General features: G+C 40.2%; 3 protein-coding genes across 13 annotated transcripts in view; 2 read left to right on the top strand and 1 right to left on the bottom strand.

Annotated features, from left to right (window-relative positions):
* The window catches only part of LOC130023559 (histone PARylation factor 1), an 18,127-nt gene extending 10,927 nt beyond the window's left edge, over window positions 1-7,200 (top strand). Inside the window, exons 5-8 of the mRNA XM_056114112.1 lie at window positions 247-397; window positions 2,568-2,655; window positions 5,043-5,215; window positions 6,791-7,200. Of these exons, the coding sequence (XP_055970087.1) occupies window positions 247-397; window positions 2,568-2,655; window positions 5,043-5,215; window positions 6,791-6,922 (544 nt within the window). The 3' untranslated portion in view covers window positions 6,923-7,200. The remainder of the gene's footprint in view (window positions 1-246; window positions 398-2,567; window positions 2,656-5,042; window positions 5,216-6,790) is intronic.
* Window positions 7,201-11,957: 4,757 nt separating this feature from the next.
* CLCN3 (chloride voltage-gated channel 3) lies at window positions 11,958-97,809 on the bottom strand. 5 transcript variants are annotated; one of them, XM_056113794.1, is made up of 14 exons: window positions 97,668-97,809; window positions 90,520-90,695; window positions 54,855-55,015; window positions 47,947-48,046; window positions 44,976-45,163; window positions 41,563-41,685; window positions 38,821-39,027; window positions 35,701-35,781; window positions 33,540-34,085; window positions 29,953-30,139; window positions 25,209-25,607; window positions 22,727-22,943; window positions 16,726-16,801; window positions 11,958-14,873 (listed from the first exon to the last, which is right to left on the bottom strand). In XM_056113794.1, exons 2-14 carry the CDS (start codon window positions 90,677-90,679, stop codon window positions 14,715-14,717), a joined length of 2,604 nt encoding a protein of 867 aa, XP_055969769.1. In that variant the 5' UTR covers window positions 90,680-90,695; window positions 97,668-97,809; the 3' UTR covers window positions 11,958-14,714. The 5 variants fall into 5 exon arrangements, with proteins under 5 accessions (XP_055969769.1, XP_055969771.1, XP_055969772.1 ...); XM_056113796.1 differs by lacking the exon at window positions 16,726-16,801; XM_056113797.1 differs by lacking the exon at window positions 90,520-90,695 and having other exon boundaries at window positions 97,668-97,808.
* Window positions 97,810-115,025: 17,216 nt separating this feature from the next.
* On the top strand, window positions 115,026-269,764 carry NEK1 (NIMA related kinase 1). 7 transcript variants are annotated; one of them, XM_056113828.1, is made up of 34 exons: window positions 115,026-115,594; window positions 134,800-134,947; window positions 135,936-136,032; window positions 138,754-138,851; window positions 140,394-140,477; window positions 143,902-143,969; window positions 144,501-144,587; window positions 147,134-147,188; window positions 150,512-150,712; window positions 153,856-153,910; window positions 158,557-158,708; window positions 165,796-165,855; window positions 166,135-166,194; window positions 166,726-166,773; window positions 166,917-166,991; window positions 171,623-171,777; window positions 171,858-171,989; window positions 175,334-175,436; window positions 187,529-187,612; window positions 188,038-188,121; window positions 188,536-188,613; window positions 189,774-189,869; window positions 210,451-210,582; window positions 214,421-214,486; window positions 215,166-215,391; window positions 217,345-217,497; window positions 224,741-224,858; window positions 235,731-235,819; window positions 236,776-237,023; window positions 244,484-244,635; window positions 252,345-252,553; window positions 260,544-260,674; window positions 260,854-260,986; window positions 268,699-269,764. In XM_056113828.1, exons 2-34 carry the CDS (start codon window positions 134,831-134,833, stop codon window positions 268,710-268,712), a joined length of 3,660 nt encoding a protein of 1,219 aa, XP_055969803.1. In that variant the 5' UTR covers window positions 115,026-115,594; window positions 134,800-134,830; the 3' UTR covers window positions 268,713-269,764. The 7 variants fall into 7 exon arrangements, 6 of the variants coding, with proteins under 6 accessions (XP_055969803.1, XP_055969804.1, XP_055969806.1 ...); XM_056113829.1 differs by lacking the exon at window positions 166,917-166,991; XM_056113831.1 differs by lacking the exon at window positions 171,858-171,989.
* Window positions 269,765-288,358: the final 18,594 nt, after the last annotated feature.

The following is a 288,358-nucleotide window of genomic DNA, read 5'->3' as shown; positions in this document are numbered from 1 at the left end:
AGAGTGTTAACTAGAATTCATCTGCCCCACAGGCATTGGGGGGTGGGGTGGGGGGTGGGGGTTTATTGGGGTTCTTCGTGGTGAAAAAATTGGTAAAGGGAAATGTGATTGATATTTGCATGACTGAGACCTAAACCTGAAAGCTTTGTAACTTTTCCCACAGTGACTCAATAAATAAATAAATAAATAAAACCAAAATAAATAAATAAATAAAGTGGCCTGTAATACAAGGACTTTTGTTTTCAGATTACTTCTGATGAAGAAACTTAAAGAAGTGACAGATAAAAAGAAAATTAGTCTCTTGAAAAACATAGATGAAAAACTTACCAAAGCAGCCAGAGAACTGGGATACTCGCTGGAACAAAGAACAATAAAGATGAAACAGAGAGATAAGAAGGTACTACTGGGGCCAGAGCAATAGTACAGCGGGTAGGGTGTTTGCCTTGCACACAGCCGACCTGGGTTGAAGCCCCAGCATCCATCTGGTCCCCCGAGCAACACCAGGAGTAATTCCTGAGTGCAGAGCCAGGAGTAATCCCTGAGCATCCCCAAAAGCCAAAAGGCAAAAATAAATAAAATAAAATAAAATAAAATAGGCACAACTCTGTTTGTCCCTTGTTGCTATTTCCCTGGATTCTATTCTCTGTTGGTTTCGTCCTACCTGCCCCTTATTCTTCTCTGCGAAGCTGTGCTACAGAGACCTCAAGGCACCAGTATCTGTCTGTTGCCAGGATGGCACTAAACTAAAGCAGTCTGGGTTCCTGGGGCCTTATGCAAGCCAGGGGCAAAATGCTGATGCTTCATCTGCATCATTCTTGCCAGTATTTCCCATCCTTTACTTTGTTGTACCAGTTACTCTTTTCATAGAATTGGGTTAAAGCAACTTTGTATTTAATGTCTGCTTGTTTTTCTTTAACTTTTTCCTGGGGGCCAGTTCAGGGTCACACACATGTAGAGCAAGTAGTCTACCTTGTCAGTACTGGATATTGTTTATCTTCTAGTCTTTTCCTTTCTCATAAGTATAAAATGATACAGCACTTCTCTGATTATTAAGGATATTATTTTTTAAAAATTTATCTGGTATTGATTTGTATTTTTTTTCTTTGTGAACTGCCTTAATTTTGCCCCTTTTGCTGTCTGGATTAGGGTTTATCTTTCCTTGTGCTTTAATTTGAATGTTGATCATGTATTTGTAAAACTTCTTTAAAGACATTAATCTTAAAATTTTTTAACATATTGCAGATGATTTTTGTCGATTTTTTACTAAACAAATTTATTTTTTGTGTCAGATGTCTTTTCCTTCTCAAATCCAAAATTATTTAATTGAAGTTCTGTTGTTTTATGGCTTTCCTTTTATACTTAGTTTTGAATTCCAACTGCAAGTTATTTTGTCATCAAGAGCAAGCGTGAGATCCGGGGCTGGGGCTCAGAGCTGACTTAAAAGGGCTAGAGCCCAGGCTTGACATGTGGGAGAAGTTATAATGGTCTCAGAAGTTTGCTGTAGAATAGCCTGTTCCTTCTGGTAGCTTGATGAAAGATAAGACAGTGGGAATAAAATAGTGAAATAAGTTTTAAGGTATGTAGGTGATTAACTTTAAAATTTGAGTCTATTTTGTGGATAGTGTCTTTGGAAATTTTGTGGTGCACAAAAAGTGAACCATTTAAAACAGTTATTAAGGAAAAACCTCAGAGCACTATCACTGGTGTGAGTTTTTAAGAGCATGTTGACTGGCAGGTTATGATGGTAGCTGTGGTTGGACCTATCTTTGAAAAGTGGCTTTGCCTTTACCACTTAAAGGCTCACTGCTTTTTGGGGACCAGAGCAGGAGTACGACCTGGTTGCGAGAGTGAAACTACTACGAATAAGGCACTTGTTTGCTTGCTGGCCTTGCATGCTGCCGACCTGGGTTTGATCCTCAGCACCCTGTATGGTCCCCCTGAGCACCTCCAAGAATAATTCCTGCATGCAAAACCAAGAGTAAACCCCTGAGCATAGCTGCGTGTGGCCCAAAAACTCAAAAAACAAAACAAATAAAGGCTCTCTACTTTTGATGCTCGTTTCCCAAAAGAGCATCACTAGAGTAGAAGTTGCCTGACTTTGGAAAAAATCGTACACTCAAGCCTACACTTTCCAAGAATGTGGGTTCTGAATTTGGCACAGTGAAGGGAGAGGATTTGTCTATCCACGTCTTCTGCTGAGAGCTAGTGCCTTTCCCTGTTGGTCTCGTTTCTTCTACCTTGGAGATGCTTGGACTTTAGAGGAAACACTTTTTGGTTATCTCCTATAATATATGTAATAGCACATTTTCTTCCCTATCTCGTCAAATCAGGGTGCAGGCTTCAAAATGGCACCTCACTTACATAAATCAACTGCATCACTGTTAAGTACCTCAAGTACTTGACTCAGAGCTAATTTCAAAGAAAATTTGCCTTGGAGTCCAAATTTACCAAAATGAAGGATCACTTGTATTTTCACAGAAATGTTAAGAATTTGAGTGTGGACTTGATTGTTCGTTGGGATTTTTGATTCTGTTTACCATGATTAAATTTTGTTTTTCTTTATTCAGGTTGTGACAAAGACCTTCCATGGTGCCGGCTTGGTGGTTCCAGTAGATAAAAATGATGTTGGGTACAGAGAGCTTCCTGAAACAGACGGTAATCTTATGTGTCTTATGAAAACACATGCATATGTGAATATGGGCATTAATACTTGGGAACAAAGGTGTCCCTTAAGTGGAATAGTAGGAAAATACCTGAGCCTTTTCGTTTTTGTTTTGGGGCTATACATGGCTGTGCTTGGAGCTCACTCCTGGCTCTGCACTCTGGGATAACTCCTGGCATGCTTGGAGGACCATATGGGGTGCCAGGGATTGAACCCACGTCAGTGGCATCCAAGGCAGGTAAGGCAAGTGCCCTGCCTTCTGTACTATCTCTGGTCCCATACATGAGCCTTTTATGACAGTAATTAAACATAGTAATAAAAATGTCAGGGCCACTTAAAAAAATAAGAAACCATTTATTTTCCACTTTTTTCTGAGAGACAGGAGGGTCCTGGCAGAGTGATGGGATTAACCATGCAATGCCAGGAATTGGATTTGAGTTTCTGCTTATAAACCATGCGTTCTATCCCTTTGGGATATCCTCCACTTCCATTTTCTATCCTTAAAGATCTTAAAGGAAGCCTAATGTTTTCTTGAAATGAGCAGCAGTTATGTTCCCCTCCCCCTTCCCCACCTCCTGAAGGAAAAGGAAGGTTTGATGGCTGGAGTGATAGTACAGTGGGTAAGGTACTTGCCTTGCACACAGCCAACCCAGGTTCATTCCCGGGCATCTCATATGGTCCCCTGAGCACTATCAGGAGTCATCCCTGAGTGCGAAGCCAGGGGTAAGCTCTGAAGCTCTGAGCATCGCTGGGTGTCACTCCCCTACCCCCACTCCATCCCCCCCCCCCCATACACACACATACACTCATTCATACACAAAAAGGTTAGGGGTTGGAATGAAGTACAGCTGATACAGCATTTGCCTTGCACATAGTGTGGGTTCAATCCCTAGCATCGCATCCCATATGGTCCCCTGAGCTCACCAGGAATAAGCCGTAGTCAGATGTGGCAAAAACAAAAACAAGAACAAAAATACCTCCCCCCCCCAAAAAAAAAGTTATGTAAATTCAATTAAATTTTAAAAGATTTCAGTCTGATACACATACTTGCTACTTAGAATCAGAATATAAGAAATGAAACATTAACATGATCTAATGTGGTAGACATCTCCTTAAAGGTGGAAAAGGGAGAAAAGAGTGGCATCATGTGGTCTTTGGGACTTAATCAAACTGTTTGAAAAAAAAAAAAAAAGGTAAAATTCCAGTTTCTGGTTACTGTTTTTACTAACCTTACATTTTACATCTGTGTTAGTGTCAGCAGAATATTGAGTCATACAATTTAAAATCATATATTTTGGGATTCAATTATTAATGCTCTGACCAATTCTCCCTACCCTAGTATAGTAATCACCTTGCTTAGGAGTGTTTATTGGTTTTGAGTAATATTATTTATTATCTTTAAGGAAATGGTTTGTCAAAAGGGAGAACAGTCTGTTAAAAAGGAAGTTTAGGGGCCAAAGTGATAGTACAACGGGTAGGGCATTTGCCTTACATGCAGCCTACCTGGGTTTGATACCCAGCATCTCATATGGTCCCTGAGTACCGCCAGGAGTAACTCCTGAGTGCAGAGCCAGGAGTAACCCCTGTGCATCATTGGATATGACCCGAAAAAGCCAAAAAAAAAAAAGTTGAATTAAATGTTTTTCAGTATCTTTATTCTTAGCATTCTGAAATCTTATGTATGTTGGGATTCAGACATTACTGAGGACAGTGTTGAAATATATTATTTGGTTTTATATTTCATTGTTAGGAACTTTCTGTATGTTCTTACCTCAAGTAATATTTCTGCCATGGCTGTACTTTCTCCCACTTCGGTAAGGCTTTGGTAAAGGCTGAATTCTGCCATGATTTCTTGTCTGCCATAGTTGTATTTACGACAATAGACCAAAATTGGTAAACTTTGTCTCCTTGGAATTTTTTTTTTTCAGTTCTGCTAATAGAGTATATGGGCCAGCCCGGGGGTGTGCATCATGTTTGTTCCTATCTTCTTCTTCTGTTTCCGTAACCATGATACAGTGAAAAAAGTGTGAGCTTGCAGGCAGTTGAAAATGGGCTTGGCCAGTGTGTGTTACTGTTTGCTGATCTCAAGACGAGTTGACTGAAAGTAGCTGAACAGTTAGGTAAAACCTGACAGCAGCTAGATCCATTCGCCATGTGGAAGATCACATTTTGCTAATACCAGAAATATTTTGAGTGAGCCATTTCTCTGCTTGAATCTGAAATAGGAAAGACTCTCAAGTTACCAAATCCTAAATGACTAAATTCTAAAGAGAATGCCACTGGGATGTGGTCAGTTCCATGAGTACAAAAAGCCGTCTGTGGAGTCTTTGTACCTTTGAGGATGGTTTGTTATTATATTCATTATTTTTGTCTCTTTCAGCGGACCTCAAGAGAATTTGCAAAACAATTGTTGAGGCAGCAAGCGATGAGGACAGACTGAAAGCGTTTGCTCCCATTCAGGAGATGATGACTTTTGTGCAGTTTGCGAATGATGAATGTGACTATGGCATGGGGCTCGAGCTGGGCATGGACCTCTTTTGTTATGGTTCCCACGTGAGTAAAAATCTCCAACCTCCAAACCTCCCTCCACTTCTCTAGCTCTCCCCCAAAGTTTTGTCCCCAAATTCTAGCATAGGTAAGATCTGGCATCAGCTCAGTTGGTTTTTTTTTTTGGGGGGGTGGCGGTTGGAGGTGGAGATTTTAAGGCATCAAATCTAGGGTCTCACACACGGCAAGGTTTAAGTGCTCTACCACAGAGCCACATGCCTGACCCTTAACTTGATTTCAAAATGGGCTTTTGGAAGTGGTATTTTTGTTGTTGTTGTTTTGGGGTCACACCTGGCGATTCTCAGGGGTTACTCTTGGCTCTGCACTCAGGAATCACTCCTGATGGTGCTTGGGGAACCATATAGGATGCTGGGAATCAAACCTGGGTCGGCCGCATTGCAAGGCATACGCCCTACCCATTGTGCTATCGTTCCAGCCCCCAGAAGTGGCATGTTTAAATAGATGTTCTAAACATAAAAATGTTGGTGGTTTGCTATTATTATTTATTTATTGGGGGGGTTGGGTCACTCCTGGCTGTGCTCAGGTCTTACTCCTGGCTCTGCACTAGGGATCACTCCTGGCAGGGCTCAGGGGACCATATGGAATGCTGAGGATTGAACCCATGTCTGCAGAATGAAAGGCAGTAGCCCTACTCCAGCCCTAAATGGTTAAATTCTTAGCTGGTAAGGGATACACTGCTGAGAAGGAAAATTTTGGAGTGTATAGTTTTTTTTTTTTTTTTTTGCTTTTTTGGGGGTCACACCTGGTGATGCTCAGGGGTTACTCCTGGCTCATGTACTCAGGAATTACTCCTGGCGGTGCTCGGGGGACCATATGGGATGCTGGGAATCGAACCCGGGTCGGCCATGTTGGCTGCATGTAAGGGAAATGCCCTACCCACTGTGCTATCAATCCAGCCCCTGGAGTGTATAGTTTGGAGCAAGAAAAAAAAAGTGGGGTGATAAACCTTATTAAGATTTGGGGGGGGCAGGGCACACTGCATGGTTTATTCCTGCCATTGCATTCAGGAATTACTCCTGATGGGGCTCAGGACCACATGGGATGCTAGGGATCAAACCTGGGTTGGCAGTGTACAAGGCAAGTGCCTTACCCAATGTATCATTGCTTTGGCCCAGAAGCTTTTGATTTTAACTGGATTTTCTTCCCAAGTTAAGTCCTTAAAGATTGCTAGACAAAATGCTTGATGCCTGTATCAAAATTAACTATAGCACAGCGGGTAGGCCGTTTGCCTTGCACGCAGCCAACCAGGCCGATCCGACTTCGATTCCTCCACCCCTCTCGGAGAGCCCAGCAAGCTACCAAGAGTATCTCTCCCGCCCAGCAAAGCCTGGCAAGCTACCCATGACATATTTGATATGCCAAACACAGTAACAACAAGTCTCACAATGTTACTGGGCCCGCTTAAGCAAATCGATGAACAATGGGAGGACAGTGACAGTGACAGTGACATTAATTAACTATTGCTAAGGGGATGCGTTTCATTCAGTGCTTTTTCAGTATACTCTCTGCCACTTGCTAATATGTCTATTATAAGTCTGATTAATGTTTTTTTTTTCCTAGTATTTTCATAAAGTTGCTGGCCAGCTTTTACCACTTGCATATAATCTGTTGAAGAGGAATCTCTTTGCTGAAATTATTGAAGATCATCTGGCAAACAGAAGTAAAGAGAACATCGACCAACTTGCAGCATGAGTGAGAACTGGTTTATGTACAATATTTTAAAGTATTTCGTATTAAACATGTGTTTTGTTTTTAAGTAAATAAAAAAAAATAAATCAGAAACATTTACTAAAAACTCCTACAAAGCTCCTTTGGCCCAGTTTTCTTTCATGTCCAGGTAAATGTCAGCTCAGCCCTCTCAGTGGTGATGCAGAAGTCACATTTTGGAAGGCCGCCAAAAGTCATCCTCTGACATGACATGTCACAGGAAGTCACTGTCTCAGGCCAGGAAGTTCTGTTTCAGTATTTCACACATGGCAATGAGGAATTCACTTCTTCTGATGCTTGAGTTATTGTAGCCAGAAGGATTGGTTCTCCCGGAAGCCAGCCTCCTGGCTCATAGAGCCCAGGCCGCCTGAGCATGAATTTTAAGTGCCATCTCCTAGTATTTATGTTTCCCTCCAGTTATCCCAGGAGGTCTAGATTTACAAACAATCGTGCTTTGACTTACCTGTATCCAATAAATACAAGAAAGGATTTGAAGTAGTATAAGAAATCAGTCTGCCATTCATTTGTATTTAAAAGCAATCATTGCAAATTAGCTTACCAGATTTTCTACTAGACTGTGGATAGCTGTTCTACCAGATTCAGTTTCTCCTTAAAACTGCTGGCCAAAAGTCCTTCATAAAATGTTTGTTGATTAGGCAAAATGGCTCCCCGTGATGTATTCGATATGCCAAACACAGTAACAACAAAGTCTCCAATGGAGACGTTACTGGGCCTGCTCGAGCAAATCGATGATCAACGGGAGGGCCTTTACCTTTACCTTTTGTGAAGATCAAGATAGAAGAACCTTATATTAAAACAGATCATCTGGTTTAATAATTGTTAGATTGTCTCTTTTTGTAAATTAGCCCTTCCTATGAAGATGAAGGTAGAAAAAGTCTTACATTAAACAGGATCATCTTTAATATATTTTGTTAGATTGTCTTTTAATGTCCCCCCCCAAAAAAAAGTTTACGTTTCCAAAGTTAGCAGTCTGACTAAACAGATTTGAGATACTTTTTGTGATATAAGGTATGCATCTGTTATTAAAAAACCTGTTCATGAACTTAAGTTTGATGAGCAGCATGTCTCATCACCCCAGGCAGGTTGTGAGCTTTTTAATGGCATATATTTGAGTAGATACTTTCCTGCAGAAACACAAAACCTTTAAAATGACCTATCAGACACTCCTCACAGAGTGCTGGATGAAATCACACTTAGCAAGAGCTGAGACACTATTTTGCTAAGACACCCATGAATAAATACTCTGGCTGGGAATGTGACTCAGGGTAGAGCATCTGCCTTGCATGTGTGAATCCCTGGGTTTGATTCCCACCACCACCAAAACATACTCATCTCAGACAACAGACTGTCTCCTGATGTCAAAAAGTCCCTCTGCTGTGGCCTACATCTTGTATTTGTTATTTTTCTTCCCATGTCCCACACTGCCTTGGGTGGCAGCTTTCAAAGGAGACATTTTATATCATAGCCAAATTAAAAATATCTTCATCTTCCCTTTCATTGCAGTATAGTTCTTTCAGGAACTGTTAATTTTCATTACACCAGTATCTACAGGCAGGCAGGTATCTGGACTTTTATCTGGCTTATAACAAAATATTAAATAGCTCGTATCTTCCAAATCACATTGGTCTGAAATAATCTAACATTTCTGTAGCGTCTGAGCTGCTTCTTCGGCCTTCTCTCATTTCTAAGGTATATTTTTCTGTTTGCGGGGACCACACTTGACCAGAGTTCGGGCTGCTCCCAGCCATGCTCAGGACTGTTTGAGCTTGAACTCATGCCTCCCGAATGCAAAGCCTGGGCCTCCATCCTCTGAGTCATTGGCCCCCTAGGTGTTTAATATTGGAGGCAATATTTAAATATAGTTAACACATGTATCTTTTCAGTTACTCAAGTATATTAAAATGACCTGGGGAGCGGAGCAATAGTATAGCAGGTAGGGTGTTTTGCCTTGCATGCGGCTGATCAAAGTTTGATCCCTACCATACCATATGGTTCTCCAAGCACCACCAGGAGGAGTAATTCCTGAATGTCCTGAGTACAGAGCCAGGAGTAACCCCTGAGCATTGCTGGGTGTGACCCAAAAAGAAAAAGAAAAAAAAAAAAAGACCTGCTTGGCCAGAAATACTAGATTTCTTTTTAAATTATCTATCCTTTTTCAATTTTTTTTTAAACCCAAGTATCAAGTGAATAGTTCTTAAGATTATTTTTTTTCTTCCTGTGATCTGATTCTCATTCATTCCATAAACCTAATACACTGTGTTATCTTCAGAAAGTGTGGTGTATAAGCCAAGATAGATTTGGACACAAATGTTAAGTGGAAGGTATAACTGATTATGGTTTTAAGAGGCTTCCAGTAAGTCCAGTAAGTGCCAAAAGTCATGTGAAACATTAATTTCTGAGCTAGTGAGAGAGCTCAAATGGCTAAGCACATGCTTTTTATGCAAGATGCCTGTGCTCAGTTCCCACCATCACATGGTTCCCCAAACATTAGGACCAGCCCCTAAGCACTGCCTTATGTCCTCCAAAATACAATAGAATGGTGGACTTTGAGCCTCAAACTCAAACCAAGCCGAGTCACAGGCTAATATAGTAATGTTTCAGTATATTCTGGACTGCCAAGAAATGAACATTTTTCATAAAGAGCCCACTTAGAGGACATCAAGCCCTCCTTCCCTTTCTTCATTAAAGGACACTGTTCTTTAATGTCCTTTAATGTCCAGTGAAACCCAGTGAACTGGACACTCTGCCATTAGATTTCATAGGCTTCCTCTCTACCATTCAAGAGCACATTTTAAGTACCTCAGCTCTGCCATGAAGAGCACTCTGACCCAATGAGACTTTATCAGAAATCATCACCAACTCAAATGTAGCTAAAATTTACTTCCTGGAACTTAGTAACTGGGCCCCTCTATAATCTATGAAAACATGTAGAATAATGTACCCATTTTTTTTTCAAATGCTGGTATAATCCAAGAAAATAATATAGGTTCTGTCTACAAAAGCATATCCTTGGGCTATGTCTGTATGGCTATATGTATGAGCTTGCATTAGCTCAAACTTCACTGGCTTCATTATCAACTGTCCAAATTACTGATAATCCTTTTGAATTCTAGTATCTATATAGGTATTTCTGATGTTCTGAACTTCCGTTTATGCTGTAGTCCTGGGATTTAACTTTTTCCATTGTGACCTACTTTTTGCCCCAGAAATGCAACAGGCAAGTACTTGCTTGAAAAAAAATCTTGAATTCACTATAGGTTGAATATAGGTTATGTCATCCTGCACCAGGGTAATACCTGGGATGATATTAGATGTATTTAGATAACTCAGCCTGGACCTTTGTCCTGAGCTTGTCTCAGAGCTTGAACGATTATATAGCAGGTAGGGTGCTTGCCTTGCAGATGGCCAAGCCAGCTTCAATCCATGTCTCACGAATCCCACCAGGAGTGATCCCTGAGCACTTCTTGTGCTTCTCCCACCCGCAAAACAAAACAAAGACTGAACTCTAGTCCCCTATGTGCAACTGACTATTTGACTAACCCATTTAAACTGTCTTAAAACCAAAATTCCTTTGTACACATCTCAAATCTTTTTTTTTTTGAAGTCTTTCCCAACTCAAGGGCCATCCTATTCTGCATTTTCTCCAACCAAACTTCTCTTAAGAATGCTTTAATCCTAACACCGCGCTCAGTTCATTAGCAAAACCTGACTGATCCACCTTTGAAACAGCTAGAATCCAAGCCTGGCAGAGCATATGGCTATCATATGGAAAGCCCCAACTGCGACCCCGACATCAAAATCCAACTACTTCAGATACTTCCACCAACTTCAGACAGGGTCAAATCTCTGCCATACCCACCTGGAGATTTTAAAGCATTAATGAACTTCCTGCCATTCTCTGTACCCTCTTGTACTCTATGTCCAAGAAATCAGCTGCCAGAGAAATGTTGACTGAACTGACTTAGTTCATGTCACCTTTAAAGCTTCACTGGCTGTTTTACTAAAAATAAAAGCCAGATTTTCATACCCCAACTGTGTTCATCTTATTCTCCCTTCCATCCTCTGGTCAGTGGCCTACTTACATGGGACTCTGTATCTGATCAACCAGGAGTACTCTTATCTTGGGATGTATGCATATAGTATTTCCTCCTGCTGGAACATTCGTCTCACAGATAATGTATCATTCCTTCCTTTCTTTGGGTTTCTGCTCACATGAAATCTTATCCCAGAAGCTTTCCCTTGATCATGTTATTAAATTAGTATCCTTTCTATTACTTCCATTTATTTTTCTCTATTAGAATGGGAATTTTTGCCTGTTTCATATATGCCTATAACAGTGTACAGTAGATAGGAACCATTAATATTTTGCAAAATGAACTTATGATATTCACTATCTGACAGACCTCTCTTCCTCCACCCCCCTTACTAAAGTGTAAGTATCAATAACACACAATAATACCTGGTACTTAGTTCATGTTCAATAGTGATTAAAAAAAAAAAAAAAGAACAAAGATATACCCTGGACTTTGTAGTAAACAGTTTTGCTTTTTTGTCAAAGTTTGGTATTAAAAGACTACTGAAATCTTTTAACAATTCAACTGTTACCATCCTTTTAGGCAGTTCTAATTTCCAAGGCAATTTTTTAACATGGAATTTTAAAGAATAAGGCAATTTAAAGAATCATTTACAAACTTTATGTTTAAAACATGTTTCTGAAAGTAAACTGAAGTAAAATCGTTCTGCAGATCTGCAGTTTTCACTGGCAAATGGGGATCAATAATACTAAGAGCACGTTGATCCCACCGTCCAATCCAGCATCTATTTTGTTGTTGCTGTTGTTGCTCCTTGCATACAAAGTATAGAAACAGCCTGGTAACCTGAGAGAGTGTGTTTCTCACCTGCTGGGAGGCTGCACCTGTTGGCATACTCGTCTATACTGCACAGAGCAGCAGAAAACTGGGAGAAATGTTACAGCTATAATCAAAGGACAAACCACACATTGTCATATAGATTTTAATAGATTTTCTGATTAAACTCATTACAGTAATCATTTTTACTGTAATGAAATGCAGCTTTACTACACTAGTATAAATAAAAACAGATAAATACAGCTCTAGGCAACATCACAGATTATAACAAACTAAGCATTCTTCATGAATCAAAACTGAAAACAAGGATTAATAAGAGATGCTGACACTCATGCCCATTCTCATCATACCTTCTCAAAAAAGGGTACTCCAATAAGGCGCTCCACTTAGAATAATGGCCAACCAATTTGCCAATCAGCCCAGGCACACTTATTTTATAACCTCCACTATTTTCGTCATTTGGTTGAAAAGCGGACATACCTCAACATATCAAAAGTGAAAGTGGGACAGATTGTAAAACCAAAGAAGAAAACTGCATTCGAAATACGGCACTTTCCCAGTATTTCTGCAGTAAAATGAAGGACAGAAACATCTTCAGAAAAAAATTAACATCCACCCTAAAATATCAGCAAGGAAAGGATGACCTAAAAATTTTTTAAAAAGAAATATGGAAAATAAAATATACATCAGTTTTAATGTTCAAAGTAATCTGTAAAGAGACTGATTGCTCCTTTGAAGGTTTATAATCCAGGCCAAGCACTGAACTAATTCCATAGCCAATAATGAGTTCATGCTTTTACAGGGCCTTGCACACTGCAAAAACACATTGGCACTAGTATGTCCAGAATAATCATTTAGAAATTATTTCACTCTGATGGTCAAATTAACTTTGAAGGGGCCATTAGAAAACAAAGTCAGTCAAAGGGAGGAAGTCTAACTTTAGATACATAGCACAACCAAGAATATTTCTTGAGACTCCTAAAACTTTGCTTAGCTTTCAATTGTTCAAATATGGCTTCATGATCTTATAAATCAAGACCTTACAGATTTTATGTGACCTTACAATCTTACAGATATATTATTAAGAACTAGGAAGAGAAGAATCACTTTTAAAATGTAAAAACAGCTCATTACCAGTTGTTTCAAAAAAAGTCTGCAAAATTCGTTTTCCTACCAAAAATGCATTATCACAGAATTTTTCGGTCAATTCTTTGAGAAAACTGCTTTTGCTGATAGTGAATTAAAACCATGATAAGAGAGACATTTCCCAAACAAAAATTCCAAACAAAACCCCCAGGACATTTCGGTATCATCCTGCAAAAATGTGCATTGTGAATAATTGAAAATGTAAATTGAACACTGTAGATATGACCTACCCAAAGATTCAAAAATTACGTTCAAAATTAAAATTGTAATTAAATCCTATGCAATTTTATTGTTTGTGTTTGTTTTAATGTTTTCTACAACTTGTAACTTAATCTGCAATGTGGTTGAGTGTGTCAGCTTTCTAGTTAATGGGTCCAATGGACAAGTCAGAAGACACAATCCAGGGGATGGCAGTGAAAGATAAGTAAAAGGTTTATGTACACACCAGATTATAGAGAAATAAGCACAACTTCTTAAACCCTTGTTTCCATTGTAAACTTTGTTTCTTATCTCCATCTTTTTAAGTCTGAATTAGTCTATAAAAATCACATTAAAAAGGTAAAATTATTTAAATGCGATATTAACTGATCTGTATTTTATAAATTTTAATCCATAAAAATATAAATAAGAATGGTAAATTTTTAAGAAACGAAATATACATTTAGTGCAAGTTATGAATTACATTTCTTCTTCAGTGTCAGCAGTGATATTTTAAGGAAAAAAAAACTGACCTAATTTCAAGAAAAAAAATTCCAGTGTTTAAACATGCAGTTAATACCAGACACGGCTAAACAGAATACTTCTTTCTCTTTCTGTCAAAGCAGCAGCATCATTTCCTTATGCTGAACAGCACTTATATATCATAGTGGTTTTAGGACTAGAAAATTTGCTTAAGATCAGATCAACATTATCCATAGTCTGAGGAAAAAAAAGGAAAAAAAAGAAAACTTTATCCTTATAAATCAAGTGTCATGGTGGTTGACTCAGAACCACACAGCACACAAGCTGAGAGATTTCACACGTCATTCCAGATGTTACCTGTCTGAGCAGCCTTCAAGTCACATGTGATGAGTGCTCCAAGCATTCAGTGATGGAACAAACTACATGGTTAATATTAATGGCACAAGAAACACTCCCTTCTTGTGATGAAACCTCAGTAAAATCACAGTACATCTCAATATGAGAAAGGACTGCTTCCAACGGTACATCGATTTAAAGAGGCTTTGTTTCTGCCAGGGAGAGGGGAGTGGGGCAGAGAAGCTCTTCTGGAATGTATACGGTAATGTTTAACTCTTTTAATTCATGAATCAAACTGAAAAGTTTTGATTTAAAAAAAGGAGCGGGAGGTGGGGGGAGGGGGACAGGGACGGGTTGGGGTGGGGGGGCGCCAAGACCTTGCAGTCTTAGAGATGGCTCAATTCAAAGTAATCCCTCCAGAAACAGGGACTGAAAATGTGTCTTTGCAACGATGGAGTAACAGACTGGGTGCTCCGGGGCGCCGGCGGCCGGTGTCCACTATTAGGCCCATCCTCAGCTGAAAGCATCGGCGCAGAACAGTTGGAGATTTGCTGCTCACAGTTAGGCGGGGAAATCCCTCACTCATTTCCTTCTCTCTCCTTTCCCCTCCCCAAAACAATTCCTCCGTTCCACCAGCGTTATTTGCAAACCATGTTGCAAAAGCCCGGCTTTTATATTTCCCTTTTTTTTTTTAAGGAGAAAAAAAAGCAGACGACTCCCTCAGGTTAAAGAGTTGTGTTATTCAACAAATGAACTTCCTCTTCTGTTTCCTCTCTCTCCTCATCTATGGGCTTCAGTTGAACATTATTGAAGCGGGGTCTTGGTTTGCCGTCTGGGCCATATGACGGAGGATATCTTTTTTTGTTATAATGCCAAGGAGGCGTCTGAAAGGGATAAACAGAAGACTCTATTAAAATAAAAGGGAAAAGGGTGGAAAGGCCAAAGCTATAGCTAAATCCTTTTTGTTGATAGGAATAGAGCAAAGCAAGCAGCCTGATTTTATATTTTCAAAACATTTTATTGTTAAAGATAATTTAATTATCCAGCAACCATTCTTTGATATAAAAATATATTATGGTCACTACTAGTACAGTGTTCTTTCTGAGATTTTTAGGAGTCTAGGCTCATTGAAGTAGTTATTTTGAATGATGTATGCCAACAAAAAACGAATGGAATGGGGGAGGACATATGAACAAGAAATGGTGTCAGTTCCATTTGAGAAAGAAAATTTGTTCCCTTTACATCAGAAAGCAGCAATATGTCTGATGATAAAATCTACTCAATATTCCACTATTTTAAACTGAAAATAAACTTTGAAAAAAGAATTGAAGGATTTCCCAGTTGTATGCAGAATCTTCAAGAAAGCATATACAATTAAAATTGAATGCCTATGAAATGGTCAACACAGAACTTCAATCCCAAACTTCAGAATAAATCTAGAAGAAACCACAAATTTCTAGTACAGTCATCAATGTTTTCCTTTTTTGACTTTAGCCAAAAAAGTTAAGATATAGTGCTTGTATGAAAGTCTTAGTAGTTAATATTTTTACATTAAAAGATAAAAAAATCAGTCCTAAAAGATTTTTATAGGTGAAGCAGAAAGCAAAATGAGCAGCTACTTATTATTCTGGTTAGTAGTAGTTGGCTTTTTTTTAAGGATGCATGAAACACTTGTGAAATATAAGCATACAACCGGACTATACACTCAGTTGTGTACTTAAAACAAATTGGGACAGGTTTTATACAGATATGACAATTGCAGGGCAAAATAATTTCAGGTATTAATTGTTAGCGCCAGACAATTTTTAGATCATAAGGTAAAATCATTCAAAATGTATATTTATGAAACTATAAAACCGCTGCAAACAAATGCAGATGACCCTAAAAGTTGCTTATATCCCAGAAACACATACAAAATGGGCACACACATGAGAGGTACAATTCACTGATGAAATGGCAGGACGCTCATTCTTGACTCTGAAGGTACGCAGGGTATAGCAGCGAGGACTAAAGCTACGATCACAAATATACATACATTATGCTATGATCAGTGTGCCCATGAAAACGTCTATTTAACAGCAATTCTAACATTGCTAATAAGCTCCGTTAAAATCATTTATGAGGCCAGCAGATGGCTATAAAGGCTGGGGCACATGCTTCGTATGGGAGAGGCCCAGGTTTGGTTCCCAGCACTTCATGGTCCCCCCAGCACTGCCAAGAGTGCCTTAAGCAACCTGCTGGGATTAACCCCTGAGCACCACCAGTGTGGACCCCCAAACCAAAGTTATTAACGAGCTTAAATTTACAATCTGACAACCATGAAAATAAGGGAACATTAAGAAGAAAAAGGATTTGGGTAAAGGGACAAGCATTTTTAACCTGTCAGGCAGGCAGCTTCTGATACCGGTTGTGTCCGCTAAGGTAGACAGACTGCTGTGGCACTTTAAGAATATCCAATATTTACTCATTCGACTACCAAACTGTTTACAGTTCCTTTATTGTAACTAGTGATTTTGATGAGATGTTAAGTTTTGCTTACTTTCTTTGAATAGAAGTTCATACATATCTGAATTTATTTTACAGACATTTTATGAGATACAAATGTGATTGGCAGCATGTAGAATTTTGTTTGTTTGTTCAGCAGATATCTGAGAAAGAGAGAACTGAACAGTTCACAAGTTTCATGCCTCCTGACTTCTAAGGTGTCTAATGAGGAGATCTGATATATCTAATCACCAAGGGTTCGACGTGCTGCTTTAGTTGCTCGAGATGTTCTAATATGTTCTTCTTTGTGATGATCCCCAAGACAATCCTGAAACAGATCATGTTATGCTAATAACTGTGAGAAATAAAATTAAAAGAGGTTCCAATCATAATGATAAAGAATGAGAGAAAAATAAAAACATGAATCATAAGAATGCTTCCAATGAACTTTAGAAAAATAGAAACAAAAATGACTTAAAATCCCAGGTCCCATTTGTATAAATTCTACTGACTTTAAAGAATAATGATACTATTTTAAGGTGGGGCCTTTGGGGGCGAGGTTTTGGGTCACACCCACGGTGTTAGGGGCTGAAACCTGGCTCTGTGCTCAGGGATCACTCCTGGAGAGGCTCAGAGAACCATATGGGGCATCAGGGATCAAACCTGGGTTGGCCACATGCAAGGCAAGTGCTCTACTCACTGTACCATTACTCTGGCTTATTAGTGGGCTGTTTTCCTTTTTAAATTAAAAATAAAAATTACAAACCTCACAAAAAAGATGACTAGAAAGGATCCCCCAAAAAATGCTTAGCTCTAAAGCTTATGAAATTCATTTCCATCTTGTTTTCTTTCCTTAGAAGAAAGTATTTCTCTAATTTCTAACATTTCATAATATTTAGGACCTATATGTGCATCTACTTCAGCTGTGAGAACTTAGTAGAAAATGCCTAAGAGGAGACTTCAAAAATTATTTTAATTTTATTATTATTTGGAATTTAAAATCATGCATAAAATAAAGCTGCCTAATAGAAAACTCCCAATTTTCATTAATCTGAAGAAAACCTCATCTGAAAGTAAATCAATGATATGATATGTAATCAAAGGATCAAAATATTTCTTAAATTTATATTTTTCTAAACATTTGTTATTTCTTTTTTTTGTTATTTCTTTTTTTGGGTGGGGAGGGGGTTCACATCTGGCAGTGCTCGAGGCTTACTCCTGACTCTGTGCTCGGGGATCACATCTGGTAGGTCTTGGGATACCATATGCAGTGCCTGGGGTAAAACCTGGGTCAGCCATGTATAATGCAAGTGTCCTACCCATTTGTACTATTACTCTGGCCTGTAAACAATTATTATTTCTATTATTATTACTATAACATCAAAGTGAATGATGGACATAAACTCTCACAATGAGAAATTGTTGAAAATGAGACTGATTTTAATTATAAAATGAAGTTTTGGTTGCTTTTATTAAAAGAGTCAATAAATTGAGCTACATTGGGGCAAATGCAGCTAATGAATGTCTAAAATCTTTTAAAGTTTTTATCTTAAAATTCTATAAGCCCATAAAGAATGCCCTTAGAATAGTCAGGTCACATCCTAGGACATTTCCCTATCCAGTTAACCCAGACATGGTTAAGCTGACTTAACTATTAAAAATTGCCTTTGAACAGGTCCCTAACTTGTCCCCAAGAACTTCCTAGAGTCATGACAGTCTGACTCTCCAGATTTCAATTACAAAATAGCTGCCTGAAACAACAGGTGGAAGGCAGGGAATAGGAAATAGGAAAGGAAGTAATATTATTAATATTTTCTCATTTTAAAAAATAATCTTTTTTGGGGGAAGAAAGGCAGTGCATACCTGGTAGTGCTCAGGGGTCACTCCTGGCGGGTTCGGGTGACAACACTGCTGGGAATTCAACCCTGGTCACCCACTGTCACTGTCCTCCCGTTGTCCATCAATTTTCTCAAGCGGGCCCAGTAACGTCTCCATTGTGAGACTTGGTTGTTACTGTGTTTGGCATATTAAATACGGCATGGGTAGCTTGCCAGGCTTTGCCGTGCGGGCGAGATACTCTCGGTAGCTTGCTGGGCTCTCCGAGAGGGGCAGAGGAATCGAACTTTGGTCAGCCATGTTGGCTGCGTGCAAGGCAAATGCCCTACCCGCTCTGCTATCACTCCAGCCTCCTAGTCACCCACATGCAAGGCAAATAGCCTACCTGCTGCACTATGCTCCAGTTCCTCTATATTTATTCTTAAAAAGAAAGATAAGGGGGTGGAAGATGGCACCGTGGTAAGGGTGCTTGTACTTTATTCCTGGCACTACATGGTCCTCAGGCACGGCAGAGCTGGAGCAGCAGCACATCCTTGAGTTTTGCACTGAAACAAAGGACGTGCTGGCTGAACTGCCAGTGGGAACACCACTTGGGAGGCTCACTACACACATACACAAAGATAAACAGAAAAGTCCTCAGGGCACGGGGGCAAGTTATCCCTTATATCAAAAAAGCCCTGAAACTGCACTATACACTAGCAAAGTGGGGCTGGAACTAAAGTACAGTTGTCAAGCCTCTTACCTAGCTTGCAACAGACCAGGGTTCAATCTCCGGCACCCCATGGTTCCCCAAGGCCACCAGGAGTGGCCAAGTGTCAAGAATAAGCCCTGAGCACTGCTGGGTATTGCCCCAAAACAACAACAACAAAATAATAATTTTCAGAAAGTGGAAAAAATTAATGCAAAAAAGACAGAACAATTTGCTGTTTACTTTTGAGCTAACAATGAATTCTAACAGATTTAAGACAGTATAAATCTGTTCCACAAAACAAACACTAGTCCCAGGAGTTCTGCCTCCTTTCCTCCACAAAAAAAAAAAAAAAAAGGTGGGGAGTGTTTAAATAAACTTGTAAGACTGTTTTCTATTACCTCTCCTTAAGGTGCATTTACATCCATACTTCTTAAGTTCCCATACCTGAAAAGTTCCAGTAAAGGAACCTTAATATTTGGCACAAAACTTGTATGGGCACCAAACTCTTTTGAGCAATATATCTCCACATCCTGCTAATTCCACCAAAACTAATATTTAACAAGTTATGTTAATTAAAATGTAAAATTAAGAAGTTGACAACTGGTATCTTTAAATTTGGGGGGACACACCCTGACGTACTCAGGGCTTATTTCTCGCTCTGCACTCAGGGATCACTCCTGGCAATGCTCAGGGTACCATGTGCATATGAAGTGCCTGGGATAGAACCTAGGTCAGCCGCATGAAAAGCGAATGTCCTACCTGCTGCACTATAGCTCTGGTCCCCGCATCTTTACAACTGTAGAAACTCTCCCTCCTTATCTGTTTGCCTTTCCCCCTTACCTACTACTGTTCTAGGTATGTTGAATGTCTCTAAGTAGTTACTTTCCTCCTCTCAAAACTCAGTTTAGGGTCTGGAGAGAAAAAGTTCAGCAGGTAGGGGCACTTGCCTTGCAAGTAAGTGTCAAACCCAGGTTCTCTACATGACATCCCTTATAGTCCCCTGAATCCCACCAGCAATGACCCCTGAGCACAGTCAGGAGAAAGCCCTGAGCAAGACCAGGTGTAGCCCCAAACCACAAGAACAAAATCTCAGTATAAACAAAAAAAGTTGACAGTTACCCAAAATTCTCTACTTTCCACTAATAACAAGAAGGTTTGATTTATTTCTGCTTTTATATCATTTAAAAATAACTCTACTTATATACATCAAAGAAAATGAAATTCTATGATCCATCCAGCTCAAAAAGTCTCTTTACTTTCTATTGATCTATTCTCCTTGAAAAACAGTATTTAAAAAACAGGAACTGGAGTGACGATAGCACAGTGGGTAAGGCACCTGCCTTGCACATGGTCGACCTGGGTTCAATCCCTGGCATCCCACATGGTCCCCCGAGTATGCCAGGAGTGATTCCTGAGTGCAGAGCCATGAGTAATCCATGAGCACTGCCAGATGTGGCCTACTCCCCCAAACAAACAAATAAACCAAAAAACAACGAAGAAAGAAAGAAAGAAAGAAAGAAAGAAAGAAAGAAAGAAAGAAAGAAGAAAATTATAATAATCATCAAGGTAAATATGTGCCTGAGGGAAAAAGCCCCTCCCAACAAGCTTTCTCTATAAACAGGCAGTATCAGTTAAAATTTTAATTAGTTTTGTTCCCTCCTCTGCACCATCATTTCACTTCTTTTAAGATCTATTAAGTATTTTTCTTTCTAATGTCTGTGCTGCCACAGCTTCGGAATCAATTCCAAGTCTGAAAATCAACCCATATACTGTGTGACTGTAGTTCATAATAACTAGAGAATGACATATATAAATTGTAAATATGTAAATACAAGTGTAAATCAACACCAGTCACTGAGAACAATTCAATGCAAGTAAAAGCTTGTAACTCAACTTAGTTCCCTATCAAGCCATGTCTAATTAAAAGGATCTGAGAATCAATAAGGTTTTATGAAAAGTTATTTCACTTATTAAGTACTAAGTAAACAATTAAGTGGTGCCATTATTTTTTAAGCAACAGACATTAAATGAAAGTTATTTTACTAAAAAAATCTTTTATCCTATTTTGTATCCAAATTCCTGCCTGTAATCAAGAGCTTTCTTTCTGACACTTCTTTCCCTATGGTTACTTTAATAGGGTCTGGGTCCTCAGCCTAACTTTACATTTCTATTCCCAACAATACAATCGAATGGACTCCCCCAAAGAGTTCGTAGATTAAAGAAAAGAAAAAGAAGAAAAAGTTGATCAGACAATTTCAGTGTGCAACAACAGCAAGAGATTGAGCTTAAGAATTTGGGAAGATATCTGATTCACAATCTATACCTAAGCTAACCACATAAGTGGGAACTTTTCGAACTCTCTGAACTTCAATTACTCCAGCAGAGTAGGGCTCTTACCAGGCACTGCTGAGGTACTGCAAAGTTGAACGAGAAACATAAAGTGCTCATTAAGCAAATTGCTTCACTTTTGTTGTTTTTCCTCCTCTAGACAGAGTTTATGTGTTTTTGTCATCCAAATTATGCTTTATCCAAACTCTGTTAGTTTTTAAAGAATTCCCCCCCCCACCCTCTTTCTGTGATTCTCTATGTGTTTAGTATTTAGGCCTGCTTCAGGACAGACAGCATTAATTATCCAGTTTACAGACTCCAAGAACACCCTCTGCTCCTTGTTTTTGCTGTCCTCAGCAAAGTTCCTAAGTACTTTCCTAGGAATATAGTATCATGGAAATAAAGAGGACTAAAGACAGATAGAAGGAAAACAGATCCCAGGTCCCAGAAGAGGGGAGAGCAGTGGTAATCAAATCCAAGTTGGTTTGCTGGAAAGTGCTGTCTTGTGGATTTTTGTTCGGTTTTGGTTTTTAAAGAGGGTTGGTGGGGGAGAGGGGTGCACACGTGGCGATGCTCAGGCGATGCTCAGGTGATGCTCAGGCAATGCTCAGGGGTTACTCCTAGCTCTGCAATCATGAGTTACTCCTGGCAGTGCTCAGGGGACCAGATAGGGTGTGGAGATTGAACCCAGGTTGGCCTTGTGCAAGGTAAATACCCAGGCCCTGTCTTGTGTATTGTGGCATTCTATCTCCAAAATCCCATTAACAACTGACAGACAAAACTTTTCTCTATTTCTCTCCTGAATAAATACTGGTAATTTGTGTGTAAAAGGTAGAAGAAGAGATTGATTAATCAATTTACACACTTAAAATATATGAATGTTTACTTCCCATGAGTGGTTTATGTAAAAATCTTTGTGTATGGAGAAGGCAGAAAAGTGGGAAACAAAGATTTGGCAAAGGTAGTATTTAACTAAATACCAATTCGTTTTAATTATATTATCATATTCTTCACAAAACACTACATAGAAAAATATCAAAGAAGTTAATGTATTCAAAGCATATTCTTAAAATGGTGGACTTAAAAGAAGAAAAGTACTTATGCAGTCCTCCATCAAAAAAAAGTACTTATACAGTACTCCATGAAAAAAGAAGTACTTTTCCTCTAAGAAAGGGGAAAAAATATCTAAGTTCAATGTATATGATGGAGATAAGCCTCTTAGCAACTTTAAAGTCTTTTCTGTTAAATGTGAGCCTAACAGATCCTTAAGTTAATTGCACTGAACGCAGACTTGCCCCACTTGGGAGAGGTCTTACTCTTTGCCTAACAATACATACAGACTCCACTAAAAGGACCAGACGGTTTAATACATGAACTGATTGCTTCGGCCAAACTTACCCATTGTGAGTTACAAGGCACTGCCTCAGACCCAGCTTTCGGAAAATATCCACCACAATCTCCATGGGGGTGTGATCTGTCACTGTGAAAGGGCTCATGTCAAGAATACTTCGAAGCTTCAAGGGTCGAGGGCTTTCTGCTGGAAGAGACGGGGTGTGTTGTGCAAAACACACACGTGAACTGCCCACAATACCTTCTTGTTTTTTTCTGGCACTTTCTGAAAAGAGATAAAAATCAAAATTAAAAAACGGAGAACTTTTGCTTGATTTTTGTTTTGTTTTAAAAAAACAGAGCTGCTCAATATTTTTCTTTGGTTTTTAGGCCACACATAATGGTACCAGGGCCATTCCTGGTGGGTTCCAGGAACCATATGTGATGTTGGGGGTTGAACTTGGGTCAGTCACATGCAAGGCAAATGCTTTAGCCACTTTACTATCTCTTGAGCCTATATGTTTAATTATTAAAGAGATCTCCAAACCTGCTCTAATCGGGACTGGGCCTCCTCCACCCAGATCCCAAATCTTCCAGTAGCTAGGCGTTACACCCACCAAATGTCCCTGGCGCCTGTGTTATCCCATCAACAGCCAAGACCCAAGGATTATAAAACCCAGCTCCCAGAAGCGTGCAACCTCTTATTATCTAGTTCTCACTCTTGGAGAACACAACAGGCTACCGAGTGTATCCTGCCCACACAGCCGAGTCTGGCAAGGTCCCCGTGGTGTATTCGATATGCCAAAACCCAGTAACAATGATGGTCTCATTCCCCTGACCCTGAAGGAGCTTCCAATGTGGCACTTACTAAAATCTCAGGGCTAGGACGAATGGAGACGTTACTGGTGCCTGCTCGAGAAAACTGATGAACAACAGAATGACAGTGATAGTGATTAAAGAGATTTTGGGTGGGTAGAACAAAACAACTATCTTAACCACAGAACTCTCTCTCTCAGACCCCATTCAAGAAACATTTAAAAAATTAGATATATCCTGGGCTGGAGCAATAGCACAACAGGTAGGGCATTTGCCTTGCACGCGGACAACCCAGTTGGCCCAGATTTGATTCCTCCACCCCTCTTGGAGAGCCTGGCAAGCTAGCGAGAGTATCTCGCCTACATGGCAAAGCCTGGCAAGCTCCCCATGACGTATTCAATATGCCAAACACAGTAACAACAAGTCTCACAATGGAGACGTTACTAGGCCCGCTCGAGCAAATCAATGAACAACGGGAGGACGGTGCAGTGCAGTGACAAATATAACCTACAACTTTTGGTTCCTTCACTCCCTGCCCCCTTTTAACCAGTAAGTGAACAAAGTCATTAAGCAAATTAGTTACTTGTTATAATGACAGAATTCAAATCTACTAAAAATAAATTTTCATGTAAATAAAAAATTTTTGGTTTAATTATATAATACACTTCTTTGCTGGGGTTGAAGCTGTTTTCTACTTTTGAAGGCCAAGGAAGTAGATTTGGAATACAAGATTTTAAATCCTGTAGAAACTGAGCATATTATTTTTAAAGAAATCCATCACCAAATGAAGTCAGCCTGTGCATAACGTTACTTAATGCCTGGAGCTGGAGGACCAAGTTCCTTCCTCAGAAAAGTTTAACTTGGGGCACAGCAGGCAGGGTGTTTGCCTTGTATGCATGCAACCAAGCCAGGTTCAATCCCCGGCATCTCATATGGTCCCCCAAGCACTGCCAGAAGTAATTCCTGAGTGCAGAGCCTGAGCTCTGTGTGTGACCAAGGTGTGACCCAAACCCCACCTCCCCAATAAACAAAAGTTTAACTTATTTCAGATAAATATTAAAGCATGAATAATGCCTAAATAGTTTGAGTAATGTTGTCATTAGACCGGAAATATATTTTTCCATTTGACTGGAAACCTCAGTGACTTTTTCATTTTAGATACTTTCATGTAACTAGATATTGCAAGTTAATAAGTTTAAATCCAAGGTTTGAAAAAAGAAAAACCCAGTGAATTTGATATGAAAGGGACTGAAATGGTGGAGTTTTCAGTAACTAACACACAAATAATCAACTCCATTGTAAAATTTCCTGAATGTATCAGGAAAGGAAGAGAAGTCAAGAGCCACTGTATGTGGTCTGCACCTGGAGGCCTAGGTTCAATCCTGGGCACCATATGGTCGCCCCCAAACAACACTGGGAGTGACCCCCGTGCAATGTGATGGAAGTATCCCCTGAGCACCACTGTGTGTGGCCCAAAAATGAAACAAAACAAAACAAAAAAGATTGCAGTTAGTAACTGCCCAGCACTTGATAAGACTCAAATTACATGCTATTATAACTAATATCAACTTCATGAGGCTTATCTGAGTGGAAAAAAGAATCAGACTCTTTTCTCTAATAAATTACAACATCAAATCAGAAAACAAAATTGGTAATTTGCAAAAATAAATATCTAGATACCAATACACATGAAAAGACATATATGCACATGTGTGCATTTTTCAAAAAGAAATACCTATTGCAATTGTCAGGTCTCTTCTGAGGGCAAACCCCACTAATCTCTGAGACTCTTTTGACATTATAACAGGAAAGCCATTATAGCTGGTTTCATTAATCATGTTTTCTATATCATCCACTGTCATGTTGTCTTGTGTCAAGACAGCTAAAGGAGGATCGTTCCTTCGAGGTCTCATGACATCAGCAGCGAGGGTAGTATGTGTAAATTCTTCTTTTGCGTCCAAAAATGGGTATCCATTTAACCGGATGTGTGCTTCATAAATGCCTTCCCTACCAAAGGCATCTCCGACCCATTTACTGGTCATTACAGCAGCCATAAGGGGAACAATATATTCCAATCCTCCAGTAAGCTCAAAAACAATGACTACCAGGGAGACAGTCATTCTTGTCACACCACCTGAAAAAAAAATAAGCACCACAGATCAGGAAGGACTGGTCTGCACTGATAATACATATATTAGTAGAATTTTTTCCACTAGACAGCTGAACACAAAAATGTAAACAGAACTTAAGGAAAATCATTATGACATAAAATTACTAATCCTTGGAGCCACAGAGGTAATGTAGTGGATGGGAGAGCTGCCTTGCATGCAGCCAACCCAGATTCGATCCTCAGCACCCCATATGTTTCCTTGAGCCCACCAGGTGTGATCCCTGAGCAAAGAGCCAGGAATAAGTCCTGAGCACTGCTGGATCTGGCCTATATACCAAACCAAACAAACAAAACCACTAACCCTCTCAAGAAATTTATCACCACTTTAATAAGATGCAGAGAGATGCTATTTAAAACAAAAGATAATTAAAATATTCAAAATCTATATACTTCATATTTTAAAAAATCATGGCTGGAGGCTGGAGTGATAGTACAGTGGGTAGGGCATTCACTTTGCATGCAGGTGACCTGAGTTCAAACCCTCACATCCTATATGGTCATCCAAGCACTACCAGTTATGATTCCTAAGTGCAGAGCCAGAAGTAATCCCTTAGCACTGCCAGGTGTGGTCAAAACCAAAAAAAAAACCAAAAAAAAATCATGGCTGGCTAACTAAAAAGCTTAGTACAAATGTAGTAAAAAGTATTTACTATGACTATCTTATTTACTATGAGTTTACAAACTAAATTATATGGATAAAATATTAAATATATTTCTCATTTGAATTTTTTTTTCAAAATGAGTAAACTAGTTTGGTGTCCTGTTATTTGTGTTTACAGTGTAAGTTCCCCATCCCTTAGAAATTACACCTATTCATTTATCCAAATCATCTTGAGTTATCATCTCTGTACTGTCTTTCCAATCTGCTTCTCAAGACCTTACTGTTGCATCTGTCCCAAGTCTCCAACTACACATACTCTAATCTTTTTGTTGTCTTGTTTCATTTTTTTCTATTTTGCTTAATAACCCACAGTCACAAGAAACACCACACACTTAAAACCAAACTCTTCTTCCTCCCCCAAAACTCCCCATTCCTCCTTCCCTGACTTCAATATATACTTCAATCAACCAAGACAAATATCTAGGCTCTCAAGAAGAATGAAATATATACTTGATTTGGTTCAACACTTAACTTGTCCCAACATCTAGAGGACCTTAGTCCTATCTGACTTGTTCTATAAATTACCTATCTCAAGGTCCCTTTCTTAACATTTATTACCACCTAATCCAGGCCCTTTAGACTTTGTTCCTTAATTTTTATGCTATTTTATCTTACCTCCTTGACTCCAGGCCCCATTACCATCAATGCACTTTATAAGTCATGCTCCCAGGTTAAGCTTTCCTAAGTACTACTTTCACCATGTTGCTTCTTTGCTCAAAAACCTACTAGGGCTTGCCAATTCATACTGTGTTAAGCTTAAATGCTTCCTTAACCTAAAAATAAAAGGAAGAAATAACCTACTGTATATTGCATATCTTATTATAATATTATATTATATATTATTATATATTATATGGGCTGGAGCGATAGCACAGTGGTAGGGCATTTGGCCTTGCATGCAGCCAACATGGCCAACCCGAGTTCGATTCCTCCGCTCCTCTCTGAGAGCCTGGCAAGCTAGCGAGAGTATCTCGCCCACACGGCAAAGCCTGGCAAGCTACCCATGACGTATTCCATATGCCAAACACAGTAACAAGTCTCACAATGTTACTGGGCCCGCTTGAGCAAATCAATGAACAATGGGAGGACAGAGACAGTGATATATATATATTATATTATATTATAAAGTGAAATCTTCTTTAATAGCTTTTAAGATAAAGGAATTAATGGTGAAATCCCACTTTAATTACTTTGTTTTTTTAAAATTCCTCTTTAATTTGTTACTTTAAAAATTGTGATTAGAAATTGAGTTATATGCACTTCATTTGTTATAGTTTAATATTATTACAGTACAGCGGTAGGGCGTTTGCCTTGCAAGCCGCCTGCCCGGCCAAGCTGGGTTCGGTTCCTCCGCCCCTCTCAGAGAGCCCAGCAAGCTACTGAGAGTATTTCGCCCGCACGGCAAAGCCTGGCAAAGCCCGGCAAGCTCCCTGTGACATATTCGATATGCTAAACACAGTTACAACAAGTCTCACAATGGAGACGTTACTGGGCCCGCTCGAGCAAATCAATGAACAACAGGAAGACAGTGCAGTGCAGTGCAATTAAAAAATGAATGTTAGACGCAGGTACTGCTTTTCATTGTCTAGAGATTTGTGTTTTAATCTCAAGATGCATCTCTACTTAGGTGAAAGACTAATTGTGTTTCAGTTTCTTACTGGCAGAATGCCTCTCAAGTGTGAGGTATTCAATTCCCAGCAACACGAAGAAAATTTTTAAATAAAGTACTCTGTGTGGCTGGAGCAATAGCACAGAGGTAGGGCATTTGCCTTGCACGCGGCTGGCCCGGCTGACCCAGGTTTGATTCCTTCGCCCCTCTCGCAAGCTACCAAAAGTATCTTGCCCACACGGCAAAGCCTGGCAAGCTACCCGTGGCGTATTCAATATGCCAAACACAGTAACAAGTCTCACAATAGAGACGTTACTGGGCCCGCTCAAACAAATCAATGAACAACGGGAGGACAGTGCTACAGTGCAGTGCTATATTGCATATCTACTCTATGCCAGGCATGTTCAAGTCAGTGTATTGAGGCTGTTTCTATTTGTAAACTAAAAGCTTATTTCACTAGGCACTAGGCTAACAGCTTTACATGCATTTTATCTCACATAATTCTCAAAACAATTGTAGGAGATTATTATTCCTATTTAAAGATGAGAATAAAAAATCAAAGTACTAAAAGAACCCTCCCAAAGTGATCAAACTAAAAATAGCAAAGGAAGAACTCTACCACAGATCTAAACAAATCCAAAATCCAAATCCATCCTGACATAATTTATTGTGGTATCAAACCTGTCTTCTCTTGAACTAAACTCTGCTTCCCAAAAGTGTTCAAAAATTATGCTCTACTTCACTTTCAGTTTCCTCAAAGATTCATGAATACTAAATGCATTCCTATCCAAATTCCTTTGTCTTCATATACTTTTTGTAACAAAGTTCTCTCCTATAAATTTCACTATTTTTTAAAAATAAAACCCATGTTTTGGACTTCCTGAGGACTTCAGTACTTCTTCCTAGCAATAGCTTCCTAACAATTTTCACAGATTTTTTTCAATACTGTGTGAAATCATTAAGTAGTGCACCTACTTCTTTATCACTCCTTACATGTAACATAGTGCTAGACAGAAAGTGAACACTTCAATACTTGTTTTGGTGAAAATGATTCTGTCTTTTACTGTCATTTGTTACTTACTACACTTTTTAAAACAGTAGTTACATAATTCTGACCCACTGGGGAAAGTCTATTAACAAAAATACAATAAAGCGAAGTCTGAATTTTCCCCATTTTTTCTTTCTTCTATTTTAGCTGAGATTTTAAACAAAAAGGAAATAACTATTTTATGCCCCCCCAATCAATAAATGGAATTGTAAATAGCAAATATAGTCATTCTGCTTTTCTTTCACTAGTTTTTATTTTTTATCATTTTCTACAAATATCTTTGTTGTTTTAGGTGAATTAGAATAGTTTTACATAAGGAAATATTATGAGAGAGAGTGTGTGTGTGTGAGAGAGAGAGAGAGAAAGAGACAGAGAGAGAGAGAGAGAGAGAGAGAGAGGGGAAGGGGGGAGGAGAAGGAGAGTGTACCCTATAAGTTGTTCTTTGATGGAGGAGAACTGGTAATCTTTTACTAAACCTAATTAAAAATCCCTTTGGATTAAAGAATCCAAATCAAAGTTATTGTTGTTGTTATGAGGTGCTAGGGACTGTACCCAGAGAGCTGCCACTGAGCCACACCTCCAATCCAAACCCCTCCCCTGAAAGCTTGTTAGAATGCTAACCCTAAAGCCACACTTGAATTATTAAGGTGACTGAATAGCCTTAAAAAGTAAAAAAGAAAACATCTTGGACAGGATTTAAATGTTAATCTTATCCTGTACTGAGAAATTTTCTGCCACAAAGTATTATGTGATACTAAAAAAGACAGTAATGGCCACTGAATTTTTTATGCTAACCTAACCTAAAAACTCTTAGGAACAGGTAACATGAAAATAAGTACTTCATATTACCCATCAATTTTATTGCTGTTTCATCTCTTACAGCAATCCTGTAGCTTATCCTCCCTCACCCTGCACCCCCCCCCCACCATACACACACACACACTTCACACACTCAAGAACATCCCAATGCAGATGAGCACAGTTACATTACCTAGGCACGCAGCAGCACCAACCATGGCGTAAAGGCCAGGTGTAATGCAGTCAGCCCCCACCTCGCACCACTCCTTAAAGATGAACCAGTCGTGGTGATAGTAGGCAAGTTGCTCCACGGCGATCCCCACAATCCTGCCTGCAATCGCACCAATGGCCATGCTGGGGATGAACAAGCCAGATGGAACCTGCAACAGCAGAATTCTCACTGAGGCAGAGATCTTCTACTTGGGTGTTAGCAACCTCTGTTCTAGAGATTCTTTCTCACAGTTAATTTATATTGCAAATTCCTATATAAGAATAAAACTAATGCAAAGAAATCATTATAACAACATCTCGACAATTCTATGAATTCAATTAGAATGTAACAGCCACATTCTCCAGATCAAATGAGAAATGACCCCGGGGTTCCTAAATGCCAATCTCTTAACAATTTTTTAGTGCTTCATGGTGAAATGGAAAAAAGAATTTTTTCATAAATATGAATCCATTTGGACTGAAGAGATAGTACAGTATAGGTTGGGGCACTTGTCTTAAAAGCAGATGACCCAAGTTCAATCCCTGGCACCCAATAGGGTCCCTCAAGCCTGGCCCAGCAGTGATTCCCTGAGTGCACAGCCAGGAGTAAGTCCTGAGCACCTCCAGGCCCAAACAAACCCAAACCAACCAACAAACAAACAAACAAATGGAATCAACTCAGTCTGAAATAAATCTTTCCAGTAATCACACTACAAGAAATGAGATGCCATTTCACTTACGTGGCATAATATGAAGTGGGTAAAATTATCAGATGCCACTGTCTTCTGTGGAATATAAATATAAATTGCTTTAAAACTATTTATTGGAGGGTCTGAGAGATAACTCAGGTGACAAAGCATATGCCTAGCACTTGGAAGGCCCTGAGTTCAGTTCCAGCCACCACATGAATCACCCACCCTGTCACCAGCAGGTGGAGCTCTGGTGGTGCCCCGGCACTGCTGGGTTTGATCCAAGGGGTCCTCACGCCAAACCAGGAGGAGCTCCTATATAGAGCTGTCAGAAGTAGCCCCTATTAAATTTTGGTTAAATGTAATGACGATACTAGGATAGTAAACATCTTAAGAAAGATCATTTAAAAACTACTGAAAAGTGACTAGGCAGGAGAGATAGCTCAAAGGGCTTGTATACAGTTTTTCTGTAGATGTTCAGGTTCAATCACAGACACTCCATGGTTCTCCAAGATCTGCGCTAACCAACTGCCAAGCAACATGCTAGTAGTAGCTCTGAAGTACTACCAGCCCCCCAAACAACAAAAACAACAAAACACTAAAGACTATTAAAACAATAAGAGAGATTGAAATAGGTTCTGTACTAGAGACTAGAGTATTGTGGAACTTAAAGAACTGCTAACTGCCTCTGGGTCCCTGAAGCTCACTGAGAATAAAAATGTTAGGATTTACAGAGCCGGAGAGATAGCTCAGCGAGTAAGGCGCTTGCCTTACACACTTTTAACCTGAGTTCAATCCCCAGCATCCCATATGGTCCCCTGAGCACCACCAGGAGTAATTTCTGAGTGCAGAGCCATGAGTAAGATGTGGTCCAAAAACAAAACAAAAATGTTAGGATTTACAGAAAACCAACTTAGTATAGAACAGTACAGCAAAAGCTCTTTGGTTTGCTTTTTAAAAATAAAAGTAACTTTCAAGGCTGTTCTACCATCTAACTCTTGATACGCAGTGAACTAAACATGGAAGATGGCAGTTTAAGAGACTATATTTTCACACATCGACTACTCCAATTTCCTTGAAACAAAACTGGTAGCCCATACAATTTACATATGTGAAAGAATACTACTGCTAAGTAAAAAACATTCCCTATTATACGAAGTACAAGTGTAATAATTTAAAAACCAACAATTAGCTCACATCTGCTTCCAAATATGTTACTGACAGTTAAGACATGAAAGAAATATAGTTGCTAGTAGATTATTAAGAGCTAGTGTGCATGGTTTGCACACGATTTATAACTTTTGTCAACTCAAGGTTCCAAGAAAGATGACCCAGCTGCCATATATCCTTGATGAGAAAAGGCAGGATGTTCAAAGGCTTACTAATTTCTGAGTCTGCAGCATCCTTTCAAGCAAACATCTAATGACATAGCAGCATGCCCAAATACCCATTTTCCTAACCCTCACAACCTAGAAATCTATCATGATACAAGGCAAGGTGAAATTAAAGTTTCAGAGAAAATAAAGGTTGCTAGTCAGCTGACTTTAAAACAAAAGATGATGCTGAATTATCTAGGTGGGTTCAAGGCAAACACAGGGGTATTTTAAATGTGGAAAAGGAATTTTGAACAGTAAAGAATAATAAGATAAAATAAGGATTAGACCAACCATTGCTGACTTTTAAAACAGAAGGAGGCAAACTCATTAACAGTGGTTTTTTAGCCCCTGATCAACTGAAATTGCAGGTTTGAAAAAGTCGAAAACCACTGACTTAAGAAGACTGAAAATGACAAAAGCACTCCTTGAGCTTCCTATCAATACCTTGATTTCAGCCTAATGAGAACTCTTTCAGATTTCTAATTCCAGAACCATTTTAATATACACATATACAGACATATATGCATACATATATATACACATAACAAAACTATACATTAGGTATATAAAATATTTTAATAATATAACATTTTGGTGGAGTTTTTAAGCTTTCACACTGAATTTATATTATAGCAGCAACAGGAAACTAATACAAGTGGTTTTAAAACCTTCATGACAAATATTCTGAAGCTTCCAACTAATAGGTGGGGTGGAGGTCCATTGCCACCCTGAACTTGGGTAGAAATGTATGCCTCAAGCTTCTTAATCTGTAGGCTGTGACCCCAGATAGAGTTGTATAACTGAATATGGGGACTGCCAAAATAAATGAAATTTTTTAAAATGACTTATAATTATCAATGAATATGTTATTTGTATACCTGTTTTTATAAAACTACATATTCAGGGTGGCATCAAAGTTCCTCAGGCAAAAAGGGGTCCCTAGTGGAGACAGACAGAATGTGACAGAATCATGCTGCCTGGCTTTGGCAGGTTATAGATGTTATTTGCAGGATACTTGTTTTGGAACCCTGAGCCACCATGTAAGAAAGAAATCTAACAACCTGAGGCCAACATGCTGGGAAAGAAATACAGAAGTTCTGGAGATGTTCCAGCCCCAGTTGTCTGCAGTATTCCAGCACAGGTGCTAGCCCTAAGAGTGTTTGGGGGATGACACCCTTGACATATCATCCACAACCACAGGGGAAACCAGAAACAAACAATGCCCAGTGCGCTACTTCCTAAACTATTTCCTAATACCCAGAACAAAATCACTAGTCATCTTATGTTGGCTAGGTTCTGAGAGGATCTGCTATCCAGCAACACATAGCATAGTCAACAACATAGCCTAGAATTCTTTCTGCCTCTGCTTAAAATTAAACATAAAAGATAAGAACTTCCTTACCCTACACTCACAAAACCATTCTTTAAAAGTCTCATTTCTTATTCTACATACATGTTTCAAACATGCTTAGAAATATTTAAAATCATCTCGCATCAGTACTTACCTTGATACCAAAAGTGAATACTGTCATTATGATTTTAAAGATGAGTGCTAAGCATAACTGCCATATAGCTGAATATACACCGAGGCCTGCTGGACGATCAGGAATATCATCGACAATTTTACTAGCATTCATGTCATTTTTGTAGTCACAAAGAGAAGAGGATTCCAGGGGACCACAGTCTGTAAAAAGCTCTTTAATGAGTTCACTGGTGTTGAGCCTCGTATATGGGTTAGGAAAGGCGATCACAGCAGTAATAGCTGCAACGATAATGACTTCAAGAACAGGATACTTTCCAAATTTGGTGGATTTGCGCCGACGACACCAGGCAATATTTGCCCTAATGAAAAAGGCTCCCCAAAGCCCTCCAAACACCCCGAGAAGAATAAAAGGAAACAGTTCAAAAAGGTACCATGGTGTATGATATTCCACATAAAAAAGAACCAAGCGGCTGTTACCGAATGGATTGATGGATCTCAAAACAAAAGCAGCCACTAAGGCGGCAAAAAATGACCTCCATAAAGTTTTAAGAGGAAAATAATAGCTAACCTGAAAAAAAAGAAAAAAATTAATGGTTTCATTCATTTAACCAATTTTTGACAAATTATAACTCAAACGGTATTAGCTCTGTAGCACTGTCCTCCCACTGTTCATCAATTTGCTCGAGTGGGCACCAGTAACATCTTTATTGTGAGGCTTGTTAATGTTTTTGGCACATCAAATATGCCACGGGGAGTTTGCCAGGCTCTGCTGTGCGGGGCGGAATACTCTCAAGTGGTATTATACTCTCAAATGTTATTATAGCTCTAAAATTTGTAGCAGTTAGAGTTTATATGCAATGATTTTATTGTAGCGAATGTATTGTCACCATTAAAAATTCACAGTATCTGGGGCTGGAGTGACAGCACAGCGGCGTTTGCCTTGCATGCAAGGTTTGATTCCCAGCATCCCATATGGTCCCCTGAGCACTGCCAGGTGTGATTACTGAGTGCAAAGCCAGGAATAACCCCTGAGCATCGCCAGGTGTGACCCGAAAAGAAAAAAAAAATTCACAGTATTAACTAATCATAAATACTTGATAACCATTTGAAATACCTAATATTATATATTTTTAAAAAGTTTCATCTTCAGTCCTATGTTACATCACCAACTTCTGTTAGTCAATAAAAAACACTTAACTTGCCTTTTCCACATTAAAAACATACACATACACAGACACACACACAAATACACAGCAACACACACCCACACACACACAAATACACAGCAGCTGGAGAGACAGTACGGCTGGTAGGGCGCTTGCCTTGCATGTGGTCAATCTGGGTTCCAGCCCAGGAATCCCATATGCTCTCCTGAGTACCACCAGGAACAACAGGAGTAATTCCTCAGAGCCAGAGTAATCCCTGAACACCACTGAGTAGGTAATAAAAAAAGAAAAAAAAAAAAGCAAAAGAACAAGCAAACTAGGATTTTAAAAAAAGATTAAAATATTAAATGATTTTTTTAACGGGTGGGATAGATTCTCAACCACTAATAAAAAACCAAAATATTCCAATGATGGGGCTGGAACAATATAGCACAGACAGTAGCGTGTTTGCCTTGCACACAGCCTACCTGGGTTCAAATCCCAGAATCCCATATGGTCCCCCAAGCACCAACAAGAGCCAGGTAACTCTTGAACTTTGGTGGGTGTGGCCAAAAAACCAAACAAACAAAAAAATCGACTGATGATTAAAATTATTTTCTTAAGCATCAATAACTGCAAAATAAAAAATCATAATCCCACAAGAAAAACTTAAAAAGACAATTCAGGAACTGGAAACAATTTAGATAAAAACGCAGGTTACACAGGCTATAATTTAGTCGACAGAGGTAGATTCAAATATTTCCTTTTGGGTAAAAATGTTCCCTTTTCAATATGCCAACAAAGTTAAATTTTAAATACTAGTATTTCTACATCCTAAGAGTCTGAAAAGAATTTTCTCAAGGGAACATATGCAGCATATTATTTTTATGTAAGCACAAGTAAAAAAATCTATGAAAATAAATATTAAGATTTAAAAAGAGTCTACTCTACTAGCTAAAAGATATAAAAGAATGCCAAAATCTATTATCATGATAAGTAAACATAATTCTAATTGCCAGATTTTTTTTTTTAACCTACCTCCTCCAGGCTAAAAAGAACTCCTCCAATTGGTGCACCAAAAGCTACAGAAACACCTGCAGCTGAGGCAGCTGATAGCACCTAAAAAAAGAATGTGGCTTATTTTAGATTTCCTTGTAAATTCAAATATAGCAATTAAAATTTCAAATTACTCAAATTTTCCAAACTTTCTTCAAAACTCAATTTCCCTTTTCCCCAAGCAAAGACAAGCATTTATTTCTCAGAAAACATTTGCTTTCTGATTCAACAGAAAGGTCGATTATATATTCAATACTTGGTCAAAAACCATTCATGGGTGCTGAAGAGATAGCTCTTGGACTTAACAGGCAGGGAGGCCTGATCACTGGCACCACATGGTCTCCCAAGTTTAGAGCCTGGAATAGTTCCTGAGCACTACTGGGTGTGGACCAAAAGAAAAACAAAAACTGTCTGCTAGATACAAAAATGTAAGTAGGAGACAAGAAGGAGGAGGTAATAATTGTCAGATAACTGTCACACAACTCAAGACTTATGTTGATAAAGACAATAGAGTAGTAACCGGAGTTTGCAAGGATGTTTTAATGAGGATATAATTTCCAAAATTTTGGACTTGACTACCCCATCATTAATAATTACTCTATTTCAAATTCTAGAAAAATACTCATAAAATTAAAACTTCCTGAATTTCCTGTATTTTCACTATTTTAAATCCTTAGAAAATATTAACAATTTTACTAGTATTCATGTCATTTTTGTAGTCACAAAGAGAAATTTCTAGGGAATGGTAATTCTTTTAACTTTACTTGGTTCTGCTACTATCCATGTAGTTTTCTTCTGAAAACATGATGGCTCTTTCTAATTCAGGCTTGCCAACTAGCAGCCCCAAAAGAAAGCCAAAGGAAGAAGAAAAATACATGAACACTTATCTGAATCTTCTTTCCTACTCCTGAAGTTATCACTTGGCTATTGCCCATTTTCTATAGGTATAAAGTCATCTACACTCACTTAATTGTATTTTTTCCTTTCAAAATGTAGTAAATACTTTAGGCAACCAAAGCATTTCTTCAAATGACCAAATTTTACATCAAAAGAAAAATTATGTAACCAAAATAAAACTAAATGGTTACTAGTCAAGTTCACTCAGTCAGTCTGCTAGGATATCACTTATTACCTGGGAGCAAATAACTTTACCTCTCTGGGTCTCAATTTTCTCTTCAATAACATAAAAATTTAAAAATTAGTTTAAAATGGTGTTTACAACAATATCTAAATCTCAAAAAAGTACTTCATAAACAAATGTAAATTAAGAATAAGCAAATAATTATTTTAGTTAAACTGCCTCTGACTTTTGAATGTTACTCTGATTATTTGAGAACTGACAGCAAATTTAACTCATAATGTTTTTGATCACTTTTATGGATGTGGACTGAATTCTGTAATTCTACATTTACTAGATTATTACAGTAAGCTAATATACCTATACTTCTAATCCTTCTATGTTTCATAAGTATCTAAGAATCAAATAATTTAAATATGTCAAAGAATTGGGCATAAGAAGAAAGTCAAATTGAAACCTTAATCTTTTGCACTAACAAGTAAATTCTAGTCACTTATACACTAATAGCAACATAATAAATGTCATATATCACCAGTGTATATATTAACTAAACATAATATCTGGGTATGAAAGAAAGTAAAGAATAGAACTGAAGGGCAGGCATCATAGTACAGTGGGTAGGGCATTTGCCTTGCACAAGGATGACCAGGGTTCGATCCCCAGCATCCCGTATGATTCCTTGAGCACCACTAAGAGTGATTCCTGAGTGCAGAGCCAGAAAAAACCCAAACATCAGCCAGGTGTGACCCAAAATACACATCAAAAAAAGAAAAAAGAACAATTTCTAGCTTTCTTTTTTTAGGAATGTCCATATTGTTTTTCAAAAAGGCTGGGCTAGTTAGCATTTCCAACAATAATGAATGAGAGTCCCTTTCTCCCTGCATTCATCCCAGCACTGGTTGTTCCTGTTCTTTTGGATGTGTGCCAGTCTTCGGTGTGAGATGATATTTCATTGTTGTTTTGATTTGCATCTCCCTGATGATTAGCGATGTAGAGCATTTTTCCATGTGCCTTAGGCCATTTGAATTTCCTCTTTGAGGAAGTTTCTATTCATTTCTTCTCCCTATTTTTTGATGAGGCTGGATTTTTTTTCTTGTAAAGTTCTATCAGTGCCTTATGTATCTTTGATATTAACACCCTGATCAGATGGGTAATAGGTAAATAATTTTTCCCATTCTGTGGATTGTCTCTGTATCTTGGACACAATTTCTTTAGAGGTGCAGAAGTTTAATGTAGCCAGATTTGTATAGTTTTGCTTCCTCTTGCTTGGTCAGCGGTGTTTTATCTTTGAAGATGCCTTTAGCTTCAATGTCACGGAGAGTTTTGCCTGTGTTTTCCTCCATGTACCTCATGGATTCAGGTCTGATGCTGAGGTCTTTCATTCATTTTGATCTGACTTTTGTGCATGGCATTAGAGAAAGATCTGAGTTCATTATTTTTTCACATGTAGCTGCCCAGTTTTCCCAGCACTACTCTATAATATATAATAATTTAAATGTTTCCTAGAAGAACAAGTTGATCTAAAACAGTGGTAAAGGAAATTTAGTGCCACATAGGCACTGAAGACTCTTCAAGCTCTCCCAGTGCCAGACAGCTCTGTGAGTCAAACTGCCCCTCACTGGCTTTACACACTTTATTTCAGAGTAAAGCAAGGCTTGAAAGATCCCTCTTGGAGAAATACTAATGAGAAAAAAAGGAGCGATAATTTGGAAAACATTTCAAGAAAAGGTTTGTAAAGCAAAGCAAAAATGGAAAGGACTACATGAAACTCAACTGAAACCAAATGGACCCCAGGTCGTCTATCTAAACATCTCTTTCTACAGAAGACAGAGTTGCCTTGAGATGTAGTCTAGAAAAACATTACTTCTTTAAAAAGCAAAGGGGAACAACAGCAACCAAAAAAATCTCACACTAGATTTTTAATCTAAGTACAGATTTTATGATAAGTAATAAATAAAATATGATCTTCACAGCAGGACACTGTAGTGAGACTATACCCATATTAAAGCCACAAAAGCACTTACCTCCCTTTTTTTAGCTTCATTTGTGCTATACTTTGGAAAGAGGTAGGAAAAGATATTTCCACAGCAACAGGCAACGTGTACCAAAGGACCTTCTTTTCCTAAACTCAAACCTGATGCCACGGCCAGTACTAATGTGATGGTTTTAATCATTAAAGTCCATTTTCCCAAGTAACCTCTGATGATGAAGCCACTTAAAATGGTTTTAATCTACAAAGGAAAGATGAAGGCAGCATAATTTTCTTAATAAAATGGAACAAATTATTGCCTTATTTTACTTATCAATTTGGCAGATTAGGGAACAACTAACAATTTTCAAAGCATTAGCTATTATGTACCAAACAATCTATAATACTCTAATTTTCTTCCCAAGCAAAGACAAAAAATATTATCTCATGAATAAAACTAAAATATCTGGCCACATTAAAAGAAAGTTAACATGATTAATAAGAAGGAAATTTTAGTATTTCTGATTAGAATATGATACATACCTTTCACACATTGTGTCAAAAATAAAGATATTCCTTTTTAGAGTATTGTAATTAAGTATATTATTTTCATACAAACAAAAGATGAGTATCAAATGCTATATACTATGCAATATTACACATTTTTAATGTAAAAAGCTACTTTATCCAGATTCAAAAATCACAATAATTTAGTTTTAAAGAAAACTAGAGGGGGCCGGAGCGATAGCATGGCGGGTAGGGCGTTTGCTTTGCACACGGCCGACCTGGGTTCGATCTCTGGCATCCCATATGGTCTCCCAAGCACCGTCAGGAGTAATTCCTGAGTGCAGAGCCAGGAGTGACCCCTGAGCATTGCTGGGTGTGACCCAAAAGGCAAAAATAAATAAATAAACTTAAAAGAAAACTAGAGGCTGAACAAATAGTACAGCAGGACTCTTGCCTTGCACATGGCTGACAGGGGTTTGGGGCCCAGCATCCATATGGTCCTCCCAAGCACTGCCAGAAGTGATTCCTGGGTGCAGAGAAAGGAGTAATCCCAGCACATTGATGGGTTTGGTGTAGGATGACATTGCTTTGTCCTTTCTCCCTTGCCATAAGGAGTTTAGGTTTATCAGGTCATACCCCTCCCAACGCTCTGGAGTCACTCCCATTCTTCTGTTTCTCTGTAACCACTTCTCTATGCTCTCTTCCCCAACCGATTAACTGGTTAATTAGGGGAATAAGCTCTCTTCCCCAACCGATTAACTGGTTGGGGAAGAGAGCTTATTCCCCTAATCAGTTTCTGTTAATTTATAAGGTAAGATCTTTCTAGGACACTGTAAGTAATTGTATTGTAAGTTAATATTGCCTTTCTCCTCTCCTTGTATCTTTTGAATAGTTTACTTTAAAGCAATGTCCTTTTGGATAGACACAAGAAGACAATTAATATTATTCTTTTGTAACTTGGGATTTAATTGGCTTCAAATATTATTCATTCTCAACATAAGCCTCAGTTGTCCTCAGTTCCTAGCACCCAAAAGGCAGAGTCCTGACAAGGGACCCAGGGCAAGCTGTAAGCTATCCTGTCATCAAAATGGGCCAGGCCAAACTACCACAATTCTTAACTGTAAGTTAAGAGCTTGATCACGGACAAATGCTGTCATGATCCACAAGTAACGACAAGACTAGGACCCTGCTAGGGACAGGAAAGACTAATCTGGCCTGAGCACTATAGTCTGAGATCGAGATGACCCCAGGAGAGCAATTCTATAAGCTAAATGCATCTCTTACTGTGTCCATACAAAATGACTAACATTATGAATGCTTATATGTTAGTTGGACATGGAGAGGAGAAACACACCCATGGGATTCTGCCCTTGGGTGGGTTGTCCTGCTGAAAGAGAATCTGTCTTAGAAGCAGCATCCCCTGAGGGAAAGAACTTTAACCCTATTGATTGTGACCACACCTATGTGTAAGCCCAACCCCTCATGGTTTTAGGATTTAACTGGACTGTAAAAGTGGGCTGGAGGATCCAGAGCCAGAGCCACCAGGAAAAGGGGTGCCGGATCAGGGGCCAAGAGAGGAGAGAGAGAGACAGGAGTGAACGGGGATGAGAATGGAATAAACAGCATCTGATCAATCAACAGGTTTGGCCCTCGCTTCCTCTGCCGCCGGCCCCATGACCCAGGCCGCCCTGGCTTGGGGAGCAACCCAGGCCCCCAGAACCTGGGTAGCCAGGGGAAAGAGTCGTAGGGGCCACCCCATGGCCACCCTCAGAGATTTCAGACAGTTTGGCCCAAAAACTTAAAAAAAAAAAAGTGGAAAAAGCTGATAATTTATTTAAGAGAGAAAATATAGAAGGGAAGGAAGTATCATGTTTAGTCCTAACTGTATTCTCCAACAAGAACATTAGACCACTAGACACTTCTTCAGGATCCTGATATTAACTGAGCCTTATTTAATCTGATGTTTATTTAATCATGTGTAAATTAACAGCGAGGAAAAAGTCTCCACAGTAAATGATGAATTCATTATGGGAACAATTTCTTTTCTTCTCATCTATAATCAGTGTTTATGTTCAAAATTTTCTTATTCAGTGGATGTAGTGCTGTAACACTGTAGGCCTAAAATGTTAATATTAGTATTACTGTAAATCATGCAGCATCAATAAAAATTTCTTTCTCATATTATAAAAAGCTCTTCCCTCACAAAAATTACTGTTTCAGCCCGAAAGCAAAAGTATGCATGATTAAGAATTACTCAATATCTGATGATACTGAATATGGGTTGTCTTACCTCTGGAATTCCTGAGCCACAGGCATAGGGAGCAAACACCTTTACTAGAGAAACGGCAAGAAAGGCAAAACTCAAGGCCCAGAAGATGTACATTATGTAGTTCATGATGTAAGAACCAGGACCCTAAAAAAGCAAATAGTTAAACAGTATGAATTTATTTAAAGTGTATCTCTAATTCAAGTGTTTGCCACAAAGAAATGTGAGTAAAACTTGTAAAAGGTTCCTGAAAGCTTCCATAATAAAAGTTTTACTTGAATAAAATAATGGAATCCCAAAACAGATTCAGATGTATATTAAAGAGCCTTAAATCGATCCAGTGATTTTTCTACCTTTTTCCAGACTCAAAATGTCATGTGGTCAAGAATCACAGCTACATTTCAACCTCTGCCTTCCCCACTTTGGAACAGTTTGTGAAAACAAAATTGCATTTGCACTCAATTTCATGCTGCTACAATTCTACTGAGAGTCCAAAGAGAAACAGTATGCTGCCACTTAACCAGCATATATAATCCTTTCAATTCCAAACTTCAGTTATGTACAAGTTTTGCAACATATTGATATTTTCCTATTTAAAATATGTAATATTTCAGGGGCTGGAGCAATAGCACAGCGGGTAGGGCGTTTGCCTTGCACGCAGCCAACCCAGGTTCGATTCCCAGCATCCCATATGGTCCCCTGAGCACCGCCAGGGGTAATTCCTGAGTGCAGAGCCAGGAGTAACCTCTGTGCATCACTGGGCATGACTCAAAAAGCAAAAAAAATAAATTAAAAAAAATACGTAATATTTCAACTGCTAAAATTTTGATTTACAGATCAAAATAGTCAAATAATCATTTGAAAACTATAATGTCAAAAATAAAAAATCTAAGGGTTTCTCCAAGGTGGGGGTCAGAAAGACAGCTTGATGAACTAGAGCACCTGCTTTGCATGCAGGAGGCTCCAGAACTGTAATGACCCTAGAGCAACAATTTGGGTAGTCCTGGGCAGCACCAGAAAGAGCCCAAAGACCAAAAGGAGGGGAGGGGTACTTATCTCAAGTTAGAGACTTATTCTATTGTGTCATTAATACATACATCTGTAATTCATTTTTCTCTAATCATTATGGTACAATGTCAAGTGGTTTAATAATTGTCTTCATACTCACTTTCTACAAATTATACAATGTTATTATTATATTATTATTGAAATTACTTTTTATAATAATATATATTTCAGGAGATCGCTGACTGCCTAGAGCACATGCCTAGTTTCATTCCTTTTTGTGGTTTTGTCTTTTGGTCCTCTCAAGCAGTGCTAGAAGTTACAACTAGCAGTGCTTAGGTCAGGCCATGCCTGGCATTGAAGCAAGTGCTTAGGCCCTTTGGATACCTCCCCAGTCCTGCATGGGCCTAGCGTGAGTGCAAAGCCCTGAGTTCCATCCTGACACTATACCAAACACCCCCTCACCTCCCCACAAACACACACACCTTCAACCCCAGCAGTATCAAGACTGGCCCTGGGCCTATAGCCTACCAGGTGTGGTCCCTATAAAAGTAAAATTTAAAAACTAATTAAAAAGTGTTATCTTGGAGGTATGATGCCGCCAACAGGTCAATTTGTACCTGTGGGGCGAGTGCATCAGCAGCCTGATAGCACCGTCAGTCTTTCAGATACCCCAAAATTGCTGCTGTGCCAGACCCCAAAAACTTGGAGCAAAGTAAACGGCCAAGAGTTAGGTATGTGGGAGACACACCCACAAACCACCTCCGGCTCAGCTATATAATTGGAGGCATGGCCTCTCTGGTTCCTGATTGAACTGCTTAATGGCCAGGATCCCAGAGACTCAGAAACGTATCTTGGAACCCAAAAACTTTTGGCAACAATGCATCCTGTTCCTACAGTAGGTTACTGATGCTGGGCCACTCCAGGTGGGAATAGGTTTCGTGCTTTGGCCTATTCCCCCTGGAGGCCCAGTGACCACCATCCTCTAGATGCCACTGGAAAGTCAGGTTTGGGCCTGCAGTGACGAGACATGTGGGGCCTCACCAGATGGGGGTGGAACCAGCCCTTTCCTCCCCATCCCAACGAGACCCCAAGTCGCCGCCTACAAACGGCCTCTCTGGCTCCTGATCAAGCTGCTTAATGGCCATGATCCCAGAGACTCAGAAACAAATCTCGAAACCCAGCAGCTTTTGACAGAAATGCATCTGGACCGCATACAAGGTAGCCACTCCCTCAGAGCTTATTGTAAAGCCAGGTATGAGCCAGCGGTGATGCGGTACCTGCAGTCTCATGGGAAGGGGAGTGGTACCAGCTCGTCCTTCACGCCCTACCGAGGTCACGAGTTGCCCCCCACAAGTGGCTCTCCGGCACGCGCCATGGCTCCAGAGGCAAAAGGACTTAATCCAGAGCCCGGTGGCAGCTTGCAGCAGAAAAGTGAATGGACCATGCGTTAAACTATGGCGCCATGCCTCCCCGGGAGGGAAAGGGTGTTGCTCCATTCCGCCTTTTCCCCCCCAGCAGCAAGGTGGCTGCCGCCTCAGAGCTTATTGGAAAGCCAGGTATGGGCCAGCGGTGATGGGGAAACTGCAGTCTCATGGGATGGGGGGCGGTACTGGCTCATCCTTCACGCCCTACCGAGGTCACAAGTTGCCCCCACGAGCAGCTCTCCGGCACAGCCATAACGCCAAACACACAGAAACCAATCTCGTAATTATCTGGCTCTTTGCAGAAATCCAAAATCGTGAGGCCACTATTGTGGCCACGTGAGCTTATATGATTCTCATAACCAGCTATAGAAAACAAACTATTTTGTAATGCCTTTTCAGCAATTCTGATTGCTGGGGGGAAATTCTAAACAATAATGGTGCATCTTTTGTCAAAATAATGAATGTAATCAATGTAGAGAATAGTTAAGTGGAAATCATCTGCCTCACAGGCATTGGGATGGGTGGGAGGGGGGGTATATTGGGGTTCTTGGTAGTGAAAAATGAATACTGGTGAAGGGAGAGGTGTTTGATCATTGTGTCACCAAGACTTGAACCTGAAAGCTTAGTAACTTTTCCCAGAGTGATTCAGTAAATAGATATAAGAAGAAAAAATAAATAAAATTATGAAAAAAAAGTAAGATGGAGTTCATGCCCAATTTAATCAGCTAATCAGTGGCTGAATAAATAGCAGTACTCCTACATAAAAAAAAAAAAGTTATCCTGTACTACCAGTCAGTATGACCATATATGACTATGCAGTGAACAAAAGAGCTCACCTAACTCAATGCATTTCTGTATTATTCATCTAACCTATTATGTCTTTTTTCCCTTTAATATGGGATGCTTACAATCATCTAGTTTGAGATTAATTTTATAATTAAATGAATTAGAGACTATTTTTACAATATCAATTACTAATTAATCTTTTGACAAAATAAGACTTACCTCTGCTTGACCTATGATTAATTCTGCCCATGTTTTCCACTGGGGACATTTATCCCTCTCTTCAAATGTCGTTTCATTAGATCCCCAACAACACTGTTCATGATTATACCACAATGCACTAAGGCAAATGCCCTCCTTTAGGTCTGTCATCCAATCAGCAGCAATGTCTATTAATCCAGCCAATGCCCCTGTAAAAATACATTGGACAGAGTTTCCTTTAAAGTCCATTTGGGAAGTCAAGAAGTATCAAGCAAGTGCAGGATCTTTACTCTAATACTGCCAGCCATTAAAGAACAAAAGTTTCCATTCATGTATTGTCAAGATTCACATCAGTGGAAAACCTCCTTACTGCCATGGTTAAAAGATTTCCTACTCCCTACTCCCGAAAGCTTTTCCAGGGACGCTTCTAAATCCTCCCAGACTGACTGGTTAATACTGGCTGCTTAGGGCCCTCCAGATTAGATAAAGGGGGTGGCTATGCGAGTGTGACCTTCCCCTTCATTGAAAAATGCAGGAGTTGCTGGTGAGAGTAGACTATGGCAGAGATTGAGTCTACAGGGATGGGTAACTCCTTGGAAAGCTTCTCCAAAGTCTCCACTCTGTCAGTAGCCAGATCTGGAGAGGAGATTAAAAACTGGTAGTATTCCTACTGGATTCTTCCGTGTGTATATTTGTTTGACCAATTAATTACTTTTGCATTTTAATTACTGTTACTTCTATTTTATTTTTTGTAAAAGGGGGGTAAAGGTAAAGGTAAAGGCCCTCCCATTGATCGTCGATTTGCTCGAGCGGGCCCAGTAACGTCTCCATTGGAGACTTTGTTGTTACTGTGTCTGGCATATCGAATACTCTCGGTAGCTTGCTGGGCTCTCCGAGAGGGGCGGAGGAATCGAACTCGGGTCGGCCATATTGGCTGCTTGTAAGGCGAACGCCCTACCCGCTGTGCTAAAAAGCTGAAATCTCCCAACTCCCCCCAAAAGAGCTACCAAGTTAAAAGGGACCCAAAAAAGCATGGTGGAAAAGCAAGATCACACATAGAGAATATTAAATTTAATTTTTAAATCTTAGTTATCAATGGGCTGGAGCAATAGCACAGTGGATAGGGCATTTGCCTTGCACGCAGCTGAGCCTGCCGACCTGAGTTCGATTCTTCCGCCCCTCTCGGAGAGCCCGGCAAGTTACTCAGAGTATCCCACCCACATGGAAGAGCCTGGCAAGCTCCCCGCGGCGTATTTGACATGCCAAACACAGTAACAAGTCTTGCGAGTGGGCCCAGATGTTACTGGGTGCTCAAGCAAATCAATGAACAACTGGAGGACAGTGGACAGTTATCGATAAATTTAATATTTTCTTTTAAAAATTGAAAACAGTCTATCTTTATAATAAAACTTATTCCTTACATCAAAACTATTCACAGAATTCAAATTAAATGTGACTTTTAAAGGGAGTATTTAAAAAGATATCAAAGTATCTGTAACAGCTACTTAGAAAAAGATTCACAAACCTGGTTATTTAAAACTGAGTTTTTGACTAAGATGTTTCAATATGCAAGATAATTAAAAAATTCACAAATGACTTCATTATCATTAAAACAATGTTCATGAGAAAATAGTGAAACATAAGCACTGATGAATTATTGTGACATATTTTCAGTTTTTAAATTAAATATAACTGATAATTTTACTCCCCCCGTCCCCCCCAAAATACCGTTGGGCTGAAGTAATAATAAAGTGGGTAGGGTGTTTGCCTTGCACTCAACCAGATCCCTGAAATCCCATATAGTCTCCCAAGTACTGCCAGGAACAATTCCTGAGTGCAGAACCAGGAGTAATCCATGAACATTGCCTAGTATGACTAAACAAAACAAAACAACCCCTTGCCCCTCCAAATAAGCACCTCAAATGTATGGTTACTACCTAGGTCCTTCTCAAAAAAGATCTAATCAAAAAGATCAGTGGGTCACAAAGCTATCTCAAAATATTCATGCATGCCAATCAGTACTTCCCTCTATCCTCCACACAAATATTAACTATTTTCCCCTCATGTTATTCCAGACATAACCTTTAATGATGGAAGCTGAAAGTCATTAAAAACAGTTCTCAGTATTTGTTTCAGATCTTTAACTGCTATTTCCTTAAAATCTCACATCAGAGGGACTTTTGGACATGCTATAGCATGGTAGCTAAAAATGCGGCCTTATAAATTAAACTCCTTTTATTTAAATCATTACTTTAAAAGTTTGGCCACTTATTAGCTACATGACCTAAGTCAAAATTTAAGTATATATAATACTTTAATGGGCTGGAGCAATAGCACAGCAGGTAGGGCGTTTGTCTCGCACATGGCCAACCCAGGTTTGATTCCTCCGTCCCTCTCGGAGAGCCCAGCAAGCTACTGACAGTATTCCGCCCGCATGGCAGAGCCTGGCAAGCTCCCTATGGCATATTTGATATTCCAAAAACAGTAACAACAAGTCTCACAATGGAGACATTACTGGTGCCCACTTGAGCAAACTGATGAACAATGGGATGACAGTGCTACAATACTTTAATACCCTCACTTTTAAAATGGCAACAATACGAGCATTCTGTTATAGGATCACTGTGAGGCTTATGAAATAAAAAGCATTTAGAATAGTGCAGAGGTAGTAATCAAAATACTTATTATTTATTATTATATTAACATTAAAAGATAATTTATCAATCATATAGTCAAAACCACAAATGCTATAGATATGGAAACGGGGTCCAGAAAGATCCACCTGAACTTAAATCTTAAACTTAAACTTAAACTTAAACTTAAACCTGTTTTAAAAAAACACTTAAATCAGCAGCAATGCCTCCCATATCCTGATAATATTTAAGAATTTGCTGAAAGAAAATCCAATGGCACCTGAAATAAAATTAAGGGAAATGAGAAGTATTTATTGTTCCTTTAATGAAAAGGGAATTGCATTAAAATTTTTCTTTACCTGATGCCAATCCTGTTAGTGTTACTACCAGCCATCCTGACCAAGCATCATACAAACTTTTTGTCATTTCCCAAGCTGATTCTTTCTTTTTGCTGTTGATCTGAAATCAGAAATGTTTATACTTCATTTTTCAAACTATGAATAGAAGCCACAATTCTGGAATCTAATAATTTGCATTATTTACTTTACATACGATAGTACTTTCTAAACTAAGTTCATGGAACAAGAGGATTTAGGGGCAAAATCACGGAATCAGTCACTGTACTTGTAAAACCAGATGACATGTGCTTACATAGATCGACATTTTTAACAGGAACTTCAGAAAATTTGAGAATAAGGAACTGATAACCACATAAAGTCTATCTTAAGCTACTATTAATTGCATCAAATTGAGCTAGTATACACCTTTTACGTTAACAAAGGCAAGGCATTATGGCTTAAAATGTCTGCCTTATCCTGTTCCTTTGGACTCAATAGTTAAGGGGATTAAAATACTCTTTAAAACAGACGATCAGAAGACTTTTCACCCACTCCCTTTGAAATCTTCTCTGAACTAGAGGCTCAAAATTAAATTGATTGATTCAATCTCAAAAGAGATCAACTAGCTGCAAAAATTTCTTGGATACACCAGTCCCCTGGCTGAGACTTCCAGGGTATTCTTGGGAGTGGTTAGACAAGTACCCAGCCTGCTGAAGCCCTGGAAGCTGTACTCACACTTCAACAACTGCTGTCATGCCTACAGCTGGACTACACTACCTCACAAATGAGCTCCGCAGGGCTGACAAACTCCCAAAACCTTGTTGGCCCCTAGGCTAACTGAATACTGCTTATGAACATACTTCCACCAACACAAACAAAACCCCTGTAAGATCATCGAATACAGGTGTAATCCCATAAACAAAAAGCAGAATAGTCACTTGAAAAAAAGGGTTGGGAACGGAGCAATAGTACAGTGGATAGGGCCTTTGCCCTGCATACCGCTGACCCGGGTTTGAGCATGTGCATCCCATATGGTTCCCCGAGCACTGCCAGGAGTGATTCCTGAGTGCAGAGCCAGGAGTAACTCCTGATCATTGCCAGGTGTGACCACAAAAAGCCAAAAAAAAAAAAAAAGTCACCAAAACTTGTTGGCCTATAAATATGCAGATATGGTGAGCTCCAATTTAGAAGGGTCCAGAGGCTCTTTTACCACTTGTATAAGGCTGAAATGTCCTCTGCTGAACAGGACAGAAGTAGGACTAGCAGGAGGCAACTTCTGAATTTCCAAATGACATTCTACTAAGATCCAAGGTGGCAAGTCTTGCCTCTTAGTAGAATGCACTTCTCAATCTATTTATAATTAGTCCAAATCTCTTCTCTCTTCTGCTAAAACTGGTGCTTTTTAAAGCTCATTTAACCAAAAGCTTCACTGCTCAACTGTACCACAAGACTTCAGGGGAAATTCAGTGATCTGATCTATTTTAAGTATCTGTTCTATTTTGAGCCACAAAAGCCCCATTAGAAAGACTCGGTAAATTCTACATTGAATGAGGCAACTAAACACAAACACTAACCATTTTTTGAAGTTGACCATTTTTTTCAAAAATAGTATTAAATACCAAGTTGCAATTTATGCAGTAAGAATGACTGAATTATTTTATAAAACATAATACTAAGTAAAAATTTAGAAATTAGGGGCCAGAGATACAGTACAGTAGGTAAGGCACTTGCCTTGCATGGAGCTGACCCAGGTCTAACCCCCAGAACCCCATATGGTACCTTGAGCCTGACAGAAGTGATCCCTGAACACATAGTCAGGAGTAAGCCCTAAGCAAGGAGTGGCGTAAAACAAAAACAAAACAAAAAAAAATCTGGAAATCATATCTTTCTCCGAAGAGTGATAAGTTCTATAGCAATGAAAAAGAACGATTGTATTGGCGGCAGATGCCACTAATAAAAATAAAAAATAAAATAATAATAATAAAAGGAAAATGAATAAATTAAGACAGGATTATGTCAAGAAAAAAAGGTGAGACTAATTGTTTATCACATGCTATCATTTACTTAATGAAATACAAATATTCCTAAGTTCATCATGTTGGTCCCTGGAGTGAGACAAGGAAGAATCAAGGATAAAGAGATAGTGATGGGGGGCTGGGCATTTCAGGTTCAATCCCCAGTATCTCATATTGTACCGCAAGAACCACCAGGAATGACCCCTGAGTTCAGAGTCAGAGGTAACCACTGAGCAACACCTGAGAATCATTAGGAGTGCCCCCAAAACAAAACAAAACAATAAAGGAAGAATGAAGCACAAAAGTTAAGAAATATGAAGATTTACAGGTTATGAGGAAAAATCTAACAGGTTAGAAAGGAAATGGACTATAAAGTTAGGCAATTTATGTGTACGATCCTGGTGGAATACATTAAGGGCAAAATGTATTGTAAGAAAACAAACAATGGGCCCGGGATATAGTTCAACAGCAGAATACATGCGTCGTACCTATGTGTGTGTGTGTAAGCATATTGTTGGATATAGTCTCAGAAACATTCTGAAATGCTTGTGTCATTGTGAGACAAATCAAATGATATTTGTGATGTTGAGATACTAGGCATGGCTCATAGGAAACATAGGACTAAGAACTAGAGGTTAAGTAAAAGAACAAAAGTATTACATTAGATTAGAATGTTTCTATAAGCACCAGAGTCTAGAAACAATGGGACAACCCAGAAGCATTACATGTTTATTCCTTAACTGCCTATTTTTCTACAAAGGAATCACAACTCCTTGGAAAAACTGACTCCCAGCTTGACGCAGTCAGTCAAAGTGTAAAATGATCTAGCATCAATATCTTTTCCCAGAATTCAGAGTCTTCTAAGAACTTGTCAAAGGATACGGAATCAATTTACATTAAGTCCCCTCTGTTTAAAATGTACTAACATTTTAGGGGCTGAAGAGATAGCACAGCGGGTAGGGCGTTTGCCTTGCATGCAGCCAACCAGGGTTCGATTCCCAGCATCCCATATGGTCCCCTGCGCACCGCCAGGAGAAACTCCTGAGTTCAGAGCCAGGAATAACCCCTGTGCATGGATGGCCGGGTATGACCCAAAAAGCAAAAAAAAAAAGTACTAACATTTTATACATCAATGAAGATAATTGTGACAATCAAAAAATAAAATATGTTTAAAACCATGAGTTCAAAATCTATAAGTTCAAACTTTATCCCCTTTTCGTATAACCTAATCTTCAGGGAATCAAAATAACTGATAGAGAAAAGTCACATTATAGATATATTCAAGCTAGCAAGCAAAAAATTAATAATAAGGTTTCAACACTGCAAAATAATAAAATAGCACAGCGGGTAGGGCATTCGCCTTACAAGCGGCCAACATGGCCGATCCGAGTTCGATTCCTCCGCCCCTCTCGAGAGCCCGGCAAGCTACCGAGAGTATTCGATATGCCAGACACAGTAACAACAAAGTCTCCAATGGGGACATTACTGGGCCCGCTCGAGCAAATCGACGATCAATGGGAGGGTCTTTACCTTTACCTTTTTACTACTATTTGAAATAAAATACCAGTTTGCTTCAAAATAATCTGGACCACAAGGGCTACAATAATACAAGAAAAAGTTTAGGGGAAAAAGGTATATGCATTGAGATGTAAAGCTTTTTTGGAAAAGTGTTTTAAAAACAATAAAAATGCTAATGTGCAGAAGTCCTGTGAGGTTTTTTTGTTTTTTTTGTTTGTCTGGTTGGTTGGTTTTGTTTTTAGTTTTGGTTTGGGGGCCACATGTGGCATTGTTTAGGATTTATTACTGGCTCTGTGCTCCGAGATCATATCTGGTTGGGTGAGGGCATCATATGTGGTCATCTACATACAAGAAAAATACCCTAACCACTGTACCATCTCCCCAACTCCTTATAATTGGGTCTTTTAAATTATTATGTATGACGACATAGAAGTACATATACTTTATGTACTTTGTCTGATGTACAATTAATAATGAGGTAACTGTCTTAAAGTATTTATGTTACTTGAACTGCAAAATAAACTTGACATTTATATGAAATTTTTTACTTGAAAGACAGCAAATTATAGTTTTCGAACTTGGGAAATCTGAAAAGTAGTTCTTAAAAAATGAACTTACAAGCAAATCTGTTATTTCAAGTAAAATAGATATGTTTCCAATGATAAAGCCTGAGCTTTGATGTAAGAATTAGGATTACAATTCTGGAAAAACTGCATTCATCATTGTAAGAACACCACATGCCTTCATGATCTTTCAATCAATGTTAACAAGTGACTGATACTCTAAAATGACTTTATATAATCAGGTACCAACATTTCAAGGAGCTGCATAAATCAGTGAATCAATATTTTCCAGATAAACACTGAATATTACAAACTCATTTATTCAAAATTTACAGTGAAACAATGGATTTTAAGTTAACACATGACAAAAAGTTCACTGATATATTTCCAGATCATTCATTACAATTAATCTTTAAGGAAACATTATCAGAGCCAGGGATATAGGTCAAAGAGCTTATGTATATGCTTTGCAAGCGGGAGCTCCAACCTAATCCTTGCCCCACCTGTTAACCACTTCCCACTCCACAAGCACCAAGCAGGAACAGCGTTAAAAACAAACAAACAAAAAGTCCTTGCAGTGTCAAAGAAGAATATCCACAATGACCCAAGAAGGTTATTAATATGCTCCTAACTTTTTCCAGCCACATGTCTATGTGCAGTTGAATTTTCTTCATATTTTAAGTAAAACAATGTATCCTAACAGACTGACTGCAGAAGCCAATATGAGAATATAGTAGTCTTCAATTAAATCAGATAATAAGATTTATAAAAATATCATACAATATTACTTCCTCACCAGTCTATTTTTAACTTGAAAAATATTACGAATTTTCATATAATATTGTTTATGTTAACATATCCCTCTTGGAGAGCCCGGCAAGCTACCGAGAGTATCACACCCGTACAGCAGAGCCTGGCAAGCTCCCCGTGGTATATTTGATATGCCAAAACTAGTAACAAGTCCCACGATGGAGACGTTACTGGTGCCCGCTCGAGCAGATGGATGAACAATGGGAGGACAGTGCTACAGTGCTACACTAACATAAAATGTTTGTTACTTTTCTTTATTTGTGGGGTGCTCCACACAGTGCTGGGAAGTCCAGGGTCTGGCCACTGCCCATCAAGATACTCAGTTTGAGAGCAGAAGCAATAATAAAGTAGGGTGTTTGCTTTGCACACAGCTGATTTAGGTTTGATCACTGGCATCCCATATGGTTCCTTGAGCACTGTCAGGGGTGACCATGAGAGTAGAGGCAAGAGTAAGCCCTGAAGAGTCTCTGACTGTGGCCCAAAAAACTTAAAACACACAGACACACACACACACACACACACACACACACCCTCTCAGAGGGAGATAGCATAAAGGACTAGACCACATGTCTTGCACGTGCAAGGTCCTGAGTTCAATTCCTGGAATTGTATGCCTGGCTCGCCAATCCCCACTCAGTGTGACTCTGGTCGCCTCCAATTCCAGGGCTGAGCAACACAACTCTACATTCCCTCTTCTGGGCTCTGAACTGTTATACAGTCAATCTGAGTAGCTTGTTTGGGGCCACACTCAGCACTTCTCAGGGGTGACAGGTGAGACCAGAGGAGACGCCAGGGATCAAACTCATGTCAGCCACAAGTAAGGCAAGTTGCCCTCCCTACCTGCTGTACTAACACTCCAGCACCATCCTTTGAGTTGAACTTATTTATTTTCAGTTTCTCTTATATGGTCAATATCAACTTACATAGTTACATAATCTAAAGCTCCTTATTAAATGCTCAATAATTATTTAAATTTTAAGGGGAATCAGAGACAACAAACTTGCAAGTTGCTGGATTAGAACAATGATTTTACACTTGTACCTTAATATACTATTTGTAATATGGGGGGAGGAGGGAAGAGGTGTTGGAGAGCCACACCCAGTGATGCTCAGGACCTATTCCTGGCATTGCATTCAGGGATCATTCCTAACAGTGCTCAGGGACCATGTGGGAAGCTGGGGACCGAACACTAAGCCACGTGCAAGGCAAGAACCCTACCTCCTGTACTATCTCTTCAATTCCATACAATGTTTATGTTCTAAGGGTAAATATTAACTGAAGAATATCAACTAAATTTTCATAAATAATAATCTGATCCCATGTTCAATATACATGTATACACAACATGAAAGATGAGCATAGCAGTTATTGGCACAAGTGAATTCCAAAGTTTAAAAGTGTCTGAGAATTTGCAATTTTATTTCTATAAGAATTCACAAGTCAGAAAGAGACAAATTCCATGAAACTATCTCCAGAACACTTATCTTTTTGACTATTAAGAATTATGTAAATTTTTTCTCTTCTACCAGCTGTTGCATTATACAATGCCAAAAAACATGTCTTCATATTTTTAATTTGGTTTGATCTTCCTACCAGCTTCTATGTTGTGCTTCTCTCTTTTCTTTTTATCATTTCTTTTATATTAAAAATCAAATCCTCAGAAAGACTGGAGCATAAATAAACTAAAAATTATACATATGTAGAGAGGGAAAAACATGTAATATGTAGAAAGTTACCTGAATGTACTTTAATACAGTATACATTGACAGCCTGTGAGCACTACTAGAAATATATTCGGTAAGGTGGGGATGTGTGAGTTTGAGAGTATGCAACCAATAATGCTCAGGGCTTACTCCTGGCTCTGTGGTCATGAATCGCTCCTGATGGTGTAGTGCTTGGTAACAAACAAGGCTGGCCATGTTCAGGCAAGTGCCTCAATTCCTACACTCTTTTTCCTTCAGCTCTCTGAAATGTGCATATTATTAATTCAAATAAATATACACTATGTTTTCAAAATACTTACCCGTCTGTGCCTTTCTCTGTCTTTACATTTCTCTCTAACCCAGTCAATAGTGTGGAAATCATCATAGGTACCAACACCTGGAATTGGCTCATCCAAAAGATCCAGTAAGTGTGTAGAACTGTTAATGCTGCCTCCATTTGTCATTGTATAATGAGTAGGTCCTACAAAGCAAAAAGGGAACAAATGAGTATGTTTTAAAAGAAACTGGTGTACTATGTAACCCTCTCAGAAGTTCATTACTAATTCATAAATATTACCACTTGAAATAATTACAATAGAGGATAGTATTACGAAAAATGTACCTGAAACTCAGAAATAGGGCATAAAAATTCGAGCATTTCTTTCCAAAGTAACAAAAATAAGTCTGCCTAGCAGTCACATTTGAGGAACTGGGAAGTAAACTTTGATTTACCATTGACTAAGGCATAGACTCTGCAAACTTAATGGCCTGACAGTGTCTTAACCTTTGTGCAACTGTGGCCTCCTTTCAACCTTGTTTCCTTCATAAGGCCCCTTGTCCTGCCAGTTAGCCAGGAAATCCTGTGCCTTCTTCCAACATCTATATTCACTTGTGGCGTCCTTGGAATATCTTGGGGGCCCATGGGTGGTCATATGGTGCACAGTTAAGAACTGCTATTGTAGAAGGTCAACAGGTTAAAATAATTTTATCTTACAAAAACAAAATTCATATAGTAACAAAGATATGCTTTAGAAATGTATGTGCTTCGGCCACTCTCCACACTCCTGGGTCGAGCCTCACCCATGAGTGAATGCCCAGAAAACCCAGGTATGCAGGACTTTGTGACTGAGAACTCTGGATTCAACAGGACCAAGAACAGAGATCATCTGCCCCTATTCCCATGTCTCCTGCAACTTAGCAGACACACCCACAAGCCACCTCAGGCTGGTGCCAGATAATCTCTTCATCAGCCACCATCCAGATCATATGTCCATCTTTCCCGGAAGGCAGCATAACATGATGTTCGCCATAACCATGCCATGGGCCCCCGCACCAGGCTGTTTCACTCAGGGCACCCCAGATGGGGGCGGGTGAGAGCCCTCCCCTCCCCAAGGCAGCCGAAACCTCTAGAACTCAACTGCCACCAAGTTCACAGCCATTCTCCACACACTCAGGTTGAGCATCACCCAAGAGTGAACCTATTCCTGACCTTGGCCACATTCCTCCTCATAGGACACACCCTACCCATACTCCAAGAGTGCTGCACCACACTTAATGGGATTCAAAGCAGGAGGCAACCAACCTTAGAGGGAAGAAAATTTTTTTACAGACTTAGAGAAGGGCTTAATGGCCCCTGGGTGGAATACAACAATCTTCACACTCTTTCCTCTGAGGATACTTATTTGTAGCATTTTCATCGGCTTTTCACAACAAAAAATACAAAATATATTATTTCAGTTCTGCTTTGGTATAGGGACTGAGGTTCAGGATGGAAACATCCGAAATATGGTGATGGGAAGGTGTAATGGTGGTCGGAATTTGTGTCTGAATATTAAATGTAATCAAACACTGTGAACTACTTTATAAAATAAAAAAGATTTTTTTAAATGTGTTTGTTTGCCATACAAGAAAATTATTTTAGTATCTATATATTTCAGTCTCACACATCCATCTTCTACATCAGCTTTAATATCCAGTTGGTTCACACATTAGAATTTTTGACACATGTTCACTGTGTATTTTATATAGGTGTAAGAGGCTTGAAGGTATCAGATAAGAAACTTGAAAGGGTCTGAAGTCACACCAAAATACAAATAGCTCTTAAATTTGGGAGCAAGTAAATCTAAAAAATAGACATGCAAATCAAAACTTGCTAATGCAGTAAATTGACAAAAATATGATGAAAGAGTTGTTGCCACCAACTTACAAGTTTAAGCAAAAACTGGAAGTGACCTTCCATACAGAATTAAAAGTATGCAGAAACCAGTAAATCCACTTCTAGAAAATTTCCTTATAATTTACAGCCATAAGCTTAACACAGTGTGGGTAGAACATCTTGCTATTATGTGAAAGAAAGCAACAACAAATTAATTTAAGCACTTATTATCTATAAGGGGTCAGAAAGAGTCACAAGGTAAATATTTCAGTGTTTGGAAGTCATTCACTTGCGACTACCCAACTATGCCATAGCAGCATCAAAGATGTCACAGACGTACAAATGGGTAGTGGCCGTGTTCCAACAATTAATCATGAAGTTTCTATATAAATGCACTCTTCCCGACAACATAGAAAATACAAAAACAGTAAGAAAAATGCTGTCCCTAACTTTTCAAAGAGCAAATTGTGAGGTACCTCAGGACAATTTACTTCTGCCTGGCATAGCAACTCTATTTGGGAAAAAGTATGGTACAGGAAGAAACGTTAACTGGAATTCTTGGTTTAGGAAAGCCCAGATAAGTAAAGGTTCACAGTTTCCCTCTAAATTATTTCTAAAAGAAGAATTGGTGCTTCTTGCTTTCAAATTGACTAGGTTGGTAAACCAAGGTGAATTCTGTTATGGAACTAAAATTAAAAACTTTTGGCTGCAATAGAGCTGGTTTAAATATTTCTTGGACTATGATTATAAATAGAATCTCCATTAAAAGAAAAAAATATTTTTTTGGCTTTTGTTTGTGGGTCATATCCAGTGATGGTCAGGGCTTACTCCTGGCTTTGTGCTCAGGGATCACTCCTGGTAGGGCTCAGGGGACATTATGGGGTGCCAGATATTGAACCTGGGTTGGCCATGTGAAAGGCAAGTGCCCTACCCATTGTGCTATCTCTCTGACCACAAGAAAGACATTTCATTTGTTTTGGTTTTTTAGTGAAGAAAAATGGGTTTATATATAAGAAATTTATAGAAGTGAGAGGAGAAAAAAGATGAATACATGTTCAAGAAATAAAACAGGTTCTCCAGAGTGGAAAAAGCCCAAGAAAGATATTTTAATCTGATTTGAAAATCATCCTTTCAACCTGCTTCCCTGCTTCTTATTCATTATATAGATTATTTAAAAAACAATCAACTGAAAAGTATTTTGAATTTGAAATTAACATTTTTTAAAAAATTTTCTATTACTGCAAAAGTGATGCTAAATAAATTTTAAAAAATGGCTGCCTGGAAAAAAGATTTCAAAGTTTTACTCTTTATGTGTGTGACATCAACCTATTTTTTTACAGTTTGTTCTACCAAACATGAAAAACTGAGTAGTATAAAGAAGGAGGAGAAAAAGCACTCTAACCTTACTGGACACTGGGTAAAGGACATTCATGTCTATTTTTTAAAATATTCATTTCTAATAGGATTACAAATATTCATATTGCAATACAGGATTTCAAATTATTTATAGTTTTAAAGACGTAACATTTCCTAAAAATAACAACCCATTTAAAATATTGCAAGTATATTATTTGTAGAGATCCCTACAGCCTATATTTGCATAGTTTAACTTACACATTTTAAGCTGAGACAAAAAAATATGCTAATATAATTTTTATTAGAAACTATGAATTATTTAATTACAACTCAACTTTATCTTATGCAAAAATGAAGCATATGTCTTACAGATAATGTCAGAAATCTAAAGTTCTTATGCACCAAATATATTTACTTCATAAAACAGTATTTCAAGGGTTACTCAATTAGGAAATTATGATGTATATTTCCTAAAGTAGTTATCTGAAAATCAAAGACAAAGAAGTTTATGGGATGAATTAAAGGTGGTGAGGTCCCATTTCCCTGATGATGCCTTTCTTGCCATTGAATTTTATTAGCAAAGCGTGACATAATTTACCCAAACTTTCTATTTCTCAAAAGATATGCAATTCTCATTTATCATTCACAATACTGTGCCAGAATACCTTTTGGAAGTACTAATCATAATCCTGACCCAACATGACCCTTATTTTCTTGACTGATCCAAACATGTTGCTGTTACCAATTCTGAGCCAACTATTGGCACAGAAAAAAAAATGCACAGCAGAACACAGAGAACAAGATTCAGTATTGTGCCTTCTGAGTTTCCAGGTTAGGCTTTAAAATCTGAGGGAAGGCAAAAATATTAAACACTAACACTTCTGAATTGTAAACTGTAGGGTCTCAAAAGCTTACAGTTTTCCAACAAGTCAGGAAATGAAATAAGAACAGATGCCAAACCAATTCCGTGAAGCTACATAAAGGCTTACTGAGAAAAGGAGAGGGGATTGAGTAACCAAATTGTAATAGTTAAACTAGAAATTGGCTTCAGCTTTTAACACTTGCTATGAGCAAAAATTATAGATGAGATTAAACCAGTCACTTACTTTATAAGCTTTCATTGCTAAATATAATTTCTAAAATCTAATTTCTCATTAAACGTGTATCATTTTCAATGTACTTTATTCAGATTACTATGCTTAGCTATGACATAAAATTTAAACAAATTTAGGTTAGTTTGTATCACAAGCACATGCAATGAATATGTGTACCTTCTTATCATCCTCTTTTCCAAATGATTTTTACACATTTAACTTTTTCCTTGCTTTGTTTTCCCAACCTCACGCCCAGATAATCAATATTAATAAGTAGGTATATCTCCAAATTTAAAATAACCACATTATCCAGTAAGCATCCTCATATTGCCATCATTATTTGTACAATGACCCTGTTTTTGCCCACCAGGCAATTCACTCTCCCTCCTTTATGTTAACAGTACCCAACTATTTTTAGGAAACTTCTTTCCCTCATTGCATGCAGCTCTGGTGAGGATTTCACGATATCCTCTCCTTCACTGCTTAGAAAACATTTGATTCATGTGATGAATCAAATTCTATTTTCTGGAAATGTAAATCTTGACCAGAATTATACGAGGAGGTGGAAGGAGTGTATTAATTTTAATTAGGGAACATATTACCTAGCTCTTGTAGTCTAAGAATGATTTGAAAGCAGAGCTCCAAAACTATTGAGAGGGGAAAAATAAAAACGACTTGCATGCCAGTGACTACTGTATCACTACCTAATGGCTGAAAAACAGCAATAAAAATAACTGGGAAAGATCACTTTCCCTTCAGAGTGGCCTGGAGAAATTCCATGACCTTAATGCACTATGAGGTCAGAAAGTACTAGAGTCAAATTCCAGCCCTGCCACTTATTAGCTATATGATCCAGCATAAGTTAATAACCTCGTAGAGGTACATGAGTCTGGGTTGTTTTTGGTTTTTTTTTTTTACTCACTTTTATAGTATGGTGTGTGGATCAGAAATGAATAAAGTAGAACATTGAGCACTGCATGAACCAGACAATTAGCAGGGAATCAATATACACAAAAACCTTTTATTTCTGCTCAAATATTTTGGTTTTTAAAACTTCATCAGTTTGCATCATAGTTTATGCAAACAGACCCATAAAAGACTTAAAAATCTGAGGAATGAATTAACTTATAGTAAGTAAAAACCATATAGATTTTTTAGAAGATAACTTATTATTTGCATTAAAAACAAAGAACAGGGCTGGAGCAATAGCACAGCAGGTAGGGCATTTGCCTTGCACGTGGCCGACCCAGGTTCGATTCCCAGCATCCCAGATGGTCCCCCGAGAACCGCCAGGAGTAACTCCTGAGTGCAGAGCCAGGAGTAACCCCTGTGCATCACCAGGTGTGACCCAAAAAGCAAAAAAAAAAAAAAGATAAAAGTTGTCATAAATGTAATAAGATAAATGCAATGAAAGTTCTCCAAAGATTAACCAATAAAAAAATTTTAGTAATGCTGAATAAGAAAGATATAAATACATAAACAGATATATCATCCTCAGAGATCTCAAGATTCAGTATTATTTATGTTAGTAATACAGGGGGCTGGAAAGATAGTACGGTGGGTAGGCCACTTGCCCTGCATGTAGCTAATCCAAGCTGATCTCCAGCATGCCATTTGGTCCCAAGCACCACCAGGAGCAATTCCTGAGTGCAGAGCTGGGAGTAAGGAGTAACCCCTGAGCATCACCGGGTATGACTCAAAACCAAAATAATAATAATAATAATACACTACACCCAGTATAGAGAAAAACATTTTAAAATAGATGGTCAACAACCAGCCCTTTTACATAAAACTGATATTTCATAATTCAAAATTAGCAATATACCTTAGTGCAACTATCACCAATGCTAAAACACCTCAGCAGCAGAAAAAATTATCCAATAATTTAGCTGTAACTGTCTCACAGGTCTTTATTAGCAATATTAACTAGTGGGCTGAAAAGTAAAAACAAGAGGTAAAGTGTTTGCCAGGCATGTGGGCAATCATGTTTAGAATCCTTGGCACCACATATGCTGCTCTGAGCACAACTAGGAGTCACTCCTAAACACACAGCTAGAAATAGCCCCTGAGCACCACTGGGAGGAGCTCAAAAAGCAAATAGTCAAAATAAATAAATTACTATCATTGTTATTATTATTTCATGGCTTGCATGCATATTTTAAGATACAAGGGGAAAGATGTTTCTTTTCCCTGGACAGATTAGGAACTGTTAGGTGGTAACTTCTCCAAAAACATTTTCTCCCAATTCATAACCATCTACCCCATTATCATCAAGCCTCTTTGCTTTGGTTCCAAACCACTTGCCTCTGCATGCAGAGGTGTTGCAAAAGTAGCCAAGATGCTGCCGCGCTGCCAGTAGTCACCCACCCTGTGCTTTAACACAGGTCATTAACACAGCCTGTTCTTATCCTTCAACCTTCAGCCCATGCCTGACTGTTCCCCCCCCCCCCCCCGCCCGCCACTCCCCCTACTGAAGTGCATATGTAGAAGAGACTGATTTTAAAAACACATTTACAAGATGCAATGTGTATTAGGAGCATAATCTCACAGCTCTGTCAAAGCATATGTCACCATACCACAACTACCACCAAAGTATAAAATATCACCGCCCCCCCCCCCCCCCGCCGCCATACACACACAGTCCACGGGCCTCCCTCCCCACTTTGATCGATCTCTTCCCTTTTGGCAACCACAACTCTACAGTCCGAGTCCATGAGTTTATTCCTGTGGTTTTCAACTGGTTTGACTATGGCCCATAACAAGAAAAACTTCTCATTAATATAGTATTCAGATACATTCCTACATAAAATCAAACTTCAGTGGCATATACTATTTGGCATATAACCTCCCCCCTTTTGTCTGTGTGCCTTTTGGGTCACACCCAGTGATGCACAGGGGTTAGTTCTGGCTCTGCACTCAGAATTACTCCTGGCGTCAACCCACATTCAATTCATTCCCAGCATCCCAGCATCCCATATGGTCCCCCAAGCACCACCAGGAATAATACCTGAGTGCAGAGCTAGGAGTAACCTCTGTACATCGCTGAGTGTGGTCCAAAAAGAAAAAAAAAAGATGAGCTTATAAAACCATGTATCTGTTGTACCTTAAAATGAATCTTGTATTGTTAAGTTTAAGTCACACATCATTAGTAACCTGAATCTTTTCTCTAAAAAGAATATCCAAATAACTGTTCTGGTTTTGTTTTTTTCAAGGCTGAGGATAGAACCCAAGACCTTTCACAAGTGAGGCATTCACTCTACTACTGAGTCACATTCCCAGTTGCAAATAATAATTTTGCATAAAATATCAGGCATGTACTTATTTAGTAAGACATACTTATTGCCTCTGTGGTCACACTCAAAAGATGTGAAAACAATGGCCCATGCTTAATTTTAAGCTCATAAATAGGTGACTTTTCTAGCATATGTGCATATACATACACACTTTAAATATGGAAGGCTTGCAGAAGTTAGAAAATTCAGAAATTCTTAAATTACATTTCCTGATATCTTCTCTATATTAAGAACAGGAAATCAAGTACCCAGTGTACTTTTTCCCTCTCTCTGTGACCTTACTGATAAGAAAATGATCATCCCAGTAAGGGAGGGGAAGTAAGTGTTGTAAATTGATATGAGAAGTTCCGAATATTAGCAGACTTCCAAGTAAGTGATTAAAAAATAAAATGGGCAAGAATAATTCCTAAAAGTACTTACTAGGTGGACAATTAAATATCTGCCAGTAAATAAATGATAAATGGAGTACACGTTCTTAAAGTGTGATCTGTGGTCTACAATCCTACTGAAATACCATCTGTTTAAACTGCAAATACTGGGGCAAGAGAGTTAGTACAGGGATTAAGTTCTTATGCTACAAGTGGGTAGTGACCAAGTTTGTTACCCAGTGCTGCATGGTCTCTTGAGTCCTGCCAGGAGTGATTCCTCATTTTCCACCGTGTGTTTGAGTACTGCCAGCTGTGTGATTCCAGAGCACAAGGTAGGGAAGAGCCACCAGCATTGGTGGGTGTGGCACCAAACCCAAAAATTAAAGTGAAATTTTTTTTTCTAATTTAACTGCAAATGCTTAAAAATTGGAACCAAACCCCCAACAAGCTTATAAATGAAAACACAATCAGTAGCAAGGCAGAGAGAATATTACCCAATTCACTGTTTCCTTCTCTGTTCTACTGCCATGACAAAACAAAAAGCCATACATTTTGCAGAAATAATAAAATAAATTTTAGGATAACTATGTCACTGGAAACAAGTTCCATGTTTATTATCTCAGCATATAGGATGATTTGTGTATGACCTGAATAAAAAGATGCATGAAATTGAAAACACAGTAGGAACAAATTGACACACACTCTTTTTACTTTTTACACTTAATTGAGATTGCAAAGTATAATAGATAGTACAGTGAGTATGGCACGTGCCTGGCATGCAGCCAACCAGGTTTGATCCCTAGCACCACATGTGGTCTCCTGAGTACTTCAAGAATCCTGAGTACAGAGCTAGCAGTAAGCCCTGAGCACCATTGTATGTGGCCCAAACCCCTACCACAGCAAAATATTTTTTAAAAATAAAAAAATTTGGGCTGGGAGAGTACAGCAAGTAGGTTCTTACCCTTGCATTTGGCCTACCCAGGTTCAATCCTTGGTAGCGCATAAGGTCTCCTGAATCCTACCAGGAGAATCCCTGAGCACAGAGCCAGGAGAAAGCTCTGAGCGCTGCTGGGTGTGGACCCCAAACAAAAAATCAATTAATTAAAATAAAAGGATTGTAAAAACCATCAAAAATGGCAAAAGAAACACTTCAAAATACAATTTAAGCCACCATACTTGTAACTTTTGTGTAGAGACCTCAATACTATAAAAATTGTAAAAGATCTGCTCATATTTTAAAAATCTTGATACACAGAAATACACAAAATATTTCTAAGTGGCAAAAAGTAACCAAAAAGCATAAAATTAATTACAGTAAAATGCCAGTTATTTTTAGAAACTGGAAGCTGAGATTTCACTGAAGATTTTAAATTCAAATACTGTAGGCAAAATAAATTTAAAGACAGGCTTTGTTCTATACTATTGTTTTAGAACACAAAGAGTTTCTGATATCAAATAAAGAATCTTTGTTTTTTAATTTAAAGAAACTTAGATGATAAATTAGTTTCCAAGAAATTTATCTTCTAGTTGATAATTTATCTTCTAGTTTATCTTCTAAAAGACTACAAGTAATTAGGATTGCAATAAGGATCTGAATCCTAAAATCATTTTACAAATAGACTATAGAATGTCCCTATGACAGGGGAATACCATCTAACAAGTGGATCTGTAAAGAATATTCCAAAAATGCTAATTACTGACAACTCTGACACGCAATAAAGAATCACAAAATTCACTGAACAAAAATTTTTAAAAGCTTTCAATATATCTCTGATATAGTGAATAACAAGAAATATTAGAAGGGCAGAAATTTAAAAAGATTAAGACCCCTACAATGTTTTGTGGCTTGGATCATTATTGGCCTGACATTCACATTCTTCTTAGATCTGCTACTCTTCTACCTTCTATCTATATTTGACTGAATCACTGATTACAACAAAACTAAAGGCATCAGTATGGAAAGAGTACAGCTGGGAGAGCGCTCACCTTGCACATGCAGATCTGGGTTCAAGTCCAACACCCATATGGTTCCCCAAGCCTAACCAGGGCTGATTCCTGAGCACAGAGTGAGAAGTAAGCCCTGAGCACAACTAGATGTGGCTCAAAAGAAACTAAACCAAAAAACTAAGGAGAAAGCCATATCAAATCATGGTGTACATGAAGACTTGGTCAATTCGACACTTGTAAAAGGTTATTCTTTTCATTCCTAAAGTGCGTTTGCAGGCTGTAACATTAACTAGCAGTTTAATAACCTCTTCAGAATCTTATATCTTTGTTTTAAACATATGTTTCCATAAGCCCCACTGGACACAAAATGCCAGGTTTTATACACTTATGTGAATACATATACATTCTTATGTGATACATACTATCTCACTATATCCCAGGATTAGAGGATGAAGCAGATCTCTGGATAGATTCTTGAATTTAAACATTTTTAAGTTTTTTCAACTGGGAAATGAGAACGATAACAGTATCTAATTTGCAAGTCTGTGATGAGAATTAAAATCATTTGCTTGAGGGGCTGGAGCAATAGCACAGCAGGTAGGGCATCACGCAGCCAACCCAGGTTCGAATCCCAACATCCCATATGGTCCTCAGAGCACCACCAGGAGTAATTCATGAGCACAGAGCCAGGAGTAACCCCTGAGCATCGCCGGGCGTAACCCAAAAAGCAAAAAAAAAAAAAAATCATTTGCTTGGGGCCAGAGGTATTGCTCAATGGGCATGCAAAACCCTGGCACCACCTGGAATAGAGTTTCAGAGCACTATAGGCCACAGAACCCACAATAATAATAATAAATTAATTTAAACTCATGAACAAATTAAGGAAGCTGAAATACAAAAACTAACAATCCAAATAAGCCACACAATTTTAGAGGCCGGGGGATAGTTCAAAGGACTGGACTACATGCCGACATGCGTGAGGTCCTGAGTTCCATCCTCTGCATTACATGGCCCCCTGAATACCACCAGTCATAACCCTCGTCACCACCAGTACTGCCACCCCCAGTACTGCCACCCCCGAGCAGCGCCTCATCCTCAAGTCCCTGCACTGAACAATCAAACGTGCTGGAAAGAACCACTTGATGGTTTCTATTATATGAGGATTTATTCTTAGAGATGGCTATTTTGAAAATGTCAACATAATTTGTAATCTTTCAATAATACATTAACTAATTTTTTTTATCTTCTTGCATTTCCAGTCTTTATATTATGCACTTAAGTCAACTTTGTCCTTTACCATCTCGCTTGATAGTGGTATTTAATTTAGTCCATGGAGGTGATTCCCAACTCAAGGAATTAGTAAAAAGATTCCATGTTTACTTTACCAGTATCTTTACAGTTTTATACTTGATTATCTGCCTCTTCACCACTTATCAGCCTAAAAATGATTTCTAGTCATTGCAATTTGTCTTCAAAGAAAAGCTGACTCAATTTTCTTGACTTATGTCAGCTACTTATCTGCAACTTCACTTCCTTAGTGTTGGACTATGGCTAATAAAGTACAGAAAACAACCTCTTACCCATAGATATTAGGATACTACAATGACAGTCAAATAAGTCTAGTGAAGAACCACAAAGACACAAATATTAACTTTCAAGAAACTCTGGCTTGTAAATTAAGTCTCCTCAAGGTATACCAAACCTATCTGGGCAGTCAAGAGAAGGTCTAATTTAGACCTTCAGCATGATGTCTAAACAACTATTTATAAAAATATAACAAAAATTAAAAGATCATGTGTTGGTAATAACCATATCGGTGACCATACTTAATACTCAGATAATGCTTTATTTTTTTCATAACATGTTAGCTCATACTAAGAGGAAATCTGTAAGTTCTGTAAAGATCATCAAGCTTAACAAGAGAAATGTAAATTTCTCAATAGAGGTTTTCTGGTTTACTATGACCAGCAAACAGATGTTCCAATAGGTCAGAGAAAACCAATTTGTCTTGTTTTACATTTAATTAGCAAATAAGGTGACTCCTGAATAGTCACAATTCACTCATGCTGCTTCCTGCTTAAAGGAATTTATAGGTGAAAGAGATGTGGAAAAAGGGAGAAGAGTTTATGATCACATCAGGAATTAAAAAAATGAAACAAAAATAGACACAAAATAGTAACTCTGGCAATAAGATTGTGAGGAAATTTTACTTTCCTTTTTGTGCTTTTAGGTATGTCCCCAAATGTTCTAAATTAAATATTCAACCAATAAGGATTTGTTGAACACTTTAATATTATTATTTCTAATGAAACCTTAAAAAAAAGTATTATCAGAATACAAACTGTAAGGATTTGTTGAACTCTTTAATATTTTTTATTTCTAATGAAACCTTATAAAAGTATTATCAGAATATAAACTATATGTAAGATGAAACCGTCTAAATATGTCTCAGGACAACCATAACTTCTTTATGAATAAAAGTTTGAGTGAAACCAGGAAATGAGTTTATACTATCATGCAATAGTTCAAGTTATGTGGCTTCTCAATTAAGTAATCTGATTTTTTTCTGTGGGTTTATTTTTTTTGTAGAACAGCCATTGTCAACCAATTTGATTTTAGAATAAAAAATTTGGGGGGGAGGGGAAATGGGTAAATATAATAAATTTTAAGGAGACTGAGACAGTGCTTAGCCTATCATAAGATTTACAGGAATGCTGATTATTTCATGGGTGTTTACAAACTATTAATAATTTTTTGGTGTCTAAAAATTACTCTTTGTTTTTATCATATCAGTTTTTATGTTACCTGTACAAAGCTTCAATGTCTTTAATGTTAACTAGCTTCAAAAACACACTAAATGAAAAGCAACATTAAAAAATGTGTTTAGCTTTATTGACATTTGAAAGTGTTCTAAAATGTAGGCTACGTTTTTTACTATAAATTCACTTCACTATGTAAAACCACACGGTAACTGGCAGCAGCTGGAATATAAAGATCACAGACAGGCTAGATTTCTCCAAGTAAATTAAAGGAAACAAGTGTTCTGAAAGAAGAAAGGCATTACTTTTTAGGTGCCAACCAACAGGACTTTAGTCAGTCATAAAAGCAGATTAATTCATTCTTGCAGTTGAAAAGAAAGAGGATTTTACACAGAAGATGGAGTCAGAGTCCGATGTGATCGGGAAGCTGTGCAAATCTGCACGGAGAAAAACAATCAGGGAGGACTACAGAACCCTTCGGAAGGCTGCATTTGCTCTTTACTAACGACACAGGGCTACTAGACAACACACTGCAGCATTTAAAGGACGACCAAGCACCTATTTAAACAAGCGAACCACCCAGCCGCATGCAAAACATACCAACAGAGGATTCATAGCAAGGGAATGGTATTACCTCTTTTATGTAATTCTCTCAGGGGAATATTGTCTCCTCCCCCGTCATAAGGCAAATAGGGATCAGAAGAAGCATCCATGATTAGTATTTAAAAAAGAAGAAGGAGAAAAAGAAAAGCTTGCTAGCTTAAAAAGACAGGGGCATTTCTTCCACCCCTGCTGCAGCAGGAAAGGGAGATGCCATATTTGCTGTGGGTTAGAACTGTATGTAGTTCGACTTGCCGAAGCAACTGGGTTCTTCCACAGTCGATGATGTCATCAAAGGGAAATTATTGCGGCCTGGTTGCTACTGGCTACAATCTAGCCAGGCTTAGTGGCGGAACTGCCTACTTAATCAGGTCCTGCTACGTATGATGATGACTAAGCTCCAAGTATAACAGACAAAACTGGTTTGTGAATTTTAAAGCTTCATGTACAACAGACAAAACTGGTTTGAGATTTCTAAGGCTCTCACAATATATTTTCTAAAGATAGCATCAGTTAGCGAACTGTATTAAGACAATAGAAACTTTTTTTTCATTTTAAAATAATATAAGGAAAACAAAATGTTTGGTGCAGAGGTATGAAAAATTCTGGACTTATGACAATGACCTTTTTTATTTCTAGAACAGAAAAAAAGGAAACAAACACACATAAGGTTTATGGGATTTTATAATCATAACTCCTAATTTTATACAATAGTCATGACCCACTAAAAATTAGAACATATTAAATAATTCGAGAGACTATTATTTTTAAAACTTCTTAATCATTACTACTGCAGACATCATGTGCATTAAAAACAATTACTAACTGAAACAGCTGAATAGTGTTTTATCTCACTGGACCCTTTCAGTGGCCTCATATTTCCTTCCTTCAAGGAACTAGCTGGTAAGACAACTCTGGCTTTTGATAAAAAAAGAGAACTAAGTAAGCTTACTTAGCTATTTAGTAGCCAAGTATGCTAAACTAGGCAAACAAAATTGCATAATAGAAGATTTTCTTCCTTTTATCTTTCCACTTTTCCTACTTCTATGTGCTTTCAGTTTTTTTCTTTTTAAGTAAAATGTGTCCTGACTATCCCAGATTCTGTTTCCAAGCTAGAAATGTTAATGAAATTCAGGAAGAAGGAAAAAAAAACAACCTAATGCTTTCTATTTAAAGTTGGCATAAAAAAAAGATATATATATATATATATTCATTTACACTCAAGAGCACAAAATTTTACAACTCCCAATGAGGGGATCAATCTAGACTAGGAAATCCTCCTGAATTCCTGTTGCTGCAGTGTCAGTTATTCCTTAGCAATTTTATAAGATGCAGGAGGTTGTAACATTTTTTCCCCTTAAGTATTAATAATAATACTGTCCTCCTGTTGTTCATCGATTTGTTCGAGCGGGCCCAGTAACGTCTCCATTGGAGACTTTGTTGTTACTGTGTTTGACATATCGAATATGTCATGGGGAGCTTGCCGGGCTCTCCGAGAGGAGCAGAGGAATCGAACTCGGGTCGGCCATGTTGGCTGCGTGCAAGGCAAACGCCCTACCGCTGTGCTATCGCTCCAGCCCAGTCAATCCCTCTAAGGTTCATTTCAATTCAAGACATATATGTCTTGTATATATACAAGAACTGGGAGTAAGTCGTCTGAAGGCAATAAAAAGAAATGCTATTTAATTTGTCCAGCACAATTCCATTATCTGTGCTCTCCCTACACCCCGCACCCTTTTCTCTCCCCCTCACTCCCCATTTCAGAAAATGTGAAACTCAGAAATACCTTTTAAAATTTCACCTTTCACCAGAGGGGTAGAGGGGAAGCCAAACGGGCAGGGTGCTTGCCTTACACACGGCTGACTAGGGTTCAATTCCCAGCAAGCCAGGAGTGATACCACCCTGAGAACAATCTGGAGTAGAATCTGAGCACCCCCAGGTGTAGGTCAAACAAACCCTTCCCCACCCACCAAAATTTTCACCTGGGGCCAAAGAGATAATACAGAGGTAAGGCACAGTGAAATCAATCCCTGACACCTCATATGGTAACCTGAGACTTGCCAGGAGTTAAGAACTGAACACAATTGGGTGGAACCCAAAAACCTAATAATAATAAAATTAATTAATAATGAAAACTCCACCTGGAAGCGGTGGATGTGGTTGTCTGAGTGTATTTCTGCAAACAGGAGACCTGGGCTGCACACGCACACACACACACAGACACGCACACAATCACACACATACACACACACACACACACACACACACATACTCATACACACACACACTCCACCTAGGGGCCTGGAGATAGCTCAAGAGCTGAAGCATATGCTTTGTACTTGGGAATCCCGTGTTCAATCCCAGCACCAAGCTGGGAATAGCACCTGCCTAAAATTTGGATCAAACCCAGTTGGTTCCAAGCAAGGCAAGCACTCGACCTGCTGTACTGTAACTCTGGCCCATATTTTCCTAATTTTCTTAGAAATACTTTATTAAACAAGTAAAGATTTGATTGGCAAAAGGTTAACTTTACTAAATTAACCAAATGTGTACTCTGGTCCTTTTTATGGTTGTTGGTATAAAAGTTCTACCTATTAAAAAATAAATAAATAAAAAAATAAAAAAAAAAGGTCTACCTATTATAATGTTTTAAAAACATCTCATATAGCGGAGCTGGAGTGATAGCACAGTGGATAGGGCATTTGCCTTGCATGCAGCCAACCCAGGTTTGATTCCCAGCATCCCATATGGTCCCCCAAGCACCACCAAGAGTAATTCCTGAGTGTAAGGCAAGTGTAATACCTGTGTATTGCCAGGTGTGACCCAAAATGCAAAAATAAATAAAAACATTACACATAACACCTAATAATAATTTGATTCTATTATAGTCTTCCATATTTTTATGTAAATACAAGTTTTTCTAGATTTATAAAATTTATAGATATTCACTTGCTTTTCCTGAATTACAACTTGATGATAAAGGGAAAATGTAAAGTGAAACAATAGCTAACTCTAACCAGAGGAAGATTTTCTCCACAAAATACAGACTTACATCATGAACATTTTGTAGCATAAATAAAAAGTTTACATTTTTAAAGGATGAAAAGTTTATGTATACATGCATATATATTTAAGAAAGAAAGAAGTAAAAGCATGTGGATTGTTCCAATAGTCCCTTCTAGTCAAGGGCAAGGTAGAATGGAAGGTGTGTCTACAGAGGACTTCGACACAGATTAGGTTAGTAAAAGATTAAGAAACTGAGTTGCTGTTAGAGTGGAGCTGAAATACACAGAGAGCAGGAAACAAATTTAAAAGCTCCTGGGCACTAGTGGGAAAGAGGAGGTCTGCTCAGGATGGAAAAAACAAAACCTAAAGTGGCCACACAAATACAGATTAAAAAAATTTGGAAGGGGAAGATCCTTCTACTATAGATCCTCTAAATTCTAACCTCAATTTGAAATGGGAATCTGGATAAATTACAAGCTCTCTGGGATGTATAAATAAGGGGAGTAGGATAGATGACTACAATGTAACTACTATTATAATATATATACATATACATATATGTATATATGAATATATACACATATTATATATCATACATGTTATGTTATGTTACAACATTAATTCCCTGATGAAACACATGACACAAGAAACATATAAAATTAAAACTTTAAAAAAACAACTAAAAATGTCATACCTTTTGATCTAACTACCAATTCGTACGAAATATAAGAAACAGAGGTAGGAGACAGAAATGCAGTTATGAAAAATCCAAACTGGGGGTTGGAGGGGTGTGGAGTGATACTACAGCAGGTAGGGCATTTGCCTTGCACATCGCTGACCCGAGTTCAATTCTTGGCACCACATATAGTCCCCTAAGCACTGCCAAGAGTAATCCCTAAGTACAGAACCAGGAGTAAGCCCTCAACTTCACCAGGTGTGATTCAAAACCAAAAAAGAAAAAAAAATAGAAAAAAAGAAAGAAAACCCAAACTGAAATTAAAAAGAAAAAGAAAAACGGGGGTAGGAATGTATATAATCTTTTTAAGTCTTTTTCAATACATAATTTTCTAAGAAACAACTGGGACAATGTGAAAGAGACAAGAATATATTTAACTTAGATATTTATTTAAACTCATAAATTATTCATATTTTAAATATGATGATGGCCTTTGAGAGAATTCTAGTTTCTTAGATAAATAATGAAGTATATATAGGAGACAGAAGATAGCACTGCAGTTAAAGTGCATGCTCAGGGTACTCAATCATTGTATAACTGAAACCCAAGCACAAAAATTTGTAAGTCTACAACTGTACCTGATGGTGTCTCACTAATAAAAATTTAAATAAATAAATAAAGTGCATGCTCAGCATGCCTCTAACCTGAGTTCAATTCCTGGCACCACATGATCCCCGAACATCACCAGGTGCAGCTCTAGAGGTCCCCAGGACCACCAAGGTGATTCCCAACACTGTAGGGCTTAAGTAGCATCATATTCTCAGGCCCTGGCATTGAACTGAAGGCTGACTGGTTGAGAATTGTGAATGGGAACTCTGGGGCTGGCTAAGAATGCTTGCAAAAAATAGGTTATATATAACTGTAATATAGTGTGTGTATGTATATGTGTGTGCACATACACACACATAAACAGCTGAAAAACAATAGGTCCTCCCATTTTGCTCAAGCGGGCCCAGTAACATTTCCATTGTGAGACTTGTTGTTACTGTTTTTGGCATATCAAATATGTCACGGGTAGCTTGCCGGGCTTTGTCGTGCAGGTGGAATACTCTCGGTAGCTTGCTGGGCTCTCTGAGAGGATGGAGGAATCGAACCAGGGTCAGCTGCATGCAAGGCAAATGCCCTACCCGCTGTGCTATCGCTCCAAAAATTTGTTTCTTTTTAGGATTTTCAAGATACTGCAATAAGGGAAAATGTTCACAAAGATTTAATTGTGAAAATGTTCAGGTAAGATTTAATTCCTGATACAATATGGGAAAGTGGGGATTTACAATCAAGGAGTGTAGGAGTGGGATGAGGTGCTACTGGTAAATGGAAAACTACCAAGAAGAAACGACTGGGATAAATGGGATTCTGGTTAAACAGAGTAAACTGGATTTTTGCTTGAGATAGGCAGGGATATCACCTTATAAATGGTACTGGATAAGAAAAATGGAGTGGGAGACGTTCAAGCTAAACCAACTTGACAAGAATTCTGGCAAAAATTGAGCAATGAAAAACAGGCACATAGTCTAAAAGTCAAGGCCACATTTGGAAGAGAATTTACAGGAACCTGACTAAAGCCTGGTCTGGAGACTCAGTTAGACTACCTACTTACCTACCTACTATCCACCCAAAATGTTGCATTTGAGATTTATTTCAACATAACCAAAGTAAGTATCACCATAAAGATGAAATAAAATTGGTCATGAATTAATAATTACTTAAACAGATGAATGAAGACAAGGAACTAAATACTCTTTCCTACATGATTTTTACATATATTTCCAAAACAACAATAGGAGGGAAGAGAGGAAAGATTTTCAAGTTACACAGAAAGAGGAAGCAGAATTTCTCAGAAATGACAAGCCATGAAATAAATTGAACAAACGACAGTTTTTAACATTCATATCTCACAAAAACATTTCCTTCTCTCAACATGGTTGATTAACCAAATCTCCAGATTAGTAATGCGAAAAGATATTTTTTCCTATTACCCTTAACAATTATCATTCTTCAAAATCAGAACCCAAAAGGTCAATGTTTTAAATGTCTACGCAATTCCTTTCCAAAGACTTTGTCAAATAAACTAATATATAAACACAAGTAAGGGCTGGAAGGATAGATAGTTTTCGGGGTAGGGCACTTATCTTACAAGTGAGCAGCCAGGTCTGATCCCGGCACCTTCAGATGGTCCCCTGAACACTGCCAGGAGTAATTCCTGAGCACAGAATGAGGAGTAACCCCTGAGCACTAGAGGTACAGCCATAAAACCAAAAATAAAATAAAATTAAATACAAATGTACAAGGATTGAGAAAAAAGAAACTTTTAGAAGACATAAATTCTGAAAACAGTGAAATGTAAGTACATCAGTATTTACATTAAGGATAAATATACTAAATGTTACCCCAATTTAAAAAATAAACACAAAAAATTAGAATATTAAAATTCAACTATAGAAGAGTCAATTAAAATACAAGTATAGACAGGCAAAGAGAGATAGTACAAACAATAAGGGGTTTGCAGGTGGCCAACCCTGGTTCAACTCCCAGTGCCCTGTGTGATCCTCTCTAGTACCTGAGTAGTATTGCCCTAAGTACTGCCAGGAGAAGTTCACTACTGCCACCACCCTCAATGCAAGAAACATAAGTATACAGAGAAAGTATACATAAAGGCTGACAGGAACAGGAACTTTTAAAAGCACAGCATGTGGAAGGCCCTGAGTTCATTCCCTGGTGTTATAAAATTAAAATGTTAAAAGTATAGCATGCAAGCCATAATCCAAGGAGACTTTAAAGTAAGAAAGTATAGAGCCAAGAAGATAGCACTGGGGCTGGAGCACATGTTTTGCATTCAAGAGCCCAGCCCCAGGGTCACAAGGTCCCTGGAACACCAAACTAGAGGGAGGGAGGTTAGAAGGGAGGGTAGGCAGAAGGGAACAAGGGAGGGAGGGTAGCTGGCTGGAAAAAGTCACTCCAAAACAAAAGCTCAAATTCAACAAGAAGATGCAGTTTAATAGCATGACTGAAGTATATGAAACTTATATTATCAAAACAATAGAAATTGTACATCAATTTAAATATTTCAAAGAAACAAGAAAAATGAGTTTTCTGCCTCTGTTCTGGGGAAAAGGGCAGTAAGGATAAAGGGACCACTATGACAATGATGGTTGGAAGGGATGGCTCTGGAGAAGATGTGTGCTGAAAGTGGGTCAAGGACCAAAGATGATAGCCTCTCAGTATCTGTACTGCAAACCATAATGCCCAAAGTGGGAGGAAGACAGGGAGAGAGGAATGGAGGGAGGGAGGAGGGAGGGAGGGAAGGAGAGGGAAGGTGGGGGGAAGGAGAAGAGTTACTTGTCATAAAGGCCAGCTGGCAGAGGGATGGGGGGAGCGGGAGGCAAACTGGACAATGGTCGTGGGATATGTACAATGGAGGAGGGATGGATGTTGGAACACTGTATGACTGACCCCTGATCATGAAAACTTCCCAACTGTATATCTCACAGTGATTCAATTTAAAAAAAAAAAAGAAAAGAAAAATGAGCTTTTAAAAAAGCTTAATCAAGAAGAAAAATTATGAAGTGGAACAATGCCGCTTCAACAAATGGTGCTGGGAAAACTGGTTAGTCGCATGCAAAAAAATGAGATCAGATCTAGTGTGATCTCTTTCTAACACAATGCACAAAAATCAAATCAAATCAAAGACTTTGATATGGACCCGGGGTGATGGTACAGCAGGTAGGGAATTTGTCTTGCCTGCAGTCCATGCAGGTTCAATCCCCAGCACCCCATATGATCCCCCGAGTCCCACCCTGGAGTGTTCCCTGAGAACAGTGCTAGGAGTAAACCATGAGCACCGCCAGGTGTGACCCAAAACCAAACAACAACAAAAGCAAAACAAAAACCACCTCAATATCAGATCTGAATCCATAAATTATTGAGCAAAACATTGGCAGAACACTTCATGACAATAATATAACCAGGGGTATTCTCAATGATTTAATATCACTGGCAGAGCAAACAGAAACAAAGACAAACAAATGGGACCACATCAAGCAAAGAAGCTTCTGATTGCAAAGGAAATGATGGCCAGGATAAAAAGATACCCCACAGACTGGGAGAGCATATTTGTCTACCACCCATTGGATAAAAGGTTGACATCCAAGATATATAAAGTCCTAGTTGAACTCTAAAAGAAAAAAAATTAAAAAGACCATAAAAAATGGGTTTAAAAGAGGAACAGAAACTTGCTCAAAGACGACAAACAAGTGGCAAAAGGAATGAATAAAGGCTTTGCATCACACATCATCAGGGAAACAGTAATCAGAACAACAAGAAAATACCATCTCACACCAATGAGGCTGACACACATCACAAAGAACAAAAACAACCAGTGTTGCTGTAGACATGAGGGAAAAGAGACTCTCATTCGCTGCTGGTGGGAATGTTGACTGCTTTAGCCTTTTTGAAAACAACATGCACACTAGAATCAATCTCTAGTGCCTACACACATGCACACAAAAGAAAGAAAACAGATATTCATTTCTCTTTGTTTTTCCCTCTCAGGGGATACTCCTAACTCTGTGTTCAGGAATTACTCCTGGTGGGCTCAGGGACCCAGATAGGATTTCGGGGGACAAACCCGCATCAGCCGGCATCAAAGTGCCCTACCTATTGTATCATAGCTCAGGCCCAAAATCTTATCATATTCCTTTATAGCATATATAGCATATATATAATATATACATGTTATAAAAGAATATGATAATATATAGAACATACACATACACATATACAAAATGTTGCCAGTCTTACCCTTTCAGAGTCTAACTGATAAAAGATCACTATTACCATTCAAGAATTCATAACATCCTGGTTGTACAAAAACCAAGGAAAGTATTAGAGTTACAAGGTTATGGACAAACAAACTTGCAACCACTTGTCAATTACATGGCTCTTCTTAAGGGAAGTCACAACACATCATTAGAATTAAGAGCCAAAGAAAGTTGGTGAAATTTTCATTTTAGTTTTTGGGCCACATCCAGCAGTTCTCAAGGCTTACTCCTGGCTCTGTGCTCAGGGATCACTCTTGACAATGCTAAGGGACCATATACCATGTCATGGATATATCTGGTTCTGCTACAGTCAAGGCAAGCACCTTACCCACTGTACTATGACTTGGTCCCAAGTTGATGAATTTTTAAAAAAATGAATAACCAAGAAAATGTAGTTCAAAATATACTGAGAGTTTCTGAAGTTTAAATTTAAAAGTAGCCTTAAGTAGAATTTTTTTAAATAGCTAGAAATATTTAAATAGTGAAAAGAACCAAAGTCAAAAGTCTACAGAAAAGGAAAAAGGATATAGCTTCCCTCACGTGTGTGAGACCCTGGGCTCAATCCTTAACAACCCTCCACCCCAACCACACATGTCAACACACATCCTCTACCCGACCCACACATGTTAACAGAAAACTCTAAAACTGTACTGGGAGTCACTGTCACTGTCCTCCCGTTGTTCATCGATTTGCTCAAGCGGGCCCAATAACACTGTGAGACTTGTTACTGTGTTTGGCATATCCAATACATCACGGATAGTTTGCCAGGCTTTGCCGTGTGCACGAAATACTCTCGGTAGCTTGCCGGGCTCTCAGAGAGGGGTGGAAGAATGGAACTCGGGTCGGCCATGTTGGCTACATGCAAGGCAAACACCCTACCCACTATGCTATCGCTCCAGCCAGAACTGGGAATCATTAAAAAAAAAAAAAAACCTCATCCCAAAAGCCAATGTATAAAGAAATAATGCCACATTCATAAATGGAAAGATTTTAAATATTACCTCGGTTCTGGGAGATGCTAACCAAAATGTCCTCTCCAATAAATAAATAAAGCTTTATAAGACAAAGGATTCTAAAACTTGGATAGAAATAAAAGACTCAAGAAAAGTGAAGAGATATTTTGCAGTGGCTGGTAGGGGAGGATATTGGAGCCACACTCCAACAGCACTGGGCCTACTCCCAGTCCATGGTCAGGGCCGGAGTATGCAGTGCCCGGGATCACACAGGGACTCCCCACATCAAAGCACCAACTCAAGCCCTTGGGACTAGCTTGCTAGCCTCAGTGAAGGCAGTCTTTAAAGAGAAGGTGAAGGAACTTTCCAGACTATTAATAAAGACTATTAATAAAGAATTATTAAAACAGGTTTTTGGCAGAGAGCTAGAAAATCAATCAATACTACAGAACAGGGAATCTAGAAATAGACCCTCCTACATATGGGCTCTTATTAAATATCAGCCGTGGCACAGTACAGTGGTTTTCTCAGTGACTGAAACTGAGACAAGTGGCTTCCTATATGGGAAAAAATGTAAATATACCCTAATTCATACATACACTCAGATGACAAGAGATCTAAGTACAAATAAAAAGCTCTTACTGAATTAAGGGATGCTTACAGTTGCAAAACGTTTGCCTTGCATGCATTAGACCTGGATCTGATCCCCAGTACCACTAATATATAAACTAATTTCAAAAATGAAAAGCTCTTACAAAATACACAGAAAAATACCTTCATGATCTCAGAGCAGGAAAATTTTTCTTAATCAAAGAACAAAAGCATTAGTCATAGAGCAAATGACAAACACATAGGACCACATTATAATGCAGAAAAATGTGTTCAAAATTCATCCAGCAAGAAAATGCTATAATCTGAATGTATTCTACCAAACTCATATATTAAAACCAAAGTCCCAACATGAGATTTTGGGTAGTGATTTGGTCATGAATCTACACGAATGGTATTCATGGTCTTATAAGATACATCCAAGCCTTTCCCCTTGTAGACTATGAATAAGGACACAGACTATCACCAAACACCAAATCCAACCTTTATTTTTGGACCTCTCAGTATCCAAAAATAGAATTAATATACACTCAAACCATTTTAATCTACCGTATTTTTACTATAGCAATCTAAAGAGAATAAAAGAATTCCACACTATCCACAAATATTAGACATTTGAAACAGATCATCAATCAGCAAAAAAAGCATGTTTGAGTAGAAAAATAAGAAACTACAAATCTATAAGACAGAAATGCCAATAGAAAAATGGACAATGACTTGAATAGGTACTGCAAAACAATTTTTTCAAACAGATAACTAGCATGACAAGATGTTTACAATCAGAATCTATCAGATAGCAAACAGAAAAATCTTATAATCAAGTGGTCGGTGAATACAGATCAATGGGAGCTCTCATAAATTGCCACTCTGGTTGTAAATTAAGACCATGGCACTGCTTAAAAGGAGTATCAGATAAACCTTAGAATTATTTCTAAAAATAATTCCATGCAGTCCATTTGAAAGAGGGTTGACCTTTTCCAACAGATAGCCACTAGGTAGTGTCTTAATAACTTAATTTTTATATTTTATAAGTAAAATATATTTTATATTTTAATTCTTCATTGAAAATTCATTATGTAACTATTTTATGCTTCAGAATTTATGTTGCCAAATTCAGAATTCTCTCCACCCATGTTATTGAGAGATGCCAAAACAATAAGACTCAAATCTACTGTTTATCTGTTGAAGACAACATGCATAAAGATAATCCCTGACAAGTTATGACAACGTGACATTATCCTCTCAAAACATATTTCTGAAATTTACACAACTTTAGACTATTCAAATATTTTGATTATTTTTCTTTTTTTTAACTTTTTGAGTCATACCCAATGATGCTCAGGGGTTACTCCTGGCTCTGCACTCAGGAATCATTCCTGGTGATGCACAGGTGGAGAAAATGGTATGCCATGGATCAAACCGCAGTCGGCCGCGTGCAAGGCAAATGCCTACTTGCTGTGCTATCACTCCAGCCCCAAATCTTTTAATTATTATCAAAGAACCTTCTCTTCTTCACAGAAAGCAATCAATGCACAATTACATAGTAAAGTCTATGATATATTAATCTAAACAAAAAAATGGCATTGGTACATTACTATTGACGTAACAGTAAAATCTAAACTATACAGTTAGATTCCACCAGTTTTTTTTTAATGTCTTCTCTCTATACCAGGTTTCAATCAAGATACAACAATGCATAGAGCCCAACCTATCTCTCTAAACTTCTCTGTGACAGTTTCTCACTCTTGTCATATTTCTCTAGTTAAGGAGGCCTTCACTAGTTAAGGAGAGTATAAAATGTCCTTCAGTCTAAATTTGTCTATTGCTTTTTTGGTTGTTGTTTGTTTTTGTGGTTGGACTGGGAGAATAGGTCTTAGGAAATATATCACAAAGGTGATATGAAATATACTTCTTATATATTATTAGAATAATGATATCCAATGATACTTCTGGTAATATTTATCTTCATCATGTGGCTATGACCCTGGTTATCAGTTTTCATCATTGGAACATTATTGTCTCTTTCCCTTTCATTCTTTCCTTTTTAAGGCAATCATTAAATCTAGCCTGCCCTGAAGGGAGGAGTCCATCAAGAGGACTATCATAGCCTCTCAAGAGACTAAAAATATCAAATATCCTTTTGATCGGAGAGCCCGGCAAGCTACCGAGAGTATTCGATATGCCAGACACAGTAACAACAAAGTCTCCAATGGAGACGTTACTGGGCCCGCTCGAGCAAATCGATGATCAACGGGAGGGCCTTTACCTTTACCTTTACCTTTTGATATTTTCTAAAATTTTTAACAAGCAGGTTTTGGGGGGTAGAGGTGATTGTTCTTAAGATGATTAATAAAGGCCCCAGGTTTTTATCTCTTTAAAAAGTGATAATAACCCGTCCTTCACGCCTGACCGAGGTCACCAGCTGCCCCCCACGAGTGGCTCTCTGGCACGGCCACGACTCCAGAGCACAGAAACCAATCTCTTAACTATCTAACTTTTAATAGAAATAGTTCCAGGGTTAATGAGTGAAACAGCAGAAATCCAAAACCGCGCGGCCGCAATAGCATCTTATTCTTAAACCAAGCTGTAGAAAGCAAATCATTTCACAACACTATTTCAGCATATCTGATTGGGGGGGGGGGGGGGGTTGTAAACTCTAAACAATAATTGTGTATCTTCTATCGAAACAATGTATCTAGTCAAAGTAGATAGAGTATTAACTAGTAGAACTCATCTGCCTCACGGGAATTGGGAGGGGTGGGAGGTGGGGTTCTATTGGGGTTCACGGTTAAAAATAAGTATTGGTAAAGGGAAATGTGTTTCATACTTACATGACTGAGACCTAAACCCGAAAGCTCTGTAACTTTTCCCACAGTGATTCAATAAAGAAATAAACTATTAAAAAAAAAAAGTGATAATAACCCTTAAGTCATTGCTCGGATAATTATATGCCATGGAGAGTCCTAAATATCTGAATAATGAGTAATGTGTATGGAATCCTTAACACGAGACCTGACTCATGGTATAGGACTCGGAGTATGTCTGACTTTGTTTCAGCTTTAATTTTCTGTGTTGCATTGTTCTTGTCTTGAAAATAACTTAAAGAGATAGACTAATTTCAAATATATTATCAGTTTTACCACATAATAAATACAAAATAATCCAGAACATAAAGCAATTAAATAGAAATTACCTCTAATAGTGAAGGCGAAATACATAATCCCAATAAAAATTTCAACTTAATGGAAATCTAAAACTAGAACTTAGATTTTTTATTACATATTTCTAATTTGAGTCATTTTATTTTATTTTTATTTATTTATCTGGGTTTGAGGGCATATCAGTGGTGCTAAGAGGCTTCTCCTGGGTCCTTACTCAGGGGTCACTGGTTCATGGCACTATATGTAGTGTTGAGAATTGAACAGGGTGAGTGAGGTGAAGTGCCTTCACCCCTTTATTATCTCTCTGACTTTGAGTGAGTCATTTTAATTTAGTCAATAAATCAAATAAACCAAATGTAAAATTTTTCAGTATGAGAAGAGCCAAGATTTTGTCATCAGAATTGTGTTCATTAAAGAGACCCATAAGGTTCCTGCTTTATTAAAAATAAAATGAGTGTTCTTAAGTACAGCTGTAGTGATACTAGTTAAGAATATACTTCAGCTCAGATCCAGAGCCATAATACAGCAAGGACACTTTTCTTGCATATAGCCAACCTGGGTTCATCTCCCAACACCTATATGGTTTACTCTAGCCAGGAGTAATCCCTAAGCAGTCATAAATAAGCCCTTGAGCACTGCCAAACGTGGCCCAAAAACCAAACAAAAAAATACATCAGCTAAGGCAAGAAAATATGCTGAGGTTAATTTGTGATTTTGTATTTTCATATTCCTTCTTGGTGGGATTTTTTTCTTTTGTCCTTTGTTTTTCTTTTCCACTGTGGATTCTCAAGCAGTTTTCAGGGTGCCTAGGGACCACTCCCAACCAGAGTGGATGTCTCCGAGGAGGCGGTACTGCTTAGTCTAGTGGTGTTCAAGGGCTACCATGAGCAATACTACCCCTTGAGGCTGGAGGCCATAGAATGATGGTTCAGAGGAGCAGCAGTAGCTGCATAGGTCAAGGAGAACTGGGAGAATGCTTTCTGTTTGTTCACTTATTTAAATAAGGCAAATTTCTATGGGAAGGTACTGAGAACTATTTTTCTGAAAAGGGGGGGTGGTAGGCCTTAAATTTGGGAACCCATCCTCTAATCTCATGTCAAGAATGGAATCTGTAAAATACCAATGGTCATTCATGTCACTTTCACTCCAACATTTTCTCACGACTGATGATTCATAAAAGTACTCAGCAATCCCACTCCTCTTTGCCAGAAATCTCTAGTTATGGTCATGTGACCCAATTTTGGCAAGTAATATAAGAGAAAGTCTAGGCTGGGAGAAGGGGCAAAGGAGAGAAGCACATGTTTTGCATTTGGGAAACCTGGATTCAATCCCCAGCATCACAAGGTCCACCCAACATCACTGGGAGTGACTCTGTGAGCACAGAGCTGAAAGTGGCACCCATAGGAGGAAGTCTACTGATACAAAAAAAAAAAAAAAAAAAACCAAGAAATAAAAACCTAGTCTCCCTGAAAAAAAGAACTACAATAGAAGGTATTTTGGGTGCCCTTGTCCATTCCTTACTACTTAGCATTTTCTTCTATTGAAGATCACAAATGAACACAACACAAATACTTGCTGGCAATTTGAAAAAACAGAAAGAGCCTCAACCTCCCACATACCCCCAAATTTGATCTCCAGCACCACATGGTCCCAGAGCATCCAAATGTGGTCTTGGCAATCTGAAACATCATGGCCCAGGGAGAACTGCATCACAGGGTCTGACTACTGACCCCATCAGGCCCACACAGCCAGGTAAATTTTGCCAAGAAGGGGCCCTGGGCCACGAAGGTCCACTAGGGAGGCCCCTTCCAAAATAATTATGTAATAATTTATATTGGAAGGGGGCTGGAGTGATAGCACAGCGGTAGGGCGTTTGCCTTGCACGCAGCCAACATGGCCAACCCGAGTTCGATTCCTCCGCCCCTCTCGGAGAGCCTGGCAAGCTACCGAGAGTATCTCGCCCGCAAGGCAGAGCCTGGCAAGCTCCCCGTGACGTATTCGATATGCCAAACACAGTAACAACAAAGTCTCCAATGGAGACGTTACTGGGCCCGCTCGAGCAAATCGATGAACAACGGGAGGACAGACAGACAGTAATTTATATGTAACTAATATTACAAAATAAATATGCAAATTAACAAAAGAGCTAGCATTTTTAACTAAGTCCTCTGTCTTAGTTATCTTAGAGTTATTTCTAATCCTTGACATAACAGGTCAAGGAGCTACAGAAAAAAGGGTATGCTGCCAAAACTATGTGAATACATAGCTTTCCAAATTATGTAAAATTTAGAATATAGGGCTTAACTCGTTTATTATAACTTTATAATTAAAACTAGGAAAAGAAACCCGAAAGTGATGAAGAGAAAAAGACTAAGGTAAAAATGCCATATTTTTCTTAAAATCAAAGCACAACCAAAGCAGAGTATAGAAGCAGAAAGAACTTAAAAGTCCAAGATTCTGAGAAGAAATAAAACACAGAAGTAAACACAATAGTCCCAACCATTCTTTACTTTTTTGCTGTAAAACCATTTCCTGATTCACAAGTACAGAAAGGCCCAACAGAAAGTGAAGGTTGAAAACTTCTGAAAGTGAAAGCTGAAAACTTCTCCTGTGACACTATGTCAAATACTGAAGTTCAGAAACACTAACGCAATATGAACCTGAATACGCCAATATCCTAGAGAAAAGACGGTATCATCCACTCTTCCATACCCCTGCCCCCCAAAAATGTGACTTGCTAACCTTCATGAGCCAAAAGCTGAAAACACAAGCATAAAAAGCAGCAGTTACGAGACTAAAAAGGTACACAGGGATGTCAGCATCTCAAAATGCCATGAAGATAAACACTAGATTTCAGTACACATCAAAGAAAAAAAAAGTCTCGGTAAACACATCTAGTTTTCTACCAAAATCCTTACAAAATGGATGGAGCCCAAAACAGACAAACTCCCAAAAAATGTAGAACTATGGCTCACAGACTCTAAATCTTAAAAAAAAAAATTTTAGGTCAGTGATTTACAACATTAACAATGGTGGAGTTTCAAGCATCAAACTTTATATCACCACACCAGAATGTCCTCTTCCCTCCATCACTGTCCCAGTGTCCTCCCAACCCAGTCCTATTACCCACATCCCCAAAAGCTTCCTAATAAAGACCAGCTCTCAATGCCTACTGTGCATTAGTTGTTTCCTTACTATGGTTCATAAAAATACAATACATAAAATTGGGGTCTTAAAGGAGGAGAAAGAAAATGAAACATTTGAAAAAATACTGGTCAAAATTATCCAATGCTGGGGAAAAAATGTCAAAATAAAGCTCTAATTAATATCCCTAGCCAAATACAGTGACAATTATACTTAAATATATACCCTAGCTAAGCTTCTGAAAATCAAAACGGCAAGATGGCAAGTGCAAAGCAGGCAGGGGTATGGGAGTGTGTGTGTGTGTGTCTGTGTGTGTGTATGTGTGTGTGTGTGGTGCTGGGGAGGAGGAATAAAAGTAATAGCTGTCTTTTTCATGGAAAGAACCAAAAGTGAACAAAACCAGAATCTCATCTTTACTGTTCAATGAAAATAACTGTTAATGTGGAATACATATTTCCTACGAAGCAGGGAAGAGTGCTATAGTGATGCTGTATATCCTGATTCAGTGAACAACATACACAAGGGATCCTTAAATAAACTCCAGTAAGCAGCAGGCTAGGTTTGTGTTAAGTGCATACTATGAAGGACAAAACAGCATGCACATAATGAAACCTCCTAACAACACATTTCTGAGATTGTATCCCTGCTGTTTGTACTGCATGACTATAATTTATAGAGCTAGTAAGTTAAAATTATATGTTTTAACTTCTAGAAAAGAGGTTTCAAACTTATCTGACCTACTGCCCCTTTTCAGGGAAAACACACACACAAACACATAGCACCACCCCACCCCCCACCCCCAGGGAAATAGACTTTCTTTAAGCAACAGAAAGCATGTGTACCTGACCTATTACTATCACCTATTTTTCCAGCACTCCCCACTTTCCAGCGGGAGTAGTATTACCCACTACCTCTGTGTTTTTCTAATGTTTACATATATGTTTTTTTCTGTCTTCTCTTCAACCAAAACCTTGTTAAACATTCTTACATGTTTTGATGGGTAGGCTACTGTTTTCCCAGAGGTAGCCTGGAAACTAAATAAATCAGCGATTATATTAGATGTAAATGGAGAGCTGGGGAGATCACTCAAGTGGTAGAGCATAGGTGGTATGGTGCCGCCAAGCAGATCAATCTATACCTGTGAGGCGAGTCTATCAGCAGCCTGATAGAGCCTTCAGACTTCTAGATACCCCCAAATTGCTGCTGTGCCTCTGGCCAGACCCCAAAAGCTTGGGGCAAAGTTTACCAAGAAAGTAAACGGCCAAAAGTTAAGTATGTGGGAGACACACACACAAATCACCTCCAGCTCAGCTATATAATTGGAGACAAGGCATCTCTGGTTCCTGATCAAACTGCTTAACGACCATGATCCCAGAGACTCAGAGACAAATCTCAGAAACCAGCAGCTTTTGGCAGAGATGCGTCCGGTCCCCGCAATGGGCTACCAGTGCCGGACCACCTAGGGGAGGAAAGGATGTTGTCCCTCTGCCTGCTCCCCTGTGGTGGCTCAGTGGCCGCCATCTTCCAGAGGTCACTGGACAGTCAGGTTTGGACCCGCAGTGACGAGACATGTGGGGCCACACGGGATGTGGTGAAGCCAGCCCTTTCCTCCCCGCCCCAACAAGACCCCGAGTCACCACCCAAGAATGGCCTCTCTGGCTCCTGATCAAGCTGCTTAATGGCCATGATCCCAGAGACACAGAAACAAATCTCGAAACCCAGCAGCTTTTGGCAGAAATCCGGCCAGACCTCGCAGTAGGTTACTATCGCTGGGCCACCCCAAGGGGGAAAGGGTGTTGTCACTCTGCCTGTTCCACCTTTGCAGCTCAGTGGCTGCCATCCTCCAGAGGCCATTGGACAGTCAGGTTTGGGCCCACAGTGATAAGACACATGGGGTCTCATGGGATGGGGGTGGAGCCAGCCCTTTCCTCCCCAACCCAACGAGACCCTAAGTCGCTGCCCAAGAATGGCCTCTCTGGCTCCTGATCAAGTTGCTTACTGGCCATGATCCCAGAGACTCAGAGACAAATCTCAGAACCCAGCGGCTTTTGGCAGAAATGCGTCTGGTTCCCACAGTAGGTGACCGGCGCCGGGCCACCCCAGGTGGGAATAGGTTTCGTGCCTTGGCCTGTTCACCCTGGTGGTTTGGTGGCCGCCATCCCCCAAAGGCCACTGGATGGTCAGGTTTGGGCCCGCAGTGACGAGATACACAGGACCTCAAGGGATGGGGGTAGAGTCGAACCTTTCCTCCCTGCCCCAATGAGACCCCCGAGTCACTGCCCACGAATGGCCTCTCTGGCTCCTGATCAAGCTGCTTAACGGCCATGATCCAAGAAACTCAGGAACAAATCTTGGAACCCAGCAGGTTTTGGCAGAAATCCCTCCATATTTAATTGTTAAAATTTCGGAATTCCAAAATCGCTCAGCCACTACTGTGGCCACACGACATCATATGTTATTCACAACCAGCAACAGAAAACAAATTGTTCTACTGTTGCCTTTTCAGCAGATCTGAGTGTTGGGGTAAAATCCCAAATAATAACGGTGGGTCTAGTGTCGAAATATTTAATGTAATCAAAGTAGACAGAGAGTAATGTGGAAATCATCTGCCCCACAGGTAGGGGGAGGGTGTGGGATGGGGGTTATACTGGGTTTTCTGGTGATGGAAAATGGGCGCCGGTGAAGGGATGGGTGTTTCATTGTATGACTGAGACTTAAACCCAAAACCTTTGTAACTGCTCTCATGGTGATTCAATAAATAAAATTATAAAAAAGGGAAAAAAAGTGGTAGAGCATATACCCTGCATGTATGATGTCCTGGGTTTGATCCCTGGCACTTCATGGTCCCCAACCACAGCTGAGTGTAGCTCTAGTGAGCCCTAAGAAGAATGCAGTTAATCTCATGGCCCCTGAAAACTGCCAGATGTGACCCCACAACTAAAGTCAACAGAATACCAGTATTTAGAAATTTTTATGTGCTGAGATATGGCGTAAGACAAATATTTCCATGTTAAATAGTGAAAAAGTTCAGAAGCAGACCCACAAAATACTTCTGCTTGATAGGTGGACAAAGTTTCACTGCATACACCTGTGAAATGTGCTTGAATGGACTGCAGTTGGAACTTGTATGGATGAAACTAAATCAGGAGCAACTCTGAAACTGTATTTCTCATGGTGATTCAATTTAAAAAAAAAAAGAATCCCTGAATTACTAGATAGATAGATCATTCTGTTTTCATTACCCTGTCTTTGTAATATATTTCTAAATCAGAAAAGTATGAGACTTCAAGCCTGGTTTCTTTCTCACATATTATCTGGCTATTCATAGGGCAAATGAATCCATATAAATTTTTAACTATTTTTCTTTTTTATTTTCTTAAAAATTTCATTGAAATATTGCCAGGGTTAGATTGCTCCATAGCAGGAAGCCTATCTCGTGAGCAAAGGGGTGAAGGCAGCTGGAACAGAGAAGGGGTCACTAAGAAAATGATGGCTTGAGGAACCGGTCGGTAAGGAAGAAGTGTACTAAAAGTAGATAAAGGACCAAACATGATAACCTCTCAGTGTCAGTATTGCAAACTATAATGCCCAAAGTAGAGAGAGAATGGGAAATATTTTCTGCCATGGAGGCAGGGGGAGGGTGGGAAAGGGGGAATATACTGGGGACACTGGTGGTGGGAAATGTGCACTGGTGGAGGGATGGGTGTTTGATCATTGTGTGATTGTAACCCAAACATGAAAGCTTGTAACTATCTCATGGTGAGTCAATAAAATTAAAAAAAAAAAAGAGGGACTGGAGTGATAGCACAGCAGGTAGGGTGTTTGCCTTGCACGTGGCCAACCCAGGTTTGATTCCCAGCATCCCATATGGTCCCCCGAGTACCACCAGGAGTAATTTCTGAGTGCAGAGCCAGGAGTAACCCCTGAGCATCGCTGGGTGTGGCCCAAAAAGCAAAAAAAACAAAAACAAAAACAAAACAAAAACAGAATTAAGGTCAAAGAGATAGTGCAGCAGGTAGGGTATTTGGCTTGTGTGACGCCAACCAGGGTTTGCTTTATAGCACCCCATATCCAAGCCCCACCATTGTTATCCCTGATTACAGAAACTGGAGTAAGCACTGAGCACAATCAAGTATGCCCCCCCCCCAATAAAATGGAACAAAAAGCAAGCTAGAGAGCAGAGTTATAGCCTAAGAGTGATAAGCACTTGCCTTGTATACCACAGACCCAGGCTCTATCCCCAGGAATATATGAGGTCCTGGGACTGATCCCTGAGCACTGTGGGGGTATAGGGGTATGGCTTAAGACTGTCCCTCCTCCTCCAGCAAAGCAGAGCAAATAAAGTAAAAGATAAATCTAGATTTCATCAAAACCCATGACACTTTCACCTAATCATTCTATTAAGAGAGTGAAATGGGGCCCAGAGACAAATACATTGGGTAGGGCACTTGCCTTCCATAAGGTCAACGACCACATACGGTTCCCTGAGCCCCACCAGGAGTAATCCTGAGCATAAAGCCAGGTATAAGCCCTGAGACTGTCAGACAAAACCAAACTAAAAAGAGAGAAAAAGTGAGTGAATTGAATGAACGAAAGTGAATCCCACAGAATGAAGGTATTTGCAATATAAATAAAATGGACGCCCATAAGGAATCACATAACATGGCAAAAAGGTTGAACAGGTATCTCAAAAGAGACAATTGGTTACTTATAGAACTAACAAGTCAAAACTACATGCTTTAACTTCTAGAGTAACCTACTTTACAAAATATATAGCGGGAAGAACAGCAAATAAAGATACAAGCACTGTAGCACTGTCCTCCCATTGTTCATCGATTTGTTCGAGCGGGCACCAGTAACGTCTCCATTGTGAGATTTGTTACTGTTTTTGGCATATTGAATACGCCACAGTAGCTTGCCAGGCTCTGCTGTGCGGGCAGGATACTCTCAGTAGCTTGCCAGGCTCTCTGAGAGGGACAGAGGAAGCGAACCCGGGTTGGCCACGTGCAAGGCAAACATCCTACCCACTGTGCTATTGCTCCAGACCAAAAGGAACTTAAACTCTTCATCCAGTCTAGCAAATGTAAAACACAAAAACCATCCATTCATGTTAAAAGAGCCAAAAATTTAAAACCGGTAACACCAAGTATCAATGAAGATAAGAACAACTATAACTCTTACACACCACTAGTAGGAATAAACATGCTACAACAACCCTGGAAGTATTTCTGACACTATCATACAGCCAACACTGGTATACATAACCCATAATCTAAGAATTTCATTCCAAGATATAAACCCCACAGAATTATGAAGTATGAATGTTAATCACTAAAATACAGAACACAGGTCATAAAATTCACAGCAACATTATCAATAGCTTTAAGAAAAATTGCTCAAACAATATCTATGGTGGACAAATAGACAGTTGTAGCAAAGAAAACACATCAAGATACTACTCATCAAATTCATAATTTCAAACTCACAAATTCACAACTGCCTGGCATTTTGCAAATAATGCAAAATTTTCTTTAGAGATGACAAGAATATTTTGGGCTAGACAGAAGTTGCAGTTGTAAGAGCACTGAGAATGTACTAATGCTACTGAGTTATACACTTTAAAATGGTTATGTTTGAGGGGCCAGAGAGATAGCACAAGGTTAAAATACTAGCCTTATACAAGGCCTACCCCAATTCGATCCCAGGCACTGGATTTGGTCCTCTGAGCACCACCAAGAGTGCGCCTGAAGTCAGAGCCAAGAGTAAGCCCTGAGCATCACCAGGTGTGGCACAAAAAACAAAATTTAAAAAAACATAAAAAGTTCACATTTGAATAACTAAGCACATAATTTTTTTTAAAAAAATAAAGTGGTTGCTTTGTGAATTTCACCTCACTTTTTAATAACGTCACCTCAAACACAACCTCAAGGAAACAATATTAGTAGACACTCATGGCCATAAATATTAAGTTATAATGCCAAACTTACCAACTGCTGTGTCACCATCTAACAAATTGTCATCTTCAGAAGTCTGAAAGTCCATAATAACACCTGCTCCATCTAAAAGTTCCTCATCACTACTTGCACTTGTTATGCTGTTGTAGCTGTTTCTATAGTAGCCTCTATGGAACAGCTGCTCAGACTCCATTGAGCTGTCTGATTATCTGAAAAAGGGGGAACAATTGTTTGAATATTTTCCCACACATTAAAAAAAATCACCTCATTTAACATGACAAAAGAAAACTTCTGATCTCTGTATTAAAAAAAATACTGAGGTGAAGGAACTGGTGGAGGGAAGAGGACAATGGTGAAGGGACTGGTACTGAAATATTGTATTACTGATACCCAATCACTAGTAACTTTGTAATTCACGGTGAATTGATAAAAATTAATTAAAAATAAAATAAAGAGAAAAATTTTTAAGAGTTCATTCACAGTAACAATAGCTAACTCTATTATATTTAGTCTTTCAGGATAAATTAATTCTAACTTTACAGCTATAAAAAAATGAAGTTGCTGTTTTTGAGGTACTGGCACACAAAAAGTGTCATGGCCAAGAAGTTAAAGTGGTGGAGCAGAAATCTCACAGATACAAGACCCCGAGTTGGATCCCAGCACAGCAGGTCTCCAAGCACAGCAGAGAGAAAGCCTCCATATAGGGCTAAGATGTCAGCACCCACGGATGCTCAAGAACCTCCAACGCAGCACCCAGTGTTACTCTAGCAATCAGCCTGGGTCAAAGACATGCCAGCCACGTGCCTTCTGTCTCCTGGCCTCTAGAAGAACTGGGTTTTTAAGGAAGAAAAGAATGTTTTTTCCTTTTTATGAAAATACATATAAATGAAATATAGTACAATATGATTAGCAAAACAGAGAGATGTACACAGGGAGATGATAAGACTGAAAAGTAATAAGCATGCTGCCTACTTGCTCTTAACACCTAAGAGCGGAAATGTTTTAGCTTCTATCTGAAGGATTAGGATATGTCAACTATGTTATAAGATGATAAGTCAATACTCGAAAGAGTAAGTATGTGGAAAAACAGAAAATCACAAGAACAATCTGCTTAAGTAGCTTACATAAGAGTGGAGGACAGATAGAACCGGGAGAAAAAGGGCCATGGCCAGTCAAGGGAAGGGTTCCTGTGTTCTCCTAAGGAACTTGCATCCCATGTGTGTAAAAATAAATCATTGTGAGTTTTAAAAGAGCAACCACATGATGAGGTATGCATTTCAGCCAGCCTACACTGCCAGAAGTGTGGAAAACAGATGAGAAGGGCAAGAGACAGAAACACCATGGATAGGAGGAGATCATTACCTTACGGGATGGCAGAAATAACCTAAGACACAGTAACAGGGTGAAAAACATTTTTGAGAAATACTTAAGAGGGCTCCGTAAAAAAAAAATAAACTGTTGCTATATGGTAGGAAAAAAAAATTAAGATATCTGCTAAGATACTGAGCTGACTCATTGAAGCAGCCAGTTGGCTGACTGAAACTGCTAGAGAAGGGTTAGGGGTGCAGACAGATGGTAAAAAGTACATCCCTTGCATGCATGAGATCTCTGGCAACACCAGAACAGAAAACTTGTTGGAAGAAACAAAAGTTCAAATTCTATATAGCTTATTATAGAAGTCCAGACAAGAGTGTTCTTCTCAACACTAGAATTACAATTCCAGACATTGGTCGTATCTAGGTCATCATCATTCTAGAGGGTCGACTGACAGTCATAAAGAAGGACACCCTGAAAGTGTGTGGCTCAGGGACCCATAGTTTTTAAGGTATGTATGCTAATTTCCACAGCTCCCAACAAAGCTTTGTTTCTTTTGTAAAGGAGGCTGATAAGGCAAAAGCTAAGGCCTATGTCTAGCTCTGAAAAGTGTGTCAGTTATCTAATTGGCTAGCCGAGAAGCAATTAGAAAAGCAAGCACAATCTAGGTGAAAGAAAAAAAATAAAATCCCTAATGTCAGCAACTCTAAAGATGGACAAAAGTCTCTAAAGCAAATGCAGCACTGTCCTTCGATTGTTCATCGATTTGCTCGAGCAGGCACCAGTAACGTCTCACAACAAATTGTGAGACTTGTTGTTACCGTTTTTGGCATATTGAATATGTCACTGGTAGCTTGCCAGACTTTGCCGTATGGGCAAGACACTCTCGGTAGCTTGCTGGGCTCTCCAAGAGGGGTGAAGGAATCGAACCTGCGTTGGCCAGGTCGGCTGCGTGCAAGGTAAACACCCTACCCGCTGTGCTATCGCTCCAGCCCTAAAGCAAATGATAGGACACAAAACTATGAATCATCTAGATAGTTATATATAAGAAACATTTTCATATAAATATTTAAGAACTATATATAATAAATTCAAGTGAAAAGATTAAAATGTGACAATGAATTTTAGCATAGTAATTTATTTGCTAACACACACAGAACTGCATCTATCAAATTATTTAGAAATATATACCCAATTTTATATATATCCACCCGCGTAGCAGAGCCTGGCAAGTTCCCCATAAGGTATCCGATATGCCAAAAACAGTAACAAGTCTCACTATGGAGATGTTACTGGTGCCCGCTTGAGCAAATCGATGAACAACGGGAGGACAGTGATACAGTGATACCCAACTTTATTGGTTAGTGTCATAGTTTAATGGTCTTACAGCTTTTAGTAAGCTTTACCAAAAATTACATTATATATTAACCTCAAGAGTGATGTTACAATATTTTCTTATAAATGACTACATTTTCCTTTCATAAAAGCCCGTACATGACAGATGTCACAGAAGACATAAGAACTGCCATAAAATCTCAAGGAAAAAAATACATTTTACTGTAATTGATGATAAAAGCTTTTTGAGAAACACACTTCAGTTGGACCCTTAAAAATTATGATTTTATGGATCAGAGATGGGATAAGAAGTTACCTGAAGAAAAAGTATTGGAATGAATCAACAGAGCATAGTCATCAACAAAAATATCTTGACATGATTGTTGGGAGGAGCAGGGGAAAGGTAAGGAGAGAGAGTAATGTGGAAATCATCTGCCCCACAGGTAAAAGTATCTGCCATAGAGGCAGCCTGGGGGTAGGGCAGGAGAAAAACTGGGGACACTGATGCACTGGTAATGGGATGGGTGGTAGAATATTTAGGACTGAAACCTAATCATGAACAACTTTGTAACTGTGATTCTCACTGTGACTTAATAAAAAAAAAAAAAAAGACAAGAGTAGTACACACAGAAAGTAAGTCCAGAAAATAGTGTTGTGACAAAAAAAAAAAAGTTTAGGCAGTAAAGCACACTCCTGTCTAAAACTGAACTGGCTAATGGAATAAAAAAGGTTCTTGAGAAAACCTGAAGTAAACAACATCAACATCGAGTTCGGGGTCCACGCCCCGGAAAAAAAAAATCAGTAACTTTCTCAAATTTATACTACCAGAAAAAGCAATCACACGCCATATAATAATAAATCACCATGAAAGTTAGGCTGGGGCATCACCTTTTTGTTTTGTTTAATTTTATTTTGGGGGCACACCCAGCAGTAGTCAGGGTCTACACTGGCTCTGTGCTTAAGGATCAGGGAACCATACATGGGGATCAAAACAGGCTGGCCACATGCAAGGCACTGCCTAAACCCCTATATTGTCTCTTCCAGCCCAAGACACCACCTTTAAGAAGAATTTTTTCTGGTACAAAGTGTCAGGAAATATATAACAATGAAACTGATTTCCCTCCAAAATAACATTTGTTATTTTATCACTGGGCTGGAGAGATAGCACAGTGGTAGGGTGTTTGCCTTGCGCACAGCCGGCCTGACTGAGCCAGGTTCGATTACTCCACCCCTCTCAGATAGCCCTGCAAACTTACCAAGAGTATCTTACAAAACGCACAGCAAAGCCTGGCAAGCTAGCCGTGACGTATTCAATATGCCAAACACAGTAACAACAAGTCTCACGATGGAGACGTTACTAGGCCCGCTCGAACAAATCGATGAGCAATGGGAGGACAGTGCTAGAGTGCTATTTTATCATTAATTCATTATGTCTACTTAAAGTCCAAATTTGCTGTAATATAAAGAGACAGACATAGGAAGGTCCAGGGAGATACTCCAAGTATTGGCAAAATAAAGGCCCCTGAAGGATTTGGGCATCTGGGGTAATGGTTCAAAGCATCAGAGTAAATGATTTACATATAGGAGTCCTGGATTTGCTCCTTGGCACCGCATGGCTGCTGAAACACTGTCAGGGTGACCCCTGAGCAATAATCAGGAGTAGGTCCCCTTACACCAGTGGATATGACAAAAAATACACATGTAATAAATATACCACATACATATTAGGTAAAGTAGTGCCCTACAATTTTTCTAGACTCATAAAAAATTTTAAAATCACCAAAACATAAACCTTAGATGATTTTTGAAAGAAAACACATATATATCTAAGATTGGTATAAAACAAGAAGAAAAGGTAAAGAATAATCCAACAGGGGCTGGAGCAATAGCACAGCGGGTAGGGCGTTTGCCTTGCATGAGGCCGACCCGGGCTCGATTCCCAGCATCCCATATGGTTCCCCAAGCACCACCAGGAGTAATTCCTGAGTGCAAAGCCAGGAGTAACCCCTGAGCATAGCTGGATGTGACCCAAAAAGAAAAAGAAAAAAAAATAGAATAATCCAACAAAAAGGTGCTATGAAAGACTGACCCTTGAAAACTAATTTTCATGATTTTAAAAGGTAGAAACTGTATAACTACTTCCCACAAAAGCAATAATGCACTTCTTTAACATGGTTTCAGTCAATGACACAGCTCATAGGCACATCAAGGAATCTCTCCATTATTTCAGCAATTCTCATGGGCAGTTTCCTGCCAGGGTTCATACTCTTTATTATACATAACTGAAAAGCATTTATTTTAAAAAATCAAAATGAGTCACAACTAAAATTTTATATATGCATGTGGGTGCATTAAAAAGTACTAGGGTAGTAAGATTAAAGTGTTTCTAATAACCATAATTTTCTAGGTTCTAAAATTTAGCTCACTTTTCAAATTAAAAAATTCAGTGAACCTTTGATGCACTCTATCTTGTGAGCGCACCCTTTAAAAATAAGTGAGCCTATGGTGTGCTTTCTATCTCTCTCAACCTATCTGCATCCAACATTTTGAGATGTCTTAACTGTAAGATTTTTGCACAACCACTGAGAGCAAGAACTCTGAAATCATATTGAGTAACACAGCACAACTGCTGAGAGCAAGCACTGAAATCATCCACTCAAGCTTTGCTATAAATTCTGACATTTACTGAGACCATCAACAAGCAGACTAAATCCTCAATGCCTCAGTTTCTACAATTGTATAATGGGAATAGTAGAAGTGCCTATTTTTATGTGGTTGGTGTGAGAATTCCAATAATGCACACAAGCCACTTGTAAAAGATCCTGAACCACTCAATAATTAGTCACTCTTATGCTATAAAACTTCATTTCAGATCCCTGCTGACAAGTTTGACAACAAAGTCAGCTGAAAGTTCTACCCAAGAATTGATGTGGTCAAACCTCACAGAATACTGTTTTGTTATCTGAGCCACCACCATGATCAAATCTAGCTTCCGGAGCAGTCTCAAAATGATTATCAACATCTTAGGATGGGGAATGGACAGTCTGTCACCAACATGACCTGGACAACAGCCAATTTACTCACATAAAACCAGAATCTCAGTTAATCTCTTCCCCCTAAACGTTACATATTCCAAACCAGGTTAAATATTTGTCATCCTCACAAGCAATCTATGCTGAAAACACATTGCTAAAACACAACCAAGTCAAGATGCAGGAAATAAATGCTCATATTGATGTCTTAACATAGTATGACCCAGCTTTCAGACAGAGAATCAAAGTCTCCAAAGAGAGTGGGAGGTAAGGTGTAGGACAAAGACACAATCTATCAGAGATTCTGCCAACAGTGACTGTTCCAGTTAACCAAAGATCATCAAAGCACACTTCGTTCGAGAAAATATCTGCAGGCCACACACATGATCTTCATGCCAAACTACGTAAGGAGACAACAAATAACTGCACCTTTTAAAATGAAAATCAAAATAAGAGCTTACATTACCCCTTTAATTCCCACAGTTACTCCTGGATTACGACAGGCATTATTTTCTTTTCTTTTTTTTTATTTTTTTTTTTTGTAGGAGTACTGCTATTTATTCAGCCACTGATTAGCTGATTGAATTGTGCATGAACTCCGCCTTACTTTTTTTTTCTTTTTCCATTTTTTATAATTTTATTTATTGAGTCACTGTGACAGGCATTATTTTCTGGGCACTCACCATAGCACAATGTCATAAAAGTTGGCTCCTAAGCTCGATTACTTCTATACCAACCTCAAGAAAAGAAATTATCTTCTAACTCTTTGGAGGAGGAACAAAAAAGCATTTCTGGAAAGATTCAACAATTACCCAAGTCACAAAACGCTGCAGTACTAAGTGCTTGCTGGAAGAAGTTTAGTTTACAGAACTTCTGAATCACACACCAAATAGGTAAATATCTCTTTATATACACAACAGGATACGTTCACTGTTAATTCAATTCTCATAAAAAAAAAAATTTCCCGCTTCTCCCTACCCCACCCACCCCCCGAAAAAAGAAACTCCGTGTAACAAGCCTAACATATATGTAATCACCTTCTATGCTGTTTTTTTTAAGCACATCATATACAAAATTAATTTCTGAGATTTTTAAGTTGTCCCAAGTTCTGGATCAAAACACAATGTACGCAGACACACATAAACCATGTCCTGCTCTAAGCATAAATCCCAACCGAAGACAGAAATCAAAGAAAACAGCAAAACAAAAACCGGCCAAGTCCGGGCCAACTGAGTGAAAGGAAAACCCATTCTGTGTCCAACATTTTTTCTTTTTCTTCCAAAAACCGGTTCCCTTCTAGCCTAAGGCCCCTGGGTGGTTCCTGCAGGAAATAGGGGAGATCTTACACGACGCCCAGGGGGACGCACCTCCTCGGGGTGGCTTTCACATCACGTCGCTCTATTTATTACACAATCCACCAAGCCGGGTGTCCGGGCATCGCCGTGGCCCCCCGCAGCCGTGAACATGACAGCTAGCGAATCTGCACACAAAGCCACTCACCTTGCAGCTCAGAGGCATAGCAAAATCGGAGGCTGTTTGCGCTGCCTTTGGATTCTGCATCTGTTTCAACCCTGGCAACCTAAGCTCCCCGGGAGCTCCACCTGAGGCCAAGCTTGACACCCCAGCCAGGAACGTCTCCTCTGAGACGTTTGTGTTGTTTTTCTACGGGCGAGTTACGTTAATTTTTGCCAGGTGGGGGGACTTTTTTTGGGGGGGATGGCCGGGGGGGGCCTCCTTCCAACTCGAGTGCTGCCTTCAGTGGAATCCGCTTTGGAGGGCCCTCCCGTTAACCCGGCTTCCAATCAAAACGGAATCTGTCTCCAGCCTCACTGGTCTATTCAAACGCGCCAACTGGACCCGTTGGGGAAGGGAGTCGAAATCGCGGCCCTCAGCCCACCACAGCCTCCTCCCTCATCACGCAACCCGAAGGGTCGGGCCGCGGGAGAAACGGGGACTGTGAGGAAGGGGGTCTGGGGGGGGTGCCGGAGCGCAGCGGCCCCGACCCACCGGAGGGGGGGGTGGAAGAGAAGCGGCGGGAGTCGGGAGCCAGACGGGGACGTCCCCAGCGTCGACGCGTGACGCCACCGCGTCGGACGCGAACGGCCGTTCGGCGTGCGGCCGCCCTGGCCCCGCCCCCTCCGGCCGCAGGGCGGAGCCGCTCGGCGTTGATTGGCCCGGGAGGGCGCGGTGGGCGGGCCTCGGCGGCCGGAAGGGGGAGCGTTGCCAGCTGGTGCGCTCCGGGCCGCGGCGCCGCCTGTCGCCTACTCCTGGCCTTGTCCCCCACGTCACTCACGCGTTGCTGTTTGCCCCTCTGGTGACCTCGCGGAAGGAAGGACGTGGGAGGCGGGCGCCTTGGGGGGCAGGCTTGTTGCCCCGCTGCCGTCGCGCCCCCTCGAACGCGTCATCGCGGAGCTCCAAGACGGCGCCGGCGACCTGACGACGGCGTCCGGGAACGGCGCGGGACGCACCGGCAAAGCCTCGATCGCTGAAAGGAACCGCCTGCTGGGAACAGGCGAACGCGGGTTCCGTGAACTTTGGTCCGAGCTGATGTGGACCTGCGGATTTGGGGGAGGGCACCCACGTTCCCCGGGCGGATTTTTTGCAGATCGCGGGTCTCCCTCGCTTTAAGTGCCTAACACACGTGTAAAGAAAATTTACTTATGTGGCGTTTTCAAAAATTAACACCAGTGGAGAGAACGTATAAGCGGAGGGTGCCACAGGGTTTGAGCGGAGTTTCTTTCAGTCCACAGTTGCTGAGTTCCCAGGGGAAATAGTCACCTCTTTCGTTATTCGTCCCTGCCTATGTGGTACGCCCAGGCAACAGTAATTGCTCAAGAAAAACTGCACTCTCTTTGGCAAGGATCGTGAGCAAAGGAAACTCTGCCAGGAAGTTGACGTTTGCGTTTCCAAAAAATGGCATACAGTTCCAGGTAGAAAATTACGGCCAGAGAGGAAGAAATACAGAGCGAATGCAAAACCGAAACATTTTCAAGTCCCAAATTAACTTGTTCCTAATAGCCACAGACCATGGACGTGACAGTCACATAGTTTCAAAACAATTCTGTTTTATTTGCTTCTGCTTTGTCTTAGCCACTATTGAGGCAAACCCAGTATTTTAGTATATTCTTTCACCCAAACTTCTAGCAGTAGGATGCAAACGTGACATATTATCCCCACTTTGACACTGCATTTCCTAAGATCTACTTCTTCAGTAACCATGTTATTATTACAGGTCAGAAAAAAAATAGCAATTTGTCCCTAATAGCTAATAACCAATTTTTTACATTTCATCAATGTAATTTTTTTGCTTTTTGGATCACACTGGCTATGCTCAGGAGTTACTCCTGCTCTCCACTCTGGAAATACTCCTGGCGGTGCTCAGAAGACCATATGGAATGCTGAGGATCAAACCTGGGTTCAAGGTACACTGCCCTACCCACTGTGCTATCACTCTGATCCATAATCTCAATCGTTTAACAGCCACCTAGATTTTCATGATACCAATGTTTTAAAGAAACCAGGCATGTTGTCTTAAAGAATAGCACACTTTAAAAATTCTTTTTTTAGGGGCTGAAGAGATAGTACAGTGGGTAAGGCATTTGCCTTGCACTCACCTGACCTGGGTTCAGCCCATGGCATGTCATATGTTCTCCTGAGGACTGCCAAAAGTAATTCCTGAGTACTGTGTCAGGAGCAACCCCTGGGCATTACCAGGTGCGACCTCCAAGAAAAATTTGTAACAGAAGTTCATATTTAGGGGTCAGAGATAGTACAGCAGGTAGGCCATTTACTCTGCACAAGGCTGACCTGGGTTTGATCCCTGGCATAGATATGGTCCCTCCAAAAAATACTTTATAAAATAAAAATTTGTTTTTGTGGGCCAGAATGATAGTACAGTGTGGAAAGGTTCATTGCCTTGCACACAATAGACCCAGATTCTATCCCAGCACCACATATATTCTCCTGATCCAGGCCAAAGAGTGATCCCTGAGCACTAGCCAGGATGGTTTAAAAAAATTATTTTCGACTGTAAGATTAATCCATAAGTCTTATTGGTAGACCCTATCTCCCAAAAAAATCCTACACCAAACACTACCCGTAACCTAGAAAAAGTGACTTTATTTGAAAATAGTGGTCAATGTTAGGTCATTAGATGCACCCTGATTTAATAAATTATGACTGGTATCCTTAATAAGAGACAAAGAGAGGACATACAGGAAGATGGCCACTTGAAGATGGAGGCAGACATTGGAATTATGTTCTCAAAAGCCAAGGAACAAATAGTGCTCCGGAGCTGCAAAAAGCAATGAATTCTTCCCAAGAGCCTTTGAAGAGAGGATAACCTTACTGACACCCTGTTTTTCAGGCTTCTGGAGCTGTTTTGTTTTAAAGGGACCACTCCCAGCAGAACTTGGTTTTGCTCTGCTTCAGTGCTCGAGGCCATCCACCAGAACTACAACCCAGCAGCATTCTAGGGTCTTTGAATCAAACTCAGGGCATTCAGGAGTGATCCCTGAGCACAGAGCCAGGAATAAGCCCTGGGTTTTGCTGGGTATGGGCCAAAAAGCAAATCAAGCCAAACCAACTCAGGACCATGCACTTGATAAGCATGTGCTCTACCACTTGATTTACTGGGGCAGACCCAAAGCCATTGTTTGAAACCTCTTTGGCCTGTGTGACCTTGTTATAGCAATTTTAGGAAAGGAACACATTGTCTTAAAGCAGTCTTGAAACAATAGAGAAAGTAAAAGAATGAAAGTTGATAACATGGGGTTCAAATTTTATACCTTAGCACAAGATAAGTCTATCTGGGTTACTTTTTCAAGAATTCTTAAGGAATATAAAGAGTATAAAATGGGCATAGATGAAAGAAACTTTGTTTACTAGTCCTATTAAAAGATTCCCACCTTTCAGTCCCAACGACAGGGCGGGGCAAGGACACAGAGCACAGGAATACCTGTTTGGACTTGGTCAAATATTTTGACAAGGGTTTAGGGTAGAATATACTAGAGGTGTATCACGTTATTAGAATTCCAGAATCACAAAGAAGCTCAGTAAAGGTTGAAAAAAAAGTTTGTTTTACTTCTGGGAGAAAAGGGAGATCCAGTGCCCCAGGAAACGAGTAAAAAATATTGGAAGTGAGTTTTCTGTTAAGTGTTTTATATGGGGTGTGCAATAGAATCTTTTCTATTTTTTCCTTCTCTCACATTTTTATTTTGCAGTGCAATGGTCTTTTATTTATTTATTTATTTTGCTTTTGGGGTCAGTGCTACAGTGCTATACATTTTTATAAACTGTTATACACTAAAGACAATTTTGCGAGCCCTCTAATAATGCAAAAGCAATGACTACCTGATTTATATACATTTTCCTATCATCAAGGAGCATAGCAATTTATAAGCACCAATATTAAAATTCTAGTTTTAACTCATTGTTTTTGAGAGCTGCGTATAACAAAAAGGGTTTCAGTTAGAATCTCATGACATTACTTTGTTTATGCCTTTAAACTGCAATCCTTGCTTTCTCACTGTTGTTGAACTGGGAGTACTCTCAGACCTAACAGGAAGACATCCTCAAGTCCCGAGCACGTGGCCCAGTCACATCATGAAAGCTTATCTCTTCTAAGCCAGCAGGAGAATTTCTTTTGCTTTCTCTTAAATCTATGACTTCCTTTAATAGGTCTGCTACTGTGGAGCGATAGCACAGCGGGTAGGGCGTTCGCCTTACAAGCGGCCAACATGGCCGACCCGAGTTCGATTCCTCCGCCCCTCTCGGAGAGCCCGGCAAGCTACCGAGAGTATTCGATATGCCAGACACAGTAACAACAAAGTCTCCAATGGAGACGTTACTGGGCCCGCTCGAGCAAATCGACGATCAACGGGAGGGCCTTTACCTTTACCTTACTTAAGGTAAGACCACCCATCATAATCTCACTTTTTATCCATGCATAGTCAACTCACTAGTAAGGTTAACTTGGAAGTGAACCCAGTCATACTCAATGTACAGCTCACATTCAGAAAGACTGTTGTCAGGAGTATTTCCTGAGTACAGAGCCAGGAGTAACAACTGAGCACCATTGGGTGTGACCTCAAAACAACAACAACAACAAACCACAAAAAGGCAATTGTATTGAATGTGGGAATCAGTCAACCCAGAATCAACTAATCTCAATTCGCCCTCTAGCCTCTAATAATTCACATGTTAAATGTACTCACCATTTCCCTACTAAATACCTTTTCTACAATGAATACCAAGCACAGAATCAGCTTAATATTTTGAAAAAAAAAAACTTTCAGGGGTGCTTTTGTGGGTCACATCAGCAGTGCTCAGGGGTTACCTCTGACACTGTAATTCAGGAATTACTCCTGGTGGGGTTCAGAGGACCACATGGAATGTTTGATCTATCAAACCCAGGTCAACCATGTGCAGGGCAAACATCTTGCCCGCTGTGTATCAAATCTAGCCCCAACACACACAGCATCAGTCTAGAACCCAAAACCTCATCTTGCGTTGGGTATTAACCCTAAGTGCTTTAGGCTTCATCAGTGAATTGCCCCTTTTCTTCCTTCCAGAAAAGCTTGTCATGCCCTTGCTAGCATCCCTTGTTTAGTTAAAGTTTATCGTTAACCTTTCCTTTGTATTTTACCTCTCATTGTCTCAGTTCCCCAAGTCAGTCTTGGTTAGTCTTGGTTACTTATAAGCCAAAACTTCCTGGTAATTCTGAACTTTGTACTGCTTTGTATATGAAGTATTGTGTATTTTTACCTGCTTTATTTTTTTCTTTCTTTCTTTTTTGGGTCACACCCAGTGATGCTCAGGCTCTGCACTCAGACATTACTCTTGGCAGTCCTTGGGGGACCATATGGGATGCCAGGGATTGACTCTGGTCGGCCACATGCAAGACCTACCTGCTGTACTATTGCTCCGGTCCCCCTGCTTTTCTATTTCCCCGATAACCTTTTTTATATTTTACTATAGAACATTGTTCTTCAGTTAAACACAGAAAGATCATTAATGATATTCTCCTAATATTTGGGAGTTGATTGACTCTCAAAAATATCTACTTCTGGGCATAATTACTTGGTCATAATTACTCGACTCAGGCCTCAGATGCCATAGTTCCTAACACACCAAAAAGGGAGGTTCCTCCCGTGAGACTGGGATGGACCTGGGACAAGTGGCAAAGCTACCCCAAGCATCAAAATGGGACATTCTAGAAAGCATAAATGAACGATCTTGATGCAAGCTGTTATGACTTCAAAGACATGACCCTCATAGGGAAGGACAAGCTCAACTGGCCCAAGGACTTAGTCTGGGATTTACAGTAAAAGCCTTGCTCGCTCTCAGAGCCCAGAGAACTAAGTATCAAAAATAAGCCTTGCTTGCTCTCAACCTAGAGAACTAAGTGTTGGGATCTTTGTCTCTTACTGTGTTTATCCAAACAACTGCAAGTATTGATAACTTATAAAAGCAAAGATAAAAGCAATGTAGATGTCCCTGGGAGACAGAATGTCTTCTTGAGTTGATCTCCCCAAGAGAATTTCCTCTGCCAAATGTTTATCTATGTAAATGATCAACCACACCTATGTCCTTACCTCAAACCCCTTCAAATGTTCTATAAGTATGCTAGCAGCTCTGCATTAAACAGGTCATTTAATCAGGCTGTGGTCCTCTGTCTCCCTGTCTCTCTGTCTCTCTGTTGGGGAGGTAGAGAGGCAGCTCTGGGCCACCAAACCCATGTGAATCGCAGCAGCAGCAGCAGCAGCAGTCCCCTCATTTTACTTTGTGAACTCACAATCTTGGGTCAGAGATTATACAGAGGTTAAATGGAGCGATAGCATAGTGGGTAGGGCGTTTGCCTTGCATATGGCCAATCCGGCTGACCCAAGTTGGATTCCTCCGCCACTCTCAGAGAACCCAGAAAGCTACTGAAAGTATCTTGCCCACACATCAAAGCCTGGCAAGCTCCCCATGGTGCATTCGATATGCCAAACACAGTAACAACAAGTCTCACAATGGAGACGTTACTGGGCCTGCTCGAGTAAATCAATGAACAACTGGAGGACAGTGCTACAATGAAGACATTTGTCTTGCATATGGATGACTCCAGTTCGATCCACCTCACAGGGTCTCTTGAGAAATGTCAGAAGTGATCCCTGAGCAAAGAAAGCCCTAGGAATAGACCCTGAGCAGCCAGATAAGGCCTTCAGAACAGAGAAAAGAAAATATCACCTACAGTAAATCTTTCTCATTGGTACACCAGCTCCAAGTTCCAACTCTCTTCTAAATTCAGTGAAGATAAGGTTCCTAGTTTATTAATTCCTTTTCATCTGTGCACAATCCCGCCCCCCCAAAACTGAAGAGTTACATTATCTGCTCCCAACATTCCCAATATTGAATAGTGGAACAGGCATAACATTTGTCGACCTTTTGTTTAAAAAATAGAAAAAAGGAAGATAGAAAAGAATCATTGATTTCAAAAATCACTCGGGGAGGTAGTACAGGGGTAATTAAGGAGTTTGCTGTGCATTCAACTGACCCCAGTTTAACCTCTGGCACCACATAGGGTCCTCTGAGCACTTCCAGGAATGATTCCAGCGCACAGAGCTAGGAGTGACCCCTGAGCACCACCGGGTGTTCCTTCCGACCAAAAAAGCATAGTTATCCACCACAGGTGACCAAAGAAAGCCTCTTTCTTGATCACAGTATTTTGTTCTTAGTGGGTTAAGATAGGAAAAAAGTGTTCCTTCTATTTCCACATCAAGAGAGTTTTACTCCTTAATGGGTTTGAACCCAGCCTTTCCAGCTCATGTACTTGTTTCTATTAGCTGCCAACTTCACAAATTGAAAGCATCAGCCACATCCACTTCCTGATTCAACACTGGCAACAATCCAGAGAGAAACAGGTTTCTGCATAGTTTTATTTTGAAAACCCTTTTGTCCTTCCCTGTTGTTAGACTTTGCATAAAAGTTTAGGAATTATGCAACATATTGTTTTAAACTTTGAATTAGCCAGGTCACTTAGCAGGGTAAAACCATCAACGTTCTTACATTTTAATCCTGCTGTAATGAGGTCTAGTGGCTCCACATGTGCAGTATTCAAAGGCATCTCAAGTCACCTTTTCAGAAGCAAACTACATCTTACTCTAGCCAATGTTCCAAAATGTGACTAATCTGACTTATTTCGAAAACCCAAAAATTACAAAATCTTCTAAGGATTTATTTTGCAATCTTCCCAAATCAGGGATTCTTTCCCTTATTTTCAGGAAATTATACTAGTATTCTTTATGAGTACAAAAAAATTTGTACTCACAATGTATACCAGTTTCTGTTCTTTCAGTGTTTCTCTCTCTCTCTCTCTCATTCCTTCTCTCTCTCCCCACTCTCTACTATTCTCTCTGACTCTCTCCACATCAGCCTTTCTGTCAAAGGTGTGATAATATAGTGGAGTAGATAAATGATCAAGGATCCTGAGATGTTAAATTACCTAAAACAATGACAAACTAGTCTCATCCATCCTATGATTTCTTCCAGAGCAGAACTGAATATTCTCATCAGTACTCTCCTAGGCTTCAGAGCTGGTATCATGATAATGGGTGTCCCCACAAAGTTAAGTTCTTTTTTTTTTTTTTATCAACATCACATTCACGGAACAGTTAACTAGAAGAGGCTGCCGTGAGGACTACCTCAGTCCTCATCAACCTGAGAGAGAATTCTCTCAGGAGCTCCAAAGCAGGACAGTGACAGATTTTATTTATTAAGACAAGAAAAGGAAAGAATAATAGACAGCTCAGGAAGATACTTAGAGCCAGCTAGGGCAAAGTAGGCAGCCCCTCTCATTGCAATATATAAGGTTTTATTATATTATATTATTTATTTTATTTTGCTGTTTGGGGTCACACCCAGCAATGCGCAGGGGTTACTACTGGCTCATGCACTCAGGAATTACTACTGGTGGCGCTCAGGGACCATATGGGATGCTGGGAATCGAAACGGGGTCTCGGCCACGTGCAAGGCAAACGCTCTGCCTCTGTCGTTTTGTTTTATTTAATTACCAACTTTTTTTGTTTCCAATTTTAGGTGTTCCCATAATTTTCTTGCTTGATATTGTGTCTCCTTTGAGTGGCAAAGTTCTGCGCCAAGTTATTTTATCTCCCTAGCACCCTCATAAAGAACTAACTAACCTGTGAGAATTCTGGTTTTAACATTCTTGGACTTTGAGATCCCACCCTCCAGGGTGCCTTGCTTCTACAGTAGTTTCCTTATCTGTGCAAGTATTTAGGCGGTCCTGTGTGATGGATTCCCCTGATTGTAAGGTCCCTCCTTCTGCTCCCTACCTATTCTTTTTCTTTACTTGAGACTCTGCTTGACAGTCTTCCTAGATTTTGTTTCAAAAATGTTAGAAAACATGCAACTTCTTTTTCTGTTTTAGGTGGTGGTGATGTGTTTGGACCACACCTGGTGATACTCAGGGCTTCCTCCTGACTCTGTGCTCAAGGATAACTCCTGGTAGGGTTCAGGGGATCATTTGTGGTGCCAGGGATGGACCCAGGTCACCCACATGCAAGTCAAGCATCTTACCCACTGTACTATCACTTCTGCCCTCAAACAAAAATTTTTCTAAACTAATGGAAATATTTTTTCACAAGAAATTTTCAGCGAAATGTTTTCTTCTCTCACAACACATGTGAAACTAATTTTGGGAAGAGTTACATAGATTTGGAGACCAGTAGACAATCATCACAGTCTATTAATCAGTTGTTTCGGATTTCTATTATCCTTTTTTGAATAAAATCCTAAATTTTTATGTGCTTCTAGACACAACATATGGTCCCAGAGCTCTGCCAGGAATGACTCATGAGTGTCATCCTCAAACAACAACAACAAAATGAGATTATTTGGTTAATTTTTTTAGTAAATAATAAACCTAAATGACAAATAAAAAGACATACAAATTAGGCACATACTAAATTTCTGCATTTGCCAAAGTTACCATAAAATTATCAAGAATCTGAAGCTGCCAAGAAAATATTTGTCCCACAACATGCCAAGGATTAATTTTCACCCTTTGCAAATAGCATCTATAAATTGATAGGTCAACCTAATAAAGAGGGAGAAAAAAATATAAAAGGCATAAACAGAGAAAGAAAAGGATTTTTGCAAGATTAAGAAAGAGTCTAGGGCTCTAATATTTTAATATGACCAATCTTGTCTGATTTCAGAAGCTATTTAGGGTAGCTAGTACAAAAAGTAAGGCACTAGTCTTGCATGTGACTGAGTTGGTTTTATCCCCAGCACCACATGTGACCTGAGTCCTGCCAGGTGTGATCCTTGAACACAGTCAGAAGGTAAACTCTGAGCATAGCATCCGGGTGTGAACCAAAAATACACAGAGACACAGAGACAGAGAGAGAGAGAGAGAGAGAGAGAGACTTGTGGGGCTTTACATTTATTTATCTTATACTGAGAAAAAAGAGAGGATGTAGTAAAATAGATAATTTTTAAATATTCCCACCATTGATTGCTTCCCTCCTTATAAATCTTGAAATCTTGTTTGGTCTTTTTTATTGTATTGTTTTTATTTTATTTAAAAAATTTTTCCATTTATTTTTTTAATTGAATCACAATCATATACATATTTACAAAGCTGTTCATGTTAAGTATTGTTTGTTAAGTTATTTTTTTGCTGTTCATGTTAAGTGTTATGTTGTTAAGAATTTTTTTTTTTTGAAAGAACCACTGCGGCTTCTCTAGACGGAATCCTGGTAACCATAAGCTTCTACAAGCCTGGCTCTGGCATGCGGGTACCAGGACTATTTTTCAAACTGCAATGGGGCAACCTCTGATTCTGGATGTCACGCCCATAAACCACCCCCCGCACCATCTTATAGCACACAGCAGCGAAGAAAAAAACCGGCTGGAGGGTCCCACAGCTCTCGGAGAATTCTCCGGGCTCCATACAGAGCCAATATCATTGGGAGGTCCCAGATGGGGTAGATGCTGTCTCCCCACCTTCTCCAGATGGAATCCCGGTGACCATGAGCTTCTACCAGCATGGCTCTGGCATGCGGGTACCAAGACTATTTTCCGAACCATGTGGCTGCGTATTTTCCTGATATGCAAAGTGATCAATGGCAAGTAAATGATCTAGCATTTGTCCCTGAAAATCAGGCTTAAGTGGTGGTGGGAAAATCTGAGCAAAAGATAATGCCCAACCAAAATACATCCGGACTGCGTATTTAACTATGGTGCTATGCTGCCCTGGGAGGGGAAGGGTGTCTGTCCCTCCGCCTGTCCCCCTTTGCGGTGGCGACATGGTGGCCTGCATCTTTTAGAGCCTAATGAACAGCCAGGTATGAGACCGCATTGACGAGACACGTGGGGCTTCATGGGCTGGGGGGTGGGTCCGGCCCTGCTGCCCACCATGACAATGCTCCGGGTTGCCACCCTCAAACGCCTCCTCCAGCTTCTGACCGACCATGATCCCAGAGGCACACATACCAATCTCGGAACCCAGGGGCTTCTGGCAGTAATCTCTCTAGGTTTATTACTAAAATATCAGAAATCCAAATTTGCATGGCTGCTATTGTGGCCACACAACATCATATGCTCTTCATAAGCAGCAATAGAAAACAAATTTTCTAATGATGTCTTTGTGGCAGGTCTGAATGTTGGGGAAAATTCCAAATAACAATGTTGGGTCTTTTGTCGTGATATTGAATGTGATCAACAGAGAGAGAGAGAGAGAGAGAGAGAAAGTAAAGTGAAAATCTGCCACACAGGCGGGGAGTGAGTGGGGGGGGGGATACTGGGGTTCTTGGTGGTGGAAAATGTGCACTGGTGAAGGGAAGGGTGTTTGATCATTGTGTGACTGACTGAGACTTGAACTGAAAGACTTTGTGAACTGTTCTCATAGTGATTCAATAAATAAATAAATTAAAAAACAAAAGAACCACTGCAGCTCCATTTTGAAAAGCCAGACTCCATTTTGTGCTTTAGGGCCATGAGTTTACAACCTAGTAAGAAAAACATTTCAGACCTCAAGGGCCTGGGCATAAACACCCAGACCTCTGATCACAGATAACAAGGATGATTCAAGTAAATATAACAAGATATGTTAACGACTCTGTTTTGCTTCTATACCTACCCCCTGCTTGCTTGCTCAAGGCTGTGAGAATGTACCTGGCAGGGGGCACCCAGAAATGCAGGCGTGCACCCAAGCGTGTAGGCAGGAGGCCGTGGGGCTTAAAAAAACTCTCTTGGAGGGCAACTGAGGTTCCAAGTCTCTTAGGGTTCCGACCCTCATTGCTGAGTCCCTTGTCTGAGTGTGTCTTGGTGTGTGAATAAAACCTTGGAAAATCTGTCTTGTCTCTGTATGTCTCAGTCAGTGGCTGAGCTCAGGTATATGGCTACTTAACATTTTCACTAAGAATACAAAAGAAGTGAGAGGAAATAACTTCCCAGTCAGTTATGGATAATACAGCATTCATCCCCTAAGCTGTGCCATTGATACAGACATGTAGTAGGATATTACGGCTAGGTCTCTGTAAGTAGACTCTGTGATGTTTGCACGATGAAATGGTCTTAGAATTCACTCATCAGGACATTTTCTATAGTAAGTGGCATGTGATAACTATGGCCTTTGGAAGGACTGGCACTTTTGATTTCTTATTTGAAGCCAGTCATTATGGAAGGGGTATGACTATCCTGAGACGGCGGAGTTGCTTGTGAGCAACCCAAGTTAGTCATGTGAAGAGAAGGAGCTGTGGAGGAACAGCAAGGCACCAGCATGTGACCATCTGATCACTCAGTCTAGCTCATGGCCAAGAACATAAAGCGGAGAGTGATCCCAGCTGAAGTTATGTAGAGCAGAGAAAGCACCCAACAGAACCTTCACTGATGTCCTGACTATAAAATTTTAAGAAATAATGAATCATTGTTATTTTAGGCATTTGGAGTTGTAGTTTTAAGTTTTAATGCACAGAAATACACAGCCACAACACAGACATATCAACATATAAAAACAATGCATTTTTTTTATGGCAAACCCATTTTTAGGACTCTACCCTTCAAAAAATAACACTGCAGGGGCTGGAGCAATAGTATAGTGGGTAGGGTGCTTGCCTTTCACAGGGTCAATCCTGGTTGTTCAATCGCCAGCATCCCATATGGTCCCCTGAGCATCACCAGGAGTAATTCCTGAGTGCAGAGCTAGGAATAACTCCTGAGCATCAAAAGGTGTGGCCAAAAAAACAAAAACAAAACAAAATGCCTCTGGAAATCAATGATATATCTAGGGATTTTGGTATTTTAGTATCATGAAATATTGATGTAACTAACAAGAATCAGTTGATTTCTAGAAAAATATTCTTTATATGCTATAAAAATGCAAGTGGCAAAATGTGCATAACTAATTTTATTTGAAAAGAGTAAGATATAAATGTATGCTAATTCATTTATATATCAAAACACCATTTTGGGGCCATAGCACAGGGGGTAGGGCGTTTGCCTTGCACGTGGCCAACTTGGCTGACCCAGGTTCGATTCCTCCGCCCCTCTTGGAGAGCCCCAGCAAGCTACCGAGAGTATCTCGCCCGCATGGCAAAGCCTGGCAAGTTATCCGTGACGTATTTGATATGTCAAACAAGTGTCACAATGGAGACGTTACTAGGCTTCTTGAGCAAATTGATGAACGGGAAAACAGTGACAGTGACAGTGAACCATACTTGGAAGTGCTTAGGTACTACTCCAGGACTGTACATTGGGATCATCCTGGTGGTACTCCAGGGATGGAACCCAGGCCTCCTGTATGCAAAGCACATGCTCCAGCCCTTGGAGCTATCTTCCCTGATCCCTCCCTTTTTGATGAATTTAGAGAAAAATGTAGATTGACAGTAATTAACATGATTTTCTCAAGAGGAGTTAGCAGGAGATGCATCTGTTAATGGAGACTGGGGGACCTTATCTTAGTATATTTATATTTGTATGTTTGGGAGTTCTCCAAAGACACAAAGACTGGGTTTGTTTTTTTGACAGAAAAAGCCAATAAAATATTTACTTAAAAACAATCAGGGCTGCTTCTGGAAAACAGTATGGACGATTCTCAAAAAATTAGAAATTGAGCTCCCATTTGACCCAGCAATACCACTCCTGGGAATATATCCCAGAGAGGCAAAAATGTATAGTCGAAGTGACATCTGCACTTGTTTGTTCATTGCAGCACTCTTTACAATAGCCAGAAACTGGAAGAAACCTGAATGCCCAAGAACAGATGACTGGTTAAAGAAACTTTGGTACATCTACACAATGGAGTACTATGTAGCTGTTAGAAAAGATAAAGTCATGAAATTTACGTACAAGTGGTACAACATGGAAAGTATCATGCTAAGCGAAATGAGTCAGAAAGAGAGGGATAGACATAGAAAGATTGCATTCATCTGGGGAATATAAAGTAACAAAATAGGAGATTAATACCCAAGAATAGCTGAGATCAGCACCAGGAGGATTACTCCATAGCTTAGAGGCCAGCCAGGCATTCTAGGGGAAAGGGCAGCTGAGATAGAGAAGGGAGCACCAAATAAAGGGTGTTTGGAGGACCCTCTCAGGAGGGGAGATGCATGTTGAAAGTAGACTATGGACTGAACATGTTTGCCGCTCAATGCCTCTTTTGCAGACCACAACACCCAAAAGGAGAGAGAGAACACAGGGGATTGCCCTGCCATAGAGTCAGGGTGGGATGGGGAGGATGGGGGTGGGAGGGATATTATCCATGGTGGTGGAAAATGGGCACTGGTGGAGGGATGGTTATCTGATCATTGTATAATCGAAACCCAAGCACAAAAAAATGTAAATCTACAACTGTACCTCATGGTGTTTCACTAATAATAAAAAAAATGGAAAAAAAAATAATCAGGGCTGGGGATGGAGCGATAGTGCAGCAGATAGGGCATGTGCCCTGCACACGGCCAATCCAGGTTTGATTCCTGGCATTCTCTGTGGTCCTCTGAGCACTTCCAGGAGAAATTTCTGAGTGCAGAGCCTGAGTTACTGGCTGAGTATTGCTGGGTGTGACCCCAAAAAGCCAAATCATCATCATCATCATCATCTTCATCATCATCACCATCATCATAGCTGGACACATAGTTCAACTGGCAAGGCACTATACAGTCCATGCAGCTGACTGGGGTTTAATCCCTGGTAGCCCATACATGGTCCCTGAGCATGGCCATTAGTGAGTCTTGAGCACAGAGCCAGAAGTAAACCCTGACATGTATGGTGTCCCTCCCCCTCCTATTTTTTTTTCCCTAAAAGTTATCAAAGAAACTCAAGTGCATTCTTACTGTAAAAAGAAAAACAGGGGCTGGAGTGATAGCACGGAGGGTAGGGCATTTGCCTTGCACATGGCCAACCTAGGTTTGATTCCCAGCATCCCACATGGTAATTCCTGAGTGCAGAGCTAGGAGTAATCCCTGTGCATCACCAGGTATGACCCAAAAAGAAAAAAGAAAAACATAAAAATGTACAGATGCTATAAATCTCTTCACCCACTCAGGTTTACCTACTTTAAAAGGGTATCTTTTTGATTGGGAGAGAGTACAGTGCATGCTAGACATGTGCCAGACTGGAGTTCAATCCTCAGCATCACATGGCACCCTGAGCATTGCAGAGTGCAGGCCTGGAGGTCTCCCTGAGCATCACGGGATGCAGTCCTGTAGGTCCCTAAGGCTGGGGCCTCACTGCATCACAGGATGCAGTCTGGCAGGTCCCCAGGCTGGGGCCTCACGTAATCCCTGGCACAGGGCTCTTGCATTAAACAGCATTAAACAGCAAGCCAGTGACAAACTGCCCCAAATCCTAGACACATAGGTCTTCAGGTTGAGAACTCTGGGGTCTTCACACAGTAGTTGTAGGCAGCCTCCTCCCCCAAACCCCTGTACTCACTCACATCCCACAACTGACAGTCACGTAAGCTTGTTGGCCCAGTTAAATATTCTGGAATTTCTGGAGCACTCAGGTGCAAATGAAGTCACGTGACAACACCAAATTCTACAATACTGACATTCCAGTATCAGATGGGAAAGTATCAAAGAGGCCAACTAAGTTCAATTAAAAAAAGCACTAACACAGAAGGCTCAACTAGCAACAAAAACTTAGTATACACTCAGTCAGACTTGACCCTATGGTGAGATATAACAATTTTTTTTTACTTAAGTATTTTTTTATAATTCCATTAGCCATTTAGCTGTAATGAGGAACATAAAATAAATTATTGTGTGATTGCTAAGGGGGCAGACTTGGGGGGGCATGGTAGGAAAAATGGGGACACTGGTCACCCTGGTAGATGGGATTGGTATTGGAATATTGAATGCCTGTAACAAATGTATTTTGAGCAACTTTGTAAAACCAGAGTGCTTAAATAAAGGGGGAAGAGGGGAATGGGATAAAACAAAAATGAAAACAAAACAGCCCTGTCAGGTTTTCTGAGAACCCCAGTGGGACCTGGTCACCATTTTCAGTACTATTAGAATACTGTTAGAATACAACTTATTTCATTAATTCTTTATTGTTAGACATTTACATTGATTCTAATTTTTCTGGTAATGAACAACAATGGTTGTCCTTGTATAATGTACATCATGGCCCACTCGTATTAGAAGGGATTTAACAATCCAAGGAGATGGATATTGCAAGCATGCCTTCTCTGGATTGTAGCAGTTTTTATTTTCACCAACAGTTTATGTCAGGAATGTAAAGTACTCTACCCAGACTTCATGCATGCATAAAAAAGAATTTTTCAGAGATTAGCAGTTGGCAACCTTTTCCTGTCCCTTTGCTGTACAGAGGGATCGTGGGTAGAAATGGAGTTTTTGTGCCTTTAGACGCCAAAATTCCTGCGGCTTTCCTGTGGGTGGAACGGGTTACAGGAGGTCAGCCTAGACTAGGAAAACTAAGGAAACTTAAGTTCTGGCGAGGAGATTGAAGAGGAGCTGAATCTTTGCGATGGGCTCCTTTTCGAGGTTGGATGACTTGCAGTGCCATCTTCTGGCGAAGGCCAAACGATTCTACTCACTTGATTGGAATAAAGCACTCTCTGGCTCTGATTGATACCTGGTGGTACTTAGGGCTTACCACTGGCTCCGTGCTTAGGGATTTCTTCAGCCGGGCTCGCTGATGGGGTGACGGAGATCGAACCCAGGGTGGAGGCGTTCAAGGCAAACGCTTTACTATCGCTCCGGCCCTTGGAATAAAGCACTTATTACAATATGACTAAACTCCAAACGGGTGTAGAACAGAGGGGTCTTGGCCGGCGGAGGTGTGGTCTAATTATTTATGCATTTATGCTTTCCTGTTGCCGAATTTTTCCTGGCTTTTTTTTTTTTCGGTGCCCAGGATGCAACCGAGGGCCTCACCCATTCCAGGCATATATTCTACCACTATGCCACATCTCCGGTCCTATACACATTTTTTTTTTAAATCATTCAAAATACACTAAGAAAAAAAGTTCGCTTTTTAAGACAGAATTACTCAGCGTAAGTGACAACCCTATGTAAAAGCTCGTAAGGAAATTGCAAAGTGCTTTTTTCCTGTGTATTAGGTTCGGAGGCACATTTTGGAATAGGCCTTATTCCCAAGCAGTTGGTTAGTGGGCGTCAGCCTCCACGTCAGCCTCACCTTCACTCGGCTCTGAGGCTACAGCAACCTTTCTCTGCAACAGAGCTCTAGCCCCGCCCCCGCCCCGCCCCGCCCTCACCCGGCCCCGCCCACTTCTTCCCGGCCGCCCCCACGGCGCGCCGACTTCCGCGCGCTGACGTCATACGCCGGCGCCAGAGTCGCGCCGGCTGCTCCTCCCGCCCCTTTTCTCAGCGCGCGCTCCGGGGTTCCTGGGGCGCTAAGAAGCAGAGTGTGTAGCTGCGAGTCCCAGGTTCTCCGCCCAGCCCGCAGTCTAGAGCTGGCGTTGGCAGGCAGGAAAGCGGGCTAGACAAGGTGGCCTCCCAGTCCCGCAGATCGCTGTCCTCCGCCCCGCCGAGGCCACTGGCAGCCTCCCGGGTCCAGTTGGAGAGGCGGTACCCAGTCACTCCCCCTGCCGCCTGCCGTTTCCTAGAGGCTTGAAACCAGTTTGTTTGTTTCGCCCCGGTGGTGTGGACTTGTCTCGCGGGGCGTTGCCCCGAACCGGACGGAGTCAAGCCTGAAGGTTTAGCCAAAGGCTGGTCTCAGGGTGTCTCAGTGCCCCGCTTTCACACTGCACCGTGAGCTGCTGCTGCTGCTGCTTCGGCAGACCTGGTTTTTCCTTTCAGGATGTCATTTTTGAAATGCGGGAAGGTGCTTCTGCCTCGATAAGTCCCCTAGGAAGACTTCTAAACTGCTAACCCTAGTCTGATGCTTATCGATCGCCACCGTTATTCCTACTAACGTCCTGTGCCATGGAGGTGAGTTGCACTGGAGGGAAGCAATGACATGCAAAATAGTAGAGATCAGCGTGGAAACGAGGAGACGTTGCTTACTTAGACTTGCTTAGCTGGAGATTGCACGCGTAACTCACCGGATCCGGGGAGGATCAGGTCTTCATCTAATGAATGTTAAATTCTTTGAAGAACAGCTACTGTTACTGAAAAAAGCAATCCCCGAACATTCGCTGAAAGTAAAAATAGCAGTAGTGGAATTAAAACAGTAACTTGGGCATGGATAAGCCATTGTTGCCATTGTTTACCTGTTCGCTCTATTCTTAAATTCTGGAATACACTTTGATTAGAAACCGACAGCCATTTAATCTGTACCTTGTCATCTTTCAGTTTCCATCGTTTAATCAATTTTCATAATAGGCATTAAAAGTTCTTTTTAGAGTTTTTTTTTAAAGACTCAATCCTTATTTCCCAATGTAAGAAGAAACATTTTTATTGCCATGGTTACATTAGAACTCTGTGAAGGATTAAAGTCGCCAATATATGTGGATTGGACAGCCTTTTCTTATGATGCAGCAGTATTGTGGAGGTGATGGAGAGAAGCCAAATCCGGGAGTAGTCCTTTGTTTTTATTTTAGATTTGTTTGATGTTAGAGGGGCTACAGCTCTTTTCCGTTTAAAGTTGCTTATTACTCTCCTTAAGGGAAGGTCAGGAGCCTGTTTTGTGATATAACAGGTTTGGGTATTCAGAGAGATATAAGGGATGTAAGGCACTTGCCTTGCTTGGTGCTGACTTGATTTTGATCCCCTTGAATATTACCTTCAGAGCACAAACCCAGGAGTAGCCCCTCAGCAACCCTGGGTATGTATCAATACCCCACCCTCTAATTAAAGAAATGACCTACCAGGTTTTTGCGCAGTAAGTCACCATTAAGAGTTTGGTAGGGGTAATGAAAGTTGGCCGCAGGAGTTCTTAATTTAGGTCACTTACAAATTTTATTGGCACTATTTCAAGCGAATTATCCAATCTCGAAATTCACAAAGTCCCTTATTTGCATGTTGGTACTTTCCACCAGAGAGGCTGTTAATGGTTATCTGAATAGAATTGCAAACAAGAAAAGTATTTTGAAAATAAGTTAGTGGGAACCCCGTCCTTGCTTTCTCCTTTGCATAATGAGAAATAAGACTGGAAGTCTATACTGAGAAGTAAACTGAGGCACTGAGGAAGTAACTCAAGAGGAAGAGCGCATGCCCAGTGTGTGGGAGGTTCTGTAATGTAGCTGGGCGTGGCCGTGTGGCCCTGTTTGCCACAGATCACAGCTTCTTGTGGCCTCTGTAAGTGGGCACAAAGACTATAAATTGACCCCCCCCCCCCCCCGCCACAATTAAAATGCTATTTTTCTGAGAGATCTGTGCCTCCCTATTATTGCTGCAGCTAGTACTGTAAAGACTGCTGGAACTGGAATCTGTTGATTTTATTTTACCAGAAACGCTTGTCTATCAAATCACCAAAACAGCTGATCAGAGTTCGGTGGCTGTCAGCATGCATTCTAGGTTTGTGGGGTTGCAGGTTTTTACCTTTGGTATTTACTCTTGATATTTTTCATATTTGGTGTAAAAGTTTTATGTTTAGCATTGTGTATTTGTGACTTAAAGAAGTTCTTAACAGAACTTGAAGATGCCTAATTTGAGTCAAGTCTAAGATCTGCGGGGGTGGGGGGATGGATGGATCTGGCCCACACCCTCTTTCTCAGGGGCCATTCCTAGGTGCTCAGCAATGAGATGTTTGAGATAGGGGGAACACACCATTTGAGGTACCGGGAATTAATTTTTTTTTTTTTTGCCGTGGTGGTTGTGGGGGAGGGGCACACCCAATGTTCTCAGAGCTTGCTCCTGGTTCTGAGTTAAGGGATCACTTCTGGTCTGACCCAAGGGACCATATGTGGTTCTGGGGATTGCACGCTGGTCTGGCCCTATGCAAGGCAAGTCCCTTACCACTGTACTATCGTTCTGACCTCCTTTACAATTTTTAGGGAACATAGTTGATAAGCATAATTGACTTGAAAAGTGATACTATGCAGGAAAATCTTGACTGTCAGAGTGGAAATGGGATAGGGGAGATGATTGAGAGGGCTGAGGCACATGGTGTGCAGGCAGTAACCCTTGGTGGAATCCCTGGTACTCTGGGCCCCGGAGCACCCACTGGCTCTGCCTCAAAAGCAGAAAAAAATTGGAAATGAGAAACTTGTTGTTTCAACGTGAGAAATTGTTCTAGCTCAAGGATCACTCCTATGGGTGAGGACAGTATGCTTCGCTGGGGATCGAACCCAGGTCAGCTACTTGCTGGCAGGCGCCTTATCTGCTGTATTTCCTTTCTTATCTGCTGTACTGTCTTCCCAGGGCTTACTTTTGACTCTGCACTAAGGGATCTTATGTAGCCTGTCTTCTTTCTTTCTTTTTCTTTTTTTTTTCCTTTTTGGATCATGCCCGGCGATGCATAGGGGTTACTTCTGGCTCATGCACTCAGAAATAACTCCTGGCGGTGCTTGGGGGACCATATGGGATGCTGGGAATTGGACCTGGGTTGGCTAGGTGCAAGGCAAATGACCTTCCCACTGTGCTGTCACTTCAGCCCCAGTCTTTCTATTTCTTTCTACCAGCATTTATTGTTGGTATCAAGTTAATTTTACATATCGTTTTGAATAATTCATATGGTTTAAAATTCAGAAGGCATAAAAGATGGAAAAACTTTTAACTGCTCAGTTCCCTTTTTTGTTATCAGGGTCAGCAGTTTATTGTGTATCTTTTTAAAGATAAACCTATTTAATGAGCCATTATGTGCATATACCTGTAAAAATTTTATATATGTTTACATATACACAGGGCTGGAGCGATAGCACAGCGGTAGGGCCTTGCACGCGGCCGACCCGACCGACCTGGGTTCAATTCCTCCATCCCTCTCAGAGAGCCTGGCAAGCTACCGAGAGTATCTAGCCCTCATGGCAAATCCTGGCAAGCTACCCCTGTTGTATTCGATATGCCAAACACAGTAACAAGTCTCACAATGGAGACGTTACTGGGCCCACTTGAGCAGATCGATGAACAACGGGAGGACAGTGCTACATATACACAAATATAAAATATGCTCACAGATCTTTCCCTTTAATACAAGGATGTGGTCACTGTAAAGCTTTTTTGACTTCTGTATGTATTAAAATTTTTTCACTGCAAACAATACTGCAGGGGGTTACTTCGTGCATCATTATCTACATGTGGAAATATTTACAGGATGAATCCTAGAAATGGAGTTATATCAAAGTGAAAATATTTGTAATTTTTCTAGATACTGCTGAATTATTTTTCTTAGTATTTATATCAGTTTCCATTCCCGTTGTTTCTAATTTTCTGTAATAGAGTACAATACAATCTTTCTGATTTTTCCCACGTGATGGGTAAAAATGTTTTCTCCTGTAATTTGGTGTGTGTGTGGGGGGGAGGGGGATGGTTGGTGCCGCACCTGGTGGTGCTCAGGGCTTACTTCTGGGTTTACACTCAGCAATCACTACTGGTGGGGCTTAGGGGTTCATATATGGTCGGGAGAGGGGTCTGAAGGTGGGTAGGCCATGTGCAGAGCCAGCGCCTGGCCAGCTGTACTATCACTGTGGCCCTCATCTTTTGTAATGTTTTATATAAATCTTATCTCATACTTGTCAATTACACTTCTCATTGTAGGTTGTTAGATCATTGGTATTTCTTTTGTTGCTAACTTACTCCCCTTCCCTTCCTTTTATTATTGTTGGCCTGTGTGATTGTCTTGCTCCTGTTTTGGTCCCAGAGCTCACCGTGTATTGCACACATACATATGTGTAGTGAACGCATACTCTTATTTATCGTGTGCTGGAGTGCACATTGCATGGCTAGCAATCTCGGGCACCATGTCACCTTGATTATTCACAGATGTGATGTGGTGCAGTTGTGTGTTAACTGCCAAGCGGCATTCTACCACCACCCACACTGCCAGGCTTCCAGGCTCCTGTTGGTAACTTAAAATAAAAGTTTTTTGTTTGCTTTTTGTTTTGGTGACAGGCTGGAGCGATAGCACAGCGGTAGGGCGTTTGCCTTGCACGCAGCCAACATGGCCGACCCGAGTTCGATTCCTCCACCCCTCTTGGAGAGCCTGGCAAGCTACCGAGAGTATCTCGCCCGCCCTGCAGAGCCTGGCAAGCTCCCCGTGACGTATTCGATATGCCAAACACAGTAACAACAGAGTCTCCAATGGAGACGTTACTGGGCCCGCTCGAGCAAATCGACAACGGGAGGACAGAAGTTACAGAAGAAGTTTGGTGACATGCTCAGTGATACTCGGGGCCTCTTCCTGCCCCTGTGCTTGTGCTTACTCCTTGCAGTGCAGGGAGGGCCAGGCAGCGGAACCCCAGTTTCCAGCTCGTCTGTAGCATATCTGGCACCCCAAGTGCAGGGACAGCCTACATACCACGAGCCATCTCTTGACTAGACCCTCCTGTAAACTTTGAACCTCATAGTCTTTGTCTATTTTTCTGTCATATATATTTGCTTATGACCATCTAGGAGGTTTTCATTAATTAGAAAAAAAAGAGTGGTGATGTGAGGAAAATAACTGGTATAGATGTTTTCCTTACCATTTGAGTTTTTAATTATACTGGTTTTTGATAAGCATGAATTTTTTTTTAATTGAGTTACTGTGAAGTACAGTTACAAAGCTTTCATGTTTGAGCTTCAGCCATATAATGATTGAACATCCATCCCTCTGCCAGTGCACTTTTTCCACCACCAGTGTCCCCAGTATCCCATCCCCATCCCAATCCTCACCCTGCCTTTATGGCAGACAATTTCCCCAACACACTCTCTCTGCTTTTGGGCATTACAGTTTTCTCAAATTTTCCCACCACCATTCAAGCCTACCTGTCAGGGGCAGATGTTAGATAATTTCTTTTTTTTTTTCTTTTTGGGTCACACTTGGCAATGCACAGGGGTTACTCCTCACTCTGCACTCAGGAATTACTCCTGGCGGTGCTCGGAGGACCATATGGGATGCTGGGAATTGAACTCCTGGTGGGCTGCATGCGAGGCAAATGCCCTACCTGCTGTGATATTGCTCCAGCCCCGATAATTTATTTTCTATTGCTCACTTTGTGATGAGCGGTTGCCTGCTTCTGGGATTGTAAATGGTTGGGGTCCAGAGACATCTCTGTAGGGAGCTAATCCATTTTGGGATTCAGTTGAGAATCCCTGGACCAGGGCCCAGAGGCAGATTGTGGGCATGACAGACAGGATGTTGAGTGGACGGGGATCTGGGGAGGGACAGTCCGATGCCCCTGCCTCCTTGTGGCCTGGAGTCTTAGTCCTGGAACCCGCATACTTGGGCCTTGCTTGTGGAAGCTCTTGGTCACTGTGGCTTTATCTGGAGCAGGAGGGGAGAGCACACCTGCCCCATCTGAGGTACCCCTGTGAAATTGGCTCTGTATAGGACCCGGAGAGATCTCCGGCGATGTGATGTCTACCGGGACTCGCTGCTGTGTCTCTGGACCTGAGCTGTTGGTGCACTAACATCTAAGCATGTTTTTTTTTTTTAATGTAGGAGTACTGCTATTTATTCAGCCACTGATTAGCTGATTGAATTGTGCATGAACTCCACCTTACTTTTTTTTTTCATTTTTTATAATTTTATTTATTGAATGACCATGAGAGCAGTTACAAAGCTTTCGGGTCTAAGTCTCGGTCATACAATGAAACACCCGTACCTTTACCAGTGCCCATTCTCGACCACCAAAGACCCCAGTATACCTCCATCCCACACCCTCCCCCTACCTGTGGGGCAGATGATTTCCACATTACTCTCTCTCTTCTTTGATCACATTCAATATTTCGACACCAGACCCACCATTATTATTTGAATTTTACCCCAACACTCAGATCTGCTGAAAAGGTGACAGTAGACAATTTGTGTTCTATTGCTGGTTATGAATAACATATGATGTCGCGTGGCTGCAGTAGGGCCATGTGATTTTGAAATTCCAAAATTTTAACACTTAAATCTGGAGGGATTTCTGCCAAAAGCCACTGGGTTTCGAGATTTGCTCCTAAGTCTCTCGGATCGTGGCTGTTGAATATAAGCATGATTTTTTTATGAAGTTACAATTATTCTTTAAATTTTTTATTTTGTGTGTGGGCCATATGATTTGTTGGTATTCAAATCTTGAGTCTGCCACATGCAATGCAAGTGTTACTTCCTGAACACTATCTCTTGGGTTCCCTCAAAAACATTGGTTTTGTATCATACAAAGCTGCCTTACTGTCTTTTTTTTTGGGGGGGGGCACACCATGCTCAGGGGTTACTCCTGGCTCTGCACTCAGGAATTACTCCTGGCAGTGCTCAGGGGACCATGTGGGATGCTGGGGATAGAAACCAGTTTTCAAGTTTGCAAGGCAAACACCCTACCTGCTGTACTATTACTTTCGCCCCTAAAACCAATTCTTAAATTCTCTTATGCTAGATTGTAAGCAATTAATATCCCATTTTTAAAAAAATTTATTTATTGAATCACTGTGAGGGCAGTTACAAAGCTTTAAGTTTAAGTCTTGAAAGACTTCTACATTGTATATTTCATTCTACAGTGAAACACCCATACCTTCCCCAGTGCCCATTCTCCACCACCAAAAACCCCAGTATATCCGCATCCTACACCCTCCCCCTACCTGTGGGGCAGATGACCTCCACATTACTCTCTCTCTACTTTGATTACATTCAATATTTTGATACCTGACCCATCATTATTATTTGGGATTTTACCCCAACATTCGGATCTGCCAAAAAGGCAACAGTACACAATTTGTCTTCTATTGCTGGTTATGAATAACATATGATGTCGATTTTGAAATTCCGAAATTTTAACAATTAAATCTGGAGGGATTTCTGCCAAGACCTGCTGGGTAGCAAGATTTGTTCCTGAGTTTCTGGGATCATGGTTGTTTAGCAGCTTGATCAGGAGCCAGAGAGGCCGTTCATGGGCGGCAACATGGGGTCTCATTGGAATGGGGAGGAAAGGGCCGGCTCCACCCCCATCCCATGAGGCCCCATATGTCTCGTCACTGAGGGCCCAATCCTGACTGTCCAGTGGCCTCTGGAGGATGGCGGCCACCGAGCCGCCAAAGGGGAGCAGGCAGAGGGACAGTACCATTTCTCCCTTGGGTGGCCAAGTGACAGTAACCTACTGTGTGGTCTGGACACATTTCTGCCAGAAGCGGCAGGGTTTTGAGATTTGTTTCTGAGTCTCTGGGATCATGGCCGTTAAGCAGCTTGATCAGGAACCAGAGAGGACATGCCTCCAAATATATAGCTGAGCTGGAGGTGGTTTTTGGGTGTGTCTCCCTCATACCCAACTTTTGGCTGTTTACTTTCTTGGTAAACTTGGCCCCAAGTTGTTGGGGTCTGGCCAAAGGCACAGCGGCTATTTTGGGGTATCTGGAAGTCTGAAGGCGCCATCAGGCTGCTGATGCACTCGCCTCACAGGTACAGATTGACCTGCTGGCGACTCCATACCTCTATATTATCCCGTTATGTTACCATTATGACTTAGAGTATTTTATCATCTGGAATTTGTGTTCGTGTCAAGTGAACAAATTAATTTAACTTTATTCTCCTCCACACTCTGCTACCATTTTCCTAGATAACATTTAAAAATTCTGTTTTCTCTACCAAATTGATATAAATTAGAGTTAAAAAATTTTTATATCTATATATATTGGGGCTGGAGGGATAGTGGGTAGGGCATTTGCCTTGCACTGGGCTGATCCAGATTGCATCCCATATGGTCCCCGCAGCACTGCTAGGAGTTATTCCTGAGTGCAGAGCCAGGAGTAACCCCAGAGCATCGCTGGATATGACCCAAAAGCCAAAAAAATTTTATACGTGTGTATACATATATCAATAGCTATATATTTATATACATATATATGAGGGCTTTCTATGTTTTCCTGTGTTATGGATAGTATGATTTTATAATGTTTTGATATTATTTTTCTTTCTTTCTTTTCTTTATTTGTTTAATTTTTTGGTTTTGGAGTCACTCCAGCGATGCTCAGGGGTTACTCCTGGCTCTGTACTCAGGAATCACTCCTGGCGGTGCTCAGGGAACCATATGGGATATCGGGGATCAGCAGAGTGCAAGGCAAACACCCTATCAGCTGTACTATCACTCCAGCCTCATGTATTCTTCTTTAAGTTTTTTTGTAGTATTTCTCAAAATGTTCTTTTTAACGCATACTTTGTTTTTTTTAACACATATTTTACTTTATTTATTTATTTATTTTTATTTATTTATTGAATCACCGTGGGAAAGGTTACAAAGCTTTCAGGTTTAGGTCTCAGTCATGCAAATATCAAACACATTTCCCTTTACCAATACTTTTTTTTTTTTACCATGAAGAACCCCAATAAAACCCCACCCCCCACCCCTCCCAGTCCCTGTGGGGCAGATGAATTCTAGTTAACACTCTATCTGCTTTGATTAGATTCATTGTTTCAATAAAAGATTCACCACTATTATTTAGAGTTTACCCCCCCCCCCCCCCCAAATCAGACAAGCTGAAAAAGCATTGTGACGTGATTTGCTTTCTACAGCTGGGTTCAAGAATTAAATGTTGGTTTTGGATTTCTGCTATTTTACTTATTGACCCTGGAAGTATTTCTACTGAAAGTCAGATAGTTAAGAAATTGGTTTCTGTGCTCTGGAGTTGTGGCCGTGCTGGAGAGCCGCTAGTGGGGGGCAACTGGTGGCCTCGGTAGGGCGTGAAGGGCGGACCGAAACGCCCCCTTCCCATGAGGTTTTAGTCGCCCCCACTCCCCCGGCTCATACCTGCTGTCCACAAGGCTCCCATGCGGCCGCCATCTTTCTTTCCAGAGAGGAGAAGGTGACTGGGGCAACACCCTTTCCCCTCTGGACAGACATGATGGCCTGGATTAACGCATAGTCCTTTCGCTTTTCTGCTCCAAGCTACCGGGTTCTACATTAAGTCCCTGTGCTTCTGGGGCTGTGTCTGTGCTGGAGAGCCGCTCGCGGGGGGCAACTGGTGACCTCGGTAGGGCGTGAAGGACGGACTGGAACGCCCCCCTTCCCATGAGGTTTTAGTCGCCCCCACACTCCCGGCTCATACCTGCTGTCCACAAGGCTCCCATGTGGCCGCCACCTTTCTTTCCAGAGGGAGGAGGGCGGAAGGGACCAACACCCTTTCCCCTCCGGGCAGACATGATGGCCTGGATTAACGCATAGTCCTTTCACTTTTCTGCTCCAAGCTGCTGGGTTCTGCATTAAGTCCTTGTGCTTCTGGTGCTGTGGCCGTGCTGGAGAGCCGCTCGTGGGGGGCAACTGGTGACCTCGGTAGGGCGTGAAGGACGGACCGGAACGCCCCCCTTCCCATGAGGTTTTAGTCGTCCCCACACCCCCGGCTCATACCTGCTGTCCACAAGGCTCCCATGCGGCCGCCATCTTTCTTTCCAGAGAGGAGAGGGCGAATGGGGCAACACCCTTTCCCCTCCAGCAGATTTGATGGCCTGGATTAACGCATAGTCCGTTCACTTTTCTGCTCCAAGCTGTTGGGTTCTGCATTAAATCCTTGTGTTTCTGGGGCTGTGGCCGTGCTGGAGAGCCGCTCGTGGGGGGCAACTGGTGGCCTTGGTAGGGCGTGAAGGACGGACCGGAACGCTCCCCTTCCCATGAGGTTTTAGTCGCCCCCACACCCCCGGCTCATACCTGCTGTCCACAAGGCTCCCATGCGGCCACCACCTTTCTTTCCAGAGGGAGGAGGGTGGAAGGGACCAACACCCTTTCCCCTCTGGCAGACTTGATGGCCTGGATTAACGCATAGCCCGTTCACTTTTCTGCTCCAAGCTGCTGGGTTCTGCATTAAGTCCTTGTGCTTCCGGGGCTGTGGCCGTGCTGGAGAGCCGCTCGTGGGGGGCAACTGGTGGCCTCGGTAGGGCGTGAAGGACGGACCGGAACGCCCCCCTTCCCATGAGGTTTTAGTCGCCCCCACACCCCCGGCTCATACCTGCTGTCCACAAGGCTCCCATGTGGCCGCCACCTTTCTTTCCAGAGGGAGGAGGGCGGAAGGGACCAACACCCTTTCCCCTCTGGCAGACTTGATGGCCTGGGTTAACACATAGCCCGTTCACTTTTCTGCTCCAAGCTGCTGGGTTCTGCATTAAGTCCTTGTGTTTCTGGGGCTGTGGCCGTGCTCAAAGCTTAACTATGATTTTCAGAGAGAAACATTAGGTGGTTTACTTCCCATGGATCACTTTGTATATAGAGAGATGTCGCGTGGCCGCGTAAGCGCCCGCGTGGTTTTGAGGAAAAGTCCTAGTTCCCGCATACTCGAGCTGTGCTTGTAGAGGTTTCTGGTCACAGGGAGTCCATCTGGGGGAGGCGGGATGCAGAACCTACCCCATCTCGGACTTCCCGATGATCTCGGCTCTTTTTGGAAACTGTTTTTTTTTTTTTTCCTTCGGGATCTGTGGATCCCGCCCTCCATGTTGTTCTTCTCCTCGGCTGAATGCTGTCAAGATGGCGCTGGGGGGCGGGCTGTGGGCGTGACTTCCGGTATCTGAGGTTACCTGGGAGGTGTAGTCCCGGCATTTTTGAGGAAAAGTCCTAGTTCCCGCATACTCGAGCTGTGCTTGTAGAGGTTTCTGGTCACCGGGGGTCCATCTGGGGGAGGCGGGATGCGGTACCTACCCCATCTCGGACTTCCCGATGATCTCGGCTCTTTTTGGAAACTGTTTTTTTTTTTTTCCTTCGGGATCTGTGGATCCCGCCCTCCATGTTGTTCTTCTCCTCGGCTGAATCTTTAACACATATTTTAAATAAACCTTTCTGATTACCCTTTCCCCCAAAGCTTCCATTTTCATTATTGACTACATTACATTTAGAGATTAAGAATTGCCAGGGATTAGCCCCAGGTGAGCAGGCTTGCAGCAGGGGCACTGGAAAGAGATGAAAATCAAGAGAAAAAGTCTGGGGGCAGGGGGCTAACAGCCACTGAACTGTTCTCAACTAGAACCACAAAACATCAAAACAGCATTCTTCAGTAGGATTAGAGGGTGTTGGGTCAAATATAAATATAAACAGATTTAGATAAGTCAGGCAAGCTACCCATGAAGTATTCGATATGCCAAAAACAGTAACAGGTCTCACAATGGTGACATTACTGGTGCCCGCTGGAGCAAATCGAACAACTGGAAGATAGTGCAGTGCAGTTAAGCATAGCATAAATATGGGTTTAGTTGAACATAAATATTAACAGATGTAAAGCCCTTTCTTCAAGGGAAGTGCTTCTAGGAGATCTGCCTGGGGCAGCACTCTGCCCCAGGGCTCCCAACATTCTGGATACTAGTATGGTTCCCAACAAAGAATTAAAAAGTTTAAAAACCTTTGTCATAATGAGTCTTATTAGCTTTCTTAATTTTTTTTTGTTTGTTACTTTGTTGGATATGTTTTGTAGGTCCATCTTTTTATACTACTAATCCAGTCTTCTACTGTATCCTGTTTCCTTCCAGAGTGATACAATAAGTTTTTAACTTCAGATATTTTATATTTTAGTTGTATAATGTTCATTTAATTTTTAAAAATTTTAGCTCTTTGTTGATATACCCTTTATAGATCATTTTTATCTTTTCTTATTTTTGAATATATTAATCGTGCTTAAAGTACCCTAGTTTTGTATCCCTTATATTTGAATCATTTCTGAAACTGAAAATTTTTTTTTTTGTAATGTAGGAGTACTGCTGTTTATTCAGCCATTGATGAAGCTGATTGAATTGGGCACGAAGCCCACATTACTTATTTTTTTTAATTGGAATGTTAATTTTACTTTAGTATTTTATTATTTCCCCTCACCCCTTTTTTATTGATTCACTGTGAGAAACAGTTACACAGCTTTATGTTTGAGCTTTGGTCGTACAATTATCAAATACTCATCCCTTCACGAGTGCACATTTTCCAAAGTCCTCAGTTTTCTCCCCCAGCTCTCTCCCTCCTCCTCCCCCCTTCCCTGGTTCTCTTCCCCTGTCTTTGTGGCAGACAATTTTCCCCCATACTCACTCTCTACTTTGGTTACATTCAATATTTTGACACCAGTCTCACCGCCAAAAAGGCAATGCTAGACAATTTGTTTTGTATTGCTTGTTATGGATAGAATATAATGTCCAGGAAATTCTGTGTCACCCTCTTCCTGGAGCTTCACTTTTTTTTGTCTCTGGATCTTGGCCATTGATGAGATTACATGGCACCAGGGGCAGTTTGTGGGTGTGACTGGCAAGCTACTGGAAAACTGGGGAGCTGGGGGGACGAGGCCCAGTCCTGATCCAAGAAGGCTTGGAGATGTCAGTCACGGGTTCCCACGTACCTGGGTTTTCCGGCTGGTCTGCTCTCTAGTGAGGTTCGTCCTGTCTTGGGTGAGGCTCATCCCCTGTTGGAAGAGGTTGTCTGAGCATGTGGAGAGTGACCTTGCACATGGCGGTGGTTGGGTTCTGGAGGTTTTCGGCTACTGGGGCTCTGCTTGGGGCAGGAAGGGAGACCCAACCCACCCCCTTCCGAGGTGCCCCAGTGAAGACAGCCCAGTGCAGGGTCAGGACATTCTGCAGTGCTCTCTTCCAGGAGCTTTATTTTATAGTCTCTGAGTCTTGGCCATTGATGAGATTGAATGGCGCTGGGGGCATTCTGTGGGTGTGACTGTCAAGCTACTGGAAAACTGGGGATCTTGGGGGAGGAGGCCCAGTCCCGATCCAAACAGGTCTGGAGATCTGTGTCACGAATTCTTGCCTACCTCCGTGCTACAGGTCCTAATTGTGTCTTTTGATCTCTTTTGAGATTTATGGGTCTCTGAAATAAGGCCAATAAGTGAGTTTATGTGGCTGAGCCGGAGGTGGTTTGTGGGTGTGGCTCCCACATACTAATTTTTGGCTGTTTAATTTCTTAGTAAACTTGGCTCCAAGTTGTTGGGGTCTGGCCCAAGGCGCAGCAGCAATTTTGGGAGTATCTAGAAGTCTGAAGGCACCATCAGGCTGCTGATGCACTCGCCCTGCAGGTACAGGTTGATCATACCCCCTGAAAATAGTTTTCTTTTCATTTGGTTATCTGGCCCTTTAAAAAAATATGCCCCATGAGTTTTAAGAAATTGCATCTTGAATATTGTTAATGAAAAGTTATAGAGGCTCTGGAACATGTAAGAATCTTTCAAAAGTTGTTCTAAGCTGCTTTGATAGCAGGGATGACCTTGGTGCTGTCAAGGAATGGCTGTGGAGTTTCCTAAGTCAACTGTCTTGGGTATCCTCAGTTTAGACATCTCTAGGCTTCTGTCAAGATTAGTGTGAGGTAATTCATCACCCAACTGCACAGCCAGGGAGAGCAAACACAACTTCTACAATCTTTGTACCAATTCTTTTTTTAGTCCAGGTGTTTTCTTCACATTCATCTTGTCTGGGTCTCTAGTTATTTACCTAGTCTCTTGTGAGAATTGACTGATTTCTCTCTGAAAGTTTAAGAGTTTTCTCTATTTTCGTAAAGGACTCGCTGCTTATTCTTGGCACTTTCTAGAGTTTCATTGTTGCTTTCATTTGTCCCCCTTTGTTTTTGTCCTGATGATTCCTTTGAAGTCTTACTAGGTTTGAGGAAGAAGTAAAGGGAAATATATATGCTCCATTTGGTGTGTTTATAATCTTCAGTTTATTACCTGACTTTGTAAAGATTTAGCTAAAGAAATAACTCAGTTTTTTTTTTTGATTCTTCTGAAGGATTTTAACTATCTCTACCATTTCTTCTCTTTGTGGTTAATAGTACAGTTTTATGTCTTGAAATTTCCTGTTTTGTGACTGATTTACTCTCATTTTCTTCTGTTGATGACCATTAAACAGCACTGTGTTTAATTCTTCTGTGGTTTAGATGATAAAACTAAGATTTGGAGAAGTTAGGTTATTTACTTTTGGTTATGTAGGTTTTTATTATGTGTTGTTTTGTTTGGGGCCACACAGCAATGCTTGGGTTGCTCCTGGCTTTGCACTCAGGAGTCACTCCAGGCAGGGGTCCTGGGACCATATGGGTTGCTAGGATTGAATCTGAAGTCAGCCATGCACAAGGCAATCGCCCTACCCACTGTGCTATGGCTCTGGGCCCTGGTTCTGAGATTTTCTCTTGATTTTAGGAATCCAGAAAATCAAGAGATCTTATATTATTACGTATTTTTTTAAAAAAGCTCAGATAGTACAAAGGTCTTTGATATTGTGCTTTGAATACCTTTAATACAGATGTACTATAGAGATTACAATTGTTATAATTGCTAGAAACTTAAGAATACTGTCAAGTTGGTATTTCATTTGACTTTGCACAGAGGGGCAAATATTTATAATTTTAGTTTATTATAATAATCAGAACCTCTTTTGTTTCTCGTTAAGACTAATTTTGGATAAGCAAATGTATAGTAACTTTGTTATTAGCTTTTATTTCATTGAGTTTGGAGGATCTTCTTGGTTTGTGTTAGCTGAGAATTGTCATCTTTAGGTAATAATGAGCTCTGTAAAACTCATCACACAATACTGAATCTACCTTTTCATGTTTCCCTTCTACTTTTAGTGTGGTCTACTCTAGAGGAGTTCTAAAGTAGGGCTTTCCTAGCAAAGGAGGGGAGGAAATCCACTAGTTGCTCTGAAATCTACAACAGTGGTTTCATTGTCACAAAGGCATTTCACTGGCATTTGATGACAAGCAGTGGATTCTATTGACTTTGCTGAGTTCATCAGAGGCACAATGTTCAGTGATATAGTGGGCAGTAGAATGCAGTACTAAGGACATCTTGTGACTATACCCTTGAAAGGAATTGGCAACCAAATTTTGAAGTGGGGCCCAAATGGACTGATTTTATTCTTTTTTTTTCTTGGCAGAAAGTCACAGAATAATAATGGTTGTGATAAAATTTCATTATGTGGTTATTTTTAAATTTGATTTTTGAGACTTATCTTTCTAAGATGAGGTTATGTTATTTTTTTCCTAAACATTACAGTAATGTAGCTTTTATACATAGGAGAAACAATTATATTCTGGCTGGTGTCCAGATAGCTATTAAGTTTGCCAGTTGACCCGACCTGGAGTTAAAAATGTTTGATTTCTTTAATTCAGGATGCTGCTGTAGTAGTGTTGATTTATTGTTTCAAATGGTTAAGTGGTTGTTTCTGTAAAGTAGCTAAACGTCTTGACATTTCTTAGAGACATAGAAATGGCTATAATTTTATTTATTTATTTATTTTTAACTTTGGGATGGAGTGATAGCAAAGCAGGTAGGGTGTTTGCCTTGCACGCGGCCAACCTGGCCGACTCGAGTTCGATTCCTCTGCCCCTCTTGGAGAGCTCCGCCAGCTACCGAGTATCTAGCCGGCACGGCAAAGCCTAGCAAGCTACCAGTGACATATTCAATATGCCAAACACAGTAACAAGTGTTACAATGGAGACATTATTGGTGTCTGCTCGAGCAAATCGATGAACAATGGGAATACAGTGACAATGATTTTTAAGTTTGTTTTACCACATCCGGTGTGATCAGTGTTTATTTCATCTGGCTCTGTGCTCAGGAATCACTCCCAGTGGTGCTGGGGGACCACACAGGGTGCCAGGGATCAAATCCAGGTCAGCCTTGTGCAAGGCAAGCAAGCACTCTGCCTGCTTGTATTCCCTCTTGGGACCCTCAATTTTTTTCTAGCGGTGGTGACCCTTTCTGATAAAATTTTTTAGCTCATAATGTCTCTTTGATTTTTCCCTCAGTAGGTTCTGAGCTTTAGATTTACAGACCCAAGACTTTTTTATGGGTTTTTTTTTTTTGGTGCCACACCAAGTGGTGCTCACGGCTAACTTTTGACTCTACACTCAGGGATGAGTCCTGGGAACCATATGGGGGTCAGGGGTAGCACTGTGGTCAGCCATGTGCAAGCTAAGTTCCTTATTTGCTATAGTATCACTTACAGGCCCTACAGGCCCAAGACTTAAATAAAAATACATTTTTGTCATCTCAAGAGTTTTATTTATATGGAAAATAAAAGGGCTGGAGCGATAGTACAGCAGGTAGGGTGTTTGCCTTGCACGCTGCCAACCTGGGTTCGATTCCTCCACCCCTCTTGAAGAGCCTGGCAAGCTACCAAGACTATCTCATCCACACGGCAAAACCTGGCAAGCTACCCGTGATGTATTTGATATGCCAAAAACTAACAACAAGTCTCACAATTTGTTGAGATGTTACTGGTGCCCACTCAAGCAATTCAATGAACAACAGGAGGACAGTGCTACAGTGCTATGGAAAATAAAATAGAACAAACTTTGAATTGATGGTTGAAATGAAAATCTGGATTTATTTATTTCCAACAAGAGATCTGTTTTCACAGGTATTGTAATAATCAACTTTGTGACATGTTTATTTACTCCTAAAAGGTAATTATACATCGAAAGCCTGCTTGTTGCGAATGGATGTAGAAAGAAGCAAGTTAGTTAAATTAAATATATATCATTTAAATTTTAATATGGGGACCCCTCCAGCAGTCTTTGGGTTTTACTCCCAGTGGTATTTGTGCTTTTTGCATGCAAAGCCTGTCTTGGTCCTTTGAAGTATCTCTTCTGAATGCAAAAAGGTTTTATACTCTCCAACCTTTTGTGTTCTCTCTTCTGCCCATATCTATTAGTTTGAGGTTAACAGTGAATTCATATATCTCTGCAATAAAGATAATCTTGCCAGTAGGCTTACTAATGATTCCATTTGTGTTTCTTCTGCTTCCTCTCACCCTCTCTTACTCTCCTTTTTTTTCTTTTTTCTTTTTTTTTTTTTTTTGCTTTTTTTGGGTCACACCCAGCGATGCACAGGAGTTACTCCTGGTTCATGCACTCAGGAATCTCTCCTGGTGGTGCTTGGGGGGCCATATGGGATGCTGGGAATCGAACCTGGGTCTGCCGTGCAAGGCAAATACCCTACCTGCTGTGCCATTGCTCCAGCCCCTTACTCTCCTTTTTTAAGCTTACACTACTTAGCATATTGAACTCTGACTTCTGTTTTTGCCATTCTTTTATATTGCTTTGACAAATGTATTAATGATTTTAAATAACAAAGGCAGAAATAATAAAATGTTAATAATATTTTATTATTGTTTATAAAATTATTAATAATATTAATAAATTTTATGTCTAAATCTTTAAATCTAATTGAAAAGTAAATAGCATAAAAGGAAGCAGCATATGGCAGCGAAAGGCCAACATCTGTATTAAATAAGGAACTCTAAAAAATAAATAAGTAGGGAACTCTTACAAATTAAAAAAAAAAGTATCCTAATAGAATATGGACCTGTAGTATGAGTGACTAGTTCAAAAGAAAAGAAATAGACATGATTATTTAATATGAGATAAATTTTTAAATTAATTGAAAAGCAAAAGAAATTAAAATAAAATTAAGACACCATTTTCCTCATCAAATTAAGTGGGTAACAAAAACAAATGCTGACATAATGCTACCTGTGTGCTATGCATTTTTCTCAATACATTACTGAAATCAATACTTCCTTCAGTTCTGTAAGTATGTATTCTAGTTCACATAAAGATGACTAACTTCTCCCATGTTGCATAACAAATAAATGAGAAAGTCAGGATCTAAACCCAACTTCAGTGATTATATGGATTTAGTGGTATTGTTTTATTATTATTATTATTTTGGTTTTTGGGCCACACCCAGCATAGCTTAGGGATTACTCCTGGCTTTGTGGTCAGGAATTACTCCTGACCATGCTCCAGGGGTCCTGTGGCATGCTGGGGATTGAATTTGCATAGGGTATGTGTGAGGCAAGTACCTGTACTATCTCTCTGGCCCAGGGTTTAGTGCTCTTGAACTACTTCCTTTTATTGTCTCTTAAAGATTTTAATAGGTAATAACTGGGTTGAAAGAATCACTGTGAGCAGGCACTTTACTAATACAGTTATTAACACTACCAGTGAATAGACATTTCTCTAAGCCTGTTGAGTTGTATGTTTGAAAGCTTTAACTGTAGCACTGTCCTCCCATTGTTCATCGACTTGCTCGAGTGGGCACCAGTAACTTCTCACAACAAATTGTGAGACTTGTTGTTACTGTTTTTGGCATATTGAATACGTTACAGGTAGCTTGCCAGGTTTTGCTGTGTAGGCACAATATTCTTGGTAGCTTGCTGGGCTTTCTGAGAGGGGCGGAGGAATCATTTCTTTTAAATTTTGTTGTTTAGATTTTTGATGTGCGTGTGCGTGTGTGTGTGTTTTCAGTATAAGGGATTTATTTTTTATATTTTATTTTGGCTTTTTGGGTCACACCCAGGGATGCTCAGGGATTACCCCATCTCTGAACTCAGGAATTAACTCCTAATGGTGCTTGGGGGGACCACGTGGGATACCTGGGATTGAACCCAGCCTGGCTGTGTGCAAGAGAAACGCCCTCTCCGCTGGGCTCTTGCTCCAGCTCCCTCTAAAGCATTCTGATGAAATTGAAATTCTAGGCCTGGAGCCATTGTTCTGTGGGTTGAGTGCATGTGTTGCTGCAGGAGCCTGGGCTTGGTCACTGCCCTCACAAGAGTGCCCTCAGAGCACTGCTGAGATGACCCTGGGCTTCCTGCTTTTATCAGTAATTAAATTATATGCTCGAGCTCGAGCGGGCCCAGTAACGTCTCCATTGGAGACTTTGTTGTTACTGTGTTTGGCATATCGAATACTCTCGGTAGCTTGCCGGGCTCTCCGAGAGGGGCGGAGGAAATTATATGAGGTCACTTTGGGTAATTGTTTTGAAAACTTTTTTTTTTCGCCTTTTGGGTCACACACAGTGATGCACAGGGGTTACTCCTGGCTCTGCACTCAGGAATTACTCCTGTCAGTGCTCGGGTTTTAGGTATACACTAATTCAACACCAATCCCTCCACCAGTGTCAACTTCTCTCCAACGGTTTTCCCATATGGGATGCTGGGAATTGAACTGAGTTGGCCGCGTGCAAGGCAAACGCCTTACCCGTTGTGCTATCACTCCAGCCTCAAACTTTCAATATTTTAAATATCCTTTAAAACTCATTGAGGAATTAGAATTTGAATTAAATGTTATACATAATATAGAGGATATGTTTTGTCTTCCTAAACATTTTTTTATGTTATTTTTTACATCTAGTGTATCTGTTAAGATGCTTTAGGGAAGAACCATGGAGAAGTATGCTAGACTACAGAAGATAGGAGAAGGTTCCTTTGGAAAGGCTATCCTTGTCAAATCTACTGAAGATGGACGGCATTATGTTATCAAGGAAATTAGCATCTCTAGAGTAAGTATGTTTTTTTTTTTTTTTTTTGTGAAACACCATGAGGTACAGTTGTAGACTTACAAACTTTCATGCTTGGGTTTCAGTTAGAGTAAGTATGATTTTTGTTTGCGTAGTCAAATAATAGTCTGGTGAAAAGAAAAAGGACTTATTGTTACAGACTAATAAAAATATTGGGGTATAGTGGGTAGGGGTGCTTGTCTTGTATACAATCAACCCGGATTTTATTCCTGGCACCCTGTATCATCCCCTGAGCCTCATCAGGAGTGATCCCTGAGTGGCAAGCCAGGAATAAGTCCTGAGCACAGCTGGCTATGGCCCCAACTCCCCATGCCCCTCAAAAAGGTAAAAAAAAAATTGGAAATACATAAGTGAAAATCTTCAGCAATCACAGAGAAATTTGTTCATTTAAGCAGTATGTCTATTTTCAGTATTTTCAGATTTTTAAATGAGATATTTGTGTTTATGTTTTTTTAAAAAAATTTTTTATTAAGGAGCATTGATTTACAAAGTATACTGATAGTTAACTTTTAGGTATACACTAATTCAACATCAGTCCCTCCACCAGTGTCAACTTATCTCCAACTGTTTTCCTAGATTTATTTATTTATTTATTTTTTTGTGCTTTTTGGGTCACACCTGGCGATGTACAGGGGTTACTCCTGGCTCTGTACTCAGGAATTACTCCTGACGGTGCTCAGGGGACCATATGGGATGCTGGGAATTAAACCTGGGTCAGCTGTGTGCAAGGCAAATGTCCTACCCGCTCCGCTGTGTTTGTTTTTTTTTTTAAATGAAACATCTGTTCTGTGGCAATATAGTGTGACTACCAAAAGCGTATTTACTTGTAAATTTAACTCATTCTTTTAAAACTTCTTGCTTAACTTTGTTGTTTGAATATGCTTTATTGGCAACATCAAATCATTGAACCATTTTTTTTAAATTGATGGACTAAATATTGTAATTTAATATTTTCTTCTTCCCATTCCAGATGTCCAATAAAGAAAGGGAAGAATCCAGGAGAGAAGTTGATTTGTTGGCAGACATGAAGCATCCAAATATTGTCCAGTATAAAGAATCATTTGAAGGTCAGATCAATTTGTCTCTAAATTTTTATTTATTTATTTAACGGAATCATTGCAATACACAGTTACAAGGATGTTATGGTCAGGTTTGACATACAGTGTTCTGACACCTTCCCCTCCATCAATGTACATTTTCCATAATCAAGATCACCAGTTTTCTTCTCTCCCCGCCCCGTAGTCTGTCTATGGCAGGCTCTCTCTCTCTCTCCATCCCTCCCTTCCTCCCTCCCTGTTCCTTCCCTTTCTCCCCCTCTCTTTTTTCCCCTCTCCCTCTCCTTTTGGGATTTGCAATACAGATACTGAGAAGTTATCATATTTGTTCCTTTACCTGTTTTTCAGCACATAGTTCTTATCCAGATTGATCATTTCCAACTATCTTTGTCTTAATGGTCTCTTCTCTATCCCAGTTGCCCTCTCCCCTGAGCACTTGAGGCAGACTTCCACCTGTGGACCAATCCTCCTGTTCCTTGTTTCTGTTGTTCTTGGTATTAGTCTCATATTATGTTTTTTCATATACCACAAATGAGTGCAATCATTCTATATCTGTCTCTCCTTCTGAAGGTCAGAAAAATTTTGCAAGGAAGTTCGGAAAAACTCCTAAGCAGTATCATTACTTTTGGATACTTTTTTTTTTCTTAAAATGACTCTTCTACTAATTATTGTCAGAAAAAAATGTTAGTGCTTTTTAGCTGCATATGTTTATGGTATCTTAGGATATTACTAGATTTTAGGATATTACTGATACCACCCGAACGTGCTGTAGTTTAATAGTAGCACACAGTTATTAAGATTGCTTTAAAAGCCTGGTAAGTGCAAGAATTTGCAGTAGTTAGCAGTGGTTTTCTTTTAAAACCAAGTACTCATTAAATGCTACCAATGAAAAGTAGTTAACAAGTTTTGATCTTGTGAAAGCGTCACATGGCACATGAAAGGCAGTTGACCAACAGGGAATATGAGGACTATGAGAAGGGAGAAGATCACCCAGGTGGCAGGGAATTAATAGTGCTGAAAATGAGACTGTTAAGTACAAGCAGCCAAAGAAGCGAAAGCAGGGAGCACTGTTTTCTGAGTTGTGATAACCTCACCAGTTAGTTTTGTTTTAGTAAATATAGAGTATTCTTTTTACTTGCAGAGAGAAAGGGTAGAGAGGATTATATGGGTGTGTCTAGTTGATGGAAAGAAGCAAGAAAGTACCTTGTAGACCAGACCCTAAAGGGGACTGGAGCATTGCTGCATCCTCATGTTTCCTCAAAGATGATTTATGCTTCTAAAAAAGAACAAAGTGGGTTGGAGTGATAGTACAGCGGTAGGGCATTTGTTTTGCATGTTACTGACCTGGGTTCAATCCCTGGCATTCCATTTGGTCTCCCAAGCACTGCCAGGAGTAATTTCTGAGTGCAGAGCCAGGAGTAACTCCTATGCATTGCTGAATTTGACCCAAAAAGAAAAAAAAGAGAGAGACTGGAGTATACACTGTTGGTCCTCAGAGTTCCTCACTGCATCTGTAACTGTTTTTTTTTTCCCTTTTTGGGTCATACCTGGCAATGCCCAGGGGTTACTTCTGGCTCTGCCAGTCAGAAATTACTCCTGGTATTGTTTGGGGAACCATATGGGATGCCAAGGATCGAACCTGGGTCTGCCACATGCAAGGCAAATGTGCCCTACCTGCTAGTCTATCACTCTGGTCCATTACTGTATCTTTTAAAAATAAATATTTAATTAAGTTGATCAAATAAGGATGAAAAAGTTATGTTTAGTTGAAAACTAAGATAACCCATCTCTGACTTATTGATGTTTTTTTTTATGTGATAATCAAGGGAATATATCTGTTAAGTAAAATCAGTTTATCTGTCTACAACTAATTTATATTCCAGAGATGTTGAAGTCAATGAGGACACCACTGTCCAATATGAGGGTATATTCTAGGTAGAAAAATGATTAAATGATTTGTGAATAATTGTTTGTTAATCTTTTATTATGTAATCTATATTACCAGTATATTTTGCCTTGATTCTTTTTTATTTTTTTAAATTTTATTTTCATGAGGTTGTTCACATGAATTGATTACATTCAATATTTCAACACCATTCCCACTACCACTACACCTTCCCACCTCCATTATTTTGAATTTTCCCACCACCATTCCAGCGTGCCTGACAGGGAGAGATGCTGGATAATTTCTATTGCTTATTATGAACATCATGAGAGGTTGCATGGCCACGAAAGCGGCGGTGTGCTTCTGGAATTCTAGAATTGTAAATGGCTGGGGGCCAGGGACATCTCTGTAGGGAGCTAATCCAATTTGAGATTCATTTGAGAGTCTCAGGATCAAGGCTGAGATGGCGCTTGGCGGCAGATGGTGGGCGTGACAGCCAGGACCCCAAGCAGGTGGGGAGACGGGAAGGGCCGGCTTGTCTCTGCTGTCCCCATGTGGCCTGGAGTCGCACCTGGGTTTTTCTTCTGGAAGCTCATGGCCACCGGGGTTTCATCTGGAGTGGGTGGAGAGGGCACACCCTGGGGTTCGAAGAGATCTCCAGCAAGCTGCTGTCTTCTGGGGTTCACTGCTCTTGATTCTTTTTTTGAGTAGGTTTCTGTTTTTTGTTTTTATTTCCTTAGTAGAACACAACTAACTGCTACTCTTTAGTAAATATCTAAGTACTTTTTATTTAGCTCAACTTTTCAGGTGTGATTTTAAAACTGGAATAAAATATTTGTATTTTATAGAAAATGGCTGTCTTTACATAGTGATGGATTACTGTGAAGGAGGGGATCTGTTTAAACGAATAAATGCTCAGAAAGGCATTTTGTTTCAAGAGGATCAGGTAAGTGAGCATGTAGGAGGTTGGCACTTACTCCATAGTATTATTGAGAAGTACATTAGAGTTTGAAATTCCTCATATGTGTTTGCTTATAATTGAAACATTAATTTAATTACCAGTTTTTATGTCATAAGCCAGTATCTTAATCACATTTTTGTGCTAGTTACTTCTTGACTTAGTTTATTTCCCTCTCTCATTTTGTCTGTAATAAAATTATTACATATGTAATATATCTCTTGTGTGCTTGTATATGTGTATATGCATATAGCTATGTTAATTATATGTGTTATATGATGTGCATATATATGCACATAATTGCACTTATATAACTTAACCATTATAGTTGATTGGTTAATCTTTTGTTTATTTCTGGGTCAAACCCAGCTGTGGTGGGAATGGGGGGTTACTCCTGGTGCTTGGGGGTTTTTTTGGGGGATACTGTGAGGCCATATGGTGCCTTGGATAAAACCCAGGGCTATAACATGCAAAGCATGTGTTCCAGTCCTCTGTGCTATTCCCCTCTCCCCTATAATTTCTTCATCTTTATCCTGTCAACCTGGCTTACTGTTTTATTCCTAAAATGTGGCTTTATCATGTGTCTCTAAAAGCTTCACATCACATTGCCCACTACATTAAATCTAATTTCTGTTTTTATTTCAAGAATATTTGAAATATTCCTCTGTTGTAACCAACAAGCAATCTTAATTTTCCTGTTATTTCCTAACGTGAGAGCTTGTTTGGAGGTTCTAGCAGGAGAGCGCAGATACTCGTATACCCTTGACCGAAGACCGGTCCGTCTCTATTCGGGGAAGGCCTTCCTCTTCGACCAAGCACGCAGCTTCGGGAGGGATGCACATGGAGCGGTGAGGGAGGAAGGGGACACCTGCCTAGCCAGCCAGATCAGCCGAATCAACCCTGGCGATCAATGGGGTGACAGATGTCGCAGCCAGATTAAGGAATTAAATCTTTTAAATCTTTAACAATTATAAGATCTTGGTGCTGGAGTGATAGCACAGCGGTAGGGCATCTGCCTTGCACGCAGCCAACATGGCCGACCCGAGTTCGATTCCTCCGCCCCTCTCGGAGAGCCCGGCAAGCTACCGAGAGTATTCGATATGCCAGACACAGTAACAACAAAGTCTCCAATGGAGACGTTACTGGTCCTGCTCGAGCAAATCGATGATCAACGGGAGGGCCTTTACTTTACTTACTTTACTTCCTAACGTACCCCAGTTTTTTTTTTAAATTTTGGGACCATCCCTGTGATGCTCAGGGAGTTATTTCTGATTTTACTATCAGGAATTATGCCTGGCAGTGCTTGGGGAACCTCATGGGATGCCATGGATTCAACCCGGATTGACCATGTGCAAAGCAGATGCCCCTCCTGCTGTACTATCTCTCCAGCACCAAGATCTTATAATTTTTAAAGATTTAATTCCTCATAATTTTAGGTAGCTCTGAATACTTTTAAGGGTTTAGGAATAACTACCATGAAATATACATTTTAAAAGAAATGACATGTCTCACTTCTCCCACTGCCCCTAGATCTTGGACTGGTTTGTACAGATATGTTTGGCCCTGAAACATGTTCATGATAGAAAAATTCTTCATCGAGACATAAAATCGCAGGTATGATTATTCTCTCACTGTTACACTTTTGCACATGGGGTCTTGACCAATTTTTTTTTTTATGCTAGATTGTGTCTTCTCCCTGTGCTAATTTCCATTCACTTAGTCCTAGAAATTTTCTTCAACTACATCTTATTTTCAGTGTCCTGTCTTCTTCCTCTTTTTTAATTTCCAAGTTGGAAATTTGTTTTCCCGCAAAACGTTAAAGATGATTTTTAAAAAAATTTTAATTTCTCCTGTTACTATATTGGAGTTTAAAGACATTGTGATTTTGTATTTTTTCTGTCTGGAATTTTTTGGGATATGTTCTCTATCCCCATTGCTGTGAAATCTGAGTGTCACACATTTTTTTGAGGTTCAGGTTTTATTATCTTGTCTACTTTGAACTGAGAGTGTGTCTTTCTTTTGTAAAATGGATTTTGAAATGTTCTTTCTCGACCACTGCCTTACTGGTCACCTTCTGGAGTTGTTTTCTAGACATACGTTGCAGCTTCTTTTTTCTTTTGGTGTTTGGTTTTTAGGTCACACCCAGCAGTGCTCAGAGGCTACTCCCAGCATGGTGCTTTGGGGACCATGTGGTGCTGTGGATCCAAGCTCGCAAATGAACTCTTTGAGCTCTCTCCCTGGCCCTGTTGCAATTTCTTAATATAGCCTCCAAGTATCTGATTTCTTCTCTCATGTTTTATATCTTTACCTCTCTCAATTGCATTTTAGGGGAATTCTTCAGACTATCTTCCAGTTAACAAAATGCTTTTTAAATGTTGCATAATCTGCTTGTCTACTACCTTTTTATTTATTTTATTTTTATTTTTGGCTTTTTTGGATCACACCCGGTGATGCTCAGGGGTTACTCCTGTTTCTGTCTCCACTCAGGAATTACTCCTGGTGGTCTCAGGGGAACCATATGGGATGCCAGGGATCACATGAGGGTCAGCCACGGGCAAGGCATATGCCCTATCCAGTGTACTATTGCTCCGGCCCTTTTTTATTCCTTTTAAATGTATATTTATTATCTTACTTAACCTCCTTCATTTTTCTAAACATACTTGAAGTTTTGTTTTATAAAATTTTGTGTGGAGTAAATTACTCTGTTGATTTTTTTTGCATTATCTTTCTAGATATGTATTGGAACTTTTATTTTTAATAATGTATATATGTTTATGTATAAATATTTATGTGTATATATTGGGTTTTATGCCACATGTCACAGTTCTCAGGGTTTACTCCTATCTCTACACTCAGGAATTACTCCTGGCAGTGCTCAGGGGACCTTATGGGATGCCAGGGATTGAGCCTGGGTTGTCTGCTTGCAAGGCAAGTGCCTTTCCAACTGGACTAATGCTCCTGTGCCTTTATGAGAGATATTTTATCTCCACAGCTTGTTGGTTTTTAGATTGAGGTTTCATGATTTCCTCACTTGGGGGACTGTTTTGAGATGGTGAGTATAGAGGGAACTTTACTTCCTGGTTTCAAGGCAGTGTCTCTCTTCCCAGGCCCCCCACCAAATCCCCCCCCCCCCCACCCCTTTGGTTTTGTGCCCCACTCAGTGATGCTCAGAACTTACCCCTGACTCTGCTCAATTTCACTCCTGGTGGTGCTTGAGGTTCTGTATGTAGTACCAGGGATGGAGCCATATATGGTGCCTGGGATGAAACCCAGGTTGGCCAAAAATACCTTTAATCTTTATTCTGTCTCTGGCCCATGACTGTCATTTCTTTCTTCCTTTAGACCTGCCTGCAGCATCTTCTTTTTTTTTTTCTGTTTTGTTTTGGGGGCACATCTGACAGTCCTCAGTGTTTCTTCGGGTGCTGCGCTCAGGGATCAATCCTGGCTGGCCTCAGGATCATATGAGGTACTGGGGATTGAACCTGGGTAGATGGTGTATAAGCGCCCTACCCTACCTGCTCTGCACCCTGCAGCTTCTTACATACTGTAGAAGCCCCCTGTGAGTAGTTGGAAGAAGAGGAAAGATGATGGGAACTTCTTTCCTAGCCCGACAGTTTCATTTCACCCTCCTGACCCCATCCCAGTCAGCCCTCAGTTATGGCATCTTTGAGCCTGCCCTGAGTCAGTCTGATGAAGAGTTTTATTGTCCTGTACAAATTCTTGGTTTCACTGTTTCATTACGCGTTGAGTTATAATTATTAGAAAAATATATGGTTATTTTGTTACTTTTTCATAATTGAAATTTTCCAGGCAATTTTTAGCGAAGATGGTCTGGGGTGTTTTTTATTTATATTTCAGTATAGGATTAATTTTGAATTATCACAATCACAATCACAAATCATCCTGTTAATCGTTGATTGCCTCGAGCAGGCCCCAGTAACGTCTCCTTCATCCTAGCCCTGAGATTATATTCAAGGCTCCTTAGGAGAGTGAGACCCATCATTGTTACTGGTATTTGGCATATTGGGTATGCCACAGGGAGTTTGCCAGAGTCTGCCGTGTGGGCAGGCTACATTCGATAGCCTGCCAGTTTGTCCAAAGTAGGAATGAGATAATAAGATGTCATAATAAGATGTCCGGGAGCTGGTTTTTATAGTCTCTGAGTCTTGGCCGCTGATGGGATTACACGGCACCAGGGGGCCAGTTGGTGGGTGTGAGCCCTACTGGAATTTGGAGGATCTGGGTGGAGGATGCTCGGCCCAAATCCGAGTAGGCTTGGAGATCTTGGCCCCGGAACCCGCGTGACTTTGTCCCTCTGCCAGTACCTTCATGTGTGCGGAGAGTGGTCTCAGCATGGTGGTGGCTGGTCCTGGAGGTCTTTGGCTGCCGGAGCCCTGGTCGGGGCGGGGAGGAAAGCTCAACCCACTCCCCTCCAAGGGGCCCCGGCGGCGAGGACAGTCAGGCGCGGGGGCAGGAGACTGAATTAATTAATTAATTTTGAATTAATTTTTTTTTTTTAGAGATGAGAAGGGATCTCTGTTCATTCTTTTGCTTATGTTTAGTATTCATTTTCCCAGCATTATGTTCCCTCCCCTCTTTTCCCTTTTTTTGTTTTTGTGATGAAGGGGGAAGTTGCTCACACTTGGTTGTGAAACACAGAAGATCCACACTTTGTTGCCACACAGGGGACGTCAGTGGCAACAATGCTCTGATCACACTTGGCATGTAATGGATGGAGTAGCAGAATTGTCCTTCGGCCTCATTTATGCCTGCAGGGACTGAACTCTGCCCAAGTCTGTTTTTAGGGCTCTATCTGGCGGTGCTCAGGTATCGTTCCCAGCAGTGCACAAGGAACCAGTGACATGGTTTTGGGGATTGAACGCATGCTGGCCACATACAAGGCAAGCACCTTACCTACTGTATATCTTGCCAGCACCAAGCTGCATTATGTTGTAATTGAATTAATTTTTATGAAAGAGGTTTATATTAGCTTAGAACTGGGCTAAAACAATAATTCTGTTTTCTCCTCTTTTTACAGAATATATTTTTAACCAAAGATGGGACTGTACAACTGGGAGATTTTGGAATTGCTAGAGTTCTCAATAGGTAATGTAGCAATTATGAACTTAATTTTGATATCTTTTCAGTGAAATTTTAATTGACAGTGATAAAAATATAATAATTTACAGTATCTTTGGGCTGGAGCTATAGAACAGTGGGTAGGGCGTTTGTCTTGCACGTGGCTGACTCGGCCAACTAGAGTTTGATTCCTCTGCCCCTCTCAGAGAGCCGGGCAAGCTACTGAGAGTGTCTCACCCTCATGGCAAAGCCTGGCAAGCTGAGGTATTCCATATGCCAAACACAGTAACAACAGTCTCACAATGGAGACACAGTAACAACAGTCTCAGAATGGAGACATTACTGGTATATGAACAACTAGAGGACAGTGCTACAGTGTTACAATATCTTTAAGTATCTCAAGCATTTTTGGTGGGGGGGGGGGTGGCTCGGTCCTGGCTCCACTCAGGCATCACCCCAGGCAAGACTCGGATGACCATATGGGGTGATGGGAATCAAAATTGGGTTTGCTGCATGAAAGGCTTTTATAATTATAATAATTCTCCTTTTTTGTTTTAGTACTGTAGATCTGGCTCGAACTTGTATAGGAACTCCCTACTACTTATCACCTGAAATCTGTGAAAATAAGCCTTATAATAATAAAAGGTATTTAAACTTACATTCATTGCGTGATATATTTTAAATCTTTTGTATGCATTTCCTTAGAAAATACATTCTTTCTAAACATAATTGATCTTTAGAATGTAATCCTAAAACCCGTAGTATACATATATAAACATATATATGCACGCACATTAAAAACTGAATAAGGGGAATTATAGAGAATCTTTTTCACTGCATTTATAGATAGAATCACCTTACTATTAAAGTTATAATTAGAAATCAGGTACTTATTTTATTTTGTCTTTGTAATATTCATTTCTTATTAAATTAATATTTAAATTTAAATTAAGTTTATATTTATTGAAACCTAACTGTATGTGCCAACTGTATGTGTACTGCTTTGAATACTTTCTGTCTACTAGCTATTAAACTTGACAGAAACCTTGTGAGTCAGATATTAGTCATTCCTTCTTGCCTTATGAAAAATTAAATTAGAGAGGTAAAATACCTTTTAAATTTGGGGCATCCAGTTCCCAATCCCAAGTTCCTGATCACTGCTTTGCATTCTGTCTAATAGCTTATAATTAAATAGGTGGTAAAAGGAATTCCACCACAGAATCCTGGTTACTTTTTCTTGTTGCACCCTTTCTTATTGAAGAAATTCCAGCCATGAACTACTGGTGTGAAATTTTTAAATACCCATATAAGCTAAAAGAACAAAATGGTAGCTGACAGTAATGCATGTGTTTATGAATTTTGTCCTCTGCACTCTCATCCTTGCTCTTCTGTTTTGAGGGTGAAGGGAGCTTCTTTTCTTTTTTCTTTTTTGCTTTTTTGGGTCACACCCGGCGATTCTCAGGGCTTACTCCTGGCTCTGCACTCAGGATTACTCCTGGCGGTGCTCAGGGGACCATATGGGATGCTGGGATTCGAACTCGGGTTGGCCGTGTGCAAGGCAAACACCCTACCCGCTGTGCTATCGTTCCAGCCCCGAAGGGAGCTTCTTTTCGATCCTGAGCAGTGGGACTGAGAAAGTTCTCCTAGAAATGTAGTTGGGTAGGGAGGGGATGGTGATTGGGCAGTGCTTAGGGCTTACTTTTGTGCTCAGAGGTGACTCTTGGTGATGCTCAGGAACCATATGTGGTCCTGGGATCAAATCAGGGTTGGCCCATGCAGGGCATGTGCCTGAATCCCTGTACTCTCTCTCTGTCTCCCACTTTGTAGAATTTTACATGGAATTTGTTTTTTTTTTTTTTTTTTTTTTTGCTTTTTGGATCACACCCAGCTATGCACAGGGGTTACTCCTGGTTCTGCGCTCAGGAATTACCCCTGGCAGTGCTCAGGGGATCATATGGAATGCTGGGAATCGAAATCTGGGTCGGCCACATGCAAGGCAAACGCCCTACCCACTGTGCTATTGCTCCAGCCACCTGGAATTTGTTTTTTTGGGGGGAAACAAAGTGCTTTAAATATGTAGTGGGATAGAGGTGTGGCAAAAAGGTTCTGAATTAGCATTATCAGTTATATTGTCAAATGATTTTTTTTATAAATATAAGGCATTTTATTAATGTAGTTGTAACATGTGCAGATTACTAAATTAATTATATGTACTTTCTAGTTGAAGCTTGAAGTAGATTTGGAAGGTTACAAATTTGTATTTATAAATTGTATTAATGTTTTGGTAAAGGTAGCCTTAGGATTTCAATAATGGGCTTCATTTTCAATAATTTCAACTTTTGGGAGCAGTGGTTTTTGTTTTCATTGACTTCTTAGAATGGTGGTTCTTATTAGAATAGCTACAGTACCTCTCTTAAGCATGAATTAATTTTTTGTAAAAAATAGAATGGTCAGGGCTGGAGTGATAGCACAATGGGGAGGGTGTTTGCCTTGCATGCAGCCGACCTGGGTTTGATTCCCAGTATCCCATATGGTCCCCTGAGCACCGCCAGGAGTACAGAGCCAGGAGTAATCCCTGTACATCACTGGGTATGACCCAAAAAGCAAAAATAATAATAATAATATTAATAAAATAAATTTTCTTGATTGCATTACTTTAAAAAAAATGGAGTGGTCTTTTTATTATGAAAGAGCCTGTTTAAGAAATGAGAAAAGATCAAATGTCAAGAAACATAGCTAAAATTTCTTTAAGTACAAAAACTAATGTTTACTTTTATATAACATTTTAACTGACTATTGTAGGTTTCCTTTTTAATTTTAGAAAATTAGTTTTTTCTTCATGTTCATTAGAGCAATATTTTGCTTTTCATATTTAAACATTTTTGGTATTTTGCAGGTACTTGAACAAAGCAGCTTGACTTTTGTAAATTAAATAATGGACTACCCATGAAATTTGCAAGTCTGTTTCAAATATACTTCTTCAGTGAAATTTTAAATCTGTCACCTACTCAACCATTCTCTTTCGAACCTGAAACAGCTGCTTTGATCATTTGGTTAGGGCTGAAATTTCAAGTTTTGAAGGTTTTATTTTATATATATATTTAAAATTTTCATGTTGCATTTGCTTTCTTTAAATGATTTAAACATAAATTCTCATAAGTATTGAAATGTCTTATTTTTTTCTTTTATAGTGACATTTGGGCTCTTGGTTGTGTCCTGTATGAGATGTGTACTCTTAAACATGCAGTAAGTAGAAATGACTGAAATAGTAAAAAAAAACTATGTCAAAGTTACTCAAATTTTTATTTTATTTGTTTAAAATTTTTATTAGTGAGACACCATGAGGTACAGTTGTAGACTTACAAATTTTTGTGCTTGGGCACTCAAATTTTTATTTTATTTTTATTTTATTTTATTTTTTTATAATTTATTTATTTATTGAATCACTGTGGGAAAAGTTAGAGCTATCAGGTTTAGGTCTCAGTCATGTAAATATCAAACACATTTCCCTTTACCAATACTTATTTTTAACCGTGAACCCCAATAGAACCCCACCTCCCACCCCTCCCAATTCCCGTGAGGCAGATGAGTTCTAGTTAACACTCTGTCTACTTTGACTAGATTCACTGTTTCGATAAAAGATGCACCATTATTATTTAGAGTTTACGACCCCCCTCCCCCCCCAAATCAGACATGCTGAAAAAGCGTTGTGAAATGATTTGCTTTCTATAGCTGGGTTTAAGAATTAAATGTTGTCACCCGCAGCCGCGCGGTTTTGGATTTCTGCTATTTTACTTATTAACCCTGGAAGTATTTCTATTAAAAGTTAGATAGTTAAGAGATTGGTTTCTGTGCTCTGGAGTCGTGGCCGTGCCGGAGAGCCGCTCGTGGGGGGCAACTGGTGGCCTCGGTAGGGCGTGAAGGATGAACCGGAACGCCCCCTTCCCATGAGGTTTTAGTCGCCCCCGCACCCCCGGCTCATACCTGTTCTCCACAAGGCTCCCGTGCGGCCGCCATCTTTCTTTCCAGAGAGGAGAGGGCGAATGGGGCAACACCCTTTCCCCTCCGGGCAGGCATGATGGCGCGGTTTAACACATAGTCAATTCACTTTTCTGCTCCAAGCGGCTGGTTTTCTGCGCTAAGTCCTTGTGCTTCTGGGGCCGTGGCCGTGCTGGAGAGCCGCTCGTGGGGGGCAACTGGTGACCTTGGTAGGGCGTGAAGGACGGTCCGGAACACCCCCCTTCCCATGCACTCAAATTTTTAAAACTCATCTTTAACATAACTCTTGTACTAAATATTTTCATTTAAAAAGTTTTTTTTATTTTTAAATTTCATTTTCATGTGGTTGTTCACATTAATTGGTTATATTCAGTATTTCGATACCAATCCCACTACCATTACATCTTCCCACCACCATTCAACTCTGTCTGTCACAGGCAGGTAATTTATTTTCTATTGCTTATTATGAATATCATGAGCGTTCCTGGAATTCTAAAATTGTAAATGATTGGGGTCTGGAGACTTCTCTGTAGGGAGCTAACCCATTTTGAATTCATGTGTGAGTCTCTGGCCAGAGGCAGTTCATGGGTGTGACAGCCAGGACCCCCCCAAGGGAAGGGGGATGGGAAGGGACGGCCCTTCAGTCCCTGGTCCCCGCATACTTGGGTTTTTCTTCTGGAAGTTTGTGGCCCCCAGGGGTTCATCAGGGCCGAGAGGGGACACCTGCTCCATCTGAGGTGCCCTGCTGAAATTGGCTCCGCCCAGGGTTCAGAGAGATCTCCAGCAAAAGCTGCTGTCTTCCAGGATTCACTGCTGAGCTCATTTTTTAAGATACTTTATCTTTCTGAAGTATATATGTTTCTTTATCACATATCATGGTCACGGTCTTCCTGTTGTTCATTGATTTGCTCGAGCGTGCCCAGTAACGTCTCCATCGTGAGACTTGTTGTTACTGTGATTGGCATATTGAATACATCACGGGTAGCTTGCCAGGCTCTGCCGTGCGGGCGAGATACACTCGGTAGCTTGCTGGGTTCTCTGAGAGGGGCGGAGGAATCGAACTCGGGTTGGCCATGTTGGCCACTTGTAAGGCAAACGCCCTACCGCTGTGCTATCGCTCCAGCCCTTTATATGATAAAAGTTTGTTAGTGTAATACACAGAACATATTTTTTCAAAAAATTGTACCTTAAAGACAAATTTGAGGTCTTCTTAATAAGTTCGTATGTTATATTGATATTTTAACTTAGCAAGTTATTTTAGTTTTATCCTCACAGTTGTTCTTAAAACATGCAAGTTGTTTAGGGTGGAGCTATCCGAATAATGTTTTTCAATGTATTTATTAAGGGATTTTTATCGATTCTCTTTAGAGTACTAAAAATATTTCACTTAAAGATATTTTACCTACTATTCCATGAAGGAGAGATTTTTATCCCAAATAGTTTGCATTTTAATTACTTTCCATTTCAAAATCTTGCTTTTAGTAAATCTTCATTGATTATATAATAATGTATATTATAGAAAACTTAAAGAAAATGCTTAAAAATATAAAGAAGTGAACAGATGTTAAAAAGTGCTTTTTCTAGCCATGAGTTCTCACAGTATCACAGTATCTTGCTTTCTTCTCAGCGTTCATCTAGGTTACTCTATAAATGACACTTCCCCCTTCCCTCTCTGTTGTGCTAATCAGGGTCTGCATGTACTTAAGGTGGGGTTTTCTCCCAAACAGCACCCCCTGCACCCCCCCACCCCCCCACCCCCCGCTTGGTAAGCTCTGTAGACCAGTTCTCAGTTTATGCCAGAATTTTACCAAACATATATATCCAAATATATGTATTATACATATATTATATATAATATATATATGTTATATGTGTGTGTGATCACACCTGACAGTGCTCATGCTCAAGGGTTACTCCTGCCTCAGCCTCAGAAATTACTCCTGGCGGTGTTCCAGGGACCATATAGGATGTCCTTCTATGCATGTTCCAGGGCACCACAGCCCCACCAGGGTCCCAATGTTCCTGCCCCTGTCCTATGCCCCCCACCATCCTACAGTGATATGCTTCTACTGAAGACCATAAAATTGTCTAGTATACCCAGTAAGGTGCTTACCTTGCATGAAGCATACCTAGGTTTGACCTCATTTGTTTTCTTGAGCACTGCCAGGAGTGTCTGAACCAGCAGTAGCCTCTGAGCATTGCTGGGTGTGGCCCAAGACCCCCCCCCAAAAAGAATTTATAAATATATGAAACTAACCAAGTGAACCTTGCTTAAGAGTGAGGCTTTTTAAACTTTTCCGCTCATGACCTTGTTCATTAGGTGACATAAAATATATAGTTATATAAAATAGGCATACAAATCTAACTTTTACTGATAATAAGTCATAAAGACATTTACTTAAAAAATATTTAAGTTAACCAGGAAGCTAGGCTTTAGAGACATGCTGGTTAAACTTTTTGGAAGAATATTGTCTTGTGTTTCATATTGATAGGAAAGGAACTGTTTTTAGTGTAGTTTTTCCTATTTTTCATTTGTCTTTATGTGTGCTGATTTATTTTCTGGATTTTAGTTTGAAGCTGGCAGTATGAAAAACCTGGTACTGAAGATAATATCTGGATCTTGTCCTCCTGTGTCTTTGCACTATTCTTCTGATCTCCGCAATTTGCTTTCTCAGTTATTTAAAAGAAATCCCAGGGAAAGACCATCAGTCAACTCCATATTGGAAAAAGGTTTCATAGCCAAACGCATTGAAAAGTTTCTTTCGCCTCAGGTAAGTGGTGTTTTGTTTTCTGACTATTAACTCAGCTGAAAAGTCAGGGTTTGTGCTTAATGAGGATACACTCTCCTTGGTTTTGGTGAGAAGCCCAAATTTGGGGGTAATGATGTGCCTTAAGACTGGCAAAGGGGCTGGAGAAGATAGTACACAACTAAGGTACCCACCTTACATGCTAGACTGACTTTCATCCCCAGCACCACTAGGAGTGACCCCTGAGCACTGCCAGGTGTGGCCTAAAAATCCAAATCTTTCTCACAAAGAGAAATCTTATGGTGAAGTCACCTTTCTTTTTATTTTTATGTGGTTCTTTCTCTTTTTCACTGGTGAGACTGAAAGAGGTAAGACTGTGCCTCCTCTCAATACTTGATAATTCACTTCTGATAATTCTTCTTTTTTTTTTGGTTGGGGGGCTTTTTGGGTCAAACGTGGTGATGCTCAGGAGGTTACTCCTGGCTCTACACTCGGGAAATACTCCTGGCAGTGCTCAGGGGACCATATGGGATGCCAGGGATCTTACAGGCAAGATAAATGCCTTCCCCACTGTCTGTCGCTCTGGCCCCCATTTCCAATACTTCTGATTATGTCAATCAGTGGGTTGGGTTTTTTCCCCACTTCTGCCCATTTTCTAACAACACTGTCTACCCAGAATCAATGTTAGATTTAATAGGTTAAAGGTTCATTGTCACAAGACTCTTGTCATTCATTCACCAGTCCTGAGTCTATGTTGCCAGCGGTGATAGCGAGTCACCAGCTCTAAGTAGACTCTCCTGAGAACTACCCCCTCTGCCCCGTCCCCCCACCTGCCCAGGGTTGGTGGGTTTTCCAGGACACTTAACAGCTCGCAGATACAGTTACTTACTGCTTCCCAGTTGATTGAAAGGGAAACAGATGAACACTATTTGAAGAGATATGAAGGTAGGTCTCATAAGAGTTCCAATCCTGGGAGATTCTTATTATGTATAATTGAGATAAGTTGATATATAGCTATATGTCATTTTTAGATATACAACATGATTCACTATTCCCACAGTGAAATGTTCACGTTAAGTACAGTTAATGTATTCATCTTTAGTCATGGTTTTAAGGGTTTTTTTTTTTTTGTAAAGCAAGATACTTTTCACTGAAACTTAGAATGATGTGAGGGGAGAGAAAGAGAGGAAGTACGTGTTTGAGAGAGAACACAGGCTTCTCCAGAGTGGAAAAGGTATAGGCACAGACAGGCGAGCAAGAGACCTGTTAAGAGAAAACACTGGTTGGGGCTGGAGCGATAGTACAGTGGTTAGGGCATTTTCCTTGCACGCAGCTGACCCAGGTTCAATTCCCGGCATCCCATATGGTTCCCCAAGCACCACCAGGAGTAATTGCTGAGTGCAAAGCCAGGGGTAACCCCTGAGCATCACTGGGTGTGACCCACAAAGCAAAAAAAAAAAAAAGAGAGAGAGAACTCTGGCTTGGAGAGCAAGCATGATTCACGTTTTATGTAAGTGATAAGGATGGATATTTCAGATCTACTTTAAAATATGGCCACTGTAGCTGGAGCAGTCGTGCAGCTGGTACAGAGATAACTCAGCTGACCTGAGTTTGATCCAATTTCCTCCCAGCCCACCAGGAGTAATTTCTGAGTGTAGAGCCAGGAGAAACCTCTGAGCACTGCCGGTGTGGTCCAAATGCAAACAAACATTAGCAAAGAAAAAAAAAATGTTATTTATTTTGGGAGTGCCCCCAAGTGGTTCTTGTGGGTCCTGGTGCCACTTCTGGTACTAAACACCTGGACTGGTGATTCAGGTAGTGCCAGGGTCTGGAGCTACAGTGCTGCTCAGCTCTGTGGTCACAGAGTGGGATCTCCAGCACCGTGCTCTGCAGTGCGATGAGGCCCGGAGCTACCAAGCAGCCCGTAGGCAGCCTCATCTTTGCCTAATTACTGTATCTCCTGGCCCCTAAGCCTTAATTAATCTAATAACATCTGGATAGTGAAAAACTAGATTGAACAGCAGAGCATAGAGATTCTGCAATCATCTAAGTCCTCTTTCTTTGAATTTATATTTGCATTAGTATAGGAAAAAAGACTCATTTAGGTAATGGGGAAAATTAATTTGGTGTAAACTGGAGGTCACAAGGCATTCATTTTCTTTCACAAAAAAGGAAAAACTATAGATTTTTCCAAAGAGGAAGTGCACTGACACAGTTGCTCTGATTTGCCTGTGACTTCCAAGCTGTGATTGTCAAACTTTAGCATACATGAAAATTTCCTGGAAAGCAATGCTGAATGCCACTTCCTGAATTCTAGTCTAGTAGCTGAAACAGAGCCTTAAAATTTGCATATTTAATAAAATTGTGATCAACAGTGTTTTCTGCATGTGAAGACTTTGAAAATTAATGCTCTAGGGGGAACCAAGGTTGACTATCTTACATCCTAGGTCATTTGCCTTTAGTGCATTGCTAAAATTTACCATTGCTGCTGTGGTAATATTTCCTCAAAAAAAAAATCCTGACTTATGTTGAGTTCTGTCTTTGTTGATATCACAGTTTTGCACTTAGGGGGAAGATGTAGTGGTTGGAAATGACTTGCAGAAAATACTCATGATTTTTACTGCTCAAAATAAGTTTATTAATGCTCAGGAATAAATAGTGGAGTGTTTAGTAATAATAAGAGATACTTTTATGTAATTATGTAAGAATATTCAAATATTTATCAAGAAGCAATTTATTATATTTTGCTAAGAGTAAAAGCTCATTGGAGATATTTGGGAGATTCAGAGGAAAATTGAAATAATTGAGAAGCTAATCTGAGGAAAGGAATAATGAAGTTCCTCAGTTTTTAATAAATGAGAAATATCGAAGAACATAAAACATTGAGATTATTCCCAGAAAGAAGACAGTTTCATTAAATCGTTGAGATCCAGAGCAGGAGAGCAATATTGCAGGTTGGTTAATTTGAGAAGTAAGCCTGTCTGTAGAAATAAGATTAGAAAAGAGTTGGTGTGAGAATGATGTGGTGATGGATTACTTGGGGTTTTTTTGGCAATTTGTTTGACCACATAATTGTTACTGGAAAAAAAAAGTTTTGTAATTATGTATGCTTTTTTTAAAAAATTTTAACATTTTTTCTAACTTTTTTCCCCCTCTTTTAATCCAAGCTTATTGCAGAACAATTTTGTCTAAAACCGTATTCCAGGTTGAAAGCCCTGCCAGGTAAGTGAATTTAATATTAATACTTTTGCCTATTTGAGATAGTTAATATGCTAATAGTTAATGCTATTGATAAATGTAAATGGAGTGAGTTAAGATAATTCTAGCATCAATTTAAAAGTAAGCCCAGCTTTAATTTTTTTTTATGTTATATGACAATATGCAACAGTTTCTCAACTAGTAACAAAACTCTCATCTTTTTTTGGTCTGCCTTAAAGTAAAGTAAAGTAAAGGCCCTCCCGTTGATCATCGATTTGCTTGAGCGGGCCCAGTAACGTCTCCATTGGAGACCTTGTTGTTACTGTGTTTGGCATATCGAATACGTCACGGGGAGCTTGCCAGGCTCTGCCGTGCGGGCGAGATATTCTCGGGAGCTTGCCGGGCTCTCCGAGAGGGGCAGAGGAATCGAACTTGGGTCGGCCATGTTGGCTGCGTGCAAGGCAAATGCCCTAAATGAAATCATTCTTGAAATCTTTGTCAGATACTTATTTAGAATGTTTTAAAGTATCCTAGATAAGTATACATATTTACATAAAATACTTTTCTTTGACAAATATTTCATAGCTTAAAAATAGTTTTAGGTAAATTAATGTAAAATAGGGCATCTTGCCAAGATATATACATATATGAATATATTTTTTTATATTTTTATTTTATTTTTTTTCTTTTTGGGTCACACCCGGCGATGCACAGAGGTTATTCCTGGCTTTGCACTCAGGGTGCACCTGGCGGTGCTCAGGGGACCATATGGGATGCTGGGAATCGAACCAGGGTCGGCCATGTGCAAGGCAAACGCTCTACCTGCTGTGCTATCGCTCCAATCCCTATATTTTTCTTTTATTTTTTAAATTTTTTATTTATTTATTTTTTCTTTTTGGGTCATACCCAGAGATGCACAGGGGTTACTCCTGGCTCTGCACTCAGGAATCACTTCTGGCGATGCTCAGGGGACCATATGGAATGCTCAAATTGAACCCGGGTTGGCCGCGTGCAAGGCAAATGCCCTCCCCACTGTGCTATTGCTCCAGCCCCTATTTTTCTTTTAAATATGGCCAGGGATAGTTGAATATTTGCAGTTTTCTGTGTGTGTTTACCATATATGTATCTAAATATATATATATATTTAGGATCCAGACTGCTACAGTGGCTAGAGTGCTTGTCTTGCATGTGACTGATCCAGGTTTAATCCCCAGCATCCTATATGGCTCCCGTAGTGTTCCACCATGAGTGATCCCCGAGCACAGAATCAGGAGTATTCCTGAGCACTGCTAAGTGTGGCCCAGAAACTAAATATATATGTTTGTATTTCTGTGTGTGTGTGTGTGTGTGTGTGCTTATACATGTATATACTTAAATTTGGGTTATAGGGAACATTTTTTTTCCTACATGGGATGAGTTTAGAATAGATTTCTAAAATCCATACAAGTTACTTAAGATTTGAAGAGTGTATTGTTTTTAAAGCATTATTCTTTTTATTTTTTTACTCTTTTCATTGTACTCCATTTTGTTTTTACTAAAGTAATAAAACTGAGTCCATGTAAGTTGGAAGGGCATAGCAGTGCATTCTCAGAGTCTTACACTCAGTGTCTTAATATGTAGATTGTCAATTCCAAGAAAATTAACTTACTCTAAACAAAATTCACCAGACATGGACAGAGAACGGAGGCAGCTTGTCTGTCTCCGGGCAGTCATGCTTCTTGAGAAGTCCAATCTTAATCAAAAGTCTATTGTCACACAGACCAGGAGTTCCTCATGCCAGCACATTCTTCCCAGCTGGATAAGACTGTTTAGGAATTAGAAAGTTATAAGAGGAGTTGGGTGAATAAAATACTTAATTTAATTGCATGAGACTATTTGTGTAAAACTATAACCTTTTTGGTCTCTAATTCCTGTAAACTTTGTCTTATCGAAAACCTTGTCACCGAGCTTGAGAAGTGCTCAAAAATCAGTTGAGTTGGGGCCAAATATATAGTGCTGTGGGTAAGGCCAGCCGCTAGGAGCACGGCCCTGAGTGATCCCCTGAGTACAGAGCCACAAGTAACCCAGTCTCTTGGCAAGTGTGGCCCCCAAACAAAAACAAACAAAACTCAGACAAGTCATTTCTTCTCTGGAACGTGAATGAGAGCAGTGCATGTCTGCTTCTTGGGACTGTGTATTTTAATATTTTCTTCATGTTAAACAGATTAAGATCATGTGCCTTTGTATAGCAACATTCTCATTTGATCTTCATAGGAGTTTTTTTTTTCTGACATTTCATCTTCCTGTCAGAATAGTTTTGGAATATGGATTTGAAAAACTTTACTCTCCAGCATAATTATTTATGAATATCTAAGCTGCCAATTGTATGACTAATGCCTTCCTAAATTTTATGATTTGTTAAATTATATGGTTCACGTGTTCATTATAAAATTTAAAAAAATTCTTTTTCCCCCTGTTTTATTTTATATGGGCAACTAGTTGGTGTCATGACTAGGTTTGAGGGTGGCTTTTTTTTTTTCATTCATTTTTATTAGTGAAACACCATGAAGTACAGTTGTAGATTTACAAATTTTTGTGCTTGGGTTTCGATTATACAATGATCAAATACCCATCCCTCCACCAGTGCCCATTTTCCACCACCACGGGTCCCAGCATCCCTCCCACCCCCCATCCCCCCCGTCCCACCCTGCCTCTGTGGCAGGGCATTCCTTTTGTTCTCTCTCTCCTTTTGGCTGTTGTGGTTTGCAAAAGAGGAATTGAGTGCCAATCATGTTCAGTCCATAGTCTGCTTTCAACATGCATCTCCCATCATGGGAGGATCCTGCAAACACCCTTTATTTGGTGCTTCCTTCTCTATCTGAGCTGCCCTTTCCCCTAGAATGCCCGGCTGGCCGCTAAGCCATGGAGTAATCCTCCTGGTACTGATCTCGGCTGTTCTTGGGTATTAATCTCCTATTTTGTTACTTTATGTCCTCCAGATGAATGCAATCTTTTTACGTCTGTCCCTCTCTTTCAGACTCATTTAGCTTAGCATGATACTTTCCATGTAGTACCACTTGTATGTAAATTTCATGACTTCATCTTTTCTAACAGCTACATAGTGTACTCCATTGTGTAAATGTACCAAAGTTTCTTTAACCAGTCATCTGTTCTCGGGCACTCAGGTCTTTTCCAGATTCTGGCTATTGTAAAGAGTGTTGCAATGAACAAACAAGTGCAGATGTCACTTCAACTATACTTTTTTGCCTCTCTGGGATATATTCCCAGGAGTGGTATTTCTGGGTCAAATGGGAGATCAAATTCTAATTTTTTGAGAATCGTCCATACTGTTTTCCAAAAGGGTTGGACCAGTTGGCATTCCCACCAGCAGTGAAGGAGGGTCCCTTTTTCACCACATCCGTGCCAACACCGGTTGCTTTTGTTCTTTTGGATGTGGGCCTGTCTCTGTGGTGTGAGATAATATCTCATTGTTGTTTTGATCAGCATCTCCTTGATGATTAATGATGTAGAGCATTTTCTCATGTGCCTGTTAGCCATTCAGATTTCTTCTTCGAGAACGTTTCTGTTCATTTTGTCACCCCATTTTTTTATGGGGTTGGATGTTTTCTTGTGGAGTTCAACCAGTCCTTGTATATCCTTGATATCAACCCCTTGTTGGATGTATATTCGGAAAATATCCTTTCCCATTCTGTAGACTGTCTTTGTAATTTGGTCACCGTGAAACCGAATTTTTTTTAACATATTTTTTTGACAGCTTTATTGAGATATAATCTGCAGACTACTCAGTTCACCTACTTAAAGTCTGTATGTTGGTGATTTTTAAAGTGCATTCATGTCTTTGTGCAGTCAGTCAGGTTTAGAATGTGTTTACTTCTTTTTCTTTTTGTTTTTATTCCCCTCCCCCTCTTCTCCCTCCCCTTCTTTCTCTTCTTTCAGGCTTTCTGCTGAAGTGCTCAAGGACTACTCTTGCCTTGGTGCTTGCTGGTGGTTTCCCTCATTGTTAGGGCACCATGTAGTGCTCTGGGTAGATCCTGAGGCTCTAGTCATGTTAAAACAAGTGCTCCAGTCCTTCAAGCTATAGCCTGACCCTGGCATATATTTTTTGTGTGTTCTTGTTGGCCACACCCAGTGATGCTCAGGGGTTGCTCCTGACTCTGCACCCAGGAATCACTGGCTGCATGCTCTGGGGACCATATAGGTAGGTGCTGGGGATTAAATCCGATTTGGCTGCATGCAAGGTTAGAGCCTTACCTGCTGTATTATCTCTCTGACCCTATATATATATATATATATTTTTTTTTTAACTTGGGGCATTTTAACATCTTAGATGAATGTGACTTTCGACTTCTTTCAAAAAGTGACTTTATTTTAAATAGTTACAGTGAAAGAACTCACATTTAGTAAGGAATAAAGAGAATATTAGATAAAAAAACTCAAGTTTTATTTATTTGCTTTTGGGGCCACACTCGGCAGTGCTCTGACTTTGGGGATCTCATGCAATATCAGGAATCAAAGCAGGAATCAAGTCAGGCACTCTACCTGCTGTATTATCACTCTGGCCATGAAAAATACCAAGTTTTAAATCTGTAAAAAATAGTAAAGTGCTCTCAAAGAATTTTTAAAAGATTTAACATTATGAACTCTGACTTTTATTTTTTTTAAATATTTAGCTAAAAGACCAGCTTCAGGACAAAGTGTTGCTTCTCCAGTGTCTGCTCAGAAAATCACAAAACCAGCTGCTAAATATGGAGTATCTTTACTGCATAAGAAAAATGGGGATAAAAAATTAAGTGAAAAGAAACCACTTCAAAAATATAAACAGGTATGATCATGTCATAAACTGTGTTAATAACAAATTCAGCTTAACTGAACTAAGTTGTAGACCATTCTAGTTTCTTGATAGTCACAGGATTGTTTTAATTATGCTTCTGATGAACATTGTTCTTGACTGCATTGTCTTCTACAACAAAGATGTCTTACAGAAAACATCACGGTCACAGTCCTCCCATTGTTCATCAATATGCTCGAGCAGGCCCAGTAACATCTCCATCGTGAGACTTATTGTTACTGTATTTGGCATATTGAATACATCACGGGTAGCTTGCCAGGCTTTGCCGTGCAGGCGAGATACTCTCGGTAGCTTGCTGGGCGCTCCAAGAGGGGTGGAGGAATTGAACCCGGCTCGGCCAGGCTGGCTGGGCGCAAGACAAATGCTCTACCACTGTGCTATCGCTCTAGCCCAACAGAAAACATAGAAGCATTAAATATGTTACGTGTAGCAAAAAATTGATATTTCAAATGAATTATTTTTTTTAACAGTCAAAGCAGAGCTATTTATTTTTGGATTTGGAATTTGTTTTTTGGGCCACACCCTGCAATGCTCAGGGATTACTCCTGGCTCTGCACCAGGAATTGCCCCTGGTGGTGCTTAGGGAACCACATTGAATGCTGGGGATCGAACACAGGTCAGCCATGTGCAAAGCAAATGCTCTTCCCACTGCACTGTCACTCCAGCCAGCTATTTGTTTTTGAGCAAAATGCAGCTAAGTGTCTAAAACATTGTGTATGTATCTGGGAATCTTTATATTTTGTGTTTGAGAGTTCATAATCAGGTGAGAAATCAAAATAGCATTAGAAGGACTATGAAGTCTCTTCTGTACTAATTTGAATGAAAATAAGATCTGGGGGACCAGAACAATAGCAGAGTGGGCAAGGCATTTCGCGCATTGCACAGGGCTGACCTGTGTCCAATCCCCAGCATCCTATATGTCCCCAAACTGCTGGAATGATCTGAGTGTAGAGCCAGGAGTAAGCCCTGAGCACCAGTAGGTGTTGCCAAAACAAAACAAACAAACAAAAAATAACCCCAAAAGACAAATTCAGATTTGTAATATTTAGGTGACAATCTAAGATAAAAGGTAAAGGCCCTCCCGTTGATCATCGATTTGCTCGAGCGGGCCCAGTAACGTCTCCATTGGAGACTTTGTTGTTACTGTGTCTGGCATATCGAATACTCTCGGTAGCTTGCCGGGCTCTCCGAGAGGGGCGGAGGAATCGAACTCGGGTCGGCCATGTTGGCCGCTTGTAAGGTGAACGCCCTACCACTGTGCTATAAGAAGATAGTATTATAGGAAATTAACACTTTTCTTCATGCAAATTATTTGGAGTATGGAATCTGTTTTGTTTTGGACTTCATAGACCAATGCGTATATGTGGTACACTGCTCAGACACGTTTATACCCCGATGTAAAGTTGACTTCATAGTAGGAATAATTAGTCACTTTTGTTAAAGCCTATGGAGCTTAATGGGGCTTGGGAGACACTCAGAGGTCTGGAGCACGTGCTTTGTGTATGAAAGCCCTGGGCTCAATCCCCACCTGGCATGTGCGATTTTCTCAACTCTGCCAGGAGAGGCTTCAGAGCCCCTCCTGCCATCAGCGCTGCTGGCTACCCCCACCCCCCAACATGAAGAGGATTCAAAAATGATGATTGTAAGTCAGTATTTACTTGCATTATTGACATGCACAGCAGTGCCCAGGGATTACTCCTGACTCTGTGCCCAGGGATCAGTCCTGGTTGGGCTCAGGGAACTGTTTGTGGTTCTGGGGATTCGAACCTGGGTCAGCTGCATGCAAAGCAACTACCTTCTCTGTTGTACTGTCTCTCTGGCCCCCACATAATTATTAACTGTCTATATTGTGTATATGTACATGTGTATACATATATATGTATATGTGTATATGGCTCTATACTATGAAGGCTTTTTTTTTTTTTTTGAGTCACACTCAGGGATGCAGAGGGGTTACTCCTGGCTCGGCACTCAGGAATTACTCCTGACGGTGCTCGGGGGACCATATGGGATGCTGGGAATCAAACCCGAGTTACCTGCATACAAGGCAAACACCCTACCCTCTGTGCTATTGCTCCAGCCCTGTACTGCAGGCTTTCTTAGCCCCTTTCCAGCCACGGGCCCCTTCTGACCTTGTTTTGCTGGTGTGGTTCTCTTGTCTCCTTCCATGGCGCCTCATTTACGAGAAATTTTAATCTATGCCTCCTTTGGAATATCCTGGGGCCCCACAGGAGGCCATTTGTTTGTTTGTTTTCTGGTTTTTGTAAAACTTTAGTTTTTATTACTAAGAAAAATCATAAAAAGATTTGTGTACTGTAAAAACTTGATCCAGTTCTTATCCTTTTAAAGACATGGTTATTAAGCCACCAGAGGGAGCTCTGTGAATGTTTCAGTATTTCACTTCTGGTTTTAAAAAACAAAGCACCATGTATTTTTCTTAGCATGCATGTTTATGTAATCATATTTTCCTCTTCTGTGTTGAAAATAGTGTGCTGAAAATACCTAGGTAATCTAGAGCAACAGTTTTATATTTTTATTTCACAACTCCTTGGGTTTTACAAACATCAAAAGAGAAATATAATTTCTGCCATTGTGTGACTTTCCTAAGAGTGTATGGGTTCTTTCTTGTTTGGGGAAGGGTGTGTTCAGTGACTACCTCTTCCTCCTGACTCAGTGCTTAGGGGTAGTTCTGGTGGTTGAGGGAACTTTGTGGTGCCAGGGCTTGAACCCGGCTCAGAATGCAAACCTTTTTTCTTTTTTTGGCTTTTTTGGGTCACACCCGGCGATGCTTAGCTGTTATTCCTGACTGTGCCCTCAGAAATTACTCCTGGCAGTGCTCGGTGGCCCATTATGGAATGCTGGCGATGGAACCCGGCTCAGCTGCAAACACCCTCCCCATTGTACTATTGTTCTGGCCACACATGCAAGCCTTTTTGATCCTTCCAGTCCCTGTAGGGTAACCTAATTAAGCATTCTTGTTCTATATAATCATGTAATCTATTTCAAAGCTGGTCATAATGGTCATATACACTGAGGAATACGGTATCATTTGCCACACTTGGTAGTGTTTGCTCAGGGCTTATCGTTCTATACTTAGGGATCACTCTTGGCAGACTCAAAAGATTATATGGGGTACTAGGGATGGGTCAGCCGTGTGCAAAGCTAACGCCCTACTGTCCTGATGCTCTGGCCCCCTTCAATTAATATATGTTTTTTAATTTATTTTTTATTTTTTATTTATTGAATCAATGTGGGAAAGGTTACAAAGCTTTCAGGTTTAGGTCTCAGTCATGCAAATATCAAACACATTTCCCTTTACCAATACTTATTTTTTACCATGAAGAACCCCAATAAAACCCCACCCCCCACCCCTCCCAGTCCCTGTGAGGCAGATGAATTCTAATTAACACTCTATCTGCTTTGATTAGATTCATTGTTTCAATAAAAGATTCACCACTATTATTTAGAGTTTACCCGCTCCCCCCCCAAATCAGACATGCTGAAAAAGCATTGTGAAGTGATTTGCTTTCTACAGCTGGGTTCCAGAATTAAATGTTGGTTTTGGATTTCTGCTATTTAACCTATTGACCCTGGAAGTATTTCTACTGAAAGTCAGATAGTTAAGAAATTGGTTTCTGTGCTCTGGAGTCGTGGCCGTGCTGGAGAGCCGCTAGTGGGGGGCAACTGGTGGCCTCGGTAGGGCGTGAAGGGTGGACCGAAACGCCCCCCTTCCCATGAGGTTTTAGTCGCCCCCACATCCCCGGCTCATACATGCTGTCCACAAGGCTCCCATGCAGCCGCCATCTTTCTTTCCAGAGAGGAGAGGGCGAATGGGGCAACACCCTTTCCCCTCCGGACAGACATGATGGCCTGGATTAACGCATAGTCCTTTCACTTTTCTGCTCCAAGCTTCTGGGTTCTGCATTAAGTCCTTGTGCGTCTGGGGCCGTGGCTGTGCTCGAGAGCCGCTCGCGGGGGGCAACTGGTGACCTCGGTAGGGCGTGAAGGACGGACCGGAACGCCCCCCTTCCCATGGGGTTTTAGTCGCCCCCACACTCCAGGCTCATACCTGCTGTCCACAAGGCTCCCATGCAGCCGCCATCTTTCTTTCCAGAGAGGAGAGGGCGAATGGGGCAACACCCTTTCCCCTCCGGACAGACATGATGGCCTGGATTAACGCATAGTCCTTTCACTTTTCTGCTCCAAGCTTCCGGGTTCTGCATTAAGTCCTTGTGCTTCTGGGGCCGTGGCTGTGCTCGAGAGCCGCTCGCGGGGGGCAACTGGTGACCTCGGTAGGGCGTGAAGGACGGACCGGAACGCCCCCCTTCCCATGAGGTTTTAGTCGCCCCCACACTCCAGGCTCATACCTGCTGTCCACAAGGCTCCCATGTGGCCGCCATCTTTCTTTCCAGAGAGGAGAGGGCGAATGGGGCAACACCCTTTCCCCTCAGGGCAGACATGATGGCCTGGATTAACGCATAGTCCTTTAACTTTTCTGCTCCAAGCTGCTAGGTTCTGCATTAAGTCCTTGTGCTTCTGGGGCTGTGGCCGTGCTCCAAACTTAACTCTGATTTTCAGGGAGAAACGTTGGGTGGTTTACTTCCCGTTGATCACTTTGTATATAGAGAGATGTCCTAGTTCCTGCATACTCGAGCTGTGCTTGTAGAGGCTTCTGGTCACCGGGGTTCCATCTGGGGGAGGCGGGATGCAGTACCTACCCCATCTGGGACTTCCCGATGATCTCGGCTCTTTTTGGAACCTGTTTTTTTTTTTCCCTCCGGGAGCTGTGGATCCCGCCCTCCATGTAGTCCTTCTCTTCGGCTGAATGCTGTAAAGATGGCGCTGGGGGGCGGGCTGTGGGCGTGACTTCCGGAATCTGAGGTTACCTGGGAGTTGCAGTCCCGGCAGATTTGAGGAAAAGTCCTAGTTCCCGCATACTCGAGCTGTGCTTGTAGAGGCTTCTGGTCACCGGGGTTCCATCTGGGGGAGGCGGGATGCAGTACCTACCCCATCTGGGACTTCCCGATGATCTCGGCTCTTTTTGGAACCTGTTTTTTTTTTTTTTCCCTCCGGGAGCTGTGGATCCCGCCCTCCATGTAGTCCTTCTCTTCGGCTGAATGCTGTAAAGATGGCGCTGGGGGGCGGGCTGTGGGCGTGACTTCCGGAATCTGAGGTTACCTGGGAGTTGCAGTCCCGGCAGATTTGAGGAAAAGTCCTAGTTCCCGCATACTCGAGCTGTGCTTGTAGAGGCTTCTGGTCACCGGGGTTCCATCTGGGGGAGGCGGGATGCGGTACCTACCCCATCTGGGACTTCCGATGATCTCGGCTCTTTTTGGAACCTGTTTTTTTTTTCCCTCCGGGAGCTGTGGATCCTGCCCTCCATGTGGCCCTTCTCTTCGGCTGTATGCTGTAAAGATGGCCTCAATTAATATATTAAGGTTGTTTGATTTTGAGTTCAAAATTTCAGACTTGTGCAAGATGTGTTACATGACTAAACTCATGAAACGCCAAAAATCTAGACTCTAGGGCTTCGTGTCCAGAAGTTAAGATGTAGCAAGTCTTGGGTATTATCTATTTATATAACTTTATTGAGGGGCTAGGAAGATAGCTTAAGTGGCCCCAAATTCAGTCCCTGGTGTCACATTGGCCTAAAGCATGCTGGCCAAGCATTTGTGGAAATAGCCTGTATTTTTAAAAAGGTGTGATTCACATTGAATTCATATACAATTCATTCATTCAAAATTTGAAATTAAATGATATTTCTTGTATTCATAGAGTTATGTCATCATCATTTTAGTCAGCTCTAGTGATTTTTTTCTATTATTACCCCAGATATCAATTTCTACTAGCAATCAGTTCCCCTTCTTCCCCTACACTGTTATTTAGTCACAAATAAAAGTAGTGATTATTATTAAATCACTGTGAGATACATAGTTCTAAAGTTGTTCACAATAGGGTTTCAGTCATACAATGTTTTAACACCCATCCCTTCACCAGGGTACATATAAGTATACATTTTACCTTTTACCTTATCTGTGTATAATTTTTCTTGCACATAAGGGAATCATATAATTTTACATAAATGAAATAGTATAATACAGTCCTTTATATAGTGAATATGTAGTATTCTTCTGTTTTTATTTTTTATTGAATCACCAGTGACTTACAAAGTTACTTATGATTAGGTTTCAGTGATTCAGTTACTCATGATTGAGTTACAATGTTCCAACACCAGTATCTTCACGCTCCACCAATATTCCCAGTTTCCTTTCTGCCCTCCAACCTGCCTCTCATTACTGCTGAATTTTGTTTGTTTTCTGGTTCTGGTATATAATAAACATGTATAGTAGTACTCCTTGCTTTGATTTTTTTCTTGATGCTAGAGTTCAAATCCAGGTCCTTACACATGCAAGCAAGCCCTTTTCTGCTAAGATATATCCCCAATCCTGAACATAATGCCATATAACTAATAATTAACTTTTTTGGCTTTTGACCATACCCGGCAGTGTTCCAGGCTTCCTCCTGGTTCTGTGTTCTGTATGACTAATATTTGAAAGAAAGATTTCTCTTCAGTGTAGAACTTTTTAATGTTAGAAAACTTAAAATTAACATCTGTAGCTGATATTTTTTTCTCTTTGGTGAAGTAAGAAAGTTTTTATTGCAACGTATTTGGAAAGGTGTGAGGGGAGAGAAAGGGAGAAGTGTGTGTTCCAAAGCGCGCGCGGGCTTTCCCAGAGATGTAGAGACGAACAAGTGAGATACGCATTCAGGGGACAACAGGGGCTTTAAATGCAAGCTTGCATTTGGATCTAAGAACAGAACTTTTAAATTGAGGATTGGCTACAAACACTTTTTGTACCAGCATCAGCTTTTGTTTCCCTTTCATAAAGAGCACATGAAATATTGCATGATTCTTTATTTTTTGGGGAAAATACATTTAGAAAGAGAGTTTGCAGTATTGACCTTATGTTTCTTTTATTTTCATTTCCCAAAACTTTTAATTTTTTTAGATGGGTGCCTCAAACTCTTACCTAATTTGTAGTTTTACTTTTTTGTCCAGGGCCCTCAGGCTGCACTGAAGAAAATGAATCCTGGAGAAGAAAGGAGGAAAATGTTTGAGGTATAAAGACACCTGTCTGCTTATTTATAAGACTTTACAAAGTAACTTAAAAAAAGAAGTAAAACTTAAAAAAAAAAAACCTCCAAACAATTCCTCCTTGTTTCTTTCAATTACTGCTAACATATGTATGTATACATATGTATCACATATGTATCATGTATGTATACATATATATTTTTAACATCCCTCAGCATCTCCCCCTCCTTGGTGTACTAGCTTTCCTGATGAAACCGGAAAGGAGAAATTATTATTGATAAAAAGTATTCTTTTTTATTCAAGGAACCACCAAGAAAGAAAAAGTTGGAATTAATTGAAAAGGAGAAGAAGTCGAAGGACCAGGTAGTGTTCTTGCTTGGCTCTTCTGTTCACGTGCCCCTCCCTTGGTTTCTGATGTGCGATGACTTTGCATTGTGTCCACCTCTAGCTGGAGTCTTCCCTTGGCGGGAAGGGGGTCACCCGCCAGGTCATGGTAGTCTCCAAGGGTCTCAGTCTTTTTGCTGCAGTATTTGTACAGTGCTCACTCTGGGGTGCTCTTTAACTGACACATGTCTGTCCTGGTTTCATGCTCGCTAGGGCTTGCATGCAACCATGGTGTCTGATTAATGGCATTTGTTAACTTGCTAGGGTCAAACATCCCAGGGATTTGCCACACACATGGCTATAGTTCAGCTGGAAATTGCTTGTGCGGCCACTGAGCTGCCGTGGTTGCACTCTGTGCATGTGGCGATACTGGGGACGGAACTTGTGTCCTAAGGCCCCTGTTGGTTCCCCAGGGCCCCAGCTCTTTGCTCTTAGTTTTGTTTCTTTGCCAAGTTGTAGGTAATTACAGTTTCAAGACTCCTAATATGTTTGCCTTTAAAACTGTTACAGATTAGTTTCTTGAGGGCTGAACAGATGAAAAGGCAAGACAAGGAGAGGGTAAGAAGATCATGTCTTTTTCTGCAGTACATTCTGCCTGTTGCCAGTACCTGTGCTTTCATAATGGAGTTTTATTACTAAAATATTTCTTGTATTTTATTTTATACTTGAAATGGTATTTTGCTTGTTTCTTTTCCCCAAAGTTGGAGAGAATAAATAGGGCCAGAGAACAAGGATGGAGAAATGTGCTATGTGCTGGTGGAAGTAGTGAAGTAAAGGTAGGTATTGGATACGATGGTAAATATGTTATTTACCTTACCACAGCATAATTGTTTCTCCAGGTTTATCTTGATCTTTGAAGTCCAACTTTTGTTTGCATTTAATTTTCACCTAGAATTTTTGTTTGCATTTATTTTGGTTTAGCTTTCCTGCCTGTGTTTGATATGTAAGTTATGCAAGTTATATTAATAATGAATATGAGACTCGTCAAATTGATCTTAAAGTTTGATGTAACTATTATTTTTGGGGGGGTTGGATTTTTTTTTTGTATGCTTTTGGGTTTTGGGCCATACCCAGTGGTACTCAGGACTTTCTCCTGGCTCTATGCAAAGGGATCACTCATGGTAGGCTCAGGAAATCATACGGATGCTGGATCAAACCCAGGTTGACCACATACAAGGCAAGTACCCCACCTGCTGTCTTATTGCTCTGTCCCCCAAAATATTTTTTATTTTAATTTGATTTAATTTAAATTTTTGTTGTTGTTGTTGGTCCACACTTACAAGATACTCTGGGGTTACTCCTGGCTCTGCACACAGGAATTACTCCTGTCAGTGCTTGGGGGACCATATGGGTTGCCGGGATTAAACCCATTGCCTCCTGCAGAGCAAATACCCTAGCTGCTGTACTACTTCTTCTTGCCCAAGAAAATTTTTTTGTAAATCAAATGCAATTTGCATTTCTTTGCATTAAAATCTTCCTGTAGTTTCAAGTAATCCTCATAATGAAGTTCCCCAACGAACCTCTCCACACTCATCTCCATCCATTCCGTGCTAGAGTTTGTATGTTTTAATCACGCTGCACTGAAGACTGTATCTGTAGATTCTTTACCCTGTGTAACTTCTTTGCTTTGAGCTTTTGTTTCCTCCCTCTCCATTCCATCTCCAGCCACTTACCTCAGTAACTACTTAGAGAACCATGTACTTAAATATGTTAATTCAGACATTTCTTTGGGTAGATGCACACTTTCAATCTTTTTTTTTTTTTTGAAGTAAATAGATTTTATTTGGAGGATTTTTAGGTATGGAGGGAGGGAGAGAGTGAGAGAGTAAAGTTAGACACGAAAGCATGAAAGTACACATCTCAAGAGGGGAGATGCGGGCGACATATGTGCTCGGGAACCACATGTGCTCGGCCACGTGGGCACAAGCAGCACATGGGCTCGGGCAGCAAATGCGCGCGCTTCCTTTGTTCAAGGTGGCCTTTATAGGGTTTCTCCAACCTGCCCCCACGTGGGGCTTCTTCCCAGGTAAATGTCCCGTTGCTAAGGAGGTTACCAGGGAGGATGGGAGTGGTGATGGTCTTCTTTGAAATTCCTTTCCTGGCCTTTTGTTCCTAGAGGAGCTTCTTTGGGTCTGTTGCTGGAGCCAGGTGAGGGTCTTATCAAGCCTTCACACTTTCAATCTTGATAAGTTATTTAACTTTTCCTAATTTTTAGTTCTCTATTTAAAACAGTAACAATAACAGGTCTCATTCCCCTGACCCTGAAAGAGCCTCCAATATGGCAGCATTGGGAAAGACGTGTAAGGAGAGGCTGTTAGAATCTCAGGGCTGGGAGGAATGGAGATGTTACTGGCGCCTGCTCAAGTAAATCGATGAACAATGGGATGACAGGGATATAGTGAATTAAAATAAAAAGGACCTGGAGGTTGGCCAACAAGGACTCATTTGTTAACTTCCTTTTTCTTTTTTCCTTCTGCTATTCTGGATCTTTCCTGTCTGCTTCAGTTCCTGTAGCATCCTTTAGGTATCTATGTAGGCTGAATTCTAAGGTGGTTCCCCCAAATCCTGATCTCTCTTGTGTGCCCTGTATTCCTCTTACTGATTGATGGAAACTGGAAATATTATGCCACCTCTTTCCAGTGGTTTGAGTAGATTAGATGGTATTGGTGGTGGATTGGTCACTCCTGTGGTTTCATTAAGATTTTCTAAGTCTCGGGCTGGAGCAATAGCATAATGAATGGGTAGGGCGTTTGCCTTGCACGCAGCCAATCTGGGTTCAATTCCCAGCATCCCATATGGTCCTCTGAGCACCTCCAGGGGTAATTCCTGAGTGCAGAGCCAGGAGTAACCCCTGTGCATCGTTGGGTGTGACCTGAAAAGAAAAAAAAAAGATTTTCTAAGTCTCCCTCACAGCATACTGGGAAGTGAAAAAGTCACACCTGTTTACACTGACTGGGGAAAAGCATGTATTTATGTGGTAGGTGACCTGTAGGGGCTAATAGTGGTTTTCACCAACAACTCTCAAGAAAGGTGACTTAGCCATATAACAACAAAGAAATGGATTTGGCCAAGTGCCAGTGAGCTTGGATGAAGATCAGTCTCGAGCTTCAGATGAGAGTTGCGACCCTGATGTTACCTTGGTTTTTTGCATGGTGAAATCCTAAGTAGATGGAGGGGTTTTTACCTTGCCCAGAATCTCCTGTCAGGAAAAACTGAAATAGTGTGTATAATTTTTAGCTGCTAAGAGTGTAAATACTTCTTTTCTTTTCTTTTTTTTTTTTAATTGAATCACCATGGAGATATACTGTACTGTAACTGTCCTCCCTTTGTATATGGATTTGCTCAAGGGCAACAGTAACATCTCAGAACATACAGTTACAAAGTTGTTAATGACTGACTTTCTGTCATACAATGTTCCAACACTTACTACTTCACCAGTATGCATTCCCTACCACCATTGTCTCCAATTTACCCCCACCTTTGCCCTCCCCCTTTCCCATCCCCACAGCCTGCTTCTGTAGAGACTCTTCCTCTGTCTCTGTCTGTCTGTCTGTCTGTCTCTCTCTCTCTCTCTGTCATTTTCCTTCTAGGCACTGTAGTTTTTAATACTGTTACTGAAAAGGTGTCATGGATATCACTTTTCCTCCTTTCATCACTTAGTATATGTCCAGAGCGATCATTTCCAACTACCTTTGTCACCATGGTCCCTTGTCTGTCCTAACTGCCCTCTCCCTCCCTTTGTGGCAAGTTTCCTGCTAGGGACCAGTCCTCCTGTCCCTTTTTTTCTACTGTCTTTGCTTATTAGTCACATACTATGTTTTTGTTTATAAATGCCCTGCAAATGAGTGCAGTAATTCCGTGTCTGCCCCTCTCCCTCTGACCCTTTCATTCAGCATGATGCTCCAAGTCTATCCATGTATGAGCAAATTTCATGACTTCATTTTTCATCACAACTGTGTTGTGTTACGTGAACCTCTCATTCCTTCTCTGACACTAGAGTTGTACTATTGCTCTGCCCCCCACATTTCTTGTTTTTCCTTCCAAACCTGATTTTTTTCACCTATCCTTTTCCCTTCCCCCCAGGGATTTTTCCTTCTGATAATTTTTCCTATTTTGTGAATTCATTTAGTATACTATTTTACACTATGGGCTGGAGTGATAGCACAGTAGGTAGGGCATTTGCCTTGCATGCGGCCGACCCAGGTTTGATTCCTCTGTCCCTCACAGAGAGCCCGGCAAGCTACTGAGACTATCCCACCCGCACGGCAGAGCCTGGCAAGCTCCCCGTGGCATATTCAATATGCCAAAGACAGTAATAACAAGCCTCACAATGGAGATGTTACTGGTGCCCGCTTGAGCATGAATGGAATCGATGAATGGAAGGACATTGCTCCAGTGCATTTTACGCTATGCCTTTTATCATTCTTTTATCATAGACATGAAATATTTTTTTGGCTTTGTGTTTTGTTTTCCAACTTACTTGGTAGCTACTTAAGGAGAAATACTGTGTTTTGTTTCTTTTACCTTTATACACATGGGTTGTTAAAATAATACTTTTATTGTTACTTAAATTGGGGAATTTGGAAGGTCTGTTAAATGCCAAGATTCAAAAATTGTACTTAAATATAATTTTGAGGGGCTGGAGCAATAGCACAGTGGGTAGGGTGCTTGCCTTGCATGTGACCGACCTGGGTTCGATCCCCAGCATCCCATATGATCCCCCGAGCACTGCCAGGGGTAATTCCTGAGTGCAGAGCCAGGAGTAACCCCAGTGCACCGCCAGATGTGACCCAAAAAGCAAAAATATATATATATAATTTTAAGTATTATAAATCAGTTTTAGTTTTTCTTATTTAAACGAGCTTATTTAAACTTAGTAAGTGGAATACATGTAATCCTTACTAGAGACTTATTTTATTACCTGAGACGTTTTCATATTTACTTGAATTAGGTGAATCTTGTATTTTGTTATATTAGCATGCTTGTAAGTAAAGTGATAATTTTTTGATTGATAATGATTGTAATAAGGTAAAGGTAAAGGTAAAGGCCCTCCCATTGATCGTCGATTTGCTCGAGCGGGCCCAGTAACGTCTCCATTGGAGACTTTGTTGTTACTGTGTCTGGCATATCGAATACTCTCGGTAGCTTGCCAGGCTCTCCAAGAGGGGCGGAGGAATTGAACTTGTTGGCCGCTTGTAAGGCGAACGCCCTACCCGCTGTGCTATTGCTCCAGCCGATTGTAATATGGTAAGAAAAATTATGTTTTAGGCAACTTATTATTAATGTGTTCAAATTTGGTGATACTTTTTAGAAGCCTAGTGTTGAAATGTATTTTTTTCCTTTGAGGATATATAGGCCTCTGGGCCCTCGAAGAGAAACATGTGAGAACTATTTGTTTGATTTCTAGGCTTCCTTTTTTGGTGTTGGAGGGGTTGCGGCTCCATCTTGTTCTTCTCGAGGAAAATACGAGCATTATCATGCTATTTTTGATCAAATGGAGCAACGAGTGGCAGATAGTGAAGCCAAATGGAAAGAAATTTGTGACCAAAGACTTTCAGAAAGGTATGGCTGTGTTCTGCAGATGTTGGTTGTGCTTTGCTTCAGAGAAAGTAATGAAAGTCATTGTGCGTGTTTATCTACAGAGGAATTCCACCTGGAGTACATCCAGGATTTCCTAATGGGGCTGCGGGTCATCACCATATCCCCGAGACTGATGCTATTAGAAAAACTTTGAAAAGATTGAAGGCCGTGCCTAAACAAGCCAGTGCAAACAGGTTGGACTGTGGTGATCCATAAACTCATCCCTGTGTGTAGTTTTGTCTTATGTCATGTGTAGTTTAGTACCTACACTTTGTGGATGTTTCCTTCACTGACCACATAAAATACTTTTTGCCTTCTGGTGCAATCATTTTTTTTCTGGAGCTATTTGGCCCAGGGTTTCATGTACTGAGCATGTACTTCTTTAGCTTCTTTTTCGTACCGTGTTTATATGTTATAGGCTGAGTGTAATTTAAAGGAACATGTGATAACTTATAGTCAAGTATGGTTTGTGTTGTCGTCCACTTGCTTTAATTAAATCACAGTATATTTAAATTAAGTCACTATATACAAAACTCCAAAGGATGTTTTTTTGTCTTCTTTTTCTTGTCACTTAAAAGCCTGTTTTTTCTTTGTTGTTTTGTCTTTTTTTCTCATATGAATTTGTGACTCTGTGATACTTTTAATCTGATTTTTCCTTTTCTTCCATTTAATTTAATTTAATATGGTGACGCTCAATGTTTGTAATTTACATATTTCTTTTATATATATATGCTTTCTTAGATAACATCATTTTTAGTAAAATATTCAGGTTGTGAATAGCAGAGAACATTTTTGTGAAAATTTAGTAACATTGCCTTTTCCTTGTTATTTCACTAGAATACTCCCAAGTATTGAAAATTTTTTATGAAGCCAGAGAAATAGCACAGAGTTAAACTTGCTGTGTGTGCCGCTGACCAGGGTCCTGTCCCCAGCACCATATATGGTTCCGTGAGCACCACCAAGACTGATTCATAAGCACAGAGCCAGGACTAAGCTCTGAGGATCACCAGTGTGGTCCAGAATTAAAAATCAATCAATCAATTAATCTTTTTCCAGTTATAAAAAGTGATGAAAATATAGTTGAATTGGTTCAAATATAGTTTAACAGAGATAAATGAGGTACATTTGAATTAATAATATGAATTATATACCATAGCCTGAAGTGTGAAGCTAATTGTCCCTTCTTGTCATATTTGAAAAGGATGGTTGCAAACTTAAAGCCCATTTTAATGAAATGGCAAAGCAAGGTTTGTGTAACTTTCATCTTTTGGTGTTATTGACCTTTCTGGTAGATATTTTACTTAGTTTTTTTTGGTATTTTAATGAAATCTAATAAATTTACATAGTGTAAAAAAATAGAAAAAACTTGTCATGTTTCTTTATACAGCATCTTTCAGAATGCTTCTTAGTTCTTCACAGGTGAAATTATATATATACACATTGGATCATTAGGATCTAACTCCTGTTATATCACTGAAATGTTTGCATTTATTTATACTTGATTTTGATTGTCTTACATGGCTATGTATCTTAGTTATCTCCTCCATGAGACATACCTTCCAGTCCATTCCATCTTTATTTGAGCATCAGCTATAGCATCATTATTGTAATTTTCAGTTTTTGGTTTTGGGGTTGGTTTTGTTTGTTTGTTTTGGTGGGGGGGCAAGACCAGTGATGCTCAGGGGTTACTCCTGGCTCTGCACCCAGAAATCACTCCTGGTACTGCTTGGGGCACCGCATGGAATGCCAGAGAATGAACCCGTGTCGGCCATGTATAAGGCAATTGCCCTGCCTGCTGTACTATCTCACTGGTCCCCTGTAATTTTCAGTTTTAATAAACATTTGTGATTGTTAAATAAGATCATTTATCATTTCAGTTGTATCAACATTGATGGTCTTAATATGATCCAATCATACAATACTCATTTTCTTATTATGCATTGAAGTTGCTGTTCTTATTGGTTATGGATTTTTGTTTTGTTTTTGTTTTGTTTTAGTGTCACATCCAGTGGTGTTTAGGGCTTACTCCTGACTCTGTGCTCAGGCATCACTCCTGGTAGGCTCTAGAGACCATATGGGATGCCAGGGATCGAATCCGGGTTGGCTTTATTTAAAGCAAATGACCTACCTATTGAACTATTGATCTAGCCCCCTGATCATTGGGCACATTATATAGAACAATAGAATAAACAAATTATGTTTATTCATCCCAGACACTCTTTATTAGATATTATTTTTAAAATACACATGAGAAAATTAGGACATACAGGGTGCATAGTCAGGCAGCAAGAAAGAGATAGAACTGGGATTTAAACTCCATCAGTTGGACTATAGAATTCATCTCCTGTAAGCATTCATCTCCCAGCTTCTTAAGAAACAATTGAATAAGAGACTGAAAAGTTTTTGATTTTGTGACTGAAAAAAAATTGGGTACTTTAAAATTTAAATATAACCAAATACTGAATGTCTTTTCATACGTAGTCACTGGATTTATTTTGATTTTACTCAAGAACTTGAAAAAAAAAAGAGATATATTGGGAGAAAGTTGTGAAAGAACCCCATGCTTTAATTTTTTTCTCCCTAACTTGTTCATGGGGTTTTTGTGTGTATGAAGCAAGATAGCTTTTATTGAATGAAACTTAGAAAGGTGTGAGGGGGGGCCAAGGAGAGGAACATAGGTTCAAGAGAACAGTGAAGGGCTTGAAGAGCAAGCAAAGAGTGTTTGAAGCCATCCAGCAAAGCAACAGAGGCAAGCAAACTAGATTCATGTTCAAGAGTGAATGTGGCCTTGAGTGGGCAAGCCTGAGATGCAGCTTTCCAGGAAATCAGATACCAGCTTTTGCTGTATTTTTGAAAACACACAAATGTTTCATATTTTTTGTTAACTTTTGGAATAGTTATTAGCCTATTTTCATTTATTTCATTACTAAGGGCTGGAGCGATAGCACAGCGGGTAGGGCGTTCACCTTATAAGCGGCCAACATGGCCGACCCGAGTTCGATTCCTCCGCCCCTCTCGGAGAGCCCGGCAAGCTACCGAGAGTATTCGATATGCCAGACACAGTAACAACAAAGTCTCCAATGGAGACGTTACTGGGCCCGCTCGAGCAAATCGACGATCAACGGGAGGGCCTTTACCTTTACCTTACCTTACTAAGGAACCTCCGTAAATCTATCTGGCACAGATTACTGAATGAGTTTAGCTTCTTAGAAAAGATATTCTTTTCTAAGTATGAAGCAGTTTTATGTGTTTGTAACTAGAATAGAGTAAATGTAAGAGAAACCATGCTAAGCTTTGGAGTAGTGAGATAAATTTTGCTTCTATTTAAAATAATAAAAATTGTACTTCAGGTAGGAGATAACTAGTATATAAAGTTTAGGTATTTCTTCAATAAGAAGATCATAATATGAAAGCACTACAAGAAGGCTTTCTGTCAACGTTTCTTCATATTCTCTATCAAACTTTTTAGAGTAAGTAGTTTGTAACTTTTGAGAATACTTAATGTTCAGAAATCCCGATTTTGCTCTGAATCACACAGGCAGAGGGGACAGATAGATGTGGAAAGAGATCAGCAAGTGAAAGAGTTTCTCCAGCGAAAACATGAAGCAAGGCAGAATAAAGCTCGAGCTGAAGGTCATAAGGTATGATTTTTTTTCTTTTTTTTTAACATTTGTATTCAAAGTGAAGATTTGGAATAAGGTGGGTATGAATAAAAGATATAATATTTTGCAAACAGTTAAAGAGTGCGAAATTATTTATATCTGATATATGACTGCTGAAACTCATTTAACCTCTCTTCTCTTTGTACCAATAACCTCTCTTTTCTTTGTACTGTCACTGTCACTGTCCTCCCATTGTTCATCGATTTGCTCGAGCTGGCCCACCAACATCTCCATTGTGACACTTGTTACTGTGTTTGGCGTATCGAATATGTCACTGGTAGCTTGCCAGGCTTTGCCTTGCGGGCGAGATACTCTCGGTAGCTTGCTGGGCTCTCCAAGAGGGGCGGAGGAATTGAACCGGGGCCAGCCGGGTCAGCCGTGTGCAAAGCAAATGTCAAAATTTGACACTTAGTATGCTTTGGTAAATTTGGAGTAAGTTCACAGTTGAATTCTTCCTCTAAAAGAAACAAAAGTAGGTGTAGTAACCCAGATGTTTTTGTTAAATAAATTAGTTCTTACATTGTTCTTCCCACCCCCCATGCTTTTGGGTTACATAGCGAAGAATTTTGAGTTTCTGTTTTATTTTTTATCCCTTTTTTTTTATCCTTTTTTGGGTCATGCCCAGCAATGCACAGGGGTTACTCCTGGCTCTGCACTCAGGAATTGCTCCTGGTAGTGCTCCAGGGACCATATGGGATGTATAGGATTGAACCCAGGCAGACTGCATGCAAGGTAAATGCCCTACCCGCTGTTCTATTACTCCGGCCCCAGAAAGAATTTTCAAAGACAAATGAGAGACAAACATTTGGATAAGAATATATGCATAACACACATTTTCTGTGAAGAAAATTCAAAGCATAAGTATGTTAAAATCTTCAGTTGTGCCAATTAACAATTAACTAAAGTCAACAATCATTTCAGTACTTAAAACTTCTTTTCATTTTGATTTGTGGAATCACAACAAATGCCTTTTGACTTTTGATCCATAGAACAACTAGTATCTTCTGATAATTTGTTTGAAGCAAAATGGTCTATGACTTATTTAGAAATGTCATTACTTCACTCTTACACTTGAATGATAATTTTCCTTTTCTTTTTTTTTTCTTTTTTCTTTATTTATTTATTGAATCACCGTGGGAAAGGTTACAAAGCTTTCAGGTTTAGGTCTCAGTCATGCAAATATCAAACACATTTCCCTTTACCAATACTTATTTTTTACCATGAAGAACCCCAATAAAACCCCACCCCCCACCCCTCCCAGTCCCTGTGGGGCAGATGAATTCTAGTTAACACTCTATCTGCTTTGATTAGATTCATTGTTTCAATAAAAGATTCACCACTATTATTTAGAGTTTACCGCCCCCCCCAAATCAGACATGCTGAAAAAGCATTGTGAAGTGATTTGCTTTCTACAGCTGGGTTCAAGAATTAAATGTTGGTTTTGGATTTCTGCTGTTTTACTTATTGACCCTGGAAGTATTTCTACTGAAAGTCAGATAGTTAAGAAATTGGTTTCTGTGCTCTGGAGTTGTGGCCGTGCAGGAGAGCCGCTAGTGGGGGGCAACTGGTGGCCTCGGTAGGGCGTGAAGGGCGGACCGAAACGCCCCCCTTCCCATGAGGTTTTAGTCGCCCCCACTCCCCCGGCTCATACCTGCTGTCCACAAGGCTCCCATACAGCCGACATCTTTCTTTCCAGAGAGGAGAAGGCGACTGGGGCAACACCCTTTCCCCTCCGGACAAGACATGATGGCCTGGATTAACGCATAGTCCTTTCACTTTTCTGCTCCAAGCTGCCGGGTTCTGCATTAAGTCCCTGTGCTTCTGGGGCTGTGGCCGTGCTGGAGAGCCGCTTGCGGGGGGCAACTGGTGACCTCGGTAGGGCGTAAAGGACGGACCGGAACGCCCCCCTTCCCATGAGGTTTTAGTCGCCCCCACACCCCCGGCTCATACCTGCTGTCCACAAGGCTCCCATGTGGCCGCCACCTTTCTTTCCAGAGGGAGGAGGGCGGAAGGGACCAACACCCTTTCCCCTCCGGGCAGACATGATGGCCTGGATTAACGCATAGTCCTTTCACTTTTCTGCTCCAAGCTGCTGGGTTCTGCATTAAGTCCTTGTGCTTCTGGGGCTGTGGCCATGCTGGAGAGCCGCTCGTGGGGGGCAACTGGTGACCTCGGTAGGGCGTGAAGGACGGACTGGAACGCCCCCCTTCCCATGAGGTTTTAGTCACCCCCGCTCCCCCGGCTCATGCCTGCTGTCCACAAGGCTCCCATGTGGCCGCCATCTTTCTTTCCAGAGAGGAGAAGGCGATTGGGGCAACACCCTTTCCCCTCCAGCAGAATTGATGGCCTGGATTAACGCATAGTCCGTTCACTTTTCTGCTCCAAGCTGCTGGGTTCTGCATTAAATCCTTGTGTTTCTTGGGCTGTGGCTGTGCTGGAGAGCTGCTCGTGGGGGGCAACTGGTGGCCTCGGTAGGGCATAAAGGACGGACCGGAACGCCCCCCTTCCCATGAGGTTTTAGTCACCCCCACACCCCCGGCTCATACCTGCTGTCCACAAGGCTCCCATGTGGCCGCCATCTTTCTTTCCAGAGGGAGGAGGGCGGAAGGGACCAACACCCTTTCCCCTCTGGCAGACTTGATGGCCTGGATTAACGCATAGTCCGTTCACTTTTCTGCTCCAAGCTGCTGGGTTATGCATTAAGTCCTTGTGCTTCTGGGGCTGTGGCCGTGCTGGAGAGCCGCTCGTGGGGGACAACTGGTGACCTCGGTAGGGCGTGAAGGACGGACCGGAACGCCCCCCTTCCCATGAGGTTTTAGTGGCCCCCACACCCCCGGCTCATACCTGCTGTCCACAAGGCTCCCATGTGGCTGCCACCTTTCTTTCCAGAGGGAGGAGGGCGGAAGGGACCAACACCCTTTCCCCTCTGGCAGACTTGATGGCCTGGATTAACACATAGCCCGTTCACTTTTCTGCTCCAAGCTGCTGGGTTATGCATTAAGTCCTTGTGTTTCTGGGGCTGTGGCCGTGCTCCAAACTTAACTATGATTTTCAGAGAGAAACGTTAGGTGGTTTACTTCCCATGGATCACTTTGTATAGGCGGCCGCGCGATTTTGAGGAAAAGTCCTAGTTCCCGCATACTCTAGCTGTGCTTGTAGAGGTTTCTGGTCACCGGGGTTCCATCTGGGGGAGGCAGGATGCGGTACCTACCCCATCTCGGACTTCCCGATGATCTCGGCTCTTTTTGGAAACTGTTTATTATTATTTTTTTTTCCTTCGGGATCTGTGGATCCCGCCCTCCATGTAGTCCTTCTCTTCGGCTGAATGCTGTCAAGATGGCGCTGGGGGGCGGGCTGTGGGCGTGACTTCCGGAATCTGAGGTTACCTGGGAGTTGTAGTCCCGGCATTTTTGAGGAAAAGTCCTAGTTCCCGCATACTCGAGCTGTGCTTGGAGAGGTTTCTGGTCACCGGGGTTCCATCTGGGGGAGGCGGGATGCGGTACCTACCCCATCTCGTACTTCCCGATGATCTCGGCTCTTTTCGGAAACTGTTTATTTTTTTTTTTTCCTTTGGGATCTGTGGATCCCGCCCTCCATGTAGTCCTTCTCTTCGGCTGAATCATGATAATTTTTCACTGCTGGTGGTTCTTAAATAAATTGGCTTATTTAGCATTTATTATGTCTGATAAAAGTATTTTGTTTTTTTGAAAAATGATTTTTCTAAATATACTACTATAGGTTGAGGTTTTTTTTTTTTTTTAATTGAATCATCGTGAGAACAGTTACAAAGCTTTTAGGTTTAAATCTCGGTCATACAATGATCAGTCACCCATTCCTTCACCAGTGCATATTTTCCACCATCAAGAACCCCACTATACCCCCCCATTCCACCCCTCCTCATGCCTGTGAGGCAGATGATTTCCACTTAACTCTCTCTCTATTTTGATTATATTCATTATTTCGACAAAAGATGCACCATTATTATTTGGAATTTTACCCCAACAATCAGACCTGCTGAAAAGGCATCGTGAAATAATTTGTTTTTTATTGCTGGAAGATCATATGATCATATGATTGTGGCCGCACAATTTTGGATTTCTGATGTTTTACTAATTAAGTCTGGAGGGATTTTTGCCAAAAGTCGCATAATTCCGAGATTGGTTTGTGTGCCTCTGGTTCCATGGCCGTGCCAGAGAGCTGCTCGTGGGGGGCAACTCGTGGTCTCTGCGGGGCAGGAAGGGTGTGCCAGTTTCACCCCCCCCCCCATCCCATGAAGCCACAGTTGCCCCATCACCAACAGCTCATACCTGGCTGTCCAATAAGCTCTGAGGCGACAGCCACTGTGCTGCGGGGCGGTGGGGTGGGGGGGCAAGGTGGAAGAATCAGACACCCTTTCTGGCGGGGGTTATGGCGCCTACGTTGAGATTTTTTTCTTCTGGTGCTTATGTGATTTCAGTTTATTTTCAGCATCCTTGTTTCTGACCAAAAAAAGGTCTATTGTTGCTCCTGTTTTTTCCTTTACAGTATCATTGATAAATTATTAGAAATTGCAACTTTAATCAAATGACCTCAAGTATAAATTATTTTATCCTCATTGATCAGGGTTAATTTTTCTTATCAGCATTACAACAAAATGACTTAAGAAAAAAATAACCTTTTTCAGGCACTTATTTTATATGTAATATGTTTACTTTCTCCTTGTGGCTTCTACCATTTGCTTTTCATCATTTGCCTCTAGGAATGATGTGATTATGATGTGCTGTGGCATATAGTTTTTTTTCCATCTGTGTTTTATTGGGGTTCATTGAGATGTTTGGATCTGTGGGATTATAGTTGATAATGAAATGTGGAAAATTTTTAATCATTTCTTCAAAATGTTTTTTGGTTATCTATTCGATTTTTCTTTCTAGGATATCCATATATTTGACTGTGCTCTGCTCACAATAGCTGAATGATAGTAATTGATTTGGGAGTCTTTTTCCTGTTTTATTTTTATTGCCTTAATGGCTATCTTTAAGAGCACTAATCCTTCCTTCTGTTTTGTCTACTCTGTTAATTCCATTTGGGCATTGAATACACCCTAGATATGTATTCTTTTATCTCTTGAAGTTTCTTTAGATGATTCTTATACTGTGGGTGTATCTCTTTCCACTGCTTGCCATCAGTGGGCTGAGCGCATGCTTACAGTGTGGTGGAGACCCAGTGTCCATACTGGCACTGTATGACCCCCTGGAGCAGAGTATGGTCCCAGAGTGCTGCTGACTTTGACTCAATAAAGGAAAAGAACCTTCCTTTTTTTTTTTTATATAAAATACAAATACAGTAACTATTTTAGTATCCTTGTTTGCTTATTTGTTGTGTGTGTGTGTGTCTCTCTCTCATCCAGGCTTTTAAGTTTAAGAACAAAGTGATGAGTGAATTGGGGACTAAAATCATAAGCCTCCTTGAGTCACCTTCTCTCCAGCCAGTTCCCAAGCTTTCTGTTCCCCCTGCCTTTTGTGTCCCCCAGTTTAAGAACTGTAAAAAATTTATTCCCACAGCTCTGGTCTAACTCCCAGGCACTTTCTCTAGCTCCTTCCTTTCCTCATTCCCTTGATCTCTGGCAAAGACAAGCGCCACAGCCATCAAAGGGAAGGCCTCACCCTCAGGGAGAGGGCCCAAGGAGGGGAGTATGGGGAAGTGAGTGCTCCATGGCTGCTGCATCGAAAGGGGTCCCTCTTGCCAGAGGAGAGGATAAGGTTCTCCTCTACATGGTGCGCAGGGCTTATTCCGGGCTTTGTGTGGGGATGATGCCTGGTGTAGCTTGGGGATTGTCTGCGGTATTGTCCTGGGGATTTACTGGTGTTGGCCACATATAGGCAAGTCCCTGAACCCCTGGACTTTGTCCAATTTTTGTTACTTTTTCAGTATGTGTTTATTGTCTGATTTTTTTCTTCTCATTTGAGACATTTCTTTATGTATGAAGTAACTTGCGGTCACTAGGCATTATGTATTCTATCTTCTTTTTTTTCTTTTTAAATATTTTGGGCCCTTGTTCTAGAATCCCTTTAAGTTTCTTAGAAATAGTATGAACTTTTCAAGTTTTGCTTGTAAGCTTTGTAAAGCATGTCCAGACAGTCCTTACTATAAAATTAAATTTGGCTTCACTGCTAATGCAGTACTCTTAAGTATCCATCATCTTATTTATTTGGAAGTCTTTTCACTCTAGCAATTGGAAGCATCAAATATTTACAACCCTGAAAGCCTCTGGGATTGTTTTCCTGATATTGTTATTCAATAGAAAACTCAGTGAAAAGTTGTAGAAGAAACCGTCTGTAGATATCTAGTGATCTCTCTCTCTCTCTCTCTCTCTCTCTCTCTCTCTCTCTCTCTCTCTTTCTCTTTCTCTCTCTCCCTTTCCTCTCTAACTCTTTTTTGGGGGGGTGACATGGGGGAGGTATTTTATGCAGCAAATTTTAAAGATCTTAAACTTCTCAAATCTAACTTTTGCTTCTTTTACTATTTTTGAAATTTAATTATTTAGAATTTTTTTAAGCTCTGATTTACAATACTACTTGCTGCCAGTAGGGGTTTTGTTTATATGTTTGGGTTTTAGGGCCACATCCAGCTCAGGGCCTATTCCTGGCTCTGTGCTCAGGGATCACTCCTGGTGGTGCTTGGGTACCATATGGGTTACTGGAGGATGAATCCAGGTCAGCCCGTCAAGGCAAGTGCCTTACCGACTGTGTTCTCTGACACCACTGGTAGGAATCCTAAGACCACACTGTCCACAAGAGTGCTCACTTCCCTTCCCTGTGGCAGTCTCAGTTCTCCCTTTCCATCCTACCTCCCTTCTCCCTGCCAGAGCTTTTTTCTGTAGAACAGTTTTCAGATTTTGTTGCCTTAGTATATCTCTTTATAGTCCACATATCAGTCAGTATCTGCCCCTCTCCTCCTGTCTAACCTTACTCAGCATGATACCCTTCAGTTCTGTGCATGTGCCAGCATACTGCATGATTTTAGCTTTTCTTTTAGCTGGGTACTGTTCCATTGTGCATATGTACCACAGTTTCTTTAGTCATCAGTTCTTGGACACTAGTTGTTTCCAGATTTTGTCTATTGTGACTAGTACTATAACAAACGTAGGATTGCAGATATATTTTCTTAATAGAGCATTATTTGGCCATTGGGGTAGACACTAAGAAACTGAATTTCTGGTTCATTCAGAAGCTTAATTTTTAGTTTTTGAGAAGGGTACTATGTTTTTGAAGGGATTGACGCAGTCGAGGTTCCCACCAACTGTGGATGAGGGTTCCTTCATTCCTGCCTGCCCTCCAACCCTGGCTGGCAGGGGAAAGAACAAAAACAACAATGTTCTTTTACTTCTTTGTGATATGGGCCAGTCTCTCTTTTGTGAAGTGATATCTCATTTCTCTGATAAGTGACAAAGAACTTTTCTCATACACCTTTTGCCCATCTGTATGCTTTCTTTGAGGAATTTTCTGTTTATCTTTTTTTTTTTTTTTTTTTTTTGCTTTTTTTGCCACATCCAGCAATACCCAGGGGTTACTCCTGGCTCTACACTCAGGAATTACTCCTGGCAGTGCTTAGGGGACCGTATGGGATGCTGGGAATCGAACCTGTGTCAGCCATGTTGGCTGTGTGCAAGGCAAACACCCTACGCACTGTACTATCCAGCCCCTTCTGCTTATCTCGTTCTCTCTTTTTTATTTTTATTTTTACAAGCTTGGTTGTTCTTTTCCTGTTAATCCTACCATTGCTTTATATGTCTTGAATATTAATACTTTATCAGCTTTCTTCACCCATCATCTCTTGCTTTTTCCACACCGTCATCTGTATACCAGGAATATACACCTTTCTGTCTTTTTCCTCTTCCCTCACATGGAGAAAGTACCTGCTGGCACCAGCTGCTAACCTACTCATCATTTTCCCACTTGTTTTCACAGCTTACTGCTAAATAAATGGCTTGATACAAGAGTCACCTGAGTCCATCATGCCAAATATGAGGGCTTTGTTGTAGTTTTGTTTTTTGGTTTTGTGGCTGTACCTAGGGTGCTTGGGGGCTAATCCCAGCTTGGTGGTTGTGGGGGTGATCAGGATTGCTCAGGGTTCTTGCAGTGCTCAGGTGTTTGTGTGGTACTGTGTGGTACCTGAAGCAGGGACTCCTGAATACAGAGCATGTGCTCTAGCCCTTGAGCTATCTCTTTGGCCCCTTGAAGAGTAATTTTAATCTGTCTTTCTTGACCATCTAATCTTATGAGATATCACCAATTTCTTCCTTGCCTTCTTTGGTACCAGTTTTTATCCTTTAGTTCTCTGATTACTATTTCTTTTCTTTCTTTTAATTACTGTTTCTTAGTATATTTTTCTACAGGGTACTTTAATCTTCACATTAATTTCTGATAAGCCTGGCAAGCTTCCCATGACGTATTCGATATGCCAAACACAGTAACAACAAAGTCTCCAATGGAGACGTTACTGGGCCCGCTCGAGCAAATCGAAGATCAACGGGAGGGCCTTTACTTACTTTACTTACTTAATCTTGGATTATTTTTCAGTATAAATAACATGTACATTTTTATTCTTTCAGTATAAATAACATCCTGGGATGATCTCGTAGATGAGGTCTCACTATTACACTCTCAGGGACTTGTAACTTGAAAATCTGTATCAACTTCCCCGACTATTCTCCTAACTTACATCCTATCTAGCTACCTTCTGGCATCATTTTTTAGGTATTGCATTGGTATTGGTACTTCATTTTACAAAAATAGTTCTTTTTGTTGTTCAGATTGTCTCACAATAAGATTAACTTAATTTTTTTAGATATTAGAATTTTAGATTTTATTTATTATTTTTTTAAATGTAAGAGTCCTGCTATTTATTCAGCCATTATTAAGCTGATTGAATTGGGCATGAACTCCACATTACTTTTTTTTATTATTGAACCACTGTGAGATATAGCTACAAAGCTTTCATGTTTGAGATTCAGCTGTACAAAGATTGAACATCCATCCCTCCACCAGTGCACACTTTCCACAACCAGTGTCCCCAGTATATTCCTCTCCCTCCCCCATCCCAGTCCTCACCCTGCCTGGCTGGGCTGTCCCTCCAGAGCTCAGCATCCTGACTGTCACACACACATTGTGCCTCTGGGCATCATCTTAGGTTCAGAGAAGAAGCCCAGTTGAATCCCAAAATGGATTAGTGCCCTGCAGAAATGTCTCTGGAACCCAAACATTTACAATCTAGAACTCCCCAATACTCTCTATTTTGGGCATTATGTTTTGCTTGAATTTTCCCACCACCATTCAAGCCAGGGGCAGATGCTAGATCATTTATTATCCGTTGCTCATTTTTAATATCTTGGGTGCCCCAGCCACACGCTTCTGTAATTCCAGATTACACAATGACATGCTGTACATTTGTGATGCTGTCCTTTTTCTGCATGATTTCTGTTAATTTTATCTTTTCCTAGACTTTGTCTTTAAATTTTTCAGGTGAGCTGGGGAGGGGTGGGCTTGGGGCTACATCCAGCCGTACTCAGGGCTTACTCCTGGATCCGTACTCGGGGATCACTTCTGGCATGGCTCAGGGAACCAGATATTTTGCCAGGCCAGCACCTAACCACTGACCAGCCATTTTCCTAGACTTTTAATGTTGATGCTTAGAATGTGGAATTTCTTCTCTGATTGTGGGTATTCTGTGCTGTCATTTTTCTTCCAAGTGCTACTATAGTTGAATCCTACAGTTTTTGCTATGCTGAACTTTAATTTTCATTCACTTCACTTTTACTCTTGAATTTCCCTTGAAACACCTTTCTCATATTTATGGGTTAGTTAGAAGTTTGTTGTTTAATTTCCAAGAGCTTTTACACCTTTATACTATTTTCTAGTTTTATTATTTATTATTTATCAGGGAACATTGTAGGATTTCACTCAGTTCTTCTACTTGGGTTAGAGTTTGATCTAGTGTCTGATGCATCTTCATGAATATGCCCCATAGACTTAAAAAATTATTTGTTAAAAAAATTATGTGTAGTGGTGTTTAAGTTTTATTTGGACCCAGTAAATAGTGTTTTTCAGTATTTATCAGTAATTCATGCTAAAATTAGCACTGCACTGTAGCACTGTAGAGCTGCCCTCCCGTAGTTCATTGATTTGCTCGAGTGGGCACCAGTAATGTCTCCATTGTGGGACTTGTTACTGTTTTTGACATATCGAATACGCCACAGGGAGCTTGCCAGGCTCTGCCATGCAGGCAGGATACTCTCGGTAGCTTGCCGGGCTCTCTGAGAGGGACGGAGGAATCGAACCTAGGTTGGCCGCATGCAAGGCAAACGCCCTACCCACTGTGCTATCGCTCCAGCCTGTGCTAAAAGTACAGTTAAAAATGATTTTGCCTTATCGTTTAAGATAATTTTGTTTGTGTCTTCAAATCTTTTAATTCTGAAAGTAATTTGGGAGGAATTATAATTTTCTGGGAGCATTTTATAATGAATCACTGCCTGTAGGCATATTGTTATTTTATGAATGACTTATAGAGAAGGTGTTAGTTGTACTGTGTTACAGTACTTCCTATTTTTAACCTTCTTGCCTTACACTTGTCATAACTCTTATATTTATTCTTTTATTATATTCTTATGTACCTGTGAAAAATATTAAAAAGTGAAGGTAGGTAATGTTATATATTCCTAAATTTACTTCATAAATACTGAAAGAGAAAGCAATTTTCTGCATTATTTCACTTTCTTTGTCTGTAGTTCAGGTAACATAGTTGCATCATGTCAGCATTTCTGGTCTTGATGTATAGTCACTGCAGCTTAATGACCACCGAAGTGTTGCTTCCAACCTGCCTCTTCCTAGCCCCTCAGTCTGTTCCTTCAGTGCTTGGTACGCTCTATTTTGTAATCAAAGGCCAAGGGTTTGCCATCTTTCAGTACTATCTTTTGTTTTGTGAGAAGACTCTAAAATTGTTTTAAATAGAATTACTGTGAATTGCAAAGTTATTCATGATCAAGTTTCAGGCATTCCATGTTCCAACAACAGTCCCTTCATCAGCGTCTGCTTCCCTCCACCAGTGTCTCAGTTCCTGCGCTATGCCCCCGCCCAAAATCCTGCCTCTATGATAGTCACTGTTATTTTTTCTCTTTTACCTGTTCTTTTTCCCCTGTCTTTTTCTTTTCTTTTCCCTGACTTTTTCTTTTCTTCCTGGCATGGATGTCTTTTTTAAATGTGTAAATTATAAAGCACAATGTAGTAGAATATGATGAATATTGCAGCTTGTTATTCACCAATAAGAAAATTTTTGGTGCTATAGTGTGATCAAAAACCAGACTGTCATGGATTGCAAAATGGGGAAGCAGAAAGACAGAGGTGATAAATATAAAAAATATAAAAAATTTGCTTTCAGCAAGATATTAAGTGAGGAGATGGAAATGAAAGAGAATTTTTTTTTTGAAAGAGGATTTTCTTAAGTTGGAAGGAGCTTAAAATTAAAACATTCTTTTTGTGCTAATGGAAGCAAAAATACGTAATTTGTATTCTGATACTTTTATTCAAAGATATTAATTTCTACTGCTTATTTCTCACTTATAATAACCTATGTAAATAAACTGTCTTAATAATTCAGTTTCAGATTCTGATCATTTACAGTATAGTAATTATTCCTGAGTACCAAGAAGTGAAGCTCAAATATTTTGTATTGTGTCTACATAAACATTTAGGAGGAGGAGAAATGTATCTGCCCATTGTAAAGAAATCATTTGATTTGAGGGTTAACTAATCCCCATTCAGTTTTAAAATCCTTTTACTTGAATGGTTAATAAAAGCATAATTGGTGTCTGTTTTGAGTAATTATGTTTGGGGTCTAATTGCTTCTTTTTTTCTCACCAAATGTATTGATTAAATTGATAAAATGCCAGGGCTTCTTATCAGATTATTATCTAGATATGATTAGTGTTTGTCAAAAAAAAAAAAAAGAACAAACAAAGCAGTACCTGGATATTCCTAGGTAAGATGCTGATGTAGCCTTAGTCATTCTTTAAACTTAGTACATTAAATGACAAACAGGGAATCCTGCAAAACCTGGCAACTATGTATGGAGGCAGGCCCAGCTCTTCAAGAGGAGGGAAGCCAAGAAACAAAGAGGAGGAGGTATGCTTCCCGCATGTTCTCGGCCTCTCACACAACCATTTTTCAGTTGATTGCCTTCTTTTTTCTTGCATGGTTTAAATTTTTAACAATTATTTGAGGATTTTTGTTAGGTCTATAGGGACCCGTTAATATGCTTTGACTGACACACTGCTATGATTTTGCCCCCTGTTACTCAGTACTCTGAGTTCAATTTCTTTTCTTTTGATAAAATTAAAATTTGTAATTTTAATGTATTTCTTTTCAGAATTAAGTTGATCCAAAGTTAAACACTTGAAAGCTAATCCTACATTTCCATTAACCTAATTTCAAAACTTTTATTTCTTGTATTCAGATTAACACTTTTTTTTCTTAAATTAAATAAAGTTTTAGCAGTATTGATAGTTTTTCTCTTACATTAAAATGTTACGTTTTTATCTATTTTATAGGTTTATCTGGCAAGGCTAAGACAAATACGACTGCAAAATTTCAATGAACGCCAACAGATTAGAGCCAAACTTCGTGGTGAAAAGGCATGTTGAAAACTATTTTTCTGGAAAGTACATGTAGATTCAGATTAAGAATTTTGTGCCATTTATAAAAGGCGAAAACTAACATAATGAAAGTCAAAGACCAGGAAACTAATTAGGGAGGAAGTGAGTTATATTTATATTATGTTAGATTGCTAAGATAATTTGTTGCAGAGGAATTCTGAGAGGAAAATGTAAGTTGTTCGTATTGGGAAATTCTCTATTATTCTGTTCTGATCTTTTTTCCATTGTTTAGGAGTTGAAAGTTGTGGAGAGTTCAGTTGCAGCTATGAAAAAAATATAGAGGCATTGACATTTCTTTTCATGTTCATATGTTAGTTCATATTGTTTTCAACAGAGCGTTGCATAGAATTTGAGATTCTATCCTAATGGTATGTTTATCTCCTTATTTTGTAGAAAGAAGCTAATGGTTCTGAAGGGCAAGAAAGAAATGAGGAGGCTGATGCAAGGTGTAAAAAAACAGAAATACTTAAGGTATAGACTAAAAATGATTTTTAGCAAGCTTTTAAGAGAAAATGAAAATCTAGAAAAAAATTAATATTATTAATATTGATGGTGCCCAGGCTTGCTCCTGGCTCTGCACTCAGGGATCACTCTGTGTGAACTCAGGGGACCATATAGGGTGCCAGGGACCAAACCCAAGTCAGCCATGTGCAAGGCAAGAGCCTTATCTGCAGTACTTTCTCTGTAGGCCCAAATTTTATTCTTGAATCTTACATAGTTAAATTGCCTTACTGTCTTTCCCTAATGTTTTTTTTTTCCACTTTATCCCTTACTTCTTACCTTCTGAGAGAATTAGTATTTTTCTTTCTTTATATCATATATTTAGAGAAATCAGTTTGATAAAACTCTGGCTAATAAACAAGAAACGGTCAAAGGTGGTCTTAGAAAGGTAAAAATAGGATCAGAGAGATATCTCAATGAGCTGAGTTCAAGGTTTCCATAATGGAGGCCTAGGTTCAGTTCCTGGCACTGCATGATTCCCCCCAACACCGAAAGGAGAGAACCCTAAACATTGAGCCAGGAGTAGTCCCAAAGCAATGCCAGGTATGGTCTGTAGAACAGACAAAATAGTGAGGATCCAGAGAGATAGTACTTTGCGTAAGGAGCCTGCCTGGCAAGCAGCTGATCTGGCATGATCCCAAGTACAGAGCCAGGAGTAAGCCCTGAGCACTGCCTGGGATGGCCCCAAAACCACCAGAAAAAAAATTCAAAAAAGTGACTACCTTAAAATGAACAATTAAGTGCATTCTCTGCTGCTTATATTATAACCTGCAATGTACAATTTCTCTCTTTTTTCACAACTCTCACAGTTTTCTAAATAAAGCTATTTTTTAAAAAAATGAAAATTACAGCTGTCCATATCTGAAGATTAATTAAGCCTATGTATAACAATCATAGTAAAAACATTTGCATCTTTATTTCCATTAGAATTTACACCCATAATTTTTTTTTTTGGAACCTGACAAATACTGAGTATTGAGCCCTGGTGACATAGAGTGAGCATACATTTTATTCTATAAGTAAAGACACTTCCCTATCATACATATACTTCCTTTTTGGCTAATAATATAGACCTGAAAAAAAAAACTCTGTTCACTTCTCGTAACTAATTGACTTATTTTTATTTTCAGGCCCAAGCAAATACACGTGCCGCTATACTAAAAGAGCAATTAGAGCGAAAGAGGAAAGAGGCGTATGAGAGAGAAAAGAAAGTCTGGGAAGAACAGGTAAGATTCAATTAGTTCGCAATCTTAGTCTTGATTGTGTTGGTGTTCCATATTGACATCGGGTTGTATGTCAGTATTCACTTGATCACTTGACATCCCATTATTCATCAGTTTACTTGAGCGGGCACCAGTAACATCTCCTTTCGTCCCTGTCACGTGCTAGTGTAGGCCAATGGCGTCTGCTTGCTCCAGGAACACGAAGAGCCTCAAACCAATCGTTCAGGGTCTTGATGAAGAAGTCTGACCATCTTGTAGGTGGGCGATCACACAATCTTTTGACATCACTTGGAATCCAGTCGGTAATGGCTTTAGTCCAGCGGTCGTCTCCAAATCTCATTACGTGTCTAGCCCGTTTGATTTTCGATGCCTTGGCAAACGAGAGAGTGTCCCTGATTCTTGATCGTTGACGGAGGTCGGAAATCGGGATTCTTTCTCTCACTTGAGTGAAGCGTGATACTCCAAGCATAGCTCTTTCGATTCCTCTTTGGGAGACCCAAATAGCGTTCTCATCCTGTTTTTGTAGGGCCCAGGTCTCTGTGACATATGTTAATGCAGGAAGAACAATGGAATCGAAGAAATGTGCCCAGAGCTTTCTTAGCTATTTCTTCGACGCTCTTGAAGACATTCCAAGCTGCTCTCTTCCTTCTGTGCAACTCGGGTGCCAGGTCATTTGTCATGTTGACTTCTTGACCTAGGTATACCTAACTGTTGCATTCAGAGATGTTCATTCCATTGAGAGCTAATGGAATGTCAGGAACGAGTCCGTTTCTTATAAACATTGTCTTCATGAGATTCAGTTGTAGTCTGACCTTTCCACACTCACGGTTGAAGTTGGCCAGCATTTGTGCCACTTGGCTAATGTTTGGTGTTATTAGAACATTGTCATAAGCGAAGCGGAGGTGGTGTAGTTGCTGAGTGTCTATCTTCACTCCCATTCCTTCCCATTCCAGTTGGCACATGATGTTCTCAAGGGTGGCACTGAAGAGTTTTGGTGAAATGGTATCACCCTGCCGATCCCCTCTCAATGTCGATGATCACTTCCTTGTAGAATGGTGAGATCCTGGTAGTGAATCTGTAATACAGGTCACAGAGGATCCTAATGTATTGAATTTGAATGCCCTGTGTGGCTAGGGCTTTGATGACTGCTTCAGTCTTAACAGAATCAAAGGCCTTCTTTAAATCAATGAACATTAGAGAGAGCAGTATCCTAAACTCCCGAGAAACCTCAATGAGCTTATTTACCGTGTGGATATGGTCAACTGTGCTGAATCCTTTTCAGAACCCAGCTTGCTCTCATGGTTGTTCTTCATCTAGTGTTGTGCCAATCCTATTCAGGATGACTTGAGTGAGCAGCTTGTAGATGACAGACAACAGGCAGATCGGGCGATAGTTGCCAATGTTGTGGATGTCTCCCTTCTTGTACAGTAGTACAGTCCTGCTGCTTTTCCACTGGGACAGAATCTTGCATTCAGACAGGTAGTGTGTGAAGAGCCGAGCCAGTGTATTGATGAGTACTGATGGCAGGTTCTTCAGGTGTTCGGGTCTGACCTTGTCTGGGCCAGGTGCTGTTCACTTCTTTACTGATGAAATGGCACGTCAGATTTCGGAAAGGAGAACTTTGGGAACAACATATCCATCTTGCAGAATTTGGTATGTGGGCAGGTGGACATGGCTATCGAAGAGATCCAAGTAGAAGTCATGGATAATCTACTCCACTGCCCTTCTGGAAGATGTGATAGATCCATCAGGATGTCGGAGGGCAGTCATCTTGGTCTTGTAGTTGGTGAAGGACAGGCAGAGTTGAGAATGCTTTTCCCGGCTTCTGCCGCATCTGCCAGCACTGTTGCTCTTCTCTCTTTGAGGTCTTCCTTTATCGTTTCTCTGCACTGCTTTGCAAGCTCGGACATTCGCTTGTGGTTGCCTGACGCTTGCGCCAAACCACGTTGGCAAATAAGCTCAAGAGTTTTCGAAGACAGGCCTTTTTATGTGGCGATCTCTCTCTCTTGGCGTTCCTCCCACAGTCATGGAGGTGGTGAACTAGTCAATCATATTCCTCATCAGTGTTGTCAACGATGGCATCTTCTCATGTTGACGCAATAGTGCCAAAGAGCTCCTAGTTGGTGGTCGTTCTGGGAGTTCTCTTCTTAAACTTTGCAGCCCTTTCTCCCTGCTCTGTGAAGTAGAATTTTGCATGAAGGAGATGGTGGTCCTGTGTAAACTCAAAAAGACTGGAAAAGATGGTCTATCTCTCCCCCTGCCCACGTTCGGTAGTCTCATGCCAGCTCCCCCACCCCGGGGAGGTCGATGGCGATGGGCAGGAAATGAGGACCAGGCTGATTGGTATCAGTTGCAGTTTATTCCAATCCCATCTCCATTCTCTGATTCTCCTCCTGAGTTTTCCTCTCCCATGCTACTTCATTCTCCTCCTCAGTCCCCTTTCATTCTCCTTCTGGCTCTGGAATCCGGATCTCGATACCCTTTCTCCTTCTCCTTCTCCTTCTGGAGTCTGGATCCTGATCCCCCAGCCCACTCTTACAGTCTAGTTAAATCCCAAAGCATGAGGGGTTGGGGGTAACAGTTTCCATAGGTGTGGTCACAATCAATAGGGGTAGAGTTCTTTCCCTTGGGGATAGCTGCTTCTAGGACAGATTCTCATTAGCAGGTTGACCCACCCTAGAGTGGAATCTCATGGATGTGTTTCTCCTCTCCTTGTCCAGCAAACATATAAGCATTCATAATATTAATCATTTTGTATGGACACAGTAAGAAATACATTAAGCTTATAGAATTGCTCTCCTAGGGCCATCTTAATCTCAGACTACAGTGCTCAGGCCAGATAGTCTTTCCTCTCCCTAGCATGGTCCTAGTCTTGTCGTTACTTTTGGATCATGACAGCATTTCCTACTTTGGACAAACTGGCAGGCTACTGAATGTAGCCTGCCCACACGGCAGACTCTGGCAAACTCCCCGTGGCGTACCCAATATGCCAAATACCAGTATCAATGATGGGTCTCATTCTCCTAAAGAGTCTTGAATATAATCTCAGGGCTAGGATGAAGGAGACGTTACTGGGGCCTGCTTGAGGCAATTGACGATTAACAGGATGATTTGTGATTTGTGACAGCATTTTCTGTGATCAGGCTCTTAACTTATAATTAAGAATTGTGGTGCTTTGGCCTGGCCCATTTCGATGCCAGGGTAGCTCACAGCTTGCCCTGGTTCTATTCAATCCCTCATTGCTATCCTGCTTTTGCAGTGGTAGGAATTAAGGGCAACTGAGGCTTAAGTCGAGAAAGCAGATGCCTGGGAGTGAATAATATTCAAAGCCAAATAAATCCTAAGTTACAAAAGCATAATATAGACTGTCTTCCTGTATCTATACAAAAAGGACATTGCTTTAAAGTAAATTATTCATAATGCATAAGGAGAGGAGAAAGACAATATTTCACTCATACATATAAAATCATAGATTTCTGAGGAATCTGACCTTACAAGTTAACAGAGTCTAATTAGGGGGGAAAGGCTGATTAACTGGTTGGGGAGGAAAGCATAGGGAAGAGTCTACAGATAAACACAATGGAATGGAAGTGCCTCAGGAGCACTGTAATAAACCTGAGTTCCTTGTGGCAAGGGAGAAAGGACAAAGCAGTGTTATCCTACCGGTCCAATCCCGTTTGGAATTTTGGGACAACAGCGACATCGGTCAGGCAAAACCGTCGAATGTCAACATTAAACTTTGTAATTCGATTATACTTTTCTTCTCTCCCTGGCTCTTTCTTCCTTTGTGCCCTCTTTGTCTTTCATTTCATCTCTTTCATATTTAAGAATGACTTACAAGGAAATTATCTAAGGTTTTGAGTTGAGGTGGGAACCAAATTTATTTATTTATTTGTAGTGCCAAGTCATCAATAAGAGTCATTTAGTAGCTTCACCTTCTTTCCTCCATTGGTTTTCACTGCTACCTTTGAGATACACTGAATGTTGTTGTTTTGAGCCATGCCTGGTGTTGCTAGGGGCTACTTTTGGCCCTGTGCTTGGGTCCCAGGGATTGAACCCAGCCTAAGATATACCAAATTCTTTTTTTTTTAAATTTTTATTAGTGGAACACCATGAGGTACAGCTGTAGATTTACAAAGTTTTGTGCTTGGGTTTCGATTATACAATGATCAAGTACCCATCCCTCCACCAGTGCCCATTTTCCACCACCATGGATCCTAGTATCCCTCCCACACACATCTCCCCATCCCACCCTGCCTCTGTGGCAGGGCATTCCCTTTTGTTCTCTCTCTCCTTTTGGCTGTTGTGGTTTGCAAAAGAGGCATTGAGTGGCAATCATGTTCAGTCCATAGTCTACTTTCAACATGTATCTTCCCTCCTGGGAGGATCCTCCAAACACCCTTTATTTGAGATATACCAAATTCTTAAACATACTATATATGTTAATTCTAGAGAATTAATATAGAGACTGTATTTGTCAAGCTATATAATTTTTCCGGACTCTTTCTTCTGCTTCATTGCTTCTTATCTTTATTCTGCCCACATCTCATTATATTAGTAATTATGGATATAGATATATTTTAATTTCTGATGGAATTTGATCCCTTGGTCTTTAGTTACTGTATTGGTAAGTAGTCATGACATACATTATGACTACAGTTCCTGATTTATTTATTGTATACCAGACACATTTTCACCACTCTGCTATTACATCTTCATTTAATATCTTGAGTGTTACAAAGCATTATCTAGAGAGAATAAAAGCACTGGATGAAATCACATTTCCAGAAAGTGTAGAGCAGGAATTTGAATCTGGACATACCCATATTAAGGGTTTTATTCTTATTTGTCATGTAACCCCCCCACCCCTGCTTTATATTATATAGTACTTGATTATTAATCTGTTATTTTGTTGTTATTGTTTAGATGGGGGATTAGACCCACACTTGTATTGAAGGCTAGTGCTGGTGGTGGTAGAGTCACACTTATAGCGTCACACTTGACAAGGAGGAATGAGATTGGGGCTCCCACAAGGATGCCTCCCACAGTAAGGGCTGATATTCTTACTACACTGGTAAGAACTGCAAAGGCTGGTGTCTAATAATTATTGGAATAAATAATCTTTCTACCTTTAATGGAAATGCTTCAGCAGTCTTTCTGTTCTGTTTGGTAAAATATCAAGGGACTGTAATTTTATCTCTATTCTTTACAGTTTTTATCAGAAATATGTTTTGAAGTATTCCAAGGTCTTCTGTCTATCTGTTAATATGATTGTATTTCTTTTTGTTGTTTCTTTTTTGATCACACCCAGTTGTGTTCTGAGCTCACTCCTGGCTCTGCACTCAGGGATCACTCCTGGTGGCCTTGGGGGACTTTATGGGGTGATTGGGATCAAACCCAGGTAGGCAGTGTTCAAGGCAAGCACCCTACCTGCATGCTATTGCTCAGGTTCCTGATTATATTTCTTGCTAATCTGCTCATTGGTATAATATTTAGAAAGGTTCTCTTACCAGATTCCTAATTAAAAAGAACCATTTTGCTATAAGACTGCTGAGGCATAAGTCTAAGTATGTTTTTTTTCAATAGCATCCCTTTTATCTTTTTTTTCAGAGTAATTTTAGGTAATAGCTACTCTGATTTCTCCATTCTCTGCTAATTATGTTTTTCTTTTCTAGTTTGAAGTAGTGGAGGATATTCATTTTGTTCGTTCTTTTCTTTCCTGACTTCTGATATAGCATGAACCAGATTTGAATATGAAGCATAAATTGTGCTAATATGTGTCAACTCTATTAATTGTTTCCTGGCTCATTTGCAGGAATTCTGTCTGGCTTCAGATTTTTACACTGTTGAAATATATTTTTAATGCAATGTCTTATTTCCCCCCACCCCCTAACCTTTTTGTTATGTGACAGAGCATGTGACAGGCATATATCTGAGATAATTACTGTGGCAACTACCTTCTATTCCTCCACGAAAGTTGTAGCAATCAAATTTGTCAGAGACATAAACAGTTTATCTTCAATGTCAGAGTCATGAAATCTGCTTTCGTTCTCTAGGGGTTATACTCTCAGCACCAGAAACTATAACATCATATGCTGATTGGTGCAGTGGGGCAAAGGTTGTCAGGATGAATTGGTACAGACTGACTGTGGTTATTTTTTTATCATTTTTCTCATGGTCAGCCCACCACTGTCATCTTTCTGTTCAGTTTACAAAAGTGTTGTAAAATTTGTGGATTGTTGCCCCCTTGTAAGTTTAATTTTTGTCTTTAGTGATTCATTTTAGTGTTCTAAATAGCACATGATCATGATAGTAATATATCCATTAAATATGATGAGCTTATGCTTAGTGAAAATTAGTCTTTTTTTAAAAAAAAATGTGGTGTTATGTTAATCATATGGGTGCATTGTAGTATAGGATGAAAGCTCTCTCCATAACTTTATTTGATATTCTGGATTAGGAATTGATGTTACTCCATCTCTATCCATATATGTATTCATGCTTTTGTAGTAGCAGGCTTATGATAGAGTTCACTTGCCGTAGTCTGCCTCCTTTTTTTCCTTAAGGTAGAATGAATGAATGACTTAGCTTATGGAGTCTTAACATCGGGGGCGGGGGGGCGGTTGTTTCCTTTGCTCCCTGTTATGAAGGAACCTGCTGGGTTTAGTAATTCAGACTGTTGTGCTTACAGCAGCTCAAGACAATATATTTCAGAGAAGACAAAGCGTAAACCTTGTCATTATGTTTTCTTCCCCCCAAAATCAGCCCTGAAACATCTTACAAACACCTGTGAATGCAATTAAGATGTACTTAACCCAGACTGGTTTCCTTTTTATAACTCTTTTCATAACCAGTGTTTAAGAGTCAGTATAAACACACTTGCTCATTTAGAGTAAGAATGTAATCTGGCTATTGGATTTCTTTACCTTCTTATCAGTGTTAGAACATATTCACTGACATTACTGAATTTCATTGCTACCCTTATGAATGGATAGTTTTACTTTTTCATCTTAAATTATTATAAGATGAGGCCCATTATCTGTATTTCTTAGCACCTATTTAGGCAACATGTTTATCCTTTGGTTAGGTAAGAGATTCTATATATTTTTAAAATTTTTGTTTCTTTGTTTTGGGGCCACACCCAGCAGTGCTCAGGGTTTACTCCTGGCTTTGTGCTCAGGGTTCACTCTCTTGGTAATACTCAGGGGACTATATATTGTATTGAAGCTTGAACCTGGGTAGGTTGTGAGCACCCTTCCCAGTGTCATATCTCTCCAACCAGAGACTGTATTTTAAATATGAAAGTTCCTATTTGCTGCACTTAAAATTGCTCTGTCTCTCATTTCTACCTTGTTCCATTCTTTGTACCTGCCACAGACCCATGAAGCTCCTGGTGGGAATATTTCTCATTGCTGTTTTCCTCGGAATGGTCCTACGTTTTGTCTTGGTTTCCATTCTTACCCATTTAAATGGACACATCATTTGGAGATTGATTTAATATCATTGTACCAGGTTTTATAGGACATTGATTGAGTTCTAGAGATCACTGCAAGATACATTTACTTTGACCTCAGAGATTCAAGGACATTGAAGAGGATCAGAATTTTACTTTTGCTGAACATGGAGCTAACTTGCCCTAAGCAAACCCCCTCCCTGCTGTCCTCTTCAGTCCCATCATTTTTGTTAGTGGTGGATTTATTATAGTTTTAAAGCATGCACAAATGACAGCTTGACTATTATTGGTGTATTAGTAGTTTCTAGTAAACTTAAGTATTTCCTTATTTTTTTTTCTGGAAACGAAAAATTGTTTTTGTTTTTGGGCCACACCCAGCAATGCTCAGGGGTTACTCCTGGCGGTGCTCAGGGGACCATATGGGATGCCGAGAATGAACCTGGGTCAGCCACATGCAAGAGACCTATCCGCTGTACTGTTATTCTGTTCCCCTGAAATATGCTTATCGTGGCAACATTAAACTGTGGTAGTGACTCTGACTTTTTAGATTCCACAGGCAAGTAATCCATTTTCATTCCGAGGAATTGCTGTAGCGTGTATTTGGTAAGATTGTCAAACCACCTGCTGTAACTACCTGCAGCTGAGACAAACAGGTCCTCTGAAGTTCATGAATTGAATGATCTCCCTAGGGCTTGGAAGTTTGAGCAGAATATCACGATTTGAAGTTGCCATTTATTTAATCCAGAAATACAAGCCTGATGAAACATTGAATCTGGGGAGTTCCTGCTTCCTAGACTCCTGTTGCTGCTTGGACCCTTGTCTTTTGGAGTCATCTCCTCCGCCCTTACGATCCTGCATAGAGCTTTTTCCTCTCTCCTCCCTTTCTCCCTTCCTGCATTCTCTCCTTCCTTCCTCCATGTAAAAATACATGATGTACTTTGTAGATTTGGTGAAATTTTGAGTTTAGTCATTTGGTGGCACTGCTGCTTAGTTTTTCAGCCAATACTTGACGCATGGTATATAAGCAGTTTCACAATGATTAAAGTCCTTTGTGGAGTTGTGAGCAATGTAAAAACTTTAATTTGTGAACCTGGTGAGAAAATGGCTAGAATAAATTTGGGAAGCAGTTTTTCAGGCTGACCTTTGAAACTTACAGGCCCATGTTTTTTTTTTTCCCTCTCTAAAAGTTTCTTTTAACTGAGATTTAAGTTTGAACCTATGGTTTGAGAAATACGTATCTTAGACTTATGTAGAAGGTTCTTTTTTTGTAACAGAATTTTATTTTGTTTTGAGTTTTTATGTTTTGTCTTGTATGCCATTTTAGTTTCCTTAGTTTGGTGGGATGTGTGTGTGTGTGTGTGTGTGTGTGTGTGTGTGTGTAGCAACAGATCTGCTGCTTCTGAGGTTACAGCTGGTTCTGTGTGCTCACGGATCACTCCTGGTGGTGCACAGGAGAACATATGGGGTAATGAGGATCAAACCCAGGTTGACTGTGTGCAAGGCACGTGTCCTACCTCCTATACCATCATTCTGGCCCCGGTTCGGTGAATTTTTATGTTCTATTGGGTCAACTTTTTGAATTAAGGACTTGGTCTGATGCTTTGTTTTGTTTTTTTCTCATGAAAGTTTAAAAAATGCTATCTTTGGGGGTGTGAGAAGTACTCAGGGGCTAGACTTAATTATGTACTTGGGGTCACTCCTGCCGTGTCCTGGGGACCAAATGCAATGCCAGGGATTAAACTGGGTTTAGCCGCATAATAAGGCAAGTGCACTAGTCCCATAAGAAAGTGTCATCTTTCTCCTTAAAGTTTAGGGAACATTGAATAGCCTTAACATTCTGGTTACCTGTAATGTTTACTTACACAGAAGGCTCAAGTTTTGCTATATAAGTTAGAGATGTAGGTTATGTTGACTTCAAATAATGTTGCCACATCTTAGTAGTTACTTTGAATAACATTAACATTTTTAACAACTGACTTAATTTTATTATTAAGTAATTTTAAGAAGTAGGAAGATGGTGGTTTTTATTGTAATCCAAAAGCAAACTTTTATAGTAATTTGCAAAATATTTTCTGCATTAAAAATATCTTTTGGGGGCCAGAGGATAGTATAGTGGGTGGGGTGCTTGCCATCCACATTTCTGACCTGGGTTTGATACCTGGCATTTCATATGGTCCCCTGAGCACTGCCATGAGTAATTTCCAAGTGCAGAGCCAGAAGTAATCCCTGAGCATCCATGAGCACGGCCCAAAAACAAAATGAGTAATCTTTCTGCTGATTAATAGATTTTTCAGAAGTACAAACAAAGGTGAATAGTGTGAAAATAATTTGGGTTCTTCCAAATCTTTACAAGCTCTCTCTTTCTGAACTTTAGGTTTTGGTTTCAACCCCTGTTTAATACATCACATTTTACTAGTAAAGATTAGATACATTCTCTGTTATGTTAGATTAGATTTCTCTTATATTTTAAAAATTATTTCATTGAGATTTTGTGGTTTTGCAATGTTACTAATAATGATTTCTTTTAAATTTAAAATTAATACTGAGGTTCAGAGTGATAATAAAGCAATTAGCGTGCTTGCTTTGCATGCAGCCAATCTCTCGTACCACATATGGTGCCTTGAACACTTCTAGGAGTAACTCCTGAATGTGGAGCCAGGAGTAACCTTGAGCATCACTGTGTGTGGCCCAAAAAAACAAACCAAAAAACCTGCATAATTTGTGTATTCAGAGAATATATACATACACACACATATATATATATATAGAGAGAGAGAGAGAGATTTGTTTATTTTTTTGCTTGTTTTTTGGAGGCAAGGGGCACGCACCCAGCAGTCCTCAGGGATTACTCCTGGTTCTGTGCTCAGGGATCACTCCTGGCAGACTTAATCACTTAATCACTTAACTTCCCGTTAGTCGTCGATTTGCTCGAGCGGGCGCCAGTAACGTCTCCATTTGTCCCTGTCGCGTGCTGTAGCCCAATGGCATCTCTTTGCTCCGGGAACATGGAGGGCCTCAAACCGATCGTTCATGACCTTGACAAAGAAGTCTGACCATCTGGTAGGTGGGCGGCCACGCGGTCTTTTGACATCCCGTGGAATCCAATCAGTAACAGCTCTAGTCCAACGGTCGTCTTTAAATCTCATTACGTGACCAGCCCATCTGATTTTCGACACCTTGGCAAATGAGACAGCGTCCCTGATCCTTGATCGTCGACGGATGTCAGAACTCCGGATTCGTTCTCTCATTTGAGTGAAACGTGATATTCCAAGCATAGCTCTTTCTATTCTTCTTTGGGAGACCTGAATGGCGTTCTCATCTTGTTTGCGTAGGGCCCAGGTCTCTGAGGCATATGTTAATGCAGGAAGAACAGTGGAATCAAAGAGATGTGCCCGGAGCCGGAGGTTCTTCGTCCTCTTAGCTATTTCTTCGACGTTCTTGAAGGCGTTCCAAGCCGCTCTCTTCCTCCTGCGCAGCTCGGGTGCCAGGTCATTTGTCATGTTGTACTCTCGACCTAGGTACACATAGCTGTTGCATTCGGAGATGGTCGTTCCATTGAGAGCGAATGGGGCGTCAGGAACAAGGCTGTTTCTCATAAACATTGTCTTCGTAAGATTCAGCTGTAGTCCTACCTTTCCACACTCACGGTCAAAGTCGGCCAGCATTTGTGCTGCTTGGCTGATGTTTGGTGTTATTAAAACAATGTCATCAGCAAAGCGGAGGTGGTGTAGTTGCCGACCATCTATCTTCACTCCCATTCCTTCCCATTCCAGTCGTCGCATGATGTTCTCGAGGGTGGCACTGAAGAGTTTCGGTGAAATGGTATCACCCTGCCGCACCCCTCTCTTGACATCAACGATCACTTCTTTGTAGAATGGTGAGATCCTGGTAGTGAATCTGCAATACAGCTCACGGAGGATCCTGATGTATTGGGCTTGAATGCCCTGATTGACTAGGGCTTCAATGACCGCTTCCGTCTCAACAGAATCAAAGGCCTTCTTTAAATCAATGAACGTTAAGCAGAGCGGCATCTTGAACTCCCGAGAAACCTCAATGAGTTTGGTTATCGTGTGGATATGGTCGATGGTGCTGAATCCTTTGCGGAACCCTGCTTGCTCACATGGTTGTCCTTCATCTAGTGTTCTGCCAATCCTATTCAGGATGACTCGAGTGAACAACTTGTAGATGACAGACAATAGGCAGATCGGGCGATAGTTGCCAATGTCATGGATGTCTCCCTTCTTGAACAGTAGTACGGTCCTTCAGGGTCAGGTGAATGAGACCAGTTGTAGTTACTGGTTTTGGCATATCGAATACACAGCGGATAGCTTGCCAGGCTCTTCCGTGCGGGCGGAATACTCTCGGTAGCTTGCCAGTCTTTCCGAGAGGTATAGAGGCTTTTGGGGTGACCTCTAATCACCCTTTGTAGGTGTTACCATATTTGAACCCTATCAAATATGGTACGACAATTCCAGAAGACGGGTATTTAGTGTCTTATGATGTGTCGCGCGGCCGCTTGCGGCCGCGCGGGTCCGGAAAGCATCCTGGAGTGTGGCGATGGCTGGGTAGTGGAAGTAGTGTCGAGAGTGGAAGTCTGCCAGTGGGGTATTTATCTGGGTAGGGTGGGTCTCCTGTGCACAATTCGATCCCTGGGTGGTTGTTGGAAGCAGACAGGGCAGGGTAGGGTAGGGCTCCTGATTAGAATCCCTTTGTCACCTGTGGTGGTGGGAGCACTCAGAGAAGCTCTGTCCCTGGGTCCGCCGAGCCTGGAGTCCAAGGTCTCAGAGAGTTCCGCTTACCTTGTTCTGTGGGTCTTCAGTTGTGCGTGGGTCTCGGCCGGAGCTGCCGCGCGGGTCCGGAAAGCGTCCTGGAGTGTGGCGACGGCTGGGTAGTGGCAGACTAGGAGTAACCATATAAGGAAGTAACATACTTAATCTAAATTTTTTTTCTGGATTCAATTGGAGCTTTCAGTCTCTTAGATATTATGGTGTGCAGAGCCAGGTATAGGCCCTGAGTGTCACTGGGTGTCACCCAAAAAGCAAAAACAGAACAAAAAAAAACCAAATTATGGTGACTTCTTTGAATATATTCTGACAATAAACAATCACATTTTTTCAAAATATTTCCAAATGATCTTTAAGCTATAGAAGCATCTTAAACATCATTTTTCTTTCCAACAGTACTAAACTTTGGATTATTAAAGCAATATTTTATCAATTTTGTTCTAAAGCCTGTATTAAAGTCTTAAATTTACAACAAAATTGAGGGAGAGAAAATTTTCATCTACTCATCCTCCTCACATAGGTGTGACAACCTCCATTTGAGAACCTTTACCTGTGCTGGTTGTTGTGTTTCCATATGCCCCCGTGTTTCTGCCTCCATTTCTATCCCCTGCACACTCTTTCGTTTGTCATAGCCAGCGAACCTACACTGACAGTGCATCACTTAAGATCCAACATTTCCATTAAGGTTCATTTTTGGCATTCTACATTCTGTGGATTTAGACAGTTGTGAATTTGGACAAATGTGTAATGATATTCTTGTAATACCATGTTGTTGTTGTTGTTTTTTCATGGCCTTAAAGATTTCTCTGTAACTGGTTTTGAGAAGAGAGCTTAGCATGGTGGGGAGAATTAGATCAGTGGGGAGATGGGCACTCTGGTGAAGAATATTGTGTTGAATGATGTGTGCACAAAACCCTATCAGGAACAGTATTGCAAATCACAGTGGCTAAAATTTTAAAATATTCTTTCAGGTTTTTAAAATATGTATTTCTTTAAAGAAGTTAACATGTGCATTATAGGAAATGGAAAAAAGCAAGCCGAGGATATAGTTATACATAATGGCATGCAGTTATGTCTGACATGTCCTTTTAGGTCCTGTTTATCTACACAAGTAAACAGCCATTATGTTATTAAGCTCAGATGGTTATGTATCATGCTTCTTTATATACCGTGACTATTTACCATTTTGAAGATTCCAAACGATCAGTATTTGATATAGAATATACTATTAAAAATTAAATAATTTTATTAAGCAATAAATAATTTTTTTTAAAAAGAATGTACTCTCTACAGGACCAGGAGATGTTTAAAAAATAAATTAAAATTCTTTTCTTTGCTTGTTCATCACTCCCACCAACCGATTTTTTTTGGTCTCTTTAGCATGTCATATATAATAATTTTTTATGCTATTTTTCTTTCACTTATCAGTGAGCATTCAATGTTCCTCTTCATCCTTGTGCGGTTTAATGGTTCATTTCTTCTTAGTGCAGAATAATATTTCACCAATTTTTTTTAATCTAGTCACCTACTAAAGGACATCTTATTTGTGTCTAAGTTTTGGCAATTATGATGAAAACTGTTAATTATCTGTGTGCAGGTTTTTTTGTTTTGTTTTGTTTTTGGTAGAAATCGGTTTTCAACTCTTTTTGGTAAACTCCAGATAATATGATTGTTGGATCATGTAAGAGAGTGTTTTGTTTTGTAATTGCCTGGTTATCATTCAAAGTAACTATCATTTTGCATTCTCCTCAGAAAGAAATGAGAGTTTCTGTTTTTCTACTTGCTCAGAAGCTTGTAGTATTATCTGTTTTCAAGTTTACTCTCGTAATAGATGTTGAACTTCACATTGTGTTTTAATTTACCTGGTGCAATCGAATATGGATATGGATCTTCATCTCACGTTCTTATTTGCCATTGATTTCATTTCCCCTGAGGTGTCTGTTGGGTATTTTTCTTTTGTAGATGCTTTTTTTTCCCCTTACTCAAGTTTTAGGGTTTTTAAAAATAAATTTTGATTAATAGTCTTTCTTTGTGTCTTAAAATTGTTGGCTTAAATTATCTTTTTCTTGGGCTGGAGCTATAGCACAGCAGTAGGGCATTTGCCTTGCATGCAGCAGGCCCAGCTCAGCCAGATTTGATTCTTCTGCCCCTCTCGGAGAGCCTGGCATGCTACCGAGAGTATCTCCCCCACACGGCAAAGTCTGGCAAGCTACCTGTGATGTATTCGATGTGCCAAACACAGTGACAACAAGTCCCACAATGGAGACGTTACTGGGCCCACTCGAGCAAATCGATGAACAACAGGAGGACCGTGACTGATACCTTTTTTCTGGCAGTATGTTTCACAGATCAAAAGTTTTCAATTTTTTGAAGTTCATCTTACTTTCTCTTTGATGTACCATTCCTTTGGTGATGAGTTTGAAATGTCATTGCCAAGTCCAAGATCACCTAAATTTTCTCATGTTCTGTTTTTATACTCAGGTTTTTGATCAGTTTTTTTGGTTTGTCTGTTTTTGTCACACCCAGTGATGTTCAGGGGTTACTCCTTGCTCTGCACTCAGGAATTACTCTTGGCAGTACTCGGAGGACCATATGGTATTCCCAGGATTGAATCTGGTTCAGCCGCATGAAAGGCAAATGCCCTGCCTCTGTACTACTGCAGTGCTCCCCTGAGTTTATTTTTGTGAAAAGTTGTAAGGTCTGTGTACAGATACATTTTTTTTCTTTTTTGCATTAGACATCTAGTTTTTCTAACACTGTTTATTGAAAGATTATTTTTTTCCTCCACTGTTAAAGATTAATTATTTTTGTATTGATCTTTTTATGAGCTCTCTATTCTGTTATTAATAGTTTTGAGTGTGCTTCCTGGAGTCAAACTTAAAGTCTCACATACATTTGATGAAGCCATGGTTTCTTTTCTTTTTTTCTTTTTTCTTTTTTAATCACCGTGAGATATAGTTACAATGCTTTCATGTTTCAGTTTCAATCATCACGATTATGATCACGACCATCCTGTTATTCGTCGATTGCCTCGAGCAGGCCCCAGTAACGTCTCCTTCGTCCTAGCCCTGAGATTTTTTAAAAAGTGCCATATTCAAGGCTCTTTCAGAGTTAGGAGAATGAGACCCATCATTGTTATTGGTATTTGGCATATTGGGTATGCCACGGGGAATTTGCCAAACTCTGCCGTGTGGGCAGGTTACATTCGGTAGCCTGCCAGTTTGTCCAAAGTAGGAATGAGATAAGATGTCGCGCTGCCTCGAATGCTGCCGCGCGCTTCTGGGAGCTGGGGTTTATAGTCTCTGAGTCTTGGCCGTTGATGGGATTACACGGCACCAGGGGGCCAGTTGGTGGGTGTGACCCCCGCCTACTGGAATTTGGAGGATCTGGGTGGAGGATGCTCAGCCCCGCTCTGACTTCAGTTTCAATCATACAGTGATCAAATACCCATCCCTCCATCAGAGCACATACTCTACCACCAATGTCCCCAGTCTACCCCCTTCCCAACCCTCCCCCTGCCTCCTAGGCAGAAAATTTCCCCCAAACTCTCTCTTTACTTTTGGGCATTAGAGTTTGCAATACAGATACTGAAAGGTTATCATGTTTAGTCCTTTATCTTTCAGCACACATCTCCCATCCCGGATGATTCCTCCAACCATCATTCTCTATTCCAGCTGCCTTCTCCCCTAGCTCATGAGGCAGGCTTCCAACTATTGAGCAATATTTCTGCCCTTGTGTCTACTGTCCTTGGATATTATTCTCATATTATATTACTTTCTATTCCACAATGAGTGCAGTCCTTCTATGTCTGTCCCTCTCTTTCTGACTCATTTCACTTAGCATGATACTCTCTATGTCCATCCACTTATAAGAAAATTTCATGACTTCATCTTTCCTAACAGCTGCATAGTATTCCATTGTGTAGATATACCAAAGTTTCTTTAACCAGTCGTCTGTTCTCGGGCACTTGGGTTATTTCCAGATTCTGGCTATTGTGAACAGAATTGCAATGAACATACAGGTGCAGGTGTCATTTCTACTGTGCTTTTTTGCACCCTCGAGGTATAGTCTCAGAAGTGGTATTGTGGGGTTATATGGAAGCTCAGTTTCTAGTTTTTGAAGGAATGCCCATATCGTTTTCCAGAAAGGCTGGACCAGTCGACATTCCCAACAGTGAAAGAGCGTCCCTTTTTCCCCACATTCACGGCAACACAGGTTGCTTTTGTTCTTTTGAATGTGTGCCAGTCTCTGTGGTGTGAGATGATATCTCATTGTTGTTTTGATTTGCATTTCCCTGATGATTAGTGATGTGGAGCATTTTTTCATGTGTCTTTTGGCCTTTTTTATTTCTGTTTTGAGGAGGTTTCTGTTCATTCTCCCCATTTTTTGATGGGGTTGTAGGTTCTTTTCTTGTACAATTCTACAAGTGTCTTGTATATTCTGGATATTAATCTCTTATCAGATGTGTATTGAGTAAATATTCTTTCCCATTTCCTGGGCTCTCTCTATATTTTGGTCACTGTTACTTTCACCTCCTTCTATTTTTTTTTTATCAACACCACAACGCTTTGTTTACTGTATGTTTATAGGAGGCATTAAAGTCACTCAATATAGTTCATTCAGTAATACATTAAGTATTTTTATTTTACATTGAGCAGCATTGATTTTGATATGAAATACAAGTTCTGAAGACTAGGTATTAGCATTGCGGTTCTGCTTTATTTTTAGAATATGCTCGGTAAATATTGCTCTGCATCTGTTTACTCACCTGAAATTCTTGTTCACAAGTCTGAAAAGAAAACAGTAGTAAGCCGACATCCCATGTCACCCTGAGTGTACATTTACAGACCAATTCCTTTTATTTGATATTCACAAGCTTACTTCACATTGTTTAGAGTGGAAATGGCAAGATAAAAATTAGTACTATGGTCAGCGAGGTGGGTCAGTGGTAGAGTGCCTGCCTGGCATGGGGACAACCAGTGTTCAGTCTCTAGCACCACAGACAACAACAAGGCATATATGAACACAACAGACGATTCAGTCTCATTACTTGTACCTATCACTTATTTCATTTACATTTACAATTTCATCGAGAGGTCTTTTATGTTAGGTAATTGATGTTCAGACTTTTTAAGATTGTCCCACCCAGAGTGGCCAGGGCAGCCCCAGCATTGCATCCTCAGGCCCTTGCCCTGAGCTGCCGGCCCCGTAGATGGAGAATTCCCAGGGGTCTCTCGGGTCTCCTGAGCATGACCTGGGTTCCTCTTCAACCCCAAATAAAAAGGTGATTATGTCAAACTTGCAGAAAATGCAGAAGCTTTTCTTTGAAATATAAGATTATTAACGAGAGTACTCTTCCCAATTCTTTTTTTTTATTATTATTAGTGAAACACCATGAGGTACAGTTGTAGATTTACAATTTTTTGTGCTTGGGTTTCGATTATACAATGATCAGATACCCATCCCTCCACCAGTGCCCATTTTCCACCACCATGGGTAATATCCCCCCACCCCCATCCCCCCATCCCCCCCTGTCTCTGTGGCAGGGAAATCCCCTGTGTTCTCTCTCTCCTTTTGGGTGTTGTGGTCTGCAAAAGAGGCATTGAGTGGCAAACATGTTCAGTCCATAGTCTACTTTCGACATGCATCTCCCCTCCTGGGAGGATCCTCCAAACACCCTTTATTTGGTGCTCCCTTCTCTATCTGAGCTGCCCTTTCCTCTAGAATGCCCGGCTGGCCACTAAGCTATGGAGTAATCCTCCTGGTGCTGATCTCAGCTATTCTTGGGTATTAATCTCTTATTTTGTTACTTTATATCCCCCAGATGAATGCAATCTTTCTATGTCTATCCCTCTCTTTCTGACTCATTTCGCTTAGCATGATACTTTCCATGTTGTACCACTTGTATGTAAATTTCATGACTTCATCTTTTCTAAGAGCTACATAGTACTCCATTGTGTAGATGTACCAAAGTTTCTTTAACCAGTCATCTGTTCTTGGGCATTCAGGTTTCTTCCAGGTTCTGGCTATTGTAAAGAGTGCTGCAATGAACAAACAAGTGCAGATGTCACTTCGACTATACATTTTTGCCTCTCTGGGATATATTCCCAGGAGTGGTATTGCTGGGTCAAATGGGAGCTCAATTTCTAATTTTTTGAGAATCGTCCATACTGTTTTCCAGAAGGGCTGAACCAGTCGATATTCCCACCAACAGTGAAGGAGTGTCCCTTTCTCGCCACATCCGCGCCAATATCAGTTGCTTTTGTTTTTTTGGATGTGGGCCAGTCTCTGAGGTGTGAGATGGTATCTCATTGTGGTTTTGATCTGCATCTCCCTGATGATTAATGATGTAGAGCATTTTCTCATGTGCTTTTTTGCCTTTCAGATTTCTTCTTTGAGAAAGTTTCTGTTCATTTCATTGCCCCATTTTTTGATGGGGTTGGATGTTTTCTTCTTGTGGAGTTCAACCAGCACTTTGTATAGCCTTGATATCAACCCCTTGTCGGATGTGTATTTGGCGAATATCCTTTCCCATTCTGTAGACTGTCTTTGTATTTTGGTCACTGTTTCTTTGGAGGTGCAGAAGCTTCTTAGTTTAAGATAGTCCCATTTATCTATCTCTGTTTTCACTTGCTCGGCCAGTGGCATGGCATCTTTGAAAGTACCATTAGCCTCAATGTCATGGAGGGTTTTTCCAACTCTGTCTTCAATGTACCTTATGGTGTCTGGTCTGATGTTGAGGTCTTTAATCCATTTTGATCTTTTGTACATGGTTTTAGGCAGAGTTCTGAGCCCATTTTTTTGCATGTAGCCGTCCAGTGATGCCAGCACAATTTGTTAAAGAGGCTTTCCTTACTCCACTTCACATTACTTGCACCTTTATCAAAGATTAGATGATCATATGATTGAGGGGAGATGTCAGTGTATTCAACCCTGTTCCATTGGTCTGCAGTTCTGCCTTTGTTCCAGTACCATGCTGTTTTGATTATTACCGCTTTGTAGTACAGTTTGAAGTTAGGGAGGTTGATTCCTCCTATTTTCTTTTTCCCAAGAATTGCTTTAGCTATTCGTGGGGGATTATTGTTCCATATAAATTTCAGGAGTGTTTGCTCCATTTCTTTGAAGAATGTCATGAGTATCCTTATAGGGATTACATTGAATTTATACAATGCTTTCGGTAGTATTGCCATTTTGACAATATTAAGTCTCCCGACCCATGAGCAGGGGATATCTTTCCATTTCCTCATGTCCTCTTTTATTTCCTGAAGTAGCGTTTTGTAGTTTTCTTTGTACATGTCCTTTACTTCCTTAGTTAAGCTGATTCCTAGGTACTTGATTTTCTGGGGAACAATTGTGAACGGGACTGTTTTTTTCATGTTGCTTTCTTCTCTCTCACTGTTTGCGTATAGGAAAGCCATGAACTTGTGGGTATTGATTTTATAGCCTGCAACTTTACTATATGAGTCTATTGTTTCTAGGATTTTTTTGGTGGAGGTTATTGGGTTCTCTAAGTATAGTATCATTATCATCTGTGCATAGTGAGAGCTTGATTTCTTCCTTTCCTACCTGAATGCCCTTAATATCTTTTTCTTGCCTAATCGCTATTGCAAGTACTTCCAGTACTATATTGAACAGCAGTGGAGATAGTGGGCATCCTTGTCTTGTCCCTGATCTTAGAGGGAAGGCTCTCAGTTTTTCCCCATTGAGGATGATGCTTGCTGTAGGCTTGTGGTAGATGGCTTTAATTATGTTGAACTCTTCCCACTTCTGAAACAAACTAATACTGCCCTCCCATTGTCCATTGATTTGCTCGAGCAGACCCTGTAACGTCTCCATTTTGAGACTTGTTGTTACTGTGTTTGGCATATTGAAACCTGGGTAGCTTACCAGGCATTGCCGTGCAGGCAAGATACTCTTGGTAGCTTGCCGGGCTCTCCAAGAGGGGCAGAGGAATCAAACCCAGCTTGGCCGGGCTGGCTGCGCACAAGGCAAACGCCCTACTGCTGTGCTATCACTCCAGCCCAATGAATTAATTTAAAAAGGACTAGATTATAATCCCTAAGAAGTTTTTATTTGTACAGATCATTTTATGAAACATTGATAATGCAGTGGGAAAGAGTTATTTAGTGCTTTCTCTCACATGGTTGTGTTTACATCTCGGGTCAGAGATGTCTCTGTTCTTTTGTTTTTCCCCATTACTTAGGATATTGCCTTGCATAATGAAAAATGAATGAAGAAAAGAATTACTTTTCTCTAAGTTGAAATAGCTGGGATATTATATAATCCATTTTATCTCTTTATGTAGATATAAGTTGTTCAATCTAAGTTAAAAACATTTTTTCCCTAGCTGTTCACTAAAGGACTGAGGAGTTCTGATGGGACACTGCCTTTGGGCCAGTGTGACGCAGGTGGCTCGCCATCAAAGCAGCAAATGAGACCTGCCATTTCGGTGACTTCTGCTTTGAAAGAAGTGGGTCTGGTAAGTGTCCTAAAATTTAGAACTAAAATTTAGAACGGCCAAAATATTATTAAAATGATGAGGTTAAACAAAGTCCTAATGTTCTTTATTATTTTCTTAGGAAAAAACTATTTCTAAGATTTTTGCATGTGGTTTGTTCTAATGATAGGTGTCTGTTCTAATGATAGGTTTTTATATTTAGAACTATCCAGTACATTAAAATTATTTAAAATAGTTCTCTTTTTCACTTCTAAATAACATAAAACTAAGGCAATATTATAAATGTTCCTCAAAATGGAAGAACTACTTTTACACTCTAGCTCTTACAAAATGTTGCTTCTCTTTGACATGTAAAGAAATTCTAAAAATAAAATTCAATATGTATAGAGAAGGGAGCACCAAATAAAGGATGTTTGGAGGATCCTCCCAGGAGGGGAGATGCATGTCGAAAGTAGACTATGGACTGAACATGTTTGCCACTCAATGCCTCTTTTGCAGACCACAACACCCAAATGGAGAGAGAGGACACAGGGGATTGCCCTGCCACAGAGACAGGGGGGGATGGGGGGATGGGGGTGGGAGGGATATTATCCATGGTGGTGAAAAACGGGCACTGGTGGAGGGATGGGTATCTGATCATTGTATAATTGAAACCCAAGCACAAAAAATTGTAAATCTACAACTGTAAAAAAATAAATAAAAAAAAAATAAAAAAATAAAAAAAAAAATCTTTGGCATAGCACATGTTAGAGGAATCAGTATAATTATATTTAATTCATCAGTTGTTTTTAACCTCTTACTTCTGAATTGTGTTCATGCCATATTTAGGATATAACATTTGGGCCATACCTGGCAATGCTCAGAGATTACTCCTGACTCTGCATTAGGGATTACTCCCAGTGGTGCTCCAGGGACCACATAGGATGCTGGGGATTCAACTTGAGTCAGCCACATGCTAGGCCCGCACCTTACCTGCTCTACTGTCTCTCTCACTCCCACAAAGATTTTTGGTGGTATAGATTAAATATTTTATATAGATATGTAAATAAAGCTCTGTGCTCAGTAGTCATTCTTGTTGGTGCTCAAGGGATCATATACAATACTGGGATTGCACTTGGGTTGGTCACATGCCGGGGAAGTGGCTTATCCGCTGTACTATTTCTGGTCCCCCAAATAAAATTATAGCCTTAGGGGGTGGAGTGGAAGATGCCAGGGATCCAAACGCAAAGTCTTGTACATAAAATGAAGTGTTGTATGGTGTGTTCCACTGCTTAAATGTACCAGGACCATCACATACTCTCAGAAGGTCTAGAGGAACATTTTGATGGGTAGAATAAAACAAGATAGACTGCTGTTTTAGAGTTATCTTTAATATTTATAAGCATTATTCTTACTAAGCCATATTACTACACATAGAGAATTGACTTTTTTCCCTAAGCAAAATGTTAAAATAAGTTTTGACTACTATATGTTAATGGTTTTTTATATATATATATATGTATACACACACATACACATATATACATACACACACACACACACAGCCAAGGTGACCCAAACCCATTTCTTTTTTTTAAAATTTATTTATTTATTTTATTAGTGAGACATCATGAGGTACAGTTGTAGACTTAAAATTTTTTGTGCTTGGGTGTCAATTATACAATGATCAAATACCCATCCCTCCACCAGTACCCATTTCCCACCACCACGGATCCCAGTATCCCTCCCATCCCCCATCCCTCCCCCCCCCCCCCCCCATCCCACCGTGCCTCTATGGCAGGGCATTCCCTTTTGTTCTCTCTCTCTTATTGGGTGTTGTGGCTAAACCCATTTCTTAAAGTGCCTTAAATGTAAACCAAAAATCAGGTGCCATAGAGGAAGTGGATGGATATAGTTACATATGAGATCAGTAGCCCAAATATATGCAAATAATTGGCACTCTACTGAATATTTTTAAAATTTTTTTATTTTATAAAGTAGTTCAAACTCAATACATCAGCATCCTCTGTGAGCTGTATTGCGGATTCACCACCAGGATCTCACCATTCTACAAAGAAGTAATCATTGATGTCAAGAGAGGGGTTCGGCAGGGTGATACCATTTCACCGAAACTCTTCAGTGCCACCCTGGAGAACATCATGCAACGACTGGAATGGGAAGGAATGGGAGTGAAGATAGATGGTCGGCAACTACACCACCTCCACTTTGCTGATGACATTGTTTTAATAATACCAAACATTAGCCAAACGGCACAAATGCTGGCCGACTTCGACCGTGAGTGTGGAAAGGTTGGACTATAGCTGAATCTTACGAAGACAATGTTTATGAGAAACAGCCTTGTTCCTTATGTCGAATTCGCTCTCAACGGAACGACCACCTCTGAATGCAACAGCTATGTGTACCTAGGTCGAGAAGTCAACATGACAAATGACCTGGCTCCCAAGCTGCGCAGGAGGAAGAGAGCGGCTTGGAACGCCTTCAAGAGCATCGAAGAAATAGCTAAGAGGACGAAGAACCTCTGGCTCCCGGCACATCTCTTTGATTCCACTGTTCTTCCTGCATTAACATAAGCCTCAGAGACTTGGGCCCTACGCAAACAGGATGAGAATAGTATTCGGTTCTCCCAAAGAGGAATTGAAAGAGCTATGCTTGGAATATCATGTTTCACTCAAATGAGAGAAAGAATCCGGAGTTCCGACCTCTGTCGATGATTAAGAATCAGGGATGCTGTCTTGTTTGCCAAGGCGTCAAAAATCGGATGGGCTGGTCACGTAATGAGATTTAGAGACGACTGCTGGACTAGAGCTGTTACCGACTGGATTCCACGGGATGTCAAAAGATCGTGTGGCCGCCCACCAACCAGATGGTCAGACTTCTTCATCAAAATCATTAACGATCGGTTTGAGGCTTTTCGTGTTCCTAGAACGAACAGATGCCATTGGGCTATACTAGCACACGACAGGGACAAATGGAGACATGGAGACGTTATTGGCGCCCGCTGGAGCAAATCGCCAATTAACGGGAAGTCAAGTGATCAAGTGATAAAGTAGTTCACAATATTTGATTACATTAATATTCAGACACTGATCCCACCATCATTATACCTTCCACCACTATATTTTGGATGTTTCCATCTCGAACCCCAACCCCTGTCCCAAAGCAGAACCAAAATAATTTATTTTTTATTGTTTGTTATGGAAAACCACTGAAAATGCTACCAAAAAGTTTCCTTAGAGGACAGAGGGTGAATATTGTTATATATCACCAGGGGCCATTAAGCCCTTCTATAAGAGATCACTATCTTGTTAAAGGTTGAGCTTTGTGTGCTTATATATATATATATATATATATATATATATATCTCCGTAAAAAATATTTCCATCTAAGATTGGTTGCCTCCTACTATGAATCTGGTGTGGTACTCTTGGAGTATGTGTAGGGTGTGTGGTATGAAGTATGGCATGGTCCAGGAATAGGTTCACTCGTGGGTGAGGCTGGCCAGAGCATGTGAAGAGTAGTTGTGAGCATGGTGGCGGTTAAGTTCTGGAGGTTTTTGGCTGCCGTGGCTAGGTCCCTTGGGGTGGGGAGTGGTCTCACCTGCCACCCTTCGGGGCTCCCTGAAGCACCTGGCACAGGGTCCAGCAGCATGGTTATGGCGAGTGTCAACTCTACTGAATATCAAGTTTACTGATAATACTTAACTATTACATTTTTTAATGAAGCAAACTGTATTGACATTTCACAGTATTAGAAAATTCAAATGAAGCAATTTAATGGGAAAAAAAACCTGTAAAACTTATATGGCTAGGTGGTCTTTAAAAAATAACATTTTTTCCTTGCTTTGTCCCTGTGTTTAAAGGACAGAAGTTTAACTGGTACTGAAGAAAACTCAGAAGAATGGCAAAAGACTAATGATATTATCTCAGTAAGTACAATTTTCTAATTTTTCTATTACAGCTCTTTTACTTACTCATTTCATTTCATTTTCATCATCCTGTTATTCGTCGATTGCCTCGAGCAGGCCCCAGTAACGTCTCTTTCATCCTAGCCCTGAGATTATATTCAAGGCTATTTAGGAGAAAGAGACCCATCATTGTTACTGGTATTTGGCATATTTGGTACGCCACGGGGAGTTTGCCAGACTCTGCCCTGTGGGCAGGCTACATTCGATAGCCTGCAAGTTTGTCCAAAGTAGGAATAAGACAATAAGATGTCATAAAAAAAAGTTCTGTTAAGATGTCGCGCGGCGCGAATGCGGCCGCGCGGTTCCGGGATCTGGATTTTATAGTCTCTGAGTCTTGGCCGCTGATGGGATTACACGGCGCCAGGGGGCCAGGTGGTGGGTGTGACCCCCGCCTACTGGAATTTGGAGGATCTGGGTGGAAGATACTCGACTCCAATTCGAGTAGGCTTGGAGGTCTCGGCCCCGGAACCCGCGTGGCTTTGTCCCTCTGCCAGTACCTTCATGTGTGCGGAGAGTGGTCTCAGCATGGTGGTGGCTGGTCCTGGAGGTCTTCGGCTGCCGTAGCCCTGGTCGGGGCGGGGAGGAAAGCTCAACCTTACTCATGGAAGTTAAATGGTCTAAAACATTTTACATCTTTCAGAATAAACAGGAAATACTACGCAGATTAAATCAAAATCTTAAATCTCAAGAAGATGAAAAAGGAATGCAGGATCAGTTTGAGACGTGTGAACTTGCTCATGAAGATGCCAAAGAACATGATAAAGAAAAATCGGGATCATCGGATCGCAAAAAGTGGGAGGCTGGAGGTCAACTTGTGCTTCCTGTGGGTGATTTAACATTGGAAGCATCCTTCTCTGCAAGTGAAAGTGTGTATCAGGCATTAGTATCTTATTTCTGGTCTAGCACATATAGAGATTGTGGACTGGACTCTCTGAAAGAAACATTTAGGGGGCTTGAGAGTGTCTGTACATGTGGAAAATGGAGAAAATTATTCAACCTCAAATACGGCAAAGATTTTATTACAAAGTATCTACTGTAAGAGAGAGAACTAATCATACAGATTAATCTATAATAAAGGATGATTTTGTTGAGAATAGTGAACTCTGACAGACCATTTTAGGCATTTAGCAGAGATATTGAGAAGGTTTGACATTGTGATTCAGTTATTTACTAATAATTGCTAAGTGTTTTCTGGATTTCCTAGGAATGGAAATAGAACAGTGACAAATTAAAAAAAATTTTTTTGAGCTTATTTTTTAAAAAGGAAAAATCTAACCAACAACTCACTATAGTTTTTAAACTTTTTTGATGGACAAGCTTCAGAGTATTAATTATGTCTGTTTATTCAACTAGTTCTTTCCCGCTGCATGCTACACGATACTTAACAGTGAAGGCATACTTGCTGAGACATTGTCCCTCATACTGAGTTGAGAGTTCAGAGGAAAGAGAAATTTGAGACAATTACAGTTGATAAGTATTATGCTAGGAATGATCATTGGCTAATGTGAGAGTCCATAACAGGGACTAAATTGATCTTGAAGAGCTAATGCAATGATATATAGAAAATACAGTGTACTGAAGGGTAAGGTGAAACTGAAAACCAAAGAGAATATTTTAGGCAGAATATCCAGACCCAGATAGCACAGCGGGCGTTCGCCTTACAAACGGCCAACATGGCCGACCCGAATTCGATTCCTCCACCCCTCTCGGAGAGCCCAGCAAGCTACCGAGAGTATTCGATATGCCAAACATAGTAACAACAAAGTCTCCAATGGAGACGTTACTGGGCCCGCTCGAGCAAATCGACGATCAACGGGCGGGCCTTTACCTTTTATCCAGACCCAGAGAACTCTCAAAGCTCAGAGAACCAGTTCATCCTCAATTTAGCATGAGTTCAGAATGGTAAAGAGGAAGAAATGGACGAGGTTACCAGGCTAAATGTTGACGTGACCTATACTGTAGCTCGGTCAATTTGTTTCTTTTCACTTTCTACTTCCAAAATTTCTCATCAAGCCATAAGGGTAGTAAAAGAAATGTGAGCAAGTGGAAGTTAAAATTTGTCAAGTATTATTCTTAAAATGTAAAGATGTTGTTTGAGATTCGATGGAAATTTGCTTACGATGTGGAATTTAAGTTAGAATTCAGCAGACAAAAACACAAGATTTGTTTTTAATCCATATGCGTATTTAGTATAGAATGTTTTCTTTTCCCCAATTAAATTTATAGGAACAAATATATACATATATTTGAGGGGGGAGTGGACCATACCCACCAGTGCTCAGGGCCTACTCCTAGCTGTGTGCCCAGATTTCACTCCTGTTGGGGACTGGGGGCACCGTACGTAGTGCCCAGAATTAAACTCAGGTCAGCTGTGTGCATGGCAAGTGCCCTGCCTACTGTTTTATCACTCTGGCCCAGAGTATCTATGTTTTAATTTTTTGTGTGTTATTGCTTAATATCTTAGGGAGTTTTTTTAATTTTCTTAAGTAATTTTATTTTTGTACTCCCTAAAATACTTCAATCAATATTTTAGTTAAATTCATTGGATAATTTAATTCACTTTAAAAATGTTAGTTGCTTGTTTTTATCACTAATCTCAGTTGCTTTTGTTCTGATAATTATCGTTGATTTGCTGAAATTCTTATTTTTCTTTTTAAAGCATCTTTATCTTAAACTCTATAAGATAACTTTTTTCTTGTGAAGCACTTAATTGGATATGTGGTGGATAATTGGAGAAGAAAGTCTTAAATCTGCCGTACAGTGCAATATTACTGTTATTCTCTTTCATCTAGTGTTGCTTTTCTATCTTTTCCTTACAGATCATACAGTGGGAGACGTTATTAAATTAGATCCTGGTGGGTCTCCAAGAAGAGTCTGGGGGAAAAGCCCTACGGACTCTGTTCTCAAGATACTTGGAGAAGCTGAACTACAGCCACAGACAGAACTTTTGGAAAGCACAGCCATGAGAAATGGTATGTAGAAATTAGTTGTTTTGCTATATTAAAAGTAATATTATTAAAAAATTATACTTATTAAGCTGTAGCTATTTTAAGTAAATTTTCAGCAATTATGTTTGTCATAATTTTCTAACTTAAGATGGAGAGTTTATATTTTCCTGATAGTTGTCTCAATTCATAGTTTTGAGTTTTGATCTAATACCACCTGGATGGGATCTTAAAAAAAAAAAAAAGTAGAAAAGGAAATGTATATGGAGGGAGCTGGAAAAGTAGAACGGTCAGAACGAAAAAGATGTAAAAGCAGTGTATGAAATAATAATTATGTTTTGATGTGGATTCAGAAGTTGGGTTGACTGAAAGATATTCGTAGTTGGTGGACAGGCATTATCCTAAAATAAGAAGAAGGCATCTGTTCAGGTATTTGCCCATTTAGAAAAATTGAAGTATTAATCTTTTATTTACTTATTTATTTTTGGTCTCATTTGGGCTCCACACCATTTGTGCTCTGGGCTTCCTCCTGGCTCTGTGTTCAGAGATTACTCCCATTGGTGTTCAGCCGTGTGCAGGAATAGCAAGTGCCTTACCCATTGTTCTGTCTCTTCGGCACCTATTTTCTTATTTTTAAGAGCTCTTTATATGTTTTGGTTAATAGTCCTAGATGACTTCTGCGGATTTTCCTTCTATGGTTTGTATTATCTTTCTGCCATTCACAGAGTAAAATATCTTGGTGCCAGGTAGCAGACCCGTAGTCTTATATATGCAGAGCATGTGCTATGCCATTCACTTTTATCCCAAGCCCACAGAGTGACAGTAATGAGAAGGATATAAATTGTGTTTACTAATTTTTATTTGTTTGTTTTTGGTGTTTGTGAATGTCCAGTTGTGCCAGCTCCATATGTTGAAGACACAGTTAAATTGTAAATTGCTTCAACCTCTGAGAAAACACTGTAGCAACTGCGCATAAGATTAAAAATAGAACTTACATATGATACAACAACACAGAAACATTATCCTAAGAACACAGGAACATTAATTTAAAAAGATAGGGCTGGAGAGATTGTGGAGAGACATGTGACCTACCTGGGTTCAGTCCCCAATATCCAATATGTTCCTCCTATAGTAGTGATTTCTGAGTTTAGAGCCAGGAGTAACCACTAAGCATCTCCAGGTATGGCCCAGAAACAAACCAGAAGATAAATGCATATCTATGTTTATTATAACAGTATTTACAATATCCAAGATCTAAAATGTGCCCCAACAGCTAAGTGGGGGTTAGATAAAGATATTGAGGTATAAGGCCAGGGAAGATAGTTCAAAGGTCTGTCTGTAGCACTTGTTTCCATGCTGGAACTCTGAGTTCATTCCTTAACACAAACATGGTTCCCCATGCACCCCCAGTATGAACTACAGAGTCAAGAGTAGTCATCTAACACTACTGGGTATGTTCCCCAAATGAGAGACAGAGACAGAGACAGAAATGTTGTGATATATACATGGAGTGCTTACTACTAAGCTGTAGGAAAAAAATGAGATTTTGCATTTTATTTATTATGAATGGCAAAACGGGTGTCGTGTTAAAGGAAATAAATCAGTAGGAAATAAACCAGAAGGCAAATACCAGATGATTTTACCTGTACATGGTATATAAAGAAAACGCAGAATAGACAATGTCCAGTGTGACTAAATCGTTACACTGACTACAGAGCTGTTTCCAGGGGGAGGAGGCGGGGTTCCGCCAGGACCATGGGTGAAGGGTCTTGTTTTTCGCCCCACCTCACTAGCACGAGTGTTTCCGGTGTCTGTAGTGCAGGTCATTCCCACTTATGTGAGTTGCTTTCTTGTTTGCTTTTCCTTAGCTCTTCTCTGATGAGCACATGCCTGTTGGCTTTGACCAAGTGTCTGTTCAGCTCCTCTTGCCATTTCTTTCATGTTTTTTGTTTTCCTGTTCTTGAGTTTTGGGGGGTAAGGGGTATGCCAAGTGGTGCTTAGGAAGCTCAGCGTCCCCTCCTGATGTTTCTCAGCCAAGTAGGCCAGTGGTTCAGTATGCTGGGCCAAGAAAGTGGTGTTTAGGCTCACCGGTGCCAGGGATTACCTGAGTCACCCAGCAGTACTCAGAGCTCTTCAATGCTACTCCTGGTGAACTTTATTTTCCAGTAAACTCAAGGAAACGTGTGGTGCCAGGCAGCTGATCTGGCCGGCAGCAAGCAAGGGAAGTACCTTAATTTCACTACTATTTCTCTGATACCCTGTAGTTATTGAATGTTGCAAATACTTTATATATCTTCTATAATAGCTCTTCATTAGATATAATATGTGAATATTTTCCCCAATAACTGGGGATTTTATTTTGTTAATTATAGCTCTCTTCTCTTTTATAGATTACATTTCATTTGAAATAATCATTTGAAATAGTCATTTGAAATAGCATTTCTGTTGAATCATTGAGGGACCTGAGAGATAGTATAGTGGTTAGGGCATTTGTTAGGGCATTTGTCTTGCACATAGCCAACTTTGGTTCAGTCCTGGCATGCCTTATGGTCCCCCGAATTCTGCCAGGAGTGATTCCTGAGCATTGAGACAGGAGTAAGCCCTGAGCATCGCCAGATGTGACCCAAAAACACAAAAGAAGTTGAATCACTCAGCACACCTCTGAAGTGGATATTACAGAGACCTCAGCCTGTTTTCCTGACATATCTTACGAATTCTGATTTAATACTGAGATCTGTAACCTATTTTGAATTAACTTTGTTTATAGTTTGAGAGGGCTGGAGTGATAGCACAGCGGGTAGGGCATTCGCCTTACAAGCAGCCAACATGGCCGACCCGAGTTCAATTCCTCCGCCCCTCTCGGAGAGCCCGGCAAGCTACCGAGAGTATTGGATATGCCAGACACAGTAACAACAAAGTCTCCAATGGAGACGTTACTGGGCCCGCTCGAGCAAAATCGACAATCAACGGGAGGGCCTTTACCTTTTACCTTTACCTTATAGTTTGAGAAATAGAGTCCAGTTTCTTTTTTCTTTCTTTTTTTTTTTTTTCCATTTGGCTAACCATCTTACTAAGCATCAGTAGTTGAAGAGGCTTTCCTTCTCCACTTAATGCACCTCACTCCTTTGTTGTAAATTAACTGTCTGTATATCTGAGGATTTACTTAAGGCTCTCAACTATACTCCAACTATGGGTTTGAGAGTATGGTTTTATTCCAGTATGGCATTATTTAGATTTCTGTGACATAATATAAAGCCAGTGAATGTAATGCATCTTCTTTCTTCTCAGAATTGCTTTGGCTGTACAGGGAGTTTGATGGTTCCATGCTAATTTGAGTGGATTGACCTATGTGCTTGAAGCTTCTTGGGTCCTTTGGGCAGGGTATTCTGTGGACGATCCCAGTTGTGCTTGGGGGCCACCATTCCCACTCCTTCCTGGGGCTAGGAGGACCGCAGGGTACTGCATCTGCCACATGCCAGGCATGTGGATAGCTCTATACTATCTCTTGACTCTGCTATCATAGAAGTTTTATATCCAGATACCGTACTCACTTTTTTTTTTTTGCTTTTTGGGTCACACCCAGCGATGCTCAGGGGTTACTCCTGGCTCATGCACTCAAGAATCATTCCTGGCGGTGCTTGGGGGACCATATGGGATGCTGGGAATCGAACCTGTGTCGGCCATCTTGGTTGCGTGCAAGGCAAACACCCTACCCGCTGTGCTATCGCTCCAGCCCCCGTACTCACTTATTAAACCTTTTCTTTTTCTTCTTTCTTAGGTCATCTGTATGTTCAGGTTGCAGTGAAAATAAATGGTTTTCTGGTTCAGTGTTGTTATTCCTTTTTTCTTGGTTACTGCTTGTATTAGACCTTCTAAAAAATGTTTAATGATAGTGATATTGCAATCTGGCATCCCTGTACCTAATTTTAATAGCCATAATTTTACAGCAGAAAAGTAAGACTAATGCAACATCTTTAAGATACGCAAGAAGGGGGCAGGGTGGATGGGTGTGAGGGGACCTTGAGATATTGGTGCAGGGATGCTGGTTGTCGAGCTGAAATATTATATGCCTGAAATTTTTTTATTAATAGAATTGCAAGCCATAAATGCCTAAAAGTAAAAAAGAAAATATAGTTGGTAAGGAGAAAAATGAAGGAAAAAAAAACCAAAATGAATGACAATTTTAGTAGATAGACTGCAATAGATTTTCTGAGGTAAAACTATACTCTTCAGGCATTAGAAGTATGGAGAGTTTCAGAGCAATTAGAATTAACTAGCAGTTACGAGAAACAAACTGAAACAATTTTCTTATAATTAAGAGTATACCATTCTGGCACACAAACGCATGCATGCGCGCGTGCGCGCGCGCACACACACACACACTCACATACACATATATAAATTTCACAAAAAGAAAAAAATAAACTATGTTAATTGTTCCAGAAATAATTATGCATAATTAAATTCTTTACTATGTACAATTAAAATAAAATAACTATCATTATCCTTAATTATTTATTAATCTCTAATGCATAGCAACTTAAATAAATTAACTGCTGTAAGAATATAATTCTTTAAAACTTTGCCCTAAGTGTCTTTATCAGTCATTTTGAACTTGTAACACGAGTTTTTCACTTTTTGTCAGAGATTTCTCCTAAAAGGGAGACGCATAAACCGTTAATTACTGAAGAAGAAAAATTGTGTTTTGGCATAAATTCATCAGCTTCTATTAATTGTCCTGTAGCGATAAATAGCCCCAAGTCTAGTGAGGCATTGCCACAGATGCAGTTGAAACCAGGTGGAAATATTGATAGTCTGTTTTAATGGATCAAAAATGAACTTATTTGATTTAATGATACTTTAATTTCTTCATTAAAAAAATAATCGAAATAAATGTTTTTGAGTGATTCCTCTTAAATTAAGTTAAATATTTTTCATGTTTTAGTAGTCTTTTTTTCTACATAACAAATCACTCAGCATGTTAAGACTATAACCATTTTATTATATATCATGATTTTTTTCAGAAATTGACTCAAAGCTTGGTTACTTTTTTTTTTTAAACGATCTATGTCTTTGGGATGACTTGGTTGTGCTCAGCTGCAGCCAAGCTGGTCTGATCAGTCCAGAATGTCTTTCCTGGCATCCTGGCAGGTGCAGGTAGAGGGCTAGATCAAACATGCCCCCCATTCCCCTTTAATGCAGGGTCTGGCCTTTCCCATAAACTTTCCCCAGTAAGGTGAGTCTTAACTTCTTACACAGTAGCCTGGGGCTTACAGTCACTTCAATTAATGAAATAGTATCTGGCTTAAGGGGCTTGCCTTGCATGCTGCCAGTCCTTGTTCCATCCCTGGCACCCACTGCAGTTGCTCCTCTGGGCACCTCCAGGAGTGTTACCTGAGCAGATACTTAAGATTAAAACTGCTTGTTCTCTTAATCTCAGAACTGGCATTGGGATCACTTCTACCACACTCATTTGGTCAGAGCAATTGTAGGCTAGCCTAGAGGAGAAAGGAATGAGTTAACAGACTGGTCTGCCATTATATGCTTCCTGACAAATTATTTATAATTACCCATATACAAAGTACGCTTACCCTCATCAAAGCTTCAGCTTATGATTTTGGATCAAAGTCTAAAGATAATAGTAGAAAAGCCAGGCCCGCGTGCAGCTAATTTCCCTTGGTCACAGGTCTCTGAATTAGTGAAGAATTGTAAGTGAAAAGGATAAGTCACCACCAAGAAAAACGGGGGCATGCATTGCAATAATTGATCCATAGGAATTCCGAAATTCAGCCAGGAGTTTGTCAGCTTTTTCTTTTGTACTAAACGTTGATAGGAATTAGGGTTCTTCTCTTCCTTCTTTCAGTCCAAGCTGTGGTACTTCTGCAAGGAGAATTTTATTAACAATTTTGTGCATTTTGCATGGAATGTTATTTGATTGGCTCATGACATTTGGCAGAAACCCCCCTTTTTAAAAAAATTTTTATTAGTGAAACACCATGAGGTACAGTTGTAGACTTACAAATTTTTGTGCTTGGGTTTCAGTTATACAATGATCCAGTACCCATCCCTCCACCCATTTTTCAGTGCCCATTTTCCACCACCACGGGTCCCAGTATCCCTCCCACCCCCCATATTCCCCATCCCACCCTGCCTCTGTGGAACCTTTTGTTCTCTCTCTCCTTTTGGTGTTGTGGTTTGCAAAAGAGGCATTGAGTGGCAATCATGTTTGGTCTATAGTCTACTTTCAGCATGCTTCTCCCATCCTGGGAGGATTCTCCCAACATCCTTTATTTGGTGTTCCCTTCCCTGTCTGAGCTTCCTTTTGCCCCAGTATGTGTGGCTGGCCTCCAAGCCATGGAGCAAACGTCCTGGTACTAATCTCGGCCACTGTTGGGTGTTAGTCTCTTATTTTGTTACTTTATGTTCCCCAGATGAATGCAATCTTTCTATGTCTATCCCTTTCTTTCTGAGTCATTTCGCTTAACATGATACTTTCCATGTAGTACCACTTGTAAGTAAAGCCAACACTTTTCTACCTTGTGGTGCCTTGTGAATGTCTATTTGAGACTGTACACTTGAGGTTCTTGTCTTGTGAAGCAGATCTTTAAATCTTTCTGTGCATAAAACTTTGCTCTGTCTTTTTGGTGACATCCTGGACTTCATCTTTGCCTTGAGACCAGTTTCTTGTCTTCAATTTAGCATTTGTCTTGAGGCCATGAGAGGCCTTTGTTACCTCGATGAAACTATCTTGGCCTTTCTCTTCTGAAATCTCCTCACAAGCTCAACTCTTTATTCACTTCTCTGTATCAGAGGCTGCTGGAAGAAGCTAGTCGTCGCTTGGAAAAACCTGTTTAGGTAGCTCCTTAGTCAAATTATTGTATCTTTTAAGACACATTTGCCATGATTCTTGTTATCACACAGAACCAGATTTTCTCTCCCCTTTTTTCTACTCTCCAATCACTGTTTTTCACTGGCTAATCTTTGAGCATGTCTCTTTGAAATCCTTTCTACTTAAACTTGTTGTACAGGCCCAGACTAAGTACACAAGTTTTCATTTTTTGTTGTAGCATTACAGTGAAAAATCCAAGACTTTCATTTTAGGAACAACTGAAGTAGAGGGTTAACACAACAAAATTAAAGATCTAGGGATAAAATATTTTCCTGATACTTTTATATTAGCCTAAATTAGCTAATGATAATTTTTAGAAAGTTTGGTTTCTCTAAACGAAATTTGATTCGTCTTTTGTTAACTACTGTTTTTGCTTTTCAGAACCCGATGACTTAGAAGCAGAAGTTCTAGAGGAGCCAAGTGGAGTAAGCAAAGTTGATCACTTGCCGTGTGCTGTTGATGTGTGGATAAGTGAGGTGACTGAAACAAAAGAAACAGAGTACGTTTTATGTATGCTTTTCCTTACATTTCAAAACCTTAAGTTTTTACCCTTATTTTGTTTTTGATTTGGGGCCACACCCAGCAGTGCTCAGGGCTTCCTCCTGGCTCTGTGCTGAAGTATGACTCCTGGTGGGGCTCCGAGCACCATATGAGATGCTGCGTTATCTTGCCCAAGTATCATTTTTGTGATACTTTTGGTGAAATGCTGAAATAATCAAATATTACATCTATTACTATAGTACCTTATAATTTAATTTTTGAACAGATACTACACCCCGGTGGCTCAGGTATCAACAAGTATATAGAGTATATAGACACACACACCTTAGGTATAATTGCAGGTTTGGCTTCAGACAGTTAAAATGAAAGAAAGTCACCAAGCTTAGGGTTTCCCAGTGCATATTAAAGTTAAGTTTATACTGTACTGGTCTTTTAATTGTATAATAGCATATGTCTGGTAAAGCAGTGTACAAACCTTAATTTCAAAATGCTTCATAATGAAAATCTGATGTATAGCCACCTACATCGTTTTTTTCATCTAGGTCTCCTGAGTAACTTATGTAGCTGTTATTTTTTTTCTTCCACAGTTTTCTTTTCTTTTTCTTTTTTAATACAATTTTTATGATGATTTTTTGCATTCAATACTCCAGCACCAATCCCACCACCATTGCACCTTCCCATCACTATTATTTCCAATTTTCCCAACCGCCCCTCAAGCCTGCCTGTATAGCAACCCTGCATAATTTATTTTATATTGCTGGTCAGAAATAACTCACTAAAAATGATAAAAAAAATGTTTACTTAGAAGAAACTGTGTGAAGATTGTTGTATCTAAACATGGAGCCATTAAGCCCTTGTGTAAGAGATTACTCACATGTTGTTACAGGTTAAACCTTGTGTGCTTTTTTTTTATGATTTTTTAAAAATTTATTTATTTATTTTGCTTTTTGGGCTATGCATGGTGGTCGTAGGTTTTACTCCTGGCTCTGCACTCAGGAATTACTCCTGGTGGTGCTCGGGAGACCATATGGGATACCAGGAATTGAAACCGGGAAGGCCGTGTGCAAGGCAAATGCCCTACCCACTGTGTTATTTCTCTGGCTCAAGCCTTGTGTGTTTACATCTTGTTATTCGAGATTGATTGTCTTCTACTTTACATCCCATCCAATGTGGTGTGCTACTCCTAGTGTATGAGTGATGCAGAGTTTGAAATGTTACTCGGCCATAAATGTGGCCATGTGCTCCAGAAATTAAAAAAATTTTAGTGGGGTGTTACAGCAGGAGTTAAATTTTTAACTGGATGGTGACTTTGGGTGCCTTGGATAATTCAGCTTGGCATGAAGTCCAGAAACATCTCTGCAACTTGTTGATCTCTCTTGGGATTTATATATGTTTCTGTGTCATGGCTGGTTAATGAGTTTATTTGGTACCAGAAGTAGTTCATGGATGTGACTGCCAGGTTTCCAGAAGAATAGGGTGATGGGTGGAGGTCCCCATCCCCTACTCCCTGAGAGCCTGGACATTTCAGTCACAAAACCTATATATTGAGTTTTTCAGCAGATGAATATCTGCATGAGGCTTGTCCTGAGCAGTGGGGTCTGGCCATAAGTATGGCAGAGATTGTGGAGTGTGGAGGTTTTAGGCTTTTGGGGCTCTGATTGGGTGGGTGCTGGGCACCCGCTCCCTCCCCTTCCCAGGGTGCCCCAGTCAGCTCTGCCTGGCATGGGTCAGGAAGCATCTTTGTGTAACCTCTGTATCAGTACTTGTGCTACATCACCTTGTACTTATATGTTATGGAGACATTTTCCCCTTAAGTCTCACAAACCAGCTTCTGCTAGATTAAACTTTTCTTTTTTCATCTTCCTCATCTCTTTTAGCTTTCTCGGAATTACGGAAAATTAAGGCCTTACTTTGGATTAGTCTTTGATTTAAGGGAATGTTGTGGCTGGTTTGATCTATGCAGACCACAAATACTTTTTCTGTATCAGCAACAAGGCTGTTTGACTTCCTTATTCTTTAATTCACTGAAGTAGCACCTTTGTGTTCCCTCAGAAGTTATTTCTTTGGGAGCCACAGAGATCATATAGGGGTTAAGATACTTGCTTAAATGACCCGTGTTCAGATCCTGGAATTACATATGCTTCTCCAAGCACCTTCAGGGATAATCTCAGAACACAATGTTAGGAGTAATCCCTGAGTATGACCCCCTTTAAAAAACAAAGAAAAAAATTATTCCTTTGTATTCACCACTTCACTGAGTTCCTTGAGATACCCAGCTTCTGCTCCCTCAGCTTTCAACATGCCTTCCTCACTAAGCTCAATAAAGTGAGAGAAGCACAACTCTCCCTTTCTTTGCAACATCGAGAGGACAGTGTCAGGTTAATTTATTGACCTTTCGCTATCGTTGTGTTTGAAAGAATAAGGGAGAGGGAGAGATGAGTGCGAAGAGGTAGAGCCAGTCAGGAGCAGGCAGCATACATAAAACACATTTATGAATGAAGTTTTCCATCTCTTTTTGTGTCCTAAAACAATTACAGTATAATATCAGAGTTCACTAATAACAGGTCATCGTGACAGGCACGAGTGTCGTTAAGTTAAAGTTTAAAATAGCATAAGATTATCAAAATGTGACACAGTTAATACTGTGAACCCCATGCTATATGACAGATAAGCTCTATGTAGGATTGTTACAAAATCTTCACTTTGTAAAATTTTGTCTGTGAAATGCAGCAAATCAAAGTATACCTTTATAAAGATATGAAGTAAAAAGTTTCTTTCCTTTATTTTACATGCAGCAGATTCCTGTCTCCCTTCCTTCTTGTTATTTAAAAATACATACCTAAGATACCTAAGCAAAAAAGAAATTTTAGTTTCCCTCACAACAGTATATATTTTACTGTAAGACACAGAATATTTTCTATCCTTTTTAATTTTTAGCCATTGATATGATAATTTTTATAGTACTATATGGTGCTTTCTCTTTTAATATCTTCTTGGTAATTTTGTTTTTTTATATATGTGTACTGCAACTCAGTAAATATCCTGTATTGATAGGATGCTATTAGTAGGATAGAATTAAATGATGCAGCAGTGAATTATAGTTTACATAAGACATTTTTCATGTCTATAAGTAAATGTGTAGGATAATTACATAGAAGTTGATTTTATAAATTACATTTTTAATTTATTGTTCTAGGTGCCAAGAGTGATTTCTGAGCACAGGGAGTAAGCCTTAAGCATAGCCAGGTGTGGCCCCAACCACCTTCCAGAAAAATTTAGTCTTTTTAAAATTGTTTTTTGTAGGTTATACTTATTTAACCTGTTTTTATATGAATTACAGGGATTTTTTCCTCTGTTGATATTTCCTGATCTGTTTTTCTAAATCTATGTCCCTCTTCTGTTCAGTCTTTTTGGCCTTAAAGACTATTTTATATTTGCTTATTTTTGTTTTTTGTTCTTGATCCACACTGGCAGTGCTCAGGACTTACTCCTGGCCTGAACTCAGGGATCACTACTGGCAGGCTCAGGGGATATTATTGGGTGCCGGGGATTGAACCCAGGAAAGCCACATACAAGGCATGTGCCCTTCCAGCTGCACTATCGCTCTACCCATAAGATGTTTTTGTTAGAAAGTTATCAGATTTACCTGAATTTCAATAATCATTCAGAAAACTTGGTTCTTTCCAGCATTATAAAAGATGTTTCAACATCTAGTGCTTTGATGTAGATGTTTTGGTCTGTAAATGTTTGATTCTCTTTGGATTCTATTCTGATGGATTCAGATGGATTCCGTTTTCTTACAGATATCTGTTCCATTGTCTCATTTCCAGTTTTTTAAGAAATGACCTCTACTGGAGTCAGAGCAGTTGGACAGGGGTTAAGCCTCTTGCCTTGCGTGTGGTCATCCCTTGTTAGGTCCCTGGCACCACATGGTCCCCTGAGCATGCCCAGGACCTACCCTCAAGTCCAAAACTGGGAATGGTCACCACTGGGTATGGAACCCCTTCGCAAAAAAACTCCACAAATTTAAAATGCCACTTTCACTATTTATGAAGTTATCTTAATTAAGTCCATTTTTGTGTTTTCTCTATCATTTTTTTCTTTTGTCTTTTTTTAAAAAAAAATACAGTCTGCTTGCACAGTTTTCTAAAAAACTTAAAAATGTTTTGGGCACACCCAGCAGTGCTCAGGGGTTATTCAGAAATACTCTTGTGAGTGTTCAGGGACCATATGGGATTCTGGAGGTCGAACCTGGTTGGTCATGTACAAAACAAGTACCTTATCCACTGTACTATTGCTCCAGCGCTACGCTTTGGGTTTTTTTTTTTTTTTTGGCTTTTTGGGTCACACCTGGCAATGCACAGAGGTTACTCCTGGCTCTGAACTCAGGAATTACCCCTCACGGTGCTCAGGGGACCATATAGGATGCTGGGAATCAAACCTGGGTTGGCCGCGTGCAAGGCAAATGCCCTATCTGCTGTGCTATTGCTCCAGCCCCCCTCTACACTTTTGTTTTGGGGCTACACCTGGCTGTGCTCAGGGCTTACTCCTGACTCCATGCTCAGGGATCACTCCTGACGGCTATGCCCTGGGCACCATACAGGGTGCCAGGGACTGAACCTGGCTCAGCCATTTGTAAGGCAAACGTCTTTCCCACTGTGCTCTCTCCAGCCCCAGCCCCCTGACTTTTAATTAAAATAGTATATGTGTTTTAAGAGCGTTTAAAGTGAATGCCTTTCCACTGCACTTTTTTTCTAGCCATTTTTATTTGTATAATTTCTCATCTGAATTTAGAACTTATTTAGCCAAACTTCCCCCACTAGAAAAATCATTTGGTACATTACTGGGATATTATATTCATAAATTAGCATAGGGAAAATCAAGACGTAGTTTTCTTCCTGGCCATGAAGTACATGATTAACCTTTGTTTTTTTAAATCAAGTTGTGGAGTTTCCTTTGTCTTGGTTTAGCACTTTTAATTGGTAATTGTATTCTTAGGCATATTATCTTTTGTTTGCTGTGATGAAAAGTACACATATATGTATATATCTTTTATAGATATATAATTTTTTGTTTTGTTTTTGGTTCATTCCCAATGTCGCTCAGGGGTGCACTGGGGAATTACCCCTGGTGGTGCATGGGAAATCATATAGAATGCCTGATATTGTACCTGGGTTGGTTGGGTGAAAGGCAGGCATCTTACATGCTGTACTATTGTTCCAGTCCCCGTACCTATTTTTTTTGGTGTGAACACTTGTAACTAGAAGATTGAATAAGTGAAAAGTTTATTTTGTAGTAGTATTGCATTATAATATTGTATCTTCAGCTATTTTAATTGTAAACACCTTTCATGTTCTTCAAAAAATAGAAAACCAGAAGGTAACATACAAAAATACACAACAGAACATTACCACAAACCAGAACTGACAAAGGAATTACATTCAACATTCTGAAAATAAAAGGATATTAAGACAAAGGGACTGGGGATGTGGCTCAGTGGTACGGTACATGGCTAACATGTGAAAGTTCCTGGGCTTGATATTGTGTACTGGCATGAAGAAAATTAAAAGTGTTAAACCAGTACTTCTTTATATATTTTTTTTCATTTGTTACTTTTACTGCTAAATATTTTCCCCCCTTTTAATAGAATCACTATAATAAACCAGTGCTGCTTATATAAAAACTTTATTTCCTGGGAAAACTGTTGCAAATAATATAGTTCTAGACTACAATAGGAAATCCAGAGACTGGAGCAATAGTACAGCAAAGAGGGCACTTGCCTTGCATGCAGCCCACCCAGGTTCATTCCCCAGAATCCATGTGGTCCCCCGCACACCACTAGGAGTAAGTAATTCCTGAGTTCAGAGCCAGGAGTAAGCCCTAAGCACCACCAGGTGGACCCCGCCCTCCCTCCCCCCCAAACAAAAGAGAAAAGTTAGAAGGTGAATTCCCTGGGCCTATGAGACTCTCTCTCTACACTTGGGGGGATGGAGGGGCTGGGCTCCCCGGCTGGCGCTTCTCAGGCCCCCTCAGCGTGCTGGGGATCAAAGGGATGTTGACTGTGTGCTTGGCAAGACCTGCAACCCCTGAACTATTTTCTGTGGCCCCAACTTTGAAGTATCTTGACAGTCAATACCATTCCTAATGATAAAGCATGTGGCTAATAAAAGCTGGACTTTGACCATGGGAAACAGCCAAGATGTTTCCCAGGAGACAAGAGTGAATCTCACTAAAACGACAGGGAAGCGGAGATAGATACTTTCCACAGGTCATGTGGCCTTTAGGAACCACAGCACTTAGAAACACCGAGTAAAGAAAACCTGTAGCTCACAACTAAGTTTCCTCTATGTTTTTCATCTATCTGCAGAAGGCATGAACATAGAGCCATATATTGAATTATGACTAAAAAATGGTGACTGGAAAGATGTCCAGGATTTAGTACTTGCCTTGCATGCAGCCAACCCCAGTAGGATTCTCAGCACTGTATATGTCCCCTAAGCACCGTCAGGAATTACAGGGGAGCACAGGAGCACAAATAAGTCCAGTGTGACTCAAGGTACCTCCCAAAAGAAAAACACCAGAAGCAACTATAATTCCTAGACATTTCCTTTCCATTATCACCAAGTATTTGCTAATAGCAGCCTCTAGGGAGTATTGGTACTGCCGTATAAGTACCGCGTGCTAACCGATTGCGCCACTGGAGCTCCGGCAAGCTCCCCGTGACGTATTCGATATGCCAAACACAGTAACAACAAAGTCTCCAGTGGAGACGTTACTGGACCCGCTCGAGCAAATCGACGAACAACGGGAGGGCCTTTACCTTACCTTTTACCTTTAGGGAGTATCAGTAGCTATTAGGCAACAAGTTCAAATTTTTATGACTTTTTAATAGCAGTTTAAAATTAGAGGATGAATGATAAAACTGGCTAATGGACTTGTAATTTTAGAAGTTAATAGCCATATTTATATGTTCAATAAAAATGTCAACAATTTCTAATTTTTATCTGTTTTACAAGCTATAAAATTGCGCTAAGGCTTCTGGTTAAAGTGATTGCAAACTGGGGCTGTCAGCTAAGAGATAACTCCTTGAAGCCGGCTGCACCCCAGGCTCTGTGTTACTACCCTCTACTGTACTCCACCTATAACCTTTGTCCTTTTTATGGAAAGCCAGTTTAAAATCAGAACTAGAGCACATGTAGGAGCCCAAGGGTCCCGACACCTCATGGTCCGCTGCCGGAAGTAATTCCCAAGCATTCCTGGTTTACCAGTAAGCCCTGTTCCATGGGGACCCAAAAGAAAACTAGTCTTTAGAATCTGTACTACTGCACCCAGTACCCATATAAATGGCCATTACAATGAATGTAATTACTAATATGCCATTGACTTCCCTGGCTTCTTAGCTGTCTTGATTTGCTCCTTACAGTAGCCATTTGTAGGCTATGACGAAATACAAAAAGACAAAAGACCTAAACCCAGAGGTCTGAAACAAATCAATAGGCAATCTGTTTTTCAAGGTATTTAATTTTCAGGACTAGGAGCGCCCGGTGGACAAGGTGCTGGCCTTGCACATAGCCAACCTGCTTTTTTTATCCCTGGCACCATATAGGGTCTCCACGGCCCTGCCAAGTGTGATCCCCAAGCACAGAGCCGAGAGTAAACCCTGAACATCATGGACTGTAGACCAGAAGCAAAAAAAACAAAACAATCCTCTTTGAGTTCAGAGCTATAATACGGTGGGTGGGGCACTTGCTTGCACACGGCAGCTTGGGTTCTGTTCCCCACCACTCCAGATGACCCCCTCAGCCCTGTCAAGTGATTCCTGAATGCAAAGTCAGGAGTAAGCCCTGAGCATCTCTGGATATGGTCTTAAAGATATGTTTTAAATTTTATTGATTTATCATTACAGTATGATGGATTGTCAAGGATTTAGCATCTAAATGTTATAAAGTAAAAGTTATTGAAGTTCCTATACTGTCCCACCTCTACTCATTCCTTCCACTAGCCCACTTTCCAATATTTTTTAGTGACCACTGTAGTTCTTCTGAGGATGGGAGTTAGTTTCGCTGATTTTCCCTCCATTTTGTTTGCTTTAGTTATTTCTATTCCATATATGAATGAGCAATTTTTAATGGTCTTTTCCCTTATTACACTTAACATAATTACTTCAAGGTCCATTTATTCTATCTCAAAGCTACAATTCATGTTTTTAAAATTTATAATTTTATTATAGACCTTGTAATATCGATGCAATAGTGTTAAAATTTATGATATTGATTCATGTATGGTATTGAGTTATTTTTAATAGTGTAGCATTTCTTTTACTCTTTACCACAACTTCTTTACCACAACTTCTTACCTTAAACATTTATGAATGTTTTAAGTTGATTCCATGTTTTGGATATTGTAAATAATATAAAATTCTTTAGAATTAGCATTTTCATATTCTGTGTATCAGTGTCAACAGACAGTTGTAAAATTGTCTTCTTATAATAAGGCTCAAGCTGAATTGCATGGTATGGAAATTTCTCCCTTGACACACCAGTAACTCCTCGTTTCTCATTGATATTTACACAGAAAACTAAGATGAATCATTGGTGAGAAGAACCTTTTATTGTGTGTTTTTAGGCCAAACTGGAGGTGCTCGGGTTTACTCTTGGCTCTGTGTTCAGGTTCACTCCTGGCGGGGTTTGAAGTACTGTATACAGTGCCAGGGATCAAACCCCAGTTGCCCTGAACAGGGCAGATACTTTATTCACTGTAGTATCACTCTACCCCAAAGAGGGATCACTGGAAACAAATACTTAGGAACTCCCATCTTTAGAGATTGAACAATTATGCATTATCACATAAGTTAAAAGTGTGTATCATAAGAAATCAGCATCTACATTTACCACATTAACATTAAACTTTGTCCTGTTCTGATATGTTTTTATTGTATTGTATTTCTGCCTACTACTAATTTATTTTAGTGGTTTTATAACTACAAATTTGTGTTGTAGAATTTTCTCTTTATTGTGGAAAAATCATTGGATTTTGATACTCTTGTTATGCTTCCTTCGTTTAAAAGTAATTGGAAGTTAATTTTTTCTTTGCCATGCTCTGTAACTGTGATTTTGAAGTGTTTTCTATAAATATGCTTTGTGATGCATATTTTAGTCTGGGTACACCATGTGGTCTGTGGTGAAACTTTGCCTTTGTACTGCAAAAATAACGGTAGATAATATGTAAACAAATGATGGCTGTTCTAATCTTACTTTATCTATAAAAGCAGGCAGTGGGCTGGACTTGGACTTGGACACAACAAAAGCATATGCAAGAGAATTTATTGTAGGAGAGTCATAGCAAATATTTGAAATAGTTTAAATCATTAATAATGAAGTGGCCAAAAATACTGTTGCATTCCTGTAGTCTGTATTTTGGATAGAACACAACAGCTACAAGAATAAAAACAAAGCTGTATGCATTAGTAGGAAATATGTTCCTGGCACTGCAGCGTCCCCAGAGTACTACAGGAGCAAATCCCACACTGGGTGTGTCCCCAAAGCAAAAATCAAAACTCTCTGTGATGCCAAAAACCCCGAGATATATTACTGATACTTTTGGGAACGTATTCTTTCTGTCTTTACACTTTTATTTAAAAGTGTATAATGTCTGGACTTTATTCTCACTTGTATTGAAATAAGCATTCTAAAAAGTTCTTTATGTTTCACCTTCAGTTTTAATTCACATATTTGATAGTTAAGAGATTTTTTTACATAAAAATATATACTTTTCCTGTGCTACTCATCATATTTTGTTTGGGGGCTTTAGCCAGCAGTACTCAGGGTTTACTCATAGCTCTGTGCTTAGGGATAATTACCGGTGGGGCTCAGGAAAACATCAGGGTGCCGGGGACCTAACACATGTTGGCCACGTGCGAGGCAGATACCTTCCGTGTTGTTGTATTTCTATGGCCTCATCATTTTTTCAAAATCTAACACCTTTAATATAAGTAGATGTTCATTTAGCTTTGCTTACTGATTTTTGATTGTCATACTATATATCAGTTCATGTAGATAATGATTTATTATTTAAACAATAATATGATAGAATGATCAAATGATCATAAATTATAATAAAATGATCAAACACCCATTCTCCCACCAGTGCACATTCCCCACCACCAGTCTCTTCAGTATACCCCCGCTTTCCCACCCCCCACCTGCCTCCATGGCAGACAATTTTCCCCCATACTCTCTCTCTACCAAATACCGAGAGGTTATCATATTTGGTCCTTTACTTTCAGCACACTTCTCCCATCCTGATTGATCCCTCCAACCATCATTTTCTTAGAGATTCCTTCTCTATTCCAGCGGCCTTTACCCCACCCCATGAGGCAGGCTTCCAACCGTGGAACAATCTTCCTGGCCTTTGTGTCTACTGTCCTTGGGTGTCAGTCTCATGTTATGATACATACTCCACAAATGAGTGCTGTCCTTCAATGTCTGTCCCTCTCTTTCTGACTCATTTCACTTAGCATGAGACTCTCCATCTCTATCCACTTATAAAATTGCTTTCAGATTTATTTAAATATGTTGCTAAGGCATGAGAATCTTTATTTCTAATCAGTTTTTCATATGATTAGGGGGTGCACTCTAAACTTGCCCCTTTAAGAAATGGTGAGAGTGGTTGTTATGAATGATTGTTATTGGTGAAGATTTGAATAAGGTGAAAAAATGTAATGTACTTGTGCAAGAATGTATAAGAAAGAAAAGTGTGTGGAAGAATGATCACAGCATAGTGAACTTGTGTTTCATTTTGTTGCCTTTTAAGATTGCTTTCATTGCTGATAAACTCTATATTGACTGGTTGATGTATACATCTCTGGCAGATTGGAAACTAGGATTATATTTCAGCAAAGTCAAATTTCTGAAGATGGAGCTCAGAGGAATGTGGACCAGCTTGATGAAGTTGGTACTGGTAAATATACTACGTTTGTCTAATTTTTGGGAGATTATTAGACTGGCTTATTGTATTTGGACAAAATGTAAGTTGCATTCCTTATTTTTTCAGCCATTTAAAAATCAAAGCCATTGAGCACTGTACTCTGCATTAATAATCCTAGCTTGTTTGACAACATACACACAACTTTTTTTTCTGTCGTTTATCACATGTTCAAAATGAAATGAATTGTTTGCCAAAAAGTCAGTTTACGAACAACATTGTTGTATTATTTTATTCATATTTTCTTTTGGAGGATGGGGTGCGGGGGGGCAGGGGCACATACCTGGCAGTGTGCAGGGCTTACTCCTGGCTCTGCATTCAGGGGTCACTCCTGGCAGGGATCAGGGCAAGAACCCTACCCAGTACACTATTGCTCTGACCAATAGTTGTTGTCTTATTTACTAAGTAATAGTAATAATTAAAATATAAAGACAGTAATTTGGAGGGCAGGCTAGTTTGGGTCACACCCAGTAGTGCTCAGGAGTTACCCCGGCCTTATTCAGAGGACCAAGTATGGTGCCGGTGATTTGAACTGGTTTCAGCAGGGTGCAAGCAAATACCTTAACTCCTGTGTTATCTTTCATGTCCAACAGCTATAATTTTTTTCATCTAATATTGGAGCAAAGATAAAGTAGAAATGAAAATATACTTTTCTTCAAATTTTTATGCATTTGTGTATATATTTTGTGTATATATTTGTGTATATATTTTAGAATATCCAGTATAATGCAGGTATATTACTAATGAAATAGACTTTCTGAAAATAAAACATTATATTGAGGATTATTTATATGGTAACATATATAGATATTTTTCTGCTAGACATGTTTTTTTTCTAGAACTTATATTAAGTATTGTGGTTTTTCACTGTCAGTGCTTTATGTAAATACTGCGTATAGATTTTTTCACATACTTTTTTTTTTATACCACAGAATCTCAAGTAGATGATTCTCAGCACTCTAAATGTGATGCAGATAAGTCTGTGAAACCAGAACCATTTTTCCAGAAGGTGGTTCATCCTGAACACTTGAACTTAGCCTCTCAAATTCAATCAATTCTCTGTTCTCCGGAAGAATCCCTTCCACTTCGATCTCGCTCTGATTCACCACCAAAAACTAAAAGTAAGAATTCCTTGCTGATTGGACTTTCAACTGGTCTATTTGATGCAAACAATCCAAAGGCAAGTATGTTCCTCAAGTAGAAATTTTTATCCATTTGATAAAATTTTTTATTGATTTTCTTCGATAAATCATAATATTGAGTGCTAATGCCTTGAAAACTCAGACATATGCACACATCAAAACAAAAATAACAAAAACCATCATCTGTTATGAGATACTGAAAATTACTGTTCAGATACTGTACAAAAATTATGCCATCGGCTTCTTGGTCAAGATTATTTTTATAGAATTTACTTTGAAGCAAAAGATTCTCCATGCACTCTTACACTCTCTTTCTCATCACCCTATCCAACTTCCACTTTTAATAAGAAATTAAGCTCAAGCAATGTGTCTTAAAATGGTGAGAGTACCATATTACCTAATTTGTATATGTAATGATTAATATATATTTATATGCACTTCCTGACAAAAGTTTCCCAGCCTCCTATTATCTCAGTTGATGCATTTATTACAGTCTTTCAACCCTAATCCCACCATCATTATTACCTTTTCTCCACCATTGTCTGGTTTTTCCCAACCACCCCTCAAGCCTGCCCTCATGGGGGCCCCAAATAATTTATCTTATATTGCTTGTTACTACTAAATGGCTAGTAGAGTGGTCAAAAAATACTTCAGTAAGAAAATTTGTGAAAATTATAACATCTCGCCCTGGGGACATTAAGTCCTTGTCTGAGGGTATACTAAGTTGTTGTTGCTAGTTGAGCTTATTATGTAAAAGGTTTTTGGTAAGTGAGATTAGTTGGTCCCTATGTTACATTATCATCCCATGTGGTGTGCACTGGAATGCTAGTATTACGGAGTTTGGAGATGTCCTATGGCAGCGAATATGACTGCACACTCCAGGAAAATCCAAAATATTTAACTGGGCCACAAGCTTACATGGTGCAGTGGTAGATGTGGGTTTAGCTGCTGGGGCTTTGAGAAGTATGAGGTGTGAGGGGGTAGTCACCTAGAGTTTTCAGACAAAAAAAACCCCTGTGTACCTGAAATTTTCAGCAGTTTGACATCTCTGGAGCTCAGTTGTGAGGAGGTAGAGTCCAGCCACTGGCATGGCGGCAGCTGTTGGGGTGTGAGTGCGGCTACCAGGGCTCGCCTCCTCCAAGATTGCCCCAGAAGTCTCAGTTGGGGACCAGGGTGTCTGAGAAATTTTGGGGGCCAGTTGATCACTTTTGAGATTTAATCACACATCTCTGGAGCAGGGCTGGTTATGTGAGCTTGCATTGTGGTAGTGGTGGAATCAGTTGATGTCTTTAAAATTATGTAGACAGTTTTTTGTTTGAAAATTTAGAGACTGAGAATAATGAATCAACAGTGGAACTTATGCCAGCTAGATGAAGTCCTGTGTTTTATCCCTCATGCTGCAAAAATAATCATTATCACAATAATAGCTTAAAAGAGCTCTAGAAAATTTAAATATAAAAAAATAGAAATGGATAATACTGCTGTGAACATAGAAGAGCCCCTAATCTTTCAAGTTTGTGTTTCAGTGATACCTCCTTAGGAGTGATATTCATATGGAATATGTAATTCTTATGTGGAATAATCATATGGTATTTCCATCTTTAGTTTTTTGGATTTTTTTTTTAAAGAATTCTTTATACCATTTTTTACTGGGGCTGTGCCAATGTGAATTTCCATGACAGTGTATAAGAGTTCTTTCTTCTCCATATTGTTGCCATTATCTGTTATCTCAAAATCTTTTTGGTACAAGCTGTTTTCACAGGTGAGGTGATAGCCCACAGGGTTTTGGGGGGTTTTTTGGGGGGGGTATTTTTTTTCTTTGGTTTGGGGGACAGGAGCCAGGGTTCACTTTGCTAATGTAATGATATTGACTGTTTATTTACATGCCTGCTGAGTTGTCTGTATGTTTTCCTTAGAATATCTCTTGAATTTTCAGTCCCTGATAGGACATAGGATGTACAATTCTTCTTTTCTCAATTGGTAGGTTGCCTTTCTTATTTTGTGGTAGTTTCTTTTATAGGGTAAAAATGTAGTTTGTTATCCCCCCCCCCCGTTTTTTTTGAGATAACATGGTTTTACAGTAGTTTCTTTACCACTTATTTTTGCTTTTGTTTTTCTTTTCTGTTGGAGTTGAGTCTTCAACTGAGTTTGATCTTGAAATCAAAGTTCAGTGATATGTAAGTTCTCTTCTAGATATATTATAGCCTGGAGTTTTACATCAACTTTTTTGTTTTGGTTTGATTTGTTTTGGTTTTGCTCAGAATTGCTCAGGTTTCTCATGACTTTGCACATAGGAATTAGACCTGGCAGTGCCTGGGGGATCATGTGGGATGCTGGGGATGGAATCCAGGTCAGCTACATGCAAAGCAATCACCCTACCTGCTGTACTGTCTCTCCAGTCCCCTTAAATCAACTTGTTGATCCATTTTGAGTTAATTTTTTTGGTATGGTGCTAAATAACAGTTGAATTTCTTGGTAGGTGACTTCATAGTTTTCTCAGTACCATTTGTTGAAGAGGCTTTCCTTTCTCCATTCTGTAGAATTGGTGGCCTTTTCATAAATTAAATGTCACTTAATATGCGTACATTTATTTTTGGACTCTCCTCTTCCTTTGATCTGAACATCTGATTTTGTTTCACCACCCTAATGTTATGATTGTTATTGATTCATGATGTAGTTTAAAATCAAGGGAGCATGATGCTTCATTTTTAAGTTTCAGATTTGCCTTGGCTCTTCATGGTTGTAGGCATTTCCAGACAAATTTGTTGTTTTATTTCCTTGAAGAATGCTGCTATGATTTTGATAGGAGGAGGTTCATTGAATGTGCACAGTAATAAAAGCATTTTGACAGTTAATTTCCTGCCTGTGGACACAGGATATCAGGATATTCTTTTTTTTCTTTCCCTTTTTAGGTCGTACCCAATGATCAAAGGGGGTACTCTTGGCTCTGCACTCAGGAATTACTCCTGGTGGTGCTTGGGGTACCATATGAGATGCCGGGGATCAAACCTGGGTCGGCCACGTGCAAGGCAAATGCCCTACCCGCTGTGCTATCGCTCCGTCCCCTATTCATCCATTTTTTTTGGTGCCTTTTCCTATTTCTTTTAACAGTGCTTTGTAGTTTTAGGGTAGAGGACTTCGAGCTGCCTTTTCCAGAGTACTCCATTATACTTTATCTTTCTGTATAGATGTCTTTAACTCAGAACACGTTAATAAGTTGTTACTGTCTATAAAATTAATATTCTTTGCATATTCATTTGACTTTTCTTTTTGTGACCTAAATTTAGCCTTAGTAGTTTGAAAGGATTATTTACTCTAGAAGTAATAAGAACAGCAATAGAGATTGCATGTAGAAGACTGAGAGAGAAAGGCAAAATGAAACACTAGAAAATCAAATCAGTTTTGTAGGTGTTTATCACAACAGACAAAAGGATATATCTGCTATCCTGAGATCAGGGAATTTATCACCTGACAAAATAGTAAACAATCAGTGTTCCAAAGTAGTAGCTTTGACTCATTAATATAAAATTATTTCTAAGCATATATAATTGTATTACCAAAAAGATTTTTGTTGAATTTTTTTTAATTACATTACTTGTATCCTTTTTTCCATTACAAAAGTCCTTCTTGTAAGTGGGATCCTAACTTCTCTCTCTCTCTCAAGGAATTCACTCAAGCCCTGTTTCATCAGCTTCTGTAGTGGATCATTTTGTCAACCTCTTCTGTTCTAGCAAGTCCCTTCTCTTGAGCACATACCCTTTCTAGCTGTGATCATATCTCTCTTCCTTTCATAACCAAACCTTCTATACATTTGCAGTCTCTACTTCAGTTTCTTTCCCAATATATTTCAGTGTGCCTTTTTACCCAGTTTATTGCTTTTTTTGGGGGGGTCAAAATCAGCAGTTAAGGAGAGAGAGAGACAGTACAAGAGTTAAGGCACTTGGTTTGATTACAGATAATCTTGGTTTGGTCCCTGGCACAGCTTATAACCCCCAAATCCCTCCAGGAGTAAGCACAGCTGGTGCGGCCCCAATGCCCCCTCCCCCAGTTCAAAATCAGCAATTATTGGTACATAACTATTTCCTCTATCATTTTTACTCAGATTTCACTTAATGTGCATGCATTTATATTCAACAGTTCTTATTCCTCTTTTTAAATCATTATATTTATTGGCTCCCTTTATCACACCTTGATAAAAAAAGGTATGTTTTATCATAGATTTCCTATTTTTCCCTTGAATTTATTAGTCACACTCAGTTTCCTTTGCTGGCAGTTCCTACTGCTAACAGATCTTCTTAAATATGTATTTTTCTTGTACTGGGTGAAGTGTTCTGTAAATGTCAGGAATTAAATCAAGTTGGTTAATCATATTATTTAAGCCTTCTTATTTTTACACTTTAACTCAACTTACTGAATTTTTAGCTATGTTCATTTATCCTTGCAGTTGTATTTGTTCTGTGTATTTTGAAGATGTTACTTTTTAATGACTGAAAAATTAATTTTATGTTTTATGGATGAATTGGTATATTCATTGTTAAGAAATATCTCTTTGTTAATATTGTTAACAAATATCTCTCTTTGTTAATGATTTTGTGCAAGGCAAGCATCCTACCCACTCTATTATTTCTCTGACCCAAGCCTCACTGATTTTCTATTTGTTTTATCAATTACTGAGAAATAAGTATTTAAATTTCCTTTTAATTGAATTGTAGATGAATTGTCTTTATGTTTCCTTGATGAATTGACTTTTCTATTATGATAAAAATAATTTTACCGGGGGCTGGAGCAACAGCACAGCAAGTAGGGCTGCATACGGCCAACCCAGGTTCAATTCCCAGCATCCCATTTGGTCCCCTGAGCACCGCCAGGAGTGATTCCTGAGTGCAAAGCCAGGAGTAATCCCTGTGCATCTTCAGGTGTGACCCAAAAAGAAAAAAAATAATAATCATCTTACCCGTGGTCGTATCACTTTGTTTTAAAATCCAGTTTGATATCAGTGTGGTCATTTCAGAGTTCTTAGGCTTAGTGTTTATATGGCGTGTATTTTTTACATCTTTTACTTTTAATTGAACTTCTGTAGTTTTACTATCCATCTTATTTTTAACCAGTCTTAACAATCTCGTCTAATTACAGCTCTTAGATTATTTATTTGTAATATAATTTTTGATGTATCACTAATATGACCAGGTTTAATCCTATTGTTTTGCTCTTTATTTTCTCTTTGTCTTATCATCTGTTCTTTTCTTTTTAGCTTCCCTTGGAGTATTTTAGCACTTCATTGTTATCATTTGCTTAAAAATAAAATATATTCTTTAGTGATGATCTCAATTTTCAAGAAAGATCTTTTGCTATCTTTTCTATGATGTTACCATATTTCACGTATGGCGTAAGAATCATGTAACAGTAGATTTCCATTTATAGTCTAATGTGCATGCTCTTTGTGAGACTGGTGTTATATATTTTACTTCCACATATATCTTGGGCTACCAAGAATTCCCAGACCTTCCAAGAATGTACATGCTTCTGCCCCCTCCAAAAGGATATTGAAATTAATCTAATTGCAAATGAAATAAGACCCTTAGTGGCAGTTGTCTATGGACAATTAATTTCAGGGAAATTTCTCTCTGTGAATATTAAAACTGCAGAATATTTAAATAACATGAAAAGCTTCATTTGTGAGAAATATAGAACTAAAAGTATTCTCATAAAATTTTCTGACTGAATTGAATATTCTATTTAAATTTTTACCAGCCCACTTGAAGACTATAAGAATAAAGGGTTTTAAGCCTAGCCATAGGTTTGATGAGTGCGTGGACCCATCCCGGAAAGGTGTCAGGTTACATACTATTTGGAGTTAATTTTCAACTCTATTAATATATATTGAATTGTGAGGCTTATTTATTCATAAAACAAATAAGCTCAAATTGTGATTATGTCTCTGTGATTAAAGTTTTTCACACCTACAAATTATTGCATACTTCTGTGTAGTCCCTCTGAATTTACATATATAATTCACATGTGCCATTTATTTTTATTGGTTGCATGCATCTGGAGAAAGAGTTACAGGGTATATATTTTGCTCACCATTGTTCTATAATATACATGGTGGAAATCATTAAATACTAGACATCAAGCATAAAGTCTGCCAACAGTGGGAGATTCAGCAAGGAAAATACTTTCAGTATTATTATTAAGTGCTTTAACAGCAGTGTATCTTTGCCATAATCTTGTAGTTTATAACAACGTTTTTCCTCTTGAGTGCTATAACATGTAAATTATCCTCAAATAATGGGAACCTGTCATTTTTAATTCTCAAAAACAGATTGTAGCAATAAAATTGGCCAAGTACACAAATTTTCATTAATGTGCTAAACATTGTGTTTTCTTCACATTCTCCCATCTGGTGTCGAGTTTTTATCATGGCCTTAGGAATCACATTTCAAATATTACATTTTCCTTTTAGATTACTCTACCTTAAGACTTAATGTATTTGTTTGGTTTGGTTGATCACCCTGTTTATCCCTGGCATTCTAAATTGTTGAGATGGTGGACAGAGGTTATTTCTAATTCCCCTGCCTCGTCTTTCAAATGTCAGTAGCACTGTAGCACCGTCCTCCCATTCTTCATCGATTTGCTCGAGAGTACCTAGTAACGTCTCCATTGTGAGACTTGTTGTTACTGTGTTTCGCATATCAAATATGTCATGGGGAGTTTGCCAGGCTTTGCCATGCGGGTGAGATACTCTCGGTAGTTTGCCAGGCTCTCTGAGAGGGGTGGAGGAATCGAACCCAGGTCGGCCCGGTCAGCAGCATGTAAGGCAGACATCCTACCCGCTGTGCTATGTCAGTTCACATTCAAATTTTAAACACCTCAACTGTGCATTGTTCTTTCTTCAACATAGTTTGTGGAAAACCTATTGCTATAAATGATTCTCAGTATGAACATCGAAATACCTATCCTTCCAGTTTTCTGTTCTAGCTGGAAAGTCTCTACTCTCCCATCAACCATCACTCATGGAAATGATGTTAGATTTTTGTCGTTGCACTAATTTGAGATCCCTGATTGAACCAGTGTCAGTAAGCCAGCAACTGCTAGCAGGTCCACCAAGTATGTCTAATAGTGATTAGGTTTCAAAGTAACTTAACATAGAATTTCAGAAAATACACAGAGAAGATCAGCTATAGGAATTCACCAATTCACCAATGGGGAAATGTTTCTGTAGCAAAATGAGAAAGAAGATTTAGCAAAAATAACACGAAGGATGGACAAAAGTGCCCCATGAGTGAGTAAAAGTGAATTCTCATTTTCAAGTACTGCCTGATACCCCAGCTAAATTGAAACCCAGTTGAAATTTAAGTATGTTAGAACAGGTTATCCCCTAACCTCTAAATATGTGATGTAGGTGAAAATTAGAATTAGATATCATTTTTTATTTTACTTTCTTTTATTTTCTGATTTTTTTATTCCTAATAAGAATTCTGTTTGGTTTCTTTTTAAGATGTTGAGGACATGTTCACTTCCAGATCTCTCCAAGCTGTTTCGAACACTGATGGACGTTCCTATTGTAGGAGATATGCGCCAGGACAATCTTGAGATAGATGAAATCGAAGATGAGCACATTAAAGAAGGGCCCTCTGACTCCGAAGACATGTGAGCATGATAGCATTAATGGATACTAACACTAACTGAGCTTCTGAATTTAGGTTTCAGAGATGGTGACTTTCCTGGACAATTTTTAAATGATCTGCATCTAGTTTTTTCCTACTCTTTCAGCTTCTCAAAGTAGATCCAGAATACATGTCATGCAAATTTTGATCTCTTATAGAACAGTCTCGTTTGAAGAATATAAGAAAAATTATTACTATGTGTGTTCTCTATCTTCTCTTCCCCACTGAGCTTTCAGTACACTGATTTGTACACAGTCGCTGCTTAGTAAATGCAGATTAAATGAGTGATTGCTAAAAGTACAAATATTGCATCGGAAATTGTGAAGGCCTTACTACTTTACGGTTTCTCAGGAAAAACTACTGGAGAGCTTTCTATGTATCTCCTTCATGTATTATTTCTAAACCATGGCATTGAGCGGCAGACTGATTGTTTTATTTCTGCACGTGCAGATCTGTGTTCTATATATATATAACTTAAGATTGTTTTCCCAAAATTACTGTTTTTAGGATTCTTGAGGAATTTAGAATTCAGAAAGGAAATTTGATCTTTAACATTTTTGAGAGCCGGAAAAAGTGATGGCTCTAGATAGAAAAAGTGGAAAAAAAGGTGAAATTTTAGAAGTTTAGAAGTTTTAGAAGTTTTAGAAATTTTAGAAGTTTAGTTTCCCCTTACCTTCTCTGATCCGTTAGCCTTCTTAGTCCCGCAGACATATATTGCAAAGAGCTTTTTGAAATATAAAACTCTAAGCACCTAGAATCCTATGTTTCCGATGGTACAATGTATTAAAATTACCTGGAGGATGTTACAAAATATTAGGATATTAAACGGGTTATAATTTTACTTGTATTTTTTTTCCTTCTTTTTTTTGTAGGAGTACTGCTATTTATTCAGCCACTGATTAGCTGATTGAATTGTGCATGAACTCCACCTTACTTTTTTTTTTCTTTTTCCATTTTTTATAATTTTATTTATTGAATCACCATGAGAGCAGTTACAAAGCTTTTGGGTCTAAGTCTCAGTCATACAATGAAATACGCGTACCTTCATCAGTGCCCATTCTCCACCACCAAAACTCCCAGTATACCCCCATCCCACACCCTCCCCCTGCCTGTGGAGCAGATGATTTCTACATTACTCTCTCTCTACTTTGATCACATTCACTATTTCGACACCAGACCCACCACTATTTAAGATTTTACCCCAACACTCAGATCTGCTGAAAAGGCAACAATAGACAATTTGTGTTCTATTGCTGGTTATGAATAACATATGATGTCGTGTGACTGCAGTAGGGCCATGTGGTTTTGAAGTTCTGAAATTTTAACACTTAAATCTGGAGGGATTTCTGCCAAAGGCCACTGGGTTTAGAGATCTGCTCCTGAGTCTCTGGGATCATGGCCGTTGAGCAGCTTGATGAGGAGCCAAAGAGGCCATTCGTGGGCGATGACTTGGGGTCTCATTGGGGTGGGGAAGACAGGCCCGGCTCCACCTCCCCCCCCATCCCGAGAGACCCAACAAGTTTCGTCACTGCGGGCCCAAGCCTGCCTGTCCAATGGCCTCTGGAGGTTGACAGCCACCAAGTCGCCAAGAGGGAGCAGGCAGAGGGACAGCACCCATTCCCCCCTGGGGTGGCCCGGTGACAGTAACCTACTGCAGGGTCCGGACACATTTCTGACAAAAGCCGCTGGGTTTCGAGATCTGTTTCTGAGTCTCTGGGATCAAGGCCGTTGAGCAGCTTGATGAGGAGCCAGAGAGGCCGTTTGTGGGCGATGACTTGGGGTCTCGTTAGGGTGGGGAGGACAGGCCTGGCTCCACCTCCCCCCCGCATCCTGTGAGACCCAACAAGTTTTGTCACTGCGGGCCCAAGCCTGACTGTCCAATGGCCTCTGGAGGATGACAGCCACCAAGTCGCCAAGAGGGAGCAGGTGGAGGGACAGCACCCATTCCCCCCTGGGGTGGCCCGGCGACAGTAACCTACTGCAGGGTCCAGACACATTTCTGACAAAAGCCGCTGGGTTTCGAGATTTGTTTCTGAGTCTCTGGGATCAAGGCCGTTGAGCAGCTTGATGAGGAGCCAGAGAGGCCGTTTGTGAGCGATGACTTGGGGTCTCGTTAGGGTGGGGAGGACAGGCCCGGCTCCACCTCCCCCCCCATCCCGTGAGACCCAACAAGTTTCGTCACTGCGGGCCCAAGCCTGACTGTCCAATGGCCTCTGGAGGATGACAGCCACCAAGTCGCCAAGAGGGAGCAGGCGGAGGGACAACACCCTTTCCTCCCTGGGGTGGCCCGGCGACAGTAACGTACTGTGGAGTCCGGATGTATTTCTGCCAAAAGCCACTAGGTTTTGAGATTTGTTTCTGAGTCTCTGGGATCATGGCCATTAAGCAGCTTGATCAGGAGTCAGAGAGGCCATTCGTGGGCGATGACTTGGGGTCTCGTTGGGGTGGGGAGGACAAGCCTGGCTCCACCGTCATCCCGTGAGGCCCTGTGTGTCTCGTCACTGGGGGCCCAAATGTGACTATCCAGTGGCCTCAGACGGATGGCGGCCACTGGGCCGCCAGGGGAAGTAGGCCAAGGCATGAAACCTATTCCCACCTGGGTTGGCCCAGCACCGGTAGCCTACTGCAGAGACCAGACGCATTTCTACCTAAAGCCACTGGGTTCTAAGATTCGTTTCTGAGTCTCTGGGATCATGTCCATTAAGCAGTTCAATCAGGAACCAAAGAGGCCTTGCCTCCAATTATATAGCTGAGCCGGAGGTGGTTTGTGGGTGTGTTTCCCACATACCTAACTTTTGGCCGTTTACTTTCTTGGTAAACTTTGCCCCAAGTTTTTGGGGTCTGGCCAAAGGCACAGCAGCAATTTTGGGGTATCTGGAAGTCTGAAGGCGCCATGAGGCTGCTGATGCACTCGCCTCACAGGTACAGATTGACCTGCTGGCGGCACCATACCCCCTATAATTTTACTTTTAAATTCTGGCTTTTACCTTTTAATAGAAAGGAATCATGTTTGGATATGATTGAAAGTATTTTGACCATCTTATGTGATTTTTCCACTGGTATTTCTTAAGTCAGGGCTCTGCCTCTGATATTTTTGTGTTAGTCTAGTTTTGTTTTAAGTCTTGTCCCTTTTCTTAAGTTTCTAACAAAATTCATAAAGTCTTTTACTTTTTAAAGAAAAGTACTTTTGTTTGTATTTTGGACCATACCTAGCAGTGCTCAGGGATTACTCCTGGCTCTTCACTCAGGGATCACTTCTGACAGTGCTCAGGGACCATATAGGGTGCCGGGGACCGAACCCAGTCAGAGATTACTCCTGACAGTGCTCAGGAACCATATAAGTGTCTGGAATTGAACCCAACTCAGCATTGGACAAGGCAGGCGCCCTGCAAGCTGTACTCTCACCCCATCCCCAAAGTCAGAAATACTTTTTTTTTTTGCTTTTTGTTTTTTGGGTCACACCTGGTGATGCTCAAGGGTTACTCCGGGCTCTGTACTCAGGAATTACTCCTGGCTGTGCTCGGGGGACCATATGGGATGCCAGGGATCGAACCTGGGTCGGCCGTGTGCAAAGCAAACACCCTACCTGCTGTGCTATCGCTCTGGCCCAGAAATACTTTTAGTGATTAAGGTCACCTTTTTTTCCACTTTTTTCTTCAAATTCTGTAGATTTTTTTCTAATGCATTAGAATTTGGAGAGAATTGTCTTTTTTTTCTTTCCCTTGTTTGGCCATGTCATTAATTTTGTGCTTTCATTTTTTTTTTTCCATCAGCATCCACTTTATTTATTTATTTTTTTTTTGGTGATTTTTTTTTATTTTTTTTTAAATTTATTTATTTATTTATTGAATCACCATGGGAAAGGTTACAAAGCTTTCAGGTTTAGGTCTCAGTCATGCAAATATCAAGCACATTTCCCTTTACCAAAACTTATTTTTTACCATGAAGAACCCCAATAAAACCCCACCCCCCACCCCTCCCAGTCCCTGTGGGGCAGATGAATTCTAGTTAACACTCTATGTGCTTTGATTAGATTCATTGTTTCAATAAAAGATTCACCACTATTATTTAGAGTTTACCCCCCCCCCCCCCCGAATCAGACATGCTGACAAAGCATTGTGAAGTGATTTGCTTTCTACAGCTGGATTCAAGAATTATTTGTTGGTTTTGGATTTCTGCTATTTTACTTATTGACCCTGGAAGTATTTCTACTGAAAGTCAGATAGTTAAGAAATTGGTTTCTGTGCTCTGGAGTCGTGGCCGTGCTGGAGAGCCGCTCGTGGGGGGCAACTGGTGGCCTCAGTAGGGCGTGAAGGGCGGACCGAAACGCCCCCCTTCCCATGAGGTTTTAGTCGCCCCCAGTCCCCCGGCTCATACCTGCTGTCCACAAGGCTCCCATGCGGCCGCCATCTTTCTTTCCAGAGAGGAGAAGGCGACTGGGGCAACACCCTTTCCCCTCCGGACAGACCTGATGGCCTGGATTAACGCATAGTGTGCTTTCATTTTTAAAAACGTTCCCATACTCTTACAGAGAGCATCTCACCACAAAGTGCAAGGTGACAGTTGGATCCCCTAAGTCTGTGTAAAATTGTCTAATTTACTGAGTGAGATACAGCTTATTTGTACCTTATAATCTTGTCATTATTTTTGATGGCAGAATTTTAATTTAAAATTTAAATTAGAATTTAATAATAAAAAATGTAAACAGGTTTTCTAAGCAATTTATTCCATATCTATATAGGATAATTTTCACTTGGAGAAAATATTGTTGGTTTAGACTTTGTTCAGAGTTGTACAGTAAAAGCACCTACTCAAACATTCAGGATCAGATAAACTCAACTGAGTTGTTTGGGTGCCCTTTTGGTAAAAGACGTTAATCTCCTCCTCTGCTAGCAGTGGCAGGCTAGCAGCCCTGAGCACTTTTCATTCTGTGGAAGGATTTAAGTCAGTCCTCTTGCCTGGCTACTGCAGTTTATCTTGAGGTCACTGTTTAGTCAGTGAAGTACTGGTGCTTAGCATATGGACTTGGTGTATTATCTTATAGTTAAATATTAAGTTAAATGCTACCACAGGGTAATCTGAAAGGTTAGACATAATAATTATTATTATGCTTTCCTTTAGTTGCTAGAAAACTCTTGGGGGGTGGGGGTGGGTTTGGGCCATACTTAGCTTAGGTACTTAGGTCTTTTTCCCGTCTCTGCTCAAGAATCACCATTGGTTAGTGAGCTACCAGGAGCAGCAGCAGAGCAGGGTGGGGTCGGCATGGGGGGACTCTGGTGATTGTCGTCTGGCTCTCAGCTGTTGACTAATTGTGGAGAAAGGGAGACCAGAGGATGGCTGAAAGCAGAGCTATTTGTGGAGGTTTCAGTGGGGATGGCAGAGGGGGTCTCCTGGTAATTGAGCCCTGGGAGTCAGAAGAGTCGGGGCCAGGGCCTGGAACTGTAGGGAAGTGTGTCTTTGGGGCCACATCTGGCCACCAGTGTGAGATAGAAAACAATACCCACCCTCTCCCCACTGGCTCTCACACTCTAGCTGTGCTGTCGGCTGGCATCTTTCTTTGTTTTGTTTAGGTTTGGGGGACTTTTATAGGGGAGCAGGACTGGCTGCACCTAGCAGGGCACAGGGCTTACCCCTGACTCTCTGCTCAGGGATCACTCCTGATGGGTCTGTCCAGGGAGCATATAGGGTGCCGGGAATTGAACCTGGGCCGATTGCCATGCAAGGGAAGTAGCTGACTTGCTGAACGATGGCCCTAGGTCCCCAGTGTATCATTTTAAAGGAAAATTTTTATCTGAAGGCAAAAGTCTGCGCTGAAGATTTTTAGGATTAGTATGTTTTTTAATTATGCAGTTGTCTTTGCATTTTAAAATTTTTCTAAAAATAAGCATTTAAACAATGTGGTGACTCGTCTCATTAGCCATCCTATTAGCTTGAACATTTAAGTTTCTAAATTTTTTACTTCTAAAATTTCAAGTGCCTGGTGTTTATATCAAAAAATCAAAAATCTTTCATATTCTATTAAACTTCTACACCAAGATTTTGCTGAAATTTCAAAAATGCAGGAAAGAAAAACATTTTTCTATTTGTTTTGGAAAGCAAATGAGAAAAACTTTTTAGTCAGGCTTCTTAAAATATTCATAGTCTTTTAAAAATTGTAAATCTACAACTGTACCTCATGGTGTTTCACTAATAAAAAGGAAAAAAAATATTCATAGTCTTTCAAAATTTAAGCAACAAATATTGGTAGTTATTTGCTCTTCTCTGATAAATCAGGATCATTTTAAACAAGTCATGCTACTTATTACAGAAAACGTCATGTACTATATTATACTTTTTTTAAATTTCATTATATATATATATTTTTTATTAGTGAAACACCATGAGGTACAGTTGTAGACTTACAAATTTTTGTGCTTGGGTTTCAGTTATACAATGATCGAATACCCATCCCTCCACCAGTGCCCATTCTCCACCACCCAGTATCCCTCCCACCCCCACCCCCCATCCCACCCTAGCACTGTGGCAGGGCATTTCCCTCCATTATCTCTCTCCTTTTGAGTACTGTGGTTTGCAAAAGAGACATTGAGTGGCAATCTTGTTCAGACTATAGTCTACTCTCATCACGCATTTCCCATCCGAGAGGAACCTCCCAACACCCTTTATTTGGTGCTCCCTTCTCTATCTGAGCTGCCTTTTCCCCTAGTGTGTGCGGCTGTCCTCAAAGCCATGGAGTAATCCTCCTGGTATTTATCTCAGCTATTTTTGGATGTTAGTCTCCTGTTTTGTTACTTTATGTTCCCCAGATGAATGCAATCTTTCTATGTCTATCCTCCTCTTTCTGACTCATTTCACTTATCATGATACTTTCCATGTAGTACTACTTGTATGTAAATTTCATGACTTCATCCTTTCTGACAGCTACATAGTATTCCATTGTGTAGATATACCAAAGCTTCTTTAACCAGTCATCTGTTCTTGGGCACTAAGGTTTTTCCAGATTCTAGCTATTGTAAACAGTGCTGCAATGAACAGACAACTGCAGATGTCGCTTTGACTATACTTTTTTGCCTCTCTGGGGTATATTCCCAGGAGTGGAATTGCTGGGTCAAATGGGAGCTCAATTTCTAGCTTTTTGAGAATCGTCCATACTGTTTTCCAGAAGGGCTGTATATTATACTTGTTATTTATCTTCATTTCCTTTGTTCAGAAACTGTGTTGATTTTCTTCAGATTGCTTTTGTATCCACTGCTTGTACTTTTAAGTAGAAAAGAGAGCATACATGTAAATTGACAATTTAGAATAAACTCCCGTTGATCGTCGATTTGCTCGAGTGGGCCCAGTAACGTCTCCATTGGAGACTTTGTTGTTACTGTGTCTGGCATATCCAATACTCTCGGTAGCTTGCCGGGCTCTCCTAAAGGCTTCTATTTCTGTTCTGGGTTTTTGTTTGTTGTTGTTGTTTTTTTTTTTTGGATTGTTGTTTGTTTTGGGTTTGGAGCCACACTCAGTGGTGCTGAAGGCTTACTGCTGGCTCTGTGCTCAGGGATCATTCCTAGTGGGTCCAGGGGCACTAGGATATGCTGTGCAGGGATCAAACTGAGTGGGCACGTGCAAGGCAAGTGTCCTGTGTGCCGTTATGTTTCTCCATTCCATGATAAAAGTTTTGGTAAGGTTCAATTTTTCAAATTTCAGTGTGTTTGAAGAAGCTGATACAGATTTGCAAGAGCTCCAGGCCTCAATGGAACAGTTACTTCGAGAGCAGCCTGGGGAAGAATACAGTGAGGAGGAAGAGTCAGTCCTGAAGAACAGTGACGTGGAGCCAAGTGCCAATGGCCCCGAGCTGCCCGATGAGGATGACAATCCCAGCAGTGCGAGCGCCCTGAACGAGGAGTGGCACTCAGGTGTGTGAGCGGGAAGTGCCTATAAATTATTCAAGTAAAAATTTTCCCGAAAGCTGTAATAAGCTATTTCTGACTTTAAATATAACTCAAGTATACTTCTCTTTTGTTCATTTTTTTCTTTCCAGAGAAATATGCATATCCATGTGTTCCACCTCCTTTTCCTTAAGAAAATGCTGCTTTATCAAATTTTAAAGAGGAACCTTCTTCCCTGGGTACTCTGGGTCCCAGGTGACACTCTTTGGGATAGATTCTCAGTGGGTTTGAGCCCAACAGTGCCAGCTAGGGCCTTGCTGGGGTTCACCAGGGACATGCCCAGCTGTGCATGGGTAACCTACACCATGTCGGGGATCAAACTCAGGGACTTTCGTAGGTAAAGCATGAGCTTTCCCCTTTAAGCTATCTCTCAAAATTAGGAAATGCGTTTACAAGCATTTTGTTTAGTTATTTAGCTTTCGTTTCTTAACTTATTTTTCTAGTAATAAACAACTTAGTTAACTTTATACTTTATGTTTTAGAGTGAGCTTGAATGTATTAGCAGAATTAATACTGAAAGCACTTTTAAAGATTTTGACATTTATTTATTTATTTATTTTTAATTAGTGAAACACCATGAGGTACAGTTGTAGATTTACAAATTTTTGTGCTTGGATTTCGGTCATACCATGATCAAATACCCATCCCTCCACCAGTGCCCATTTTCCACCACCAGGATAATATCCCTCCCCCCACCCCCATCCTCCCCATCCCCCCCTGCCACTGTGGCAGGGCATTGCCTTTTGTTCTCTCTCTCCTTTTGGGTGTTGTGTTCAGCAAAAGAGGCATTGAGTGGCAAACATGTTCAGTCCAGTCTACTTTCAACCTGCATCTGCCCTCCTGGGAGGATCCTCCAAATACCCTCCATTTGGTGCTCCCTTCTCTATCTGAACTGTCCTTTCCCCTAGAATACCCGGCTGGCCTCTAAGCTATGAAGTAATCCTCCTGGTGTTGATCTCAGCTATTCTTGGGTATTAATCTCATATTTTGCTATTTTATATTCCCCAGATGAATCAATCTTTCTATGTCTATCCCTCTCTTTCTGACTCATTTCGCTTAGCATGATACTTTCCATATTGTACCACTTGTATGTAAATTTCATGACTTCATCTTTTCTAACAGCTACATAGTACTCCATTGTGTAGATGTACCAAAGTTTCTTTAACCAGTCATCTGTTCTTGGGCACTCAGGTTTTTTCCAGTTTCTGGCTACTGTAAAGAGTGCTGCAATGAACAAACAAGTGCAGATGTCACTTCGACTACATATTTTTGCCTCTCTGGGATATATTCCCAGGAGTGGTATTGCTAGGTCAAATGGGAGCTCAATTTCTAATTTTTTGAGGAACGTCCATACTGTTTTCCAAAAGGGCTGAACCAGTGGACATTCCCACCAACAGTGAAGGAGTGTCCCTTTCTCGCCACATCTGCGCCAGCAACGGATGTTTTTGTTCTTTTGAATGTGGGCCAGTCTCTGAGGTGTGAGATGGTATCTCATTGTGGTTTTGATCTGCATCTCCCTGATGATTAATGATGTAGAGCATTTTCTCATGTGCTTTTTTGCCATTCAGATTTCTCCTTTGAGAAAGTTTCTGTTCATTTCATTGCCCCATTTTTGGATGGGGTTGGATGTTTTCTTCTTGTGGAGTTCAACCAGTATTTTGTATATCCTGGATATCAACCCATTGTCAGATGTGTATTCGGCGAATATCCTTTCCCATTCTGTAGACTGTCTTTGTATTTTGGTCACTGTTTCTTTGAAGGTGCAGAAGCTTCTTAGTTTAAGATAGTCCCATTGAAAGGATATTCACCGAATACACATCACACATACACACAGCGAAATGAGTCAGAAAGAGAGGGATAGACATAGAAAGATTGCATTCATCGGGGGATATAAAATAACAAAATAGGAGATTAATACCCAAGAATAGCTGAGATCAGCACCAGGAGGATTACTCCATAACTTAGAGGCCAGCCGGGTATCCTAGAGGAAAGGGCAGTTCAGATAGAGAAGAGAGCACCAAATAAAGGGTGTTTGGAGGATCCTCCCAGGACGGGAGATGCATGTCGAAAGTAGACTATGGACTGAACATGTTTGCCGCTCAATGCCTCTTTTGCAGACCACAACACCCAAAAGGAGAGAGAGAACACAGGGGATTGCCCTGCCACAGAGGCAGGGGGGGATGGGGGAATGGGCGTGGGGGGATATTATCCATGGGGGTGGAAAATGGGCACTGGTGGAGGGATGGGTATCTGATCATTGTATAATTGAAACCAAAGCACAAAAAATTGTAAATCTACAACTTTAAAAAAATAAATAAATAAAATAAAGGGAAAAAAAAAAAGATAGTCCCATTTATCTATCTCTGTTTTCACTTACTCAGCCAGTGGCGTGGCATCTTTGAAGATACCATTAGCCTCAATGTCATGGAGGGTTTTGCCAACTTTGTCTTCAATGTACCTTATGGTTTCTGGTCTGATGTTGAGGTCTTTAATCCATTTTGATCTTACCTTTGTACATGGTGTTGGGCAGAGTTCTGAGCCCATTTTTTTGCATGTAGCCATCCAGTGATGCCAGCACAATTTGTTAAAGAGGCTTTCCTTACTCCACTTCACATTTCTTGCACCTTTATCAAAGATTAGATGATCATATGATTGAGGGGAGATATCAGTGTATTCAACTCTGTTCCATTGGTCTGCTGTTCTGCCTTTGTTCCAGTACCATGCTGTTTTGATTATTACCGCTTTGTAGTACAGTTTGAAGTTCGGGAGGTTGATTCCTCCCATTTTCTTTTTCCCAAGAATTGCTTTAGCTCTTCGTGGGGGCTTATTGTTCCATATAAATTTCAAGAGTGTTTGCTCCATTTCTTTGAAGAATGTCATGGGTATCCTTATAGGGATTGCATTGAATTTATACAATGCTTTCGGTAGTATTGCCATTTTGACAATGTTAAGTCTCCCGACCCATGAGCAGGGGATATCTTTCCATTTCCCCATGTCCTCTTTTATTTCCTGAAGTAGCGTTTTGTAGTTTTCTTTGTACAGGTCCTTTACTTCCTTAGTTAAGCTGATTCCTAGGTACTTGATTTTCTGGGGCACAATTGTGAATGGGATTGTTTTTTTCATGTTGCTTTCTTCTCTCTCACTGTTTGCGTATAGGAAAGCCATGGACTTTTGGGTATTGATTTTATAACCTGCAACTTTACTTTACGAGTCTATTGTTTCTAGGAGTTTTTTGGTGGAAGTTATTGGGTTCTCTAAGTAAAGTATCATATCATCTGCGAATAGTGAGAGCTTGATTTCTTCCTTTCCTACCTGAATGCCCTTAATATCTTTTTCCTGCCTAATCGCTATTGCAAGTACTTCCAGTACTATATTGAACAGCAGTGGAGAGAGTGGGCATCCCTGTCTCGTCCCTGATCTTAGAGGGAAGGCTCTCAGTTTTTCCCCATTGAGGATGATGCTTGCTGTAGGCTTGTGGTAGATGGCTTTAATTATGTTGAGGAAGGTCCCCTCTATACCCGTTTTGGCTAGGGTTTTCATCATAAAGGGGTGCTGGATCTTATCAAATGCTTTCTCTGCATCTATTGATATGATCCTATGCTTTTTATCTTTTCTTTTGTTGATATGGTGGATTATGTTGATTGATTTTCGAATGTTAAACCATCCTTGCATCCCTGGGATGAATCCTACTTGGTCATGGTGTATGATCTTTTTGATGAGTAGTTGGATTCTATTTGCTAGTAGTTTGTTGAGGATCTTTGCATCTGTGTTCATCAGGGATATCGGCCTGTAATTCTCTTTCTTTGTGGTATCTCTGTCTGCTTTTGGTATCAGTGTGATATTTGCTTCGTAGAAACTGTTCGGAAGTGTTTTTGATATTTCAATTTCGTGGAAAAGCTTAAAGAGCATCGGGAGTAAGTCCTCTTTAAAGATTTGGAAGAATTCACTAGTGAATCCATCCGGGCCAGGACTTTTGTGCTTGGGGAGACTTTTTATTACCATTTCAATTTCCTTGATGGTGATAGGTCTGTTCAGGTATTCCAGGTCTTCTTGGTTCAGCCTTGGGAGTCTGTAGGAGTCTAGGAATTTATCCATTTCCTCGAGGTTTTGATGTTCCGTGGCATAAAGCTTTTCAAAGCATTCCCTGAGGATCCTTTGAATTTCTGTAGTTTCTGTTGTAATGACCCCCTTTTCATTTCTGATTCGGTTTATTAGGGTTTTCTCTCTCCCTTTCTTTGTGAGTTTTGCTAGGGGCTTATCGATCTTGTTAATTTTCTCAAAGAACCACCTCTTGGTTTCATTGATCTTTGGGATTGTTTTTTGGGTTTCCATCTCGTTAATCTCTGCTCTGAGTTTTATTATTTCCTTCCTCCTGTTAGGGTTGTGCTCCTTTTGTTGGTCCTTCTCCAAGTTCTTAAGCTGTGAGGTTAGTTTATTTATGTGGGCCTGCTCCTCCTTTCTGAGGAATGCTTGCAGAGCTATTAACTTTCCTCTTAAGACTGCTTTTGCTGTGTCCCATAAGTTTTGGTAACTCGTGTCCTCATTTTCATTCGTTTCTAGGAATCTTTTGATTTCCTCTTTAATTTCCTGTCTAAGCCACTCGTTGTTTAATAGCGCACTCTTTAATTTCCTGGTGTTTGATTTCATTTTCTTTTTGTGTGTGTGATTTACTTCTAATTTCAGCGCATTATTGTCTGAGAAGATTGTTGATATAATCTCTATCTTCTTAATTTTATGGAGGCATGTTTTGTGGCTCAGCATGTGGTCTATCTTGGAGAATGTTCCATGTACGCTTGAGAAGAATGTGTATTCAGCTTTTTGTGAATGAAGTGTCCTGTATATATCTACTAAGTCCCTTTCTTCCATTGTTTCCCTCAGATGAAGTATGTCCTTGCTAAGCTTGAGTCAGGTTGATCTATTCAGAGGAGACAAAGTGGTGTTGAAGTCTCCCACTAGTATTGTGTTGCTATTGATGTCTTTTTCCAAATCTATGAGTAGTTGTTTTAAGTACTTTGCTGGTCTCTCATTAGGTGCATATACATTTATTATTGTAAGTTCTTCCTGTTGTACAGATCCTTTGATCACTAGAAAATGGCCTTCACTGTCTCTTATCACCTTCTTCACTCTGAAATTGATGTGGTCTGATATTAGGATGGCTACCCCAGCTTTTTTCTGGGAGATGTTTGCCTGTAGGATTGTTTTCCAGCCTTTGACTCTGAGTCTGTGTTTGCTTTGACTATTGAAATGTGTTTCTTGCAGGCAGCAGAATGTTGGGTTCAATTTTTGAATCCATCCTGCCACTCTATGTCTTTTAATTGGTGCGTTTAGTCCATTGACATTGAGAGAGATTATTGTTATGGGATTTTGTCCCATTGTTCTGTTGAAATTTGGTGTTTTGAGGGGCCTGTCTTGCCTTAAAGTAGCCCATTTAGTTGTACTTGTAACCATGGTTTTGAGTCTATGAAGTTCCTGAGCTGTTGTTTGTCTGTGAAACTGTGTGTTGTTCCTTCTATTATGAATGAGAGTCTCACTGGGTAAAGTATTTTTGGAGAGGCATTTATTTCATTGAGTTTTTTCACTATGTCCCACCACTGTTTTCGGGCCCTGAGTGTTTCATCAGAAAAATCAGTTATGAATTTTAAGGATGCTCCTTTGTAAGAGATTTCTTTCTTCGATCTTGCTGCTTTCAGAATTTTGTCTCTGTCTAAGGTTTTGGTTATTTTGATCAGGATGTGTCTTGGGGTATTTTTATTCGGATTTCTTCTAGCTGGTACCCTTCGGGCCTCCTGGATGTGGTCACAAGTTTTCTTCAGCTCTGGAAACGTTGTAGCAATGATGTCTTTGACAGTTTCTTCTTCATCAAGGTTTTCTTCCTGACCCTCTGGGACTCCAATAATTCTTATGTTACCCCTCTTGGCTTCGTCACGATCTTCTCTTGCCATCTGTTCTCGAACTGTGAGTCTCTTTTCCATTTTCTGCTCTTTTCTGGCAAGTCTCTGAACTTGATCTTCGAGCTCACTGATTCTGTTCTCAGCCGCTGTTACTCTGCTGCTGAGGCCTTCCACTGAGGTTTTCAATTCGGCTACCAGGTTTTTCAGGTCCGACATTTCTGATTGCATTTTCCTCATTTCTGCCTTCAAATCCTCTTGTCTTTTATTGGCATTTGCTTTCCATTGTTTCTTTTAGTTCCCTAAGCATCCTAAGTAGCTCCCTTCTGAATTCCTTGTCAGAGAGGTTGTCTAACGCTATAGTACTGTTGGTGTCTTCTGGGCTCTCCTCGTGAATAAGAAAGTTTGGTGGGCTTTTGCGTTGCTTTACCATTGTGACCAGTGTGGTTTGGTCCTTCACAGTCACTGTTACTATTCTGGTTGAGTGAGGAGAGACTGCCAGGAGCCGTTCAGCTTTGTTGCTGCTAGTTGGGCCTCTTCTACCTTTCTGAGTCTGACCTTCTTCTCAATCAGGCGTTATTCTTTGTTTTATAGCTGACATTGAGTGAAACTTTTGGAGTAGGTGCTATTTACTACTGAGCTTGTACAGCTATTTTCAAACAGGAATTTTGTTGGAAATGGAGTAGGCGAGTGTGGGATGTTGTTGAATTGTAGTAGAAGAGGTGAGAAATTTTTGGTTGGTATTAGGTGACAAGTTGATGAAAAGGATGAAAGGATGAAGGTCCAAATTGCTTGGGGTGAGTGATATACCTGCGGCCACGTAAGCGGCGGCCCGCCAGGAAGGAGGCCACGCCCAGTTTTAGGAGGCCACGCACCCTTCTCCAAGGCCACGCCCCTAGCCAGTCCCAGGCCACTCCTTCCCAGGGTCCTGGATGGGGGGGGGCATGGGGCGGGCCTCGGCTGGGCTCCTCCAACCCACCTGGATGTGGGAGCCCGGTGGACTGCTGGGCGGCCGGTCCCAGAGCTGGATGCGCGGCGGGGTCCGCCTGTCCTCAGGCGGGGATCGGTGGGCGGGCAGCGCGTCTGGGGTCAGGGGCGGGCCTGGCTGGGCTCCTCCAACCCACCTGGATGGGGGGGCGCCGGTGGACTGCTGGGCGGCCGGTCCCATAGCTGGACTGCGCGGCGTGGTCCGTGCTGTCCTCAGGCGGGGCGGCACTTTTTATTCATAGTGTCACCCCAAGTTTCATTTATACCTCTAAGTTGTATATTTAAAGAATCATATCCTATCTGGACAGAGGACCTAATGTGAAAAGAAATGATTTCTCAGTGATGCTGTTTATGAGAAATTTTGAATATATTTTAGAGATGTACATGACAGTAACAACAAGTCTCATAATGGAGACGTTACTGGGCCTGCTCGAGCAAATCGATGAACAACAGGAGGACAGTGCTACAGTGCTACATGAAATTAAATGTATTGAACATATAATAATTTATAGGTAATTTTCCTAAAGTTTTTTGGTTTCTATCTTAGGTCTTCTGCTGTCTACATTTGTTTACTTTTTATTACCAGTGCTTTAAAAAAAATAGAAGTTATGTGTAGTTGTATTTATGGTTCCTTTTTATATTTCTTATTAACTTGAATGACATCTCAGGGGTCTTTTCTGTTTGTTTGTTTTGCTTTGTTTTGTGTGGACCACATCCAGTGCTGCCCAAAGCTTATTCCTGACTCTGTGCTCCGGGATCATCCCATATGCAATGCTAGGGATTGAACCAGGGTTGACTGTGACGAAGGCAAGAGCCTTATCTCCCAACTGCTCAAGGAAATTTTTATATAACCTCATTTACTGTCTATAAAAGAAAAGAGTCCTAAGAGAGCAGACTTATTATGACATTTATGTGTGTTGTAATAAGCTATATAAATGCCAATATTCTAACATTAACAAAATTTAACATTAAAAGTACAAGTAATCTATTCACTTGTCATAAACTTCAGTCTACTAAGCTAAGAATTTCTTTATTCTGTTTTAATTTTAACCACAAAATGTCCTCTCTTTTTTTTTTTTTAGATAACAGTGATGATGAAATTACTAGTGAATGTGAATATGATAGTGTATTTAACCATTTAGAGGAACTGCGACTTCACCTGGAACAGGAAATAGGCTTTGAAAAGTTCTTTGAGGTTTATGAGAAAATGAAAGTAAGTGAAATATCAATTAAACCTTTTTATTTTGGGATGTGCTCTATTTGAGTTGCTAATGAAATGGCAAAGATCTTTATTGGTATATATAGATAAATATTTATATATATCTATATATAATAATAGCTGAAGTCCCAGTTTAATACTCAAATGTTAATTTATACTTGGAAATTACATAGGCTATTCATGAAGATGAAGATGAAAATATTGAGACTTGTTCAACAATAATTCAGAATATTTTGGGAAACGAACATAAGCATCTTTATTCCAAGATTCTTCATTTAGTTATGGCAGATGGAGCCTATCAAGAAGGTATGACTTCCTCCTGTCTTTGTTTTAAATAAATGTGTGAAAAACAGGAAGGCAAATGTAAATCGGTTAACTTACATCATATGCAGTTGGTGAAATGAGTACTGAAACCATATCTAATACTTTTAAGCAGTTAAAATTGTAACTGTCCTATTTTATTCTGTCATATGATTTTGTTTATATATTTTTTTAAAGCCCATCTTAGACAACTTGGGAAATAAGAATAATTTCTTATCAAGAAAGTAATACTAAACTTTCAGACACATAATGCATCATCAGTGTGGAAAACCTTTCCAAAATAACACCAAATTTAATCTCTCCATAGAGAGAGAAGAATTCAGCTGTAATGAATTGAATATAAACCATTTTTGTATTTGGAAAATATTTACCCAGGGAAGTCACTGGAAATATGCTAGAATATTATTAAAACCTAAGACTAAAATGAAAGTTTCCATTTCCATTTTATCAGATTTAACCAGGAGCACTTAACATAGAATCACGTTACGGCTCTTGACTTTGTAACAAGCAAGTCAGATGACATTAAACGATTTGTTTTAAAGGTTTTAATTTCCTTGACCGTATAAAGTAAAAGGATCCTCTGTCTTATGTACTATAACTGGTTTTCAAAGTATTTATTGAGTGCTGGCATCTGACAGCTTTTGTCCTGGCATCTCACTGCTACAGACAATAAATGATATGTGTGTCTTTGCTTACATGTTGTTTACAGTTTCTATGGAAAATGAGGTCAAGTGTTCATTCTAAGTTATTTACATAAAGTGCAGCACAACTGGAAAGTGGGCAATAGAATTTTGAGAGAAATGTGTAGAGAATAACTTGTGGGGAAAACAAAATGAATTAACAGTGTGTTTGGTTTTGGGGAGGCCTTTCTTGGTTTGTTTTGTTGGTTTGTTTTTGGGCCACACCTGACAATTCTCAGGGATTACTCCTGACTTTGCACTCAGGTATCACTCCTAATGGTGCTCAGGGGACCATATAGGATGCCGGGTATCGGACCCAGTTGGCCATCTGTAAGGCAAGTGCCCTACCTGCTGTACAATCTCTCTGGCCCCATGAATAATGTGTTTTAAGAGTATCAAATTGAACTTATTGGAAACTTCTTGTTTTTAATTAATGTTTATAACTAACTGTTTAAAGTAAAAAACGTGTAGGATGAAGACAGGCTTTGTTGTGCCTACGACTTTCAATGCTGTGTTGAGTAAAAGTAAAGTAAAGGCCCTCCCGTTGATCGTCGATTTGCTCGAGCGGGCCCAGTAACGTCTCCATTGGAGACTTCGTTGTTACTGTGTCTGGCATATATCGAATACTCTCGGTAGCTTGCCGGGCTCTCCGAGAGTAGTATGGGTGAAAACAAACATTCTTGTCTTGTACCTTACATTAAAGGAAAGATTTTTCACTTTTCCTCATTAATTATGATATTACTGGGGAGGCAGAGAATTTAGTACAGCAGGGAAGGTGCTTGCTCTTCACACAGCCTACCCGGGTTCAATCCCCGGCATCCACTATGGCCCCCTGAGCACCAGCAGGACTAATTCCTGATCACTGGGTGTAGCCCAAAACCACTGCCCCTCTGCAAAAAAAGAGATGATATTCACTGTGAGTTTATTGTGTGTGATCTTTATAGTACTGAGGTAAGTTCCTTTAGTTCCCATTTTGCTGATGGTTTTTAAATGAGCGTTGAATCTTTTTTTTTTTCAATTTTTGTTTTTTAATTGAGTCACATGGGTGTTGAATCTTGTCAGATTTCTTTCTCTGTACCTGTGGAGATGATCATTTTTTAATCCTTTTATTCATGTGTTGATTTTCTAGTAATGAACAATTCTTGTATCCCATTTGATCTTGATGTATGATGTGTTTAATGTATGGAATTCAGTTTGCTAGCATTTTCTTGATGATCTTTGCATCTGTGTGCATCACGGTTATTCATCTGAAATATTCTTTTTGAGTGATTTCCCTGCTGGTTCTCGGTCAAGGCCAAGCTAGCCTCATGGAATCTGCTCAGGAGTATTCCCGAGTCTTCTGTTTTATGGAAGAGCTTGAGAATATGGGTCTTCAATGTTTAAAAGGGCTTCCTTGTGGGCCCATCTGGCTGGGGACATTTGTCCTAAGGCAGATTTTTGCTAACAGTCTCAGCTTCCTTGAGAACAATAGGTCTCTTCAGGTCTATACTTTTTTCCTGGGTTGTGAGAGGTTGTAAGACTAGAAACGTAATGTACTCCGCTGGCAGCCAATGGGATGGAAGCAAGCCCAGGATTCCCTCTGGGTGGGAGTGGGTTGTAAGCCTCATTTTCTTAATTCATGAACAAATTAAGAACATTTTTGAAGAATTCATTTCTAGAATATGTGTCAGGAAAATCTGATCGCTTGTACCAGTTGTGAACAGTAGTTGAGGGTTTAAAATGTTGGGGCCGCAGCGATAGTACGGGCATTTTCCTTGCACTTGGCTGACCTGAGTTTGATTCCCGACATCCCACATGGTCCTCCAGCACCATCAGGAATAATTCCCAAGTGCAGAGCCAGGAGCAACCCCTGAGCATTGCCAGGTGTGGCCCCAAAAATTAATAAATAAAATAAAATAATGCTTGGATATTACAGTGTACACCCAGGTTGTAAATGTCAACACTGTTGTAAACACATTACCTTAACTATAATCAGTTGAAAAATAAATTGAATTATGCTTAATCTTAGCAATATAAATATAAAGTCTGTTTACATTTCATCTTTTTCTTCAAAAGGTTTGAGAGATTGCATGTTTTTAATGTACATAGCCTAAGAAAATTACATTACTAACAGGTGTTTGGGAGTCAGCCTATCAGGCAAAAACAAGTACAGGCAATAAAAACTTAAGCCAAGAAGGAAATAAGAATTCAGAGTTCATGTCCATAGTACATTTTCTGAAAATAGGTCACAAGTTTGGTGCTGATCTTTGTAGCAAAGCTGGAAACCTAATTAATTACATGAGTCACATGGGTCATAAAACCAAACATGTCAATTACTCAGAGGATAGATATTTTTGGTATTGAAAAAAAAGAGCATATTTCCCCCATGATATTTAAAATGAGGACTTTTATCACACAGTATTGCTTCAGAGTTTAATAATGTATGGATTTCTTTCAAGAAATCTTTTTTTTTAGACTCAATTTAAGGGTCCATAAACTTCAGTGTAAAACTGAAAATCTTTTTTTCTCTTAAGATAGAATTATTACAATAATCATCTTCTAAATACTGTTATTATTATCACATGAAAATAAGAAATTGTAACATTCTCTACAGCTTGTGGATTCCTGGTGTAGTTCTGCTCTTTGACCTCATTTTATTTAAAAAAAAAAATGCTGTAACAATGAAAAATAACCTGAATAATTTTATAGCATTAGGATTTCCCGGGGCCCTATCTCAAAAAATTGCAGTGTTTCTCAGCCTTTTCCCCATCATGGCCTCAGTCAGTGACCCACCACCCTCACCCACCCATCCTATTGCTTGTCTTCCCTAGTCTTGTGCCATGACCCCCACTTATAGAATTTGAGGGTGGGTCTATAAGGCCCTTTCACCTCTGTTTGAGAGACACTCTTGTAAATGAATGCAGAATGGTTGAATTTAGGTAGATCTGTGGAGACTATCAAAGCAGTTCCATTTATATTTGGCTATTCAATATGCAGTTTCCTCAGGTAACTTTGTAATACAAGTTTTCATAAGAAATAGTAACTTGGGGTTCTGTTCTTTGGACAGAGAACTTGGGATTTAACTTTGATTGACAGGTATCTGGAGTCTTCAATTTTGTGTTGCCCCATTTAAGTGGAGAACTATAACAGTCAGTTTAGGATTGACACTCTCTTTCATCAGCACAGTGGTACAGTGTACACAAAACTTTTCTTTCCAAGGCACCTAGAACCCGGCTAGGGTAATACACTATTCAAGTCAGCATGTGAGATTTTCTGTACTACACAAATGAAAAGGGAATCAGGACCTTGAAGTTACAAATCACAAAATCTGCAATAATAATTCCTGTAATCAGAAAACAATGCTAGGCACTGAAAACTAAATGCCTAGCCTGGCAATTTACTTTAAAAATCTTCAGAAGTCCCTAAAACATTAGTTTATTAAAACATGGTTTTAAAATTATATTGGATTTTCTAAATAAGTTGACCTTCTATTTTGATAGTGTTGGTGTAGAGTTAATGTTAGACAATGACTTGTTTTATATTAGAGTAACTGTCCTCTTATCAGAAATAATTATATCCTGTATATAGGTGTCCAAAAAACCACTGTTTTGATTGCATCTAGGAGAGATTAATAAAGCCATGTCATCTGCCTGTGGTGATCCTCTACTTTCATAATCTATGTTGAGGGAAGGTTGGGAATGGTTATGAAAGAAAGGAATAAATTATATCTAGTTACCCCAACCAGTCATTAAGGTACAAGCTTAAAAAAAAGAAGAAAGTGTAACATACATTTATGTTTGATTTAACTGGAACTTACCTTAGTTCTTAAAAGACAGCTTTTAGCTCTTCCCCTCCTCACAGGTCTGGTTGCTGCAGCTGTTGGAGTTAACAGCCTAATGTCGCTTAGTCCATATCTTGTACACACACACCCCTCACTGGCTGTGGTATTCTCAGAGTTGATCGTAGCAGTGGAGCTCCCAGTCAGCTTTGGTACACACACAGACACACACACACAGACACACACACACACACACACACACACACCCTCACTGGCTGTGGTATTCTCAGAGTTGATCGTAGCAGTGGAGCTCCCAGTCAGCTTTGGTACACACACACACACACACACACACTCCTCACTGGCTGTGGTATTCTCAGAGTTGATCATAGCAGTGGAGCTCCCAGTCAGCTTTGGTACACACACACACACACACACACACACACACACACACACACTCCTCACTGGCTGTGGTATTCTCAGAGTTGATCATAGCAGTGGAGCTCCCAGTCAGCTTTGGTACACACACACACACACACACACACACACACACCCACCCTCACTGGCTGTGGTATTCTCAGAGTTGATCGTAGCAGTGGAGCTCCCAGTCAGCTTTGGTACACACACACACACACACACACACACACACACACACACTGCTCACTGGCTGTGGTATTCTCAGAGTTGATCGTAGCAGTGGAGCTCCCAGTCAGCTTTGGTACACACACACACACACACATACACACTCCTCACTGGCTGTGGTATTCTCAGAGTTGATCGTAGCAGTGGAGCTCCCAGTCAGCTTTGGTGTTTTCCAGGGCCCACACTCTTTTTTTTAAAATTTTTATTAGCGAAACACCATGAGGTACAGTTGTAGATTTACAAATTTTTGTGCTTGGGTTTCGATTATACAATGATCAAATACCCACCCCTTCACCAGTGCCCATTTTCCACCACCATGGATCCCAGTATCCCTCCCACATCCATCCCCCCCATCCCACCCTGCCTCTGTGGCAGGGCATTCCCTTTTGTTCTCTCTCTCCTTTTGGGTGTTGTAGTCTGCAAAAGAGGCATTGAGTGGCAGTCATATTCAGTCCATAGTCTACTTTCAACATGCATCTCCCCTCCTGGGAGGATCCTCCAAACACCCTTTATTTGGTGCTCCCTTCTCTATCTGAGCTGCCCTTTCCCCTAGATTGCCCGGCTGGCCTCTAAGCTATGGAGTAATCCTCCTGGTATTGATCTCGGCTATTCTTGGGTATTAATCTCCCATTTTGTTACTTTATATCCCCCAGATGAATGCAATCTTTCTATGTCTATCCCTCTCTTTCTGACTCATTTCGCTTAGCATGATACTTTCCATGTAGTACCACTTGTATGTAAATTTCATGACTTCATCTTTTCTAACAGCTACATAATACTCCATTGTGTAGATGTACCAAAGTTTCTTTAACCAGTCATCTGTTCTTGGGCACTAAGGTTTTTTCCAGATTCTGGCTATTGTAAAGAGTGCTGCACTGAACAAACAAGTGCAGATGTCACTTCGACTATACATTTTTGCCTCTCTGGGATATATTCCCAGGAGTGGTATTGCTGGGTCAAATGGGAGCTCAATTTCTAATTTTTTGAGAATCGTCCATACTGTTTTCCAAAAGGGCTGAACCAGTCGGCATTCCCACCAACAGTGAAGGAGTGTCCCTTTCTCGCCACATTCGCGCCAGTATCAGTTGCTTTTGTTTTTTTGGATGTGGGCCAGTCTCTGAGGTGTGAGATGGTATCTCATTGTGGTTTTGATCTGCATCTCCCTGATGATTAATGATGTAGAGCATTTTCTCATGTGCTTTTTTGCCATTCGGATTTCTTCTTTGAGAAAGTTTCTGTTCATTTCATTGCCCCATTTTTTGATGGGGTTGGATGTTTTCTTCTTGTGGAGTTCAACCAGTATTTTGTATTTCCTTGATATCAACCCCTTGTCAGATGTGTATTCGGTGAATATCCTTTCCCATTCTGTAGACTGTCTTTGTATTTTGGTCACTATTTCTTTTGAGTTGCATGCTTCTTAGTTTAAGATGGTCCCATTTATCTATCTCTGTTTTCACTTGCTCGGCCAGTGGCGTGACATCTTTGAAGATACCATTAGCTTCAATGTCATGGAGGGTTTTTCCAACTCTGTCTTCAATGTACCTATGGTTTCTGGTCTGATGTTGAGGTCTTTAATCCATTTTGGTCTTAGTTTTGTACATGGTGTTAGGCAGAGTGAGGCATACTTGTTAGTCAGGCTGTTCAGAGTGACTGCCGTGGTACTCACACACGTGCTTGCCATGGCGCACACTTTCTGGCCAAGACATTGCAGATGTTTTTAGTGCAAATTGCCTCTCTAGTGCTCACACACAGCTGTCATGGTGCAGCTGAAATACCTTGCAGTACCAAGGATCACAGCTGGGAGAGCTGCCTGGAACACTTTTAGTGCATGTGGTGACACTGCACATTTGAACTTAGGCATTCTGGGCTGTTGCACTGCTCCTCTGGAGCCAAGCTTGTAGCTTTCTCAAGAAGAAAACACATGCCTTTCCTCCGCAATTAATTTAGAGTATATTATGCTGTAAATATATAATGAAATTACATATGGCAGTTAAAATGAACTAAATTTTCCTCTGTCACTTCATGTGAGATGCATAAATATGAAGTATTGAATAGTATCTGATGCCATTTATATAACATTTTCAAGCAATTTTATTTAGTAATTTATCCATATAATAAAAATGAAAAACCATGGGAGAGAGAGATAATCATTAATTTTAGGATACTGCTTATGCCTCTAGGGAAGAAGAGAAAATATTATGGGAACAATATCATACTCTGTGACTGCACTAAGTGTTCTCTTAATAAATATTTGAAGTCAGTATGGTCAAAGTTAACTTTCATCAATTCTAAGCATTACACACTTAATTTGTTTGCAGTTGTTACTTAATTCTCTGTAATTTATTATTTGAAATTCCAGTTGTAAAGATGAGTAAATTGATGGTACAAAATGAAAAGTATAGTAAGAGGAACAATAAAATGTATCTTTCATAAAGCAGTGATTCAGCCCTATTGTTAGAAATAAGATATGATAGGAGTATGTGTTATTGTAACAATTGCATTTTAAACCACATTAAAGCTCTTTTCCTGTAGCACAGAAAAAGAATAAACTGTTTTTTTTTTTTTGCTAAGTAGATTGGATTTGATTTGAAATAAATAAATATTTTTTTCTTTTTTTATAGATAATGATGAGTGATCGTCACAGCAGTCCTTAATCATCAACTCTGTGAAAGCATTTAAATTTGGCTTATCAGAATAACAAGACCAATAGGAACTGTAAAATTTTTAATAAATGAAATACAAGATATAAGGTGGGCATGCCAATTGCATGGAAGAAAGTGAGAAAATGCTATTTTTCAGTTGAGATCTAGTAATGCGCACTTTGCTTGCTGAGTTCTATTGGTAGTCACCTTTTATAACATGTATACTTTATCCAACCAAAGCATAAGGAGATATTGACCTGGAACTGGACTTAATGTTCCTGAAAACCTACCATGCTGTGGGTAACTTGGACTTTTACCAACGTCTTTAGGTTGAAAGAATTATCTGTGTTGTAAAAAACCTGCCTGTATTTATTTAAGTTTTTAAGCATGACCTTTTCTCCTTTCTGTTTATGTCCATTGGCAGCAATTCTGCAAAAAGTAACCTCATTGAGGGCGCTGTTAAGTTTTCACATTTTAAAATGGACAATTTAGCCTTAAACTTTACATTCTCAGTTATTTTTCAACTATTGTGTTTTTTGAACAACTTGGGTGAAAGAAATTGTTGAAAATTTGATTATGAAGGATAGCAATATTGTATTCCTGATATTAAAAAATGTTGATAATTACAGCTATTTTTCTTTAAGGACCAAAACCAGATATATATCTAGAAATTAGTCTGAGAATTTTAACACTGTGTCTGTAACATAAAGTTGCCCTTTTTGTTGTTACTTACTCTCATGCATCTGTCTCAAGGACAGCAGGAGGTTAAAAAGAGGGAAGAAAGTGTGTTTATTTTTAACACTAAAGCAGTTTGGTAACTAGTATCTCAAGGTGGGAATATTTTCCTCTTTTACTTATTTCTACTATATGAGAGAATTAAGTCAGTCAATATGATAATGATCTGTTACCGTATGTCAAGTATTATATGGGTTCATGAAAGATGTCTAAAGTTCAGGTGATTTGAGTTAAAAAAAAATCCTAATTTTTGAAACAGTATAAAACAACCTGATTGGCCTAATCTATAAACTTAACAATAAAATCTTACTGCACCATCAGTACTATGTTGAATTTATCATGTGTTATTTATAACATACAAAATTAAACAGTTGCTTATTATGTTTGGTTTTTATATTCCTATTAACATTTAATTATATATCTGTCGTATCCTATTACTTATACTTTACTAGTTCATTCTCAATAGAATACCTTTAAATAGAGCTGGGAATAATTCTTCTTACCAGATAGTTTATTTTTAACTTTTGGGGTCAGACCCAGAGATGCTCAGGGCTTACTCCTGGCTCTGCACTCAGGAATTACTCTTGGCAGTGCTAGGGGACCATATGGGATGCTGGGGATAGAACCCAGGTTGGCCGTGTGCAAGGCAAACACCCCCCTCACTCCAACTTAATATGTTCTTGTTTAATAGAAGAATATTTGATTTCTCATTCTCTACAAAGCTGAATGAATGTTTTGGGAAGGGTTGTTTACAATTACTATACTACAAGTAGTAAGAAAGCAATTTAGTAGAAATAATAAGGAGAGTTTTATAGTCATGCTTTAAAAGTCTTTTTGTTTACGAGAATATGGACAGAGTCAGATTTGTGCCCTCTTCAGTCCTATGAATGGTTATGGAGCTTTATTATGGAAAGAGTTCCTGTTGGTGTAGGTGAAGCCTAATATTTTTCTCTCGGGTCTGTTAGGGTGTTAGAGTTGAAGCATTTATAGAATCATAGGGTATTAGAGCTAGAAAGGTTCTCATATACGCACTCACGTACATATTTATATTTTAAAAACCAAATAAAATTCATAACAATAACCACGGGGCCCAAGCGGTTGTACAATGGTTGAGGCATTTGCCTTGCATGCAGCAAATCCTGGTTCATTCCTAGCATTTCTTCTGGTCCCCCAGGCATCACCAGGAGTAAGTAGTTCCTGAGTGCAGAGCCAGGAGGTAGCCCCTGAGCACTGCTGGGTATGACCCAATCCCCCCAGAAATGTTTTTAGTAAATCAATTTTTAAAATATACAGTAACCAAGATTATAAAACTTGGGTGTGCTTGACAAAAACTTCTTCCAAATGATAAAAAAAAAGAAAACTGGAAGAAAGTATCCATAATAGAATAGATAGCAAGTGAAAGTGTAGAAGAGAAGGTCTAAGATTTAGTGAGAAGTTCTAATGTGTGTGTGATTAGAGCACAACAGACTAAAAGCAAGAACAGAATACAGTTATTTGGAAAAATAAAGGTTGAGAATTTTTCAGAACTCTTTGAAGATACCAGCCCACAGATGAAAGAAGCCCAGTGAATTTCAGGGAGGCTAAAATAAAAGAAATGGTTGCCTATTATCTTCAGCATGAATCTAGAAAATCATAGCCAAAAACAAAATAAACTTTTACTAAGATAAGAAAAGATATGTATTCAAAGGAATGTCAAAGACTGGCAGTTGGCTTTTCCACAGTAGTTATGAATGGTATTCAGTAGACAGAAATGAAACAATTGTCATTCGAGAGTTATATCGCAAATATAATAAATATATTTTAACTCCCACCCTGGTCTTGCCAAAATAAAGTAGATATTCTACCTTAACTGCTCAAACACTGGCTAACAGTTATGAATTACTGCTTTCCCAGACAACAGAGAGCCATAGAAGTAAGAAAAACTAGGTAAGTCTCATCACTGCCCAAGTTTACAGCACATCCATAGCATGGTGACCAGAGGACCAGAGTGAAGTCCGGATTCTTCCTAAACTGAGACTGAGGAGGAAGTTAGAAGGTTAAGCATCTAGCACTTGGGGGGCAGAGAGGAGAGATTGGCACCTTGAAGAGAACATGTACTCTAGAGAGCTGTAGAATTCATCTTTTGTCTTCGGCTAATTACTGAGCATTCCTGAAGATGAGGAAACTGTCTTAAGCTAGAGAAAGCCACCAGAAAGAAGTTGGAATAATTCCTGCATATTATATGGGGCCAATAGCACTTTGTATTTCCATCAGCCTGAGGCGTCACCTGGGGAACAGGGTAAAGAAAGATGCTTCATTTTTCACTGGACAGCATTCTCTTCAGATAAAGACTATCACAGTTCACAGTCTTGCCTACCAATTTAAAAGAAGACCTTGAGGGGCCAGAGTGATAGTACAATGGGTAGGGGTTTGCCTTGCCTACAGCCGACCTGAGTTCAGTCCCCAGCATCCCATATGATACTCCAAGCACTGCCAGGAGTAATTCCTGAGCATCACTGAGTGTGACCCCAAAAGGAAAAAAAAATTAAAATGTTCCAGAGTTTTGAAGAAAAAAACTTTGGAAGGATAATACCTTTTATTCTTAACTCAAAAGCATTTAAAGAAATCCCCAAAAAATGTTAGCACTCAAAAAAGATTTAAAATATTAAAAAAAATTATCAGGCATGCTAAGAAAAAGGAAAATAAATTACACAGGTAATATCACTGTCACTGTCCTCCCGTTGTTCATCGATTTGCTCGAGCGGGCCCAGTAACGTCTCCATCATGAGACTTGTTGTTACTGTGTTTGGCATATTGAGTACGTTACGGGGAGCTTGCCAGGCTCTGCCATGCGGGCGAGATACTCTCGGTAGCTTGCCGGGCTCTCCGAGAGGGGCGGAGGAATCGAACTCGGGTCGGCCATGTTGGCTGTGTGCAAGGCAAACGCCCTACCGCTGTGCTATCGCTCCAGTACACAGGTAATATAATAGTCAAAAAATAAGAAACAGCTGTTTATTATATACCGCATTTGAAAGGACATAAGAAATGGCAGTCTTTCTACACACCCTCACACACAAGTATGTATATACCAAGTAGAAATTCTAGGGATGAAAATGTAAGAAATAGGCAACATTCGGAAAATGTTAGTGGGGTTGGGGAGATAGTGGAGATAGTACAGTGGGTGAGGCAGTTACTTACATGCAGCTGACCATCCCATATGGCCTCCCAAGCCAGTGAATTAGACCCCGCTGACACACAAAACCCTTATGCAAAACAGTCTAGACAGTCTTCATGTACAAGGATTATTTACCATGTAAACCATACTGTGGGCCTAAAGATGTGCTAGGAAATTTTAAAGAATTCAAGTCACACTAACTATAACTTCTGTATATTATGGAATTTAAAAATAATACAAAATTAAATAGGGGGACTTAACTGGGGACAGCCCCTTATAAGATAAGCACCTTGCCCCCAGTACTGTATCTCTGGCCCAAGATCTACCAATTTAAAAGTACTAGCTTGTGACTTTGTGCCTTTAAAAATAATTTAGTCTCTTCTGCTCATTCTGAGTTCAGTGTTTTGTCTTATTCTGTGCTGTGTAAGTCACTGAATTGCTGTAAAAGTGAAAGTTCTTAGTTATATATTTTCCTTTAAACTGTGCTTTAGAATTGTTCCCAAAATTTAGATTTGTCACTTAATAATTTTCATTAAGTTAAAAGTATTTTCTGGTTTGTGGTATGATTTCTTACTTGATCCATGGATTACTTACAAAATTTGTTCAATTTCCAAGTAGAGATTTCCTGGAAACTCTATAAAAATGGATTTCCTGCTGGAGAGAGAGCACAAAGGGAGGCAAGGCACATGACTGACCCTGGCCCCATTCCTGAGCACCCCCAGGTGTCGATCAAAAACAAATTTGATGAATCTCAAGAGATAGAAGTAGTGAGAGAATATATGATTACAGATAAGGATCACAGTGCACATAGAAATATGAGCATTCTTTCCTGGTCACTGTATTTGACAACTTAATGAACAGATGTCTTAAAAGGCAAAAATTTGAACTGTATAATGAAAAACCACAGAACAGAGGTCTGAATAACATTATTTTCTCTGCATTCTGGTGCTAGAAGTCCAGGATCAAGTTTTTAGCTAATTTTATTTCTTATAGGGTCTTTGGTTTGCATAGAACAAATTTTCCTCATCTTTGCATGTTTTTTTCCCAGTTTTTGGTCACAATTGAGCAAGTTCTTTAAGTACTCCTCTTGTCCCACCCCTCTGACCCCATTAACCTAGTAACTTCTTTAGAAGCCCTGTTTCTAAGGCAGTCTGAAGGTTAGGATTTTGAAACAATTAGGGGAGGCACAGTGGGTAGGGCGTTTGCTTTGCACGCAGCCAACCTGGGTGACCCGGGTTCGATTCCTCTACCCCTCTCGGAGAGCCCAGCAAGCTACGGAGAGTTTTTCGCCCACATGGAAAAGCCTGGCAAGTGACCCATAATGTATTCAATATGCCAAACACAGTAATAACAAGTCACAATGGAGACGTTACTGGGCCCGCTCGAGCAAATCGATGAAAACAGGAGGACAGTGACAGTAACAGGGGAGGACACAGATATCTAGTCCATAACATTACCAAAGCACATCCAAAAATGCACAGAAACCCTGAATGGTCCTATATCTAATTAGGAAATTTCTTTTAATTTGAAACCTGTCCACAAAGAAGATTTGGAGCCCAGATGGTTTGGGTGATGAATTCTATCAAATATTTCTGGAAGAAATAGTACCAGTCTTATACAAGCTGTTCCTAAATACAGGAAGTTCTGAGAACATTTCCCCACTTATTCTTACCTTGTCTTTTTTTTTAATTTTTATTTTTATAAAGTTGTTCACAATATTTGATTATATTTACTATTCAGAACCAATCTCACCACCATTACTCCTTCCCACCACCATATTTCGAATGTTTCCATCCAAAGCCCCAAACCCTGCCCCCCAAAGCAGAACCGAAATAATTTATTTTGCTAAAAATAGTCCAAAACAGTTTCTTAGAGGAAAGTGTGTGAGGATTGTTGTATTTCACCCAGGAGCCACTAAGCCCTTCTATAAGAGATTAGTAACATATTCTTAAAGATTGAGCCTTGTGTGCTTATATGTATGTGTGTGTGTGTGTATCTGTATAAATGTATTTCCCCCTAAAATTGGTTGCTGTGCTACTCTTGATATATCAGTGGTGTAAAGTATGAAATGTCAAGGAATAGATTCAGTCATGGGTGGAACCTGTCCGAGTGTGTGGAGAGCAGCCATGAGCATGGTGATGGTTGAGTTCTGAAAGTTTTCAGCTGCCGGCACTGACTCTGGGTTACCTGGCTCGGGGTCTGGAGGCATATCTATGGTGTATCTTACTTTGTATTTAAAACAAAAAGGAATTATAAGAAAAGGGATCTATATACCCATGTAAACTTTGTGCAATTGACCCAAAGAAACCCCCCCACCAAAATGGTGAGCAAATCAAACACAACAATATGTAAAACATATAAGACACTATGACCAAGTGAAATAGATGCCAGGAATATAAGATTTATCAAATTTCTATTTCATCTATCATATAAACAGGCAGTAAAACCAGAGAAAAGAAAAGCAGAACTAGGAATGTAGCTTAGTAGGTCAGAGGCAGAATATTGCTTTGTCTGAGATGCCCCCGTGCCTGGCTGTCCTCGCCGAGGCCCCTTGGAGGGGGGCAGGTTGAGTTTCCCTCCCCGCCCTGAGCAGAGTCCTGGCAGCCGAAGACCTCTGGAACCAACCACAACCATACCAAGACCACTCTCCACACGCATGAAGGTACCGGCAGAGAAACAAAGACAGGCGGGTCCCGGGGCTGAGATCTCCAAGACTGCTTGGATCGGGGCTGAGCATCCTCAACCCAGATCCTCCATCTTCCAGTAGGCAGTGACACCCACCAATGGCCCCCTTGATGCTGTGTAATCCCATCAACAGCCAAGACTCAGAGACTATAAAACCCAGCTTCTGGACATCTTATTATCTCATTCTCTGCTTTGGGCAACCTGGCAGGCTACTGAATGTAACCTCCCCACACGGCAGAGTCTGCCAAACTCCCCGTGCCGTACCCAATATGCCAAATACCAGTAACAATGATCGTTCTAATTCTCCTAACACTGAAAGAGCCTTGAATGTGGCAAGGCTTTTAGAATCTCAGAGCTAGGACGAAGGAGATGTTACTGGTGCCTGCTCGAGGGAATCGACTAACAACAGGATGATCATGATCGTGATGAGATGCTTGATTCTGTCCTTGTCCTCCCTCTATGTCATCACTAACAAACAATTGGAAATTGAGAATGTTAAGATACCATTTTTATAGCATCAAAACTTTATACCATAATGTGGGCAAAAGATCTTTGTCCTAAAAAACTATGAAAGATTGCTAAGATAAAGTAATCACCATGTGGGTATCTATACTATACTCATGGATCAAAGGATGTAAAATTGTTAAGTAGAAAAAAACATTGAAAAAATTTAGTGCCCTGATATGCCAGGTTTCTTGAACAGACTTTACAAGTATGAATTAAAAAAAAAATTCATTCGCCCTCATCAGAATGGTAAACGTCAATTTTTTAAGCAAGTAAGGAAATGAAAAAAGTCACAAGTGAGGATAAGGTGTTTTAAAAATACTTGAAGTATATAACACACTCAAAAGGATAATTATACAATATACATAGGACAAGATAAAGAGCACAGCGGGCAGGGTGCTTGCCTTGTGTATACCCAAGTTCAACCTTATATGGCCCTTTGAACCTGCCAGGAGTGAGCCCTGAGAACAGCTAGAAACTTTCAACAGGTGAAGAGATGACAGACCCGTATATTGGAATGCAATTTAACAATCAAAAATAACACGCTATTTATACTCTTAGAAAAAATAAGGAAAACAAAATACTGGTTCTTAGCATGATTCTTTTCAGCTTTGATGGCTGAAACAATCACCAATGCACAAATAGACAAGAGGGACTACAAACTATATTCTGCACAGCAAATAAACCATCACAACAAAACAAAGAGAAAATGGCATGGGAAAGATATTGTAAATATTATATATATATGATCAATGTCCAAAATATGTAAGAATTCATGCAAGTCTAACATAATAAATCATCCATTAAATTCTGACAAAAGACATTTTTCCCCAAAGAAGTTATACGATTGGGCTGAGTGGTAGATAAAAAGGCCTCAGCATCACTCGTTATTTGGGGAGTGGAAATTAGACCCACCATGAGTATCACCTGGGTACCTACAGGAATGACTGTCAAAAAAAAAAAAGACTAGAGAATATGCTGGCCAGAATTTGAGAAAAGCGAAACCCTTTCAGGGTTAGGGCTCACTCGAGCGGTAGTGGGAGAGCACATGCAGGCACCTGAGTTTGTTTCTCCAACACTACACCCACCTGGGTCGGGCTCTGTACAAATGAGTTAAATGAATAAGATAACTGTTGGACACGTGGTGGAATTTTTAAATTGGCCCAGCCGCTATGGAAAACAATATGAAGGTTCTTCCAGACATTAAAACTAGGACAGTGAGACTTCTGGGAACATATCAAAAGCAAAGCACAAGGAGAAATACCTCTTCTCTCTATGTCCACAGCAGCATTCAATAGCCGAGACATGAAGTAATTGTGCCCATTAACAGATGAAGTTATGTATACATGTAACATGTACATGTTTGTGCCCGTGGATATACCAAAATATAAAATAGTATATGTTTATTCAATTGTTTTTCTTTGGGACTGATAAGACAGTACAGCAAGTAAGGAGTTCACCTTGCCTGAATTCCATCCCTGAAAGTCCAGGTGATCCCCAAGCCCCGCCCACCAGGAGTAAGCCCTGAGCACTACCAGGAATGACCCCAAAGCAAAACAAAGTAAGAATTGTTTTCCTGATGATACAGTGCAAAGACCTGAAATGGTATGCTTGATTCTGCCACTTGATTAATTCCAGTGACTAAGTTCTGTTATTCTGCCAATGAGGCCCAGGGTGATTTTATGAAATAAAATATCTTTTCGAGTGTTACAGTTCACTGAAAATGTTAGCAAATTTATCTCTTTAGTATTTATTCAAAGTGCACTAATGATTTTGTTCCCATTGGAACTTTTGTATATTTAAAACAGTTTGTATTTTTTTTTTTTTGGAAGAGGGCAATTCCAACTGTGCTCAGAGTTTACTCCTAGCTCTATGCTCAGAGATCAGAGGATCATATGTGATGCCAGGGATTGAACCTGGGTTGGGTGCATGTGCAGCAAACACCTTTTCCCTTGGATTGACTCTCTGGCCCCTAAAGCTGAGATTTCAAGAGGTTAGAGAAACATTACCCTCAGCTCGGAACCATGAGGTATGCTGTCTTCCTAATGAATTTTCTGTTAGTACTTGGTGTCACACATTAAGGCAGCCTCTATGTAACAATCACACAATCACATGGTTTTACAAATAAATGAATTTTACAAATAATTTTTTTTACAAATAAATGAATTTTATTTATGTCCTGAAGGGGTGGTTTACAGATTTTGTTTACGCAGGGAAAAAAATTGAATGCATAACACATTTTCTTAAAACTTAGGTAATGTTCTACATTCAAGAATTTTTTTAAAACATATATTTAATGGGTTAAAAAAGTTACAATTATTTAATTATACTAAAATCAAGGTCCCCAATAATTAGCAAGGAAATTGAGCATAATGGGATTGCTTTTTATGACAATTATAGTAATTTTATAAATTATTCAAAAGAAATAATTTAGAGAATTAACATGAAAATGTTGGTTTTGTATGCCGTTATTACTTTAGACAAGAAGATTAGGGGCATGTCTTAGCATCTGAGGGTTTATTAATTTTACACTTTGTTCCTTAGTTATGGAAATTCCAAATCTTCAGTGTGTCCAGGGATGGAGGAGGCAGCACCATCTTTCATTTATGGATCCTGGTGATTAGCATTGGAATTGTTTTTTGTTACTTGAGAAGAATGTAAGGATCTTTCATGTGTAGAGCTTACTCATTTGGGAGTGAAGTCATCTTTCATTTCCCAAGTGACATTTAAACATTCAAATCTCAAAGCCATTACCAGTATTATTTTTAGGAAAGTCCTTGAGTATTCTTGTTAATACAGATAGGGATACGTCTGGTTCTGTGACTCCGGAGTATGGTTATAGTCAATTCGAAATGAATTAAGCTTGCAGAACAACGCATTCCAGAGATGTGACCTGTGAATATAAACTGATCGATTATTCGGAACTCATATCAAGCAGGAAGGTACTGAAATAGATGTTTCCGTTGGTTACATGTGGAACCTCTCAAAAATCTTCATTTGGTACTTTATTAACCAGGACTATTCAAAATGGTTTTATGTGGGCTGGTGTTTCTAAAGAAATCAAGGTCAAATTAACAGAGACCTAAATATGAAGTAGCAATATAATATTTGAAATGCAACAGATATTTGGGGGTGGGGGCACTGACATCAGGCTGCACTCACTGCTTACTCCTGGCCCTGTGCTCAGGGATCACTTCTGGTAGGTACAGGGTACCCTATGTGGTGCCACGAATCCAACCCAAGTGAGCCACAATGCACGGCAAATGCCCTACCTGCTGTAAATCCCTACAGCCCCCTTGTAATCTCCAGTCCCAGAGTAAATGTCCTCATTATTAAGGAAAAAGAATGTTCCTGTTTGTACAGTTAATTTTTGGTAGTGTGAGGATTTTTGTTTGTTTTATGTGGGGTTGGGGGGCTAGGAATACTAAAAAGTAATCTATGTAAATTAGTGGTAATGTCTTTCCCAGGTCCTAAAACTAACCAGTTGTGCCAAACAGGAATGTCTTACTTTTATGCACAGGGCCTCTGCAACAGTGGATGTGTGAGGGTCACTCTTAAGAGGGGCCTCTGTCTCTACTACAGCCTTGGCGTTATCTCCCTGACCCATTTTGTACTCGTGGATAGCAGAGAAAGCCTGGCTGGATCAACTAACTGTACATAATGCTGTGGATCAGCTTTAGCACCCCAAATTTTAGTACATTATCCCATTTTCTTTGTGATGTATAAATGCTGCACTACTCTAATTACTACCACTTTAAGATGCATCATTACAGCTCTAATCATGGTGAAATGAAATGGAACCTACTTACCCTCCGTATTTATCAGGGCTTTTCATTGAAACGTTACTAATCTATATTCATTATGAGAGACTGGCTTGCACAGTGTGAAAACAGGAAAGTCCATGATCTGCAGTATAGACCAGCAGACTCAAAATTCCACACAGAGTAACGGCGAGGTTCCAGAGCAAAGACAGATAGCCTGGAGACCATGCAGAACCCTTTGTATATGGGCCACACGTACCAGGTAGAGACTCAGAAAACTAAGTATGTGGATGTAGCCTGAGGCCCAGGAGCTGAAGAATTTTCCCTGTGTCCAGGGAGGCTGGCCCTTTTGCTCTCTCTCAAATCTTCTGCTCATTGAATGCAGTCCATTACATGGTAGTGGGTCAGCTGCATTAAAGTTCAGCAACTCAAACATTAATCACTTCCAGAAAGTAGTCCTCAGGTAAATACACAAAATGCATCATCGTGATTCTCTCTTATGCAAGTGAAAAGACCAAGAAAGCTTCAGACATTGGAATTAGGTTCTCTATAACAACCGTCTGGAAGTGGGAGGAATCCAATGAGCTGACCCTGGAAGAGTTATGAAGAGGAACTTCCTCTCCCGTGGATGAGACTAGGGGACTGCAATGAGTCTCCAGAGCTGAGACTAGGGGACTGCAATGAGGAGATCCCAGAGCATCAGTGCCAGGTGGGATGGATTTCTGCTTAAAGCTGCCGAAAGCTGGAACAATCTTTCAAGCATTAAAGAGGTGGCCATAAAAGGTTCTCGTGGTCCCAACTCACTGGAAAGACAAACAGAAAACCCTAACTAAATTCTGGGGCACTGGGTAGACTACTCAGAGCCTCAGTTGTGCTTAAAAATTCTTAAACTGAAAAATGTTCTCATATTTTTTAAATTTTGAGGCCACACCTGGCAGTGTTCAGGGCTCCAGGATCTCTACTCAGGATCACTCCTGAAGGGGCTATAGGACCATATGGGGCACCAGGAATCAAATTCGGGTCAGTCGTGTGTGAAGTAAATGCCCTACCCACTGTACAATCCATCCAGTGCAAGATATACTTTTTAAACAGAACCAACTTGGAAGTAAACCCCAGGGGGAAGAAACAAAGGTGAGAATTAGAGACCTCCTCAGATCCTGCCTGTGCCTGTGCATCACCCTGGACATCCCCCATACCCTTTAACATTTTAGGAATATATCTGAGCTTCTCAACGAGCTCTATGGATGGCACACGACCAGATTTTCCTTTCAAGGTTTGCAGTTACCTGTCCTTTGTTCCAACTGTTAGCCATTGCCCAGAACAGCTGCAGCAATCAATAAGTGTCATTGTTTTCTGTTTGGGGCAAATGCGTTTGGAGAAAAGATTGCATTGAGTGGACTTTGAGATAGGTTGAATAAAGACAGCCTTATCGGTGGGCTCTTTCAGAAAACGCCAATCAGGTTCACTGCAGTTGTCGGGGAGTGAGACTTTGAAGGGGTTCCAACCCAGATTTTCCCCTTTGGTGTTTGCCAGGCTGCTTGTGTTCTTAGTGGTTGTGGGCTTTCAAGTAGCTCTCAAGGCTACTGCAGAGAATGGGAGAATGGGAGAATGGGAGTAGGAGTGGGATAGGTTAAAATACCACAAACATGACTGTTTTTAATGAGATTGTCATTTTTCTTAAATAAATTATCCTTGGGTTGTTGGAAACCTTTGGTTAATTTCCAAAGTTCTCAGCAGTTGAATTTGACCCCTTTTTCCTGTTCCTAGTTTTAAATCTTTGTTTTCATAAAGGAAAACAATTTTAGAATTTTGTATTTCTCTAAAAGCCTTGAATATGGCACTTTAAAAAAAAAATCTCAGGGCTAGGACGAAGAAGACGTTACTGGCACCTGCTCGAGGCAATCGATGAACAACAGGGTGGTCGTGATCGTGATGTATTTCTCTGGGCTGGAGCGATAGCACAGTAGGTAGGGTATTTGCCTTGCTCATGGCCGAACCGGGTTCAATTCCTCCGTCCCTCTCAGAGAGCCCAGCAAGCTACCAAGAGTATCCCGCCCACAGGGCAAAGCCAGGCAAGCTACCCATGACATATTCGATTTGCCAAAAACAGTAACAAGTCTCACAAAAAAGATGTTACTGGTGCCCACTGGAGCAAATCATTGTTTGGGAGAACAGTGCTACAGTGTATTTCTCCATTTTAGTTATACCTAACAGCAAAGGTTTGCTATGCAACATATAGTAAAGAAGTATATTACACATGTAAAATAACCACGTAAGAAAACAAAATAATAGCAAAGTGGTAGGGCGTTTACCTTGCATGCGGCCAGCCCGGCCAACCCGGGTTCGATTCCTCCACCCCTCTCAGAGAGCCCGGCAAGCTACCAAGAGTATCTCATCCGCACGGCAAAGCCTGGGTATATATTCATATGCCAAATACGGTAACAACACGTCTCACAATGGAGACGTTACTGGCCCGCTTGAGCAAATCGATGAACAACAGGAGGACAGTGCGACAGTGCTACAGTGCTACTTCAAAGTAATCATAACAGTAATTAAATTATTTTCCCTACCCCACACCCTCAAATTTTTATAAGGCAGAGATCAAGAGGAAAAGTAAATAGGGCAAATACAGAACAGCTAATTTGATGGTAATTTAAAACCCAACCACATCAATAATGTCATTATATGAAAATATTTTAAATACCCCAGTTGAAAAAACTGAAGTCAGTTTTGTAGAATAAGAACCAATTCTATGCTAAATAAAGCCCAACTAAATATATGTTATAAAGATGCTAAAAGGATTGGAAAAGACAAGCATTGTTAATACTATTCAAAAGAAAAGTATAATTATATCCACATCAGACCAAATAGATTTCTTACAAATAATAGTACTAGACAAAAATATTAGGTAAGAGTACTAAAAATGACCATCTTGAAATGACAAAGGGATAAATTTTTCATTAATTATTCACATAACTGAAGCCCTTCAAAGTACAAGAAGAAAAACCTAAAGATATTGCAAAATGACCTGCATTTATAATTGGACACTCAACAGGATAAAACAAGTAGCACTGTCGCACTGTCCTCCCATTGTTCGTCAATCTGCTCAAGCGGGCACCAGTAACATCTCCATTTTGAGACTTGTTACTGTTTTTGGCATATCGAATATGCCACGGGGAGCTTGCCTGGCTCTGCTGTACGGGTGGGATACTCTCTGTAGCTTGCCAGGCTTTCCAAAAGGGACGGAGGAATCCAACCTGGGTTGGCCGCCTGCAAGGCAAATGCCCTACCCGCTATGCTATCACTCAATAAAACAAGTAAGCAGGAAAAAAAAATATGGGATATTTGAACAAAATATCCCTGTCATCTCGTGCATCATTAATTATCATTTGTAGAATGCTGTACCCAACAACAGTAGAATTCACATTCTTCTCCAAAGTACCTAAAACATACCGTAAGGTTTGATCGAACAAAATGGTAAACAGGACAAAATGATGACCGCTGATGAGACAGCAGTATTCCTGGAACTGGAGATCACCATGCCCCCAGCATGGAAGACAGAACTTACGGTCCATCTGACGCCAGGTGGCCACCAGGCTGCATGCCCCGCGTCCTCACCATTGACCCACCTACAGATAATGGGAGCCAGACCAAGCGCACCGGTTCCACTAGTCTTGGTCCCCTTTTCCTCCCAAGACTACCTAAAAGCCCCCTTACTCTCTGCCAGGGCACAGCTATACCCCAACCTCACCTGAGGTTCGTAGAGTCCTCCCACGAGTGCCCCCCAATAAACTTCTCCTACTTCCTTCACTTTACTTGTCTCTGTCTCTGTCTGTGTCGGCTGAGGCCACAGACCTATCACAAACCATTTTCTGAAAAATAAGATACAGGGAGGTGGGAGGGTGCGAGGCCTGGTGTTCAGAGTTTACTCTTCACTCCACTCAAAGGTACTCCTGGCAATGGTTGAGGGACCACAGATTGTGCCAAGAATTGAGCCTAAGTTGACTAGTATGCAAGGCAAGCACTCTATGTGCTGTATTATTTCTTTGGACCCTGAAATATAAGACAAATCCTGTACCATAAAACAAACCTCATAAATATTTTATTTTATTTTTTAAAGTATTAGTTTCATTATTATTATTATTATTATTATTTTGATTTTTGGGTCACACCCAGCGATGCCCAGGGGTTACTCCTGACTCTTCACTCAGGAATTACTCATGGTGGTGCTTGGGGGACCATATGGGATGCTGGGAATCGAAACCAGGTCAGTCACATGCAAGGCAAATGCCCTATCCACTGTGCTATCACTCCAGCTCCCTCATAAATATTTTAAAGGAATCTGTAGCATACAAGTTATGTTTATAATGAAATTGTGTTAGTGATCTACAATAAAATGTCACCTTTCCAATTCCATATAATTAGAAACTCAAAATCCAAATCATTCTATGGCCAAAGACTAAACAACAAAAATATTTCCCTTAACTGAATTAAAAGTAATTAAAAATTTGATATTGCCAAAGCTGCATTTAAAGGAAATTTAGAGCATTAAGTATGACTGGAAAGTAGGCATTTTTGAATCAATGCCTCTTTTGGAAAAGAAGAAAGATCTCAATCTGTGCCTTAATAATCTGAACAAATGTAAGCTTAAGTAATTAGAAGAAAAGAAATTATATAGGTAAGAGTAGAAATAAGATAGAAAAACAAACTAGAAATGTGAAAATAAATGCAGATAACTGGATTATTTGAGAAGAATAATACTGATAACCTACCCAGAGCAAACTGGAAAAAAGACAAAGAGCCTCACAGGGCCTCACAGTGGCATGTGCCTACCTTGCAAACATCAGGGCTCCTTTGATGCCTTGTGGTACTCGGGGGTACCAACGACCCACCTGGCAGTTCTGCTCTCTGTGACCTTTGGTGTCACAACAGAGTGTGTGGTATCTGGAACACCCGAGCCATGTGTGTGCTGTGAAAGTGAAAGTTTGCTCACTGGTCGGCATATGGTGCCCTCCACAGTGACCCCGGATGAGGTCCAAAACTTAAACCAAATAGAAACCTCCCTGAAGCATGATTATATATAACATAAATGATATATAACTTAAATACTATATATAAATTGCCATTGCCATTTAAAACACATCTTCATAGGAAACTCCATATCCATATAACCTGACTGATGAATTACACCAAGCAAATAGAAACGAGATGATTAATACATTATACTTCATAGACTCTTTCAAATTATCAGGGAGAACATAATTGCCAACTGTCATATTGAAGCCAGTATTCCCTTAATATTCAAACCAGAAGATGCTCCAAAGAAATAAAACTACAGATATGGATGAAGAAATTTTTAACTAAGTCAGAGGATCAAATATAGCAATATACAAAATGAATAAACAGTAACCCACTTTAATAAGAAAAACTATGATTGTGTTAGAACCAAAGTACAGCCATTTTCATCATGAACCAAAGTGCAGTCATTTTCAGCAGTAAACTAAAGTGTAGCTGTTTTAGTTGTTAGTAGCCATTTTGCTATTCTGTATCGTTATGTAACTGACAACTGAACTCGGCATGAACCCAAGACCACATCTTGGGAAAGGGAACAGAACGAACAAAATTTACAATGCTTTCAGATAGAGCCAGCTAATCAATAAAAAAAAGGAATCTAGTGGTAGGCCAGACATGGAAATAATAGAACAAAAGGACACCCACAGGTGGCACTAACCACTCAGTTCACAGGTGACTTAGGGAGAAAGAACAATGTGGTTTTAGAGTACTTATACCCTTCCCCATACAGTTGGTGAGGGTTGTACTCTGACTGTTTCTCTATGGGATATGCGACCCTGACCGGTTCATCTGTAACAATTCTCTCTCTCTCTCTCTCTCTCTCTCTCTCTCTCTCTCTCTCTCTCTCTCTCTTTCTCTCTCTCTCTCTCACACACACACACACGTCTCTTTAATAAATCTTTGAACTCCTTACTGGTGCCTTGTGTTTGAATCTTGCACCCTAACAATTGTCTAATTTGATTTGGGTACGGGCTGGAGCGATAGCACAGCAGTAGGGCTTTGCCTTGCACGCAGCCGGGTTTGATTCCTCCGCCCCTTTTGGAGAGCCCGGCAAGCTACCGAGAGTATCTCGCCCGCTCGGCAAAGCCTGGCAAGCTCCCCATGACGTATTCGATATGCCAAACACAGTAACAACAAGTTTCACGATGGAAACGTTACTGGGCCCGCTTGAGCAAATCAATGAACAACGGGAGAACTGTGACTGTGATTTGGATACAAGAGCTAAGGATTGTTGGAACACAAGAAGCTGAAAAAGGTAAACATGTGATCCTCAAGTTTCCAGAAGGAAAGCATATCTGCAGCTCATTTTCAATCTGTGAAGTACATAACCACGAAATAGTTAAGGGGGTCGTTATTTGAGAGTTATTTGGGAAAAAAATCCTTATTTTCGTTTGTCATTTAACTTCTTTTGAAGTGGCATTGATTTATTGCATTATACTGGTTTTTGGGTATTGTTTGAAACCTAATTTTATGGTAATTTACTCTGCAGTGATTTTTTTAAAAGTATTTTGGCCCCTTGAAGTGGGATGCTATCATAACAAATATCTGAACATATGGGGATGATTTTGAAGCAGACAGTGGACTACAGGAATTTTGAGGAGCTTGTGGTGAAATTCTAGATTGCCTTCAATAGGTTGTAACTAGAGAAATTGAGGTTAAAGATGATACTGACGAGGCCACAGCAGAAAATGAGAAACATTACAGAGAAATCCTGAATTGCTTTAGAGAAAACTCTTATCACCATAAAGAGATTTAATCGAAATCCAGATATTAAGAACACAGCTGCAGAGAGTTTAGAAAATAAAAAGGGAGGAAAAGACGATGGAGAAGTCCTTGTAGTACAGTGGAAGAACTAGCGGAATGATGTCCAGCAGCTGTGTGGGAAGCAGAACTCCAAAGCAGATGTCTTCATGAACTTGGATATTTAGCTGAGGAGATTTTCAAACCAAGAGTTAAAGGTGTTTCCTGGTTTCTTCTTCCTGCTTATTATAAAATATGAGAGGAAAGAACTATAATTAGGGAAGAATTGGTCAGAATAAAAGGAAATGGAACTTGATTTAGGAGGTTCTCAGTGTATTCAGATAAGCGACGTCCAACCTCTTGGCTCTTACGTTCTAGTGAAGTAACAGAATGACCATAAAAGCATGTAGGAGTTATTTTGGATAGTTGTAATCACATTAGGAAAACCACAAGAAATATAATACACGAAGTTATTAAAATGTGCAGGAAAAAAGCCTATTGGACTTTTAAAAATTATTTTAAAGTTCAGAGATTAAAAAAAATTTTTTTCGTGATTCTTTGGGCCACAACTGGCTCCACACTCAGGGTCACTCCTGATGGGGTTCAAGGGATCATATGAGGTGCTGGGGATCGAACCTGGGTCTGCCACATGCAAGGCAAGTGACCTACCCACTTTACTATCTGGCTTTCTATTTAAAACACTTAAAGCATATCACATGTGTAAAATTAGGATTCTCTGCAGGAGAGGGGAATCAAACAAACCTGAAGCAGAGGCCTCTAAGCTGAAGGCAAACAGAAGACAGAAATCAGTTGCTGAAGGATGGAAGTTAAGTGAATGAATAGTGATAGAAAAGTCAAAGTATTAATAGGAGGGTCCAAAAAGGTGGTGCAGGGGCAAAGTCAGTTGCTCTGCTTGTGACTGACCCCAGTTCAACTCCTACACAAGGTCCCCTGAACACTGCTCACAGATCTAGGAGTAGCCCCTGAGCTCTTCTGGGTGTGGCCCGCCCCATCCTCCGCCCCAAATAAAAGGTAATATTTGGAGAAAAGCTCCTCGGAGAAGGGTATGGAATGAGTGTGTTCCTGCCAATAAGTATTAAACCTGTAACAGGGTCAGAGGTGTTTTTCTCTAGGACTATGTGTTCCACTGAGATGGGTGTAGAAGGTATTTTGCAAGTACAGGGATGGACAGTTTTCCCTGGAGGGGTGTGTGCTGAGAGGTTCGCTGTGTCTGTTCCTTAAGTTAAGAAGATCCTGTCACAAGGATTTCTGTGCCGTGATTTATTAAGGAAGTTCCCCCAGAGAGGCTGTAACAGAGGAAGGTTGGGGTAAGACCAAGGCTGAGCAAAGCTTTGCAAAGGGATGCTTTTTTTTTTAAATATTTTAATTGATTTATTTTTGAAAATTACATATAAAGACATTATTTACTGTCCAAATGAACAGAAAATTTTGGAGATTTATTTATTTTTGGCAGTTCCAGAAATTGAAGCAAGTAGATACAGCAAGTGTTCTTGGACTGAGACATATCCCTTGGTCCCATTTCTAGACTTTGAAGGTGAGAATGGATTTGTCACAAATTCTCTCCTATCCATGGTTTCATACTTCTTTTTTTTTTTTAGATTTACAATTTTTTGTGCTTGGGTTTCAATTATACAATGATCAGATACCCATCCCTCCACCAGTGCCCATTTTCCACCACCATGGATAATGTCCCCCCCACCCCCATCCCCCTTCCCCCCCGGCCTCTGTGGCAGGGCAATCCCCTGTGTTCTCTCTCTCCTTTTGGGTGTTGTGGTCTGCAAAAGAGGCATTGAGTGGCAAACATGTTCAGTCCATAGTCCACTTTCGACATGCATCTCCCCTCCCTCCTGGGAGGGTCCTCCAAACACCCTTTATTTGGTGTTCCCTTCTCTATCTGAGCTGCCCTTTCCTCTAGAATGCCCAACTGGCCACTAAGCTACGGAGTAATCCTCCTGGTGCTGATCTC

The sequence above is a fragment of the Sorex fumeus genome, unplaced genomic scaffold (genome assembly GCF_029834395.1).
Source record: "Sorex fumeus unplaced genomic scaffold, SorFum_2.1 ptg000024l, whole genome shotgun sequence".
NCBI classification, from domain to species: domain Eukaryota; kingdom Metazoa; phylum Chordata; class Mammalia; order Eulipotyphla; family Soricidae; genus Sorex; species Sorex fumeus.
The sequence above is the reverse complement of the archived record's forward strand: the minus strand, read 5'-3'. Positions and strand labels throughout refer to the sequence as shown.

Excerpts from the sequence above, each read along its gene's own strand:
- CLCN3 (XM_056113794.1), bottom strand. The coding sequence starts at position 90,679 with ATGGAGTCTGAGCAGCTGTTCCATAGAGGCTACTATAGAAACAGCTAC. Across the intron at positions 41,686-44,975 it reads TAATCATAGGTCAAGCAGAG|GGTCCTGGTTCTTACATCAT; the intron begins GTAAGTCTTATT and ends TTGCTTTTTTAG. Across the intron at positions 39,028-41,562 it reads GTGGCTCAGGAATTCCAGAG|ATTAAAACCATTTTAAGTGG; the intron begins GTAAGACAACCC and ends TTTCCTTTGTAG.
- NEK1 (XM_056113828.1), top strand. The coding sequence starts at position 134,831 with ATGGAGAAGTATGCTAGACTACAGAAGATAGGAGAAGGTTCCTTTGGA. Across the intron at positions 138,852-140,393 it reads TTTTGTTTCAAGAGGATCAG|ATCTTGGACTGGTTTGTACA; the intron begins GTAAGTGAGCAT and ends CACTGCCCCTAG. Across the intron at positions 252,554-260,543 it reads GAACGAGGAGTGGCACTCAG|ATAACAGTGATGATGAAATT; the intron begins GTGTGTGAGCGG and ends TTTTTTTTTTAG.